At 48.3% G+C, this 259460-nt stretch overlaps 1 protein-coding gene across 3 annotated transcripts; it reads left to right on the top strand.

The window, feature by feature from the left end:
* The first annotated feature begins 54236 nt into the window (after nt 1-54236).
* On the top strand, nt 54237-257297 carry NTRK3 (neurotrophic receptor tyrosine kinase 3). Of its 3 annotated transcripts, XM_079317834.1 has the most exons (18): nt 54482-55043; nt 88347-88421; nt 89827-89898; nt 107954-108022; nt 115123-115280; nt 117526-117668; nt 118243-118384; nt 120498-120794; nt 124147-124170; nt 124978-125048; nt 126727-126829; nt 166750-166938; nt 217978-218108; nt 222129-222301; nt 226391-226634; nt 236345-236419; nt 253721-253879; nt 256732-257297. In XM_079317834.1, exons 1-18 carry the CDS (start codon nt 54796-54798, stop codon nt 256915-256917), a joined length of 2559 nt encoding a protein of 852 aa, XP_079173960.1. In that variant the 5' UTR covers nt 54482-54795; the 3' UTR covers nt 256918-257297. The 3 variants fall into 3 exon arrangements, with proteins under 3 accessions (XP_079173962.1, XP_079173960.1, XP_079173961.1); XM_079317835.1 differs by lacking the exon at nt 236345-236419 and having other exon boundaries at nt 256732-257296; XM_079317836.1 differs by lacking the exons at nt 217978-218108; nt 222129-222301; nt 226391-226634; ... (1 more) ...; nt 253721-253879; nt 256732-257297 and adding an exon at nt 191162-193853 and having other exon boundaries at nt 54237-55043.
* Nucleotides 257298-259460: the final 2163 nt, after the last annotated feature.

Here is a 259460-nt window from a genome sequence, read left to right as displayed (position 1 = left end):
CTGGGTCATGGATATATGTGCAAGGGTCTTTCAGTGTGGCTGAAACTGTATTTCTGGTTTTAGCTGAAATCCAAAAAGATCCTCATAAAGGTGGTGTGTCTGCTGGCTTCAAGTACTGCACATCCTCAAGGACAGCTGCTGCCAGGTCTTACCTCTGGGAGCCCCTGAGGAGTGTGAGCTACCTGGGGGTGTAAAGAATTGGATGCAAATGTAGAAAGCTTCAAGAGCCTGCCTGTAGTTCATAACCTGCAAGTCTTGGCCCCACAGGATGTGACTGTCAGTGTGTGGGTAACCTTAGCAAACCCAAGCCCTTGGCTGTAAGCTTCCCTGGAGGTGGTCTTTGTAAGAAGAGTTGTGCTGAGCAGGAAATGTGGATGGAGGAACAGGGAATTGAGTGAGAGATTATTATTATGAGATTTCAGAGCCTCTATGTGCATGAGTACAAATTTTGATTTTTACTGAATATTTTCCCTTTTAGTTTAAACCAATGTTTTCTTTTCCAGGGAAATGTAACAAGCCCCCATATGTTTCTAACTAAATGGCAGCCTGTGCTTAGTAAACAACCCAGGGTCCAGTTTGGATGGGATCCCTGGATTGATGTTTCTGGAAATCAAATAACAATTGAACTAAGGCAACTTGTTCCTAGAGCTGTGCAGAGCTGTCTATTTTTTGGGCCAAAGGGAGTGAAGAGTCCCTGGAGCATCCAGGTCTGCAGGAAGCTCTGTGGGACAGCAGGATGTCCCTGTTCTGCTCTGATGTGGTCCTTTCCCTGCTGTCATTCAGCTGTCACAGCAGCCCAGGAATGATCCCAGTGCTGGGGGCAGCCAGCTCCATCCACGGGCTCCCCTTAGCACTTCTGTCTCTCCATTTGAAGGTGATTGCAGCAAGAAAATTTGACTTTTTCTACCTCTGTGGTCCACAAAATGCATCCAGCTAGGGATGGAGAGCATCCCTTCAGAGTGAGTAACTTGCTGCTGCCAGATGTGCTGATCCCTTGGGCAGACACTTCCATTTTGCCTCCTCTTCTTGCTCCAGGTTCCCTCCCCTCTCATTCACTGATCTCCTGCAACACCACTTTGCTGACACTTTAGGCTTGAACTGGGACCAGTTTCCTGTTTGTCCTGTCAGGGTCCTGGTCCCTTTAGAGCTCAGATCACTTTTGAGTGTGAGATTCCAAACTATTATGAAATACTTGAAAAACAGTGTCCATTTTTTTTCCTCTCCATTGGAGTGTATGTCTGTGGGAGTTTTGTTATTTTTTCCTTGAACATGTTCAAAGTTTCTTTTGGCCATAATTTCTTCTTGTGATGTAAGTGTTCTGACAAACTTGACCCTATGCTGCAAAGCAGTTCTGCGTGAATGATCCAAGTAGGTCAAGCAATCTTCCTCTCTGCTTCTTTCCCTGAAGTAGAAAATGACCCTACAACCATAAACCCAGTGTGTAGAACCCAGTGCACACCAGAGACCCTGCAAAAACAAACCAGTGTGCACACAGCCTGCTGTTGATGCCCGCTGATTTGGGTGTGGAGGTGCTGATGCTCCTGCTGATGTGTCCTTTCTGAGGGCATGAGCCCTGCTAGCTGTGAAATGAGGAGGGTGACTCATGGCCTGCACCACACCAGCAGTGTCAGTGCCTCGATGGGCCATCAGGTTTCTAACCTGCGTCAGCAAAATAAGGGGGAAAGAGAGGAAGTGAGAGTGACAACTGAACCAGAATCTGAGGGCAGGGAGCAAGTGAGATGGAAAGTGCATCTCCCTCTGAGCCTGTGTGCCCACACCTTAGCTGGCACAAGCTGCAGGAAGACCCAGCTCCACAGACTGTGAGGGGTGAACTGTTGCTTTTATTTATAGATGCTGGAAACATTGACTCGTTCTCCAGCTGGATCCAACTTTCTTACCCTGCCGAGAGCCTTGGAGCATCTTCCTCACCTCTCTCTGCACAGGCTTTTGAGGGGCTGATTCTTGTGGGCTGGCATCTCTGTTCTGGTTTTGCCATGAATGTTTTGTTTGCTGGTGCAACAAACCCTCCTTAGGTCAAAACTGCAGAGGGAAGCAGATGAGAAGTGTTTAACAGTCCTAAAGCTGAGCAAGCAGCTGAGAAGGCTGGTCAAAGCGAAATTAAGATGCTGTGAACCTCGTTGGAATGATTAATGGCTCTTTTTATATGAAGATGTTCAGAAACTGACATTTACTGAAGAAATGAGAGTGAGGTCTTTGGAATAAACTAGGAAGAGTTGTTTAGGTTTTTTTTTTTAATAAAAAGAGATGTTTCAGCCAATACAGGCAATTAAGCATTCCTAGGTGTTTCTCCCTGCTTGCAGTCTGTAACAGAAGAAAAAACACGGAAAGACAAATAGCTTAGTTTGGATCATGGGACAGCCAGGCTGGAGCATGGCCTGCAGCTCTCGTGGCTTTCAGGAAATGCTGAATGGAGGTGATGAACTATCCTCACCTCAGGATACTGCACTGTGTGTCCTTGACAGCTCTCTGAGCTTCCCACAGCTGTGGGGACAGGAGATACTGGGATGGCAAGAGACAATCTCAGTGACCACCCCTGCCAGCAGACTGGCAGCAGCTCCCAGGCCAGCCCACCCTTACCAGCGAGCAGAGCAGTCAGCAGCATCCTCAGCACTCATCTCTGCACCTGCATTCTTTGAGCCTTCCCCCATCACCACCCAAAGCATGGGAAGCAGCCTGGAAAGCTGGGGGGTCACATCTCCCTAGGTGCTCTCAACAGTGCTGCCCCAAGAGCAAATCTGATATCACAAGTCAGTAATGAATTGGAGCTGGGCTGTAATGATTTCCAAAAACGCTTTCTAAGGCTGCCTGTCAATGCCACAGCTCAATCTTAAGAAGGATTTCACTGCTCCTAGGGTAGAATCCAAGAGAGCACTCTGCATCTGTTTACAGTGCAGAGGAGTCAAAAATGGCTCTCCTCCCTCCTGGGTCCCTGCAGTGTCTCTGGCAGAATTAAAAGGCACATGTGGAGCTTCAGTGATGGGGTGAAGAAGAATGGGAACAGAAAAGAAGAATCCTCTGTTTCATCCCACCTGCTCTGTGATGGTGACTTGCCCTGAACAGTCTCAGGAAAATCCTGTGTAAATGGAACATAAATGTTTTATGAATTCAGCCCTGGTGGAGTAAATTAAAGGGTCATTAATGGCCTCATTAAAGAGCTTTGCACTTTGTTCTGAATTATGAAAGCTATCATGCAATGTTAAACTAAATGGAGTTTTCAGCCAGATTTTAAAACTCTTTAACTAGTTCCCTCTCCCCCTCTGCCTCTCTCTATTATTTTCTTCCCCCCTTTTTTTGGGTCTCTGAGAAATGTCTTTCGAGGGAGCTGCCTGTAGTGCTACAAACTAGATTTCAATTATAAATCTTCTTATGCTCCACTAATTGCCCAGAATTTTTCTCGAGAGCTGCCTGAGGTTAATGCTGATGAAGAAAGAGCCCTTTTGTCTTTTCTTGAAATGGTGCCTCCCTCCCCCCCTCTCTGTCGAGACATCAAGCAGGGAATTACCTATAATGACACCCAAATGGGATGCAGAGAGCTGCCATGGGGGAAGAAAAACAAATTTGCTGTGGCTTTGCCTTTGATAGTTGTGGAAAATCCTTTGGCTCCTCCAGTATCTCCCAGTGTGGCTGTTGCTGGACCCCGGAGCCTTCCCTGTCTCTGGCTCCATCAGCAGCTCAGCACTGGCCCTTGCCCTTGGTAGGGGATCAGCTGGTGCTCAGTGGGGTCACGAGATTGTAAGAGCTCACCCTCAACAAGATCCAGCAGAAGCCAGGGCTGTAAGGACATTCCTGAGAGCTGTGACTGCTGCAGCATCCTGGCTGCCACCACAGGGTCCTCGTCCCCTGCCCCAGGTTTGGGGATGGGGAACACTGAAGTCTTTTCTGCAGCATGGCAGTGACTCCATAGAAAGGTCCATTGAATGCCTTTGTGAATGCTCTGTGGATAAACAATTGCCAGGTTGTTTTGGATCAGGCAGGAATTTGCTGAGACAGCTGCTGGCCAAAGGATCAGGGTGTTGGGTGGCCAGGTCCTGCCTCTGCAGCTGGGACAGGGGCACAGGAGATAAGGGCAGTGTCCCCAGGTGCACAAGCCCAGTGCTTTTGGAGAGACAGACTTTGGAATCCATATTCAGGTGCCAGCATCTTCATTGCTCCTGGGTTTGAGTGTGTGGGAATAAAGAACCATCCTCTGGTCATCTTTCTGCCTGTCCCCAGGAAAGGGGAAAGGGGAAATCCCAGGGGGATGCTGTGAGTCCCACACCTCAATGCAGAGAAGAGAAGCCCCCCATGTCTGGGAGCAGCAGCCTCCTGCTTAAGATCCAGCTGCAGTGCTAACATGGGCAGAAATTACTCTGAAAAACAAAAAACCCCACATTGATTTACCACAACTTTCCCCCCTGGACACAGATGTTTCACCACCAAGAGAAGATCCTCAAGCCTGGCCTGGAAATTCTTGGGATGCTTGAGGCAGAGCAGGGCATGGATGGCCTCAGCTGGGGCACCTTCCCCTCCCCAGGCTACCTCTAAGCTTGAACTTAGTGACTTAGCTTGCCCTCTGCAAGTTCTTCACACTGCTATACAACAAATTAAACCCCTTATTAACTAATTAAGCTATTTCTCCAACAGGCAGGAAAGAGAGGAGGTTGTTATTATTTCTATTTTTAAATTTCTGTGCTTGAGTGGAAGCTCAGTCCAGGTAAGGCACAAGTGGTGGACAGGGCCAGCTTAGAGGCCCTGCTGCAGCAACTAAGTCCCTTTGCTGGCTTAGCTGTTTAGTTTGCCCCATGTGGGACAGATTTTGGGAGGGAAGGTGACAACTGTGGGCAGTGCAGGCTGTGATGGGAGCAGCACAGAGGAGCCCAGGAGGATGCTGAGCTCCATCAGTGTGCATCTCCAGCAGGGAGGATGCAGAGCCCAGGGGACTCTGCAAGTGCCAGCTGAGCAGTGGGTTTTAACCCCCACAGGGGTCTCTGGGGGCTCAGACCCTCAGGCAGAGAGCTGCCATCCCACGCTTCCCCACATGGATTCCTTTGAGACACGTCTCCCCAGCTCCCCAGAGCCCCATCATCCTCACTGTCTCCTGGCACCACTCACACTTTTTTGGGGGGGCAGCTTCAAGAGACATCACCCCAGAGCAGCCATTGATGGGAGTGGAGATCCCAGTGTGTCCCATTGGGAATCAAGGGCTTAGCAGCCTGCCCAGCACTGAGGCTCCAGGAGCTCCTGGCTGGCTCCTGGCAGCCTGCACTGCAGTGCCTCATTGCCCAGAGGCTCTGCCTGCCCGTGGCTCCTTTCCTCCCAGCTGGGGACGCCGTGGCTGCTCTGCTGCCCAGCGCGTGGGAAAGGACGGGAATGCTGCAAGAGCTCTGCTCAGAAATGCTGCTGCTTGCTGGCAAGCTCTGGCTCCTTCCCTGCACCAGGATGGGCACTGGCACAGGGAGATGCCTCAGAGCTGAGGCCACATGAACACCCCTGCAGGTGAAACCATTGATGTGAGGGCTTTTGGGGCCTGGTGTGGGTGTCAGGAACCACTGGTGCTTCATAGTCAGCTTGATGAGGACTCAAACTCTAAAAATGACATTTGCCTTAAGGCTGGGAGTAGGTACTGGGCCTGTCTGGGGGACTTGGGCAGAGTATTAACAAAAAATAAAGAAAAAAACCACCACCACCACCTAAATGCTCAGGGGTGGTGGGTACTGGCAGCAGTTGGGTTGATGGGGAGTGTGGTCTGTGGTCATTTTACTTTTTTACTTCATAGAGCTGTGTAGCTTGTATTTTCTTTCCTCTGAGGGCTTTGTTTGCTTGCTTGTTTGATTTTATTTTCCCCTTACTGCCTCCCTGCAAGGTGTGCCCAGGGGTGTGGAGAGGCTGACCTGCTCCCTGGCTGGTGTGGAGGTTTCCTTGCTGGGAGGCTGCTCTTGATGTCTGTCCCATCCCTGCCAGGTGCAAACTTTCCTCTGGTGCTCTTTGCTGCTGAGGGGGATCTCTGAGCATCTCTGACCTCGGGAGAGGGGCTGGGCTCTGGTGAGGGATGCAGACCATTGCACAGGGTGATTTAGAAAAGCTGACAGGCAGCAGTGGCAGCCCTATAAAGCATGTTTATGCTGATAGAATTAGCGGAGCCATGGCCGTGCCGTGCTGGAGCCCTGCAGCTGCAATCAGCATCAGAAGGGGCAAAGCCCTGCAGCAGCTGCCCTCAGCTGCCAAACCCACTGGGGAGGGGGCAGGGGGTGGCTGGCTGCAGGCAGGGAATGCTGGTGGTTTGTAAAGAGGGGATGCAGTGAGGCAGCAGAGCTTCTGGGGAAGGTGGGAGGATGATGCGATGGGCTCTGTTTGACGCCTTTGCCTGGTGTCTGTGGAGCTGGCCCTGCAAGCCCCAGTTCCCAGCACCTACTGGGCTGTGGGCACAGACTCCTCTGCAGCCCAGTGCCACCACCCCTGGGGACAGTGGAGTGTCAGGGCTTGAGGCCATGGCACTCTGGGGAGGGTTTGGGGTCGGTGCTGTGGTGTGAGCGCCTGCAGAGTGTGCTGTGGCTTCAGGCATGCTGCAACGACCAGGGACAGCAGGATCCTGTGGGCTTTCCATGGCAGCTTCCCACAGGTGCCATGAAGGAGGGGTGCTGGGCAGCCAGAGCTGGCTCTGCTGCCTGCAGCATGCCTGGCATTTGGAGGGCTCTGTTTGCCCCCAGGTGGGCAGGCAGCACTGGAGGAAGAGCAGGGGTGCCATACCATGGACAACACAGCAATACTGGAATGGGAAATGTAGAAATGCCAAAGCTGGTGAGCAAATCCAGGGGCTAAGGCCACATATGCTGCCCTTTTCCCTGACACTGTGGTGGTGCAGTGTGGCCCTGCTGAGAGGAGAGAGGTGGGAAGGATGGGGCTGGAATGCAGAGAGCATCCTGTGCCATTCCTGGTCTGCACAAATGGAGGATGGAAGGGCAAAGGGAGTTTGACAGCTCCTCTGGCAGGATGGTTGCTCCAGGCACAGCTGAGGGGCTGCAGAAATGCTTTGCACTGTTTCCAGCAAAGTGACTGATGGGGACTAGGGAAGAGGAAAGGATATGGGTGGGGAGCAGATTTAGCAAAGGACTTCACTATTGGTTAAACTTCTTCTGCACTAAAACATTGCAGAATTTGGGGAAAGAAGCACAAGTCTGCCATGAAAAGAATCCCACATCCAGCTGTGGCCAGACAACAAAGAGAAGGTGCTTGCAAAGTCATTGATGATGCAAAGCCACACCAGGAAACCGTGGGACAGGGCATGGCAAATCCCACCTTGTGCACACGCCTGAAAGAGAAATCTCTTTCCCCTGTCTAATCCATTACCACATGCTTATTCCTATAACAAATAACTGAGTCAGCGGGAGAAAACCAAATTCAATTTATATCTCAATCCAAGCAAATATGAAAAGGCTGCCAAATCTGCCAATAAAACCACAGTGATCTCAGATGTTTTCCTTTTATATATTAAGAGAAAGGGGAGCAGAGGAGATTTTGGCCATGTGGCCATAGGTGGGGGTGCAGAGGGACTGGTGGAAAGCTCAGTCTGTCCTCAGGTGATGAGCAGAGCTTTTGCTCTGAGGGACACCTGCCAGATGTGTTGGTACAGATATGGCTCCAGAGCTACCCTGGGGACAGTGAGGGGCTGGGAGCAGGCTGGCACTCCTGTCACCTTTCTGAAATTGTCTGAATAATCTCTGGTGGAAAAAAGTGGAGGCTTTCCACATCATGCTGTTCCTACTGTGTCGCTGTGGGATTCTCAGAGGCATCCCCCTTCCTGCTTTGCAAACACTACAGCTGTCTCTGCAGCCTGAGGGCATGAGGATTTTTCTTCAAAGTTTGTCAAGTTCACCAGCCTTTCAATGAAAGCAGAGCCTTGCAGTGAAGTGCTCTGTGCTGGGGGATGCTCTTTCCCAGGCAGGGTGGCAGCAGCACATCCTTGTGTGCCCAGGGACTCCTCTCTGCACTGCCCAGGGTGTGAATGGTGCAGTCAGATAAAACGTTGCTGTCCCTCTTGCAGGGAGAGTGGGGGCATTGTCTGTCCTCCAGCCAGGCCTGCTCCACGTGCCTGGGATTTCCCTTGGAGTGAGGCAAACCTCTTTGCAAGTCCCTTTATTCCCTTTGAGCTGCCCCATCCATGGGGTGTTCAGCTCAGCTAGTCCTGGCTTGGCTGGAGCCTGGTTTAGCTCCCTGCTGTACCAGGTGTTTGGTGGCATCGAGGACATTTTGCTGGGCAGTGGCACTGAAGGGATGTCCACAAAGCCAGTGGCAGAGCTGGTGCTCACACTTGCTGCTCCTTCCTAAGCCAGGTGACCTCCCCAAACTGAGCTGTTCTCACTTAGGTGGTGCCCAGCTTCCAGCAATGGCAGTAGGAACAGATGGGAAAGGGAGAATAAACAAAGAGTCAAAATAGACAGTTTGATTAACTATTTTCCTAGAAAAAGGCATTTAGCAAGCTCAGCTGAGCTATAAATATCCTATAATGTTCCTCTAATATGTGAGGAGAGCTGGGGAATGGGAAGGGGGGATTTTCTTCATGTAAACAAATGCAGAGAAAATAGTGGCAAGAGGAACAAAAAGAATTAATGAATTCAAGTCAAACACCCTGGTTTGGCTCAAAGTTTAGGCATTTCTTGGGCAGCCTGTGACCACATCCAGGCAGTTCATTAGCCTCTCTGGAACCCAAACTTGAGACTCTTTGTTCCCAAATGTTGGGGTTTTGATGCTTAGCATTGTTCTTCCTTTTCTCTCTCTCTTTTTTTTTTTTTTTTTTTTTTTTTTTTTTTTTTTTTCTTAAGCATAAAAAACAAGTTAAGTAATGTGAGAATGAAATCAAACATTTCATGTTGAACTAGAATGAGTTTGTTTGGTTTTCAGCCTGAAAAGTTGCCACTCTTGTGAGCATTGCACATAAATAAGGACTGGATTCTGTCTGTGGACAACAGACAGAGGATGGATGATGGGGAATCCATGCAGGGAGCAAATGGGGACACAGATACCTGGGACAAGCTCTCTGTTAGACCTGTACTTTGCTCAGGAAAACATTGTGTCCTCCCCATGCTAATTTGCTTTTTACCCACTCAAACCACAGAAGAGCAAAAGGGTGGGGAAGGAATTGCTGTTCCCAGGCTATGTTAAGAAGAGTTTTGTCTTCTTAAAATCTGCTTTCACCTGCTACTAATTTTTCTCTCATTACAAAGGCCTGGAATGATTTGTTTGTTTGTTTGTTTGTCTGAATGAAAAGTAAAAAAGAGCTGTTAGAGATTCATAGTGAGGAAATGACAGCCTGTGTTGATGGGGGCATGCAGGGTGATCAGACAGTGATGGGCATGGGGAGAAATTTGCAGCCGTGAGATCCTTCCTGGGCTTTCACAGAGGCCTGAGAAGGGTGGGAGAGAGTTTCACAGGGAGCTGTGCTGCCTCCTCTGCCAGTGCAGGCAGGGATGTGGGCAGTGGCTGCTCCCTGGGGCATGTAGGAGTTGCTGTGGCATGACTGCAGCCCCATGGGGTTTGCACAGAGAAAAATGTGCTGCTGGAGGATCCAAAATAGGACCTGCTTGCTTTTGCTGCCTTTCCCCAGCTGTCCTCAGCAAGCACTGGTGGCTCAGGGCTGGGGACATCTCTCTGTCCCAGGGAGAGGATATTTATGATCCTGAAGCACTGCTCCCCTCCCTGCAGCTGGCAAAGGCTCCCACCAGCAACACAAGCCCGGCAAGGGGGCCTTCCCGAGGTGTTTGAGCACTGCTTTGGGGAGCAGAGATGAGGAAATGGGAACCAGCAGGTGCAAGGGGAAATGACCTCAAGGACTGAGGGGTGGGGGTGCATGACGCCCTGTCTCCATCCTCCCTGCAGGCTCTCCTGCTGGGCCAGGGAGCACTCACACGAGGGCTGGGGCTCGTTATTGTGACAAGTAATTAGGGTGACGCAAGATGCTAAAAAATTACTTTATTAGGCAAAGGCAGCCCATAAACCTCCCAGAACAACCAAGCACTTTAAACATCTTCAACCCGTGTGTGCAGGCAGCTGCTCTCCCTCCCACTCTGCCCCTGCTCATCCAGACCAAAGGAAGATTTGACACTCAGAGACATTCCCCTGCTTTGCCTTAGCATCCTACCAGCTGGTGACATCCCCTAAAACAGGAAACTCAAATGGCAGCAATGACCAGGGATGAGTTCATCCTGTTCTCCCCCTGGCCCCCTTTTTCTGACACCGTCCCCAAAATCTCCCCTTTGGGGGCAGGGGGGCATTGTGGTGGCCTGGACACAGCTGGCAAAGCACTGCTCATGCCTGCTGTTGGCATTGGCCAGCTCCTGTCTGGGATGGGCTCAGTGTTAATAAATCCACAGCGTTGGTACTGCTTTAGTGCTGCTCTAATTGGAGCCATAAAGTTAAACTCAGCCTCTTAGGGTTCTGCTGGGAGCTGGGGCTTCCATCTGCAGGTTCCCCTGTGCCATTAAAGGGCACTGTGCTGGCTAATAGGTGTTAAATTGGTGCATCACTTTTTAATAAGCCTCTTAATGGCATTGTGCAGGTCCTTGGCAGCCAGGGGATGAGGCTGTGTTAGGATACCTGCATGCAGGGAAGGCAGTGCTGGGAGCTGAGGGCTGGGGAGGCGTGAGTGACATGGGCAGCACCAGGGTCACCCTCGTCCTGCTCTGCTGCATCAATCCAGGTCACTCCAGGAATCCAGAGGGTGGCCTGGTCTGAAATCTGGGGCACAGGGACAGGCCAAGAGATTGCACTGCCCACAGCCCATGGCACAGCACAGGGTGGCGTGTCTGGTCCTACAGCATTTGCTTTTGGTGACTGAGAGGTCAAGCAGCATTGCCTGGAACTGGACACAGCAATGACACTGCCCTCTGTGATTTGTCCCTTTGGCTAATGCCACAGGCATTAGCTAGCTGCATTTCCTTCACCAGGACCTTCCTTTTGGGGTGCTGCTGCTGGGCTGTCTCCTCCAGGTGATGCTTCTTGCTTCCCCTCACCCACAGGGATCATGGTCTCTGTTTCAGTGCTCTCACAGCAATCTCACTGCAGTGTTTCTCATTTACTGATAAAGTTCCATAATTTCCCAAACCCCAATCTCTCCTTGCCCCTGCCCCAAGACAAAGAGGTTTCTCTCTTCCCTCTCTGTGGTTGCCCACCTAGAAGTGACATCATGGATGCAATCAGGAACTTGCAAAACAGGCACTGAAGCCATTCAGGCTGCTTTCACTTGGGTAATGCTTAGAGAAAGGACTAAGATCCCAAGAAATGAGCACACTATTTTTATCTAATCCCTCTGCTTTAATAACTGGGAGTTGGAGGGCTTTCATTATTCGTAATTCAGATGAGGCTGTTTTGAAAAGTCCCTGGTGGGTTCTGTCTCTGCCTCCAGCTCTGCTCACGCCTCGGTCTCCTCCCGCCATGTGGGACATGAGGAAGCATTTGCTGAGCTCATGATCACATCCAAACAGCTCCCCACTGCCCAAGAGCTTGGTGTGTAACCCCACACTCGCTCTCCAGGCTCATCAAGGTCTAACTAAGAAACACCCACCGACAGAAACACTTTGTCAAACCCAGCTCCTCACAGTATCATCCCCCTGGCACAGGGTGGGATGGATCCACTGTGCTCCAGAAGGAAGACAGGGTGGGATTTGTCACCTCCAGGCCAGGCAAATTTGAGGCCAAAGCAGTGGAAGAGAATGAATGCAATTTTTGTCAGCTCCATCCGTGCCGGCAAATGCAGATCATGAATTACACACCCGCCAGATGACAGGCTGACATTTTAGCTCCAAACATTCTCCTATAATTAGAGAATCTAATGCAATACAGGGAATGGCTCCATTTTACACACACATTATCGTAATGCCTTTAAATAAGATAATTGATTATGCCTCTGCATAAGAAAGTAAAATATTCGGTGTAATTAAAACCGACATTCAGATTTTGGCATGCTGACAGGTGAGGCCATGTGTCATTTTATAAATCCTTAAAGTGATATTCACACCCACATCCGAGTTCCCAAAGTTTGGGAGAAGAAAAAAAGAAGTCCTTGTCGCTGGGTTGCTTTTTATTCTGCATTCAAATGTGTTTTGAGGAGGGATTTCTCTTTTTCTTTTGCTCCCATTTATCTTCATTTCAGCCTCATGTCATCAGCTGACAAAAAACCTGAGGCTGCAGTGCTGCGAGCAGGGATGTTGGTGGATCCCATCAGATACCAGGAGCTGGCCAGCTCCCTGCTTGCAGCAGCCCCTCTGAGGCACTCACAGCTGAACTGGCAGGCAGCGCTCCTGCCCCGCTGCCCAAAGCGCTGCCGGCTCTTCAGGCTCTGCTGCAGTGGAGACGCTCACACAGAAGGAAAATGCCACAGTGCAGCAGCTGCCAAAACCCTCCAGCTCCTTCCAGATGAGAGATGCCTGGGAAATGTGTCCCCTTTTTTGGTGGGGGATGAGGCTGAGGGGACAGGCTGCAGCGAGCCCTGTGCTGGAGGATTCAGGAGATGCTCTGTCTTTGCCAGCTGGGCTGAGGGGCTCTTCTTCCTCTGTCTGTGCTTCCATGCCAAAGACTGAGGAACAATAATTGCTTCTCCTATCCATTTTTGTGGCAGGAGCTGCCTGTGAGGACTGTGCTTCTGATCAAAAAAGTAGGTGTCAAAACCTGCTTAGAGCCCTCTGTAAAAACTCTGTTTGGGACTTTGTCCTGCTGCTAATGGACAAGGTTTTTGTGACAAATCAACATTGCTGCTAGGCAGTGAAACAAAGCTACCACTGCTGGTCATGGTGTCAGTGATGGGGTTTGAGGTCTGGGGTTTTTGAGGGAATTCCTTAGGCCTCAAGAAATCCTCTAAGTCAACAAGGCTCTGCAGCCTTACATTTTCTGACTGTTACACCTTGAGTTTTTGCAAACAAAGGCTTAAACACCTTCAGCATCCCTAAATTTGTCCCTCTTATCCCATAACATGTTTCTGGTGAGATCTGGGCAGGATTTGAGTGAGGGATCTCTGTCTCTGCCCTCTGTGCTCTGGAGTCCTATGAAGACATGGCTCCTCTGATAAATGGGAGGGCCGGGGTGCTACCACTGAATCCACCTGCCTGGTAATGTGAGCTTGAATTATAGATTTGTGTAGGTTGGAGAAGACCTCCAAGACCTTCAATAGATAACCCAGCACTGCCAATCCACTAGTAAACCATGTCCCTACACACTACACCTACACGTCTTCCTGCCCTCAGTTGCCATCAGTTGCCACTCCCATTCCCTTCCAAACAACCAGAAGTGGTTCTTCCTCTGCAGCCCAAGTTGTCTGTCAGCCAGCTCTGCCTTTGGCATCCCCCCTCAGTCTTCAAAGCTCAGGATGGGGTGGTGCTTCCAGCCCTATGTAAGATCTGCCTGGTGATGTTTGCAGAAGGAAAGGTGCAAGAGGGTCCCATTTGATGGCTCATACCTGCCTGTGGATGCACAGCGTGCAGAATGGCTCATGTTAGGTGCATGTCAGTGACATTTGCTCTATAATATTGCTCCTAAAACCTTCAGCAATGACCTTCCCTGCTCTGCACCTGCTGGTCCAGCTGCCTGCCTGTCACTCCCTTCCCCATGGGCTCTATCCAGTGCACAGGTAATTAAAATGCTCAGTCAATTAAATCTCCAAGCTGGCTGAGGATGCCTGATCCTGCTGCCCTCCTCACTACTGCGGGACACTGTGTGCCCGAGTGTGGCTCGGATGCAGCCAGCAGGGCAAGGGCAGGGAAGTGAACAGCTCTGCTGGAGCAGCCATCAGTGGGATGCAGGGTGGGATGCAGGGTGGGATACACTTTCCCTGGCCTGATCCTGGCCCTGTCTACCCCTCCATCCCCATCAGGGTCTCAGAGAGTGTGGTTCCCTTGAGGGAGAGAGAACACCACACCCTCCGAGCTCTGGCTCTCCCTGGTGCTCTGTAGCCCATCACTGCGGGCTGGCCGGGGTGCGGTGGGCATCTGGGGCTCCGGCAGCTCGCCCCTTCCCCCGCTCTTAAGTAGGCTTGTAAAAATCAGCCTGGGAAACAGAGCAATGCCTAACCCTGCTGGTTAAGGGACTGCCTGGCCCCCGCGGCAGACGGCGGGGTGACAAGGAGGTGCGTGAGAGTGACAGAGGGGACAGGGCCTGTCCTGGCCGTGTGTGGGTGACAGGATGGGCAAAAGCGGGCAGTTCGTGCCTGCCAGAATTGATACGAGGCACCAGCCTAAGGGGAGAGCAGATCCCAGAACTGTCTCAGCTGCTCTGCCTGTCCTGTTGTTTCTCGTGTAAGAGAATCCCCATCTTCCAGTGCGCTTGCTGCTTCCAAGCTCCTCCAGGTCTGTGCCCCCACCACTAGGAAGGGCCACCTGGACATCCCTTTGCATCCCCACCTATTGCTGTGCAACCTGGATGCCCTCAAGGTCCCAGGGCTGTCCGTGCCTCCCTGTGTCACCGGCAGGCTCCTCCAGCCCGTCTCAGGCTCTAAAGACGCTCCGCATCCCTGCTCCGCGCGCTCCCCGCTCCGCGCGCTCCCTGCTCTGCGCGCTCCCCGCTCCGCGCGCATCCCGCTCTGCGCGCTCCCCGCTCCGCGCGCTCCCCGCTCCGCGCGTCCCTGCTCTGCGCGTCCCGCTCCGCGCGTCCCCCTCTCGCGGCGCATCTCCGCTCCGCGCGCTCCCCGCCCCGCGCGCTACCCTCTCTGCGCGCTCCCTCTCTGCCGAGCATCCCGCTCCGCGCGCTCCCCTCTCCGCGCGCATCCCGCTCCCCGCGCTCCCCGCCCCCGCGCGCTCCCCCGCCCGCTCCTCCCCGCCCCGCGCGCTCCTCACGGGCGCGGGTGATGCTCGAGAGCAGCGGAGCGCTGCCAGCGCGTTAGTCACCGCTCCGGAGGAGGAGGCTGGCACACGGCGGGAGGAGCAGAGCCACGGTGTTGCTGCAGGACCAGCTCCTAGGCACAGCCGCTGGGCTTGGACACAGTGTCACCGCAGACTGTCGGAGGGGACAGGGAGCTGCCTGGCTGGGATAGGCACCGATGCTGACACGGCTCCTACGGAGTGGAAAAAACACTCCGGGAGCATTGCAGCTGCCCAGGAGGAAAGGGCCAGGTCATGCATGGAGTTGCTGATGTGTGTCTGGGATTAGGTCGAGAGAGGGGCAGATTCTCAGGAATATTCCTTGCAATGGCACCGACACATTTCTGAGCATTCCTTTTTTGGGGAGGAAGGAGGAGCTAGGTTAGAGTGATCATGAGGACAGATGGATGAAGCTGGAGGAGATGGACTGGAAAGGGCACCCCAGCGGGGTTTGGCTTAGTGATGTGGGTGAGAAAGCAGGGCAGGGCAAAGCAGGGCAGTTGTAGGGGTCTGAGAACCATATGTGTGTGTGTCTGCAGCACAGCCTGTTCCTGCCTTGCCCAGGTGCTCACTGGGACACTGCACACCTCACCCCGTGCCTATTTATATTTTACCTTAGTCATTCTCTTTTTACAGCTGTGAGCTTCGCTTTCATCCTATACATCATCAGGTTGTTGGATACTTTCCCTTGGTGGGCTGCATCATGATGGGATTAGAAAGATCATCTAGAGTGGGGGAAAGAAACTGTGTTTTGAGGATTAGCTGCTGTTGCACCAAACTCCAGCTCTGTTTTATTTCCCACCAGAGTTTAGTTGCCAGGTTCCAGCTGGCCTTTTCTTCCTGAGCATCTCCAACTTGCCAACTGATGAACAGAGGGCAACACCAGCTTTCCATAAGGGCTGTGGACCCTGGAACACCAATACATCCATAGATGTATTGATAGATGAATCACAACATCACTTATGCATTAACTTCTTTGAAATGCAAAGCACTCCCCTTGATATTTCAGGCATTTTCCACCTAGTCCAAAGCAAAACCCAACAGGCAGAGGAGACAAGTGGGAAGCTGAGCAAGGTAATGTTTCCACCTTGTGTCTGTTACAATGATTGCATCAGCTTTTAATTACAAAGGGACCCTTCTGCCCTTTAAAGCAGCTCAGCACACATCATATTCTCAGCTTTCCTGCCTCCGGCTGCCTCTGGCTCTGAAATCGTTTCTTTCATGCATTCAAAACAGTTTGTAATTAACAATCACATTGTTTTCCTTTGAATATCGACAGAGATACAGAAAGCAGAGATTGGGAGCTGAGGTGCCGATATGACTGAGCATTATTTTTCTTCTATGAAATAACTTCTCTCATTTTACAGCAAATTTTGTGCTGATGAAAGATTCAGGGTAGTGGAGAGGCTTTGCTCACCAGTTGGCCTTGAAGCTTGGGAAGCTGGCTCAGACATCTGGAAAATTTCCTGCCATATCTGTGGGGAAGAAGGAAATTTTGGGTTTGCTGCCCTGTAATCTTTGGCCCATCTTCAGTGCATGCCTATGAAGTAAAAATCCCTGACACCACTGCTACTTTTACAAAATATCCCTTAATGGGAAGCCAGCAGAAAAAAAGTAAGTAAAAGCAGGAGTACCTCAGCTCTACAGCTCCCTGAGCTACTCAGTCAGACCAGAGGGGGCTTAATTTGAAGCTTTGGCTCTGGTAAACAAGAACCACATTACAAACTTTCTTCAGTTCTGGTGCAAGCTTGGATGGAGGATTGTTCCCTCCATCTGTTCTTCTCATTGACAATCTGCCTTTAAAGCCATCGCTGCATAAATCTGGAGGGAAGCGTAAATGCAGGAGCACCTGAATATGTTTAACAGATGGGGACACACATTTTCAAGCAGAGATTTCCCTTAGATTGTCCATTTATTTTAGAGGGTGTTTTTCAGTACCATCCTTGCAATGCCATGACTGCCTGGGAATAAGCTGGCATCCCAGTTGCGGCTTGTGGCTAGCCAAATTGATATTCAGGAGGAAACTTTACTGCAAGAACACTGCTGGGACATGTTGGTTTGCTTTTCACCCCTTTCACTGTAATTTCCATCTGACCAAACTCCACATTCCCCCCAAGCCTTTCAGGAGGACTGTTAACTGTGAGCACTCCTTGTTTCCCATTCCCACCCTAGAAAGGCTTGAGGAGATCATCCATGCACCTCACTTGGAACTCATTCTGGCATAAACAAACAAAAACCTGCAGGAATAAACACAAAGTCAAGTTTTGAACCCTGTGGATCCCTGCTTCAAGTATCCTTCTCCTCCTTCCCTGGCAGGCAGTCTGGCAGCTCACATCCTGTTGACAGTGCCCTCTCTTGTTCTTCCACCTTCCATCCCACAGGATCCCTAATGCATTTAGCACCGTGGCTTTCAGCTTTGTTAGCTTAAGGGCCACTACAAGTCTTCTGGCAGCCACACAGACGTGGACTGTTGAATGTCAGAGAGGAAATTACTTTTCTTTGCAACCTTTTCACGGCTCCCTGCAGCCACTGCACCTCTGGGTCTCAAGGACCATGGATTGAAAGGCACTGACTTACCAGGAGTTCACATCAGGTAATGTCTCTGGGTTGGAATGGGCTAGCCATCAAATTTAGCAGGCAGCAGCATTTCATGCAAATACAGGAGGGAATATGAAAGTTGCTAAAATTGCAGTAGGACTTTGGATATTCCTGATGGACTCTGCCCTGCTACAAGTGTCCATCCTTGTAGTGAGCAGAGTCCTGGCTGGGAGACACAAAGATCTGCCTGATGAGCCTGAGTCCTTCACCTGTTCTCCAGCACAGAGGCACAACAGCTGCTGCACTGCTGACCCCAGACACTCAGAGTTTGCCAGTCTGGTGTCCAAATTCAAACAGAGATATTAAGTGCTGTTTTCCTTTTCACTTGCCTTCTGGCTCTATAACCAGTAGGTTGCACTCAAATAGCACTCACAGCTTTTATTATTTTCCCCAACCACAAGAACTAGAACTTTTCCTTATTATTTTTTTTTTTCAGTGTAAGCCAAAAGCTGAGAGTCTTGCTGAATCACTTGTCTCTATGAACTGGAGCTTTAAGGGAAATATCCAGTACTGGGAAATGTGTAGTGTATGCATGAGACTTGGCAATGCCACCAGGAGACGGAACCCAAAGGTGATGTCATCCAGCCACGGGGGGAAGGACAACATGAGGATTGTGTTTGGGGTGCAGGTTCAGCCCTGTTGCCTCCTCCCCTCACTGCCCCTGCTCCTACCATGGGAGTCAAGGTACAGGTCACATCCTCTAGGAGAGATGAGCAGTGCTGTAGAGTGCTGGCCCAGCAGCAAGAAGATGTAGGACAGAAGGTGGATGGTGCAGGAAGGAAAAGAAGATGAGGAAAGAAGGGATAAGGGTTGGAAGTGGGAAGAAACACATATGAACAGGCAGGATGTCCCTAAGACAAACCTGATGTGAACATTATCATCTGCTTGTTGGCTCACTGACCCTCATTCCTGCTGATCCACTGTCCTGGACTTGGGGAAATGCAGCAGGAAACACAAGGCAGCTTCCTGTGGGTGGTACATGGTGCAGCACAACAAGGGTACAGTCCTGTTCTCCCTGGGCCATTAGATGTCCAAATACAGCTACCAGGAGAGTCTCAGCCTAAGAAGAAGGGGGAAAAAAAGCAGATATAATATGGTCATAGACTATAATGGACCCCCAATATCTCAGCTTTCATATCACTTCCCCTTCCCCCTCCTTCTCCCTTCTTCAGTCGTTGTATTCTTCTTGGGAGAAAGTGTCTGTTGGAAAACAGAGAGAGAAAACGACAAACACTGCTGTGGAATTATTTAACGAGCCAGAATGAATTGCATTTGAAATCATTTAAATGGGATCTGGGAGTATTTAACTGCAGCACAGGAACTTAACAAGAGTGGGAAAGGATTTTGTGCTAATTGCTGGCAATGATATACCTACGGAGAGAGAACATGCAGCAATTAGTAAGCAAGGCTGTAATTTCAGCCTAAGGTCCCTGTCTGCCCTGGAATATGGCATGGATTATCTGCTGGAAGGAAGACAGGGGCTCTGATCCACAGGTGACCAGAGAAAGGAGCAGATGAGATTCTCATTAAGTAGTCATTAATCAGGTTTTAACAACACTGGGATGCAGGAGATGGGTTTGGTCAGACCCAGATGTCCCTTTGCATCACCCCAGGTTTTAGTACTGATCTCTTGTTCCCCAACCAGGTTGGTAAAGCCAAACTGCAGCACAAAACCTCTTCCAAACCCACCTGTTCAGCTGTGGCAGGGACTGACCCTGCACTCAGTGCCTGCAGAGTGGGGCTGCAGCTCCCAGGGTGGGGAACCTGGGGATCAATTAGATCATTCCTTGCTGAGAACTCAGCAGCTTCAGGGCATCCTCAACACTGCTGGATTTGGGGAACCAGCAGGACAAGTCCAGGGAGCTGGGGCTGGGGTGTAGCTTGTTCATAGCCTGTATGAGGGCAGAGCCTGGGGTGAAGAACCATGTGCTGGGGGCATGGGGTGATGGTGGGGCGAGATAGGATGAGGGGTAGGGAAATGAGGCAAGATGAGATGGGAAACCTTTGCAGGTGCAAAGCAAACAGGAGCCTGCACCCATCAGAAACATCCCAGATGGTCTCAAGTGTCCTGCCCTTCCTACAGTGATGCCCATATAGGAGAGACCCTGTGTTCCCACCCTGCCAAGTCCACAAAACCGGGGTACCATTGATGCTCAGCATTCCAGGCTCAACTCAAACGGAGACTTTGAGAGATTTTTGAGCTCTGGAAGGGGCCCCTGCTGGCAGCAGCCCGGGGAGGGTGTCCTGCTGCAGGGGAAGGCAGACAGGCGGCAGCAGCTGCAGCCAGCCTCTGCTCATTGTTCCCTGGTCCTGCCGCTCCCCAGCTCCATTCTCTCCCTGTGATGTGTCTGTCTGTGACTTTTTGTCTTTCAATCAGTTTTCATCTCAGTAATTCCCATTCAATGGTTAGTCCCTGATCTTTCTAATTGAGATCAGAGCTTCGTATAATAGGAATGGGGGGAGGGAGACTATTTTTAATTTGCTACGTTCCCATTAATAACAAGTTCTAATTAAAAACCCTCCATCTTCCATCCTCCCAAGTTCAGAGGAAAACTCTCTACGACTTCTGTTGGAATCTTCTCCTGATAAATTGGTACCACAGCCTCCTAGAACAGCTGGTCCTCTTTAGCAGGCATAGTAATTAATGGGAATAATAAATGCATTCAAAGCAGGTTCATAACCCTCCTTTCTGTGCACTCAGACATCTCCTCACATTGCAAGAGACACACATCAACATTTCCACTTACAAAACAGGCCCAAAAGATCTGCCTACATCTAACAAGCCTGGGTTTCACCAGCACTCCCTGTCCCATGACAAACCTTGTGATACAAAGGTTCCCCATGGACAGGGATGTTCCTCCTGACTGGGAGTGAGGTGGATGTCCTGAGCAGGAGCCATGCCTGTGTCTGTCCAGGATTTTCTGCCAATCCTGATTTTTATACCACAGCTCCCCAGGATCTGTGGGGAGGAAAGCCATGTTCTGCCCTTCCCTGGGAGCCTGCCCAGTGGGGCAGGGTGTCCAGTTTTACAGGGCACAAATCCACACTCAGATGGGTAGGGTGAACATGGGGAGAGCTCATCTTGTCCTGAGCTGCTGGATTGTGCTGCCAACCCAGCCAGGACCAGCCCCACCTGTGCCTGTGCTCCTGGGCAGTGCTGGCCTTGAGGCTATGGCAGGGGAAGGCAAAATAAAAAGGGATCTCAGGGTGCTTTGCCACTTGCACAAGGAGACAGGAGATCAGGATTTTCCCTTTTCTCCAGCTCTGTTCTGCTCTGCTGTGTCCATCTTCATGCCTACCATGTGTTGGGGTAAAGAGTGCCTTCCTGGTTCAAAGGGATTGGCTGGGTCCCCTTTGTTTCAGTTTGAATCCAGCTGATCATTTTCATACCTGGGGACTTGTTTACTCCTTGTTCTGTAATGAGCTAAGCTAGTCGAGTGAGTGTCTGTCATGGCCAAATTACCTTGTGCAGCTCCCAGCCCAGCTGTAGCTGTCACAGGGGTAGGCAGATATTACTGCCTTGAAACATCCAGCAGTGAGACTGAGAGGGAAGGTGCAGTGGATGCCAAGTGCAGGCTGAGGCCACGCCATGAGCTGGAGATGATGCCCTAACGTTGTGATTTCCCTTCCTAGGCACCAGACCAACATATAGGGACAATCCTGTCCAGCAAAGGACATGGGGCCATATCCACCTGGGGTCAGCAGACACAGAGAAGCACAAGCACAAGGTTTAATGAGCTGCACACCCTCTCTTCCCTTTGTGCAGGTCTCCATTTACACCAGCTGCTGATCTGGGCTCCCTTGGATGTGCAGATCAGCTCTGCTGGGGGTGGATGACCCCTTGCTGTCCCTTTCTCTTGCTTTTGTTCACCACTGAGAGTTAATGGACTCATCTCGGGAGTGGCCAAACCAGGAGCCATCAGTGCAGATATCCTGAGCCGAGCAATCTGTCCTGAGCACTGATTTCAATTAAAGGGTCATTAGTGTGAAATCTTATCCAGCCCAGCTCCCATTTGCCAGCAGGAGGTCCTTCTCCTCCCCATCCCAAGCCCTGCTCTGCGGTTAGAGCACGCTGTTCCTGCTGGAGTCCTCCAGTTTTGCTAAAACACAGCAGCTGCTGCTAATAAACAAACATATTGATCATAGAGATATGGGCTGTCAGGGACTTAATTCATGAATGAAATGGGCTTAAGAGTGCCCGGTAGGCAATGGCTCTGCTTAAAGAGCTCCTCATCAGGATGGAGCTTGGAGCTGGGAATCGAGAATCCCAGCAGCTCCTCAGCACTGGGATGTCAAAGTCTGGGGCTAGTGTAAGGATCTGAGAATGAAATTTCTTTTTTGGACTGAAAAGAGCAGAGCAAGTTTCCCCCTTTATCCTTGTAGGCCACTGCTAACAGGGATGTGGTACAATGAAGGGCTCTGTGCTTCCCTTTTACTGTGAGCAAGAGGCTCCTGATCCTGCTCCATTCTGACAGGACCATCTGGGCAACCCAAAAATTCAGGGCTTTTGAGGAGAAGACTGTCAGATATTCCCCCAAAACTAGTCCTTCTAGTCTCTTGTGGGTCTAGAACTCATAGAAAAACCAGAGTAGGACCCATGCCTGCCTACTGGAGTTTGTGATACCCATTTCAGGGGGCAGATGCAGCTGCAGAATCACTTAGAAACTGAGTCAGAGCCAAGAAGGGGAGAGTATCACAGCTCCCAATTGCCAGCATTTTTATTCTCCTGACAGCAAACAGGTTTTCCTAGCTTTTGATCAGATTTTCTTTCCACAGACAGACAGTAAAACTCTTTCTGCACATAAGACCAAGGCTGTTTACATCACTAATGCTGCCATTGTTTCTGAATTGTCATCATTGTGTGGAGTCAGACTTAAACAAGGTAAAATCAGCTCAGAAATGGATCCTGCACAGCCAGGGACTATAATTAAAACAGAAATATCTTTGAATATAGTCTTTATAGGTGCAGTAAATTACACCACAGTACATGAGGATATAGGCTGATCTGTAACAGGTTTCAGTCCTTTGGTATTGGCCACGATGAAAGCAGCTGTTAAAATAGGTCTTAGTATTTATGGTCCTGGGATGTGAAGGCCTTGCTAAGAGTTTGATGGATGAACTTTCAAGGACAGGAATAGTTGTCAGCCTGAAATATTTATCAGTCTGAAATCTCCCTGCGATTCATGCCATAGTTTCATACTTCCATTTTTTCTTCCCATTTTCTAGCTGAGGTTTGTAGCTGAGGTTCCCTGTGCAGAAGGAGGGTCTCTGCTGTGGGGCAGAAAACCCCACTCAGGTGATGTTATCTGTTCTTCCCATTCCAGCAGAGGCTGCTGTTTTAACCAGCTGTGGAACCCTGCACAAGCCATCCTGTGCTGCCAGCTCCTGGGCTGCTCCTGCTGCCCTCTGCCCCAGGGGCTGTGAGATTCCTGCTCTTTGCACAGCAGGACGTGGAGAATATGTCTGGACAAACTGAATGCCTCCTCTTGTGTGTATTTAGACACTCCTGCTCCCCCTTCCCTCTGATCAAGGAGAGGTCAGGGTGACTGAAGGCCAAAAGGATAAAATGGGATCTCCATCACTCTGCATCTCACTTCTCCCTGGGAACTGCACATCCCCCAGTGTCCCTTGGCCCCTGGCACCAGCAGCATGCCTTGGAACAGTGCCTTGTCTGACGAGGAAGGCAGCCTGGATGCTCCTCATGGCTATGGGAGGGGAGGAGCTGTATAGTTTTACACCAGTGCAGATGAACTTTCCTCTTCTCTGTTGCAAGCACAAACCCAAACTCAGTGGAATGTGTTTCATTTCTGGCCCATCTTTCCATGCTCCTTTTACAAGTCTGCTGGGTTTTACAACTGAAGAGTGAAGACCACGAGTAGTGCACGAGGCTGCTGCAGAACCACGTCCCACAGAGGGTGAGGGGGCTGCTGAGCAGGGAGAATGCTGGTTCCATAGGGATCCACTGCCTAAGAAAACTCTGAGGACCATGACTTCATGTTTCTAGACTCCTCAGGTCTCTGAGACACCCAGAACCTGCAAGTTAAAAAATGTCTAGCTGTTATCCCCTGAAAGAGGGGATGGAAGCTGGCTATGGTTCACCTGCAGTGAATGCCAGCAAAGCACATTTGCTTGAGGTTCCTTGAAGCTACCACTGAAAGGTCAGATCTCTCAGTGAGATGAAGAGCTCTCTTCTTCCTTCTAGCTGTTCCATCAATACTTGTTTTTCCTCTCCATTTACTTTTACCTTCCTGTTCTGAAAAACATACACAAAGAGGGGAAAGAATGCTGCTTCCCATGTCAGGAGCTGGGAAGTGGCCAGAACAGGGACCTCAGTAAACTTGGGAACAATACTGGAGACCAGTGCTGACAGGGCCAGTGCAAAGGCTGGTGTGAAGCTGAGGTGCAGAGGGGACACCTGATCTTTTCCAGCCAGAAGCAAGGCATGGTCCTTGTCCTTCCTGTGCTCCTTTCAGCCTGGCTGGCTCTAGGGTCCTTTCTGAGTCCTGGGGCAGGAAGATGCTGTGCACAGGGGGAAGGGAAGAACAATATGTGGCCTATGTGCATCTTGCCTTCCATGGTTTTATTGCCATTGCTTTAGGCCTTGAAGATAGGCAGCAGGTAGGAATAAGGATCCTGTTTCACTCTTTAAGTGATTTCTCTAAAATAGTGACCACTGTTGTAGCCTTCAAGGAGATGCCTGGAACCCCACTGGGAAGAAAGCAAAAGGCTCTCCAAGCCTTTGGACATCTGCCATGGAGATCACTGTTATGGTTTGGATGGATCCTTCTTCCTAAAGCCACCCAACATAGCTTGGCCATGGGCAGCCAGTGCTCTTTGGGTGGGAAAGGAGACCTCAGTGTCTGGTGTGGGAGCAGCAGCTCTGTGCAGAGAACTGGAGCCCTCTCTTGCTCACTTAGTTAATGGCTCTCTGTTGTGTGAGTTACTCCCACAATACCATTCTGGAATAACCCATCTCTGGGCCCTTTGGTGATGATTACTGCAGCTGCAGCCCACCTCTCCTCCACTTGGCACTCCCACCTCTCCCTTCTCCCCCATCTCTGCCTTGTTTCTCTCTCTTGGTCGTTATGGCCTTCATCCAACAAAGCACTTAACCAGGTGTTTCAGGAACAAGTGACCTGCCCTCTCCACATGGCAGATCCAGAGCAGGAGGCACCTGGCCACCCTTGCCCTCTGCACACCTGGGGCAAAAGCTCTTGGGCTGTGGGTAGAGGAGCTGGGAAAACCCTTGGGTGGCCCTCCTGACCTGCTGACTATGATCTGCAGTCCTGACATCTGCTTGTGTGTAAAATGTGAAATAAATCACCGAGGGTTTCCTCCTGGGCTTGGGGAACGGGAGCAGTGCTGACCCTGGGGCAGGGCTGGGCCATCCAGGCTGGTGCTGCTGGAGAAAGGCTGAACTTTTCAGAGCTCTGCACAGGAGGAAGAGCTGGGAGTGATGGTGCTGCCTGGCATGGTGGGCAGATGTAGAAGGAGCCCAGATGGTGGTCCCCACACTTCTCAACTTCCTTAGCTACTGCAGGTGCTGTTTGTAGGTGGGTTTCTTATTCCCCATGGACACTCTCACCCATCTCCCAGTGCACACAGTTTTGCACAACATCCAAGTCAGAGAATTGACCAAGCACACAATATTAGAAAAGGTAGGACATTATTTTTGCTGCAATAAGAAAGAGGAGTGTCTCTGTGTGGCTTAGTCTACCAAAGAGGTAGAAATATTTCCCGTGTGACAAGGATGAAATCCTCTACCTTTTGTCCCAAAAAGAGTGAGACTTAAGGTTGGCTTCTCACACTGGTGCAACTTCTCTGCTGCTCAGTTCCGTAACAAGCCACAGATAAGACAGTGGGGCTTACATTTCAGGACTTAAATATTCAATTAATCAATGGAATATTCCATTAGTGTAATAATCACTTGGCATCGCCTGATCTATAGGTACATCTCAGCTGGGCCTCACAAATTGATTTCTGATGAAGTTCTAATTGACTGCACAGGCAGAAGAGGACTGGTCTGAGCATGCTGAAGCAGGGCTGGTAAAGGCTCTGGCAGCACCACCTCCCCCAAGGAAGGGGAAAGCAGGGGGAGGTGTGATTTATGCCCCATTTATCATGACAGCCTCTACCCTATCCCGTTTTATTGCTCCCCAGTGAGGCATGAGAGCTTACAGCTTTAATGCAGGAATTTGCAGGCAGCTGGAGACCCCCGTGAGCTGCTGACAGCTGCTTGTCACTTATGCAGTGGGTGCCAGGGGTACCCTAAATCCTCACTCTCCTCACACAGGATGCAGCCGTGCCACAAGTCCTGTGGGGAGGTCTCAGGTTTCCTCTGGCACGTGTGCATTCACTGGCTGGGCTCTGCCACCCCTCTCCACAGAGCTCTGGGGGTTTCTTCCTGCTGGTGTAGCTCAGAGGGGATGGATGTGCCTGGAGGGATGCAGTGGGTGACACACATGTGTCCTTCTTTCTTGGCCATTCTGCAGCCCTTCATCCTGAATTCCTGCTTTGGAGGTGGTACCTGAAGGAGGGTGGCACAGCAGGAACCATCTCTGTTGCCAAAGGGATATCACAGAATCACAGAATAGTTTGGGGTGGAAGGGACATTAAAGACAATCTAGTTCCAGCCCCCTGCCGTGGACAGGGACACTTTTCACTAGAGCTGCATTCCAAAGATCTCCAAAGGCTTTATCATGGCCCCACCAAAAAGACTTACTGAGAGCCTGCCCATGCTGGCAGCCTGGCTGTGACCTTCCCAGCTGGAAGAGCTGATGGCCATGGCAAGCCCTAGGAAAAGAGTGTGACGAGTCTGGGGGTTCAGGCACTCAGAGACCCCAGCCTCCTGGTGGGATGGGATTGCCAGCCTGGTGCTGTGTGTTGCACCAGGGGCTGGTTTGTCACCCCAAGGCCCCTCCTGACAGGCACAGTCACACACAGAGGAGTGCAGGGGCACGAATGACTGAGCAGAGCTGCTGGGATGGTGGGAACCAGCACATCAATCCCTTCTAGCACCCCCTTCTTCTGCCAGATCCTCACTGCTGGCTCTGCACTCCCCTGGAGGAGCTGCCAAAAGGGAAGGTTTAGGGGTTTCCCACTCTGAGCATCAGTGGTGGCAAGGGGACAGTGGTGCCCAGGTGTGGGCTGGCTCCTCCTGCCTGCGTGGGGACCTGAGCTGGGCAGGGGAAAGGGGACAGGCAGTGATTTCAGGCAAATTGCAAACAACAACACCAACAAAAGCAATCAAAGCATGTGTGGCTGGCTGCTGAATTCTAAGAGAAATAGCTGCATTTTCAAACATACAGGAGTGACTGTAACTTCCTCTCCATCCTCTGCCTGCATTAACTTAAGAGACAACTGGGTGCTTAAAGGTTACTTTGCAGGCAATGACTGTTCTGTAAAGGGCTTCTCATCTCTAACAGAGATAGGTTTTCTTTTATTGAACATCAGGCAGAGTGGATGAACCTGATAAAAAACCACAGAGTGATAGCTTTTTTTCTCCCCCCCTTTTGCAGAGAGGAATAATAACCAGCAAAATAAAAAGGCAGTTGCCTTACTGTATGTCTGTTTTAAGCAACAGCCTTGTATGGCAGAGAATGTAGCTTAGGTAGATGCCTAATTAGAAAGATTTTGTAGGAAGACCTCTGAATCACAGATCTGAACCTCTCTCAGCACCATCACCATTTCTTCCCCCATTATTTCTAGCCTCACCTACTCATGCAGAAGGAGTTTTCAGCAGTTGGAACACCATGTGTGGAGTTCATGTGACAAAATTGTCCCCAGGATCATTAGGGATGGTGGGCAGCATGGTTTGGAGGGGTGGTTTCCTCCAGATCCTGGGAGTCCATGAGTCACTTTGGGTGTGTCTCCTTCCTGTCAACAACAAAAGGTGCTCTGGATTTTTGTGGCTCCGCCCAGAAAAGATTTTGGCTCAAAAAATTGTAATAGCAGCCTCCTACATGGGGAGGATGATTTTCCCCTCATGCCAAATCCAAGGTGGTAGGCTGTGAATCAAAGCTTCTCTGTGGCTGGAGTTGGTTGCTTCAGAGCAGTCTTGAGTGATGAGGTTTGAATGATTTCTAGTTTGCTTGTTTTTGCTATTTTTTAAGTGAGTGTTTTAATTACTTGGTGAGCAGAGCCAGAAGTATAATCCGTGCTGGAAATCCAGCTCAGAGGAACAAGGATGCAAATGGGGAAGAGCTCAAGGAGGAGAAACCCATGGCTCTGACATGGAGGGACTTTTCCAGCAGCTTTTCTCCACCTCTGTATCCACCTGACATCCTCTCCCCATCCAGCCTGGGCACCTGGCAGAGAAACCCCCTCCCAGCAGCCCATGAGTGCTTCCCTTGGGAGACATCAAGGATTTCCATCCCCTGGGGCTGTCCCCAGACTCCCCTCTGTGTTTTCCTAGGCACAGGACACAGCTTGGTGGTTCCAGCCTGTGAATGGGCTCAGCAGACTCCAGGGTGTCTTTTGGCTGTCCCCTGGGATGCACGCTGGCTCCTGATGATGTTTATTGTCTGTACATGGAGCAGACCACACATGTGGCTTCAGCATGGCCAAGGCACAGCCCCAAGAGCTGAGCATCCTCGGGTAACCCCAGCCTGCTCCTGCTTCCTGCAGAGGCTGAGGGGTGAGGATGTGATCAACACATAGAAAAGTCCTCTCAGGCCCTCCAGGACAGGATTTGCACACAACCATGAGCATCTGGTGCTTACATCCACTGCAGAAGGAGAAGACCCTGATCTCCAGAGCTGTCAGCCCTAATTTTACCAGCAACGTGAAATTTAATTAAAATTCACTTTTTTTTTTTCTAGAATCCTGTTTGTTTGTCCCCCTCCTTTATTTGAAAGCTGCATGACATATGAAGCAACCATGCTGTGTGAGCTGAGAAAGCATGTCCAGCCCTTCATGTGTCACAGATTCCCACTCAAATATGGAGACTATTAGGCAGAAGTTATTAAATGTCATTATTAATACACTGGAATGCGATGGGAGGGGATTTATTTTTATGCCAGAGCCTTGCATGTATGATCCCACCATGACAGGGAGGAAGGGGAAAGGGGAATTGAGCCCAGCTGAGCTGTGGACCCAAGTGCAGAGCTACAGGCACCAGAGCCACGGGGCTGATGTGTGCCAGGCTGGTTGGTGCCAGCTCTGTGGGAAGTGCTTGCTGAAGCCTGCTTGGCTTTTTCCTGGGCACCTGGTTGTGGGGAAATCTGAGAACAGAACCACCACCAAAGGCTGGTTCTGGGATTTCTGTCTTGTCCACTGAAAAAAATAAAAAGAAAAGAAGAAAGAAACAAAGAAGGAAGGAAAGAGAAGCCGCTTCAGATAGAACACTAAACATCTGATTCAGAGAGAAATGAGCAATGGAAAGAACTGCTTTGTGCAAGTCCTGTAGACAATTTAATCCTTCCCCCTGGGCAGGATTGTCCCTTGCCTGTTGTCTCACACACTCTGCTGTCCTGGCTCTGTCTGGTGGACTGTCTCAGCAGACTGTCTCTGCTTTCCTTCCTGCAGCACCAGAAGGGCTCTGCCCTCAGCTCCTGCTGGGGCTTTTCCCCATCCTTGTCCCTTTGAGATGCTCTCCCTGCCAGGTCCCAACCCACATGTGGCTGTGTCTGGGGAGCATGCCTGGAGATAATATTTATTTTCTGAGTGATTTTGGTGTCCTCCCTACTGTGTCTCCCCCAGTTTGCTCCTCCAGCCTGGTTGTAGGGCATGAACAGGGGTGAACTCAGACCCTCCATCTGCTCTTATCACCAGTATCCCTCTGCATCCATGAAGGACATCCTTTTCTCTCCTTTCCAGGGGATGAGTTTCAACCTCTCAAAGAAAAACACTCTTCCCCTCCCTGTTGTTCATTATTTTCTGTGCAATGAAATACAGTTTCTCTCCTAAACGAGGCTACAGACAGTTTATTAACTTCACTGATTAACCCATAATTAGCATTGTGCCCTCCTCTAATCACACCCTTGGTTCACAGAGTACAGCCCTGTTATAGCACATGTATTTATAAAGGGGAAAAAAGCAGTGTGTGACATGCCAGGAGCTGCCTTTGCAGGGATCATGTCAGTTCACTCAGGCATGTGCTGTGATCTCTCTGGGGCAGGGAAAGGGAGCTCAGGTGACTCCAAGGAGTGACAGTGAGCTCTGGAGCCTGTCACCTTTGGAGCACAGGTTCAGTGGCCACTCAGGTCACTAATGGCTGGTTGTCACTGCTGGTCAGCAGTGGTTTGGAAAGCCTTGAGGCTGGAGGAGAAGCAGACTGGGATGTCTTGTAATCTCCATCTCTGCTTCAGCAGAACTATTCCCCAGGGGGTAATTTTTTTCTTAATGTTTCCAGCTGGGTTTTCCTGTCCATCCAGCAGTGATCTTTCTGTGAATCTGTCCCAGACCTGCTGAAAACAAAACATTTTGGTGCTTTTTAATTTACTATTTTTTTTACCTTTTTTTTTTTTTTTTTTTTTTTTTTGGTTACTACCTTTACTACGCCAGATACCACTTTCCCCAGCACCTGCCTTTTGCCTTTCCCATCTTTGTGGGTGGATGCTCAGTTCTCCATTCTAGCCAAGTGAAATGGAGTTAGCTTTGTTAACATTTCCTTGTAAATCAGATTTCTGATTATTGCTGCTGCCCTCTGAACTCTCTCCAAATCGTCACTCTATTCCTGATACTGAGCTACACCGACCATGAAGAGACAATGTTTGAAAACATCCTCAACCCGGGTGATCTAATGAGACAGCATATAAAAATATCGTTACATGGTGAGCTGAAGGCATTGTGCAGCTCTGTAATCATTTTCAAGATGGTAAAATCATTCTGCAAGGACAGCCTGTCTCCACTCTGATAAAATCAGGGCCAGAAAGGCAGGCCAGCTTGGAGGAACAAATTGCAGAGTTGTTTTTTTTCTTGTTTTTTTTTTTTTTTTTCCTATTTTCCCCCAAGGATTTATTTTTGAGCAAGGGAGCTGTCACAAAGTGGGACAGATGTTGAGAAGAAGTGAAATCAAAGTGGTGGTGTTTTAACAAAGTGGAAAGTGGATGGTTTCATCCTCTGCTGCCCCTTTGGTGCCCTGGCTGTCCCTGCAGTGCCCTGACACATCATGTCCCAGGTGTCCCCAGCCAGCCCAGGCTGCCAGTGCTCTCTCTGAGCCTTTTTGGATCCACAGCTGAAGCCACTCTCTGCTTCCTCTCCTGCAGCAGGTGGGTCCTTCCCACTTCTCTCCTTTGCTGTGGAGCTGCTCTTGTGTTTCCAGGCTGCTCTCCCTCTCCACATCTGTAAGCCTTGCAGTGTGTGAAGGCAGATGAGGAAAGGAATCAGGCCAAGATGGACCAGAGGAGCCAGGTGAGGAGGCTGCACCTATGCTGGAGGTGGGTCTGTCTTGTGTTCACCAGTTTGCCCATCTCTGGGGCACCTGGGTGTTGAAGGCTCCACAAAAGAGCCCCCAGTGCCCTTTCTCCTTCCAGCCCCATGAGCATCATGGGCTTTTCTTCTCTTCTCACCCAGTGTCTTCCTTGCCTTGTGCATTACCATCTTGTGAGCTGGGGAAAGATGAATTTAATTACAGGCTAATGAAACTCACAATGCATTTCCTGAAAAGCTGCAATCTAAGTTGAGAGAGGATACTTCTGTTTATAGATCCTCTTGGCATTGGTGGGTTTTTTGTTCCTCTCTCTTTTGCATGGTAAACATGTATTGCATAAATCCTTGGCGTGTTCATGGGATGCTCAGAACATTGTCCTGACTTGCCATTGTTTGGGTTAATTTATGCTGGGTTAGACCTCACCCTCTGGAAAGGGTCCAGAGTCCTGGTGATGTAAATCTTCCTGATTTATGTCTCCCCCTCTCAAGATGAAAAAACAAAAAACAAAAACAGAATTTAAGGAGTCCCAAAGACAAGAGAATTCAGGACAGTTTGGACCAATCACTTGCTCCTGGCAAGGAAGATTGGGATGATTTGGGGTTGGTAAGAACAGACCTTTCATCTGTTTGTAGAAAGAAGGAAAATTAAATCTCATGGCCTGTTTGTGAAGGGAAATTGCCCAGAATAGCTCTGACAGAATAAGCTATTCCACAATAGCTCCCCATGCGGACACTCAAGCCACTTTGTTCCAGGCTAATTAGTGTGCTTCCAAGCGGAGTAATTATCCTGGAAGGGAAATCTCTCTTCTCCCACAGAGTGTCTACATGGAGGTAACTATTTGGGAATGACACAAGCAGGCCATCTGAAACCACGGCAGCTCTACCAACCAGTGTTGAGAATTCCTGGGCTTGGGAAGGTCCCACCTTGGGAGATGTTTGGAGGAGGGCTGGGGGAGCAGGGAACAGTGGGGATATATCTGGCTGGTCACCCAGGTCAGGGGGAATGGTTGGACCCCCCCATGCTCACAGGCTCCAGAAGAGGCAGTGATTCACAAATAAGAAAGGATTGCACCAATGCTGTTATTTCATTTAGTCCTCTTTTACTCCACTGTTTTATGACCATGCTATTAAATGTTTGGTCTGAGGGCTTTTTTTCTTCTCTCAGATCAACTCGCTTTTTTTTTTTTTTTTCTAAAAACATTCTTTTTTTTTTTTTTTCTCACCTACTTTGCTACTGACTCACTGGAGAGCCTGGATTTAGTCTGAACGTTTCTCAGGAGACTGCCTGCTGTCTCACGTGGCTCGTTCCCCACAATTCACAGACAAATCCCCTTAATGAAAGATGAGGAGGTGTGTGAGCAGGGAGTTGCACCCAGAGGGGCAGCAGTCCAGCCAAGCATTGGTTTTGGGCTCCTGGAGATGGCTCTGCCCTTCTCCACTTGCACCAGGCTCAGTGGAGGCTGACTCAGATGAGGTCACATCTCCCAGCAGCAGCCAGTGCAAGGATCTGCATCTCTTGGAGCAAACCTCCACTTGCCTGGTTGCTCTTTGAGTTCCTCTTGACAAAATATTGGTGATGAAAGTACAGCAAAAATAGCAGAGGAGATCTAGCATCCATCTCCATCCAATCCAGGATCCTGGAGATGTTTTATAATCTGCTTGTATTCAGGGCTTGATAGATATGGTTCAACCCAAAGAATCCTTGCAGCTGCAGTTTTCTCTTGGAGCTGTGGAGAGTCTCAGATCAATCTCTTGCTCTTCACACATTGTTTTGGAGAAAGGGGGGAAAGTCCTGCACTGTTTTTCTGGCATTTATAGTCCTTTACTGCTCAGGTTAATCTTCCCCCAAGGCTCAGCCCTGAGCATGGAGTGCCTTGGTATTTGGAGGGGCAGAAAGAGGGGCTAGGAGGGTAGAATGACACTGGATCTTTTCCTCCTGGATAAAGTTCAAAACAACTTCATAAGCATTTTAGTGTTAGAGAGATTCTCCACAGCCACAAACCCTGGCATGGACTGTAATTACACATGATCACTCAGGAAAATTGATACTCACATGGTCCACTGGGCCTGTGTCCCTGTCAAAATGCAGATCAGCCATTCCCTGTGGGACAGAGCACTAAATGAAAACGGATGGGAACAGTTTTTCATTAATGATAACTTCTGTCTCCTTAAACTGACTCCACAGGGTCCCAGAGAGACTCTGGGGGCATGTGATGAGAAATAAAGTGAGTTTCTTTGGGATCTGGCTGGGATGTGTCCCTTTATGAAAGAATCTGGAGTGAACTCACAAGCCACTGATGAGCTCAGGGATGACAGAGGACTGCAGGTCTCAGTTGTGCTGAGTCTTATGGGTCTCCAGAGTGGAGGAAACATTGAAAGAAGGATGGAAACAGCATGGATGGACACTGGAAATGACTGTCCCTTGAGCTGGCAACCTCAGGAGAGAAAATTATTTCTGTAGAGAACTAGTTGTGTCCTTACTAAATCTCCTGGGTCCTCTGATCTAACACAGCTCCTGCAGATCATGGACTCTGATCCTGGGATCCCTCCTCTACCTTCTCCCTGCCTCTCTTCAACCAGGAAAGAAGACAAAACTGGAGAATGTGCCTGAAAGAATGAAGAGAGGAGGCTGATAAGAATTAGAGGCTGACTGGTAGCAGAACTGGTCTTAGTGACCCACAGGGCCCCAGCCAGCCCCATGTCTCCATGGCAAGGCAGGGCACTCCCAGAACTGCAGCAGGGAAAGTGTCCCATGGAAAAGCAGTGCAGTTTGCCAGGAGGTAGCAAAGGAGGCTGGGCAGCATCTCCTGTCCCCAGCCCAGTCCTGGCCCTGCCACACCAGCCCCTGAGAGGCAGGAGAGGCTTTTTGAGGGAGGGGGTGGCAGCACTGGGGGATCCTCAGTTTCTCTCCCTCTGGGGGGCAGGTAAAGCGATTGCTGCCAGTGAGCATCAGTCTGACACCTCTACAGTACCTGCAGTGACTGATACCTCCTTATTCTGAGAGATTAATTATCTGAAAATAACTGTGCACCACCAACTAGCAGATCTTGTCTCTGCAGAGGAGTCATCTCCCCTTCCAGCAGCAGGCTGGAGCAGGGAGCAATTGGGGGATTCCTTTGTGGTGCCCCAACCTCCCCAGCCTGGTGCTTTCCACAGCCACCAAACCCAGACAAACACCAAAAGCAGCTCCCAAAAAGGCAACACAAGGAGCAGTGTGGCCAGGGCAAGGCAGTAGTGACAGCTAAGGAGCAAAAATTCGGTTTAAAGGAGCAGGGGGGCTTTGCAGTTGCAATTTTGGTGATTGGATCAGGGTTGATAAGCTGCATCCTGGGGCTCTCTGTGGCAGGAGCAGGGCATCCACAACCAGCTCTCCATCTCCTGGCAGAGCCTCACTGCAGCCCTGGCTCCTCAGGAAGCCCACGTCTGGCAATTTATCTCCCAGACATCTTCTGTGTCTCTGTACCTTCCTTCTGAGCTGACCCCCTGCTCCAGCTAAGATTTTTTCTCCTCCTGAATTATATTTCATCTGTTGAATCTGGAGAGATGAGCTGTGTGGAAATTTTGCAGATCTGCCTGATTTCTGCCACTTTATCCAAGCTTCACCCACTTCAAAGAGTGCAAATGCAAATATTGACAAGTTCAATAAAAAGACCCATCTAGCAGGTAAACAGCTTAACAGGCTGTCTAATGAAGGGGTGCAGGGAAGGTACTTCAAGGAAAATCAGCATTTTTAACCTGTTTTTGCATGCTGGCCTCTTTCCTAAACCCTGAATAAACCTGAAATATGGGCACATGGAGTGGTTAGCCCTTCCCAGCCCAGGTGGGGGAAGTAGCTTTCCCCTTGGGGTTGGAAAGCCAAGATCCCCTGTGTTTACTGAGCTCAGCCTTTCCATGGAGCAGCATCACAGTGATGATGTCCCAGGCCCCCAGCTGCCCCTGACTGAACCCTGCCTGCAGCCTCCTCTGCTCACTGGTACCCAACATCTTAAATCAGCCCCTCCTTAATGACATTTGCAAAGATTTCCACTGGTGGAGCAGGATGCTGGCTGCAGCTCCCACCATGTTCCCAGCCCGTGGATGTGCTCCTCGTCCTGGATCGATCTCAAAATCGGAACTGGGGCTGTTTGATCTGCTCATTGCCATGCAGGGCAGGGCAGTGAGTCCAGGGAATGAGCCTCTTTGGAATTAAACCTCTCTAATGTGATTACAAATGGCTGTTAACCCTCATATCAATGTGAAGGAATGGTGTCTAGGGGTGGTGGGGGAGAACAAGACATGAAAGCTCCTTCTCTCTAAATGAAAACAAGGGGTGCTTGTTACCAGGAATAATTAGGCTTCCCCAGCTCCCTCACTGGGGGTTAAGATAGTTATTCCACATTTGCAAAGTGCTTTGAAGAAGAGAAATGTGCTATAGGTGCTGCAGGTACCAGCACCATTGCTTCCAGTGCTGGTTTGCTCAGGTGAGAGGAATGGAGCTGTGGGACATCTTCCACCCAAGGGTTTCACAGCCCATCTCCTCTGTCAAGCATATGGACTAATTATTATTGTGCATATATTGCAAATATTATTATTGTGGTGATTTGGCAAATGGATAAAGAGGGATGCAGAGCATGGGAGCTGCTGAACATCTCTCACAGGGCTGGGATTAGGAGTGAAGAGTCCTATTCCACATGCTGTTGTGATCTCCATCTGGGAGACACTTGGACTTGAAGACTCTGGTGTTTGGCATGCACTGACTGACAGTGCTGCTGCAGGGGCACAAGGTTCTCTTTGAGCCAAGTTCAAAATGTGGCTTTTGCAAAAACCTCAGTGTGTGGGATCAGGGTCAAAATATTGTCTGGACCATGAGCTTTTTAATCCAAAGAGCCCAGGAGAGTGCTCAGCTCTGGCTGTGTCTCTCCCCCACATCAAGGCAAGCCTCAGGCTCACTCACCTCCTCCAGCATCCCTCTAAGACTTAGGAGGAACAGGAGATACAAGAGGTGATGGGGATGTTTCACCCCAGCAGTGGCCCTGCTCTGCATCAGAGCACCCTGGAGCTATAATTTTGTTGGAGACACCATCTCCACAGGGCTGCCCTGGGTGCCAAGCTGAACATCACACAGCAGACTCTGATGGAAACTAATTTCCCCCCAGCCTTCCCATTTTGTCTTCACAGCAGAAACATGAAGCAGGCTGTGCAGAAAAGAAGGGAGCTGTACCAGAACAAGCTTGGCTTGGCTCCCACTGCCAGTTTTGTTCCCTCCATCAACAATCAACCAGGACAGGAGCATCTGCTTCATTCAGAAGGGTTCTTAAGCATCATCTGTGCACCCCAACACAGAAGCCATGAGACTTTTCCCCCAAAACTGTTGTCAGTGCATAACTCTTTAGCCAGAGAATGCCTGCAAAACTCCTCCTAGCCTAAATTTCTACAAGACTCCATGACATCCTTGGCATGGTCAGGGGCAGATGGAACCACTGTCTCCTGGGCTGAAATGGGGATGTGTGCTCTCCAAGGAAGATGAGCAGGGGGTGGGGAAGCACCTCCCCAGGGTGGGGCATGGAGGGTGGGGACAGCAGAGGCACAGGACATCCTCAGAGCAGACAGTAAGAGCCTTGTCCATGCTTCTCCTTTCTTCCCTGTGACAGCTTGACAACCTAACAGGAAAAATGAAGTCAGTGAAGGGAGAAATGCTATCAGGAGCCCTGTGCTAAGAGGGCAGACAGGCCAGATTGGAGGAAAATGAGAAGCTGTCCGGACTAATGCAATCATTTATCACATAATCTTGCTCAGCAGTTGGGCGGGGAGCCTGGCAGTGCCTGGCACTCACAGGAGGCTCTCTTGGCCCCTGGTACCCTGCTCCAGCTGGTGAGGGTTGTTTCCCCTGGATTCTCCAAGGCTTGAGGTTTCCCTTTGACCACCTTGTTGTGTTTGTGGTACTTACCTGCCTCATTTTGCTCTTGCTGTTGTCCCACACACACTTCCCTCCTCCCCAGAGTCAGATTGGGGCTTTTTCTGCTTTGCTGTGGCTCCTTTTTGAGAAGAGATGACACCTTATGGGATCACTGCTTGTGCTGAGACATTTCATCACTGGGCCATTTTGGCTCCACGCTGTGTTAGCCACTCGCCTTGAACCTGGATTTACTGCTTCCCCATCCCTTCCTGCTCCCTCATCCCATAAAATGAGGCACTGCTGAGACACCACTGCAAAAAGGGGTCAGCAGCAGGGCGTTACCAAGAGGAAGCAGCGAGGGAATTTCTCTCCCTGCTCAGGTTGCATCCTGGGGTTTGTTCTGTGTTTGGGCCATATGTGATCAGCACCCCAGGGGAGCAGCTGGACATCAAAGGGTGGCTTCTGGTGGGGATGAGCTCATTGCCCCTGCCTGACCTTCCTGTGAGCAGGGGGTGGGAGCTCCCTGACCACTGGCAGCTCTTCCTCAGGCAGGGCTCTGAGTGTCTGGGGCAGGAGCCCCACTGCCTGCAGCTGCTCTGCCTCAGGCAGGACCTGCTCCTCCTCTCAGACAAATCAGAGGAGGAGCTGCACCTCCCTGTAACCCATGAACCCCTGTGCTGCCAGCATGGCACTCATCACCCTTCTGTCCAGCAGCATTTCACACTGGGGATGGGTTATCAAAAAGTTTTCACATGAAATTTTTAGCACCTGGCTGCAGGATTCCCACTGAGCCAACTCTCCCCTGCAGCCAGTGTTCATGGGCTTTGCCATTAGCATCATCTTCTGGATCTCTGGGACAGTGATGATGTGCCAAACCATACAGATCATTTGCACAGCCCCTCACAGCCGAGCACTTAGCTGGGTAATTACCAGAGCTGGCCACAGGACGAGAAAGCCGATTTCAGCACCACTCTCAGGTTTTGTTGTTTCTTTTCCAAGGAAAAGCAAATATTCAGGCACTGGGAGATGAGGGCTGGGCTGGTGTGCAGGGCATGGCTCAGGGCTGGGCAGCAGAGATTCAAATCCTCTTCCTGTCTGAATTATTTTCTCTCCTGGACACTTCAGCATCCCATATCCCCGATGCTCCATCTGCAGACCCTCTCCCCAGTGTCCTCTCACCTTCCCTGGCTGTGGAAAACAGCTTGTTTCCAAGAAACATTTTGGCTGGAACTAAGATTTCAGCACTGTTGCAGCCAGTTATTCCTCCTTCAGCTGGACTCCTGGATGGGCCCCTGATGTGTGCAGCTTCCTCGCCCTCTCCTCGCCACCCTGTTTCAGAGCATCTTCAGCTCGTACTTGTGACAGGGAGCTGCTCTTCTCTGAAAGAGCTCTCTGCCCTTTCCTCCCCCCAGCACAGCCCAAACCCAGCTGGAAGAGGTGGAGCCCTTGTGAGTTCCTCCTCAACAGAGCTGATCCCCCTCCAGCCCTTGCACTTCCCATCCACAGAGCCATTTGCCACCCAAACTTCTGCAGCCTTTCCTTCCCTCTCTTGCAAGGAACCATCAGGAGGAGGACCTGCAGTTCCAAGGGAAGCACAGCCCTTCCATGGCACCAATGGAGCCTCCAGGGTTTTCCAGCTCTGCCTGTCTGCTGAAGCAGTGTTGATCCAGGTCCAAGGAAAAGGGGGAGGTTTTGCCAACATGCACTCCATGATGGGGATCCATCAGGTGTGTAACAACATCAGCAACCTCTTGTCTGCCATGAGAGGCAAAATTTCTCTGACTTCTGTGTCCTCTAGGAATAGAAAATGTTAATTATTATTAATGGCACCCTGTGACTTTTATTATTAACAATTCTAATTAATTTGATTATTGTTATTTCCTCTCTTGAAGGTGCTTGGGGGTGGCACATAGATGGACATTGCTTTCAATACAGAAAAGAGAAAAGAGGGACCTCAGGTGATGTTATTTGGGTAATATACAATGGCAGAGGTGATAGGAGATCTGGGAGACTAGTCCTAGAGGGAGCAGGGATTAGCAATGCCAGCACCAAACCCTTCACAGACTAGTTGGTGCAACTCAATGCATGGTCAGCTATTTTCCAACTATAAAGATATAAAAGACTAAAACCAGCCCTTAGTCCTAAGACTGCTTAGCTCTTTGTGCCTGAATCAATGGTGAGTCTCTCCAGGTTTTTGGACAGGCAAGGCTAAGGCCAGGAGAACTCTGGCAGCAGACAGTCTCTGCACATGCACAAGAGCACCTTTGTCCCCAAATCTTTGTCTTGGCACATTCGATCAGACAATCCATGGAGATTCCCAACACACCTGTCCATCACACCAGTTCCTCCTTGCCTGGAGCTTGGCAAGAGATAGTGTTCCTTGTGGTGAGACCCATCATTAAATGTATGGCACAGCACCAGTTCACCAAAAATAGCTCTGAAGAAAGAGCAGCGCATACGGGGCTGTGCGCGCGTCTGTGTCCACAAACCCATTCGCTGTTTTAGGTGTCAGAAATAAATTTTACCACTGGAGTCTGCAGCATCTGATTAGTGAATTATTCAGTTTGGAGATTGCCTTTGCCATGACCTCATTAGTAACCCCGAGGTGAGTGGGACGCATTAGAGTAACCACCAGGCTGTCACTGAGGAGCAGAACTGGGGCATTAAAATGGATTAAAGTGCTTTACCAAGAAGTGCGGCACAACTCATAAAAAAAAAAAAAAAAAAAAAAAAAAAGACAAAGGGAAAAGAGAGAGGAGTAGAAGGGGGAGAAAAGAAAGACTAATAAAATAAATAAACAAACCATCCTGGCTGGCAGCCTGAGGATAAACAGGCAAGCAGGTGGAGGGGTGCAGGGTTCCAGTGTCTGGCGAAGCACGAGCCTTCCCTCTGAAGCCAGGGAAGGTCTGCGGTTGGGAAGAGGCACCTGCAGGGCTCTTCACTGTCTGCTCTGCCAAGGGAGCCCAGAATCTGCTCAGTTAAACCAGCCCTTAGGCTGCCAGCCAAATTCCCCTGGCTGCCCAGCAGAACCTCCTTTCTGACCCCTGTTGGGTGACACCCAGCCTTGGCCCTCCTCTACACCAGGGAGTGATGTGGGGCTGAAAATGTCCTCACACAGACCTCTAGGAGCTGGTGCCCACGTTGGGGTCCTCAATTGTTCCGTGCTGCTGGCTGCAAACAGGAATCTGGTGGGAATGTGCACATCCCCCAAATCTGCCCGTGAGTGGGATTTGCCCAACTGACATGGAGAGGAAGACGTGGCCCATGGTGATCATTCAAGAGCCATGGTGAAAGGGACATGATAGAGGGAGGTGGGGTGAGATACCCCATTTTGTCTCTTCCTGACAAGTCTACCACACTCCCTCAGGGTCAGCTCCTCTTTCCTGGGGGGAGGCATTGGCTGATGTGAACAGCTTTCATCTGGGGATGGGCTCGGTGACTGATGTGGTCACATTTGTTTGCTCAGCAGCAGTTGCAAATAATGGATGCTAAAAGGCTTTGTGGTTCATTGATGGCCATGCTCATAACCACACGCTCTTCATCCAGTTCTGGGGGAGAAATGCAGTGCTCTCCATTTAACTTCTCAGGTCCTTAACCCTGCTTTCAACTTGGTGTGGCCTTGGTCCCTTTGCTGTGTGCACAACAGACCCTGTTGCTGAGAGCTGCTCCAGCCTGGTGGGTGGACCCTGAGAGGAGATCATCCAAGGGTCTGTTCCTTCATCCCACCACTGCAGCTGCTGAAACCTGGAACTTGCACCTGTGGGATGACTCAGATCTATGTGGAATTTCTCCATGGCCGTGCCTGTTGACTGCACTTGGCCTCTCCCACTTCTCAAGTGACAATACTGAGGGCATCTTATTGCCAGCTCACACCAGGGCCAGATTTCTACAGGAGATTATGGGATTTCCCTGTGCCATCTAATTCTCAGAGGCATGCTGAGTTCCCAGGTTACTTCAATACAGCCAAGTGTTTACTTTCCATTTAGGGACATTGGTTCAGCTTGGGCCCATCTGTAATGGGGAAGACCCCTATTCATTTCCTTCCCCAGCTATGCCAGCCCATCCATTGTAGACCACTACTGCACATGGGCTATGTCTGAGCAGGAATGGGAGCTTGGTGTGTGTTTTGGACATGTGTAACTTTACAGAGCAGGGCAGTGCTGGCTGACCCTGCCCCATTTGAATCCATCAGGTATGCCCTGGCCTCTCTTGGGAGCCTGTAAGGGGAACAAGAAGGCATAACGAGGGTAGGACATAGCTACCTGAGTTTTATTAGGTTTAATTGTCCCTGTTTTATTATATGTGAATGCATAAAGAATGTTAATTGAATCGATTCCAATCCCCAGAGCAAACGAGGCACTCGACAGAGGCTGAGAAGGGAGCGATTCAGGCTGTCAGCTCCTTGGGCCTTCCTGAATCCTCCCTCCTGCACCCACCAGTGACTACGGGAAATTTGTTCATTTATTGCTGCTTAATAATATATACTCATGCAGTGTGCATCCCGAGCTATTTGCATTGTCAAGTCATGTGCATTGAGGCAGAAGCTTTGCTTTCCCCTGTGTTGCTGCTGGTGTCATCTCCGAGCATTTGCCTAACGATGACTTGATGGAGAGAAGGCAAAGATGCAGCAGAATTGAAAAATGACTGGGGGAGCCCAACCAGGGCTCTCTGTCACTGTCCCAAGAATTGCTGGACTGTATTAATTGAGCATCTATCAGGGACATGCACAGTAGTAGATCCTCTCCCTCTAATTAAAGCGGCCACGCTGGTTTTGTTTTGAAGGCTGGCCAAATTTCACTTCAGTGATTTCCAGGATGGTTGTCCTAGTGGCAGCCTCATCTCCTATGAAGAATTGTCCTTGTCTCAGTTTAGCCATCTCCAAAAAATAATCAGTTTAAAACAGAAGAAAGTGCTATATCAGATAAATAGAACGGTCCTTGAATTTCATTTTCCTTTTCCCAGCCAGCTCCTTTTGATCTGCTGTGCTCCCACAGATACACAGGCATATGGAGAATCTTTCCCTGGATTGCCAATACTGTCTCAACAACTCCCCATTTGATCTGTGTCTCTTGGCATCTTCTGAACTTGGGGGCCAGGCCTGTAGGTGGATTCTGAAGAACAGAAGATCTGCTCCCTCATCTTATGCATGGGTCTCTTTCTTCCATCTTGTGTTTCCCATGGGAGCAGCTTGCAATCCATGTTTCCAGTGCTGAACAGAGCTGCATGTTGTGTCTCTTCAAAGAATTTCTCCCAGCCCCACTTACTTGCTTAATAACTTGGAAAACCCCTTCCACCACCCTGGTGAGGACACTGGTGGTCAGTCTCCTTGGCACACAGTTCCTGGCTAGGCTCAGCAGGCTGCCAGGTGCTGCATGCCTGCTCATGGGACACAGCTTGGGATGTGAGTGCAGATATGGGAGCATCCCTCAGCACCTCCAGGTGCACCCTCCTTGGCACTAAATTATCCATAAGGTTATCTCATCCCCATGGGTGGATTACCCACAGCACTAAAGCTGAGCCTTCCTCATCCACTCACTAGAGATGGGTGCTATGCAAGGCACCAGTGTGAAAATCAACACAGGACAGGAGCCCAATCCCATATTTCCTACCTTCCAGCCAGCAGGCATCAGCACCCTCCCCACACTGCTGTTCCCTCCAGCTGCAATCAGCACCCAGCTATGCCTCCAGCCCTGGAGCATCCTCTTCCCAGCTCCCCAGCAGCCAGAAGAGTGTGGCATCAATCCCTGCCTGTTTTGTAAAGCAAGGCTGGAGCTTTCTCTTGGCCATTTGCTAAACAGCTGGAGTGCTCCCTGTATCCAAGGAAACCTGCCTTAACCTGCTGCTTACAGGGAGGCTTCAGCTGGGCACGGTTCTCATGGCTCCCACTGCTCCTGGGTTAAGGTTTTAGGATGTCTATGAGGTGACATCTGTCTTTTTCTTGCCCTCCCAACCTGTTGTTCTCACCTCTTTGGAAACTGAGCCTGTGTAGAGCAGAATGGGAAAACTACTGCTTTCCTTATTTTTTTTTTTGCCACTTAGTTGAAGTTTCACAGAAATGCAGGCAGAGCCTGGAGGCTTTTTTCTACTTCTATTTCATTTTCTTTCTTCTTCTGCCCTACTCCAAACACTTCCAGTGGGCGAAGTGCAGTGTAACCACCCACCACAGAGATGCTCTGTGCTGCATCTTCAGCTGGGGTCAGGTGTGGGAGCTGAGCATCGCTGGGAGAGGTGTGTGAGAACTTGGGAGGAGGTGGAAAGAATTAAAATCCAGGAACTCTGGGAGAAGCGTGTGACATTGGAAGTGTCTGTGGCTGTATCTGGGACCTCCTGCCTCTTTCCCAAAGCAGGAAAGCTTGCAAGCAGAGCAGGTGCAGCAGAAAACAGGCAATGCTCTCAGGTTTCTCTTCTACTGGCCTGTGTTTACTCTCCACATGTGGTTGTTTGCAGCACCTTGCCCTGCCTAGCCCCTACTGCAGCCGTGATGCTCCTGCAGCACTTAAACTCATCCCATCCCATCCCATCCCATCCCATCCCATCCCATCCCATCCCATCCCATCCCATCCCATCCCATCCCATCCCATCCCATCCCATCCCATCCCATGTGACTCTGCATCCCTGCCCCTCCTGCTTTGTTCCTGCTGGCCCTTCTCCTCTCTCAAAGCAGCACAGACCCAGTTCTCCTACAGAAAGCTCACAGTCAAAAAAATCCCCCTTTTCCTTCCCCATCTTTCCTGCTTGGCAGCTGGGTGCAGTGGGAGGGAAGGAGAAAACCATAGCCCCGTGGAATAGCTCAGAGCATCTGTGAGGGGCTGCAGGAGGGGCTGTAGGGGTGAGCAAAGTCCAAGGAACAAGCCATGGGGATTTTGCCCAAAGGCAGTTTGGACAGAGAAGGGATGGAGGCCATACTGGGTTTCTCCAGGTTTAGGAGCAGCATGCTGAGGCGGGCAAAGAGGAGAGAACTCCTGTTCCCTCCCTGTCCCCACTCGGTTTGGGGCCTCCAGCCGCAGACAGGCGCTGGGATCGCACTCCTGCCCTGTGCTCCGGTGCCTCGTTTGGCTCCGGTACCGCCTCGCTTTACACCAGCGCATCCCTCCAGTGCATCCCCCAGCAGCTCCGGGAGCATAAGCGGTGCTGTGGGAGCTGCTCCTCTCCCTCCAGCACAGCCGTAGCGGTGGTGCAGTAATGGCTGGGCTGCGCTAAAAGCCTTTTCCTGCCCGTGCTGGAGCGGGGCCGGCGCTCTCCCGAGCCGGGTTAATGCAGCCCTGAGCGGGGTTAACGCAGCGCTCGCCCCGCGGCTCCGCGCTGCCGGCAGGTTAAACCCTGCCTGCCTGCTCTCCGAGCCAAGGCGGGACTGCCAGCGCTTCCCGCTCTCAGCTTAAGCATTTCTTTGCCTTTCCCTAAGGTGGCAGTGCGAATCCCGGCACTGCAGCATCCTCCTGCAGCTCCGAGCTGTCCCCTGCCTCCCCAAGCGCCCAGCGCTGCTTCGCGGCTCAGCCTCCATGGGTGACATCCCGCAGCCCCACCTGTCCCCAGGGGGCTGCTGGGGGTCACAGCGACACTGCTGATACCCACACTGATACCCACACAGCCCCAGGGAGGGGGATGGAGTGGGGAGCTGGCGGCGAGGAACAGCTCCAAGACAGGTTTGGGAGGGTTGACAAGATTCCAGGGTCTGGTCAACAGGAGAGATGCTGGAGAGGCATAGAAAGCTGGGAAAAAGCTTATCTCGGTTTTCCACCAAGAGAGAGAAACAGACATTATTGCTTTGTGGTGGTGAGGAGAAGTTTTAAAGAGTGATAAGAGGGTGTCAGGAAGCCTTGGAGGCAAAGAAAGGATGCTCTGCGTGCCAGCCTGGTGTTTTCACTCCTGGTTTACAAGGTCTGTTCTCAGCATTGCCTGTGCAGTGCAGTTTGACTCAGGGCTGGCCAAGGGAACGTGTCCTGCAAGGGCAGAGCCTGGCCATGGCAGGGGGCTGGCTCCTTCACCCAGGGAGCCCCACTGCTGCCCTGCACCCCTGAAGTGATGGGATGCTCCTTGGGGTCTCCTCCACCAAAGACCCAACCTCTTCCAAAAGCTTCAGTGTTCAGTCTGTGGACTGATTGCTGACTATGTGATCCTCCAGCCTTCCAGGGCACGGTGGCCAACACAGGTTAAAAACTATCTGGTTGGCAAAAATACCCTGTAATTTCCTTTCTCTCTGATCACAAAGTGCCCCCTTAGGAATGCCAGACAGCCCTGGGCTGCAGGCACAGATTTGGATTTACTTCTGTTGTTCAGACCAAACAGCTGCTAAGGGCGTCAGTTATACAGACATGATGATGTTGTCACTTTATGTATCATTTTTATTTCATTGCTCTCCAATGTTTGTAATACCCCGGAGCTCAGAAGCTTAAATAACAGCTCTCCCCATATTGATTTTATCCTTTGCCATTTGGCACTCATTCATTCCTTTCCCTTGGAGTTCCTAGCAATCAGGATTTTAACTGAGCAGCATCCCTCTCCTTGCTTGGGCAGTGGCTGTGGCCAGTCAGAGATGGCAGGGGAAGGGATGGCAGCAGGACAGTAGTTTTCTCCAGAGATGGGGACACATGTGTGATTGCTGCATTGCCTCTTAGACTTCTCCTTACCAAAAAAAATAAAGTTAGCACTATGAACAATGTTTTCACTCAGTTGTAGTAATTCTGAAGGGAGTTGTGTTTAGGAGTAGCCCCCTCTGGCAGAATTTTGGGGATGGAGCAAAGAACCTGGTGGTGCTGAAGGAATTATTTCATAACAAAATACATTTTTTCATTCTAATACAAACTGTCTGTGAAGTGACCATGCACTCTTCATATGTTTCCCCTGCATGGAGGTTTGCTGGCTTGCCTGGGGCTTCTGTGTCTGAACCATGGGACTTGGACTTTGGGCCATGCTAAACCTTGTTTTCCTGCTGTTTTGACTGGGATGTAGTGGTGTCTCTTGTGGCAGGACAGGTGGGAGAAGGAACTCTCTTCTTGCCAGTGTTAATAAGCAAGAGGTGGAAATATTTATCATAACTTGGTTAGATGCTCTGACACATCACTGCAGGAGGTGAGGGAGTGAGGGGAGCCCTGCAGCACAACGAAACAACTGCTGCTGAATCTGCCTGCTCAGCACAGCCAGGTCTGCACACAGACAGGTCAGACTGGCACAGCCTGGGCTGCAGGCTCAGCTTATCTGTTTGATTGTGGAAATTCCATTTGAATAATCTGCACATGAGATGGCTGCTGGGCCCACCTCTGTCATTGTGGGAAGCAGAGGTCTCCATCAAGATGCTCCTCATTACAGCACCAGGAAGAACCTGGTGTCATTTCAGGTCTCCTTGGTCATTCCACCTTTAGGGGCCATGTCCAGATTTCAGCTTTGTGCAATGTTCTGTGTGTTTGAAAAAATAAAGCCATCCTTTAATATTTAATCAGCCATTAATCAGTTTTATTTATTTTACTCATCTGAACTGCATCACAAGTGTTTCACTGGTAGTTATTCATTGTTGAAGCTCTTTGCTGGGGGGAAACTCTCCATTGTTTGAGACTGGGGACCAAATCAGCTCTGTCTGGGAGATGTCTGTCTCCAGCTCCCTGCAGGGCGTTCCCAGAGCCTCCCCAGCTCCCTGGGAGGAGCATGGCTGGCAGGGCTCTGGTTAATGCTGCTGCTGGGTCCTCTGTTGATGTGCTTGGCTATCACAGACTACAGCCTTGCCTGGCAGGGGGAGCTCAGCAAGGGGAGGGAGAATGGGAAGATGTGCTCTGGGGACCCCATCCTGCTGAGAAGGTGGGTTGTGTTTCACATTAGCTGATGCTCCTGTGTGGTTTCCAGCACTAGCCCAAATGCAGAAGCTTGTGGCAAGCCAGCTTGGATGCGCTGTAGGCATAAATCATGTCAACTTTCTCTGTAAGGATGGGGAGGGCCTCTTTTCAGACTGCTGGGGTGGTGAGGGAATTGCTCAGTGCTGAGAATTGCTCAGCCATGGGTGGTGGGCAGTTACTCCTTCACATTTACCTGCACTGTGAGATCTTGGGCTTTGGCTCTTCCCTGCTGGTATTAGATGTGTCAGAACAGGGGTGATACAGGTGCCAGTGAGAAGAACATTATGACACATGTGCCCAGGTGTCTTCAGGGTTTGCTGGTGTCCTCTGCTGTACTCCTGCCCTGCAGTGTGTCCCAGATGAGCATAGGGACCCTGAGTTTGACCTTGCTGGTGCCTGTCACCAGCCAAAATGACACGAGAGATCATTGCAATTGTTTGGTGTGCTGCTGCAAATGCCTGCAGCCCTCTTCTCCTTGGCCCCCCGTGGTTCCCCCAGCTGGCTGCTTCCCACACATGTCCCTAATCCTGCAACCTGCCTGCCCCCTCCTCTTGATCCTCCATTTTCCTCTGTAATCCACACCTCATCCTCCTGCAGCCTCACTGCAGGGCCCCCACCTTTGTTCACCCCACACCCTTGCCTTGGAAGGTTAAAATAAGCTCTACCTGGAGTGTGTTCAAAGGCTAATGTACATCCTCCCTTAATTATTGATCTGTTTATTGCAGACACTTTGGCAGGACGTGGCCACAGCTCACACACCAAATTCCTGCCCTCGGTTCCCCTTGAGGCTCATGGGGCAGTGTTAGGGGGGTTGACCTGGGGACCTTATGGCCCACCTTAGGACAATCCCACCAACACACCTGTGTGCCCCAGGGTCTCCCAGACTGACCTCTTTAGCCCAGTCCAGTGGGAACAATAAAGGGATTTCCTGTGGAGCCCACCCTCCAAGCCCCTCTTTCTCCCCAGGTGAGCAGAGCTCATGAGAGCTCTTTCCTTCACAGCAGGGCCCCCTCCTGTAAAATGGTGTCAGCCCCCAGAGTGTGCCCAGGAGGTCTGGCACAGGGGATGAAAACACAATGATGCCATTGAGCCCCAGCTGCTGTCATCCCCGGGCAGGCAGAGATGAGATGCTGCATTAGCAGGATTGTTAACGACTCTGCAAAACCCATGTCGAGAAACAAGTGTGGCAGTGCCCAGAGAGGAGGGCTCAGAGGCACAGTCCTGCTGCTGGGGCTGCTGCCAGCCTGTCACCTCCTGCTCCAGGAGCTCCAGCTTCCAGGTGATGCTGGAGAGGCACCAGAGTAGGAAAGCACAGATGCCAGCAGCTGCCGATGGGGAGCAGCCTGTGCTTGCTTGCTTTGCTCCAGAGTGAGGTGAGGTAGCTGGGACAGAGTCCTTGCTCAGCCCAGGGCTGCTGGCTAAGCCAGGATTTGTGGGTCCTGGTTCCTTAGGGGGTGACATGGTCACTTCTCCCTCCTTAGTGGGTTGGGAGTGAGACCAGATGTCTCACTTGCACCCATTATGGGATGAGGATTTAAAGTTTTTCAAGATTTCCTGAATCTGATGGACCAAACAACCATTTCAAGCAGCTGTTGCCCCAACTCATCCTTGGGCTGAGAGAGACAGCAGAGAATTTTTTACCCCTTTGGGGCCACAGCCATCTCCCCAGTCAGTTCAGGGAACTGCAAGTCCCTCATCCCCCTGATACTTGGGAAGGATATTAGGCAAAAACTGCCTTTCCTATCCTGCTGTAAATAATGGTAACTTCACCAGATTTATTTGGGAAAGCAGCACCCTGCAAAAAGATTTTGGTTAATAGTTTTATAAAGAGCTGTATTATATTAATTTCTTCCCTGCTTAACCCTGTTCTGGTAACAAACTCCCCAGGAATAATGTTCAGTAACAGACTTGGAGACGTAAACAGGCTGGAGAGTTTATTCTACAGCAATTTAGCTTCCTCACAAGGGGGGATGGGGATATGGAACATGCTTCTCTGCCCCTGTGCAGGGTAGAGCTCAGAGCAAGGAGGAATCAATGCTCCAGTGAACTGTGATTCAACCTGGAGGCTTGCTAAGGGCCTGACACGAGCACTGTTATCTCTCTGATGAGGTGTGTGTCATGGACACTATCCTTTTGTACAGTTTCCTCCCCAACAGGTCACCAACAGCCTAAGTTTCCATGAACCAGGCAGTGATTCTTGAAGGAAGCTCCCAAGGGGAAAAGGTGCCTGGCTGGAGGACTGGGATACTTGGATGGAACCTCACAGTGCAAGGGAACAGGACTTGGCGTGCATGTAGCTCTTCCTGTTGTTCTTAAAACATGCTTGAAAAAAAAGCTGAAGGCTTGTGGCTTAATTAATCAATTGATTTTGATTAATTTTAAAATCTAGAGCAATTTTTCTTACATTGAGACCCTGCAGTGTGGGATATTCTGGGTGCTCTCTGACCCCACTGCAGTCCCAAGTACTCCACTTGTCTGTTAAGAGGCTGAATAAGGAATGTGGGATTTTTGAAGGAGCAGACTTGATTTGGGGAAAATCATGGGGGAACATGATGGATGCTTCTGCTCCTTTGCCCTGGCAAGGGCTGTGTCTTTGACTGTGTGTCCCAGCCACTCACATCATGAATTTCCTGACTGGTGCCCACAGGCGAGTGGCTCTGAGCGTGTAAAATGCCCCGAGAGAGGTGCAGATGGCAGGACATCAGAGCAGCAGTGCTGTAATTCCCCTTATCTGCCTGCAGCACGGCCATCTCAAGTGTCTCCTGGGACTCCTCTGCTGCTCCCTCCCCAGCTCCTCTCCCAGCAGCTGCCCTGGGGCTCTGCAGCCTGGCCCTGCTTCCCATCCCAGCCTCAGAATGTTCCTCTGTCCTGGGGCTGGAGAGGGAGCGGCTCTGCGAGCACTGCCAGATCAAAGCACTGCCTTCAGTCCTTGATGGCAGCTATAACCTGACCCATCTTATTCTTTTTACTATTCCTTGGGCTTTCTAAGACCTTCATTCCAGTCTTTTTTTTTTTTTTTTAAATAATAAATATAATTGCAGACATCCTCCCTGGACCACCTCTTGGACATTCCAGCCTTCACCAGACCTTTTTCCTGGCTAGGCACATTAATTCAGGAGCTGCCTTGGTGGGAGACTGGTTCAGGTCCCAACACTGAATGCAAGCACAGCAGTATTTGTTATCTTCGTGACAGGGCTGTTTCTTTAGACCTCACTTGAATATGTTTTCTCCTGATTTTTTTGTTCCTGATAATTTGAGCAAACAGTTCAAAGTCAGATGCTTTTCCCTACACTTTGTTATCAGCCTTTGTAGAATTATGGACAGGACATCAGCTGGAAGGGCTTCATCCTGCCCTTGTCCCCACATGTCCACAGCATGGACAAGGTCAACCCAAGCTTGGAGTCTACTACCACAGGCTGCTCTCCCTGAGCTGAGACCTTCACCTTTCATCACACAGCTGTCACTGTCCAAAAATTACTGTCCCACACACCTTTCCTTGGCCCCCTTCCTGCTGCTCTTCCAGCAGGTTCCCAGGGCCATGCTGACCCAAGTTCAGGATGTGACTTTCCCTGCTGCACAGGTCCTTCTGCTGAGCACTTGCAAAGCAATACAGAAATCAGATCAAAAGATGCTTCTAAGTGTTTCCAGGGTGGTGGGAACAAGGAGCTCTGCTTCAGGGGGCAACACTTTTGATGTTTGTGTATCTGCACAGCTCAGGTGAGAGGCAGATGACTCTTGGCTCTGCAGGGGCTGATATTTTCCTCCTGAAGTCCATCTCAGTGATGCCATGGTGGGTGCTGTGCCCTCAAACCTACCCTGAAAGCTGGCACTAGCACCTGAGCATTTCCTCTGCAAGCTGGACCCTCTCCAAGGTGTAGCTTTTGGGGTCTCTCTGCAAAGGGGCTGCAGGTGAATTCCCAAGGCAGGGCATTTACCCCTTTCCCTGCCCCTCATGTCAGCTCACACCCGCTCTGCCCGGCACCTCTGCCCGGGCTGGCTGCCTGTCAGAGGTGTGCAAAGTGCTCCTGCAGATCTGCAGATCCTTCTGGAACTGAGGGGGGCTAGGAAAATGTCAGCTCATCACTTTGAGCAGCGGGAGTGGTGTTCTGGTAAGAGGAGCGGGCGGATCGATGCGAGATCAGAGCTCGATGGATGCTCCTGATGACTGAGCACATATTCACCACGGATCTCTCTCTGGCCGTGCCCCCCGGGGCTGGGGTGTTTGCAGGCCTCAGGAGGGCATTGGGCAGCCTTTACCTGTGATGGGGAGTGGCAAAGGCAAAGATTGTCCCCAAGGGACAGCCAGCCTGAGAGTGAGAGGTTAAAGGCAGCTCTGGAGGTGGGAAGGGTAGAGCAGAAACCAAACAGCTGCCCTCACCTCTGCCTGTGGTCAGGAGCTCCTCAGGAACTCCCTAGCTCTGCTCTTTTGTCTGGGATGAGTGTTTTGGTAGCAACTTGTGTCCCCATGCAGAAGGCATCTGGGATGGGACAGACAGGGCTCTCTGTAGGGAAACTTGGGTTTAGTTTTGGCCAAGTGCATCCCATGGAATTTCTGGAGGCTCCCAAGGGCCAGAGGAAACCCAGCCCTGAGCCCCTGTGGGGCAGAGTTCTCACAGGAAGCGCTGATTTCATTCTTCATGGAGATGCTTCTTGAAAGAGCAATTTGCCAGCATCCCTCACAGCAATAACGGCAAGGCCTCTGCTCGAGATACCATCTCTGTGCTCTGACAGCTCCATCACTCATGCCCTGCTCCTGCCTCCCTCTTCCACAGGGACAGAGTGAGGGATGGAGGCAGGGTTGGAGGCAGGAATGATGTGCTCCCACTACAGGCAGCTCCCAACTACTCCCGTCCTCTTTTGGGTCTGCCCTTGCTGGGTTTCACCTCCCCTCTGTCCATGCACAGGTGAGGGGTGCTGGGTTTGAGCAGGGGAAGCAGGACCAGGGGCCACCCAGCTCTGCTGCTGGGTGAAGGGTGGTGGCTCATCTGCCCTCTGTGGCAAGGACTTTGCTGTTACTGCAGTCTCTTCTTGCAGTGAACTCACCAATCCCCCAGCAGACAACACCAGCAAGAATGAACAACTCCTCTGTTTCTTCCTCCTGCTTACCTTCCACCTGCCCTCAGGCACCCAGCTGGATGCTCTGCTCGTGCCATTTCCCCACTTTGCCTCTCCCTCTGTGAGAGCAGATTTATCTGTTAGTGGCAGAGGAAGACGTGGCTTGGCACAAATCCTTCTCATCAGCTGCTGAAGCAGGGCCTGCCTGACACCAGGTGGCAGAGTGGGGTGGGAAAGTCACGGGGGTGGGTGGGCTCCTGTGTCCCCCACACCCAGGGCAGCCAACCTGAGACCTCCCCAACTTTCTGTGGGTTAAACCATGGCTTTGCAAACAGAGGGCAAAGCTGGTAACTGGATTGCAGGGGACCTTAAAACCTCTCTGACTGTGTCTATGCTTTGTTAGCAGTTGTACTCTGCTCCAGACCAAGAGGTGCTCCAGGACCAGGGAGACAGGGGACAGGGTGCTCCTGTGTGCAGCCCTGGCCAGCAGTGCCACCCTGGCACCTCCAGGTGACAGAGCTTCCTCCAGGTGACAGTATTTTCCTCCAGGTGACAGTTCTTCCTCCAGGTGACAGTGGCTTCCTCCAGGTCCCAGTGCTGACCTGCCCCAGAGAGAGCCTTGCTGCATTGCAGGACTGCAGTGGGTCCCCGAGGTGGGTGTGTGCTCCCTGAATGTGTCCCCACCCATGGCTTACCCTGTGGTGACCTGCCAGGGTGTGCTGATGGCCTCACACTGGTTTTATAGGTGATGGTGTGACTGATGTCAAGTGCCACTTGAAGAGTCTGTGACCATGCACCAGCTCCAGTGCAAAGGAAGTCCTGGTGTCATTCTGGGCACTGGTTTTGGGGGTAGTGTGACATCCTCAATCCCTGTGCTGCTGAGGGATGAGCCCACATGCTGCCTGGGCATTGTGGGGTGCCCCATGGGCTGAGGAATATGACATGGAGCCCTCCATCAGTGTCTTCTGCAGCCTGGTCACAGGGCTGAGCCATGAGAATGGCATCTCTCTGATACAGGTGGGGAAACTGAGGCAGGGAGTAGAAAATATGCCTGGGTGTTTTCCTCTCTGGTGCTTCTGGATGGGAAATGCTTCTCATGGGAGTGGGAATCTGCAAAATTCTCCCCTGTGCTCCTCTTTCTTGCAGTGCCAGGCACTCCAATGACCTCTTTTGTTCCAGGCTGTGGTAGTTTAGAAGATGTGGGGCTCAGGGAGAAAACAGCCCTCCCACTTCAATATTTCTTCTCTAGCCCAATGCACCTGCTTCCCCTGGGGAGCCTGGGCAGGAGCAACTCTGGTGAAGCTACCTGGCATCCAGAGGACCCCGTGGGAGCAGGACTGATGCCCTGGAATGAGCAGCCCCTTGCACATCCCTGCCATTCCCAGGGCTTCTGACACGGCTGGGCAGCAGGGGGTGAGGAGCTGCCCAGGCAGGAGCCTGCCCGTGTCCCACTGGGACAGGCTCCCTGCAGAGGGCCATGGGTGCAGGAATCCCAGTTGCAAATCCCTTCCGTGTGGTGGAGTTTTATTCCCTTCTTTCCTCCAAATCCTGTTGCCCCTTCTGGAGCAGGATGATTCTGGGTGTGTAACGGAGTCTGAAGGTGTTGGCTCAGCCAATGCTGTCTCTCGTGCCTGCCAGAAGTAGATCCTTGCAATATGTGGAGTCCTACACCTGTAATTCCTCCCTTTGCCCGTGCTCCTGCCTGCAGCACCATCCCTTTATTGCTGTGTCTCTGTGCAGAAGAGCAGAGACATGAAACTATTGGGGAGAGAAAAAAAAAAAAAAAAAAAAAAAAAAAAGGCATGCAGAAAAGCGCTGTGGAAAAGCAGAGCAAATTAAGCAGAGCTCTGATCTGCTTGGGTTTGTGCTTGCCAAAAATGCACCATGCATCTTAATTCGCTCTGCTGTTCAGCTCGCACTCACTGCTCTCCTGATGCCATTTCGGCGCTCTGAGCTCAGCCTTTTCAACACTTCAGTCTTCCTCTTTCAGGATTTTTTTTTTTTTTTTTTTTTTTTTTTTTTTTTTTTTGCATGTCTGATTGCAGAATCTGCTGCAGGAGGAAAGGGGGAAGCCAGGGGAGGGAGGACGGGAGCCCCGACCCTGGGTGCTCCTGCCTGCGCTTCCTGGCAGCTGCTTTGGTCCCCAGTGCATTTTTAGGGGCTGGGGGGGATGCATCTTTTCTAGAAAGTCCTTCCTGGGTGCTCTTCAGTCGCTTTTTTCACACCCAGCCGTCTGATCTTCCTCTCGCTAGGATCCTCCAAAGAAGAAAAAAAAATTAAATTGCTGTAATCCACACTGGCTTTTATTCTCTTCCAGTTCAGTTTAATCTCGCTTTCCTCTCCACCCTTATGTCCGGGTTGGGGGAGGAGGGGGGGGAACCCACCCAACAACCGAGCGAAAGGCAGCATCGTCCTCCAAAAGAGCTTGAGAAAGCAGGAGCCGAGCCAGAGCCCCTCTGCTCTCCCCCACCACAAATTTAACCCCAGCTTCAACTTTTCCTCCGCTCCCGGGGCTGAGCTGGGCTCCAGCAGTGGGGTTTTTCCCCTCTCTCCCCCCTCCTCCTGCACTGATTTTAGCGGAGAGGGAGGGGGGTGGGGAATCCTTTTTATTGCGGAGCACGGTTCTCTTTGCAAGCCTTCCTCCTCCTCCTCTTCCTCCTCCTCCTCCTCCTCCTCCTCCCCTGCTTTTTGTGCCCGCCGCAGCAGGGCTGGCCAGGCCGGGGGAGGGAAGAGATGGGAAGGGGAGATCTCCCCCTCCTCTCCCTCTGTCTGTTTTTTTTGCAGGTGTGTCAATTTTAATTCTGCCCAGTAGGTGGGACTTGGTGACTTTCGCACCGTTTTTGTTATTTATTTATTTCCCCGGCTGCTTCTCTCTCTCCCTCCCTCCCTCCCCTCCCATCCCTCCCTCCCCAGCCTCCCGTTGCGATCCTCCGGAGCGGCTGCGGGAGCGGCGGGCGGCCGGGCCGGCATGCATCCATCCCCGCCCGCGGCCGCGGCCGCTGCCCTAGCGGGAATTACAGCCTCTCCCAGCCAGCTGCCAGCATGATTTCATCTGCTGGAGGATTTTTGCAGCTGATCGCTTGAGGTTTTGTTGTTGTTGTTTGGTTTTTTTTTTTTTTTTTTTTTTTCTTTTTCCTCCCTCTGTCTTTGTTTCCTTCCCCCTTTCCCCCCCTTCCCCTCCCTCCATCCCCCCTTTCCTCCTCCTCCTCTTTTTTAGAAGCAGCAATCGGAGATGGATGTCTCTCTTTGCCCTACCAAGTGCACTTTCTGGAGGGTATTTTTGCTCTGGAGCATTTGGGGAGACTATCTGCTTTCGGTGCTGGCTTGCCCTGCTAATTGTCTTTGCAGCAAGACAGACATCAATTGCAAGAAGCCGGATGACGGGAACCTCTTCCCTCTCTTGGAAGGGCAGGATTCAGGCAGCAGCAATGGCAACACAAGCATCAATATCACGGACATCTCAAGGAACATCACTTCCATGTAAGTGGGGGTCCCCCCGGGCTCCCCCTCCCGCGGCAGGGTGCGGGCTGGGCTGCCCGTGCGGGGCTCAGGTGCCCCCGGCATCGCGGCACTGTCTGGGCTCAGCCCGCTCCCCGGGCACAGGATGCAGATCTGGCTTCTGCCTCATCCCATCACCCCGAAAAAAACATAAAAAGCCCAGCAACAGTTTGGCCAAGGCTTAAGAGGAATAAAGTAAATGAGATCTGATTCCTTAGCAGGAGAGAGAGCAGCAGGCAAAGATGCTAAAGCTGCTGCTTCCTTTAAGTGTTTGCTTCTGCAAGGGGAACGGGGACGCCACAGCCACACACCGCCACATATTTACCCAAATTGGGCAAGAAAAGCAAGTTCTGAGCTGTTTTTTCTTTACCGAGACTTTGTATCCAGTTAAAATGTCATTATTTTTTACATCCCCACATCAGAAAATGCTCCCTTCCCTGCTCTGGCGGAGTGTATCTGGGGATCTGCGGTTTCACATTTTTAAAAGGGGGGAAAAAATGGGACAGTGAGATGTCCCTTAAGTATCTTATTTAATTCACATTGTTACAATTTTGTATCTCGTCGTGCTGCCGCGATAGGATTTGTGCGTTTTAGGTTCGGGGTGGTGGCGGTGGGGAGAAGCATCGGAGCAGCGAGATATTTTTAGTTGAGCACTTTGCGTTTGTTTGCATGCTTGTTTATCTGGAAAATCAACTTGAAGTTGCATTATCCTTGTTTGGAGAGGCAGTTAGCAAAGCCCATGTTAATCTCATCAGTGTGGAGTCGAGAAAGGAATATATTTCCTTCTCCTGAATCCATCATGCTCTGTGCATGTGTGAAAAAAAAATTCCTCATTGCTTCTGCTCTTTATTTTCCAGTACATTTTTGGGTGAGATGAACTCTGAGCCATTTCATTATTCTAATGCTAATTGAAATGTGAGCATTTAGGGAAATGTAGCCCCCAGAGCAAGTTGCCAGTGGGAGTTGAGCAGAGAAGAGGTGGAATCCTTTATTCTGGCAGTTAAATGCAGCAAGGTTTGAAATGAGTAATGGAGGGTTATTTATTTATTTATTTCCCCCTCTGTGGCACGGTTGCATGGAGGGAGAGGGCTTTGGGTGTCTTCCTGAGGCTGTTTTATTTGGTCACAGTGCAATTGCAGCAGAGCCATGGAGTAATTGCAGTGCCTCTCTCACAGCTCTGCTCGTCACCTTTGCTGGGTAAAGATGACGGGAGCTGCTTTCCCCGCTTGCTTACAGGTTCATGAAATGCCCAAGCAGGTTTTCAGCAGGTCACTGACCCTGAATCTGCCACAGCCCTGCCTTCCCCTGCCCAGCAAACCTCCATAAAAACAGCAGGAATGGGGAAAGTAAATGGGGGGAGCTAATGCAACACTCCCCTTCCAATTGCCCCATATTTATCCTGCGTCGTGGTGCTGGAGTGTTTTCCCTGTGATGCTGGAGGGATGAGGGTGATGCTGGGGAAGTCGCAGAAACTCGTGTTTTTTCCCTGTGCTCGCTGTTTGTTGTGGTTTAGTTTTAACCCTTTGGGGGCCGGGGAGCAGCAGAGAGGCTGGGAAGGGTTTGGAAACCACCAGTGTGAGCGACTGTGCATTGTGAGATGCACAGACATCTGAACTGCTGGGAGAGGTAGTATTACACGAGTGCTTTGTGCCCAGAAAATGTCTTTACTGCTTTGAAAATGAAAAATGCTGATAAGCAGTCTGTAAAAAGGAGTGGGGAAAAAAAAAAAAACAAATGGACAACTCCAGAAACAGATATTGGGTATTTTTTTTGGAAAGAAGCTTCTCTTAAGTTGGGGAAGGAGAAGAAGGTGCCAGTTTTTGCTGGAATACATATGCCTCTCTGCTTCACACTGAGCAAAGCACATTTCTTCGCCTCCTGCATCACTGCTGGACCCTTGCCTCCCTTTTTGGGCTTGGGAGGGCTGAGGCACAGTACTGGGGTGAACCCCCCAAATGCTTTCAGGGGCTGAGATTGGGCATGAATGAAAACTTTCCACAAGGGTCTGTGCTTAATGGGAAGGCAATGGTGGTTTGTAGGGGATGCTTATGGGAGCAGAGGGTGGATTTCTGTGGCAGGGATTCTTCCCATCAAAGGGGTCACTGCTGGGAGCCAGAGCTGAGCCACGTTCATGCTCTTGTGCAGGAGGCATCAGGTCCTGCACCCTTCCAGGCTGATGTCAGGCCTCTCCTTGCCAGCCCTGACATCATGGGTGTTGGGGTGAGGGTGCCTAGAAGCCCAGCCTGGTCATGGCTGAATCACTCTGGGCATGTGAGTGTGATTCAGCTGGGCAAGGAGCAGTGTTTTCCCCCTGCTTGCCATGCTCCCCGGGGACTTGGCCTCCTTAGGCAGCTTGTGGGCAGGCAGTGGGCAAAAGCACCTTCTCCCACCGGGCTGGGGGTGAGCAGGGGAGGCTCAATCCTGCCCCCGTAGTGAGGGATGCAGTGCCCCAGCTGGAACCTCCCCACCAGCCTGGGGAAGGTGGTGGTCGCTGCTCCATCTTGTTGCTGGCGAAAAAGCAAATGGAGTGTGGGGTGGTGAAACAACCCTGAGACCAGGCAGAGCCTTATTCACATCCAAAAGAGAGCTCAGCTTCCAAATCAGGGCTTGAGTGTTGCTGATGAAAGACTGCCAGAGCCCGTTCAGAGAGCTGGCTAAAAAAAACCCAATATGAGCAGTCTTGGAGGGCTTGTCCATGTTACCTCCTTGAGAGAGGGCAAGACTCCTCCATGCCAGCCCAGCCCACCCCAGCACTGGGAGCTGAGCTGACAGGAACTTTGGGTTATATCACTTCTCAGTGGCTGAAGAGACACCGTGAAGTAAGGACAACAGAAGAGGAACTCCCAGGGGACACCCAGCCTGTAGTGCTGCCCAAGGAGGATGGTGGGGCAGGCCAGCCCTGTACCCCACCATTGAGCCTCCTGTTGCACCCTTCAAAGGAATGGCCTTTTCTTCAATTGCTGGTGCTTCTGGCTTCCTACACATCCTCCTTTTGCTAAAACTCAGGGCTTGGTGGCTCCTGCCCTGGCTGGGCTGGAGGGGATAGTAACACACAACCTTCTTGCAAATCCAGGTGGTGCCAGGTTAGTAGTGAGGCAGGGAAAAGGCAGGAGGCTCCTGCTCTGAGATGGATGAGGAAGAGGTTGGGCTGGCTGATCTCTGCCCTTTTCCAGCATGCCCAGAAATTTACCTGATTTTGGGTTGTGTCCCTAGACGTGTGACCCTGCCCACAGATCCCTGTTGGAGCTGCCAGCAGCCCTCTCTAGCCAGACAGCCAGCTTGGACCTGGCTGACACAGCTCCAGTTTGGAGTCCTGCTCTGTACTTCCCCTCTCAGTTCCAGGAGAGGTCACCATGGGGTTGGGGTATGTCAATACCATCGCCTTCCCTGTGCAGCTGGGCGGCCTTTGCTGCGACCCCAGCCAGCTGTGACTCAGAGATGCTCAAGCTCCCCCCAACCCACCCTCATCTGGGTGACCTGGGCCTTTACTCAGTGCAAGGCCAGATGCACAGGCAGAACTTTGATCCCGGAGTTGCTGTGGCACAGAACCCTTTTGCCATGTGTGCCAAACAGCCAGGCATGTTTGTCACAGCGGGTGCCCAGTCTGGCCCAGCGGGAGGCTGGTGGCAGCAGGGCTGGTGGCATTTGGGGGGCTGGTGGCATTTGGGGGGCTGGTGGCAGTGGGATGGTGGCAGTGGAGCTGGTGGCAGTGGGGCTGTGGCAGTGGGATGGTGGCAGTGGGATGGTGGCAGTGGGACTGGTGGCAGTGGGATGGTGGCAGTGGGGCTGTGGCAGTGGGGCTGGCTGTTGGGGCTGGTGGCAGCAGGGCTGGCTGTCGGGGCTGGTGGCAGTGGGGCTGGTGGCAGTGGGATGGTGGCAGTGGGGCTGGTGGCAGTGGGATGGTGGCAGTGGGGCTGTGGCAGTGGGATGGTGGCAGTGGGGCTGGTGGCAGTGGGGCTGTGGCAGCAGGGCTGGCTGTCGGGGCTGGTGGCAGTGGGATGGTGGCAGTGGGGCTGTGGCAGTGGGGCTGGTGGCAGTGGGGCTGGTGGCAGTGGGGCTGGTGGCAGCAGGGCTGTGGCAGTGGGATGGTGGCAGTGGGGCTGGTGGCAGTGGGGCTGGTGGCAGCAGGGCTGGCTGTCGGGGCTGGTGGCAGTGGGGCTGGTGGCAGTGGGATGGTGGCAGTGGGGCTGTGGCAGTGGGATGGTGGCAGTGGGGCTGTGGCAGTGGGGCTGGTGGCAGCAGGGCTGTGGCAGTGGGATGGTGGCAGTGGGGCTGGTGGCAGTGGGGCTGTGGCAGCAGGGCTGGCTGTCGGGGCTGGTGGCCGGGGCTCGCCCCGCTGGCAGCGTGGGCAGCGCCTGCGTGCGCCGGCACCGTGCGTGCGTGGGGAAGGACACACGGAGGAGTTTGCCATCTGGGCCTCCCTACTTCTCAGCTGTTGCTATGGCACTGCGGAGATGCTGCTAGGCAGGCGGTGGTGGCCTGCGTGTGTCACCCCTGGGCTCCCTCGAGGGAGGGAGATGTCCCTGGTATGGAAAGCCTCACTCTTCACCCAGCCTCACCAGGGGGGCTCTGTGGTAAAACACGGGTGGATATTCAGGGTGTATCCATGCAGCTTGTAGCTGCTCTCAACAAGGTGAGAGGAATTCAGAGGAACCCAAGCGGAGGTGGCTCACTGTGGAGCACAGTGGGATGAAGGATTTCTGAGTCTCACTGGCAGGGGCAAGAGGAAGCATCTTTCTCTCCTCCATAGGCAAGAAGAGCATCTCCATCCTTTCCTTGGGGGCTGTCCCGGCAGCCCGTGGCAGCAGTGCACGCCGTGGGCCTGGCCGGGGGTGGCAGAGCCACGTCAGCGCTGGGAGCCGTGGGGGGAGCACAGCGCAGCCCCCACTCGCTGAGCATGTGGAGAGGGGGAGAGAGAGGGGGTGCAGGCAGCACAGCACCCCTTCCCTGCTGGTGCAGGGAGAGCTCAGGCACAGGGAGTGCTCCTGTGTGCCATGTCTGGGAAGGAGGCAAGAAGGAAAGGGCAGGCCTCTTCCTAGGAGGACTGGAGGGAGCAGAACTTGCTCTGGTGACCCAAACAGCTGTGAGAAAAGCTCCTGTGATGCTCAAATTATTGACTGCTCTGCTTCAGCTAACAGGCACAAACTTTTCTCCTCTCTGTGAATCAGCCACGTTGTGCCCAGTGTGCCTCGTGTACTACTACTCTCCAGAGAGAAAGGGCTCTGTGTGCCCAAAGCCTCTCATCTCCTGCTCCCAGAGGGTTTGGCTGCTCCAGAGACAATCAAAAAGGCCCCTGATTCAATCCATCTTGGATTTGCAGGGCTCTTGTTCATGCAGAACATCTATTCTGAAGGATATGGGATTGGGGAGTGCAGCACCAAGCTTTGAGGACAGAAAAGGGTGTAGAGATATTTGGGACAAAGAGTTGGGCTGAGATACATGGTCTTGGTGCTCTAGAAGTGATTTAAGCCAGGAGCAGTGATCTGTATCCTCCCCCTTTCCTGTGGGCTGGCTGCTGGCTCCTTGCCCTGCTCTTACAGCCTTTCTCTCTGCTGACCAGTCCTGGAGAGAGGCACTTTCCGGGCTCAGGTGATGTCAGGTATTTCTTCAGGAAGGACATGGTTTTGGTGCCAGCCAGCACTTCCCAGACTTTTTCTGAGCCAAACATGGGGCCTGAGCTGCTGACCTGATAGGAGGAGCTGGTGGCCCAGATGGTTACAGGGTGCATGTGAAATCTCCCAAGTCCTCATGTCCTGCAGGTTTTGGGGAGGTCTAAATTGGTTCTGATTGATGGATTGTCTCCTTATAGTTGGAGAGGTGAGACAGAGGTGTTTCAGGTCCAGGACAGATGTTTAACAGGAGGAAGAAGAGACTGAGGAAGGAGCTGCCTTGTTGTCCTTGGAGTTTTAGAGGGGTGTTGCCTCTGTCTAAGGGCTTTTGTAGAGCTCAGTCAGGGAAAGCTTTCTGGATCTGCTTTACATTATTAGCTCACCCCTGTGAAGCAAAGCATCTTCATGTGCTTCAGCATGAGGCTGCTCAAGGTCTCCCACAGCCCTGTGACCATCTATGCACCCAGCAATGCTGAGCCTGTCAGTGACCCCCCAAACAGTCCTTGAGGTGTCCCATGGGATCATCTTTGGGGAGCCCTGCAGGCAGAGTGGGCTTGGTGATGCTTCCCAGTGCCACCCCGACACACCAGCTTGTCCTGCTCAGTGAAGAGCCCCTGTTTGGTGTTATCCAGGAGTTTATGGCTGGATTCGGTGCATCCCATTTAGGGGGCTGCTGACAAGTGGGAAATAAACCTAGTCTTAATCCTGTCAAGGTTTCAAAGTGAGTGTTACTAATGCTTGTAACTCGGAGTGTTATCACCAGGCACTGTGGAATAGCAGTGGTTCAGTGTTTCCTGCAGAGGGGGTCTCGACAGGTGGTGCAGGTGCTCTCTGAGCAGCTGTGTCTGACAGCAGCCTGTGTGCTCTGCTCCCCCAAATCCTCTTGCTCTCCCCTCTGCACCAAGAGGTGCACACACCCCATCGAGGAGGTGCTGTGGGCGAGTTCCTTGCTCAGAGGCTGCACTTTGTGCCCTGGCTGGATATCGCAGCACTTTGTGCCCACACGAGGAGATGAGGACCAGCAGCTCACTCACCTCCCGTGGTTCTCTCCTGAGATCCACGCACGCAGCACCAGGACCACGGTGCCGTGCTGTCCTCTCACCCCCAAAGAGGAGACGCTCCGGGCTGAGGCTGTCGGTGCAGGAGCGCTGGCAAACGAGCAGCCCCGCGGATGCTCCGCAGCTCCCGGCCAGTGTCCACCCTGCGCCTGGCTGGGGCGGCCAGAGCGCGGCTCAGCCGCGGCCGCTCTGCCCGGCGCATCCCGGCTGCTCCGCTCCGCTGTTCCCGTCTGGAGGCGGCTGTGCCGCTAGAGGGCAAGCGGCAGCGCCAGACAGCCGGGCTCCGGGCTCCGGGATGCGGGCTCCGGGATGCAGGATGCAGGATGCGCGGGCACGACCGGCTCGGAGCCGCGCCGGAGCATCGGGGGCTGCGGGGGCTGCGGGAGCTCGGGGATCGTCACCGCCTGCTCGCTGCCTCACTGAGAGGCTTTGCTCTGGATGCCCGAGCTGCTGGACCCCTCCCGGGCTCTCACCTGCTCCCTAACTCGGCATCCCCGTTCCTGTGGAGTGTGGGATGGTCCCCCACGGCCCGAGCGGGTTGTTGGGTCATGGCTTTGTTCTCTGTGCTGCTGTGGGAGGATGTGGTCAGTGCACCCCCAATGCTGCAAGATACAGTCCCAGCCCGTCTGTGAATTGAGGTGTTTTGCAGCTTTTTGGATGGTATTGGCCCAGCCAAAGCAGTGAGAGGGTGTTGCTGGGCAAGTAGTGCCTGATGGGGTCATGACCTGCCCTGTGTGACCAGCTTCTGGCTGTGATCCTACAAGGAATCCTCTAATAGGTCTGTGTGTTTCACTGATGGGGAAGCTGAGGCTCGGAGCAGTGGTGGAGCTGACCAGCAAGAAGCAGAGTGAGGATGGACATCCTCTAGTCCAGCACTGGGCAGGGTTTAGGGAGAGGCCAAGCATGGAGGGAGGGCCATGATAAACCAATAAACGGGGCTGTACTATTGGTCCTGTTGTGTTTAGTAGACATAAGAGAGCTCCATTGGGAAATCCTGGAGGCAGAGGCAAGAGGGCACAAGCTGAGAGATGTCTCTGAGGGCCTTCAGAGTAGGTAAAATGTTCTTTGCTCCTTTGATTAAACCTCTGCTGCACAGGCTGGATGGAGGTCAGAGAGCTAAAGAAAACACATGTCCTCCAAGGGAGGAAGACTGAGAAGACCTTGGTGTGAGACAGAGCAAGGGTGAGTGAGAGCAGGAATCTGGCCTTCACCCTGTAACATCCTCCATGTGCAGCCTCTGGGATTATCTCATTTTCCCTGCTGGCTATTGCCAAGGGCTGCCAGCATGATGGAAAGGCTGTGACACCCTCTGGTCCTGCAATGCAACAGCAAATGGACCCCCAGCATCATGGCAGAGGCAACATTTGTGTGGATGTGTGTTGGGGAGTGGGTGATGGATCATGGAGCCATGATACTGCTCAGGGCCTGGGCTTCAGTTCAGAAAGGGGGACTAAAACCTCTCTGGAGTCCCTTGGAATACTGCACTGGAATCAGTGCCCAGCCCACAGGGTCACTCCATGCTGGGTATCCCCATCCCCCAGGTACTACCCAGTTTCCAGACCCCAGGGAACTGGGGCCCTCCCTCAGTGTGAGACCTTGCTTGTCTGGAAGAGTGGCACCAGGAAAACATGTGCTGTATTTTTAGCTTGTTTTCATTCACTGTAGCAGTGGAGAAGCTGAGGGAGAAGCCAGAGCCATGTGCACAGCCAGCTTTCCTCCTGCTGTTTTGGTGTGGTGGATAATGGAGCCTGGTAGTGACTGTGCCCTTCCTGTACCTGCATGTGACATCACCTCCAGCTTTGGTCTGCCTGAATAAAAACTGCCTTTTTAATTAAAAACAAAATTCCCAGCAGTGGAGCAAGAGATCAGGAAGGATTCCCAAGGGAGTTTGATACACATGTGATACTCGAGGTGCTTATTCTTGACTACAGTGCTTGTTGAAGTGACAATTAATGGTCTTGGGATCCCAGGGAAGGATGCAAGGAGAGGCTGAGCCCAAGTGCTACCCCCATGCAGCCTCCTGCCTGCAGCTCTCCTACAGCTCCATGCTGGGCTCAGTTGTGCTGGGAAGGGGACAGGCCACTGGTGCCTCTGCTGCCAGTTCTGCACTGCCCCTGGGACTGAGAAATGGGTAGGAGCAGATGTGAGCATGGTGAAATCCTCATCGTTCTGGGTTGTGCAAGGCTGTCCCTTAACTAGTTCTCATCAGGAGGTTCCCACTAGGAATTGTTAATGTGAAAATGCTCAAACAGATGCTGGGAATCTGAGCACTGCTGAGGACCTTGCATGCTCAGGGTCTTGCCAGGATAAATTAGGAATATGAATGCTCAGCTGAGCTGCAGAAATGCCAGGCTCCAGCTCCTGACCCTGCCAGGTCATGAAGCCACATGGGGGAGATCTTGGGTGCCTGCAGCTGCTGATTTTCCTTCTGCTCCTGCAGCAGCTTTGGCCTCATCTCCCATCCCATGCCCTCCATGGAAATGCTGTGCAGTGACCTGGGATGGGAACAAGAAATCCTGGCTCTCCAGTCTGTGATCCAGCTGTGCAAATGCTCTGTTGGGCTGCCTGCCCTCCACCTGCCTGCTCCTAACCCGGGCAGACAAGGCTCTTGTGTCCCTCCCAGTACAGATGGGATTGCCTGTGGGGAGCTCTGTGACTTCTATGGCAGGAAAAATCTCTCTTGTCCCCAGAACTCTTTCCTCCAGGATGTGGATGGGTGTTCCTGGGGCAGTTTGAGGTGGATCCCAGCTTTGTCTGTGTCATGCCTTGTCTGTGCTCTCCCAGACAAAATATAATCCCAGGAAAAGTAAGGTGAAAGCCCCCGAGTCACTTGGTGGCTGCTGCTGAGCAGCCTGAGGAGCAAGCAAAGTTCAGTGGGACACAGGGTTGAGGATGCTGTGTGTTCCCAGCTCCCCAGCCTGCTGAGAACATCCCTTCCCCTCTTTGTGCCTCTCCAGAGAAGCTGAATCTTATTGGGGACTCTTTCCTCTTTTGAGTTACACATGGGCTCTGAACACATGGGTGCTTCCAGCTCACAGTCCCAGACTCTGCAGGGGAGAGGGCAGAGTGGCACAGAGCTGAACTGACATCAGAGCAGCTCCCTTGGGAAGTGTTGTGCTCCTCATTTCAGGTCGGGGCAGATGCTGAAGGGTGTCCTTGGAGCATGAAAGCAAAACCTGAGCCCGGGGAGTGTGGGCAGGGCACAGATGATGGCTGAGCAGGGAGGGGCAACAGGGAGCTCTGCAGGGCTGGCACTGAGAGGGTTAATGGCAAGGTGCAGGATACAGCTGGAGCGGACTTGGGAGAGGCAGAGCCTGATGAGACTGAAGAGGTGTCAGGTGGAAGAGCTGAGCTGTGGGTGTTGAGAGATGCTGGGGGTTGTGTGTGGGAGGCAGCAGTCGCTGCTCCTTGCAGGATGCTGCGTGTTGGTTTTGAGGAGAGGAGCTGGAGCAGGGATGCTCTCAGGTAAGAAGCTGTGTGGGTTGTCCTGGCTCTGGGAGGGATGTCAGTGTCTGTGGCTGGCTGCTGTGTGGTGCTGGGCTGTGGTGCTATGTGTTGGTGCCTGTATACTCCCAGCCCTTTGTGGGCTCATCCTCTGGCCCTTGGCTCCTTGTTTGTGGCTGAGATGCCATTCCAGGGCTGTGGGCATCCCTGCCTCCTCTCTGTGCCTTGTCCTACCTGTGCTCTCCTCCAGGACCTAATGGCTGAGGTGTCTGGTGCTCCCAGCCCTTCCTTCCAAGAGGGATGGTGGTGGGATCCTTAAGCTTTGCCCCAGACCCAGGCAGAGTGCCCAGCACCCAGCATGGTCTGGCTCCAAGGGAAGGATCCCTGCCTTCCAAGAGGCACGGGTAGCATAGATTTATTTATTCGGAGACTTAATTAGCACCTTTAAATATTAAATAGTAAACAAACTGTGTCTAGTGGGATCAACGTTTACAAGCTGGGATTTTTATTTTTTTTTCCTCCTCTCTGGGACATGCACTTGTTTTTTAAGTGTTTGGGGAGGAGCAGCTGTGTGTGGGCTCTGGTTGATGGGCTAGGGATGGACCCACAGTGCTGCTGGTGAAGGAGGGAGAGCAGACAGGGATGAAGGGGCAGGAGGGCTTGGGAAAATTGGGGCAGAGAAGCAGGGTGTGTGCCTGGAGCGTGGGTCTTGGGGAATTGCAGAGCCAAGTGCTGGATTTTGGCATTTCCTGCAGGATGTGTCATTCCCTCCTGCTCAGGCACGTGGAAAGGGACAGGCAGGAGATGGAAGCTCCTGCCTCAGCACAGCTAATTGCAATCAAAAGGTGGTGGTCCCTGCAAGGGGAGGTGGTTTGCAGCTGATCTGCATCCTATTATCTCTGCAAATGGAGGCCTGCCTGGTAGCAGATTACACTGGGGGTTATTTATTGGCAAAGCACTGTACAGTTTTAATTTTTCCTTTTTGCTTATTCAGGCTTTAGCTCCAGAGGAAAATAGCCTGGGGTGGCTTTGAAATGGATTCTCTCTGCCCCATTAACTTATTCAGTGAGTTTAATGGGCCTTTTTTTCTCTGAGCCTTGAAGCCATCATTAAAAGGCAGAGATTTATAAAAGCAAAGATACTCCTGAGCTTTAGTCAAACTTTGGGGGAGCGGGAGGGGGGAAATGGTGTTGCTGCTGTCTGTGGTTCTGTTGCTATTGTGCCTCTCTGGAAGTTTTACAGAGATAAGGGGACCAGGTTGTTTGGGGTGCTGGCCATGTATCTCTGCTGAGGGTCTGTGGGATCAGCTGGGCTGTGGGTGAGTCCTCACCTGCAAATGATGGGATGTTGTCTGGGCTCCTACACATTGGGATATTGCCCAGTGTGACCTGTCTGGGCTGCAAAGCTGTATCTCTCCAGGGTGAAAGAGTGGAACTTCTCTTACTTTGTATGGGCTGCTCACAACTTTATTTTCACCTCTTTTATGCCAGGGCTGGGCAGGGCTCGTTGCTTTCATGGGTGTCTGTGGTCAGTGCTTGGAGCTGTTCCCCTCCATCCCTCTCTCTGCTAGTGGCATGGGTCTAATTGCACTCCTGTGCTGAGCAGCCCAGTGCTGCACGGGGTTGGGGTTTGCAGTCCTGCAGGGATTGCACTGGTTTAGCATGTGGCCTCCTGTATCTGTTATAAAATAGGGGAGTGTATGGAGATTCAGACTGAGATGAAATGTCTGAGTGACTTTCCCCTTGTTTTGATTCTTCTAGGATCAACCTCTCCACTTCTTGCTTTGCAAGATTCTTTTTGAGGAGTAAATGTAGGAGTGTGCAAGGTGTGGGCTGGCATGTCACCTGAGAGCACCCTCCTGCTGGCATGGCTGAGGCTTTGCCCCCCAGACCATGATTTGCTGCAAATGCCACTTCTGGAGGGGCAGCCTGTGCTTGTACCACTGCCAGGGAAGAGCTGGGGGCAGCAGGATGTGTGTCCTGTCTCACTCCTGGATGTTGAGCTGTCACCTCCTGGGCTGGCAGAGACCAACCATGGTGTGCTCCGAAGTGGTGATGCCACAATGTGGTGGAGTTGCTGTGCTGGGACAACTTTTCCTATATATTTATTTTCTTGCTTGGCAAGCAGTGTGAGCAGGACAAGTGTAACCCTTGTGCCTCTGTGCCCTGGCACCTGCCAACTCAGGACAGTCAGGGCTGGGAGATTTGTGAGAGCTGGAGACCCAAACATGCTGTCATGCTAAGCAGGGAAAGAACCTCCTTGCCCAAAGTGATGTGCTCAGGGGCACACAGGTGGGGCTGACCCCAAGCTCTGGCTACTGCTGGGTACCAGAAGCAGCTGAAAAATGGGACTGGAGAGTGGGTGAGGTGACTCATGTGTGAATGTGCTGGTGGCCCTGGGGCTGGCTCACCACACCACCACGGGGTGGAGGCTCAGCAGACTATGACCCTGCCTGCACCAGCCTGGCTGCCCTGTCCCTTGGCAGGGGGAGAAACCAGGGAGGGGCTGTGGGGCTTGCCAGGAGGAATGAAGGGCCCCCAGCTCCAGGAGGAGATGTCTGAGGGTTTGTTTGTAGCCTCCCTGGAGGCACTGACCACCAAGGCTGCCCTTGGAACACTGCCCCGGGGCAGTGGTGGGACAAGGATGCACTGGAGTGACCCAGAGGTTGTTGTGGCCAAGCAGAAGCTGCTGCAGCATGCAGTCATGCTGGGATAGGGATGGTGCCCCATGATGGCCTGCCTGTGACCCCCAGAACAAGGGGGAGGCTCCTTGGAGATCCATCAGCTCCCACATCCCTCCCCAGGTCACAGTGGTCAGGGGAAGGAGATGCTCATTTCCTAATAAAGACCCATACAATGCACTTCTCCCCTGCCCCTGTAAATCCTTGTGTGCTCCATGCTACCTGCTGTGTAAATTGCTGCTGACCCTGTAAATCACCCTCTGCTTTGCTCTGCCTCCCCTGAATCCAGCCCTTCCTTGTAAATCCTCCATCCCCATTAGTTTTCCACTGCTGACCCCCTTGCTCTGCCTGGGCTGTAAATCCTGAGCCCTGGTGAGCCTGGGGGAATGGGTGGGGTGATGGAGGGCAGCTGTCCCATCATGGGTTAATCCTTCCCACCAGCTCCTTCAGGGCTAACTTGACAGTGGGAGCTGGAGGACATTTTGCCTGGCTGCCTGCAGGGAAGGTCATCCTTGTGCTGCAAGCAGGGCTGGGCTGGCATCTTCAGCTGGGCTGCAGCCAGCTGGCTGTAAACTGGAGGGTGTTGGTATCCCAGCCCTCAGCAGGGCTCCTGGGGATGGCTGCTCCCCCAGGACACATTTCTGAGATGTAAAAATAGCTGGAGCAAAGAGAAAAATCTCCTTTTATCCCTTGAGTGCTTGGGGTCATGCCATAGCTTAGCTTTACCATGCCCCTGTGTAATCTCTCTTCAGTGGGCACTGAAGGAGCTGTGGGCAAGAGGTCCCTTGTGTAATGGAGACTTGTCACCTGGGCTTCTGCTGGATGCTGATGCCCTCTTTCTGAGTCTTGAGCTGCTGGGATGACTCTGCTGTATTTTTTTTCCTCTGAAACAGCGTGTAAGATCTGAGGCAAAGGGTCTGACAGAGACCTGACCTGATGGAGGTGTGGGAAGCCAAACATCAGCTCAGTGCCATGACCTGGGTGTGCTAGGACGTGCCAGGGGAGGTGGAAAAGGCTGTGGAAAAGTCTGTGTCTGGAGCTCATGGGCTGTCCTCGATGCAGGCTGGAAGTGCTGCTGCTCTGCTGTGGCTGGCTGGGGTGTCCCAAGGGTGTGCAGGCAGCTGGCACCAGGCAGGTTTATTTGGTGTGCAGATTACTGAGCCTTTCTAAACCCTGGTGAGCAGAAAGCAGTGACACTCCAACACAGCTGCCTTTTTCCTCCTAATGGGCAGGAGCCAGTGATACCCTGAAATGCAGGAGCAGCTCTGCCCTGCTCCCACGGAGGTCAGTGGGGCACAGAGCAGTGGATGCACAGTCTGAGTTGGGATGAGGTCACCCATTGGAGTGTTTTGGGATGGTGCTGTCCAAAAAACTGCTTAGAGCCTCTGCTTGGCTTGCTGGGGAACAAAAAATACTCCGAGAGGTCGGAGTGCCTTGTGATGTGGCTTTCTGAGCAGCTCAGTCCTTGAGGTATGAGTGGGAAACTGGGGTACCAGCCTAGAGCAAGGGAGTGTAGCCTTTCCTCACCTTTCTCTGCAAGTCCCAGGCCTGGAGAGCTCCTCAGCTGCCTGAGTGGCTCAGGGTTTGGTTTACAGAAGTGCTGGCCCTGACCCAGCATGGGCTGTATATGTCCCCTGGAAAGGCACTGACCTGTGTCCCTTGTGGCTGCCAGAACATTTGCAAGAAAGAGATGGAGATGCTCAAGATGGCTGATTCAGGCATTAATATTAACTGTTGGTGATGTTCTGCAATGGACCTGGGCTTGACCCAGCTGGGTGTTTCCTTTAGACCTTCCTTCTGTTGCCAAACATTTTTTTTTTAAATTAGTTTTTCTCCTGTATCTTGTGTCTGAGCTGTGTATTAGCACTGGGCTTAAGATGCTGCTGTGCTGTGCCTTTGGGAGGAGAATGGAGGACATGATGTGTTTGGTGGGAGCACAGGGATGCTAAACAGCAGTGGGAAAGGCAGGGGGCAGCGGAGGAGAGCAGAGGCAGATTTTCCAAATCCATATAAATAGCAAAAATAAATTTCCAGCAAACGCTTCCAGTCCTGCAGTATTAAGAAAGTGAAGCACTAGAGGATAAGGAAAGCATGAGCAATAACAGCAGGGATTTAGAAAGAATAAATCTTGCCAGACAAACCTGATTGCTTTTTCTTTTTGATGGAATCACAAAATTAGTGTCTGAGCAGAACGTGGAAATCCTAATATATTTGGATTTAGCAAAGCATTTGATATAGTGTCTCACCAAATCTTACTCTCAAAATTAGTTCAGTTTGCCTTGGATACGATGCTGCCAAATGGACTGAGAACTGGCTTAGGGCCCTAAACTAACAGTGATGGGCTGTGTTTGGGGAGAGGGGGAGCTCTGGGAGCACAGCTACAACCTGGCTATTCTCACTGAAAAAACTGCAAAGCAAAACAACAGAAACCCCCAAAATAATAATAAAAAATCCAGGAATGGGTCTGTGTTTGAGGCACCTTATTATGTGAATATTGACAAATTGGAGAGAGTTCAGAAGCAAACAGAGTGGTGGAAAAGGCATCAGAGGGATCGGATTACCCACGGAGGGAGGCTGGGGGCTGGGAAATCCCAGGGCTGGAGGCATTTCAGGGAGGAGCAGGTGGAGGCCATGGGGCTGGGATGGACATTTGGGAGCTGGCAGGGAGCAGCACCTCGGAGCCTTCGCCCCCGCACAGCAGAGACCCGCCGAGCTCCCATTTCACGGCTCGTATTTCCAGATATTATCGGCTAAGCAGGCAGAGTATTCACCGTGACTGTCAGAAAGAACATCCCTGCCCGGGGGAGCTGGGCACGTTTCCTCAGGGAAAATCCTGAGCCTTGGAACCAGCACCAGGAGATGGCCCCGGGTGATTTGTGTCAGTAGCTGGCGATTTTTTTCCTGGATTGTGGACTTGGATGGGAAGCTGAGGGTTGATTGTAGCTGCTTTGAGGTGCTGCCTCCTGCGATATTTATCTGCACCTCACAGGCATTTATTTATCATTGGGAAACTGCTGGTGACAGCTGGAATTCAGATGTGTCCCCAAGGAGGATGGCCAAGTCCCTTCATGTTTAAAGCCTTTGGAAAGGTGATGACCCTCTGGTCACTTTGCAGAGGAAGGACAGGACAGCTTGATGCCGCTCACAGGATTCTTTGTGAGGAGTTGTCTTTAGAAACTGGGAAGGATGAGGTTTTCCAGGAGGTCCATCCCTGAAGCTGTCAGTCCAGCATGCTGAGCTTTGGGAGTCCTTCAGCACTCAGCTGGGTCCTGGGAGGGATGCTGAGTGTGTGTAGCTCTTGGCATAGCTGCAGGGCTGCTCACAAGGTGAGCTGTCAGTGATGGCTAGTTTGGATCATCTGGGTGCCACCAGGGCTACTGCCCCCTCTGCCAGTGGGATGGCTTGGTTGGGCCAGGCTTTTCTGCTTGCCTTTAAAAGCAAATCTATGCCTTTTGATACAACTGCAGAGAAACTTTTGGTGTGGAAAATGCAGCTTGCTAGAGGGAATGTTGCTTTGCAGGGGGAACAGCCACATTTGTGAGCCAGTGTGGTGGGGCAGGAATTAGCTGGGATGTACCAGAGCTGGGGAGAAAGCCATGGAGCAGAGCTTCCATGAAGGGCTCCTGGGAGATAGGGTGGCCTTGTGCTGGTGTCCTGGTCTCCCTGTGAGACCACAGGGTTTTTTCAGCCTTGCATGGTCCTTCAAGTGCTCCCCTGCTTTGCATTTCTCCCTGCCCAGAGCAGAGCCTGCTGGGATAGGGCTGAACCAGGCAAAGTTTGGGAGGTATTTTTAGCTGTTCTAATTGTGGCAAATAAATGCCATTCTTACTTGTTGGGATTGAGCTATGGCTAAATCACAACTAGTTCTAATGATGATAATTACCGGATTTCAATATTTATAGAAACGGGTGCTTCCTTCGTATTGGCAGATGCTGCTGTGCTCTCACCTTCACAGATCGAAACCTTGCCTCATTATCCCTGCACCTATTTACTTACTTGCACATTTTTTAACCCACAGATGACAACACATGAGAGATCTGAAAAGATGTAGGCCCAGTGCAGGTGCTGCAGTCTTTGGGTAGAAGCTGTGGGATGAATAGGGAAGCACCTCCTGAGGACCTCTGGGTTGGATTCTTGCTTTTTGGGGACCCATGAGAGATGCTGTCAGGGCTGCAAGCTTGCTTGGTTCTGCCAGAGCTTAGCCCCAAGGGGTGGCTGTTGCTGTGCATTTTTTTGCCTGTGTTAGAGCTGTGGATGCTGCCCTGGGCTCCTGTGTGCACCAGCACACGTACACGCTGTAACTGGGACAGGTTGAAAGGTGGGGCTGCACAAACAGCTCCAGTGCTGCTGGACTTAGAGCTGGTGGAAAAGGCTCTGGGAGGCTCCTGCCTGCAGCAGCTTCTGGATGTCTTGATTTAGCAACATCACCCTTGACTCTGGTACTGCAGAAGGGTGGGCACCTTTAGGAGCACATGGGTGCAGAGCTGTGTGTTTGGGTGGCACATGTGCCATCCCCTAAGCCTGGGATGAAGGTGCAGATCCCCCTGGGCTGTGTCAAACCAGCCCTTCTGGGTGATTGCTGCCTTCGGATCCTCACTGGTATCCAGCCCCATACACCCATCAGGTCTGAGGCTCCCTTCTTGAGCAAGGTGTAGAAAAGATTCACTTATTCAATTTGCTATCTCTCTAGTGCCACATAAGCTGTATTGATAAATTAATCTTATATTGTTGTGACTAAACAGCCCTGCAATTTTTTACACTGTGCAGTCTAATCTGTCTTGACAGCTGTATCATTAGTTTATATTTGTTGTAATCTTATTCACTGTGCTGGCTGTGGGGAGGTTTTATTTGAGGTGTTGTGCTGCTATGCAGGCAATGGGCACAGCTCTCTGCTGGGCATCTCAGAGTGCTGTGGAGTTCAGCTGGGGTGTATCCAGGCAGCCACCTGGGTGTCCTCCCCAGGAGCTAGCCCCAAATTCTGCTCTGCTGCCTAATAGCAGAATCTTCCTCCTAGCAGCATCCACAGGCCTGACTGGGTCCCACCAAACCATGCCTGCTGCTGTGGTTTTGATGGAGACCCCAAGGTGGGGTAAAGACAGAGAAAATGTGGAGGAACTGCATCTTAAGGCATCCTGGAAGTTCTGCTGTGTGACAAGTTGTTTACTTGGTCTGTGTTTAGTTTTCTATGATAAAGAATTGTCCCTGTTGCACTGCTGAGGTTACCTCTGGGTCACAGGGGATAAAGGGACTATGGGAGCTGAGGCTGCACAGTCTGTCACCCAGGGCTTTGGAGGTGTTGCAGAGGGGATGGTGATGTGTGCTGGCATGGTGTTGTGAGTTGGAGGTGACAGTGGCACAGAGTCAGGGGTGGCTGGCTGCTCCCCTGGCTTTAGCCTGGTTTTGCTGTCCTTGGTCTGAGAGGGGCTGATTCAGGTCTCTGTTGATTTTGTAGTCTCTTTGCTTTGCAGGCAGCTTTGTGTGCGTGTGATCTTTCAATAACATCTCCCCAAAACTGTGGAGCAAACTGTTTTGGATTGGTGCAATCAGACTTCTGCCAGCAGGGAGTAGAGACTGCATACCCTGGGCATGGGATGGGGTGAGAGGCATTTTGGCTTCTGCTTTCTCTTGAACTTGCTGAGTTTGGTGAGAAAGAACAATTACTGGAGTGCAGACTTCTATTATTTGCATCATCTCTGCCCAGGAATGGATGGTTCAGTAACAGCTCAAGCCCAAACTTCTCACTTGAGTGCATTTGTTTGGGAGAACATTTGGGATCTGGCAAGATGTAGGTGTGTGGATGTGCATCTTGCAGCCTGATGGTGCAAATTGTTCTTTAGTGCTTTGAGCAGGGTCATACACCTGTAGTGCAGGGTCCAGCAGTGCTCTGTGCTGTGCTCAGATCCACCCTGGGACCAGTAATGTGTGACTCTAATGGATGTACCAGCTCCTGGTGCTGTGCTGGGGCTTCCCCTTGATTCCCCCTTTGCAGGCAGGTCTGGGAGCAGAGGGTGGGATGTGCTGTGTGACAGCTTCACTGGTTTTGTGTAGGGCTGGTGGGGGGAGGATGGTAAAACTTGGTGAGATCTGTGTGGTGCTATCAGCTTTGAAGATAGGAAAATCACTGCTTCAGGAGACAAATGCCTGGGAAAACATCTGTAACCTGCTTGTTGCCGAGCTTGCAGTGGTGATGTGAAAGGAGTTTTTCCACCATGAGTGCTGGTGTGAATCTGCCAGTGTAACAGCCCCATGCAGCTTGGCAGGTCCTTGCTGCAGCCCAGGTTGCATCAGAGCTGAACTGCCATTGGTGATGTGATCTCTGGTTGGGAAAGGCTGGGGACAACCCTGGTAGTGGCTGAAACCTTGGTTTGCATTCTGCAGCTAGGAGAGCCTCCTGCTGTGTTTGTCACGGGCTGCAGCTGGTGACAAGGTGACAGATGCCAGCAGGTTGAATACAGCTACTCAGCGTGGCCAGAGGCAGGAGGTGTCCACACTGCTGGTAGAGGCACCACATCCTCCCTCTCTCCCAGCTGGGTGGGGTGGTGGGGATGGGGTCCCTGGCACTTACCCTGAATCTGGTGTTGATGACAGCTGCAGTACATCTGCCAGCAGGGCAGTGGCACCTCCCTGTGCAGGGAGTGCTGCTGGCCTGCTGTCCACTCCCATGGAGAAGAGGCATTTCCCACTCAGCTGGGCTCTGGTGCCTGGGGACCTTGCTCCAAGCTCTAATGGTAAAGGATAATCCATCATCTGCAAGGGCTCTGCCAGTGTTTTCAGCAAGCCATTGACTCGTGGTGTCAAGCCTGAATGTTGAGCAGCTGGGGCTCTCAGGTGGCAGGGGGTGACTCTGTGTGTGAAGTGGGTACACTGGAGCACGTAGGAATTGCCCAACCTGCTGCTCTTTGCCACATGGAAGAGATTTCTGTTCTGCCTTCCAGCCCTCTTCACAGTGATGGTTGGTGTTCACACCCTGCTTGTTGATTAGCTTCATGTCAGCACTGGGAGTGCAGAGCAGGCAGGAGAAGCCTCCCTGGAGGTTGCATTGGTGGCAAGGCCAGTGATAAAACTCAGCCCTGCTCCTCCTACCCTTGTCTGTGGCCACCTCCTGCTCCAAGTGAGGGTTGCTTGGGGCAAATTGCAGTTTTTTGCTGAATGTAATCCTCTCATCCTTTAGCCAGTGTGAGAATGTCTCAATTATCATTTTAACCTGTTTATCCCTGGGTGAATTGCAAGTCCCTGTCCTTGGCTCTCAGATGGGTCTTACTAATCCATCAGTGCCAAACATTGCTTTAAGCTCAAGGTATTCCCTGTGCAACTTGGAGTAACCTCTAATGCTGCCAGATCCTAGGAACTGGTGTCAACTGGGAGCCACAGGGAATTTTGGCTGGTACTGCTATGCTCCACCCATACTGATGAGACTATTTCCATAGCAACTACAGGATTTTTCAAAGGGGAGTTAGGGGAAAGATGTGAAAAGCCAAAAACAGCCCAGCCTAAAATCATTATGGTCAGAATCTGTTGGTCAGTGTTTGGGGTGGGGGGGCTCCAGGAGATTTTATTGCCTCTCACCCTGAAGTTCTCTGGCTCTGTGTGTTTGTGTGGGACTTCATGGCCCAGGCAGCCCAAAATGTGGAAATGGGAGCTGGTGCTGGCATTGCATGGCTTGGGATACCCTCCTGGGGCAGCTCTGCCAGGGTTTTGGGGCTGGGAAGGGGCAGGAGTGTGCCTGGATGGCTGAGTGGAGGCAGCATGTGCTGCTGCTCTCAGGGGAGCCATGGAGGATGCTGCAGCTGCTGATGCAGAGTCATTTCCCAAGCTGGTGGCATCACTGTGCTCACTGTCAGCAAGGTGATTTCAGCAGTGCTAGAGGCTGTGCCAGCTCAGATGGGAGTTAGGAATGTCTCACACCTGTTCCTGCTTTCCTGTAGTGTCCAGAGTTCTGTGGAGGGAGCTACAGCTTCTGGCCTTGGAGCATCCCAATGCTGCTTTGGCTCCAGACTCTGCCTTCCCCTCTGTCCTTATCCTGCTTCCTTCTCTTCTGTCTCCTGCCCTCACTGAGAGCCAGCAAAACATCTGGAAGGGTTGTAAATTATGATTTTGGGGCAGAAAACTTTGGTAATGGGGTGACAGGTGCAAGCCTGGCATGGAGACACTGTGTCCCGTCCCAGGGGCTGAATCTGAGCCTTGGCATTGCAGCAGGACAGATCAGAGCATGGCCTGACCCAGTGCTGTTGGAGATACCTGGTTTTGGTGGTGGCTTGAGCCTTGGGGGCTTTGGGCAGGTCTGGCTTTCTGGCAAACCTGAAGGTGTCTGAGGGGCTGCAGGGAGGCTGTGGGCGAGGTCAGTGTGGGGTGATATCAAAGTGTGGGTTGGTGACATCTGGTTCCAGCACTCCAGCTGCAAAGGAAGGAGCACAAAGCAGCCCTTCTCCCTGCCATTGCCATCCCCACAGCTGGAGCAGGGGCTGCAGGAGGGCTGTCCCTGCCAGCTGCTGTCCCCAGCAAGCCCAGCCTGGCACAGTGTGGGTTCTGGAGCCCAGCTGCTGCTGGCTGTGAGTGAACCAGACAATGGGGGGCAGACAATGTCTGTATTCTTTGTCCAGAGTGAGTTTTCCTTCACTGATAACTCTCTGGGATCGGGTATTTTGCTTTGAGGATGGGCTTGTGCTGGGACCCTCCAGGACCTCCAGTTGTCCAGGAGCAGAAACAGGGTGTTGAATGATTCTTTGCAAAAAGAAACAGAAAATAATAAAACAACATATTCCTGTAGGGACTTTGTCTGATTATCTGCTTTTTAGCTTCAAAATTTTTCCATGACCCTCAATGGCAGCAAAAAGACACATGTCCTGTTAAATACATATTCAGTGCAAGTGGTGAAAGGGCAAGCAATGTCAGAGGTGCATTGTAACTTCCTTGCTCCCTGCCTCTCCTCAATTAATACTGAGCAGGACCTTTGGATTCCTCAAACACCTCTGTGAGATTTTATACCTGTCAGTTTAATGCCAGCCTCCTGGAAATCCTTCAGCAACAGGAGGCTCATTTTCAGGAGGACAAAGCTATGGGGCTCATCACATCTTTTCTCATCTCATGGATGTCATTACGTGCCACTGCTGGGCCTTAAACCTCTGTGCAAAGCCCCAGTGATGAACAACATCTTCAAATGGTGCAAGGAGACCCTGCTGGAGCAGGCTGGGGGTGTCAGAGCTGGGTTAATGTTGGCCACACTGCAGTAACTCAGGCTGTGTCCTCCTCCATTGCTCCTGGTGTAAAACAAATGTCACCTGTTAGCAGCCAGTGCAGCTCAACAATGGTGTGTTTGGAGAGTGTGGGCTCAAGGGTTTCACCCACCTTTGGCCCTGGTGAAGGAGGTGCCCATGGTGAGCAGAGGGCTGGGGCTTGGTTGAGAGGGGTGGTCTTGGTGTGCTGAGAAGCTGCAAGGCTTCTCCATAGTTCATCCATACCTTAATCCAGAGGAATAGCAGATTGAGCTGAGAGGAGACATAGAAACCATCCCAGGATTTGCTGTTTGTGCAGCTGGATCAGCTCTAACACAACAGCCTGGTTAGTAGCATCTCTGCCTATCAGAGTCTTCTATAAGATTTTTGCAAGGTGCTTTTTTCATCTTTATAAGAACAAAGAATGCTTGGAGAGGAGCTTTTAAAATGTCTGTTGCCTCCCTGCTCTCCTTTCTTCCTCTCCCTGCCTGTGTCATGTTTATAGGCATGCTGGTTTGCTTTTCTTTTTCAGAGCCAGCTGACTTCCCACAAAATACCTGTTCTCCTGGGAAGCCTTGAGCTCTGAGTCACCATGACTTAATGAGTACATCCCCCTGCTCCTGAGTGATGCTTCTGTTCTTACACCTTTGCAATAAGAGCCAAGTTTGTGTGTGTGCAACCCTTGCAGGAAAAGCTTAGTGGAGGGAAGGGAAAAAGTTGTTTTCCTGGTTTTTCCTGGATAAAAGGGGAGAAAAGCCTTCTCCTGGGTGATGGAGGGACCCTTCCACTGCTGCTGGGGAGGGTGGGCAGAGCTGGCTGTGATTTATTTGAAGTGCAGATACGAGCCTCAGGGGATCACAGTACTTGGCTCCAAAATAAATTGTGTGGAGAATTTATCTGGTTCTTTGGCTTTATGGGTGTCATGGTATGACTTGGGTTTTGCCAATTTTAATATATTTAATTTCCTTTAGAGATAGGATTTAGGAGTAAAGACAACGCAAGCTTAAAACTTAAAAAGGTACAAGAAGAAATTTATTAATAGCACCAAAAAATAATAAAAATTCAGAATAAGATTCCTGGATTATCCCCTCCTCCCTTCATTCCACATTTCTTACCAACAACATACAGAGAACACTTCAGTCAGTTATTTACCCAAATAATCAATTCAGTTCACTTAAGAGAGAAAAGTTCCTTTTTTAGTTATGGCTTAGGGGGTGTCTTCACCTTCACAGTCTGCATCAACCTGGAACCTACAGAACCATGAATTTTCCTCTCATTTCCACAGTCCTTCCAGATCCGTGTTATGGGTTACGATGCACACATGGAGTGCTACTTTTAAAGGCAGGCTGCTGAAAAACAAAATCCTCTTCATCTCCTTCTCTATCAAATGTCTCTGTTCATATTCCAGTCCCAAAACAGACAGCTCAATTTGCTGAGGCAAAAAAGTCTGAGTTTCAAGCACCCATCCTGCCCAAGTGTATTTCACAGTTTAAAGGAATTTTAGTGAAGTCACAATCCTCTCCGAGCCCCACAAAAAAAGGTTTTCAGCTACTTATCAGTTGCATCTTTTCAATCTCTTCCCATCAGGAACTTTATCTTCATTACGCTGACTCCTGTGGACTCCATGCTTTATTCCTTCTCATTCAGGGGAGCTCGGGAGATCGAGAATCTTATCCAGGCGTTAAGAAGTTAAAATTGTATCCAGATCTTGAAGAAGCAAACATGTGGCTGGTGCCGGGGGCCATGCGGCCCCCCTGAGCCAAGCTGGGGCCGGGCTAAGGGCTCCTTGCAGAGCCGGGCCGGGCCCCAGAGCGAGCCCAGAGCCGGGCCGGGCCCGGCCAGAGACCCCCCTCACCTCCGGAGACCGGAAGCCGAAAGAGAAGGGATCGCTTAGTCCACTGTGATTTGTGAAAGCAAAATAACTTTTCATTGGTTTCCTGAGCTGCCCATCACCAAATCAGCTCTCTGATTGGTGCCAGCAGCTCACAGGGGAAGCTCCCAGAGACGGGAGAGTCCCTCCCACTCCCCAGCCTCATGGTGCTTGCCCTGAGGGGAATCCACCCCTGCACCCGAGCAGGTGAAACCTACACACCTGGGGAGATGTTGGGGGAAAAAAACAACCAGAGTCTCACAGGAGTAGGATCTAAGTCCAAAAAGTTGTCTCTCCCCTCTTCTTTCTTGGCCATTGCTTTCCCTGTGTTTGGGGTGTGTGGGAAAGCTGGAATTGGGATGAGCTGCACTCTGGGGGTGGCAGAGCTGTGGGGGAGCAGAGGAGTCGAAGCAGGATGGGGGAATGCGGGAGGGCCCTGGATTTGGCTGCTGGGTGGCCAAAACTGTGCAGAGGCTGAGGCACCCTTCGGCACCCATGGCTCGAGCTCTAGGCTCTGGTTTCTGTGCTGCTTTCAGGACCCAGGCATGGGAGCGGTGCCCAAAAATGCACCTACATCAAAACAGGGCTAGAGATGAAGCTCACGAGGATGTAAAACCCCTGAAATGAGGCTCACATGGTGGCTGTGGTTTTTGGGAAGTGTGCTTATGAGTTTGTGTGAGTGGGTGGCAGCAGGTCAGGGTTAAGGACTGCAGCCCCTCCCAACCGTGGCACTTGTACTGCCCCATTCCTGCCTCTCACCTCTGTTTTTGCTGGACTCTTGTTCCTGCCTCCTCATTCCCAGTGCCATCCATCACAGGAACAGCCAGTTTGTGGGAGATTTTATTTTCTCCTTTTCCTCCTCCATCCATTTTCCTGTCTTCGAGCACAGCGTGAAGTACAGTGAGTGCCTGTGCTGGCAGTGCTCCCTTTTGGGTCCCAGCTGAGCCACTACAGTCTACTAGAATATTGTCTTGACCATCTCCAAGGCCTTGTGTCTTTTTTGGGGGGTGTCCTTTCTACCACATGTTCTTTGGCACTGCTTTTTTCTAAGAGTTATTCCTGCCAAGCTGAACTCTACTGATCCTGTACCTTTAGTACATCTCATTGTCTTGCTAATGTGTGTAGGCACTGTGGTCTCCAGGGGAGAAACAGCTGCCTTTGGAGCAGAGCTTGACAGTCGTTTTTTGCCTGTATTAGTGTGTGTGTGTGTATATATATCTATATGTATTTTAAAAATTGTAGTTTGGTTTCTGAAAAGCCCCAGACCTGTCTGAAGATGGAAGTGTGAGGGAATTTGACTTCCAATTTGAAGTTGCAAGGAGGGTTAATAAAGCAGAATGTGATTACTGAAGCCAATTTTGACCAGGGTACTGCTTCCTCTCTAGAATGCTGTTTGATCTTTAAAGACCACAAAATGCTGCACACTGCTGGCTCTCCCTGCATATGAAATCCTGTAGATAAAGCATCCTTTCCTTTGGCTGTTGCTGAAAAGCAGGTGCTCTTTTGCTTTAAAGGGTGCAGGAGCCCAAAGGTGCTGCTTTGCCCTGAGGTTGGTGTGGTATAAAACTCAGGGGAGGGTTTTTTCTCTCTCCTTGAGCTGCCCTCCCATCCTAGCCAGCTGCATGGCTATTTTGGAGATGCAGTATGATTAGATATGTACAGGTTGATATTAGCACTCCTGAGCCAGGAGTCTCTGCTCTGTGTACCCCAGATCCATGTCCAGCCTATCTGGGCACAGAAGACTGGATTTGTAGGTTCTGCTACCAGAGAATAATCAAAGAAATGCCTTTTTGGGAAAATATAATTGTTTTTGCCACTCAGAGGAAAAGGGGAGTGAGCTTTTGGCTAGTGCTGCAGGTGAGGAGTGAGCTCTCACTTTTACTGATGATTCACCCAAGGTGTCTGTGTTTGTGTATTTATATTCATGTCTGCAGGACAAACCTGCTCATTCCATTTCATGCTTTCTCACTCTAGGTGTGTTTGGAACAGTGCAGGGGTCAGATAGTCATAGGAATAAATAAGAAAGAGCTAGGAAAAGAGCCTGCAGGATCTGGGAGGTGCCAAGGTGGTGGGCAGGGAGCTGGTGCTGGACCAGGAGCCCAGCCCTTAACACAGAGATGTTTTTGGGACAATGTCCCCTCAACCCTGCTCCCTATGCAGGAGATGCTGCAGCCCTTGCAGGTTTCCTCCTGAAGCTTTTTCACTGCTGCTTGTCTGTAATAATTGAGGTTTCTTCAGCACTGGAGTGATTTTGAACACCTCAGTCCTTGCTTGGGACCTCAGGGCTGTTCCCACCCAGGACTAGCTGAGTAATGCTGATGGAGTACTGGGGCAGGTATTTGTTGTGGTGGCAGCTGTACTGCTGCCCACAGCACTTCTTCAGCTTTGCTATCCTACTTTATGCCTATTTCCTCCTTTCTGAAAGTATGTGCCTGGGAATAATCCCCCACACTGAAAAGCTCTGGATGCAGTGTGTGATAATGGGAACAAACTGTGTGCTGTGTGCTGCAGCCATCTGTCCATGCTGTGTCCAGGCAGCCTGCTGTCCTCTAGTAACACTGACACACTGTCCCTGAGAGGAATGCTCTCTGCTCCATAAGTCACCCTCCAGAGCTGGCAGGGGATGCAGAGGCTTGAGGAGATCACAGAAAGAAGCTGCTGCATGCACAAACAGAGGGCACAGTGAACCCTGAGAGGATCTCCTGTCCCTGGGACAAAAGCAAAGCATGAGGTTCTGGTGGTGCTGGCACTGCTGTTTTTTATGTCCAGCTCCTGTGTGTCTCTATGGGTACCATGCAGGATGGAACAAGGGCAGAGCCTGAGAAAAGAAGCCAAACCTGTTCAGCATAGCTTAAAGCTGTTTCTCAGGGCATCTTCCATGGTAGGGTGTCTCTGTATGACAATCTTTTAGGACAGTGCACACCTTGTGGATGCTCCTGGCCAGCCTGATGCTGTTGGGATGAACATGAAACTTGTCTGGACTCATGTGAAAAGTGTTGTGTGGGGGAGTCCTCTCTGAATGCTTTGTGTCCTGTGACTAGCTTGTGACCAGCAGTCAGGTTCCTCCAGGAAGAGTTTTTGAGATACCACTGTGCAGCAGCTTGTGGTAGATTGCAGCAGATTGTTCCCACATCTTCCTCAGCTGGGGATTGGGAACTTTCACCTTTGCTCAGCCCTTCTGGAAGGGTCTGGGTTGGGTGGTTGTGTTGGATGTGGGTGGGCTGGGGGCTGAGTGCATCCCTGTCACTCTGCAGCACCCACGCACCCCGACATGACCTTGGCAGGAGCAGCAGAGCAGCTCAGAGGGAGCTCTCTGTCCTGTTTTATGATCATTACCTTGACAAATCACAATTACACTGTGGGGTTATGCTCATAATTGTTTCTACAAAGCTGGATTTGCTTTCTATACCCTCCTTTTCCCACTGACCTCAAATTATCTTTAATGATCCACTGCTGGGTGACCTTTCCATGCTTTTTGGGAAAGGGAAGACTGTGCTTTAAATGGGGAAAATGTTGTCCTTGTATGTCTTTATTCAGCTGCACTTGCCTTTAAGTTTCTGTTAGCAATTCACTTTTGTAAATTTCATATTGAGAGAATCAAGTCCTTTGTGCCTCTAGTTATTAAATTATGTGATAAGTGCCTTATAATACTGTGAAAGATGTTTGATTTCTTGATGGCTTCCTCAGCCCCAAGTAGGGTGTGAGGGATGGATAAAAGCTGGCAGTAGCCACAATGGCTGTGCTTAGCCCTGGGTTTGTGTGGGACCTGAACCAGCTTTCAGGGCTTCCCATCAACATCTGCAGCAGCTCTGCGTGGAGGAGGCAGCTCTTACTGGTCAAGGGTTCAGACATGTCTTTCCTTGATTCCTGCTGCAATCAAATTCCCATTTGCATGGTCTGGAGCTGGCGTGCCAGGAGGTTTGTTTATAATGCTAAACATATCAGGTAATTGAAAGCTAATGTGCCTGTCTGGATTGTGAGGTTTAATATGCCTGGGTGACGAATCAATTTTCCTGTTGCACTACTAGGAGAGGAGGCAAGTGCTCTGCTTGCTTTCCCTACACATACATACACATATATACATATATAAATAATATAATTGTGTGTTGAGGTGCTGCCTAATTGCTGGCACACAGCTTACTCACTGCCCAGCACCCAAACACGAGTGGTGGCACTTGCACAGCACAGACATGTATTTCATCTGCTTGGACACTGATTGGAGCTGATGGCATCCTTGGGGAAAGTCACTCCCCTCCAGTTTGGGATAGACACAGATTTGTACCCATTCTTTGTAATACTTGGTGCTTGTTGGGTGCCTCTTTTAGCTATTGACCACAATGCTTGAAAGGCTGAGAGAGATCAGACAAATGCTGTTCTTGTTGTATGAGGAGGGGGAAGGAAGGCCAGACACATTAAGTAGCCTTAAGTAAATTGGCATGAGGCAGTTTCTTCACCTCTGCCTTGTGCATGTGGGATGAAATTAGTATGGCTGTTTGAATCCCAGTGGATATTCCAGTCTCCTGTGCTGTGTTGGCCCTGGGCTGGAAGGGGAGCATGTGAAGCTGTGCAGTCTCAAGAAGATGACACCAGCCTGTCATCTTTTTGTCAGACACAGGCACTCCTTCTGGGAATGAAAGGAATTGCTATTCCCACAGGTTTGTTGGCTACCAGCCCCCTTCCAGCAAGCAGGGCAAGGTCCTGGACCTTCTCAAGACCTAATATCTTAATCCTGAGAGTTGGTGACCTTGTGGTCAGCAAGGTTGTTGATCTGTCTGTGTGATGCCAGGGCAAAGACACCTGGCTGCCTTGCTGGCTCCACATGGGATCTATGAGAGGGATGTGAGCTGACAAACAGGGCCTCACATTTCACAGGTTTGCTGTTAACTGGGACACAGCACAGAGCTGGGGATTGACCACTGGTCTGCCTGCAGTGGCCTCCAAGGCTTTCAACAAGCCATAAAGCATGTCTGTGGGTACAAGAGATGCAGGGTTGGTGTCCTAAGGTTAACTTTTGTCATGTTAAGCCTATGCCTTCTTTTGGAAAGGAAGCTGATTTCCTCAGCAAAGAGGTGACTTTGTGATGAGAGGTTAATATGATGCTGCACTACAAGTGGTTTGTTTTTCTGCAAAGACACTGTCTGGCTCAGGTGTGCTAGGTGAAGTTGTGGTGGGAGGTGTTGAAAGATGAGAACTGCTGAGGCTCCTTGGAGGTGATGTTGGCTCATACATTATTGAGGGTGCTGGCACAAGAGGCAGGAATGGGCTCATGTGCTTTTCTGCTGGAGCTGTGGGGACACAAAGCCAGTCGAGGGTGCCCAGTGGGAAGAGCTGCAGTAACAAACCCAAGGGACACTGCAATGCCAAGAGGGGTGAATATAAATGTAGGTGTAACGAGGCTTTTGCTACCAGCTAGGAATCACCTCTGTTGGAAATGACCTGCTGGATAGAAATGCTGGGTGCAGTGCTTAATAATGGGGTGAGCACAAGCTGATGGGGCTCTGATAAAGGCCAGGGTGATCTCAGGCTGAAACTCATGGTTTCTTCAGTGTAACTGGGGAGCTGCTCATGCTATTACACAAGTGAGATCTCCTGGAGACTGCTTTGTGTTTCTGGTCACTCTTACTCAAGGAAAAGGGACTTAAACAGGCTGACAAAGCAAATAGCCATTTTCTATGTGTCTATCACAGTTCTTCTGGCATTAATCACCAAGTGGGAGCATTAGTTGTGCTGGGTGTGAAATCAGAAGCAAAATAACCTCGCTGCCAGGAGTCTGCCTGAGCAGTATGCCTGCATCACTTCTGGGATGTGAGTTAGTGTCTCTTCAGGGCACTTGAGACAATTTGCCTTGCACTTCACAGGTACAGATGCATTGCCTTAGAAGACCTGGCATCATGTAGCTTGCAAATGATAGCAGGGTGGGCCTGGCTCCTGCTTGAAAAGGAGGGAGGAAGAAGTGCCAGGAAAGAAAAAGAACTGCTTAAGCAAAGACAGTTTTGACACAAGAGAAAATGATGTAAAATGCAAGTGAGTACATTTGGGTAGGGAATGAGAGGTGCAGTGTTTCAGTCTGAGCAGGGAGGGCAAAGCCCTTGTTACTCCCAAGGTGGAATTTGCTTGGTCTGTAGAAGGCATGGTAAAATTCAGCTCTGCAGTGTAAGCAAGGGGACTTGGACCAGCAGGACCCTTCTAACATGCAAGAAGTATGAGAAGGAAGTGAGTATTTAAACAAACATGCCCTACCCTCCATTCTCCACCCAAAAAATAAGTGAGCAACATCATCTGTGTTAGTGATGCACCTCATATGGTCTCGATTAGAAGCTGGATATGAGTCTAGGTGGATCTGCATGTGGTGAGCTCCTCAGGATCTGTGAAGCTCTTGGTAATGCTCTTGAAGCTATTGGGTCTTTGAGAAGAGCACTTTGCCTTAGTAATAACTGAGGAATGCCACAGGAATATGTATTTAGAGATGTGCAGGGAGGAATAAACTGTAGTCCACTGACTGTAATTCATACCTCAACGCCTGCCTGAGGGGAGCAGGGCAGGGCTGGGAGCTGTCACAGCTGGATTTGGTGTGAACCAGGCGCCCGTGCTCCTGCTGGGTTAATGAACCGAGGCAGAGGAGGAGGGAAGGTCTCAGCCTTCAGCAGCAAGTGGGAGGATAGAAGATTCCTAGGGCAAGCAAACCCTGGAAGGAAAAGAGGGGGAGCTAGTTGAGATACTGAAGGACATGAGAGGGACTTAAGTTTCAGGGGTGGAGTTTCTCTGGTTGGTTGGTTTGCTTTTCTGTGCAGCCACTGCCAATTTTGCAATCACAGCTTGACTCCTCGAGCTTTCAGAATAAGATGCAGTTCTGTTTTGTTTTTTAAGTGGGTTCAGGTGAACCCAGCCAGTGCAAAGTTACACTATCCTTTCCAAAGCAGAAGGGAATCAAAGGAAATATTTTTCCTGGTTTATCTTTGAGGTGCCTGTAAACCAAGACTGATTTGTCACTTCTAGGGGCAAGGGTACAGCTCATGCTAAGTTGAAAACTCAGAAGAGGGGAAAAAGCCATTTCTGCAAATCCCTGAGGAGGGAGTGTTTGTGTATTTCAAAGGACTCAAAGACCCTTGCGGACCCGTGCACCTAATTGTTATTTCCCTCTGTTGCACTCTACACAAAGCAGCTGCTGTTTTGGGGGAATTATCCTATATATGTATGTGCATGTGCTTTTCCACTGCTGTTTTTCTTGTCTCTCTTTGGGTGTGGTATGTCTATGTTAAATAATGGACTAAAGTATATCTGGCTCAGGAAGCCCTTGGGCTCTGTTTGGGAGGCTGGAATACAGGTTGTGGAGCTGTATTTATCTAGTGTTGTGTCACTGTGGGGTAGTGGGGCTTGCCATGCAGACCCCCACACACCAGTGCTGAGTCATAGCAAATTCACACCTGGGCATGTCACTGGGAACAAGCTCAGGTCTTTTTCTGTCTCTTCTAGGATGCTGCCCACATGGCTTTGAGTGTCAGGTCAAAAATAACCTTGACTGTTTTTAGCAAACACAATCAATAAAACAAGAGCCAATCTGGCCGCCGCCTCCTTCCCAGCTGTGGTTGCTCCATAGCTCCTGGCTCAGGACTGTTCCATCCCTCCCTGAAGGTCATTGCTTGGATGCTGTAGCTTCAGCTGCCCTGGTGGTAAACCAAGACCATCCCATTCCTCCTTGTCATGTTCTTTCCCTTGGAGGACCCTCACTTTGCTGTGTAGGAGTTGCAGATAGGAAATGTTTTCAACCTGTGCTTCTGGCCTTGCTCAATCCTGCAATCTCATGGCCCAGGGCCTGAGCTGGCAGACTTGCCTTGACTCCAAAGATTTCTCTGAGCTCTTGGATCCCCTGACTGACTCCTCCCAGTCTGTGTTTTGTTCTGGCAGTGCTCGCAGGGGCTGTAGACAATGGCAGGGAGCACGGAGTGGCTGGAATAATGTCCTGTTTCTCATTCTGTCTGGGACACAGGCGATCTCAGCTGATGAGCAGGGCATTGGGAATGAACTGTGACTTACCCTGTCATGCAGCAGCAGTTGGGAGTTTGTGCTGTGTCCTTAGAATAACCCCTCTGAGCATGCAGACAAATTGTGGAAAGCAGAGGTGTCTCTTGTGGGTCTCTGCTTCACTTGGATCTGCATGGTGAGAGCAGAGAAATAGGAGGAGATTTTATCCAGGCTTTGTGTTTTACTTTTGTTGAGATGGATGTTATTTGGGGTGTGGCTCAAGTAGGTCCATGTACTTCCCTCATGATAATTCATCTGTTCTTGTGCAAGACACAGAAAATGCTGGAGGAGGAGCTTGTGGCCCCTGTGACTGCTCTATAAGTGGTCTAAGATTCCTCTTCTGCTTGCTTACCCTCTGGACCACCCTGTGAGGTCCTGCAACCTTCTTGCCTAGAATCACAGGAAAGTTCTCAGTGTTTTCTCATCACTCCAACCTTTCATCACTTGGAGATGTTTCCCCTCTCCAGGGTCAGGTCCAAAGCCAACTATTGCATCAAGGCAGATGTGAGCTTGGGTGCACATGTTCAGAGACTTCAAAGTTGGGCTCCTTTCACAAATTGTCCCAGGGGACCTGCCAGATGTTTTCCCCCTCTCAGTTGACTTTTAGAGAGGACTACCTCCACCTGCTTCTCAGAAAAGACCTTTTTGAAAATGTTTGAGTTTCTGGTGGGAGGGTGTCTGAGTTTAACCTGGGATAAAGCCAGAACTGGCCAAAGACTGCCTGGGAGATGAGGACTGAACTCCTTTCACAGCATTGCAGAGTCCTGTGGCCACAGCCAGGCAGTCCTGCTGCTGCCAGCATCACTCCTGTGCTGCTGATAACAGGGGACCCTGCTCTCTGGGGCTGCTGATCTGTCACCTTCCCCCGCCTCTAATATTTACTGAAAATGCTCCTGCGGTGACAGATCTATTTCTGTTTTTGTTCTCTATAACATACCTGCCAGACTGCCCCAGGCAACTGAGGAATTTGTAATAAAGGCAATGTTTCCAAACTAAGCTTGGTGCTCTCCTGCCAGCAGCGCTTCCAGCCAGCAAAGACTAGGGCCCTGTTTATCCACCCCAGCTAGAGACTGGATAAATATGTCTTTTTTAATTTAGGCCCTAAGTTTTTGTTGAGAGGTTTTATTTGCTTTCACTCTTTTTGTGTGACCCATTTGAATCATGTCTTTGTTCACTGACATGTGCAGTGAGGGGCAATGACTTGGGCAAGGACATTCCATGGGTTGGTTGCATGTTGTGTGCTTGAAACTGTGGGTAAACCCATGTTATTCGACTTTTCCAAAATGCTGGGGAAACAGAAGGGGCTGGGTGGTAGAGTATGACCTCCTCCCTCTGTGTGCTGTCCCTGGCATGATTGTGCCACAGCTGAGCCTTTCCTTCTTCTCCACAGACACATAGAGAACTGGAAGAACTTGCAGACGCTGAATGCTGTTGACATGGAGCTGTACACAGGACTCCAGAGGCTGTGAGTATGTCCTGTGCATTGGGGAGGGGAATGAGCCTGGGCAGCCCCTTCCTTCAGCAGAGTCATGGCCTCCTTCCCTCTGCAGCCCCCATGCTGCCAGTTTAAGCTGCTGGATGTACTGTGTTTTGCTATGGGAGTCCACAAAATGGAGATGAAATGCTTTTTTGGTCTTGGCCGGGTCTGTGAGGAGGAGGAGGATTGCTAGCTCCTGACAGCTCTGTCAACACACATCAGCCCTGACCTCTCCTCTCCCCTGCTGTTCTGGTTTTGGGCTTATGTGTTGCTCTGACTCATTCCAGCCCCACAATATAAAATTCCAGCTGTCTCCACCAATCCCTCATTGCTGGGCTGTTGGTCCTCATTTAGTGCAGTTACCATCATGGTGGTGCTGTGCAATAAGGGAATTGCATCTCCCTGCACATCTCTCTGAGCATGGAGAGAGGTCAGTTTTGTGTGTCATGGAGCAGAAACTGAGGTCCATAGGGCTGAAGGGACTTTGCATATGCTTGGGAAGCCTGGCCAGGCAAAGATGCCACCCAGTCTCTCAGTTCCCCCTCCTACATCCTCTGGATCTGTGAGTGCCTTGGATGCTGCGTGTGTGAGATGCAGAGCGTTGCTCAGGGCTTATCAGAGGCTCTAATAATGTGTTTCACTGGGAGCTCTACATTAAGGACAGCTCCCACGTGGGCTGGAGGAGCTGTATGGGGCTGAGCACTCAGTAACCAAATTCCAGCAAGCTGCACTTTTAACACACAAAACCCTTTTAAGCAGACTGGCTGTTGTTCTCTCCTCACCTAACAAAGCAGCAGAGACAACAGATATTTACAGAATCACAGAACATGCTGAGCTGGAAGGGACCTACAAAGATCATCAAGTTAACTCCTGGTCCTGAACAGGACCATCCCCAATAGTCTCACCATGTGTTTGAGAATATTTGACAAATCCTGGCCATAGTAGGCTGTGAAAAGGATTCTTCTTCCTTCAAGATCCAGAATTCCCTGTGGAAAATACCTTTCCTTATCAGAGCTGCAAGCAGCAGAGTTCCATCTTGGGTATGAAGATGGGAGATGGGTTTGCTGTGCAGTGCTGCTTGTGAGATGGAGGGAGAGCAGAGGAGCAGGGGATGGCCTGTACCACCCCATCCAGCCTTGGTGGATGTGGGAGCAGAGCCTCACCCAGCAGCAGCTCTGTGCTGAGCCAGTGCTGTGTTACCATGCCAGATGGAGATGAAAAACCTGAATTCCTCTTGGGTTATAGCTCATCAAGGCTGCCTGGGGACAGATGTTCCTCCTGGGAATCAGCCTGGGAGGAGTCACAGGCTCCCAGCACATCTCATGTGCTGAGCAGGGCTGTAGAGCAATTGTCTGCCTTGAATCCATTGCTGCCCTTCTGCATCTCTCTGCAGGACAATCAGGAACTCAGGACTACGAAACATCCAGCCACGAGCCTTTGCCAAGAACCCCCACCTGCACTACATGTAAGTGCCAACAGCTCCTGTGCCTTTTTGCCTCTTCTCTCCTGAAAATGTGGTCCCAAGGTGGATCCCCAAAGTGCCTGTGGGGATAACAAGGAGTGTGAAGGGGAATGCTGATGGGGAAGGAGAGACAGAGGTGGGAAAGGGCAGGAGATAGAAAAGCAAAATGCATGGGGAAGTGGAATGGGCTGCAGTGCAGGATGGGGAGAGCTCCTGCTGGAAAACTGGGGGGTTTGGGTTCTAATAACTGGCTTTGATGGCTGCTCTAAAACTCATCATTACCAGCCTGGTGGCTGCTGCACATTTCCTTTTCTGCAGAGTTTGGGGGCAGCTGCCTGCCCACCCCAGCACACAGCCAGAGCCTGCCCCACTCATTAGTTTTTAACCAAAGGCTGCTTTTCTGACACGAATCCTGGGGTATGCAGCTGCCAGCTCTGCTGCTAATTGCTGACTTCTTAAGCTGGTGTCTGCAGGGGATGTGGGGTAGGGATGTTTTGTGCCAGAGAGGCTGGAGCCCTGTTATCCTGGGACATCACACAAGTGTCCAGCTGCTGGGGCACTGTTAGCTAGAGAGTGGTGTCAGGGGGAATTTCCAATTCCTTGAGGCCAAGGGCACCACTTTATTTTCTAAATGTGTATTTGCTTTTCCCAAGGTGATAAAGCAAAGCCTGAATTTCAGGCCACTGTGCAAGGTGCTCCATGGGATTGAAATATTTTGTCCAAGTGATTGTGTCCAAGATTAAAAGCCTCTCTGCTCCACTGTAGATAGGAAAGGTGAAGAGGGTTTGGTGGGAGGCCTTGGCCTCGGGCACGAGCTGATGAGCCAAATGGGAGACTGTTTATCCCTTTTTTTAAAGCAGTGCTAGTGGCTTCTTCAGTGAAAAAGTGCATCCATTCGTGTGTGTGGGTGCATTGGGCCATCATACAGGCTTGTTCCTGGGGCAAGGAGATGGATGCAACCTGCAGAGTAGGATACATTTGTCTTTTGATGTCTGCTCAGAGATGATGTGAACTGAAAAACCCCAAAAGCTTCCTTTTTGGAAAACCATTTACAGTTGCTAAGTGACAGTAAAGTACTTGCTAAATAGAAGATCTGCAGTACCAAAGGGCATGAATAGTTCAGGGCATTGTGAACGTGAACTGAGCCTTTCTGAGCTGAAAGAATTGCATATTTTCATAATAAACCCTCGTTATGCTGACCATTGGGATATTCCTGATTTCTGCTCTTTGTTATTTTGATTTGTAGCATTTATTTTGTGTTTTCTGTAGTTGTTTGTTGTTTGTTCCTGGGAAGCCTTCTCTCTGAACCACTCTCAATTGATTTTTTTTTTTTTTGAGGGTTGTTTGTCAATTGTGAAATTGCTGTTTATGTATCTAACAGATAAAATTAATAACATTTGATTCCTGATGAAATTAGTTTGGATGTCGTAGGAGTTTAGAAGGCCATGTATGCTTGCTTTGAGGCTGAAATGTGCCACTAATGTGTACACAGGAAATTGTTGCTGCTTTTCCCCAAAGTGTTTGTTTTTGTCTTTTGGAATTACTTTTGTGAGTGGAAAAAACCCCACATCCATCTTCTGTCAAGAGTTAGGATTGGTATGTGGTGATGAAATATGTGTTTGTTTACTGCTTGGGCCTTGTAAGATTGATCATGTTCTTAACATCTTTCTTTCCTTGCCTTTTGGAGCTTGAGGCAAGTAAGTATATTATTTGATTGGTGTTTGCCAGTGGGTTTTGATGCTGTTCCTGAGATTTGGTAGTGTGGATGTTCCCCGTGGGGGATGCTGGACAGTCCAGGATGGAGACCTGGTTCTTGCAGGGCTGGTGACTCCCTGCTGCTGCCCAAAGGCTCCCAGCCTTTGATGCTCCCTTGCAGCCAGGGTGGCTCCCGAGGCTCTGCACAGCCTGGCAGGTGCTGGTGCCACCTGGGATCCCCTCCATGGCCTCAGCACTCTGCCAGCACATCAAGGTGTCTCCTTGGCTGCTCTGCCTCCCTGGAGCTCAGCTCAAAGGCCTGACATTTTCTGCAGCCTCTGCACGTAGGAGCCTGGGATAAAAGGATTAATGGAAATGTCACTCTGCCGTAAGTCTTGGGCTGCTGTAGCTAGGTACAGGGATGGGAGTGAAGGATACTGTCCCAGTCCTCTCATGATGGGGCTCTGTGCAGGGCTCAGACCATGGGATGGTGTTTTAGCCTTGTTGTGTTACTGCTACACATTTTCACTGCCACCCTGGCTTTTTCTCCTTTGGTGGCTGTTTGGATGGTTGCTGGTGGAGCTGAGTCAATAAGGTGACAAGTGTGTCTAATAAATGACAGAGTGGCTTCACTGCCATGGAGGGTTGGCACAGGGTGGTGGGTGCCCTAGGCTGGACCCTTTGCAGGGTGTTACAAGCTGGGTTTGAGCACTTTTTTCACTTGAAGCTCATGTACAAATTCTGAGGTCTTAAAATCTTATTACCACCCTACACACGCCTCCCTTCCCATCCTGGGTTAAATCAAAACTTCCTGCTGAATGAGTTTTTTCCCCAGTGCCTTTCATCAAGGTTTCCTCCTCTCAGATGGGCCAGATAGCTCTGCCTTCTCCCAGTAACATCTATTTCTGGCCCTTCCTCAGTGCACGCGCTTGTCTTCAAACCCCAGCTGTGCAATCACAAGCAGATCACTTATCCCAGCTCTAATTGCAGGAGCTCAGGTTTGTGAGGGTTTGGGTGAAGTTTGCCTTGGTTCTTTTCCCCCTTCCCCATCACAGAGTCGGGGAGGAAAGGCAGGAAACCCATGAAGGGGATTTTCAGCATTCAGCTGCTCAAGTGGTAAACCTCAGAGTGCTCCAAACTGCAGCCTGGCAGGGTCATACCTGCCCTTTTAAGGTTTGAAATTAGCTGTGTTAAGTGCAAGGGGCTTGAGGCTGATGAAATCAGTGGAGGAGAGGTGGGTGACTGTCAGCCAGAGGTTGAATCTAGAAATAGCTTTGGTTTCCTCTTCCTTTCCCTTGAATGAGGGCAGTTAGCGCTCCATAGCCTGTCTGGTCATTGGTGATATGAAGCCTTTCACTGCTACAGAGACAACCCAAAATATAACAGTGGATTTTGCAACATGGACCTACCTCTTCTGCTGGTGGTTGGGCTGAGACAGTTCAGTCCTTCTAGAACAAATACTGTCTGGGTGCTAAATAGAGGTGGATGTGTACGTGATCCAAACTGGATATCTTCCAGTGTCATGTACCCAGATCATCTCACTGGGAGAAGTTGCATTGGTAGATTCCTGGTCCAATTTCTGTGCATGTTTTGCAGCCCTTTGGCTACTATGGGGATGGTCCTGGACAATCTCATGCACTGGATATGAGGAGATCAACAGGTCTGAGCTGTGGGAGACTGAGCCTTTGTAGCCAAGGTTTCTGAATGTTAGCAGGTGATGCAGCTGAACAGAAGAAATGTTTGTGTTGACAGAAAACCTCAGTCTTTGGCTTGAGGCAGTACAAGAAAACTCTAGGATGGTATGATTCCTAAATTTGAGAAATATAAACCATCTGAATACATATTTTCTGTGTTGGTGTGTTTAGCACAGCGTAGTGAGGGAAGAGCCTTGCATGCTCTCACTCTCTTTGTCCTCCTAACGACACTGGCCAATTTATTTGAACTTGTTAGAGGGTTACAAGTTGGGAGGTTATCAACTTCCTACGCATATCAGGAAACTAGGCAGAGGCAGAGTCAAGAGAAGTTGTTGTAGTGCCTTGTGGGGAAGAATTCAGCATTAACGTGTCCCTCATTAGGCACTGGGAAGTCCACAGCAGAATGGAGCTTCAGAGTGCACCATGAATTGATGCACAGGGGAGGAGGACAGGACTTCCACTGGCTGTGGGACAGTGGAGCTGTGCATGTAGGAGAGCAGGGTCCCAGCAGGCTGTGCCTGCAGCCAGACAAGTTGGTATTTGCAGTGCCTGAGTCACCCTTTTCTGGGAGCAGGTACTTAAGAGGCTGTGATTCCCTCTGAATGTTTTCCTGGGTGGCTGTGTACTCAACCAGCCAGTCAGGAGGCACTGCCTTGTATTTGCAGAGGGTAATTGTGCACACCTTATTTATTGTGTAGTAAAGAAAACAAATTAAGGCTGTGTAATTACAGAGACAGGCATGCTTTTAAATAAGGCTTAAGTAGTCAGATTTCTATTTAGAAAATTAATAATTGCCATTTCTGTCTGCATCAGAGGCTCTTCTTAAACTGTCTTCTGGAGGTTTATACATGCTCTAAATTAGTTTGTGGGCCAGTCCAGACACAGCTTCTATCAAAGAGCACTTTCTGAATGCTGTCTGCCAGACTGAGGACAGAGTTGAAGATCAAGCTTTCCCCTCTAGTCTTCACCCAGAGGTCTTAAAGATGGAGACCCTGGGCTGGTTCATGCTGTGTGTAATTGTTTTTTCCAGTTTGGTGTGGCCAATTGACCAGTTTCACAGGTGTTTTTATCTATGTGATCATGTTGGCCTCTTCCTCCCCAAAATGAGGACTGGGGAAGATGCTGGCAGGAATGCTGCGGGGAAATGCTTTGCCTGTTGAAAGACTGAGCTGGATGATTCATGGGCTTCTTTTCATGGGCACATTTGACTTGTGATTAATCTGGAGCTTCCCAGAATGTCCTTTGTAGGTTGTGGTGTTTTCTGAGGATGGGGTTGGCTTCAGTGTTCTGGTTTGGTTCAAGGCGGTTGTGCAGTGATGATGCAGATGAACTGGTACCTTGGTATTGAATGTAGCTGGTAGGTTTGGCATGAGGATTCCCAGAGTCATGTTACAGGTTTAGGTTTAGATAGAAAAAACACAAGGCTGCATCCCCTGAAAATTTAGGGGGCTAAGGTAGTATGAAATTGTTGAGTTACCCTCTGCCCTCTTCAGTGCTGTGTCAGGACTCATAGCACCCCAGAAACTGAGGCCTGTGTGCTTTCAGAGGGCTGCTGGCAAGCTCCACTTTCTCTGCTCTGTGTGTCTGGGAGCCTGATTGGGATATTACACTAAATAAAGAAACAAACAAAGTAATCAGGTGTTGAATTATTCCAAGTGGAACACAGTTTGCTCTTGGTCATACCTTGAGGGTCACTTTCCCCTGCTCAATGGTTAATAATCTGTTGTCTTGTTCTGAAAGAACCATTCTTAGATATGAATCAGGGGTAAACTCTCTCTATCTTGCTCCATTCCATAAACAGCTCAGGCCCTGTTCCTACCTTCAGACCTCCACTTGATTCTGGATGTCCTTTTACCCTTCTGCCTCCTTCCCAATGGTTTCTTCCTGCTTTGTCCTTTCACCACTGCACTGCTGTTCATTTCCATCCTGTCAGTCTCTCCTGACCCAAAGTGTTGTGCTTTAATTGGTCTTGATTTCCCATCCATGCTCCTGAATCAATGCAGCCTCACGAGGCTGTGTGTATCAGCTGGGCAGTGTATGACAGTGTGTGAGCTCTTAGCTCACTGGGAAGGTGGAGTAAAATGCATTTACCTAAACCACCTTCTTGATAGTTTAATGTCTTTTGTTTTGCATTTCCTAAATAGGAGTTAAGTTTCTCCATTAATAAGGGCAAAATTAGAAGTATTAAAAAGATTTAAATAGCCTTTAAGTTCTATTAGGTGAATATTCCTTTACTACCCCTAAGCAGGCAGCAGCTTGGGCACCTTTTGATTCCCATTTGTACTCCAAGGATATTCCTGCTCCAGCCCCTTCCAAGATCAAATCACTGTGCTGCAATTTACTTAGGAAGGCATTTTCCCCCATATGTCTCCAGCCCTATAAAATTCTGGGCATGCCTATAGCACAGCCACTAAAATAAACAGCTGTAACATCTCCTCTGCTTCCATAAACTTTCCTGTTCTGCTCCCCATCTGCTTTGTCCCCTGGATGCCAGTGTAGTGCAGGTCCTTGCTGATATGCTAATTGGCAGCAGGGGTTTGATGGCATGTTTATTCCCAGTTTACTGCCACAGGTGACTGATAAGCAGTTAACTGCAGTTACTCCTTTTGCTGCAGAGGCAGAGGTAGGTCCTGTGTTTTACCAGCCATTGTGCACAAGGCCAGAGGAGAGACCAGCTCCCTGCAGGACTGTGGCTTCCCTTCAGGCTGGGTTGAAGTCATTTGACCTGCATTCTGAGGGCTGGGTAACTAATTCCTGGCTGCAGGCTGCCTAGCTTGCCTGTGGAGAGGGTTTATTGTGCTGTGATGGAAGGGGGAGCAGTGAGTTTGTGACTGATGTACTCTAGTGGGACCTGAGAGAGAGTTTCCAAGTCAAGCACTTCATGGCACTTTGTGCCAAGATTTGTCCTACTTCAGCTCCCCATCTTAAAACCTGGAATAACATTTATTTTCTCTGCTTTTATCTGATCTGTTTGAGGCATAACACCTTGTATGATTTCTGATGAAACCTGGCCTTGAGCTGTGGAATGCTGTTGCAGTGTAAGATCAGTTACAACAACTCTGTCACAAATAAATTTTGCATTCTCAGATGTAATGTCTACTACTCTGGTACATGGGCTCTCAGGATTTTACTAGGAGTTTCTTTCTCCTTTCTTCCTTTGAAATGTTGAGATGATCTTTCCAGTTACATTGTGAGAGTTATTTCCCTTTCTGAAATATGATCAATTGTCTTTTGACTGACATGTGAAATGGGCAGCTGTGGTTTTTCAAAAGGTCCTGTTTTTTCCCATCTACTCTTTAAAAAAGTCTGCAGACAATATTGGGTATGTTTAAAATGAAGCTGTTCCTACAATGATGTGAGGTTTGTTGTGTGTATTTTTGTATTTTTTGATTGGTTGAGGGTTCTTTTTGATAGTTTTTTATTTTTTAAACAAGATTTGAGTAAAATGTGAACTTCAGACAAGTTGATGGGTTTAGGGGAGTCAGCCTCTGATCAAGCCTTTGCTGTGCAAAATAGGCCTGATGGATGTCTTGTGGTGAGCTCCCCCTCAAAGAGAGGCACAACATTCTTCTTGGATGACATCCTGCAAATGAGACAGACCTGTACCTTGGTTAAACCTCAGCACATCTGAGACCACCAGGAGCACAGAATGAGTTGATTTCTGGAGATCTGGGCATGACAAGGAATGGGTCTTGTTTTTGGGTTTCTGAGATCATTGCAGCCTCTGAGTGTCCCTCTTGCTTCCTCCCCAAACCCTGTGCTGCAAAGCATTTCTTACCTGCCCGTGCCACTGTGGGAGTGAAGAGGAACCCTTTGTGGGAGGTGGTACCTGAGGACATGGAACTGGGGGAATGAAGAGTCATGGCAGGATGAGTGGAAGTTAAGTGACCACAGAAGCTATCTGTCCTGGGATTTTTCTTTCCATGATCCTGGTTTACTAACAGTATGATTACAGGGCCTTTTTGATATACTGGCAATAAGCACCAGGGCAGAAAAATAGAAACATTAAAATCATATGGTATTTGAGCAATAAATATGACAGGACATGAATGATGGGACATTAATTCATGATGGTGTGTGACAAGGCAGGAATTTAAATGTCATAAGTTAGGCCCTCGTGAGTTTTATTGGAATTATAAAATTTTATTAGAATACTGGTGAAAGGGTGGAGTTTCCTACCAACCCCTCCCCTTATCTGTATTTGGGAAGGGGTGAGTTGTGAATTACATCGGATGCAAGTGGCTGTGGGGTGTTTAGAGGGCTGCCAGTGAGAGGCAGAGGAGCGTGTCCCCGGGGAGCTGTGGTGACCGTGTCTTTAGCCGTGCTGCTGCCTGAGGGTGCCGTGTTTCACGGCTGAAGCCACGCTTGGGCATGCCGAGCCCGCTCCCCTGGAGCTGTGCTGGTGGCCGGGGTGTCCCTGCCCTGCGCCCCGCGCTTCAGCACCACGGACAGGGCCGGCTGCTGCTCCCGTCCCTGCTGCTCTGAAACATCCCAGAACATCCCCTGCCCTGCAGTTTGCCCCTGCCTCTTCTGCCCTTCTCCTGGAACAAGCTTCTTCACCTTCCAGCCCCAGCCTGGCTCTCGGGGTGCCTGTGCTCTCCTGGCTGCAGCTGCAAGCTGGCTCAAGGCATGGTGTGGGAGCTTGCCTGTGGGGTGCCCAGGCTGGTTTCACTGCCAGCAGTACCTTTTTTGCTTCCATCTCTCCTGCTGTGCAGCCAGCCTGCCCAGCTGCCTGTTTGACAGCTGCAATACCTGCAATATCCCAGGAAGTGTCCAAGGCCAGGCTGGATGGGTCTCTGAGCAATCTGACCTGGTGAAAGGTGTCCTGCCCGTGGCAGGGGGTTTGGAATGAGATGATCTCCAAGGTCCCTTTTGACCCAAAACTCTCTAAGATTCTGTGAATAGTAACTTTCTGAGCTGCAGTGATTCCTGGCACTGACTGTGCTCTGCAGTGTGAATGGATTTGTTTTGCAGCACCACTACCCTGCTGCTGTCTGGGGGTTTCTCACATGAGTAGTTCTCTAGGACATCTGCCATCCAACCTCGCTGCAACCACAATCCATGGGCTTTGGCTAAATGTTTGCTGTATCCAGTTGTGCGTGTTGATAATTGTGGGTAATTTGCTGTCTCAGAATAATGAAGGAATGCCTGCTGCACTCTGAAGCACTCAGTGCTTTGTGGTGATTATTCTTTTCATTTGAAAATATTCCTCACAGTGACCAGCAAAAGATAGTTCTTTTAAAGTACATAATGTATTGAGAAGAATGGGTAAAATGTAACTTTTGTGTGCAGACATTCCTGTTTATTTTGACAGTGTTAACTGTCAGAGGCAAAGTGTGTTTCTGCTTTTGGATGGTTCTAAGCATGGAGTGTGGCAAGCAGGCTTCACAGGGCTCTGGCTGGATTAAGCCACCACAGTTCCCTGTCCCCCTCAGCCAAGCATGCCTTGGGCTGTCAGCAGGCACATCATGCCACGGCTCAGGTGTGGCTGCAGGCTCTTCTCAGAGAATGATTCCTCCCTGTGTGCTCAGCTGCTGCAGACAGGTTTTTGGGCAGAGGTGCTGCTATGCCCATGCTCAGGTGTGTCCCAGCACCTGCTGTCTCCCTGCTCCCCATGCCCACCCCATGGACACTGTGGGGAGGCAGCAGCATGGTGTGAGGCAGGTCCTGCCTGGTTTGGTGCTGTCTGTCTCCCAGGCTGAGTGTTTTTCTTGTCATTTGATGAGGCGTAGCTGGAGCATGTCAGCCTCACCTCCTGCTGTGGCCAGGAGGCTCAGCACAGCATGGGAGCTGGCAGCTGCCAACTCTGCTGCCTGGTGTGTGAGCCCTTCAGTTCCCCTCGTGTGCACCTCCCCGTGCCAGCACACTGCCCCTGCCTGTCCCATCATCTCTGGTGCCAGCTCTGCTCCCAGTGCTGGGGGTGCAGGTAGCTCTGTTCCCTGCCAAGGTGGGGCGAGTGCTGCAGGCTAGTGCCAGGCTTTCTTTTCATTAGCTGCTGTAAACACAGGGCTCTGGCAGCAGCCTGCTTCCCTGAGCCCAGGAAAACCATTTCTCCTTTTATCTATAATTTAGTGAAGTGTCAAGCCGCAGAAGTTTTAATGATAATAAGCAGCAGAGGAAATTTATTTATTCGCTGCAAAGGTGAGTTTCATTCCAGGGTTGGTTTTTTTACACTTCCCTCACAAGAAATGTTGGCTGCTCACATAACCTCGTTCCCAGTGTGTTCAGGCTACCTTCCCTGAGAAGCTCAGCACTTCAGTTCCTGCTTGGCTAAATGGCTTTCCAACCCTTCTCCCACGCATGACATTGGGGCCAAGCAAACTGGGAAAGGAGAATCAAGAAAAATTTAGTGAGGTGGGAGCATTCGTGTGCTTGGTGAGGTGTAATGGGATTCATGAGTTTCCCATCTTCCTCCTGTTGCTGTGCATCTCTTACATCTGTTTCCCAGACCAGCCTGTGTGATGGATTTGACTGCTGAGGAAAAGCAGGGAAGGGCTTTTTTTGGGATGCCATGTAGCGCTTGCCTTCTGTCAGCCTATGAAGATGCCAGTGCTGACTGAAGGAAAGAAAGTGGATGGATGCCATGTGGAGGTACCAGGTCTTCTTCCTGAGGCTCAGGAAGGCAGAGTGGAACTCTGGGCTGGCCAAAGAGGAGCAGGGGATGGGATGAGTTTGTGGCAGGGCCAGGTCCAGGCTGGAGAGAGGTTACAACAAGGGATTGGAGCAAGGAGCCTTTAGGGAAGAAATAGGGAATGGAAGGGGGATGACGTGTAGAAGAGGTGACAGGAAAATGAATCTGCAGAAGAGAGGGAGGATTGACTAGTGTAGGGAAGAAGCATGTGTGTGTGGGAGATCTGCAGGTGGAAGCAAATGTAAGGGAGAAATAGATTTGCTAGGAAATACGTGGGAACTGTGCCTCTGAATTAACCAGAACCTTCCTCACCCCTTTCAATGTGGCTTTGGAGGCAATATTAGAATCTTCCTAATTATTTTTCTTGGACGAGTTTTGCTATCCTGATGATATTAATTATTCTTAAAGGTCAACAGCACTCACTTGAATCCCCTTCTGTTCTATCATGTAATCAGTTAATTAATTGGAAACCATTTAGCAGAGTCTGCCGAGAGCTTAGCCTGCCGTATGCCCTGTTGTTTTGCTATTGCTGGATATATATATATATATGTAGTTTTGTATTTATACCCCTTCCTTTCTTCAGAGGCCCTGCAGATCTCTTGGTACCATCCCAGTGCATCCTAGCTTCTGGCACCTCTCCCTGAGTCAGGAAAATTGGGGCTCAGGCCCAGCTGTTAGTTTTCTCTCTGCTAACCCCTTTGAGGTTATTCAAGGCTCATTGATTTCTGAGCATCCAAGTAGGTGGGGTTATTGGAATTTTTTTAAAATAAAAATTTGATGTAAGGTCTCTCTAACAGCTGAGATCACAGTCCTTATTCAGAAGGAAGAGGGAGCATCAGAACCTGTCGCAGCACATCTCTGCTCTATGAACTGATGCTGAGGCTCTTGTCCTTGTCCAGCTCTCCCAGTATCTGCCTGGGTGTTTGGAGTGACCTCCTAGCTGGGTGGTACTTTTGATGTGCACCTGTCCCTATTACTTCAAGGATGTTCATAGAATCATTAAGGTTGAAAAATAAATCATTAAGATTGGGAAAAAAACTCTAATATCATCAAAGTCCAATTACAGTGTACTCAGAGATGCTGGGAAATGCCCTGTGGGCATTGCTGTCCTTCCCATGCCATCTCTTCAAGCTGTGCCTTGCCACAGCTCTGAGCTCTTCTCTCACACAGAGAGAGGGGCTGGGCTCTGAGTTCACTGGAAACCTGTGAGCAGAAGGCATTCCCCAGTTATTCTCTGTTCCCAGCTTGAAGAACAATGCAGTTTGAAGCAAACAGGGCTGGATAAACCCAGCCCCTTGCTGGAGCTGGCAGCTGGTAACCCTTGTCCTCAGCCGGCACACATCTCCAGTATTACTTCTGCATGCCAAAGCAGGAGGAAAGCCCAGTGTACAGTAATATTTCAGTCTAATGGATCTAGAATTGCTGCAGTTTGGGACAGAAGAGATGAGGTGGGGGCAGTGTAGCCTGAGGACCTCTTGGCTGCAGGAGGGCAGCTGTGGGGGAAGGCTCTTGCCTGTTGCAAGTTGATTTTTCTTTTCCTTGAGCAGAAGGCAGGCCAATTCTGTGGATGCTGCTGGACTCTGCCCTGCAGGGAAGCTGGCAGGCAAAGGGAAAGCTACTGCAGGGCTGACCCAGCTTTTAACCTTTCCTCAAGTCCTCTGAGAGTCCAGATGTCTTTGGAGAAAAGCAATGGAAACTGCACACAACAAGGGGGAGATGAGTGTAGAGCAGAGGGCCAGATCCCTGTATCTGATCTGCCTTGGAGCACAGGGACAGTGTGACCCACATCTGGTGACACCTTCCCATCTGTACCATGTGCTGAACTGAAACTGTGAGCAGCAATGAACTCTGAGGGGTGATTGTCTCTGAACAAACCTTTGTGCAGCTGGGAGATGCTTCAGAGGAAATGACTTGTGGGGTGTGGAGGTGTCATGGGATAGGAGATGGCCTTTATTTTACAGGCCAGGCTGGGTTGAAGGCAGCAGCAGGACATGGTGCTGCACTGCAGGGGCACTGGGAGGAGAGGTGTGGGGCAGATGTGTTACTGGCACTGCCTGTGGGAGCACTGTGACAGAGGTGTACTGCCTTAATACCGTTTGTTTCTTAATGCTGTGTTTAAAGAACAATGCAGCCCCTTCCACCTCCCTCAGCCCTGTTCGGTGTGAATTTGAAAATCAGGGTCTTGCAGCTGAGAAATACAGAGGGATTGGTGGCTCCTTCCTCCAGTACCAAACCTCCAGGAACAGTGGTGTGCATGTGGAATGGCAGAGTCTCTTCTAGTGTGTCACCCATGATGGTCCCTCTCTGGTGCAGGATCCTCTGAGTTTAGGAAATTATTGCAGATTCTGACTCTAGTCCTAGAACAAGAAATAGTTTGTGGGGAGTGAGATGATTGTTATGTCACATGTGTGTGACATGAACCTTACGAGATACAGGATGGAACCTGTGGACAGGAGAAAGGATATGGTTTTGCTGGCCAAGCACACAAAAGATTGAACCTTGGAGACTTCTTGGTTCTGCTATTTGGGGTCAGAAAAGCCCTGGGAGTTTCTGGGCTGTTGCTTGAGGAGCAGAACTGAGCTGTAGGCAATGCCAGACCTCTGTTAATTGTCTCACTCCTCCACAGCACCAATATATGAGTCTTGGTGCCGAGCCTGAACAGGCAGCAAACCCAGGAGAACTCCTGGCAGCTATGAAATCTCAGACTGACCAGTTTAATGCCACATCCTGTTGTGCTCACTCTGCTTTCTGGGCATGCAAGGCTTGCATGCACTTGGCAGTGCCCAGTCCTTTTCCAGGCTGTCTCAGCTGTGTCCTGCTGGGACTTGGGGCTGAGCTATTGGAGATTCCAATCGAGTCTAATATTTGCAGAGCCTGATTTGTGGGGAGGCCTGTGCTGCCACAGCTTCTGGGACTTGTGGGGGTAATTTTAGCACGTTCATTAAGGGAGGACAGTACATTTTTTTTCTCTTAATGAGCAAAGCTGCTTACTAAACAGGAAGAGGAGGGAGGGGGACAGGGAAGGCAGGCAGGGTGATGGGGAGTGTAACAGTGCTTTTAGAGGTCATTGGAGTTATCTGGCAGGGATAAGCAAGCCACAAAATGACTTTCCAACATTTTGCTGGTTCAAACCCAAAGCTTTAGCAGCTTACTTGCTGCAGATATGAAGCCTGGAAGGAGCTACCCCTACAGCAGCATGTGAGGCTGTGGCATTCTCCTCTCCCATGGCCACCAGCACCCAGCTAAGGCTGCAGTGAGCTGTGAGATGGTGGGAAGCACCTGTTGTGCCCAGATATCAAGGGAGTCACATGCAGTGCCACCAGCATATCGAGCACCGGGGACTGCAGCTGAGGATGTGCATCTCTCCTCGCGTTTGTGCCAGGCACTCGCTTGTGCTCCCTCAGCCCCAGCTGCTCTGGGAAGTTAATCCCTCCCAATCAGGATTTTCATAGTGGCACCATGTTATTAAAACGTGTGAAAAACTTCTCCCATGCAGAAATAAATGTGTCAGCTTGGAAACAAGGGCAAGTGGAGGATGGAGCTGCATGGAGGAGGGACAGGTGCACAGGGTCCCTCCCCAGCAGCAGCGTTTCTGCCATTGCATTGAGCTGAACTGCATAAAATAACTTACAGTTTAATTACAGGGGCTCCTGCTTGTTGGTGTCATTAATGAGGCAACTGGCTTAATTTAGCTGAATAAAAATGGCTTTAATAGTGGAAACACTTTTGGCTGCTGGGTAATTAAGGGAAAAGAAAAAAATGCCGTCTCCTCTTGCATTGACGTCCACTTGCTCTGTTCCACACGGATCTGGAGTCCTCTTTCTTCCACCCTCACCCATCCCTTTTTTCACTCCAGGAGCTCATTCAGGACTCCATGGGGCACCCCATGGCTCCATCTGTCACTCACAAAATGTGACAAAATGGCAAAAGTCACCTCCCCTCCCTGCTGGTCACCAGCAAGGTCTTGGCAGTACCTGCAGGAGAGTGTGTGTGACTCAGTGTGTCCCCTCCTGAATTGGAGAGACAGAGCTAGAACTGGGGTTTAGCTGTCACTCAGAGGTGCCAGCCTGCCCCTGAGGTGTGCAGTGAGAGCTGCTGGGATGGAGCAGGAGCCTTGGGAGCACAGCTGCTGCAGCAGGAGCATTGTGGAGTGTGCTGAGCCTGAGCCATGGGTGGGTTGGGTGCCTCTGCCCTGGACCTGCTCCAGGTGAGCTCTCTCCAACCCTCTCTCCCTACTCAGCTCCTTCTGGTGGCAATAAGCAACCTGGCAGCTACTTCTAGAGACTGTCTCTGTAGAAAAGAGCATCTTGTGAGTGATGGAGAAAATGTCCCATGGCAAAGAAACAGTTTGAATATGTTCCAGGAGTGCTGATGGCAGATCTGTCCTGGGAGAGACAGGCTCCTGCTCATTGCTGAAAAATATGCAGGGAAGGCATTTTGCTTCCCTGTGCCTGCATTTCCTGATGTGTGATGTGCTGTATTTTGTTACAGGTGGAACTGATGCATAGGCTGTTATAAAGGTTGTCTGGCACACTGATAAAGGACTGCTTCCACTTTGCTATAATTCTGCCAAATTTTAATTGCTCAGGCTGAACTTCTCTGTGTTGGGTGTCTGCTCCTAGCTGATTCTATTTTTTATTATTTCTTTCTAGTTTCACAGAAGAGCTTTCTCAAATGTTTGAAGTGGTAGAAGGAAGGTTGGGAAAAAGCTGTTTTTCTCAAGTTAGAAAATGCTGGTGATGCTGCTGTTGCAGAAGATTTGCACCCTCCTTTTGTGAAGGGAAAGAAATCTTGTCAGAGGGCAGATTTTGCTGGGAAGACTTGATTTTTCTCAGGGACATCTTAGGTCAGCAGAATGGCTCTTGGTCCAGTTGGAGGGGAGAAGTTTTGCCAAAGATGTTCAGGAATGAGTAAGGGAGAGAAGTAGCAGCTCTTCTTGGGACACTGCTGTTGGTGTGGGAGGATGTAAAAGTGAGGAAGATCATGGGAAATTTGGGTATGGATAAGGAAATTGAGACTGAGAAATATTTGGGAGTGGTTGGGAAGCAGTGAGTGTTGTGATTCAGCTAGGAGGGAGAAGGAAATGGATCAGGAAGGAGAGAGCTGGCACTGCCCAGCCCCAGTACAGGAAAATGGTGGTGTTTGTCATCCAGTAACAGGGATTTGGAGGTGGAAACAGACTTGGAAATGATGCAGGAAGACAGAATGGGCCTTTGAGAGGCCTTGATTTGGAGTTGTGAGAGGACTAGCTCTGGATGTGAGCACCTTGATTTTCCCCAGCCCTCTCCATTTATGCTGTACAGAACACTGGGACACTTGGTGTGTGCAGCTGAGGTTTGTGATTGGGGGAACCTTGCAAGCACCAAACAGGAGTTACAAAGTGCTGGAGCCTTTTTTAAAGCTTTTTTTATGGCTCACCTCTGGAGCTATAATTTAATCTCCTTGTGTGCATGTACTGTGATTCCACCTCTAATTACAGAATCACATTACCCTTCCCCAGGAATCCTGTCCCATCCAGCACGTGGGATGGATCTGTTCTGGGGAGAAATCACTGCTGTGCAGTGAAGTTTCTCTGGAGGAGCTCTGCCTGCTGCAACACAAGTCAGTAGCTGTACCCTTCCATATGTGGAATCCCAGTGCTGGCATCTGTGACCTTTGGAGTTTTTGTGACCGAAGTGGTGCATTTTTAATGTGTGTTTGTGTGCAGCTCCTTTCGGTCTCTGTGATGAGGTCTGTCTCTGAGCCTGAGGAAGGACCTTTGTGACGTTTTGAAGTACCCAAGGTGTCTATTTCCAATGACAGACACGTTCCTCCTCCCTGTGTGTGTCCAGGCTAGTCTGAAACAGAGCCGTGGGTGTGTGTCCCCCTGACCAGCCCTGCAGAAGTTGATGGTCAGGTCAGATCAAACCCTGGCTTTGCCCTTTGAGAGCAGAGTCTCCTGCCAGATGTGTGCAAGGGAAGACCCATCTCCTCTGTCCCTAATGCTTGCTGTGGGTTATTGTCTGGGGGAGGGAGGAGGAGGTAGGAGTTGGTTTCCAGGCACAGTGGGAGATGAGAAGCCGAGCACATCTGCCTGGCAAAGCCCCTTGCATTAGTGAGGATGTATCCTTTCTCCATCTCTCTGTGTCCTAAATTGTAATAACACGATCATGCTATTTTTGATTCCCTTATTTGCGTGGAAAGCCTGTTGTTTTTTCTCTTCTCTTTCAGAATCCAATTTTCTCTTGACATTTCTGCCTAATGTAGCAAAACATGACCTTTGAGAAAGGACATTCCAGCGAGATTCACTCCCTCCTCTGCATTTCTGCCTCTCTCCCACATCTTGCTGTCTCTCATGCATCCCCTTTACGCTTCCTTCTTCTCCCTGGGCTGGGGGAGGGAGTTTACTGTCTCACTTTTCAGTAACAGTGAGTTGCTCCTTTCCCTCCCACTTTTCTTCTGCCTTTGCAAAATTTCCAGGTGCTCAGTGCTCTGGGGTGGATAAAGGAGGGAGTTTTGTAATATTTTTCTTCCCCACTGCTTAGCTTTGCCTGCCATTTTTACCACCTTTTTCAGAGGCTGGAAGCAGTTTGTCTAGAAACCTGGGAATGGTGGGATCATAGTCATGTGAAATGAGGTACCTGTGGTTTGCCATGGTTCCCACAGCAGGATAGTCTGATGTGAAGCAGAGCCAGAATTTAAAAAAGCAGCACTGTGCCATCATTGTGTTAAGGCTTGTTCTTCTGCCAGGCTCGTGGGGAGCCTTTGGGACAATGCTTTGCTGTGTGAGCAGCTTCCCCACTCCTAATTGCAGGTGGGACAGGACCAGAATTGCTTTCCCCTTGCTGAAACTCAGTGTAAGGGAAGAAATGAATCTGTCATCCCAAATCCTCGTGCATCAAATCTGTGCCAGCTGGAGCCATTCAGGGGTTTGCTCTCTTGGTTTTAGCACTTATCTGCAAATCAGACAGGGTTTGGGGGCTGAGCCCTGCCTTGGGTCATACCTCCTCTTTGGCCAGCCCAGAACTGAATGAACCTTGGATAATTCCTGCCTCTGGCTCTTCATTGCTCTTCCCTGTGGGCCAGGCTGAGGCAGAGGGGCTGCCCTGCCTGTGGCTCGCAGCAGGGATGGATTTGGTGAAGGACATGAGGAGGCAGCACCTCCTGTGTGTTCTGGGGCCAGCAAAGAGATTGGGCATTTGGGGCTCTCCCAGAGCTTGTGATCACCCCACGGGCTGGCACTTGGTTGGTGGCTCTCAGGCTGGCCAGTTGTCCCTGGGAAGGCTGGCCACAACAGAATGTGTTTCATTACCATCTTTTTGTGCTGTTAGAAACCAGGGGCTGTTCTCCTTCTGCTCATCCTGCTCCAGACGCATTTCTTCCTCTTGTTTTTATTAATTCAGTTCCTTTTACATTCTTTCATCCTCTCTGGCTTTCAGCTAAAGAGAAGATGTCTGCTGGGTTGCAAAGCTCTCCCAGGTAGATGAGATTTATGTTTTTGCAAGTTTGGGCAGATGGAGAGAAGGATGGGGAGCTGTTGGCTGCTGTAGCAGTGGTACCCCTGGGTGCAAGCAGCACACAGCCATTCTGGGACACCTGGAATGCACAGCTACTGCAGATCATATGATAACACCTTGGGTAATCATCGTGCTGTCATTTGGACCTGGCTGTTACTATTTTTAACATGAGGTTTGTACTTAATTTTTCGTTCAAGTTCTGAAATTAGACTTGTTCTTTTTGCTTCTGGTTGGTTGGTTGATTCATGGTAAGAATCAGACATTGGATTTTTTTTTTTCCTTAACATTGCAGCAGGATATAAATCATTTTTTCCCCTTTAAAAAAAAAAAAAAAAAAAAAAAAACAAAAACAAAAAAGGAGGAACATTCATTTGGGTTTATCTTCATTAAAATCTCTCGTTATGAAATCTGAACTTGAGTTCTAAACTGCTTGACAGCCTCCCTATTGAGGAGGACGATGAGCTCTGTGGAGGTGGTGGGGCCATGTGCAGGAAGAATTATTTACAGTGACTACTTTTTTTTTTTTCCTCCTTAATTTTCAGAGACCTCTCCGGGAACCGGCTCACCACTCTGTCATGGCAACTCTTCCAGACACTGCGACTATTTGAACTGTAAGTCCCACCCTGGGGGATCTCTTGGGAAAAGACAGGAGGCTGAGAGGAGGAACAATTTCCAAATAGAGCTATTTTGAAGCCAGCAAATAATTACCTAAAACTCCAGTGGGCAGCAACATCCTTGGGAAGCTTTCCTGGGTATGGGAGCACCAGAGCAGAACTGCTTCTCTTTTAACTTCACAGCAGCTGGCTAATTAATGTCGGGATGATGAACAAGTCATGCTTGGAGTAGTGAATGGTTGACTAACTCTGGGAGCACATTAGAAATACTTACTAGGCCAGATTTTGAGTGAATCTCTTCAAACAATTGCTCTCCTCTGTCACAGGGTAGAGCTAACTACTTTTCTTTAGTTGGTGCACATGCTTTACAAGACACCCCTGCTTTTTAGGCTCATAATTCCCTTTCCCTCTAGCAATGGAGACACCTCCCATTGATGTTGGAGACCATGAGATAGTTGTGTCTCCTGGGGCACTGGTGGCCTTCAGCCTGTTGAATTATTGATAGAACATTCTGCATCGTGCTTGGAGAATAAGTGGACACGAAATCAATGGAACGTTGCCCTGATGACCTGTTTTGTTGAATTTTAGAAATCATTGTTTGGTGGGTATGAAAAAATATATATGTAGGATTTGTCCCAGAGGATCCTGGGAAGCTCCATTCATCCTCACCAATGATCAATAGAGCTGTAAGCTAGAAGTGACTTATGAAAGAATAAAGACAGTCTTTCAAGTGGGAGTAAGTGTGTTATCACTGGTGTTACTGCAGTGTATTTTATTTCTGTCAAATTGTTAAATGAAAAATACTAATAGTGATATTAGAAAATGGAGAAACGCCCTTCTAATGGGGAAATTTGGCTTGCAGAGTTAAAATGCTGAATTCAGAATTTGTCTCCTTGCTGATTACAGCTCTAAATATTTTTCAAGCCTGGCTTGGGTTTCGAGTTTAATAGCATGAGTCATTTGTATTCTTAGACCTTTACTTATTGTCATTGCACTGTCTGGCAAAACTCAGATTGATGGTTGTTACCCAAGAGAGACCCAAGAGTGGAGGAGCAAATGGGACTGCAGTCCTGAGCTGGAGGCACTTGCTGGGCTTGGGGTAATGGTGAGCCTGCAGATTAATGGGAATACTTCCAAAGGGGCTGGTTTTTATGTGCTTTTGCTTCATTTGGTCATATTTTGTTTCTTCAGGCACGTCCCAGGTCTGCCAGCTCCTGCTGGGCTCAAAAGACCAATACCAAGCACAAAGGGAATTGAGAAGCTGCTTTTTGGGCAGCAGAGGCTACTTCACCTGATGAATACATCTGTGTTGCGCTGATATGATGATCCTGGCAGGGAGCTGGTGTGCTTAGGGTGGCTTTGGATGGTGTCAGCAGAGTCACCTCGGGCCAGCACTCTGCAACGTGGCGAGCAGGAAGGAGCTGAATTACTTGGCTCCAGCTGGAGCTGTGCTCAGAGCAGTTTTCTTAGAGATAAAAAACCCCAATGAACCAAAGAAATGTGGGAGATCACAGGGCTGGTTGGTAGAAAGCCATGGTGGGGTGGGAAAGCAGTACTGATGTAGTGAATGTTGTCCATGGTATCCCTTGGGGAGGCTTGGCATCGTGTGGGGCAGGAGCCTCAGCTGAACCTCTTCTGCTCCAGGCTGTGAAAGGGGTCTTGGCAAACCAACCTCTGGCACCAGCTCCAGTAAGCAATTCAGACCTACAAATGTGCCTGCCCACAGGGGCTGCCTTGCTCTTGGCTGGGCTGGAGTAAGAGCCTGGTTGTTTATTTTTCCTAAAGAATTTCTATAGATGCTTCTTAACAAATGTTCCCCCCTGAGTTCCTTCTAACTAAGGACCCTTCATCCACATAAGCACACCTGGGATGGAGATTACCAGAATAATATGGTGATGCTGTTCCCCAAATATGATAGGAGAGGGATATTTTATCTGATATCCACTGGGGCAGGGGGATGTGCCTGCTGAGTCCATCCTGGGGCCATGCTGAACCTTGGAACTGCTGGCAAGAAGGAGCACAGAGGCATAGCCTGAGCTGTGGGCTCTGAATAATAATTCACATAAAGATACTGGAAATTAAGGTAAAGACATGTTACCTACTGTGAGAAGGCTGTGGACCTGACTGCTGGAAGGATGGGACTTGTTGGTGAGGAAGAACAGATCTCCAAGATGGGGAGAAATTACTAATGAATCTACAAAAGTGGGAAATACTGTATTTTTTTTTTTTTTTGGAAATGCAGAGGATGGGTGAGTAAGAGACAGTTTTTTGGCACACTGAGCTCCAAGGAGGCTTCCAGAACCTGGGAAGGAGATGGAATACATGGCCCACATAAAGCGAGTGTGAAACACTGGTGAAAGCTAGAAAGGGAGTTGCAGATTGACATCAGCCAAGGACTTGAAATTGAGCCAACACTCTCTGGAAAGGAGAGGGTGGTGAGAAGCAGAGGCCAATGCAGACAGCTAGCCTGAGGAAGACAGGCTGAACAGCAGCACTGGTGCACAGCAGTGGGGAGGCCAGAAGACTCCAGGGACACAGAGAACCCTCTTCTCCAGAGGATTATATGTGTGCAGGGTTGGTGGAACAAGTGGGTGCAGAGGCTCACCAGAGATGCCTCACACTGATTCCAGTGCCCCTGTGCTATCAGGCAGTCATGGATCCAGAGGAAGGGAAGTCATGCAAGCCAAAACCGTGACTTACGGTGAGGCAGCTCGGATCATGTGGTGAGGGATGCAGTGGGAGGATTGTCTCCAGGAGAGCGCTGGGAGGAGAGGAACTACAACTGAGTGTGACATGGAGACTGCCAGGGAACACGAGTCCTGACAAAGCCACTCACAGTGAACAATGAAGAGTAAAGATCAGAAGAGTACTGGGCAGGTGGATGGCAACTTGGGGCTTGAAGTTGCTGCTTGGCTGCATCCAAGGAATCGCAGCCTCATGAACGTGGTTTTGCTTTAAAGAAGAATTTCTTGTTCAACAGAGCTGAGATTTTCCCCTGCTGACTCACTGAAGAAAGGATGGCAAAAATGAGGCACACTTCCAGAGAACATTATCTCTTGCTCATTCTGGCTAGAAACAAGGCTTGGAATGGTTTCCACTAACTCCAGCCCTAATTCCCATGGCATGGGCTGACCTTGACCAGCAGGGCTCAGGCTAATGAGCAAACTCTCCTAAGTCTGAAGCTAAGTGTGTGTGCAGGGAAGCATCTGACACATGCAACAGCTCATAAACATTGGACTTAGAGCCTTTCTTATCCAGAAGTCACAGCTGGTTTCCTCTGTCATGTCCTTGGCTTCCTTTGTCATATCCTCAGAGAGCTTAGAGCTGACATTTCAAGAAATTCCTTCCCGGAAAGACCTAAGACTCTGGATCCAATTACATCTTTGGTTGTATAAAACCTTGTAGTCCTGAACATCTTGCTGCTCTGCCCGACCCATCAGCATTTCTAATACCAGCAGTCCCTGCCAAGTTGCCCTGCAGTACAGTTCTGCAGTGCTACAGCAAGAGGCTTTGGTGGGAATGGGGCACAGCAGCATCTCTGTTAATGTTATGAGTCCAACTTGACATGGTCTGTGCCTCCAGCTTTGAAACTTATCACCACTAGCAGTCCTGGTAATAGAGCTGTGGCCAGGCAGTGGGTACTTGTCTGCTCTCTGAATTAGCTGAACCAGCTGTCAGCACATACCACTCCCTGTCCCAGCCCTCCCCTTTCTATCCCAGCCCCTTCTGGCAGGGGTTCAGAAATAACAGTTTTGGTTGGACCACCAAGAGAAACCCTGGTTCTGGGAAATTAATAGGAATTAAAAAAATTGTTTTCTCTCTGCTGAGCGCTCTTTGCTTCTCAAGCTTAGGGAAGTGGCCTCAGTCCCAAGGTAGGAAAAGCATTTTAATTGTAAGAGTATGAAACCTTGGCAGGAATTTTATGTGAATTGAAACAGACAGGAGAAGTGTGGCAAGGATCTCTGCTGCCCTCTGAGAGGTTTTAGCTGCAGACAGCTTTGCTTTAGCTGATGAGTGGGGAGGCATGGGACAGGGCATGTGTCTCATTTAGCTGCCTAGTCTGGAAAAAACTGTTTGGGTGTGTGAAGTCCCTGTCTGTTCCAGAACACACTGGAGTGTTGATGGCATCTGTCTCCCACACTGGTCCACCCTGGTGAAGGCTGTCCAGGCAGTTTTGGAAGATAGTGGGTACAGCTCTCTGCAGGAAGCAAAGCTGGGCTCAACCAGGCACCAGCAGCATCACATTTGTTGAAGAGTTGACTTGATGTCTGCATGGCTCTAGGGTTTCAGCTCTGATGGGCCATTGTCCTATCAAATGACAGCTCATGGCATGATTGCCCCAGTTTTCCTCCTTCCCAAACACAGTGTGCCTATTTAGGGAAGGGGCTGTGCCCTGAGTCCTGCCTACCCTACTATTGCTCTCTGCTTATGGTGCTGGTGGATGGCTGTGTCTCAGGTGCAGGTTCAGCCCCTTTTTGGATGAACTCCTTGAGTGACAAAACAGCCCTGCTGGTGCAGAGAGCCCATCTCCCTTGCAGCTGTGATATTTGCTATTTCTCACAGGCATTTTAAGCTTTCAGGAGGGCTGAAGAAGGTGTGGGGGTGTGCACAGCTCCTGAGTGCCTGCAGTCAAGTGATGCTTTGGCAACAATTGCAGCCTGCATGCAAAAAATGCCCTTTGGGTTGGTTTGTTCATACCAGGAGTAAATTGTGCTGGATGTGTCTCACAAAGTACCTCTTGCCTTAATTCTCACTGGAGTGCTGCAGCACCTATGGTCTGAAGCACATGGCAGTGTCCTCTGGTCCAACAGTGTTTTACCCAAAAGACACCTTGTGGTCCCCAAGGTGTTTCTCCTTCCTGCAGGAAGAGAAGGTTCATCCATGTCCACAGGCAGAGGGTTGTAGGTAGTGGAGGTGTGCTACAGAAAAGTGAGAGGAAGAGTTTGGAAGCAGCTGTATCTCCTAATGGTGCCTGCAAGGGAAGGGGTCTGAGGAGAGAATTGGAAGTCCAGGTTTTTGGGCAGGTTTAGGACAGTGTGAGTGTGGAATTCCCAATGCACCTCTCTGGAGACCTGGCTGGCATGGCAAGGGTATTTTCCTCATGTTGGGAATGCTGTAGCAGCACATTTTAGGGACAATGGGTGCATACATGTGCCCCTTGTGCCTGCAGAGCTGTGCCAGCTGCCCCTGGCACTCAGCACATCCAGCCCATGATGGGAGTTAATTTGTGCAAAAGCCCCTCTGGGGGTCTCGATTCGAGCCAGTTACATGGCTGGTGTTGGGGCAGGTTGTGGGGAAGTTCTGCCCTGAAGCCTGTGGCTCCTGTATTATTCATGGCCCTTCATGAATTAGCAATGGGCAGGGAAAGCTGCTGTCTATTACTTACAGAGCTGCCCTTAAGTGCTAGGACAGCAGCTCTCCCAGCAGCCTTGTTTTTTGAGGGTATTTGCAGCGGAGCAGAATTTCTCCCCCATTGCATCTGAGCTCCCCCAGCTCCCTGCCAGGTCCCGGGGTACATCCTCAGCTACCTGATCTGCCATCCCTTACCCATGTGCCATCCCATGTCCTGTTGGTGTCAGTGATTCTGGGGAGGTCCTGAGAAGGAGATTCATGTCTGTGTAGAAGAGGATGGAAAGGCTGTGCAAAGCCCTGGCAGTACCTGTCAGAGCACACAGGGAATGTCTCATCACTCAAGTCCCACCAAATCACTGTGCTAATCTGCTCTGGTCTGTTAAATTTAGTTCTTTGGCCTTTGAGTTGCTTGTCTGAGCCTTGTACCTGTGTCACAGAGGTTTATGTGCTTTTGGTGGGAAAGAAATGAACTAATGAAAAGCCACAGAGTGAAGCTTAACTCAGTGTTAAGCTCTGAAAAAAAAAAAAGGTCAGATGACATCTTGATGTATTTGAAAATGCAAAATGGCATCATTAGGGTTCAGGTTTAGCAACCCTGGGTGCAACTAGAAGACCCCTTCAGTTCTTTCCTTTGCAGCACTGTATTGACAAAACAGCAGCTGCAGATGTTTGGAAGGTTGTTTCCAAATCCTGTTAGTCAGTGAAATTAATTTTGTAAAAGCAAGCATGAATTTTTCAGTAACACATGGAACAGAGCAGGAAAAAAGCTTTCCCCTGTATGATGGGGGATCTGGATATCACGTGAAACAATGGTTTGACCTTTGGAGATGCCCTTCTGCTTTGGGGTGACTGAACTCATCTTTGGCACTGCTGGCTCTGCTGAGCCCAACTTTCTTTGCTTTACAGTTGTGTGAGGAGATATTTTGTTTGTTCAGGCTGTATCTCCTAGTTTTGCTCAAATTATCATTGCAACCAGCTTTGGCAACTCAGTCCTGGACGAGCACTGGGATCTTCTCCCTGCTTGGAACTTGCCCTTCTTGCATGTCCACAGAGACCTGCAGAGCTTTAAAAATGTAAATGAAATGGTTAGTAGGTTGGAAAATCAATTATAATAAACATTCCTGGTATATAAACTATGTGTAAGTGTGGTTTAAATGAAGTACATTAAAGGCAGTGCTTTTCTCCATTTCTCCTGGCCAGGTCAGCAAGGTCTCAGCACAGTGCTGATTGATTTGATTAAAATGCATGTTCCACTGCACATTAGCTTGTGTTCTGGGTCACCAGGAGCCTGTGTTTGTACAAAGGACTTGGGAGAAGAGCTGCCAGCTTTTCTGAGTGCTTGTGGGGGCTTGAGTTGTGCTTTGCCCAGCAGAGTCTAGGATCATCACTGAAGTAGGATTTGAAGGTGGAAATCAGTATTTTAGGGCAGTAGAGAGCTATCTGCTCCTTTGCTGACAGGTGACTCTTTTGGGTGTCTGGGTGACAGTGGGATCAAGCCACAGTAGTGCAGGTCTTGTAAAACCTTGTGTGCACTCATGAAGGAGACTGTGAGAACACATGGATGTGTTCTGTGGCAAAGACAGGAATAATTAGTGCCAGAAGACTCCAGGTGGATAACATGGAGAAGATTCTCCTTTAGCTCTTACAGCATGGTGGCTGTCCTCCTTGGGGACTCCAGAGCCAGGTGACAGCTCTGTTCATCCTTCCCCATCCCACCATCCTTTCTCACCTCTCTCTGCCTGCAGGAGACTAGAGAGGAACCTCTTTAACTGCAGCTGTGACATCCGCTGGATCCAGCTGTGGCAGGAGAAGGGTGAGGCAAACCTGCAGTACCAGGATCTCTACTGCATGACCATGGATGCAGCCATCATCACTTTGAAGGAGATGAACATCACTCAGTGTGGTAAGGATCCCTGGGCTGGACACGAGGGAGGCCAGGAGGGATCCCTGTCCAATCCAGCACCTCAGGTTCAGCTATTTTGGGAACCTGATGTAGCAGGATCCCACCATGTGGTTGAGAACAAGAAGGTTGAAGCTGGTTGGGATAGTTTTTTAGATTAAAAATAGAATATCTGGGTAAATGTGAGGCTGCTATTAATGTGCTTATGAAAGATATTGGGTGATTTGAGGCATTTTCTTCACTGCAATGCTGCTGCTTGACAAAGTGTCTGTAGTGAGTCTGTGTGATGTCTTGAAAAGAGCTGTTTCATGTAGATCTTCCTGTGCCTAACGAATTCTAGAAGCAGCATATTGTTAAAAGACACTGACACTGAATCTTTTGTAATTACTCTGAGGAAATATGTGCCTCTATTCATTTTCTTTTGTTTTATTTTTCAATTGAAATCCTGTATCTGTAGGGAAGAGCCAGAAGTGACTTTATATCTCTTTCTATTTCCTGCTGATGTTTAAAAGAGTCCAGCAGCCCCAGGAGCAACACGAAGCATGTTCAATAGTTATCCCTTTTTCCTTCACCTTGTTCACACCATCAGCTGCCTGTTTGGTGTCAGGTTTTGCTCTGCTATTGCTATTACTGGAAAGCATCCCTTGTAGAGAAAGGAAAAAAAGATGTACCTTCCACGGAGCAATTAAACTGTCTGTACACAAGCAGATGTCAAATTCACAGGTTGAAAAAGGGAGGAAAACTAGATTTATTTTTTTATAATCATCCTCTGTATCAGGGATTTGAGCTTGTTACTTGTAGACAGTATTAGACAAACAGCATGCACATTTGGATTTGCATGACTTGTTTTTTTGTTGTTTTGCTGGTTAGTTTATTTTTTTTCCCAAAGTTCACACTGTCCCTTTAAGCTCTGGAAATTGTCCAAAGTGTGCCTTCGTGTGGATGAACTAAAAAGATTTGAGAGTGCTGTAATTTCAGCCCCACACGGGTTGAAGAAACTGCAAGGATTAAACAACAACAAAAAAATCCTTAGGGATCAGGGAGAGGAGGAGACAAGGCTCCATCAGTGGTGGCATAAGACTGCAGGGGACAGCAGGGTACTCATTTGGGAGCAAAAATGTGTTGGTGTGCAGGGTAAGCACCTCCTCTGACCATGAAAACTCCTGGAAGGGCAGGGAGCCACAGCAGTCTGATTTCCTCCAGAGGATTCTTTCTGTTCCAGCATTAAGACTCCAGGGATGTTGTAAGGACACCACATTTATCCTTGTCCTTTGGTGCTGAGGGCAGGCATGGCTTGGTGTGGCCATGTTTGATACAAACTCAGCCTGGAGAAGACCATGCATGTCCTTCCCATCTCCCTCTGCACTATTCCTGCCACCTATGCAGCTTTGCCAGGTCTTGACTGCTGCTTTCTTTCTTCTGGCATCCCCCTAATCTGTACAATGCTCCTCCTTCCTGGTGTCACTCTGATGCCCATGAAAGGGTGTGTGTCCCCATCCATGACTTTACCTTGGCATGATGGGTTCTGCTGCCCTACAGTGGGACCACTGGTGAGTTCTTCCTGCCCTGCTGACTGAATTGGCTTCTGAAAACCTCTCCTGTTCAAGACTATTTGGCCTTCTTGCAACCAGCACTGTCTTGTTTCACATTGCAAGGATACTTGGTGCCTGTGGCATGGAGTAAAACTGGTGTAAATCAGAGCCACCATAAATCAGTGAATCCCTCTGCTCCCACTGAGGAAGAACAAGGGCACCTTCTATTAGGAGAGCTGCAGTTACTATGAGGACACATCCTTGGTCATCTTTTCTTGATTGTTATAAATTAGAGCCCCAATTTCTTCACCTGGAATGCTGAGTGCTCTGTGCCTTGTCCCTGGGGGTGGGGATGCCTTGGATCCTCTCCCAGTACATACAGTTTTCTCATCCCAGCTGACTGCTCTTATGAGCAGCTTCTCTGGGAGTAGAGAGATGGGTATGGGGATTGTGTGAGAGGAAGAGTGGCCAGAACTGGGCAGCAACTTTTGGATTCAAAGCTGAAGAGACGGTCTGCTCAGCTGGCACATCTCCAGTGTCTACATTTTCCCCTGTCTCCAGCACCCCTCCATTTCTTGGTAGGGCCATTGTACTGCCTCATGCTACTCATCTCAAGGTGCTGGAGGCTGATTTGGAAAACAGCTTGGTGGGATTTGGGTCCACACACTCTGTGGACTGGCTGCAGAAATTCTGAGTGGTTTTTTTGGCTCCTCTAGACCTTCCTGAGATCAGTGTGAGCCACGTGAACCTGACGGTGCGGGAAGGGGAGAACGCTGTCATCACCTGCAATGGCTCAGGATCGCCGCTGCCCGACGTGGACTGGACAGTGGCCGAGCTCCACTCCATCAACACCCACCAGGTAAGGGCTGCAGCACCTCAGTGCTGCCTGTGCCCAGTGTGGCAAGAGCAAAGCAGCTGCCAGGGTTTCCCAGGTCCATGCATGCAGGGCAGAGGGTTGGGTAGATGGTGTGAGAAAGGAGAAATTGTTGTATGCAAAGGAAAGCTGAAACCGTGCTCTGCCCATGTGACAAGCTGGGGGCTCCCAGAAGGGAGCAAAACCTTTTGTCTGTATGGCAGGTAGGTGAAGATGAGAGAGCTTCAGAGCTCAGTGCTTGCTGATTGAGTTAACTTATATCCTCTGATGGAACTCCAGTGAAACTACCTCTTTGCAATAGCTAAGTAAGATTTTCTAGAGGCTGGCCATGCTTATCAGTGCTACAATGCCATGTCTTTCCCCAGTATTTCCTCTTACAAGGTGTGGTGTGTTTGATCAAGGGAGGAAATGCCTCCCTTCACCCAGATCCCAGCTGTCTTTGGATTTTGGAGACCTCCTCACATGGAAACTGTGATCCTCCTTTTCTGGGGGTTGTAGAGGGGAGGAAAGGAGCCGCCAGATACCAATTTCTGTCTGTGTTTCTCTCTGGGATTTTTAGACCAACCTCAACTGGACCAATGTTCACGCCATCAATTTGACCTTGGTGAACGTCACCAGCGAGGACAATGGATTCCTGCTTACCTGCATTGCTGAGAACGTGGTGGGGATGAGCAATGCCAGTGTGCTGCTCACTGTCTACTGTAAGTACCAGTGCAGAGACCTTGTCCATGCAGAGCCCAGAGGGGCTGCCCTGGGAACTGAATGTAGAGCGACTTGCTACCTGTGTTACACTGGTTTTGTAGGGTGAAGATTAGGAGGAGCTGAGCACAGTGAGATGGAGGTGAATCCTCACACAGCTCTCTCTTTCAAATGTCTGAAATTTTGCTTTCCTGATATGCTTCCATTAATCCAGAAATGAGCACAAGAGCAGGGAAGTAACAGCAGTGCCACAATGGTGGTGGTGCCTATTTCCTGCCTGTGTCTTGGAAGATTCAATAGACTAAAGGAAAGGCATAGAGGGACTAAAAATCTCTTAACAAATGCAAAGTTTCTTTGAATGCTATGTGAGGGGTTCAATGGCAGCACCCTTGCTAAAGATAGCTTAAAATTTGCCACTAATTTCAGGGGTGTTAGTGTTTCCTCTCAGGTCAGGTCCTACAAACTGAAAATTTCATATAAAGGCACACATGTCAAATTTGAACTGTTCACTTTTATCTGTAAGTAGCTCAACTTTCTTTGTGCTTTCTAATATAACAAAACCCTGACCTTAAAAGGAAGTTTACACAGCTTTGTGGTCTCAAGTAGCTGAGATTTGCTGTATTTTGCTGTGTCTGTAATATTTGCCCTTACTCTAGTTTGAAAATCTACACCCCCAACCTTGCCATGTAGTACAGAGAGCCTTGTGGGGTTCTGGGCTACTCTTTTTAAACCCATGCATGCTGTGTGATGCTTTTACTACTTTCATCTTCCTTCCAATAAGTGCTATTGATGGATTGAAGGATGGAGGTAATTAAAGTTCAGCCCAGCTCAGAGCTGACTGGTCAGCAGGCCAGACCAGGGTATTTTTTGCAAGGTGTTTCAGCATCTGTTCCTCCACACCTTAAACAGCACTATGCCATGCCTATTTCCCCCCATGAAATCCTCTAAGCTGCTGACAGTTTCTGCTCCCCTTGCTCTTGTTGCACAGAGCCATCACTCAGGCTGTAATTTCACACTGAAAAGATCTGGGTTTGAGTGTAGGTGGCTGCCTGTTTTCAATCCCCCTTGCCAGGAGGATATGAACAAGCCACATGCGGATCTGGGCGAACGAGTGAGGGTGGCTGGGACACGACTCTGTGGTTCAGGGTAGATGGGCTGGTGGGAGAATCTTGCTGAGCTCCAACCAGCTCTGCACCTTCTTCTCTTCTGTCACCTTCACTGATTTAAAAATTCACTGTCATTTTTCACAAAGATGGGTGCAGTTTGGTATGTTGGTCTTCTTCCTCGTGGATGCCAAATGGATTGTCTTTGCAGCTGGATGGTAGCAGGAAAAGGAGAGTTTTAGGGGAGACATGCATCTTTGTGTCATGTATCTTTGCACAAAACTTGTTCTTCTAGTTCAGACCTTGCCAGCCTTGGGGTTTGGGACCTTAGGTGTAGGCGTTGTAAATGGGGTTTCAGAAGCTATAGCAGAGCAACATTTGAATTCTTGGTGCGTCCCAAGGGGAAGACAATGCATATGCAATAAATTGCAGGTGGAGTTTCTGCTTTTTTTATCCCTCTCCCACTCTACTCCCTTTAATTAAAACACCCCTGGAGGCTGTTCGGCGAGTGAGATCTCCTTTGGGATATTCAGGCAGTCAAAGCCCCTAAGGACAGACAGTCTCTGAGGGATGTTTGCTTCCACAGCTGTACAATCCAGAATTTCTTGGTGTGACTGAGAGCTCCCACAGGCACCTTGCACATGTGTAATGAAACAGTGCTACGTCACCGTGTCCTCCTTAACGAGGACAGGCAGTCTCCCTGGGATCCCTTGGGGGAAGGAGATGTGTGGACAGGACAGTTCAAGCTTAATTGCTTCTGGTGAAATTTCCATCCCTGCCTTTAATTTATACCCCTGTTTGGAAGGCCAAGAGGCCTGGCCAAGGCTCAGACCTTCCTTCTAGGGAGGGTGGAGTGGTTCTGGTGACAGCGCTGCTTCTTTACGAACATCCATGGGAAGAGTAGAAGGAGCCAGTGATTGTGGAGTTTTCCAGTGCTCATAGTTTCCGTGGTGCACAGCGTGGTGCCATTGGGTGGAGGTTGCTGTGAGCCTGCCATGTTTCTCTCTGCTAGATCCCCCTCGCATCCTTACTCTGGAGGAGCCAGTGCTGCACATGGACCACTGCATTGCCTTTGCAGTGCACGGGAACCCAGCTCCCACCCTGCACTGGCTGCACAATGGCCAGGTGCTCCGGGAGACCGAGATCATCCGCATGGAGTTCTACCAGCAAGGGGAAGTGTCTGAGGGCTGCCTGCTCTTCAACAAACCCACTCACTACAACAATGGCAACTACACCATTGTGGCTACCAACCAGCTGGGCTCAGCCAACCAGACTATCAAAGGACACTTCCTTGAAAAGCCTTTTCCAGGTAGGCTATTCAGTTTATCTCATATGGCCCTGCCAGTAATCCTTGCACCTCAACAAGGCCTTGAACAAGCCGTGTTAGCTTTGCCTGAACATCAGGTTGGAAGAGGTGACCCCTGGCAGCCTCTTCTTCTGACCAGTATGATTTTCCTACACAAGTGTACTTTGGTGTCATATGAACTCTTTAATGCTGGGAGAGATGCTAACTGCTTGAGATAATTTTATTTCGTAGCATATTCTGCAGTGTATTTATTTTTTTATTTTACAAATCTTTTAGGATCTTCAATAGGAATAGGATGTAAGTTTGACCAATTATTTGGATCTCCTTTTGGGTGCCCCAAAGACATTGCTGATATTTTTTCCAGAGAAAATGTTCTGCTGTGTGGTAGTCATAAGCTGTAGAAAGGAAAAGGCTTTGAAGTGATGCAGCCTGTCCCTTTTGGTTTTTTTACTTCTAGCTTGCATTTGTGAAATGATTAAAGCTGGATGCAGGGGTGTCAGGATTGTTTTCTTTTCCAATGCAATATGTGCAATTCCAGGATGACAGGGCTACAAAAAATGCGACAGCTCAATTAGTCACTTTGCATCAGTTTGTCGGGATTTCTTAACTGATTGCTTGGAATTCCCTGTTGTACTCCCTGGTGATTCACAACTTAAGTGCAAAAAATAAAAAAAAGCCTTTGAGGACATGAAGATCCATCTCTGGGAAGTGCTGTAGAGACTTTTGTGGTGGCCTCTCTGCTCTATGAGAGCATCTTGGTCTGCTCCCTGACAGTGGAACACCATGCTGGCCATCATGGAGTTAAGATCTGTGCTGCCTTCAGGAATGATGCCATGAGAAAGTGGCAGCTCTAAATTGGCCCCTGCAGCCCAAGAAAATCCAGCAAAATAGGGCGTTTGCTAAATATAGCAAAATACCAACGGTACTCTCATTTATTATTTATATCACACCATATATGTACACAGAGTTTTCCCGCAGGTCAAATATCATAAATGCAAACTCAAATCTCTGCCTTGAAGATCTGACAATTGAACAAATGAGCTGATATGGATGGGAGTGGAAAATTTGTATTTGGACTTCAAGGATGCTGCCCTGTCTGACTATCTGCCCTATTTGTGTTTCCTTCTGTCAGGGCAGAAGAGCTTATCAAATGTGGGTGGGTGAGGAGAGCCGCACAGGTTTGCAGTCTCAGCTCTGTCAGGTCCCACCTTTGTGACTCAATTTCCCCATCTGTGAAACGTGGGCAGCTCCTAAGTAGGTGCTGGACCTGCAGGAAAGGGAGGCAGATATGCTGCTCTGGAGAGCTGATTTTGGAAAGGGATCTGAGCCATGCTGTGGTGTGGGAAAGCACATTGATGTTTGCAGAGCATCTTGTGTTCGAGGCTCTGGGAGAATGGGGTTCTGTGAATGCATGTAAAATGTTGCCCATGTGAATGCAGCTCCAGCCATGCCTGTGTGCTGTTGGTGTGGGGTGCTTTCTGACCCTGAGCCATCTCTCTGCAGGAGCTGACCCATTTCCTTTATTTCTTCTGATCCAAAGTCCCAAGCCATTCCTCACCCTGGCAGACCCTGTCAGCCCAATGCAGGATGTAATTTACTTTCCTTGAAGCTTGTTGCTTTGTCCACTACCACAGCTGACACATACATTCACTGCAGCTGACGTTTATAATTTCCCATTTGAAGGTAGATTCCTTCAGAAAATGCCACACATTGAAGGTTCTCCAGCTCATTCAAGCCCCTTGTTGCTTACAGCAATTCACAGGTGCAAGAGCTTTGCTGTCACAACCCAGGGTGAGATTATTAGTCTTAATTAATTAATGAGAGCACAGTGCCTGAAAGACTTTGTCAGCATAGAAAAGGACCTATGACCATGTATTTTAGAACTCCCTGGTCAAAACCCTCTCTTTGTAAATGGCCACACTCTGCTTTCCAGGCTGAAAGAAGCAAGGTGCTGTCAGAAGCTGGGGTCTGGGACATGTAAGCTCCATGCCATGTCTGCCTTTTCTCTGATGCTGCAGGGCAGTGGCTCTCAGGACACATTTGTCATTTCCTCTAAAAATCCCATTGCTTGTTGTCATTGGTATCACTGCCACAGGCTACCAACTCCTTATTTAATCCACAAAGGTTAATGTACCTGTGATGAGTGTTCAGTTCTTTGGGAACTTCTCACAGAACTCAAGTTGGCTGAAATTTCTTGGCTATTTTTTATGCTTGGAAAAATAGGGCTTACTGGAAAAAAATTCCTTTTGTGCATTCCTGTTGAATTTGCTTAGTCCAACAGAGAAAAATAGAAAGGGGAAAATGTAGAAGCAGCAATAATTTTATGACTAGACTGCCTAAATAGAGATGAAAAAGTCTCCAAATAAAATATTTTTTTTCCTCCTTTTCCCCCCTCTGGTTAGAAAAAGCCAAGGAAGATTACTCATCTGCTTGACTTAAAACAAAATATTTATTCAGGTTTTTTTTTTGCCCTGGTTTGGAAAGCTGTGTTTGTCACCTGGGGTTTGTTTTACACTCCCCTCCCAAACCTCACCCATGCTCCAGTGTGAGTGTTCCAGCATCCTTCCAGGAGCCCTGTGCCAGCGAAGCTGTGTAAACTGCAGTTAATATCAGCTCAGTTCTTACATGGGTGAGTGAATTGGAAGCTGACGTGATTCTCACTCTGTGTAAACTGAGTGTCACCAAGGGCTTTAGAGCTCACTGGATGGGGTCTGAGCCACCTCTGCAGCTGAAGGAGCTTTGCTGAATAGACTGGAGCAGCCAGCAGGCTCAGCTCACTGTGGTTGTCTCAGGCAAGAGGCAGCTCTTGGACAGCCACAGCCTCTGTGTCCAGCTCAAAGCTATCAGCTGTTCTGAGTGGCTCTGGAAAGCAGATCAGAGGAGGGATCCTCTGACTCCCAGCCCCAAGCTGGGCTCCCCTCCATGGCAGCTGGTCCTCATCCTTGAAGGATTTTATCCATGGGTGCACACTGCAATGCAGGGTAAAATCTGTTTCTCTCCCCTCACCTCCATCCTGCAGAGCCCTGTGTGTCTGTTGAGCTTGGCTCACCTGCTGAAAGCAGGGCTGTTTAACAATCATTCAAAAGTGCTGCTTGTTCTCCATTTTGGCCTCACAATAGTATCCCTCCCCTCCTCTTTCAGCTCAAGGTTCTCCACCCTCACCTCCAGCATGTCCTGCTGGCACATGGGCTGCAATTTCCAGGAACAGTTGCCCAAGAGCAAAAAAAATATGAAAGGTTGGGACCCCTATGGGCTCTTTGGGGTGGTGGGTGAATCTGAAGTGGGTGGGGAAGGATACCTCTCTCCCTTTGCTGTGCTGCTAACTGTATTGCTTCTCTCTTTGTCCTTTCCACAGAGAGTACAGACAACTTTGTCTCAAGTAAGTGTCTCCTTGCCTTTTGAATACTGTGGCTGGTTTGCTTCTGTCATTTCCCCTTCCCCTCTGTGATTTACACAGCAAAAGTGAGGAAGCCAGAATCAGGCTGTGGAGGTTGCACAAAGCCCTGGCTTCGCTGTTCATGAACAAGATTGCTGGGGAGCTTGTGATCACCTTGGTAATCCCATGAGACCAGGAGATGTTCATCTGTCTCTAGTGGTTTCCCAAAGAAGGTCCTATAAAGGAAATGATGGTTAGATGTGGTGTAGCAGAAGGGAGCTTTATTTCATGTAGGCTGGGCTGTCCCCAACAATAACATCTCTCTGGTGTGGGCTGGGATGAGAAGCAGGACTCAATCCTGTCATGTTTCTTTAACAGATTTTTCCCTCCACCCCCACCAAAACACATTATCCACCACACACCACAAAAAGCATTCAATTTACTGTTTCTTCAGATCAAGTTTTGCTGGAGTCAGTTGTGTTTTAACCCCACTTAGCTCCATAGATTTCTGAAAACTAAGAAGAGGGCTCAGGGGTGGTGGGAACCTATTCCAGGACACCAGGCACTCAAATATTTCCCATTTGTGAGGCTGGAACAACATCAGCATAGTGCTGGTCTGTGTTTTCTCTGCTGATGTGCACAGGGAACTCTCTGGTGCTTGATTTGTGCCTTCTGAAACAGAGAGTTGCAGCTTCTTTTAGGGGTGAACTGAGTTTCATGAGGCCAGGCACTGCTGTTGGCATGTGCTGGTGCCTTGGGAGTCCCATGGGAGCCACACTGAATTTTCTGTCTTTGGTGCTTTGGTTTCAGTCGGTGATTATGAAGTGAGTCCCACCCCACCAATCACTGTGACCCACAAACCAGAGGAGGACACTTTTGGGGTGAGTCCTGGTCTCTTCTCTACAGAACTGCTTTGGATTCATTCCTTGTTATTGACGACTCAGTATTTGTATTTCTCTGCTGTTTTGAGAAGGATTTTGTGGCTTGTGTCAGGCAGGTAAAATACTGACACAAACCATCTGCTCCTCTTGGGTCTGCAGTGTGGAACCAGGGAGCTCTTTGAAAACAAGGCATCCTGTGAAGTCTCTGCTGACAGGGTCAGGAATTCTCACTCTAAAAAAGTAGCACCCAGAGAACAAACAAACAGGAAATTGTGTGTTTTGGACTGTTATTGATCTGTTAAGCTTACCCTGGTGAGGGACCTGGGTTTAGTTTGGTTCAATTCTGTCAATGTCTGTTTGCCCTCTCTCCTGCTGTGCAGGACATGCCTAAAATGAAAAAGGAAAGTAAGTCTAGGGCTTATCACATCTCAGCAATGTCTTTCTTCTGCAGAATCCTGGCAGGAAAAAAAAGTGTGCATAAGTATTAGAAGAAAAAAAATTAGCATGTTACACAATTGTTCTAATTTTGTGAAAGTTTTAAGAAACTGAAATCCAGAAGGTGTCAACAGAATAAGCAAAACTCAATCTACCCCGTTTTCAGTCTCATCTAACAGAAAACCTTTTTTAACTGAAGTGGAAGCTTTGAACAGTGAGGCTGGAGTAATAATGTACACTGATTATTAAATATAAAGCACAGGAAAAAAAGCTGGGAATGAAAATAGAGTGTGGTAAAATAAAAATTTTAAAATATCATAACAAATATACCAAGAACAGGGAAAAGGACTACAAAATGAAATTACTTCTTCTTGGTTAAGTGATATATTTTCTATTATAGCAGAATATAGTTTTGTAAAAGGAAGAAAAGTCTAAATGCATCACAAGACCTAGTATAGAACAATTGGACACATGCCAGAGAAATTGTTGTTTACATCAAAGCAATAAAAGTATTTTGAGCAAAGACTTGAAGGAATAAATATTCATAAATATTTTAATAAGCCTGGGATTGTAAACCCTTTAGGGCAAAGAGGTTTTCTTTCCTTGCTTGTACACTGCCACAGTGGAACTACAGCTCCAGTGAAGGACATGGACATTGTTGTAGTATAAATATTTACTAGTAAAATTACAATAAATAGGGAACTGTTGGAGGCTTTTGAAAAACTCAGATGTTCTACAGGGAAAAACTCTTACTTAATTTCTTCTGTTTTTGCTTTGTGTTGTGTTATTTTCCCTCACTCTGTCCTGAGGGATGTTTGGATGGAGGCAGAATTGTGTTCTCAGCTGAGCTTTGAATAGCTTTAGTGTTGTGATGTCGTGGCAAAGAGGTGATGTCAGAAATGGGGGCTTGGGACGTGATGCAGTGAAGGGAGAGCCCAGACATTGGAGCAGAGATCTGTTTTCCCTGCAGATATAGGGAGTGAGAGGCTGGGGAAAACTGGTGTCAGAACAGCACCACTGATGGGAAGATCCCAGACCTCCCAGTCTTGCAAAAAGTCTGTAATGCCTCCAAGCTGTGCCAGGGCCTGCTGCTTTAGCTTGTGTTTTCCTCCATAGCTGCTATCCACAGGGCTGCAGCAGATGGTGTGAACCTATAGAAAGGTTAAATTGGCAAGGAGGTGCTGTATTTCAGATTTAGACTCCTAAACTCCTCTATGTTGACTCTAAGGCTTTTTCCTTGCAGGTTTCCATAGCAGTTGGGCTGGCAGCTTTTGCTTGTGTCCTCTTGGTCGTCCTCTTTATTATGATCAACAAGTATGGCCGGCGGTCCAAGTTTGGGATGAAAGGTAGGTGCAGCCACTGTCCCTGAGCAGGAGGCACCTGCCAGGATTGCCCAGCTCTTAGAGCACACATGCAAAGGTGGTGTGGCTTTATTCCTACAAGGTAGAGCCTTCTCAAGGGACTTCAGTGCTCTTCTGCTTGTTGAGAGAGTAATGGAGACAAGCAGGCTGGTGGTTCTCTCCTGTAGGAGCTTCTGTGGGAAGAAATGTGGATTTGTGCTCCTTTTGAGCATGTAACTGCATCTACAGGTTGTCCATGAGAGCTTTGAGCCTGCTCCCTCCAGCCCTGCAGTGTGTTCAGGACAGCATGGTCTTGGGTGAAATCTTTGTGGACCTGGTGGTGCACAGGCTTCCCCTGCACTGGCTGCAGAGCCTGGGTGTGCAGGGGCACAGATGAATGTAAAACTGGTTTGAGTTCTGTTGGGAAGGCAGGTGCAGCCACTCTGTGCCTGTCTGTGAGTGGGGACTGAGATGCTGCTGTCACTTTATGTCCACACTGGGAAGACAGTGTTGTGGAAGGTCTCTTTCTGATGGCTCTCTGATGGAAGATTTTCTCCTCTGTGTCATGAATAATGACTTTAGAAATTTATTTCAAGTGTCACTGATAGTGATAGCAAAGTGAGACAGCGTTTGATGTTTGCCAGGAAGAACTGGTCTCTGTCCTACCAACACCAGCTCTGTGATGTGACACAGCCAATGCCAGTAGATAATTCTGTGCCATCTGCTTTTTGTGACTCTGCTGGTACCTCCAGCTGGGCAGCGTTGGTGGTGCCCAGTGAAGGCTGGAGGAAGAGGCTTCACATGACAGAGTAGTTCCCAGCCTAACTGGTGGCTCATGCATGCATTGTTTGAAGCCAGGCTTTGACAAACACAAGCTTCTCCCAAGGCTCCTGAGCCACAGCCTATTTCCTGGCCTTGCTGTGGTCTGTGCTGCAGGGCAGGTTGATAGGTTTGGGAATGTTCTCTGCACTTGCCTTGGGCTTTGTTTTCTTCACGCAGACATTTCCTGAGTGGGTCCAGATGGGGTTCTGGCTGGAGTTTCTCCTATGCATCCAATGGAGATAGAAGACAGGACATTTAATTAAATAGTGAATCTTCTACACCAACTTAGGAATATTTAGTCCATATGTCCAATGATAAGAACCATCTGGTGGAGTGTACTGACTGGTGGGTGGAGTAGAGGAATGGAAGACATGGTTCCTGGGATCAATTCCCAGCTCCTCTACTGACTCACTTAGTGGCCATAGGCAATTAGCTGTCTTAACCTCTGTCTCTGCTCTCATTTCCCCATCTGTAAAACTGGGATGATGTTATGTGCTTTCTGGAGGGATTTGTCAGAACACTTTGGAAGTGCTTGGGCATGTGCCACTGATGGAGCTTTGAGATACAAATATGAAAAGGAAAAGTAACATCTGACTCTAGTGGAAGAATCAAAGAAGAGCAAAGTGAGCCTAATGTGAGTAATGAGTCGTGGTGAACAGATGTGTGTATGTGCTTAGAGGTGTTTGGATAAGTATGTCAGTGGATATTCTGCATTCCCAGAAACCAGTGGGGTGCCATGATGGGCCCTTGTGTGTGAAGTTTCACAGAGAAAAAATTGTTTAGCTAGAAAAGTCTGGTTTCCTCCTCATCATGCTGTGTTTCTTCCAGTTCTGATATGAAACCACAACTCTGCAAAGATTCTACAAGTTTTATTGGCTTTGCTTGGAGAAACGGTGTTGACAGAAGACATCTTCAAAACCAGGGTGATTATTCAGTCACAGTTGTCATAGGCACCACCATAGGCTACTCACACTGCCCAAACTCTGCTCTGCTAAGTTAACTCTTGAGCAGGAGGCATCCTATATGGCATCCAGTGCGTTATCATTTACTAAGGAAAAAATAAATCCAAACCCTGAGTCTTTTTGGGCAAATACATCCCTGATTCAGGAGCTGTTTGTTGCCAGCTGATATCTTGCCACTTGTTGTTGAAATCCCAGCTTGGCAGGCCTGCAGGAGCAGGTTTTTCCTGTTGATTTTGTCAGATGCAGAACATTGTGTGCTTGTGTTGGACATGTTACCTAAAGCACCTCATGAGTCTTTCTGAGTACATCTTTTTCCTTCTGCTTCTCCTAGTGCTGAGCAGATGGTTTATTTCCTAGAGAGAGGTGGACGTGGACTGACAAAGCTGGATGTCCCACTGGGTTGGAAGGTTCCCTGGGCCAACCTGCTGGGTTGCTCACCAGGTTGCTGAGTGTCCAACACTCCAGCTACTTTTGCTGGGAATATAGTCATTGTGACTTGAGGGATATGTGCTGGGAGATGAGTCTGAAGGGATGGTGTGTGCACCTTTATCTTCTTCTGGCTGGCAGCACAGCCTTGGAGCAGAGCAGCAGAGGCAGAGCTGGTCAGTGATCCCCCAGCAGCAAGGCTGGGCACCAACAAAAGCTCCTTTGAGAGCTGCTGTGATGCTGGGCTTGCCCAGCCTGGCTCTGGGCCACCCCTCTCGCCTCCCCTGCTCCCTCTGGAGAGCAGCACAGGTCAAATCCCCTTTCTGTGTGTCTGTCAGCTTTGGCTGCTGGAGCAGGGCAGGCTGTGGGGAGCCAGGGATCGCTGGTGAGGCGGCAGGGAAAGGGCAAACAAAGCTCCTTTTTGTCAGAAATGGTGTGGCAGAGCAACAGAGAGGCAGGGGAGGAAAAACCACTGGGGAAAGTGAATGGTAAAGCTGAGACTCGTTGAAGAAATGCAACCACTTGCTGAAGGATGTTGTATGCAGAGGAGGGGCTGGGATGCTTTTTAAAGCCTTGTATTAGTGTGGGAAAAAGAAAAGTGTCTTACCAAGCAAGAAATTGAAATTTGGAGTCTTTTGGTTTACTCTGTGTCCCAAAGGGGTGTGTTTTCTTTTTTGGATGAGGCAGGCCACATGGGAATAAGGAGCCCGATATCCTGCTCTCAGTCACTACTTGCTCCAGCTCTGGGACCAGTGTCTGGCATTCCCTGACTGCCCCAAAGAGCTTTACACCTCACCTCCTGCGGGCAGGCTTGTCACTGCAACCCTTGTAAACAGTGTCTTCCAATCCAAGTTTAATCTCAGAGCAGATGACAGGAAATGAAATTTTGTAGTATAATAAAAAAGCTGCATGCAAGTCCCAGGACTAAGAAAAATTAAATTTCATGAAAGAGTAATAATGGCACAGAGAAGATGTGGGGCATACAAAAATTTGGATGGCACAGTGATAGAGACTGTAAATACTTAAGTTGATGGACTGAAATATATTTCCCTTTTACTTGTTTTCTGTTACATTGGCAAGTGCCTCGGGATGAAGGACGTGTGCTCATGGATATCTATGTGAGGTATTCTTGGTGATGCACAGCTTGAATAAAAACCAAACAGAGTTACTGAGATATGCAGAGAAAGGTGCTAGAGAAAATCGAGAGACAAGAGCAGTAGTTTTGCTGAGATTAACTGTTTTCCAGGCTCTAAGATTAAAAATTACTTCCATTGTCCAAACAAGGTTTTTCTTTCTTGAGTGGAGCCAGTGCCAGCTAATGGTTCAGACTTGGTTACAGCTGGTGAAGAGTTGGTTGGTTTTTAATCTGATTTCCTAAAGAAATAATGTGTGTGATCATGCTGCCTCTCTGCACACATGCAGGTGTGTGTGCACAGCTCTGTCTGCCTGGGTTTCCCCTTTCTGTGCTGCAGCTTCTGGATGTGCTGGCCAGTTGCACCCAGAGGAGAGGGAAAAGCACTTACAGATGCCTTTACAGGGATCATGGAAGTAATAGAACCTAATAGAATGACAAGTCAGATGATGTCCTGCTGAGAAAAATGCCTCAAGCCTTTCTGGCCATTGGAGACTTCATATGGAACACAGAGATCAGGCTTCTGCTGTGGTGGGTGGTGTGTACGTGTGTGTACATGCATGTGTGTGTTTTCTTTCTGAATAAGCAGAAACAGCAAGGAGGTAGGGGAGAATGGAATGAACATTAAACAAATACTGCCCATGCTTTCTGTAGTGTTGAGGAATCCCATAGCTATCAGTTTATTTGATATTTGCTCTAATAGCCCTGATCAAAATGCTGGCACTGCTGATGTGCATGTGGATGTCAGAAATACTTGCAGAGCTGTTCCATTGTAATTTAGTGTTAGTTAAAAGGTACTTAAAGCAGTTGCCTATTTGATTATGATTGGGGGCCATTAACATTTTTTTCCATAAACAGATGGTTACTGTCCACTGTGTTGATTGCAGAACAATTCCAGAGTTCTAAATCAGGAGGAGCAGCTCATGCAAAGATATCTTGGGTGCCTGGCTTTTTGCTTTTGTTGACTTGGGTTTTTAATATATTTTTTCCCCTCTTTCATTATGCAATTATTGCTACAGATTCAAAGTGGGGGGGGAGGGGAAGTATATATATATGTATATTTTTATATATATGTCAGACCCATGACTTGCCTTTCAGATGAGGCTTAATTCTGTCCTATGTTGCCTTGGCCAAGCCTGGCTATAATCATACACTGATTTTATTTCCCCCCACTGATTATCTGTTGTCCATAGGCATGGACAATCCCTCTGCAGCTTGGAGAGCCTGCACATCAAGGGTTAGCTGCTCAGGAGAAATCTGTGATCAGGGCCCTTTCATTCCTTCCTCCTGGGTGCCTGCCATGTAGTGGGAGCAGGAAGAAAGAGCAAAGTACTATCAGTCTGGCACAGCTACAGGAGAGAAACAGCCATACATCAGCAGCCACAGCTAATTACAGGGATTTGGGGATGTGTGGCTCTCCAGAGCAGTGGACTGGAAATGGGAACCCATTGCTGCTGTGTTCTTTGAGCTGGGTGTGAGATGTGCTGAGCCCCCTGAAAAAGAGTCGCTGCGTGGAATTCAGGGACTGATGGAATTCAGGGGTTCTCCTTGCTGGTATCCTTCAGCTTGTTTGCAAATACCCTTGATAGACTTCTACTCCTCAATATTACCAGGGTTTATTTGCCTGGGAAGTGGATTGAAAGGGCATGTGGTTTCACTGGGGCTTCCTTCTATAAATACCTGTTTATACTCTGCTCAAGTGCAAGCTGTGCTATTTTTATGTTTATTTATTTAATGCCTTCAAGGTGATAAAGCATAAAACTCTTTGAGATGCTGAATATTGCTTTCTATGGCTACCTGGAAGTAAGTTGTGGACAGGTGGAGGTCAGTGTCAGTCCCTTCTCCCAAGTAACATGCAACAGGTCAAGAGGACACGGCCTCAAGTTGCACCATGGGAGGTTTAGATTGGATATTAGGAAAATTTCTTCACTGGCAGTGTGGTTGTGCATTGGAACTGGCTGCTCAAGGAAGGGGTGAAATCACTGTCCCTGGAAGCATTAAAAAACCATGTGGATGTGGCAATTATGTATAGTGGTAGAAGTGAGTGCTAGATTAATGGTTGGAATTAATGATCTTAGAGGTCTTTTCCAGCTTTAATGGTTCTATGGCAAGTGTCTCACCCTCTGCTGTGCCATGCAGTCTGTAACTGGGAGGGTGGCAGCAAGGGAGAGCTGCTATGAAGCCCTGGGTTACTTGGCAAACCTTTGAGAGATCCCACCTGTTCCCTGAGGTGTGTGACTGTGACAGGCTTCTGCTGCTCCTCCTTGCAAAGGCTCATCCATTCTCACTCCAGCAGGTAAATGCTTGCAGCCCTTGTCCATCAGCCCCAGGTGGTGTTGCTCTGGTGAGGGCTTGGAAGGGTCACAGTGTCTATGGAGCTGTCTGAAGGAGCAGGGAGCCACCCTTGGCTGGACAGGTGCATTGAATGACCCTGCAGGAGAAATAGTTAGCAAAAGGTCAGGATTTATTTAGATCTAGAAATAAAACATTTTCCCACTCCCAGAAGTATTAATAGGTTATTTATAAAGGAAATGTAAAGTGCACTGACCAGCCATTATTTATTTTGGTTGCTTTTACAAAACCCAGGTGTCTTTTTTAGGCCACTGCTGAAAGCAGAAAAAAATCGGTGGTGTTCAGGTGACCCAAGAAGCCCCAAGCCTGCTTCACACCTTATTCCTGCAGGCTCTTCCTCCCTGTGCATGACCTCTCTCACTCAGGATGTCTGGGTTTGCTCCAGTCCTTGGCCAGGTGCTCCACCCTGGCTGCAGCTCCTGTCCTGAGGGAGCCCCATGGCAGAGCTGGGGTTTGCCCAGGGCAGCTCAACATCAGCAGTGTCTCCTCACTGACTTGCACAAACACTTCTCACCTTGTGGTGTTAAAAGCTTCACGAGTGACCCTCATCTTACCTGTGATTCTGCATCAGCTGAGGTGCTGGAAAGAGCATGGCATTTATTATTTTTATTTTTTTTTTTAATTGAAGTGTCCTTTTGCCAGCCTCAGAGCATCAGCTTTTCCCCCAGCAAAGCATTAGCAATTGGCAGTGTTGGGGATGCTCCTTGTAGCACCATGGTGGCTTCTGCCTCTGTGTAGACCTGTAGGAGTGAGAGGGTGAGAATGGCTGCTTCCCTTGGACCATGGGGTTGGGAAGATATCCTTCACCTACTCACCATCAAGAGCAACCAAATTGCCCCAAATCCTCATCCAGCAGCTTGCACCCATCTTTGCCACAGCTGTGAGACTGCCCAGGCTCAGTCAGCTCAGCAGCCCCCCAAAGGACCATGCAGGGGGTGCTAATCCTCACAGCTCCTCTCCACAGCACTGGTGCTCCTGCCTGCCCTTTCCTTGCCTCCATGGCTCCAGCCTCTGCTTGCTACTGGCTCTCTTGGTGTCTGTCTCTGCTCACATGGCTTTGCTTTAGGGAGAGGTGCTGGAATGACAGCACAGAGCCAGAATGATTCTGTGATCTCCAGAACAGGTACTACATACAGCAGCAGGATAAACTATCTTGTTTAACCAATATGACTAAGTCTGATGCAGACCCACCATCTCCACAAACCTTTTGTCCTGTGCACTCTTGTGTGCCTCTCTGCAGGCAGCCAACAACCAGACAACTGAATGCTAACTTTGATGTGGCTTTAATAAGGTGCAGGGCAGTGTTGAAAGAACTAAAGGACTTTAATTAATATTTTAGTTGTGGTTTTTCTGTACTGCACTTGTCCAGTTAATCTTTGAAAAAGATTTTGCTGCTGCCAATGGTGATAAGTGGTACTCTGGGACAATGTCTCTGAGTTTATCACCTCTCCCTCCTCATGATTTGCTGTAGGATTGTGGTTCCTTTATTTGGTATTTAGCCAGGGATGCAGAGATCTGTCACTCTGTCCTTAAACCCTGGAGCAGGAGAACTTTGCACTGTGTCAAGGGACAGGTGACTGCAATGTAAATGCAGGATTGGCAAGGGAAACCTTTGGCAGCTATAAAGGCAAATGGAGAGAAGAAAAAGTGCTGCTTGGTTTTGAATTTGGCATGAGTGTGCTTGAAGGAGTGCCTAGAAATTTGGAGGCAGTGGAATAAACTCCCAAGGGAATGGATAAGAGCTGTCACCTGGGCTGTTCAAGCTTTGACTGGCAAAAGCACTGGGGAAGCAAATTGAAGAGAGCATTGGAGCATCTGATGATCTAATGGGCTTGTTCCATCTCCAAGTTCTATCTCTTGTGGTGCAATAGAGAGTCTGTCTATGTCCAGGAGAGTTCCAAAAACCTCCATCAGCAGCACCAGTATTTAGCATCTGTTGATGGAAGTGGGATGCTCAGGCATCTAATTTCAATCTACAACCATGCTATTAAAAATCAATGGACCAGAAGATAATGCCTGTACACAAAAGCAGCTGGGTAGTATTTTGTGCACAGGAGAAATAAATCACATTTGGAGTCTCATATTTTGTGTCTGAGGCACAAGGGATGTAATCCAGCTTCTGTTTGGGACAGTGGTCTTCAGTTTATGCTATGGCCTTGGATAATGTAGTAGAAGAGAGTCTGTTAGCCTGAACCTGTCTTGTGGTTCAAGAAAGGGACTCAGGTCACTCAAACTGGCCACAGGTCTTTCTTTGTACCATGTGTATGAGACATGGCTGCTGTCAGGGTGATGGAGGGGCACCATGCTGGGAATGATGCCCAGTACACCCAAAAAACCCCATCCCAGCCTAGTTATCAGCTGTCAATGTGCTGTGCTGCACATTCAGGCTGTGCTGCAGGATCTCCCCCTGCTCTCAGGCTTGTGACAGGAGAAGGGCTTGGAGCTGGGCATCTTCTGTGTCCCACAGCCCCTCTGCTCCCTGTATCTGCTGGAACCTGGTAGCTCCAGGAGAGCTTTACTTCACTGCTTTGGTCCTGCACCTGCAGGAGTTACCAGCCTCTTCTGAGAGTGTTTCACATGAGGACCCTCACACTGCAGCCCAGCAACTCATGCACCTTCATGTTGGGGAGGTTTTGTGGCTCTGCTGGCTGCCCTTGGATCTTGCTGACAGACCTGACTTTTTTACCAGCAAGGGGTTTTCCCTATCAAAAATGTGAGAAAGCCATGTTGGATCAGATGCCCATTTAGAAGCACAGTCTCTGGGCCGGTGGTTTTGCCACATCTGCTTTCAATGTTACTCTAAAGCAGTGTCAAAAACTGCAGAGGGTGAAAAATCATACAGTTGCAGCAAAGGAAAGGGATATGTCTACTTGGATTTTGAATTAGAAACTCTTTGCCTTGCTTCTCATTCCATGTGAACAACTTGTAAGAACCTCCATCTCCTTCTCTCCACACTAGCTCGTGCTTCAACCTCCCCAGCAAACTGCAAGCTCTTCCCAGCCTAACAAATTGTTAAGAGTCAGACAAGAGGCTGTGAATTAGTATGAGAGGAAGAACATTGTTTTCCTCCACTCTGTATTTTTTTTTTTTTCATAGTGTGGTTCACGTGGCAGGGGCTGAGATGCTGGTGCCACAGCAGCTCTAGGGTGGGCAGTGCTGGAGGGGCTCCTCAGCTCATCCTTGTCCTCCTCTCCTGCAGTGCTGAGACAGCTGCTGTGATCAGGATAAGGGAGAAGTGGTCTTTTTGTTGCTGACAAGATGATTTCATCCCAGTGCTCTAAAAACTCCTGTGACATCCCAAATTTTCCAGATGGGTAATGAAAACCTGTGGGCGCGGTGCCAATGGAGCTGTGTCCATTGGTTCCATATCTGCTGTCAGGGCTTAATAATCATTACACTAAGTGGAGCTGGCACTGGGGGGGGGCAGGTAACACACTGCTGCCCTGGGGCTGAGATCTTTGTCACCATGCAGAGGAGAGATGGGAATTGGACCTGGAGATCCTCATCCTGATGGATGGATTTCTGCTTCTCCTAGGCTGTGCAGCAATGCAGGAGATGCTGGCCATGTCTCCTTATCTCTTGCTCAGGAGCCTCTGTGCACCTTTTCCTGGCATTCAGGGATATTCCTTGTGCTGGTAGGGTGCAGTGCTGGCGAACTGGCTGAGAGACCTGTCAGGAGGATCTGGGTTGTGCTGGTCACCAAAGGTGCTCTGGGGCTGGACCCAGGGCAGAGCAGGCTGCTGCCCAAGAGCTGCTCAGTCTGTTAATTTAACTCATGACATGATTTTACATCCCATCCCCCTGGCTGTTCATCCCTGGGGCCGTTGCAGCTGGCTCTTCCTGCAGTGCTAAAAAAAGGGCACAGATACAAACCTTCCTTCATCCCAGCCCAGTCCTTCCAGCACCACCATCACATTTTTTAGTTGTTGCCCATTGCTGGAGCTCCCTGATGTGTCAGAGTCTCCTGTCCCTGCACCCAGAAGGGTTGAGGGTTTGGTCCCAGTGCTGGATGGGGTCCCCTCCTCCCTGTGCAGAGCATGGTCCCATTGTCCTGCTCCCCTGCAGGCTCATAACCCATTTGCAGCCTGTGGTCACTACCAGCCCATCTCAGCATTAACTGTTTTCCAGGTTCCTGCCTCCCATCATCATCAAGTAAATTGATGATTTATCACCAAAATTTGTTTTTATTTGAGTTTTTTTGAAGTTTACATCTTGATTTTCCCACTTCTGTGTGGCTTCAGACATTGTGATGGTCCCACCTGATCCCTTAAACAGACACATTGCCATGTAGGCTGGCTTAAAGCTCTGCCATAGTTTTGCCACCCAGACTGGCACTAGAAGAGGAGAGCACTGTAAATCAAATTGACTGTTATATTAGTATGAAAGTGCTCATATTTAAGCTAGTTTGAATTAATTTTTCAAGAAAGTTTTTCTCTGAGATATTATCAAATATATTGCAGTCTTCACTGACTAATTTTGTAATTCAATCAGGGGAAAATAAGGCATTGAAGGTAGTTCAGCATGATTTGTTTTTATAGACCAACTGCTTCATCCTCTTGATTCCACTATCATTTAGCCTCTCAAATATTTTTTCTTTTGATTTTTCACTATGCATTTAAAGTTAGGTTTATTAATTTATTCTTCACACCAGGCAGGACAACAAGTACAAGTTTTATGCATATATGTGCATATAAAGGGAAAAGTCTTTACAGATTTAAAGAGCTTCTGCCTTCTTGACAAGTTTCTCAGCCTGGAATTAAATTGGTTGCAGTGTTTGGTAATGAGACTTCATGCCTTTTGGGCTGCTGAGTGTTTTTCTGAGTATCCTGCTCAGGTCTGTCCCTCTGCATGGGACAAAGAGAGGAAATATTGCTGAATTTTCCAGTAATAATCTTCTTAGCTGTTTTAACCATTATTTAATTTTCTTTCTCTCTGTTTTTATTATTTTATTTTGGTTTATGCTTTAATTATATTTAAGGAGTATTAATTCTTCTATATCCTGTTTGTTCTCCATTTCCCTTGATCTAAGGAATTGTGATAGAAATTGAAATTAGATACAGCCTTTTACATCTGAATGTCTGCAGAAATCCCATTCCACCCTCCTGCTGCAGGGCAGCAGGATTTTAGCTATTTCTTCCCTTTTTAAAATATTGTTATTTAGTTCTTAAGAACAAAACATATTGTCTTCACTATGTTTTTTTTCTGTCTAAATTAATTATGCTGCTGGTGTTTTAGGAGCAATTTGGGCTTATTCTTTCTGCTTAAAGATTTCAAGTAATGCCTTTCAGCTGCTGCTGTCTGTTGAGGTGGTGTTGGAGTTAATGAGATGTCAGCATGTGCCAAAACCCCTCATCAGCAGAGCACACGTGCTCCACTCTGGCATATTAAAGCTGAGGCTGTAAGGGTAAAGCAAGGCACTCTCCTACCTTTTGATATGTACAGGTAAAGGCATTGATTTAAGTTCTGCTGAACTCACTGTGGTCAGGTTGCTGCAAAAAAAGTCACTTCCTCTGAAGTGCATCCCAACAGGGAATCTGGAATCCGTGTTGGGTTTTGGGATGCTTCAGCAAGGGTCTGTCTCACTTGGGTTTGCTCCTGCCAGAGCTTTTCCTGTTTCAGATGAGGGTTTTGGGACCAGCCTTATAGGCAGGCTTTGTGTTAATCTGCCAGAAAGGAATGAAGTTCTGCTTTTCTGCTAAAAGAGGAGAGATGCTATTAAATGTTGTTGATTGAGTATTTTACTAGGATGTGCTAGTGGGCCTTTGAATGCCTGCCAGGTGCTTCTCTTTCCTTAATACCTTATTTTGTTATTTCATTGAGGCGAAACCTGGCATTTATTCACCTGCTATTAGACAGCTTGCAGAAAGCTGTGTAAGCTCTCCTTTTGCAAAAGGTACATTAGTTCAAATTCCTGGTTGCTGTGCTACTCTGCTTTGATACCTGCCTTTGGAAACTTTCCTGGATGCAGGCAGGGAGGCAACATGCTGTCTGAAACTGTGCCTTGAGGATGAATCCTGGTTTCCAACCAGTGGCAAAAATGAATATGTTATCCCTGGATCAGGCTTTGCCTTTAAATTTATTTTAAAAAACCCAAAACAACATGATTTGTGGTTTTCAAAACCATCAGGCTTTAGTGCAAATTCAGGATCTTCTAACATCTACTCTTAGTGGAGAACCTTAAGTTTTGAACTCAGCACTTGAGTATTTTACCCAGGAGCCATTTGCAAGTATTTTACTGTTAGAAGTCAGTGCTAAGCATGTGCACACAAGACTCTGTGTGTTCAGGACTTCTGAACTCTCTTCCATGGCAGTTCTGAAGGTTTTATGGCCCTTGCAGCATCAGTATCTGCAGTGCACTGTGACATACAAAGATGTTGGGAAGTTCCAGGCTGGATGATGTGAAGAAATGAGTGTGTGGAAGGAGGAGGGAGAGGCAGTGCAGCAGTCCAGGCTCTTATTGGACAAATTCTTCATGTCACCCTTCCCAAAGCAGGTAGAGAAGGAGGAAGCTCCTCTCTCTTCTCTGGAGCAGAGGCATGGAGGGCCCATGTGCCATTGGGCAGGCTCTGTAAGGATAAATAACCCTGGCTGCAATTTGCACTAATGATTTCCTAAGCGTGCTGGCACGTCTTGATCAGTGGGGGAGGAGGGAAAGCAGTGCTTCTGGCTTTTTTTGGGGTGTGAATGGGGAAGGCAGGAGGAGGCTGGGGAGAGGAGGGAGCAGCAAGTGTTTCCGATTTTGGTTAGTGGTGTGGGAGATGGAAGGTTGGTGGTTGAATTTTAATCTCTTTTATTGGTCTGGTAAGACAGTAGCTATGGGAGATGCGTGGCTCCACTCTGCAGGCTGCAGTCCTCGAAAGTTTTACTGAAAGATGTTGTCTTAATAAAGATGTTTGGTTGATACACAGCCCAGCACAGTTCTGTCAGGCTAAATTATTGAGAAAGTATATATGACTATCTTGATTAAGAAGGGGTAGAACAAACGCAAAATACGCAAACTTATCCTAGTGCAGGGGGAGCTGTGTGGAAGCCCACAGTGATTAACCTCATGTCTCCATCACAGTCAGATCAGACTCAACAAAACCATCTCAGTATCTTCCTGAATTATCACAGTTTGAAGATCTGAATTTAACCTTATACATTTACAGCCTGGAAATAGTGCACACTCCTGCATGTGTTTTGAGTGAACAGAAGCACTGCAGGCTCTGCGCTCATGCCTCGAGCTGCAGCTGTTGAAGAGCAGGGGGTCAAACACATTGTGGTACCAAGTAAAATCTTCAGGATATCAAGCTGTAATTTCCTAGAAGCTGTAGGCTGAGGGAAATGTTTCTAGTAAATATTGGTTCCTGGAGGATAAAGAAATTACAAATTCTCATCTGTCTGAGGTTGTTTATCCCTGTTTCTGGGGGGTATCACAAATCCACAGAGCAGGCTTTGGCTGTGGCTCTGCTTTTCCTTCTGCCTCAGACATGGAAATGGGGGCTGGGAGTGGGGAGATGCTGTGTGTGCACTTCTGGAGGAGTGAGGACCCAAGGATGCACCTGTGTTCCAGCCTCCATCAGCTGTGACAGCAGCTCTGAGACCTGTCATCTCAGTGGTACATTTTTTTTTGCTTCTTTTTTTTTGTTGTTGTTAGGGGTGCTCCTCTTACCAGATTAGCTGAGCTTTACTGAGAAAGCAGCTGGCAGATAATTTCATTACTGGCCACCTGTTGGGAAGTACATATGTGCCAGCATTTTTCTAAGCATAGGAGTTTAAAAAGTAGCAAAGGGAATTAATAGACAAATCCTACTGAAATTCCTGCAACATCCTTCGTCAATCCTGGGTTTAATGTCTAACGAGTGCTGGGGTGTGTATGATGGGAGCAGAGGGTGGTACTTAATAAAATGTTTCATTGGAGAAAAAGAGCTTTACTCACAGTAACTCAGTGGGTAAGTTTGCACGGTCTTGATGAGAAGATGGGGACTGAGGCAGGCTCCCTGCTGTGACCAGCAGCCCAATGAGCCATCCAGAGCATGCAAGGGCTAAGGGTCAGCCAGGTAGAAATGATGCCTTGTAGACTGTTAAAATACCATATCTGGATTTTTATTTATCCTCTGCTGAAAAGTCTGCCTCGGACAGTTCATCAGTTTGATGTTGGAGCAGCTTTTACAGAGGCTTAACGAGACAAATCACTGCAGACTCCCTCCACAGGCACCCGGGAGGGGTGGGCTCCTCATTAGGTGGATGCAGAAGCATTTGGAGCTGCATCTCTCTCACCTCTGGCAGCAGAATGAACCTCAGTAGCATCCATTAAACTTGATAAAAGACTGGTACACCCAAAGATGGAGCATGGTGAGGGTGAAAACACCCTGAAATGCTGTCCTGAGCATCTCCTTTGAAGGGCAGGTGTGAGTGCTGACCTCCTGCATGGCCTTCAATCAGCACAGGCTTGCTGCACAGTGGAACATGGCAGTTTTAGAAGAAGTCCAAGTGTCTTTGGAGGTGCATGTTCCTGGCAGATCTCTGGTGTCTGCTGGTGAAAAGTGCTTCTTGTGCTCCTTTACCGCTCTCTTTGTTGGGGATTGTTATTATTAAACTTCTTTGTTATGGTGTCAGCTAGAAGAGATGAGGTGTGAAGGAGGTTACATTATCAGAGCCTTCTGCGGGCAATAAAAGGTAAAAAAAGAGAGATTAGAGATGTTTTCAGAAGATGAATAGACAAAGAGCAATGGCCTGAACTTCAGAAAGATTTGTGCAAGGCTTAGGAAAGGCTTTGGTGCATAGAGGAGGATGGTGTCCAGCAAGGGGGAATTCAGGGTGTGGACTGGAGAAGTGGGGCCAGGTTTCCAAGAGATTTTTTTGTGCTGTGACCCCAAGGGCTCCACTCTCTAAACACTTCTCTGCTGTGAGGGACAGTCCCTGCAGAAGGTGGCAGAGGGTTTGTGTGGAACAGCACCACTGTCCACGGGGCAGAGTGGCCGTGGTAGCTCCTGCCTGTGCTCTCCTCCATCCTCTCTCTCTTTGGAGCTTGCCTTGCTGGCTGCTCCCCTCCTGCCCTGTTTCCCCTGCTCTCAGGCACTTGGTCCAGCTTTCTGACTGGAGGATTTTCCTCACCCGGAGAACTGGCCAACACCCTTCAGTGCAAGCTCTGAACTGCATCCCTGCTCTGGGAGGCTCACACAGCTCGTTGTTGGCAGCTGAGCTTCATCCCCTTGGATGTTTTTCTCCTGACAAGAGCAGCATGTGTGGGCTTTCTGATAGCACCCAGTGTGCTCTGGTTGTTCCCTGAGCCCTGGTTAGTTACAGCAGCTTTCAGCACACTCTGCATCCATCATCTACTGGTGGATGTGGGTATATTTCATGCAGGAAAACTTACTTTTTTTTTTTTTTTTTTTTTTTTTTTTTTTTTTTTAACTGGAGAATGAGTGAATTAAGCCATGTGTTTACTACCACTTGAGCAAAGTGGTCCCAGGCTGGGCCATAAGATATACGACTGGTGTTTAAAATTAAGAGAGCAAGCATCAACAGAGACAACCTAGAAGAGGGAAAAGGAGCCTGGATAATGGAATTACATTACTTCCATGCTAATATGACCTTGGAGATGGTCTACTGCTCATCAGGGATTTGGGAGAGTAATGTATTTGATAGCATCATCTGAGAGGGTGTGCATTTATCTGAGCATATTTATATCCAAGCTCACATATTTGTGTGTATGTGCATTTTATTGTTTTACCCATACATCTCTCTGTGGGGCCCAGGGATGTGTCTCAGGTGATACTTTGGAGTCCTCCTGCAGTGGGTTTATGTGCTAGGGAAGGACTTAATGCCTTCTTCTTTAAGCTGTCATCTGAAAAGCCAGAATAAAAAGCATTGCACCCCTTAAAGTCAGTACACAGTGGCACCCCTCAGGGATTAGATCTTCACTCCTTAGTCTCTGTTGGAGCCAGGGGATTTCAAAGCAAGAAGCTGCTATTTGCTAATGTGCCCTCTTTGTGCCATTATTAGTGTGCAGAGGAGCAGCAGCATCTCTTTTTCTCTCAGCTCTTGGGGTACCACACCAAGACACATTGATTACTGAGGAATCTGAGGCTCTGGCTTGGAGTGGAGAGATTTCCAGATCAGAACCTTTTTGGATACCTGTCGGTGGCCTGAGTGCTGTGGGGCTGGTCAGGCTATTAATTATTAAAATCAATCTTTTTTAATCAGCAGTCACAGTAGAAGTGAGTTATAATGAAATGAGTCCAGCTGTTTACAGACAGGCAGTGTGGGAGAGGTGAGGAAAAGAGCAGGTTTTTCCCTGTACAAAATGATCTGTGGGGAGCTGCTTCTCTGGGTCAGGATAGCCTGAAATGTGCATGTGTCAGGGGTGTCTCACCATTCCCTTCAACCTCTGTGCTACTTAGCTTTGTTTTTGGCAAAAGCAGTGATTTTTTGCCTTTTCAGCTTTATTTTTTGAGGTCAGTTTTTATTCTGGAGGATGTGTGCAAATAGTCATTATATTAAAAAAAGAAAAAGAGACAAGTTCATGGTTTAGGGGGAGGGACAGCCTTGGGTGAGGTGGGAGCTGTCTCTGTGAGGGTGGCAATTGTTCAAGGAGAGCAGGTGGCCCTTCCCAGTCTTCCTTGGAAATAAAACTGGTGTGAAGGGAATGGGATGATAAGAATGATTCCTTTAATGGCTTTAGTGGCTGAAGAAGCTGTGGAGTGGATGTGGTTTCTGCTGAGGCTGCTTTAGCCACTTTTTGGGGCATTCTGCTGCTGAAGATCATTGTTTGAGTGTGGCCAGTTATAACCCCAGCCAACATCCTCAGTGCAACTGGCTCCCTGCAGTCACCCCTCACCTCTGCATGCCCCAGGTCCCACCTGTGCTTCCCCACCTTTCAGTCCCTTCCTGTGAAATGCAGCTTTTTGCCTTTTATTTTGTCACAGTTTAGGTGGGAGAAGGTTGTGTATCTAATATGGTGCTTAATGCTGATGGTCCATTGCAATGATTCTGTCACCTCCTCAATCTCAGTGATCATGGGGTGACCACCTGGAGGGATGGGCCCTGCTGCCCTCTAAAGAAGGGGCTTTGAAGAAGCAGGTTTGGGGCATCCTGGGCTCAGCTCTGGACCAGCCCTTCCTCCTGTGGGTGTAGGGAGCATGTAGGGATGAACCCTTGCTTGCAGTCCATAAAACACACAATAGAAACTCCTCTCCACATCCAAGCAATTAAAATGTCTACTCAATGCATAATAATAATAATAATAATGATAATAATAATGAAATTAATGAGATTTCAGATGTCTTTGTTAACCCAGCCTAGGTTTTTTAAGTTCAAAGATGCATTGTGTTGCAGCCCCTGTGAGCTGAGGAGTTTTCTTCTCCCAAGTGCTTTAGGCTGTGATGAAGGCTGAACATCCCTGATCAGGCAGCCTGTGTGGGGCATGTCTCATCACAAGGGAAGCAGGCATTAGTCAAAATGCAGCCTGGAAGGGACGAGAACAAATTTGCAAAACACTCTGCCTGACGCCTTTTGGAAGGAATTCAGAGAAGAGCAACTAAAATGATTAAAGTTCTGCAGGGAATGTATTGTAAAAAAAGATTAGGAGAAAGAAAAACTAAATATATAAAATGCAGCTAGACCAGATTGAAGGAAAGCAATCCCCAGTGGTGCATATTTAGAGGAGTTGAACAATGAAGAACTAAAAGCACTATTTAGGATGCTGGAAGGAAAACATGGGGTATATAGAATCAATTAAGCAATGAAAAACCTGGGGGCTGCATATCTAGGTCCCTTTTCCAAAGGAGGGAGGCACTTGCCTCGTTGGAGCATGGAGGAGTCTCTGAAATGGATGCTGCAGCCTTTGGAAAGTTTTTGGTTGTTCTGGGGGCAAGGAGGGAAGATGACAAGTGCTCACCGAGTGTCCCAGGGTGGAGATGTCCTCACTGAGGTCCCTGCAGGGGGATGTGGGCATGGAAACCTCCTGAGCCCATGGGGCTTTTCTCCTTAGAGAGTGTGGAGGGGTGGCTGGGCACCTGGACTGCCTTCTCCCTTCCCTGCTGCCGTGCTGCTGCACCAAATAACAACCTGGAAGGTGTGATAGGGACAACTGGCTGCAGTCTCCCTGCCTTGGCTGATTAATTAACTCTTCAGATTAATTTCCTTCCTGATTACCGCTTGATTAATTCCTCCTAACTCTGCGAGACCTCCTCACCACTTAATCCTCTTTATAAGCCCTCAGAGTGCAATGCTTGAAGTAAACATCAAGCAGGAGAAAAAAAAGCAAACACTCTGAAATGCAAACACAACAGTGCTGCCAGCAGGACCCCATCCTGTGCCAGGAGCTGGCCCCATGGCTCCCTGCCCCACGGGCTCCTCCACGCTCCCCTCTCCTCCAAGCCCCACTTTTCTCAGCAGCTCTCCAGCGTGTCTGTAGCAAATTGCACAATTTCACTTGTTGAGCCTGATAATTAGTGACAATATCCCGGTAATTTGCAAAGGGGGCAGGAGGAGGGAGCTGTGCTCAGCTGTGCTCAGCAGCAGGAGAGGAGGTTTTTTCCCTTTTCTCTTCATTAAAGGAAGCATCTGAACTCATGAAGCAGCTTTTGATGTAAGCTAGAGCACGAGATAATGTGCTGGCCATCAGGGTTGGTGCTGTCTCACCACCCAGAGCTGTGGCATGGGGCAGAGAGAGGCTGGGGATGGCAGGAGCCAGCAGCTCAGGGGTGAGGGGTTAGTGAGGACACCAATTTGTGGATTTTTAGTGGTGCAGGGGGAGGCAGTGGGGTCAGAGAGAGAGGGGTTATCAGGCTGAGCCTTGGCTTGAGTCTGAACAATCCACATCCAGAAGGCAGCAATCTTGATCCTGCTGGGGATTTAAAATTTCTTTTTAATTTTTTTATTCTATTCCTGGGCATCTACTCCCAAAGGCTTCTAGATGCTTTAATAAAATATAAGTAAAAACATAACTTATGATGAGGAAAGAAATGCAGCCAAATGAATCCCTAAACAGGAACAAAAGCTTTTCCCCATCTTCTCTATACTCAATAACCCAACGTTTACCCCTGGGAAACATAATGCTTAAAGAGCAACAGCACTTTCTTGGACATTGTTTTTGAGGAATGTTTTGTGGTTGGTAACAAAGCTGTAGTAAGCACCAGCTAAGTTCTAGTGAATTTGTTGTTCTTGTGACCTCGGCTGCAATGGACACAGGAAGAATGTTTTGCACCCAAGAGCCAAACTTGATTTTTGTTTCATGGCTATACAGCTTGTGTCATCCATAAACGTGACCTAAACTAATGAATTTGGCTGAGTTTGAACCGGCAAGTGCAAAAAAAAAAATAAAGATGGTGTGTGTGGATAGAGGGACAGGGAATGATTTATTTCTGTGTTGATGGAAAACAAAAACAGATTTTGGAGGTTTTTGGGGCTGAGGCTGTTGCTAGTCTGCAGCCTTTGCTGCCTCGTGCTGCCCTGTGCTCCCTGGTTTATTGCCACAGTCTGATGTTTGAATCTGTCCTTAGATCTGGTGGGACCAAATGACTCTGATGAAGGAGACTGCACACAGAGAATCCATTCTCATATCAGAGCTGCTTTAAGCACAACCTTCCAAGATTATTTCAGTGCACCTGATAATCTTTGGCCATGAAGTCACTTGGGCCTGAGATTGTTTTACTCTATGTCACTGCCTCTAAAATATACTCATTTTGGCTGTGTGAGCTGTGTTCTGGGTGGCATGTGACAAATTACAGCTGTGCTGTGCTGCTTTAGCTTACATAGATCTGCAGCCCAGCCTGGGGTTCCCTTTGGTGCAATGTCCCAGTTCCTGGATTGCAGGAACAGGTTAATGGTCTGCTTTGACTGTTTCTGAACCTGTGTGAGGATGTTCCTGCTGGGATGGGGTGAGGAAAGGATGGGGTTCTCCTGACAGCCTGCATCCTTGGGAGCTGGCATCAGGGGAGCTGTGCATGTCTGAGTAAATGCAGGTGGTGTTGGATTAGGAGGCTTGAATTCAAGCCTCCCTGTCCCCCTTGTCATCCATTTGGAGCTGAAGCAGGTCCCACAAAGCTCCCTATTTTCCTGGTGCTGGAGGTGCTGTCATGGCCTGGACAGTGCTTGTCCTTGTGTCTGAGATCTGCAGAAATCTCCTTTTGGATGTCAGCAGGCAGAGTTCTGCATGTATGACTTTTGTATGCTTGTCACATTGTTCATTGTAAAAAAATTCCATTTATTTGCCTTTTAATGCTACTATTAAAGCTTTACTGCCAGCTCATCTTCAATTCCTACAAGGGATGGGGGAGAGTAAGTTGGAATCTTTGATCTCCTTTGCTCTACTTTCTCTGTCCTTGTATCGTCTTTACAGCTCTATTTCCTTGTCTGAAAAAAAAAAAAAAAAAAAAAAGTCAATATGAAAGTAAGAGAGGAGGGGAAAAAAACCTCGAATTTATTTTTGTAGTGGTGAAGGGACCTCAGCAGCAGTGACAGCCTTGAACCCTGTGTGTGGATCAGAGTTGTTCCCAGGTGCATGAGGAGGGGTCTGTTTCCTCAGGAGGGCAGCTGATGGTGGGAGTTGCCCAGCAGTTTGTCTGGGCTAAGGATGTGATCTGGATCAGAAGAAATTAACTTCTGAAAAGATTAAAAATGGCTATTCTTACTATATGCTGAAAATCTAGCCAGAGGCAGCTGGAATAAGGCTTGGTGGAGCAATGCTGGCACACTTCTTTGGTTTCCTACACAGCTTGGAAACAGCAGCAAGAGAGAGATGAAAAGCAGATTTGTAAGGAGGGTGGTAAGTCTGGGAGAGAAGGGAAAGAACAGACCAAAAAGGATGATTGAATTTCTAGTTCATGCAGAGGATCCAGATATGCACATAAATGATTGCTGAGCAATGAAACTGTAGTTTTAAAAGATGTTGCTGCCAAAATCAGCAGAAATGGTGCTTCAGTGCCGAAGGAAATGTCTCATTTTGTAAGGTGACCAGAGGGCAAATGCACAATTCTTGCACATTGTACCAGAGCCTCCCTCTGCACATCCCCCTCCCTCCATCCCTCACCCTCAGGCAACTTCACCTCTGTAGAGATGACTTAGCACATGAGGGATGTGGAGGGATTGGATCCTAATCAGATCATTACTGCAGCTGTGAAGGAATATAATTTCCCATCCACAAGCCATCACCTCTTTCAACATCCTTATTTATTTCTAGATAATGTATATACATTCCCCCCACCGTGTGATCAAAAATAAAATCACTCTGTGCAAAAGGCAAGAAGAGAAGTAAATCAAGTTTAGACAGTGTGGAAAATGCTCTTTTCTTCAGAACCAAACTCTTGAAAAGACCCCAGATGATTTGAAATTTAGTTCTGAGGTAGACACATGCAGTCTTTACTGCCAGCTAAATAATATTCCATTACATCCAGGATCCAGGTACTGGATTTGTCTGTTTAGCACAGTGGGCTTTTGTGGCTAAAAGGGAACAGAAGGGTTGAGAAGAAGTGAATGTATTGGAAAAAAACCCCCAAATTGCATCAAACCCTAACACCAGTGCTGCTGTGGCAGTACAGCTTAGGACACAGACAATACCTTTAGGTGATTCATGTTCAGCCTAAGCTCTATCACCAGGTTTTGGCCACTGTTCTGCACTGCTCCAGGTGCTGGTGACATTTGAAAGGAACTCAAGCTGGTGGTTTATGAGCAGAAAGTGCAACGGAGACCTGGGGCACCTGTAGAGCTCCTTGAGCTATAACAGAGGGCAAAGCCTTTGGTGGGTGTGTTGGCCTCCTGTTCCTCCTTCCTGTTAAATCATTGCTTCCAGGTACAGCTGATTTTTGCTTGAGTCTGCACTTAGAGACACTGGCACTGGAGAGTCTCAGTCCCCAGATACCAGCTTTCTGAGAGGGATGGTTGGTTTTGCTCTTTCATTTTGCTCTGACTTGCAGGTAATGTGGTTTCATAAGCTGCCCTGGAAAGCATTGGAGCTACAATGTTGTGTTTATTCCATAGACAGAAGCTGAATGCTGAGGAACATCGTATGGTGTTAGCTGTAATCTGGATGAAACACTTGAAACATGACACGTGCAGCCTTTTGGCAGACAGTGGGGTGCTGCTATCACCCAGTTTTGGGGAAGGATTCCGACTTCCCACACAGACTCAGGGGAGAAAGTTTTCACGAGATGTTGGAGAAACTCTGGAGGAGCCAACACTTGAGAGAACATTTTAAAAAAGCTGCACAGGTGGCAAAGAGCTCCAAATTATCTGCTAGCATGCAAATAAGCAGGAACAGGAGGACAACAATTGCATGAACCCTGTGCAGTGGCAAGTTGTTGATGCAGACTGATTGCAGGGACTTGCTCTTAATGGCTCTGCCTAACAGCATCCAGCTTCTGGGGCTCAAAGTGTGGTCTTTCATGTATAAGTCCTACTCTGCTGGCAGTAATTTTGCAGGCTCCATCCTGAACTGTCAAACCACAGGATCTTCTTGGTGAAAGCCTGTGTGCACAGAGCTGCATTGATGTGTGTGTACTCTCAGGTAACTGTCTTGGAAGGGCATTGTCCTGCTAATGGAAATTCAGATTTCTGTGTTTTGAGGCATCTACTAGACAAGGTTATGGCTTTGTTGTGTGTTTTCAAAGGACAGAAGGAAGAGGCTGGAGTGGGGAGATCCTGCTGGGTGGCTTGAGAATGCTCTGCCTGCATAGAGCTGTCTCAGCAACATCACCATTCCCCACTTGAAATGCTAAATTATTCTTCTCCTCTGTTGTGTGATTGTTTTATGTGCTTTTCTCAGCAAAATCAATCAAGAATTGATAATTTATAAGCTCCTATTTGCATTTTTTTTTCACTCTTCAAGGGGAAAAAGAGAAGGATAAAGCAGAAGGTATTGTCACAAGTAGAGGAGTGGGGGGGATGCAGAGCTGAGCACCACCTCCCTTGTCTGTGGGTTTGGAGGATGCTCATTGCTTATGCTGGTGAGGGGGCTGGTCTTTGCTGCTGACTCCTTAAAGATCTGCCCTTGCTGCTCACTGGAGAAATGGTGATATGAGGGGTGATGATAGGAGGTGTAAGCTTGCCTGTGGGGAAAAACAGGGGCTCAACCTTGAGAGGTGCCAGGCATGGTCATCCCCAGCAAAGTTATCTGAGTGAGAGTGAGAACAGAGCACTGCTGGGTTTGTGCATTCCTGTGTGTGCAGAGTGCTGAGGAAAGAGAGAGATTGGACTAGGCAGGTAGAAGGAGAAAGCTGGGTTAGCTGCCATCCCAGCTTACACCGAGAAAGAAATACCCTGTGGCAGCATATTCCACACTTCTGAGCCTGAGCCCTGCTGCTGTCACACACATCCTCATGCACAGGGATGAGTCCTCCTGCCTGCCCACCTTCCCACAGCCACTGCTGTCCTGTGGGCACATGGCCCATCCCCATCCCACCCCCTGCCCTGAACTGCAGTGAGGACATAGCCATGACCCCTGGGAAATGCCCTACTTTGGGAATTTTGGGGAAAAGAGTAGCTCTATTGTCTTAAAATAGACATAAATATTGTAGTTTTGCAGAAAGGGAAATAGAAGAAGTGAGAGACTGCTTAGAGAAATAAAAGGTTATGTACTTTGATATTGTAAATAACAATGTGGCAGATGGATGCACAAGCAGTCCATAGACATGGATGTTATCAGGATGCTCCTGTAAAACAGGACACACATCAGTTATAGGGCCCAGATCCTGCTCTGAACTTTTTTGCCTCCTTCACTGGTGCTCCTGCCAGAGGAGTCATTTGCACAGTGAGCTGCTGCTTTTCCCTGTGAAAGCTTGATTGCTGGTCTCCATGCTCTGCAGCTTTCCAAACATTGCATCTTCAAGCTGGAGAGCAGCCTTGGAAGAAAGAGCCTAATAAAATCATGAAAATCAATTTATGAGAACAGCTCGACTCAAACCTGCCTCTGGTTGAGCTCCTGTGGTTCTTGTTCAGGGAGCTGACCTGTGGGTGAACCAGCCCCAGTGCTGTTTGTGCCCCTCCAGTGCTCAGGTATTCATGGTTGCTGTGACATCTGTGCTGCCTCCTCTGCCTAGCAGGGTTTCATCCTTGAGCAGATGATCTAGAAACACAAAGCAGAACCTCAGAGTGAACTGTTGACACCCTTCCTTTGTAGGGTGTTAAGGATTTTTTTTTTTTTAATATTCTATATTTGTTCTGAGTGTTTCAAACCATGGTTTGGAGAATTCAGCTAGGGAGGTCTGGAGAACTGGCTGGCTCCCAGCATTTTCCCATTAGATACTCCTGCCTCAGTTTTCAGCTTTTGTTCTTCTACTCATGCTCTACAGAGCAAAAGCTCTGTAGTTGCTTTAATGGAGACATGATATTCCTGCAGTTTCCTTGAAAAACTTGGGTGTTCAACTTGTCTTTAGAAATAGCAAAGATTGGTATGGGTGATGCATCTTCAATGCAGTTCTGTCTGCTTTTCCACCAGAATGACTCTTTATCTGTCTCAGATTCCTGGTATAACCAACACTGGTCTATCCCACTTGACTCTGTCTTGGAAAATAGGTGTTATTAGATGGGTCAATAGCTGATACAGTTCAAAGTATAGCCTGTGGTAGGTCGAGTGATTCTGAAAGCTTTTCTTAAACTGTTATATTTCTGGTTGCAATTTAGACAATCATATAGCTTGGCAAATTAATTTGTTATGTCCCAGTCTCTTCCTGTGATAAACTTTCCATTCTCAGCCACTGATGCCCATCTTGAAGGAAAGCCAGAAAGGCTTTGTTATCATTTTACCAATCACCTGCTTCTTAGCAGGGAGGGCTAAAACTTGACCACACTGCTGAGAAAAGACTCCACTCCCACCTTCGAATTTCTGAGTAAAGAGTGAGAAATACTCCCAATTCTGTCTTTCCAAGCCTTCCCCTGATAGGCTACTGGCAAAGATGTGTTGGTTCATCACACTACCAGAGACTGTACTGAGAGCTGTGCTAAATATAGCAGAGCTGTGCAACACCCCCGTGTGCTGGACGTTCAGTCTGTTCCTTGCCGCGTGCCGAGCGAGGGAAGGGGGAGGCAGCTTGCTCTTGCCTCTGCTTGGCAGAAGATGCTCTCTATTTTTGCAGTCCTTGTGAGAAGTACATTGGGGCTGGACAGCATGAATCCTCTGGTGAAGAATCCTCTCAGCCGTGGGAGAAAAGGCTGGGTTGATTTATTTGGGAATTACCAGAAGTTGGGTTTTCTCTGTGATGCTCTCAGATAGTCAGTGGCCAGCAGAAATCTCTCTGCATTCACCTCTTGTTTCATGCTGGTTCTTTGGCCATTCACATTAGAAAATGTGCTTTTGAAGAACTGTGTGTTTCCAGCAAAATATCCTGGGGGTCTTCTGGTCTCATCTTGCCATGACTTTTGTCCTCCCATTCCCACCCTTCTCCAGGCTCTCATTGTGCCCCAGCTGCAGGTGGAATGAGCAGCTCCCTGCACTGCTGCTGATGGGGCTGCAGATTGATAGCTCCTGGTTGCAGAAACACTTGTCACGGGCTTGACAAGCTGTTCAAGGTTGCCTGATGTTGCAGGATGGAGGTGGAAGGAGGGAGCTGCTGAGCTCTGTGCTCGTGCTTTATGGCCCTCCTGGTGGGACTGGTAGGCAGCCTGGCATAGCAACCGCTCAGGGCATTTACTAAGTGATTTATGAATTTGTAAATTTTCTGAGGCCCTGAAGCAAAAGTACCTTTAATTAAATTTTGATTCTCTTCCCTCTTCCCCCCTTCCCTGCCTTTCCCCTCCCTATTTTTGTCCCTGCCTGTGGTTTGTTTACTGAGACCAGCAAAGCTTTTGGAGAACAGGTAGGAGTCTGTGAGCGTAGCCAGGAGGAGCAGAGGATGGCAAAGCAAACAAGCAGATGGTGGATATGATAAAGCAGCCCCCGGCCGCTCTGCCAGGCTCAGAGAGGGCTCTGAGTGCAGTTCAAGGGTCCCACAGTGAGAGCTTCCTGCAGCCCTCTGTTCCCGACTCAGATTTGGCAAGGTGACCCAGAGACCGATGGCCAAGCTGTGCTCCTGTGCTCTCATTTGCCACGTGCTCAAATCCTGGCTTTGCTCAGGGCTGCCTGGAGAGTGGGGGTGCTGGGAGAGAGACAGCCTTATGGTGCTCTGCATTGCCCTGCTGCCTGTGACACACGTGCAGCCCCCCATCTCCGAGTGGTGGCCCCTCCTGAGGGGGAGTACATGTACCAAAGGAAAGGAGGCAGCTTTCCAATATTATTACTTTGTTTTTCTTTGAAGGAGAGTTTGAGAAGAATAGATGAGAAATTTGCCTTGCCTTTGTAGTCAAGGGACTAGAGGCAGCTCCCTCAGGAGACACTGCCTTGGCGTTGCCTAGGACTTCCCCATCACCAGGCTTATTTTGTGATCCCTCCCCAGCCACTGACTCAGTGGCAGTGTCCTTACCCAGCCAAGCGATGTCAGTCTTGTGAATAGATTTCTATCAACCCACTCATCTCTAAAGAGCTGCAGTTAAAAGGCTCTGGAGACATAATTGTGTCTGCGTAATAGCAGCGATGATTTCCTTGAGAGGTAGGATGAAAAGTGGCTCCATTCCACCACTTCTGCAGAGACTTGATAGCTGCTTCTAGAAAGGGACTTGGTTGTGGTCCAGCAGCCCCCACCACCACAGCTTTCCCTGCCTTGTGCTGCCTTCCAGCTGCCTGTCTGTGCTGTCTGCACACTCGAGCCATGGTCTGTGGGGTGTTACCAACCCCTTGGGTGCCTCCAAGCAGGTGAATTTGGGAGTGGGGCTGGCAGGGTCTGCTGCAGGATGCTCTGGGCTTTGGACAAGGGGCACTTGGCCTGATGCTCAGCAGACACATTACCCTCAACTAGAAAGCCACCAGCTTTGTGCAAGATCATATTTCTATTTTTCCTCCCCTTATTACCATGCTGTGGGTGAAGGTGTGTTTATCCCACTTCTTTCAGCTGCCTTGGTGGTGCAGATGGAGAAGTCACTTGACCTCCACATGTCTTCAGGTCTGGTTCCCAGTGTGGATGTGTTGTGCCACTTGTCGAGCAAGGGATGTGTTTTGGGGGCACAGAGTGTGGAGCAGGGGGACAGCTCTTAGTCATGGAGGGAAATGCTGAACACCTCATCTCTCCCTGCCCTCGTGGCTCACAGGCTAACGTGAGGCAGATTCCCTCCCACCTGCCTTGGGGATTTTGATGAAATAGCTTGGGAGAAGGATGTGAAATATGTGTAGGGAGACAGGAATTTGGCTGGTGGTACTTCTTATGCACTCACACTTTAAAAGCTGGTGACTGAGGCTGCAAGAATCAGCAGAATCAGGAAGATTTGAATCTGATGATGCTTCCTTAATGTCACTTAATATTGCCAGGCCATTGTTTGTGCCAACCATGCCCATGATGACTGTCATGTTAGCCAATCTCTTGCATCCACTCAAGAGTCCTTTTGAACACTTTTCCCCTTTGTGTCTCTGTCCTGGCAAGAGGAAGAGGTTTGTTTTGATTGTCCACCTCCAGGGCTGGCACCACATTCAGTTGCTGCTGGTCTCACATGGGGCTTCATGTGATTTGTCCCATTCTCCAACCACCCACTGCAGCATGTCCATGTGGCTGACTCCCACCCTTTGTTTATTTTCCCAAGCTGCTGTGTTTCACTGGTGTCTTCCAGCCAGAGGCCACTGTTCTGGTTATCTCCTGGTGTTGTAGAGGACAGAGGTGGATCTGGGAGTGACTTCTTGGAGAAGCTGGGAGATGAGACATGCTCTGCCCCAACCTCCACACTCACATTGGGCACTTGCTGCTTTTTTATCAACCAGAATTAGCAGATGATGTATTTCAGCTTGTTTTAATTGATGGTTTAGACTCTTGATACAGAAAAATGAGTCTTGAAAAGTGTTGGTGTTAAGCTGATGTGGGGCAAGAGGCTAAGAGTTTCTGGCTGGGCACTGAGGGAACAGGAAGGCACTGGGAGATACAGGGCAAGCTCCTTGCAAGGTCTGTGGAACAAGTCCCACCCCAGGACTGCCAGCCCAGTGTTGAGGTGACAGGTGATGCATTTGTGAGCACCTGTATTGAAATGCATGCTGTGTTCCTCACTGACCTCCAACAGGAGCCACGTCCATGCCTGGAGCTCCCTGGCGAGGAGGGGAGTGTGCTGTGCTCTTTAGAAAGGGAAATATCTCCAGACCTTGGAGGAATTAATTATTTTGTATTCTGGCCTCTTGCCTTCTGACAGATCTATCTGAATTACAGATTAACTGTCAGTGTGGGGACAGAGGAAGCCATTTCAATGAATTGCTCTCTAATTTATTAGAGGGGTTGTTTGGGCTGGTGGATCAACAATGAAGCAAGTTCTCTGAGTGGGGACTGTTTTATATCCTTCTCCACATCTCCCATCCTTTTACTCCTTGCTTGTTTTATCTCCTTATTCACAGAATCTCTCTCAAAACTAATGAGAGTTCCAGCAAGGCCAGTGGAAACCCCAAAACTGCAACACTTTACAAATGAGCTGTCAGCCCCCAGAAAGCTGTGATTTCAGAGTTTTTCTCCAGGGATTAATTCTGTGACTTTTAAACAAAACCATCACCTTTATGACCAAGGGCTATAAATTTTGGAGAAAGGCACAACATCCTGGAAAACACCAGTGCATCGATGCAGCAATTGGTATTAGTTGAGCCAAAAATTATCAGTTCCTTTACCATCAGTTCTGCCTGGAGAATGTCAAGGGCTTCCCTCTACTCTTTAAGTTTACAAAGGTTTTTTGTAAAAACCTCCAAAACTCATTTCTTGTTGATTCTGGGCCTAGTAGCAAGGCTTAGCACACCCAACACTGTTATTGATGTGAGCATCATGGGCTAGGGAGCACCAGGGCTACTCAAACCCCAGCCTTGCTTCCTCTCCCAGTTGTTTATCATGAAGGAAAAAAGATTTGTTTATTTATTTATGGATACTTCTGACATGGACTTCATATTCCAGAAGAGTCTTATAATATTACAGGAGCAGATTTGGGATTTAAACCATTATACAAGTTAAATACGTTTTGATTCTGTAAGCAACACACTATTTATCTTGGGATAGAATAAATCGGAGAGACTGATATCACTGCTGGAGATCATCTCAAGGAGGGCTGTGGGGGGAAAAAAGTGCATTTACTTTTTGAGAAATGTAAGTTTTAAATTTTCACTGCCCTCATGCATGAACTGAGGCAAACTATGAGTGCAAGGATTTTTATTATTTTTTGACCATGTAAGGATTTATCTTTTGGCTTGAAAGCAAACATCACAAGTCCTATTTTAAATTTGGGTCTACAAATTTGCACCCTGAGTAAATGCAGCCGCCTGCTTGCTGGCAGGGACTGGACACATGAGGTGTCTGCTGGAAGTGAACCCATTGGCATCTGCAGCCTTGATGGCTGCTCAATGTTTTCATAAAAATTCCATTTCAAAACAAAAAGGTCAAAAGTTGACGAAAAAAGCTACAACCAAAGACTAGTTTTGTTTGAAAAATTGCAAGCACTATTAATTACTGCATGAGAACCAGATGGTACTGACCAGTTTAGTTTCATGGTCCAAGCAGGATCTTGAAAGAAAACCAAGAAGAAAAACACACAGCAAAGACAAAACATGTGTTGTGCCAGGTACTTAACATTTTGATCGCTCCTTCCATTTGAAACCTCTGAGCAATGCAGATTAAGGCACTTTTCTGTTTAATGACTGATTTTTAATTTTTTTTAGCTTGACAGAATATTAAACCAAAATAAGAAGGCCTGAAAATTAATGTCTTTTTATGACTGCAAAATCCTCTTCTATCTTGAGAGTCTCATAAACTGGATATTTGGAGAGGGGATGCACAGCTCCCTGGGTTTGGAAGGACTGGGGAAAAGAAACCTTCTTGGTGCAGGGGCAGCTGGGCTCCAGGGGGAAGGAGCTGGTGTCAGCACGAGGTGATGTGGCTGCAAGATAGCCTCGTCAGGCTAATTGATCTGGAGCCTTTGCCTTTCCTGCCAGGGCTGCCTGTCTCCTTACCCATAATCCCCACCTCTTTGATGGCCCGTCAGGAATATGGGACTTGGCCCAGTTTTACATTTATCCAATAACATTATGAAATTGATAGTGACACTTCCATTGGCACTAATTTCAGTAAGAGATTGGAGCCAGAGGACAAGCGGCTCGCTCGCATGGCGGCTGAGCTTTCCAAGCGGATCAAGATGACCCAAAACTGATCTTGCAGTGGCCAAGGCATGGGAAGGGAAGTGGTGGGAGGGGGATGGAGCTGGGTGCTGGACTCAGAGCTAATGAGAAACACGCCTAATGCTTGTCCTCAGCCTGCAATGCTCCTGGCTGGTGGGAAGCATATTCTGCTGTCCTGGCATGTGCTGCAGAGCTGCTTCTGGCAGGGCTTTTGCTCCATGGATGGTGTTTATTAAGCAGCACTGGGCATCAGTCCCTGCAAAGGTCAGGAAAAGCCTCGGGCAGGAGGGCAGTAGTGGTCCCAGCTGTTGGCTTTCAGGCCTTCAGTGGTTCTCACTGTTTTAAGCATTCTCTGGCACAGGGTCAGGCTCCTGCAGCATCCTGCTCTTGGCTCAGGTCAGTGATCCAGCACCAGGCTGGACATGCTGGTGGTGGAGCTGTCAGTTCCCCCTTGCCAAATATCACTGGGGGCCCTCTTGTGCTAAGGGAGCTCCCCACTGAGTGGGTTAGATAACACTTCCCAAAGCTTGCACCCAGTGCTGGCCACAGTGTTGAAGGTGATGTGGTTGCCACAGCCTTAATGCACAGACTGTGCATGTTCTGTGCCATCTGAATTGCAGAATAGATGAGGCTGTTGCTTATCCTCATCCCTGGAAGTGCTGAAGGCCAGGATAAATGGACCCTTAGCATTTTGGTCCAGTGGAAGCTATCCCTATCCATGGTGGGAGGTCAGAAGTAGCTGATCTTTAACATCCAACCCAAACCATTCTGTGATTCCATGATTAAATCACTACTCCTTTTCTCTCCATCTGGCACCTATTCAGTCAAGGTCTGGTTTAAAGTGGGGCAAGGCATCATTTTGGTGCTGAGCTGCAGTTTGATGCTTTAAGATGACCCCTTGATGCCTCGTCAGGCAGCTCTTTCCTCATTCTCACAGTGCATTTGCATTTTTACCCAAGCAAAGCCTTGGGGGGAGTGTTTATCAGTTTGTCACAGTCCCCCTCTGTGGTGGCTGGAGGCCAGGAGAGAGGATAAAAAGCCTTAGGCTGATGATAAATTTGAAATGCAGAAAGGAAATGTGTCTGCTCGGTGCTGAGCAGGCAGCTCTGCTCCAGGCTTGGGTCTTTGTGCAGTGTCACTCTGGATGCTCACGAGGAGATGAAATGCCACCAGGGCCACATGTGGTAAATCCAGCTGTGGGGTCCTGGGGTTGTGGGGAAAGCAGATACTGCTGCTGCCTTTCTCATGTCCCTGTGACAGGGAATCTGGGCACGCCTGGCTGCCCATCAGAGTGCAGGGAGCTGCCATCCATGGGGATGGGGTGTGAGCAGGTGAGCATCTCCCTTCTCTAACGTGACCAAGGCTCTGCAGGTGCTGGTGAGCACTGCTCTTACACAGCCACGGTGCATCTCTCTGGGACATCTCTTGACACTGAGCAGGGGCAGACCTGAGTTTTGGACCTGCAGCTCCTGCAGCTTGTCACAGGAGGGGCCAGGAGTGAGGAAGTGGCTGCATGAACATGGCTTGAGGGGTGCAGAGGTGCCAGAGCCTCCCGTGGAAAGGCTGTAGGAAATGCTGCAGTATATAAAGCGTGTCTTGTGAACAGAAGAGATTAGAAAGCTGATATGATGTTATTCCGATTGATTTTGCTGTTGTATTTATACCTGGAGGTAAAGAGCAGACATACTGGAAATCAATTGGCCCCATGCTCTTCCCAATCTCTCTGCAGCGCCGTTCGAATGAAATGCTTATATCATTTTTACGGTGTGTCTGTGATAGGGATGAGTGAGCCAAGAGATTAATAGGCACTGGTGAGGCCATTGCCCAGCCACTGCCTGGATCCTGCCTTGTAAAGCCTGTGCTGTGCTGGAGTTCAAGGTGCCCCCGAGGTGACAGCTTGGTGACTTTGCTTGGAAAAATAAAACCAGAAGCAAATCTAGTCAGGAGGAACAAAGAGGGGAGAAAGGTGAATGGCAATAAGCCAGTGATTTGGGGCAGGCAGGATATTGCTCAGCTCTGGAGCTGAGGGGACTGGATGGAGACCTGGGAAATGAGGTTTTGTCTTCAGATGGAGCTGGTCCCATACAGAGGGATGGAAATGATGGCTTTGTGCACAGAAGTAAGGCAACAGGGATTTGTTTTCATGTATCATAGGCATCCAATACCCAACAGCCCCCCATCCTGCCTCACCAGCCCTTTCTGCACCTCGACCTTGGGTGCAGCAGGGCCATGCAGGGATGCTGGCCACACACAACTGCTGCATTCCTGGTGTCCCTGCTCACTCCTGCCTTATCCAGGTGCAAGTGTCTCTGCTGCTGCCTCTGCCGTGCCAAGATGCCATCACAGGAGGTTTCTCTGCAAGAATGGATGTTTGGTTTACAGCTGGCTCCTCCTCACAACCTGCAGGGAACATGCATGCCCAGCAGTGGAAAAAACAGCTTGTTACCAGCAAATGGGAGAAGATAGGTGGGAGGAATGGTGGAAGGTGACTGGGTATGGTCTGAATGCCAGCACTAGCACTGCCAGACTAAACACTATTTCCCTCCCTGCAGTGACAATTGAATAAAACAGACTTTTCTTCCTCTCCTGTTGCTTGCAGTAGTTGCTAGTTGTTTTACCTGATCTCAGCAGTGAAAACCTTTTTGTCTTGGCAAATGAATCAACTTCCCAGTACCCATATGTTATAGTATGGGAGTAGGTATTGGCTTGTCAAACCTTCAGCAAATCCTTGCATTGCAGGTTCTAAAATATTCTGGTTATCCTATGTCCTGTTGGCAGTTGCTTTGTTGGTCAGACACTTTCTGAGTTTAAGATTTTGGTAACACTGGGCTGGAGTTTAAGCCTAGATGAAAAAACTCGTGCTTTGCCTTCCTGCACAAGTACCTGAGAGTGCTGGCTGTCTGCTGTTATGCATGGCTCTGGCTTGTCAGAGCCCACCCTTTTTAATTATCAGATTGTATTACTGTAAGCATTTTCTGTTTCTTGTTCTGCTGGATTTATGCATTTGTGCCCTTATATGCATTGACTTTATATTTTATATGATTTGATCTTAATGTTTCCATTTCTGAGTGTGAGTGCTTATAGGATTGGTGTCTAAGCTCAATAAATAAACTTGAGGAGGAGTGGGTAAGGAAAGGACATGGGAGGAATGAGGGAGGTTTGGACATCCTCTACACCAGATGGAGTGATGCTCCAAAGAGGACTTCCAGGATGGTTGGAGGCTGGGAAGAGTGAAGGGGGGATGTGCAGGGCTGCTGCAGCCCCTCTGCCCTGATGCACCCCCTTTTGCAGCAAGAGCTGCCTTCTCCCTGCTGCAATCACCTGAAAAAATCAGAGAAAGAGGGAAATGTCAATATGTAAAAATGGAAAGGGGCTTCTGTAAATGGCAGTATTTTGGCAGAGTTGCATCAGGAAAGAAAGTGCTTTAAGGATTGCCTGTGTAGGGATCGCCCACTGACAACTGATCTGACAGCTTTTTTATATGATAATGCATCTGCAGTGTATGAGGGGCTGGAAGGTGAAGATGGGGGAAGAGACACATGTCCAAACAAGCAGTGGTAGGTGCAGAGATCCCAGGCCTTCCTTTTACCCTAAAGTTCAGAGAGACCTTCATCTCCTTGAGATCATCAGGATCTCAAACCCATCATGTTGTTGAGGGAAAGGGAAAAGGGAAAAATTGCTGTTTGCTCCTGCCTTTTCTACTGGGGGATCTGGAAGCTGAGGATTCAGAGTATATCCCTTTAAGAGTTCAGATTTATGTTCCTAATGTCTTCATCTGCCTGCAAAGCTCAAGCATTTGATTTTTTGTATGTGCTGTTTCCCCAAAAGCTGTTGGAAGGGTGCGTGCAGCCTGGGCTATGGCAGAGAAGGGATTGGCACCTTTGGGAGCTGCTGAGCCACCACAGTGGTGTTCAAGCAATGCCCTCCAGGTCCACTGGCATGATGCAGGGATAGCTTGGGCTGAATTTGGGATGTGGAGATGGAATTGAGCTGTATGGATGTGGGAAATGCTGCTTGGACACAGCTGAGGTGATGGCAACAAAGAGGGCACTGAGTGTTGGGACTAGGAGGGAAGTCTGGACAAAGCCCATTGTTTTATACAAGTGAGGGATGTCTGCTGTGGCTCAGGGGAAGAGCCTGTGGTTGGGACTGGTGACTCTGGGATGAGAAATGGCTGCTTCCCCTTGTAGGAGGGCAGAGAACAAGCTGGAGCCCCTGACAGACTGGCTCCAAACAGACCCTGTGTAGGCACCAAGTGCTGCCTTGGCCCTGTGCCCACATCTGTCAATAAAAATTAAGAAATTGATTTTCTTTTGTTTGCCTGAAAGGACGAGGCTCTCTTTATGAGACAGTAAATGCAATCTCACTCTGAGCATGGCTGGATTTTTAATTGTATTTATTGTGCTTTCGCTTATTCTTTTATGAGTTTCAGTTCCCCTCATTGCTGGTGCAGAGATCAGCCCTGGGGTGTGGGTTGATTTCAGCTCCAACAATAGGTTGGTAATTTTTTCAAGTTTTTTTTTTTTTAACTTGTTTGTTTTCCTGGGAAGCTGAAGTTTGAGGTTATTTTTACCCTTGTTTATGTGCGTGTGTATAGCTCTGAGTTGCTGAGTTGTAAAGCTGGGCTGAGAGATGTAGCCTTGGAACTATCTACTTGCCAGTCAGAGATGTGACCTTTTGAAGAACAGAATTTAAGATTCTGGTTGGGGGAATATGGAAGTGCCAACAGGGGTTTGGAGTCAGAGGAGGAAGGGATTTTATAGACTATGTATTGGAATTTAATGAGGTCTGCTTCTGCACTTGCTATACAATTCATGGTGACCCACTTTATTAGGGTAGCATTTTTTTTTCCTAGTTACGGGTCATATACAGTTCCTAATTAAGTAGGTTAATTATATGGCTCCTTTATATTACAAAGGAAACTTGAGATGGCACAATTAGCTCTTGCAGTGATCATTTTTGATCAAAAAATGGTGTTCTGCATGGCAGCTCCCAGAGGTGTGGTGGGGAGAGGGGGTTACCCTGTGGCCCTGAGCACTTCCATCACTCATCTCTGCCTCAGCAAACTCAATTTGTGTCCTGAGCCCTTGGCCTGGGATGTGCAGGGAGTTGTCCTTTCTGAAACCATGGCCCCACCCTGACCCAGTGCTGCACCCACAGTGCCTCTGATGCTGCCCACACCTGCTCTGCAGCACTGGAGAGATCCCTCCTTGGAGTTTCTTTGGAAGATCAGAAAGGGAAGATGCTGAGGGTTCTGGCTCCAGGTAAAAAGTGCTGCAGCCTGTGAGGGCTCTGAGCAGCATCTCTCCCTGTAGCTAAACTGTCCTTGAAAGAAGTTTCTTTAACCTTTCCCTTCCCAGGCTGGCAGTGGCTGAACCCCCACAGCATCCCTGGGTTATCTGTTCCAGTGCTCAACCAGCCATACCGTGAGGCATCAGGGAGAACATTCAAACTCTAATCTCCCTCAGTGCAATTTAAACCTATTATTCCTTGTTTTATCCCCAGTGGACGTGGAGAACAGCTATTATATTTCTCTTTGCTGCAACCTTTTACATATTTGAAGGCTGTTATCACATGTCCCTTCAGTTTTCTCCTCTGAACACAAAGTATAATTCTTTCACTTTTCCCTTAGAGGTCATGTTTTCTTCACCTTCAGTCGCTTTTGTTGCTTTGCAGAGGTTACTGTAATGCTAAGCTGGAGTTTTTGTTTTTTCTTCTCCTATTTGCCTTGGGGCACTCATTCTGTTACAGATATGTGAGAAGTGACCATTATCTTCTCTAATCTATGGTTATTTATTCAGTACCCTATATTCCTGAGCCTGTTTTATCATAAAGTATAGCTCTTAGCCTTGATAAATAATTTCCCACTATGATATGATCGTACAAACAGGGTTCCCTAAGCTAGTTATTACTATTATTATTTGCTTTATTTTCCATGAGTAACAAACTGTCTGTATAACACTGTGAATGAACCAGGCAATTCACAGAAATGGACTGAAAGCTAAATCCTATTCACAGAACTTCCAGATAAACAGGGAGGTGGAGGTAAACACCAAGCCAAACTCTGGTTTAGCCAGAGGGAACAGTGCTGAGCAGAGAATGAGAGGTTTTCTGAAAAGCAGAGATTTTGGGGGAATCTGGAGGAGTGTTTACAGAGATGATAATATCAGGGCAGATGCAAAGTGAGAAGAGTTGGAACATTGCTGGGATGGGTGGATGGATGGAGTGAAGCCTGACTGGGAGGCTGGGGGAGAAGAGAGGGTGGAGATGAGGCTGGTGGTGTTTGAGTGAGGTGTCTTTCTCAGGAAAGAGGGAGTTGGCTGTAGAGGAGATGTGGGAGGGAAGAGAGAACAGAATTGCTGCTTGTGACGTTTCCAAAAGTAACATTTCCAAGCTGCCTCCCTGCGCTTTGGTGAGCATCAGCTGAATTTGGTCCTGATTTCCAGCTCGTTGTGGCTGACTCTCCCCCTGGTGCTGTGAAGGGGCAGGTTGGCAGTGGCTGCTTCTTCACTCAGGGGCAGCCCTAACACCTCCCCAGCCTTTCCTCCCAGGGAAAAGGAGTGAAGGAGTGCCTCTATCTCTGCTGCTGGTCTTGCTTCCTTGTCAGGAAAACTGCATGGAAACCAGCCCAGCTCTGTCCTCACAGACAGTGGGGATGCTGCTGGCTGGTGAGAGCCCTGCTTGGAAGGAGAGCCAGGGGAGCCTTTCAGAGTACAGCTGTAACAGGGGCAGTGCTCAGGGCTTCTTAAAGTTCTAATAAATAGACCCTTCTTATAGTCAGTGTCCATAGTGTGTTAGTCCATAACACAGGCTGAGTTATTCACAGAAACAGCTACTGCATCACTGTTCTGAAAAGCTCTGAAATATTTTATGTAATTTTTAAAATCACAGGATGGTATGTTAGGAATTACTTCAAGCTACCCTTTGTCTGTTATTATACATTTTTACTGTACAAACTGTCTTCTTTTCTATCTCTCTCTCTGTACATTTCCCTCGCAAATGGAAGGTAAACCTAAATCTCTAAAATATGTACTCTCTCTTTTTTTCTGCTTCATTTTTTCCCTTTAACCTTACCTGGAAAATGCACTATTGAAACCAATAAGAATTCTTCCAAATAAAGCCATTCATCAGCATTATGCATCAGAAAACTATACCTCTTTGCCCACTTAAAAGCAAAAATATATATGTTATTGCCAAGATAGATTAAAAAATTTGAGTCTAGGTAGCTGCTTTATTTCCAGGAATTGGTAATGGCAGAGTATATTTTGAGTCAGGGCAATATCACTCCTATAAAAGTGATTGGTGGCTGTTTGATATCCATGATGTTTTTAAAGTTTGTCTCAGGCTTGCACAGTGAGTCCAGCACTTGTCTGAGTCTCAGAGTGACAACAGAGGGCTTAGAGGGAAGTGGATCTCAGCAGTGACCAACCAGGAGAGATGGGAATGACAGAATTGGTGTCATTAAGCTGCATGACTGTAGGACTGTAAGCTGTAGGAATTAATGTTTTCCAGATTTATACTACTCCACCACACCCAAAAAACCCAAAACCTAGTAGGAGAAACTTGGAGAAGTCCTCAACTGAAAATTGCTTCTAATCAAATTATATCCTTTGGAGGATATTGAGATTAATTATATGTTCTAGGCCATGTCAGATCAGTGCCTACGATCACCAGAAATGTTTGGGAAAGCTGGAAGGCCAATGCAGTGAATCCATTGCAAATGTTCCTTAGGACTCTTGAGAATGTGATGTATTTTAGTTTTTTTCACAACCTGGAGGTACAGTCAGAGGCAGTCCCTGGATTACTGCAGGGGTAGAATATACCTTACATGTGTTGTCCCTGTGGTGCCTCTGCCTTTGCAGTTCTTGGGGTTTCCCACTTTTGCAGAAATGTGAAGAGATTGAGATGGAGAGCCAGAGTTCAGCTCTGAGGTTTTGAGGGTTGGTAGCTTTGTAAATGGATAAGCTTGGTGACATTGACCTGAGCTGGGTGACTCAGAGGCTGAATCCATTCACAGGACACAGTATTCACTGGGGATTGGGGATGCAGCTGTGGATCAGCTGAGATGTGGTTACCTTTTTTACCTCAAAGATCTTGGATATGTTTGGGGCATGAGACTACACTAAAACACGAGGAAAGTCCTCCTAAGAAGTAAACCACAGAAAAAACCCAACCCTGTGGAGTGTGAAGAAGGTCAGACTCTGGGTGTGTTTATTGTCAGGGAAGTGGCCATGAGAGCTTTGGCTGATAGATCATGCTCATTTTCACAAGTAACCTCCTGGATTGTGCCCTGCTCTTTTAGATGTAGCCATGTCCTTTCAACCTGCCTGTGCTAGAGGGACACTGCCATGATGTGTGCTCCCTAAAAATGAGGAGGTGTTGAGCAAGCAAGAGCAGCAAGGGTGAAATGCTGGCAGGGCTCTGTGGGTCCCTGAGAAGCACGTGCTCAGCAGGGTCTGTGTCAGCCTGGTGTTAGTATTGATATTTTTATGGTTTTTTGTACTTTGAAATACAGAGTTCTCCCCTTCTGGGCCAGCCAGCAGTGCAGGGTGTGGCTGAAGGAACGTGCACATCGTGCAAAACTGGGTCATCCTGGCTTGCCTGCAATGAATTGACATTGGGAAGGAAGTCATTCAAACCAAAATTGCCCATTTGCTTTTTGTGTTTGGAGAAGTACACTGTGTCTATTCCCAACAGAGGCATGTTGCATCAAGAGCTGAATTTTGCCTTTGCACCTCAAGAGCTGGAAAGTCATGCGGGCCCAGGGAGTAACATTAAAAAAGCCAGAACCTGCCAGAAGGAATTCACAGTAGAGGGAGAGAGTTTTTCTCCTCGTGACTAAAACACCTGTCACAGCTGCCAAGACTTTGCTAATTGCACAATAACTTTATTATATCCCACTTGGAAGAACAAACAATACTTGAAGATCCAAAAATGAGCAGCCTTTAGACTAGATTAATGCAGGCAGAATGGCTGCATGGAGCTGGTATTCGCCTCGTCCTCGCAGTAGCTCTGGAGAGTAAAATGGCTTCAAGACTCCCTTCTTTGTTGCCAGTGCTACATAATAAAGTAATTGTGCAATTAGAAGCAGATTACTGATGGGAGATGAGCAATTTTTATGCAATGTAGGTAAAAGGCTGGCTTCTCTGAATAGGTTCAAAGCCTAAGTGCAGCATCTCTGCTCCTTTTTACTCAAGCTTCTGGTAGTCCCTGGTAACATCCTGACAGGAGAAAAGGAGTGTCACTCATTGACCGTGGATTTTCTTCCCATGTTAAAATATTAAAAAGGTCTGGTGTAAAATTTCACTGTTGTCCCTTCCTTGTCCAACACCAATATAGGACAAAAATGGCTGGAACAGGTATTAGAGGGTCTAAACCCAAAATAAAGCAGAAGGGATAGAAGCCTTCCATTGCTCCCATCTTGCATGCCTGACTACTTTGCTCCATTTTCTTGCCTGTCTGGTGGTGCTGTGAACTTTTGGGGGTCAGGAGGGTAAGGGGAAGATGTTTTGTGGTGGGAAGAAAATGGATGAAGCTGTTTGTGGTGGGCATGAGCCTGAGCTGAGCAGGATCTGCTCCAGTACACTGTGGGTCCCTGTAGGCATCAGCCTGACTGAAGGGCTCAGTGAGTTTGCACCGGTGAAGCTGCAGGAGTGCAAAAGGATGGGCAACACACTGGGCAACAGGCATCTCACAAATGTGGATTTGAGGTGAACTAACCCTCTGGGGGTGATGTTTCTCCAGTCTAAGCCTGGTTATGATTTCTGCCAAGCTTGTGATGCCAGAGTGTAGAGGCACCACAGCAACTGCTCTCTCATGATAGCCCTAGGAGGGGACTTTGTGCATGACTCACCTCCGATGTGGTGCCACCTGTAGCTGTTAAACCCTTTGGGACTGTTAGCCTGGTACCTCAAAGCCAGGAAGGAAAACCTGAGATGTTTTCCCTACCCTGTGGGCTTCCCAGAGGATGGGAAAACTGTCAGGAATGCTTGGACAGGCTGGTGGTGACGCCCCGCTAACCCACAGCAATCCATGGGCGTGTGACCAACAGGCTCCAGTGTCCTCTGCCGTCGCTGACGGACGTGTGTGCTGTTTGCAGGTCCCGTGGCAGTGATCAGCGGGGAGGAGGACTCAGCCAGCCCCCTGCACCACATCAACCACGGCATCACGACGCCGTCGTCGCTGGACGCCGGCCCCGACACGGTGGTGATCGGCATGACGCGCATCCCCGTCATCGAGAACCCCCAGTACTTCCGACAGGGACACAACTGCCACAAGCCAGACACGTGTGAGTGCCCAGCCACGGCCCCCGAGGGCTGGGGGGTGGGCTGGGGGGGCGGGGGAAGGAGGGCAAGGAGGAAGAGGTTAAGAGGATGAGGAAGAAGAGAAGGAGGTTTTTGAGAAGAGTGGGTCTTGGTATGGTCCAGAAACCAAAGTGAATCTCAGGTCTCAGAAATCACAACATACATGTAGATGCTTCCAGAAAAGACTTTCCACTCTCACCTTCACCTCCCTTCACCCTCCCTCCGCCACCCACCCGTCACCTTCCCCCCCTGCCTGAAAGTGCCATTCCAAGCCGGGCTCTTCCTCATCAGCTCCAAGCATGAGGTGCCAGGTGTGAGCAAGAGCCCCCTGGCAGCATGGGGATGGATGTGACCCCTGCTTGGCTGGGGAAAGGACCTGCCTCCCCTTCCTCCTCCAGCAGTTTCCCAGCCATGGGGCTGCCTCTTTGGCTCCCCAAAGAGCCAGGGGGAAGCTCAGGATACATGGGCATAGGTGCGGCAGGTGCCTGGAGCTATCTTTGTCTCCAGAAATTTTAGATGCTGGATGTTTTGTTTTTATGGGCTTCTATAAAGCTTCTGCATCTTTTCTGTATAAATTTGGGTTGTGAACTGGGCTCATTAGACTAGCAGGAGGTGATCAAGTGGCCCTCTCCACTTTGTGTTTCTAAATTCTGAGCATAAAAGAAAAGTGCTGTGTAAAAGGATGCTTTTCTGGGAGTCCTGCACCACCTCCCACGTGAGAGGTGGGATGCAGCCTTCCCCAGCATGCGGCTCACAGGCAGTAGCTGAGCTCTCCCAGGCCTCTTACCAGCTCTGAGATGCAAGCTGAGCGATGCAGGAGGTTTTGGGTAACATTCCTCTCTTGTTATTGCACATCTTTTTGGTCTGTCTTGGTTCCAGGTAGAACTGGAAAAATAAAAATCCTGCAAAACAAAAGGTGAAGAGCCTTCAGCTTGGGCTATCTCGGTGACCCAGCCAGAAGCAGGTGCTGATGTCACCTCTGCTCTTCCTTTGGCTGCTGCTGACTCATGGGTGCAGGGGACAGAACTCAGCCCCTGCAGACAGGGAGAAAGCCCATCTCCCAGCCTGTGGGAAGCTATGTGGCATTAAGTGCTCAGCAGCAGCACGCTGCTCCTGCCTCCACTCCTCCATCAGGGGAAGGGGAGCTGCAGCTGCTGCTCCCACGGAGGTATCCCTGGGGCAGCCCCCACTCTGCAGCCTCCTGGGTCCTGCTGGCTTGTGCCCAAGCCTTAGCACTGTCCTTCACTTGCCAGAGCAATGGGATGTACCCAAAGAACGTGCCTGGCTTTCCCCTTGATTTTCATTTTAATGTGCTAAATTTGGTCTGTTTGTAGAGAGGGGAGGAGGAGGGCGGTGATTAGGCAGGAGTGGAGAAGCTGAATGTAGCGTGGTTTTTCTGTGCTGTTAATTATATATTTTACATTTCTTATAGCACCTCATCTCAGAATGATTTACAAACTCTGATGGCTTGGGAGGGAGGGCTCCCCCGCTTTGCTTTTTCTTCCTTTCCCTCCTGTGCTGTCTCAAATCTCTTTAATCTGCACGCCGACCATTTCAAGATGTGGGTGCTGTTGAGGCTGTGCAGTAGCAGAGCTTAAACCTCAGAGGATTAAGTTTTGCTCTGAGCCTTTGCCCTGTGGGACTTGGCAGAACTGGGTGGGTTGCAGGGGAAGTCACTTGCAGCAGGATTTGACCTCAGAGCTTCACGGGGCTGCTTGAGTAGGATGTGAAGGGTTCACAGAGATGCTCAGGGTGGCATCTGGAGGTGCTTCTCCTATGAAGGGTGCCACAGGAGGGAATGCTCCAGGTTTTCCACGACTGCAAGGCAGTGGGGCTGAAACCAAACCCCACGACACTGGTACTCCCTTTGGGGGATAATAAAAGCAAACTACCGCTGAGTGCTTGCAGGTTGAAAACCCTATTTTTTTTGAATTCTTTGTCATTCATTGTGCAAAACCCAGTCCTTGACTCCTCAGGCAGAGTTGAATTTGGTGTGTGTTTTGTATTTTAGTCCCCAGGTCTTAACTTGGTCAAAACTTCTGACTTCACTGGTGGCTTTGCTTGAGGCTGGAAAGTTTCATAATTCACCTATTAAATTAACCATGCTTTGGGGAGCTTTTGCTGTAAGGGGTTTGTTTGATCTGATGTGCTCTACTCAACATAAGCCTGGGCTGGAGAATATTTGTTGCTCCTGTTCTCCCTGTGGTTGTCATGCTGGAGGGCTTTTCTCTCCCCCTGTGCAGAGCTTGGACACAAACATTTCTCCATTTGCTGTCACTTCTAAAGAGAGCTCCTCTGGGCTGGGGAGAGCCTCGATGCCCAGCTGAGCTGTAGAGATGCAAACTCCGGCCACCACCTCCCCCAGAGCTGCTGCCCAGCTGTGAGCAAAGGTGTTCTGTGACACCCAGCATCTCTCCTTTGCACTGAGCTGTTGCTAGAGCAACATCTTCAGCAAGCATTTTCCCTCTCCAACATGCAGCCTTTCTCCTTCCTTCCTGCTGCAAGCATCCCTGTGCTCTTGGATGCTGCCTAGGTCGAGGACATGCCGATACCCATTGCCGTGCTGCAACGAGGGGAGCAAACTCTATATGCTTAATGCAGTATTAATAGTACATTGATGTGATATAGATTTCTGTCACCCTCCATGCTAGCAAGCATCACTTATCACACAGGGATGACGGATGTTTATTCCCAGCCACTTAGCTCTGCATAATGGAATTGCAGCTGAAATATGGAGAGCAGCTCCCTGCCTGCGGAGCTGGAGGCCTCTTGCTCCCTCTGTGCAGTGCTGCCCCATGGGATCTTCCTGCTAATGTGTCCTCAAGGAGACAGAGATGTGGGAATATGCTGTCCTCGTGTCAAGGGAACAGGAATCAGTCTTCACTTCTGCCTGTCTGGGATTTTTGCAGTTGTCTTACCCTCTTTCTGTTACTGCCTTAGTGCAGAGATGGGACAAGCTTGACTCAGGATTCTCTTTCCATTTCTGGGTAGGAGGTTCTCAAAGAGCCACAGAAGACACTAGCACCACCCTGTTTTCTCATGCTAAAGTATTTAGTTGTTGAGAAGATGCTCCCCCATCTCTGTCCTGTAACTCTGCTCTGTGCTGGGTTTGCATCTTGTCCTTGCTTCAGCTGTTCTTGGTCCTACCTGGAAGGTTAAGAAAAGAATTTGGACAGTCCAGTCACAAATGGATTTCAGAAGAACAGCCTAAAACTGCCTTTTTTTCCTAATCTTTTGCTCATGGAAGAGAAACCAAGTTCATATCTGCTTGGCAAACAGCAACAGGAGGAGCAACAGGTTGTGACAAGTTTGCACCTCAATATCTGGAAATAAACAGATCAGAGGAGAAGAATGGGACTTGTGGCAAGCACAGTGGACAGAGAAAGTGATGAGGATGAGACTTTAGGACTGCATAACATCAGCCTATGGTCAGAGATTTTGGTAATGCAAAACATGGTCCAGTTCTACCCACATTTGTGGCCAGAAGTTGGCTGTTTGTCCTTCTGGGCAGGCTTGGCAGTAACAGCAGCTTCTTACCTTTTCTCCCTCTTTGAAGTTCAGGGTTTGAATTCCCAAAATTCAAGTTTTGTAATTATGAGTAGCTGGAGATCTCTGTGGTGAAATATTGGTAATGTTTCAGAAGAAACATTTTGGAAGGTTGTTTTCCTTTAATAATAGTAATTAAGTAGTAATTAATTCCAAGCACAATGCATCAGATGCAGATTAGTTCTTGGATCCGATCTCTCGAGCTTTACTCAAATGCCACAGCACAGTTTTGGAGTTGTTCAGTCCTCTTCTGTTTCTCATCTAACAAAACAGGCCTTCTGGAAAATGACACACATTGGAGAAAAAAATCCAGACCCTGATGGAGAAAATTGATCTGGGGGGCAGATCCCCACCTGCGTCCCAGCAGTGGATGCTCAGTTGCAACAAGTACTGTGAAGCTGAACTTTTGTGGCAAATTCTTTGATTTTGGTGGAGGTTTTTGCCAGCCACAACTGGAGCTGGCTGTGTTTTCCAGGACTGGCTCAGTCTGGGGACTGGGATGCATTCTCCACACGGGTGGAGCAGCCGTCCTTTCGTAGAGTCCTAATGAGGGTTTTTTTCAACCTCATTTATTACAGGCTGCCCTGACATAATTACATATTCGAAGTTAGTAATTACACGTATTCATGCTAATTAAGTAATTAGATATAATTACACTAACTGTAAATACGTGGTAATCGGCTAAAAAAGAAGTACTTCAGAAAAAAAACAAGGCAAATCACACAATAAAAGCGCCATCAGCACTCTTTCACTCAGTACCCTGTCTTTATCTTGTATTTCAGTGCAGCTAAAAGGAACATCGTGGTCATTTCAAAAGTCACATTTCTTAAACAAATAGATTTTCGTACCTCTGCTTTCAATAGATCTTGAAAACTAAAATGGAAAGGATATTTACCCTTAACACTGTTAATTTTTTTTTTGTTTGCCTAGTGTGATTTGTTCATCCTGGGCATGGGAAGATAAAAAGTATGCAGCATTTCTATTTTCGGTCAGTTCATGGTCCCATTTTTGCCAAAAACAGCAACAACATAAAACTGAAGTCATAAGTGCTTGTAGTTTTATTTGCCAAAAAAAAGAAAACTGAAACAGTTGGTAGTGGAAAAGAAACTTTTTTTTCAGGGATAAGAGAATTTGTCAAATATTCTTTTTATGTAATATAAATGTGGAGCACAGGGTAAAGTGACAGCAGCAATCCGCTTCCCCATGCCCAGCCTGGGGCCAGGCTCCATAGGTTTCAGTCCCTCACACAGAGCTCTGCTGTTTGTCCAAACTATTCTTTTCCTCTGGTCTCCTCTAAAATTAAGTCCCCAGGCTCTTTTCCAGAAGGACCCAGCTCCCCTTACTCTTTTGAAGTAGTCACTTGTGGGTGAAGACTCCTCTATGCTGGAGCTCTCATGGTCCCACAGTCTTTTCCTTCTCACTCAGCTCATGTGAGATATTTTAAGGGTTTTAACAAGGACTTGAGTAGCTGTTTATTCGTTTATGTGTGTTTTGCTACTCTGTGCTGTGTCTCCTCACTGTAGCAGAGCCTGGGCTTGTGGCTGGGGTCTGTGGAAGAGCCCTGACCTCAGAGCTCAGCTCCAGCAAGTGGAGGTGTTGGGGGTCTCTGCAATGACCTTCTGCCTGCAGATTTCCCTCCCTTCTGGTTTGCTGTTGGCTCTCATGGAAACTGCTCTGAGCTCCAAGTGTTGATGTGGACATCCTGCAAATGATTGGGATGTTGAAGAAGCCTTTGGGCTCTGGCCAGCTATTCCCAGACCAGGTATTGGAGGTATCTGAAGAAATGTGTGAGCAACCAAAATTACTACTTGTGTCCCCCACCAGAGGAGAATGAACTTCCCTTTGCCCAGAATCACCTTCTTGTCCCCTGCCCAGGCTGCAACAGCTGACCAACAGGAGACATACCAAGGACAGTGGGACTGGATCCAACCTTCCCAGCTCTCAGTTTTCCTGCCTGGGGCTATTTTCTGCTCTGCATAATTTCTTCTATCCCTAAATGAACAAGTGGAAGAAATACCCCACATTTTCCAGCAGTCCAACCTACCTTTGCAGCAGTGGAGTGCCCATCCCAGCTATTACACCTGCACTTTGGGTTCCAGTCTCACACTTCAAACCTTCATGCTGTGGTGCTCTACAGAAATGAGATTTTTCAGGATGTCTTGGAAAGGCTGGCAAGATCCATTGCTTATACCTTACCCCTCAGCTAGCTCTGGAGATGCTGTCTGTGTGGTTGTACCATGGAAGAAAAGCAGCGTGGCTCTGTCTGGTCCCTGCCTGCTTTAGGAGGAGCTGCTGAAGCTGGGATGGACACCTGACTTGGTTAGAACACAAGGCAATCACCTCCTGCTGCCCTTTCAGTTTTAGATCCATTCTCTGTTGCTTTAACATGTGTTTACTGGAGATGTTTGCAGCAACACCCAGGATCACAGGGGGACCAGCAGGCTCCAGCCCCAGCGTGGGCAAGTGTGGCTGGCAGCACAGCTGGGTGGTGACACTTTGGTTCTGGTGATGAAGATCCATGAGGAAACCTTAAATCAAGAAGAATGTGGCTCTGGGCTGTTGATGGTGACCAGCCTGCAGAGAGACTGCTCTGGTGGTGGAAATACTACTGGATACAGACATCAAGGGGTTGAGAGGGAAGTATTTTCTCATACAAAACTCTGCTTTCTTCTCTGCCTAAAGGCATCCCCACTGGACTGTTTAATCCTCATGTCTGTGGGGCCAACAGGCAGGGCTGGCTTGCCTGGGATGATTTTAGGAAGGGAGCTTGTGATGTGTGAACTGTCAAGAACTTAACAATCCAGATGAGAGGAGGCCCTGACCTGTTTTCCTGCTGGATTTGGAGTGGCTCTAGTGCAGCAGGCTGCTCTTTTTGCCTGGCAGCCTCATCCCTGCATCAATTGGGTTGGACCAGAGTGCCCAAGAATGCAGCATCTCATTGAGGATGTGTATGAACACCCTGATATTCCACCTTATATCCAGCCCTCTGCTCATCTCATTCAGGGGCTCACACCCTCCCACTCCTCTTGCAGCATTCCCTGGCCTCCACACACACATCCCACTGCCCCTGTCCACTCACCCATGGTCTGGCAGGAGTCCAGACTCATCATGGCAGGATGAGAGGAGTGGGGCAAAATAGGAATAAAAAGAGATTTACACTCCCTCTGTTACCAGCTGTGTGTCTGGGTATTGGTGCTTCTCCCTATCCATTTGTGCTTGTGGTGTGCTTAAACCTGAAGGAGGTGTCTGTGCCAGAGAGAGCAAGGCTCTGCTCACCAGCCAGCACATCTCATGGGTGTGGTTCCATGCCTGCAAGACAAGAGGTAGCAACTCAGTGCTCACCCTGAGGCTGTTGCAGACTCAGGCTGCCCAGGTGTCAAGAGTGTGCTCCTAATGGCTCATTGGTTCTGTGGGTTTTGCTGTGGGTCACTGTAAAAATAGCTGGTGTGTGTATGTGTGCATGGGTAGAGTGGTGGTATTGATTTCTTTTGGCCCTCATTTAAACATTTGTCTTGTTTTTGAATGAGTTTTCTGTGGCTTATAATGCTTGGCTGTTGGGAAGGTGTCTGGCAGCTGGGCTACCTTTGCATTTCTGGGATAAAGTGGATGTGCCTGTTGTACCTGGCCATGGGGTACCACAAAGGAACCAGGAGTTCCCAGAGTTTGCAAGGACATTGTGTTGTGACTCTTTAGTCTCCCCAGGTTATTTTTCAGGTTTAAAAATCTCTTGGAAGTGTGTGGGGTCTCACTGTGATAGACAGATGTCTCTGGTTTGGAGATTGCAAGTTCTCATTTTTTGTTCATTGTCTGGTTAAACTGTGATTCCTAATTAAAAATAGCTGTTATTGTTTAGGAGTTGGAGCAGTTTTTCATGACCACACACACAGCAGGAACATTATTAGTGGTGCTGGCCTGTGGGACAAGGAGTACAACCCAGAATATAGCAGAGAATCTGCACATCAGTAAAGGTTAAAAACCCCAAACCTGTGCTTAGTGCAGCTTTTGGGCTAAACAGCCCAACAAACCCCATTCAGTTCTGAAACCTGGGGAAAGACTCATGTAAAAAAATACTCTATCTAAAGAGTTTCTTGTGTGGAAGGAGGCTTTTGTTTCCCAGCCTTGTGTGGTGCTGGCTGGCTCTGAGGAGATGGGACGGGTGGACAGAGATGGTGCCCAGCAGCACAGGGCAGGTGGAGCAGAGCACGATTGCTTCACATAACAAAAATGCAGAAAGTGTAATTTTTGATTGCTGGACACTTCCACTCCAGCTCAGCATCCTGCTGTCTGTCTGTCTCTCGTTGGTGGGTGCAGGCAGGGAGTGGCTCAGTGGATGAAGGAAGGTGCTGCTGCTCATGGAACCACCACTTCTGCTGGTATGCTCCCAGAGCCCTGGCCTGAAGCAGCTGCTTTTCACCGTGGTTGAGAGTAAAGCCCTGGCCTTGTTGAACAAGATGTGATTTGCTGAAGTGAGCATACCCACTGGAGAGCTCAGCAAACCCATTTCCACATGCAGCAGATGTAAGATTTGTATGCAAGTGTCTCGAGGTGAAAAGTACACTGGAGTCACAGCATGTGAGGATTGCTCTGGTGCCTGGGCTTGTCTCCCATTAAGGCAGGGTTTATTGCATAATCCATTTTTAGATTCCTGCACACTCATTCCTAAAGACACTGCAAGTTACCTAGTGCTGAGCCTTGCTTGAATCTGTTCAAGCCCTGTCTCCTTGCCCCTCCCTAGGTATACCTCTTTAAGAGATGGGAACAAAGAGACTTAGTGAAAACATGAACATTTCTGAGTGTACCACACCAAGGATCAGGCTGTCCTGCTGTTTGCAGCCAAGCATGGTCAACGTGGGATGCAGTACTCAAATTAAGTGATGATTTACAGTTTCATGTAGACTCAGCTTTTTCTGATGCTCTTTCCAAGTTCCTTTGCTGATGCTGCAGCAGCACCTGAAGATTTTTGTCACCACTGTGGGTCTGTAAAAATGTCACACCTTTCTTTCAGCCCTACTAACCTATTTTTCCTCGCTGAATCAGAGCACTGAGTCTGAAGGTTACTATACCTACCTATTTTTATATATAAATCTCATATATATGTTTGATCTATTTTAAATGCACCGGTTTATAATGTGTGGACACCTGTTCTTATCTTACTTGTACTTTTGACAGGTTTTACATCATCCTCTCCTGTCCAACTGCCATGCTTCTTGTTTCCCTTTGTAAGATAAAAGGGAATTTTTTTTTCTCCTACAAACATCTCTTAAATTCAGGATAAGCAGGTTCTCTCCCTCCCATAAGTGTGAGAGGAGACAGCTAAGTCTCCTAAGTATATATGTGGCAAATTGCAATTAGAAGAAAACACTGGAACAAAATTTCTTCAGTGCTTGTCTCCCTTCTCCCAGCCCTTCTCACCCCTCCACCTCCCTCTTGCAGGATTAAGCCAAGCTAATCCTCATATAAGCAAGATCTTGGGAAAGCAAAGAGCCAAGGGAGGAGAAAGAAAAATCCTTCACACTCAACACTAATAAGGAAATTATAGGCATCCTACATTATGAATTGGATGAATTTTTAATGGTTAGAAATGCAGTTGATTTATAATGCATCCATCCTGGGCTGCAGGGCCTGTTGCCAGCTAATAAATAAATGACAGGCCCTTTGTATTAAAAGTATCAGTCATTTTATGTCTCTGTGCTGTAATTGATGAGGAGCATTGAGCAAGGGAGGTGGTGGCCATCAGGTGTACACAACAGCAAGGGCCTTGTGTTTCAAGATGTACCTGAGGGCTTGGCATAGCAGAAAGTTACAGCCCAATCTTCCAAGTCTTCTCTCAGATGGACCACGGCTTCTGCTCTATCCCATCGCTCACATTCCAGAACCAGAGAAATAAAGAACTTAGCTGGGGCTGCATGGTTTTGAAAGGCCATTTTAGGCTGAGCTTAGGGCCCTGTTTAACATGTCTTATGCTCTAGAATAAATTAGTTACCCTGGACAGCAGGAATGGCTCCATCTGAGGTGGCAGCCCACAGATTCTTTCCTACATGTGGGATGGGGTGGGAGGCTTTGGGTCTGCCTCGTGTGAGACTCCTGGTGAGGGCTGGGGCAGATTGTACCTTCTGCTCTCTTGACAGTCCTGGCTATTGGCACAGCCAGGGTGAGATGAGCTCAGAGTCAGGGATCAGCATGAATTCATACAAATCCCACTGCAAATGCTCACTCTGAGGCTGTGTTAAAATTAAATTCTGGGCAAATCCCAAAGATGGGGTGGGGTGGGACTATTCTGCTCTTGTGCAAGATCCCAGCAGAGCCCAAATGTCAGGGGAACATTACTGAAAGCACAGCAGGAAGCTGAGTTTTTGAGGGATGGGGTAGGTTTTATCTTGTTCTTAATGAGGAGAAGTAACCTGGCATGTTGTATCTCCACTATTTCCTGGAAAGAGGCATTTCTCCTTCCAGCCCATCAGGGGCTGCTGAGCATCTTCATCTCCATTTTATGGGTGAGGAGAGGCAGCTGGAAAGACATCAATTTGCTCAAGGCCATGCCAGGTTGCTGACAGCTAGCAGCCTGGCCCATGTTCAGCCCACTGGACCGTGTTGCATGTTTATGAGTCCCCACCTGAAGTCCTTTCACAGCCAGTCATTTGGAGTCAGGGGTTTAGATGGATGAACACATCCTTGGAGCTGTCAGCTGCATATTATAATCCCAGAAAATGGCAGTTCTGAACTTTTCCTGCTCTTTTCCAGATAGCTTAGATAAAATTCTCCATTTCCACCTTCATAGGGGTCATGCTACAGTCTTGATATGTTCTGCTTTGCTCTCTTGACTACTTCTGAAGAGACTTCTCCTTGCAGGTCTCATTCCACCTGGGCATTTCCTCCTGGCTGGCTGCATTGGAGTGTGCTGGAACCCGAGTGCTGGGCTCAGAGGAAAAGCAGTCATTTTTCAACTTGGCTTTAGTTCTTGGCTGCAGGAATTAGGCAGGGAGGCTGGGATATGAGCCTGGCTGCCCAAGGAAAGCACTGCTCTCTAAGATGCAGACTTTCATCTTGACCTGGAGGAAGGAAAAGCTTATTGCCTTATTTATTGCATTTCCCCATAGTTGTGTAAATACCATATCCATGATAGATATAGATCTTATGAATAATATAGAGATTTGAACTAAGTAATTGCTGTGCTTTTTTAATACAAGAGATCCTCAGTGTCTAGTAGTATTAATGATCTGTCTTGACATGGGCTCTGCAGAGGGCGATTGCAAACCCCAGTTCCGTGAGAATTTGAGAAATTGGGGGAGAAATCCTAATGTGCTGTTCATCCCCTCTGTTCCCTGTGGGGCACTTCAGAACAAGTATCCTGTCTGCTGATTTTTTCTCAGCTTTCCCTAGACCCTCTAAGGACAGGAAAGCTAAGTGGGTTTTGGGAAAACAAATCCCTTTTGTAGGTAGGCTGGGCTGGGCTGTCAGAGGAGGCAACTTTTAGAGGAAATGTAATACAAAGATCCTAGCAGCTCCCTGTGGTCACTAACAGTTCTCCAGACATTTCTAGAAGAGTAAAATGATTAGTTACAGTGAAATAGCTAAATTCAGGCGGAGGTAGTGATACTTTATGTGTCTGCTGATCTGAGCCTTGTCTCTTCTCTGTAACTTTAATATGAAGCTCTCCTTTCCCCTTGCTCTCTGAAACCCTTGTGCAACCTTGCTGCTGTGTGCTGTTAAACAGGTGGCTATGTTACTATGAGAAATTCTCTATAAAGTCCACTCTTGAATGCCTTAGAGTCTTTGGGGATGAATTTAAGGTATTAAGAACCATGGAGATGTAACACCATTTTTGCAATGACAAAAAAGTAGGGGGAAAGGATAAGGGGATAGCAATCACAGGATGTGGTGTGGGTCACTTGGTGTCTTGCAACACTGGTGGCAGGGAGCTGGTAGCCCCTCTGGTCCTTCTTGCTCCCTGCTCTAGAGGTGTTGGTGTTAGAGCTGCAGAGCTCCAAGGCCTCTTTAAATAAATGCAGATATCTGAGAAGGCTGTGAATGGCTTTTCAATTTCTTTTCCCCCCAAACACAGCATCTCAGGTCTGAGTCAGGCTGTTAACCTTTTTCATTTCCCTCTTTCTAGCCATGTCCTGATTTGAGGTTATTTCTTGTTCTTCTTCCTCCATCACCCTTTTAACAGGAATGAGGCAGGTGAGACCAGTGGTCTCTGCAGCCCATCTTCTCACCTTGCCAGTCCAGGAGGAGCAGGTCTTGCTGACCCCTATGGACTGTGTGGGGCAGGGACCATGGGCTCAGGTGTTTCTTTGATACAGGAATGGTAGCTCATTAACACTCTGTGCCCTGCAGATAACTTTTATTGATCATCAGCTGCTTAATCAAAAACTCTATCACAGTTTGTTTCGATTATTTTTTCCATCTCTTCATCTCTGGAGAATTGGCTTAGCCAAAGTTAATGTACTCATTATGCAGTTGGGAAACCACTGCTATAGACTGCTATGTAAATCAAGAGTTTGGGAAGGTTTGTGTTCTCCTTCCCACGTGTAGCAGGATGAATATACTGAGCGTATATTCCTCTGCCTGATGTGGTGAAAAGGGCAGGAAGGGAGTTTGGCTGAACTGGGTTTTGTGTCAGAACTCAGCTCCCAGGTTGCACAGAGCCCAGGCTACACATCTACATCCCCACAGTCCTGTACAGTGTGGAACAGCACTGCTGCTGTACCTGTATCTAAACAGATCTGAGCACTCCTGAAATCAGCACCCTTTGGTTTGTTGTTCTTGGGCCACAGTTGGAAACTCTGTGAACAGTGGCTTTACTCTTTTAAAAACTGTCGGAGCTTCTGGGTGAAAGTGGCAAAAATATTTCCCAACTTCTGCCATATACATAATGAGTATCTCTGACAAGTGTCAGGCTGGTTTGAATGGAGACACAGGAAAGACTTGGGAGGGAAGCCCAGAGACAGGAGTGCTGCTTGTTGTGCCACTCCAAACTTATTTCTTACTCTAGTTATGATAGATGTCTCAATATGATTAATTTTCCTTTTGTCTTTTAATGTCTACTGCATAAAATTATTCTCCTTGATCCTATATCATATCAGGGCTACATACTCCATGCTGGCTGTGGTGTTGCAATGACCTAATTTGATTGCAGAGGGTCGTGTCCTGTATAACGTTGTCTCATTTTCTCAGTAGTCAATGCAAACCCAATTTTATTTTCTTTGAAAAGAAGGGAAGAGGAGGCAGGAGCCCAGGACCTACAGCCAAGCTTATACCTGCAGCACTTACCTTGTTGCCTGGCTGTAATGGCCCATGTGGTTCAGCTTGGATGAGACCTGCAGGCTTGTTTTATTTATTTATTATCCTGATGGTGCTGAAGGGGAGAAAGGATGGAAGCTACAGCAGAGAAGGGCCCTTGTGTCACTATAAGGCTAAAAAGCAACAAAAGAACACAGCAACACAACTCCTTCCAGGCAGCAAGAAGTGATTTATTGAAAGCCATGGCATATATATATATATAGGATAGATTGTGAAAAACAAAGTAGAAAAGACTCACTGGTCAAAGAAGGCAGCACCTCTTTGAAAACATGCTTTCTGCAAAACATCACGAGGCACTCACACGGCTCGGTGCTCAACAGCAGGTGTCTGTCTGTGTTGCTCTTTCTTCCTTCCCTTGTTTTGTTTCTGAGGAAGATCCCCAACCCGGGAAAAGTCCAGGCTGAATTTTTCCATGAGCCTTCAGCAGTGTCCACACCCTCATTTGTAGGTGCTGGCACTGCTGATTAGCCTCAAGGAGTCATTAATCCAACAGGCTGGATGCTCTCTTGAGCTTATCTCAGGAGGGGAGGGTTAGCTGTGTCTACCTGTGGGCTCTGGGTGAGTGTTCACTTTCTCCTCTTGTCTCCAATTAGATGCTGTGTCCTTTGTACCTCTGTGTTTCACCTGCCTCAAAGACCCTCCACCTGCCTCCTGCCTCTGTAATTTACGGGTAGCTCAGAGGGGAGGAGGAGGGTCTGGTCTCAATTTGTGTGGCTCATTTGCATGTGAAATAAGCACATCCCTTCAGCAGGGCTGCCAGCAGTCTCCTGGCCCTGCTGCTCTCATTCAGCACAGCTTTGACAGCTCCAAGGCTGTGGCTCGGTGAGCGGTGGCAGGGCTTGCTCATAAACTGCAAGTGTCACTGTGTTTTTGCAGAGCTCGTCCAGAAAATGGTGTTTTTCAGCAGCTCATAAAGGAGGTGTCAGCCTGGGATTTGGTCTGTGGAAAAAGAACCTGCTTTTGCAAACTGCAGAGTGCACAAGCTCTCAGCTTTGGCTCCAGGGCCATTCCTGCTGGCTGGGATTGCTGCTGGGGAAAATTATTCAGCTGATGGTTTCATTGCTAATTTCCTCATGAGTCCTGGACTCTATGACTCTGTATTCAGCTCAGGGTATTCCTCATTCTCAGCCCTGTCTTTTCTTGTCTTGGGCTTTGAGTGGGCTTTTGATTGGAAAGGGATCTGTTGTGGTGAGAGAGGAGGAGTCAGAGAGGCACTGGCAGGCAAAATGCACTTAGAGGTTGAATGAATAAATCAACAGGTTTCCAGATGTGCCAGCAAACAGGCTCCATTGTCTTGATGCAAGGATTTAGTGGGAAGAGGCCAGGCAGTGGAGTGGCAGTGGTCTCTGTGGCTGGGCAAGGGCCAAGGGAACAGAATCATGAGTCTTAGAGGGAAGAGAGGGAGGAGACTGGACATTGGTCACTCATGCGATCCTCCTTGGAAGAATTCCAGATTCCATGAAGGAAGCACAAATCTAGGCCTGATTTTTTTTCTCAATTCCAAAATATTTAATCAGAGAATCAAATATGAAGTCTCTTTGAGAGGAGGCTGGCACACGGCAGCTGGCTGAGTGTTGCAATCAATGTATCCGCTGTGGAATGTTTCCTGCAGAAGTATTACATCCTCTCTCATTTACTTGATGATCTTTAGGGTGAATCAATCAAAAGATGCTGCACACAAATAGTTCAGCCTGTGATCCTCTGTATGTCCATTACAGAGGTATTTGCTCCATGTTAATGGACCTGTTGATTAAGAAAAAGACTACTGTTTTTTAAGTAGAAAGCTGTTCTTGATGGCAATGGTCAGCATTGGTTTTTCTGCCTCACCGCCTCCCCAGCACAGTTCTCATTCTGTGCCAATGCAGGTGACTGCAAAAAAAGCCAGGTCTGCAGTGCTGGGGAGAAGAGTCTCACATCTCACCCAAGCAGTTATCTGAGGAGAACCTTCTCTTGGAGCTTGGGAAGGGCAGAGAGAGGCTTCTCTGTACTCAGTGGGTGATTTTACCACTGTGTCTTGTTCTGTTAATTGTGTTTCTGCACCCATCTACCTTGGCATGTGATGTCCTGTTGGATTTCAGGTATGTCTGAAGAAGATATTTCCCTGAAATCCCCATCAGACCAAGGCTCAGAAGCTCCTTGAGGAGTCTGATTAGGTTTTCCACTAGCTGAGTGCACAGGAATTTTTATTTGGGTCTGTGAAGCTTATAGTCTGCTGAAGCAATAGCATTCATTTTGCTTCTTTACAACATGGACACTTGTCAAGTCTCCACACTTCTGAGTGAAAATGTGCCCATGTTGCAGTGTTAGCTGTTGCTTTTCTGATGCTAGCAGAGCAAGAACCCCAACTGGAATTTTAAGCATTAGAAGATCAGCATGGTGCCTCCTGCATAGATGTCATTACCTTTGAAATCCAAATCTGAGTGGACCCAACCCTGTGATGACTGAAGCTATGCAAACGAGGGATCAGCGTGCTCAGTGCTGCCAGAGCTCTGGTGTGGCACTGGGAACACATCCCAGGACAGAGCAGCATCTGAGCTGTGACACAGCTCCCTGCAGAGCTGAGCAGGGCTGGCCAGCCCAAAAGGACCAGGCTTGTGGCTCGGGGCTGTGTTCAGCCTCATGCTGCTCATTGCCAGCAGCTGTTCTGCACTCTGGGAAGCCTGTTGGGATCTTTGCTGCTCAGCTGGAGGCTGTGGCAGCATTTGGTCCTCTCCCAGGCTGCTGGTGCAAAGCAGCCACTGTTCGGTTTGGCAGGCCAAACATTGCTCCAGGCTCCACTGCAGAGGGGACCAGCCCCCCCCTTGTCACTTGTTTATCTCTGTCATTTATTGCTACAAACCAACTCACCCAGAGCCGTCCTTCCCACAGCTGGTGGGAGTCAAAGTGCTGAGGCTGTTAGTGGATTAGGGCAGCAGAGTGAAAAGCATTTGGCGTTTCTCTCCTGATTCTTCTGGGTGCCTTTAATTAGCATGATTGCTCAGCACAGATTTTGCCATGTTCTTTAGCTCCCCTGGTTAGGATAATTATTCCCCCAGCTCCTTTTGTTCCAATTCCTGATCGCTTACAAAGTCTCCTGTTAAAAGCCATTAAATCCGTAATGTGAGAGTAAATGTTGAGCAGCGTTGTGCTCTCAGCCCCACACGTGTGAGCTGGAGCTCTGGCCCCTCTCTCTCACTCCTCTGCTCCCTGCCACGTGCTCTGAGCTGTGCCATCGCTCTCTGCATCCCTCTCACGCTTCCCCCCCAGCCATCCCACGTGTCCCACACCCAGCAGGTTGTGTGCACACTCTCCCTGCCTTGTGCTGGCACTTTTGGCATCACTCAGCTTGGTTTCCTATGTGCACAGGCTGGTTTTGACAGTGAGGTTGAATTCTGGGCTGTGGACTGTGATCTCTCACATTTAGTTGCATGTGCAAATATGGAGGTGCTGTTAGAGGTGTATGTTCTTGCATGTTTTAGCCATGGTGCGGGGAGTTCTTGCTTCAAGGAACAGCTAAAATAGAGGTGGAGATGTCCTAGCTGTGGTGGAAGGCAGGACTTTTGTTGATAGATGATGGAGAATAGGAAAGACTTACTCTCCTTATTTTTTAAGTCAAGCTGTTTTCCTCTTTCTCAAGCCTCCAGTGGAGGGAAAACAGGTTTTGGATAGGTGTGTCCCCAGGAGTTTCCATGTTTCAGCCTCCCATCTGGAGGCCTGTGAGCTCAGCCCCTTCACTGCCCCTCAGCTCTGCTGATGTTTGATCAGCACATGTCAAGGGCTCAGGTGGGGCAGACATGCAAAGGCTTACACAGAGTGATGTGGTATGAAATAAGATTGGGCTCAAGTGCTTCAAATGCCTTGTGCATTTAGGTGGGTTGATGTGAGAGGGACAAGGGAGACAGGGAGGCAATGAAACTGGGGCAGAGAAGGGTCTGGCAGACTTGTAGTTTGCTAAGCTCAGAGCTGATTGCTTGAGCAAAAATTCACAGCTAGACTGCTTGCTGGAAAAAGATTCTCAGAAAGGACTCCTGGTCCTTCCTCCCCCCTTTGAATTATGACCCCTAATCAACAGCAGACACACATTTTGGGCTTAAATCTAGAGCTGCTGCCCTGCTGTGCTGTGCCAGACCTTCCCCACTCTGCAGAGCTCACCCTCTGCTTTGGGGTGGAGTGAGGGTTTCCTGGAGCACAGGGCTCCTCACCCACCTCATCAGTGCTTTGCTGGCTGCAAGGAGCTTCCCAGGCATTTCATACATTTTCTTGCAAAAACCTCCCATGTTTCATGTGTGTTTGGTGGGAGCAAAGCCCCTTCTCCTGCAGAATGAGTTGCTGACACTCGTTTGGCTGGCACTATCCACACAGTCCCACAGGAGCTCTGTAGTATCAGCATAAATTCATGTTTTTCTGTCTTCCCCTGGGAGAGCACAGCCTTTCCTGTGCCCTGGGGTGTATGTTTTAGAGCTTGTGAAATCCTGAAAGATACTAAGACAAGGTCTCGAAACAAAATCTGGAGCTGGGAGCTCTCCTTTGGGAAGTGCAATAACACCCTTTGACATATTTTGGTGCAGAAAACAACTTATTTTGAGAAGCATCTACTGGGGCAATTATCAAGAGCTGAAGAGCTGTGGTGACAGCTTTGTTTCCAAAGCAATCAGCAGAGTAGGAGCACTGGAGAGACACAGATGAAGAACAATAATTCCGGACAACGCAGCATCCAAAGAACCTGAAAAGAGAATCAACAAAACCTTGTTCCTCACAACTCCCTGCTGCTCTTGCTGTGTTTTAGCCCTCAGCTCTTCCTGTTCCCATTTACAGCTCCTCTGTAGTGCTCAGTGCCTCCTTGCCTGCTGAGATCTCCTGCACTCCTCAGTTTCCATCCTCGGTTTGTAAACTCCACAAAATCGTGTTTTCCCGCAGGATGTTCTTCCTGACACTTCAGACTCTCGGGCTTGTACAGCTCCTGGGCTTCCTGGAGGGCAGCTCTGGCCTTTCTGGGTGACATAAGGTGTTGCTGGAGCAGATGGCAGAGTAAAGAGGCTTGAACAAGCAAGGATTTGTTCTGGGCCTTGATCAGCTCCTCCCATCCTCTGAAGAGCAGTAGAGCATCCCTGGCACTGCCTGGGCTGGGCAGGTCCCAGCTGCAGGCTGCAGCAATTGTGTGCAATCCTGTCCACCATCTGTCTCTTCTTGGTGTCTGCTGTCATATCCCTGTGGCTTTAGCAAGCACTTCTGTCACCTTCTAGAGCCCAGAGCTCCTGCAGAGGATGGGAGCCCTGGAGCTGGGGCTGTTTCCTGTTGGATGTTCAGGACTGTCGTTGATTCCTTTGGAGACCTTGGAGAAAACGTGGTCCTGCTTTGTGCCACCGTTTTGCTGCCTGTGTAATAAATGTAACAGCTCCTTCCTCCCCAGGGAATGAGCAAGGCATAACAAATTAATGTTTATGAAGCACTTTCCAGCTGGAAAGAACTTTGAAACAGAGCTGTTGCTGTTCTAACTCAGGGGCTTCCTTTACTGGTTGGCTCTTTGATGTGGTGATCTGTGGTACTGGTGGATCAGCTGTACCATAATTGGAATTAATCAGCAATTAAGGAACACGAGCCCAACCAGATTCTTTCCCAGTGGATATTCATTTCTGGGCACATTAGTCAGTGGTTTCAATAACTCTGTAAAATGCTTGGGGTGACTATTGCTATCTGAAGCAGCTGGGGAGCAGTGGCAGTGTCACAGGGACACAGATACCTGTCAGGCAAAGTGGAAATAAGAAGCTCTTGTAGCACTGTGCTTAAATTGGCAGCACTCCGAGGGCTGACTTGAAAAAAAAAATAAAAATTGACATAAGAATATATTTGAAAACCAAAGTGATGAAAATGATGTATTACTTGCTAGGATGGGATCTTTTGTGCCAGGTCCCTTGGGCTTTGTGGAGTGCAGAGGCAGCAAGACTGCACAGTGGTGAGAAGTGGGGACTTGTGGAGGCAGGATGACAGGTTTTTCACCTCCCAGCAGTGAGAATGGTGGAGGAGAAGGCTCCTGGATGTGTCAGTGCAAGCACAAGGAGAGGCAGAAGCAGAGCAACAGCTGGACAATGCCCACAATGTCAGCTACCACCAACTTTGCAAACACTTCCCTGCAGCCTGTTCTCATGGCTGACCTGTAACCCCTGAGAGTTTTGCCACGTGCCTTTGCACGGCTGTGGGTATTCCAGGGGACAAAAGAGCCATTCTCCTTGCTCAGAGACCTTCTCTGTGACCCACTGCCACTTAAACGAGTCAGAGACTGAGCTCTGCCTGTCGTGGGCAAGGCTGCTGGGTGCCCAGCCTTTCCCCCTCCCCTGGTCCTCTTACAAGTCATTTCACATACTCTGGCTTCAATCTAACAAAAACAAAACCGATGAGGCCCAACTGATCTGGCTGCTTTCCATCATGCAGTGGGCCTCAGCTTTAAATAGCTGCACCTCCGTGCAGGCTGGAGAAAAAGCACTGGCTGTGCCTCTGGACAAGAGGGTAGCTTTGGCTCAAACCACAGGCCATCTCAGACCTGAAAATAGCCTTTTATTTCCTGTTATCCTTGGTCTTAAATAGGTGATTTTTTTTTCCTTCTTATTTTTTAATTTTACACCCTGTTAAGTGCTTCCCTACTTTGGGGCTTTTCCTAAGGGGGATTGGTGGGAATCTTGGAGCTCTGCCTCCTGAGCTATCAGGCTACATCATTTAGTGTCTTGGAACTACTCCATCCATGAAAGAGTTCCAGAAAAAACAAACTTGTGATCCTGGCTAATATGGACACAGCCTACTTTAATGGTGGCAACAGTGGAAACACAACGGATACTGGAATTCCTCCGACCAAAGGTTCACTGAATCTTACAAAGTCTTCAGGAGTTCACCCCATGGAAAGCTGTAAATGCTGCCCTTTCCTCAAGAAAAAGATGTTTAGCCGTTGGGTGCCTGCAAAATTGTTCTACCCCTTCCTCTGCTCTAGCAGACATGAGAGGAATTTCTGTGGAAATGGGATCTTCTGGATCCATTTGCTTCTGCTGTTCTCTTGGTCTTGGCCCATCTCTTCCTTTCCCTGCCCTCCAGAACAGTGCTGTGATCTTCTGTTTGCGATTTTGGGTTGTGGACAAGCACAAGAAGATGGCACAAGCTGTAGCTAGAGCTTCATCTAGCACATTCCCAAGAGGTTTCCTGTGACGTCAAACGTCATTGATTAAACATGGAGAATCTTATGCCAGAGGTTTAACCATGGAAAATGAAAACAGATACAAGGTGAGCTGCTGTGGAGGGGAATAAGGACCCTGTTTACATGAAAATGAAGGATTATAAGAATTTCTGCAGCTCTCAGAGCCTTTCTAATCTAAGAAGAGCTGTAATCTACTTGAAGATCTGCTTGAGGTCTGTGTATCAGTGTGAAATTCGTCTGTGGAATGAATTTTCTTGAGGTTCTCCATTGTGGTCAGCACTGTTTGGCTGATGTAAATGAGAGGAGATTGGACTCTGACTTTGCCTTGGACAGTAAAGGAGGTGATGTGGTTATCTGCAGCTGAGAGTATCAGGGAGAGCCTCACAGTGTGTTTCTGCTGAGCTTCTCTGACCTGCTTTGTTGTGCCAAGTGAGGCCTTAGGCTGGGTTACATCTCACCCTGTTAACATGCTGTGAGAGGAAGGAAAAAGAGAGGGTTTTGTTTGCTATGAACCCATCCATGACAGAAAACCTGGGTTGTTGTGTTGCTTACCCCTCAGATATAGACATAGAAGTGCTGACTTTGACTAAGGGATGGCTATTTCCCTTGCTCAGGATGTGGGCCAGGCCTGATGGTTTTCATGCTTTCTTTGATGCTATTCACATTTCATATCTGCACATAGAGAAAGATAAAATGTACACTGTTGTTGGAGTCTCCCACTGCTTTTCCTTTATATCAGAAGAGAGCTCAAAGCTCTGTTTCCTAATGTGAGCTGCATGGATAGCAGAGTTATGTTTGGCCAGCTTGTTGCCCTTAATTTGCTATTTTTATTTAACCCATTTTTGCCAGGTGTTAGCAAACGTAGCATCCCGTTGCTTTTCTCATCCGTTCCCACAGCAATTTATATTGCTGTTTCAGAAGCAGTTTCCATCCCTGGGTTTCCAAACTGGTCTGCACCCCTCCTGCTGTGGCAGACAGTGATGCTGTGAGGAGCAGTGCATCATTTTCTGCGTCATTCCCTCCCCTCCCCGTGTCACAATCCCTGCTGCTCCTCTCAGGTGATGTGGAGCAGCCTCAGGTCTCCAAAGCCTTAGAAGCATGCTCTGTTTGTATAGTGGCAATTTTATCAGAAGGCACACAGGGGAGGCAAGGTCACAGCATCTTTTTTTTCTCCTTAGTTTTGCTCTCTCAGTGGAGGAAGTGTGTTCCTGGCAGGGTGGTAGTGTCCATAGACTGGGTTGGTATGGACATGGGGCAGAGTGGCCAAAACCCATTAGCCAGGAGGTTGGGAAACACAAGACAGCTCTGGAGGACTAAGTGGATGGCCAGGGTTGAGGACAAAAACTGATTGCATGGTTTGGTTGCCTTCAATTTTCTTGTCCTTTCATTGCCACATCCATCCAGCCTGCTTAGAGAAATGTCCCATCTGCTCCCTCCATCTCAAGCTGTTAGAGCTGCACAGCAAATCTGAGCTCATTCCTCCTTCCCTGTTCTCCAACACTCTCCATACATTTATTACACTACCATACGATGGCTATTAGTAGAGAGAGTATTATGTTTAAATTTAAAAACTGATATCACTATAACTGGGACAAGCACAAAGTTTAGTATGTTAGACCCTTCCCAGTTTTGTAGGTCTTTGGAGATGTTTTTGATTTCAATCTACAGGGTGGGGATTTTTACCTCCTTACTATTTTCAGGCTTGCATGTTGGAGTTTCTTCTACAAATCTACAACCAATGTCAAAGATAGTAATTTTCCTCCCATTTTCCAGCTGGCACTGACAAACATGAAACTCCACAGAAGTTATTGTTTTTAGAATTTCCCCAACTCCTTCTAGGAAGTTGAATCCTTCTATTTCTCCTTTTTTTTCCCTTTTGACAAGAACAAAAGAAAGGAAAAAAAAAAGTAAAGCAGAACACCCACATTTTTAAAGACATTTCCAAGCCACTTTTTCAGAAGCTAATAGCTGTGGTGGTAGATGACATTTGTCATAGCAGCATCCAAACTCTGAACCTGTTGAGATTCACCCATTTTAACCCTGGACATCTCCGTGAGCATCATCCATCTCACATCTGTCAGCGAAGACATAAACCTAGCAAGAGCCTTGTTGGTTTCTGCTCCATACAAGAGAACGGGGTTAAAAAGTAGCAGTACAATAGGGGAAACAGCAGCGAGGAAGAGAGAGAAAAGCAGGAGAGAGGCGTGTTTTTTTTCAGATTCTTTGGGGACTTTAATAAATCAGAAGGAGAGGATGCCAAAAGGACCGGTGCTGCCTTGCTGCCCCAAGCCAGCAGGATGTGTGCTCAGCCCTGCAGCTCCAGGAACGTGGGCTGTCCTCCTGCCACGCTCCTCGTCGTCCCTCGGCAGCCCCTGACCCCCACTGCAGCCCTGTCCTGCAAAGACCCTGCTCTCACTGGGGATCCCTGCAGCTGGGGTGCACAGCACTGATGACAGGCAGCAAAGCCCTTGGAGTGCCCAGCCTTCAGTCTTGCTGATCTTTCACATGTCCCTTTGCTGAGGCTCTGTGTCCCCAGTGGGTTTTTAGGTCTGCTGGATGTGGTCCGGCAGAAGTGAAATTGCCTTAATTTAGCAGAGCTAAGAAATGCAGAGAAAATAAAGCAGACAGGACTTCTCCTTGGAGATCCTTGGTATTGTTGAGGATAGACTTTCCCAGCTATCCTTTGGTGGCCATAAAATATATTTATATTATGAAAAACAAAACACGATAAATAGTGATGTTCAGGGATGCCTGTTTATTTGTGTCCCAGTGACTCTGATCACTTTAAACCGTGAGAGTTGAGCTGGGCCCTTTCTACTCTCATTTCGTTTACTAATGATATTTCAGCACTTGGAATTTGCCTATGAATCTTGTTTATGACACATGAACCAGAGCTGAGCCTTGCTTACTCTCCCATGTGGATCGGCCCTTAAGGGCCACTGAGAATAGCAGATAGTTTCCCCCAAACAAGTTTAAACAGTTCCAAACCAAACAAACGGCTTTTGTCTGCATCCTCAGGTCCATCAAACATGTGTTTGATGTGCAGATGGAGTAAGATAGTGCAGTGGAGAAATATAAATAGATATAAAAGAAAAAAAATAGAAGGAATAGGAAAAATCTTCTATCTGGGGGTAGTTTTGGTGTGAGAAAATTTCCTAGCCTGTTTGAAAGTACTCTTCCTACTGAAATAAATTCTTAATGGCATCTAAGCTGCTCCATGCTGCTGTAGTGATGCCAGACTTGAGTTAACTTAGCTGATTTGTTCAGTGTCCTGTATGAGGTGCAGGAGTATTCTCTAAATCTCAGAGAAATTATGTAGACAAGACATCCCAGTAATTTCTTGGAAAAACCCATTAGGCCCATGAGAATTTGGTATAGATGAGAACAATCCCCAAGATCCTGCCATGCACATCTTGGTCGTGGCAAACAAGTGAATTTCCCTGGCTGGGGCATCCCAAGGCAGCTACATGCTGAAGAGATGTTTGATAGAGCCCTTTAAAACATTATATTTGCCCTGTAAGCTTGTTGGACTGAATGAAGGAGCTTGCCTTGATCTATGCTCCCCTTATTTTTCTTTCTCATCTGGCCGGTGTTTCTGGCAGATCCTAAACCTTCAGATCACTTTTAGAGAGGTGAGGTTGTGTGAAGAGAAGATGCCTCCAGCATGCAGGGTTTGGTGTAGATGGGACACCTGAAGAAAGGTCTGTGGGGTTATGAGAGTCAGGCCTCCCCAGCCTTGCAATGGTACTTTATGGCTTCAAGAATGTTATGCCAGATTAGATAAATCACGAGAGAAAAGTAGGCACAGGAAAGAGTCTCCCTATTCCTCACTGTCTGCCTAGGGAAAATATGGACTAGGTAGGAGTTTGGATTTAGTGGGAACCTCTGGAAAAGAGTTGTCCCCAGTTGTCTGTCCAGACCTCTTGCATGCCCCTTGTCCTCAGAGCACTTGTGCCTGCACGCTCCACATGAAATGATTGCCTGTTCTTTATGGAAAGACACAGTGAGGCAGCCCTGCCTGGAGAGGACATTTTGGCTTTAATTTAATGGCAGCCGTTTGCTAGTTATTCATTTGGTTCTTTTTTATATAATCACATGTGTGTCGATATCTCTCTCTTTTTTTCTAGTTTTGCTCTTTTTTGTTTTTTCGTTTACTTTATTTTGCTTTTTTCTTTTTTCTGTTTTTTTTCCCCCTTTAGGTTTCAGAGAAATTATGTTGAATCCAATAAGCCTCCCTGGACATTCCAAACCTCTTAACCAAGGCATTTATGTTGAGGATGTCAGTGTTTATTTCAGCAAAGGACGTCATGGCTTTTAAAAACTCCTTAAAAGTCCCTGTTCTGATGTCAAGTTTATAGGCTGTGCCCTCAAAATGGTGGGAAGGAGTAAGCGTGGTCTGTATGGATTGAGGTCTCCTCCTAATAGGACTCTACAGCCCTGCCTGTACACACGTTAAAGCCAACTGAAACTGTGGTTTTCTGTCACCAGATAACAGGGTTGTTCTTTTCCTCCAATGGTCGCTGTGTTCGTTAAATATTCCTGCAAGGCACAACAGCAGCAATGAGAGCAAATAAAGAGAATTAAAACCCAATTGAAAGGAGTCATCCTAATAACACAGTAAATAATCGTACTTTTGCTTTAAAATAAAACACAAAACAAAAAAAACAAAAAAACAAAAAAAAAATCCCAACCAAGCCAACCAAACTGACATCTTTAGTCATGTCCTCCCTGCTTGGAGTTTTCCTTGTAAGCTTGTGTCTTCGCAACACCCAGTGAATGCTGCCACCACCTCTTTCGTGGCACCGCCATGGGAGGTGTCCCAGAGCGAGCCGAGGCGGGGAGCCTGGAAGAAACTAAAGCAGAATGAAGACGTTTGGTAAGAACAGAGGCAGCCCCGCTCCCAGTTCTTGCACAGAAAATAATGTTGGAAGGAATGAGGATGGAAAGAAAACAAACAAAAAAAGTATCTTCTCTGACAGGAAGAGTGTGGTTATCTTTGAAGTGCACATATTCTAGGAGGCTTCTTTTGTTTGTCTGTCTGTCTGTGTGTGTTAGAGCGGCTCACTGGATCTGACTATATCGTTATCGTTCTCTGGTCTCTCCCTGCTGCTTAAATGATGAGCTTTATCTGAGGAGTTGCCTGGAACTTCCCACATGGATGGAGAATCCATAGCGCAGGAGGGTCTGTGTCCTTGCCAGGACTAGAGCAGTAAGCAAAGTGGAAAAGCATATCAGATGCACGTGGGTCCCATTGCTGGGCCTTTTCCAGCCCCCTTTAGCTCTCCCCTGTATTCCCACCCCACTAGAGATTGATTGTAACCCAGGACCATCAGCTTGAGGCTGGCTGAGTGAAGGAGAGGGAAAAAAAAGTATTCTGTTGCTTCTTCTCTGGCAAAAACCAGGAGTATAAATCCTGTTCTGGCCAATATTTGTATTCTCTCCCTCTCTCCTGTCCCACTTTTGTCTTACTTCATCCTAAGCCTCTCAGATGGAAAAGTAAACCCTTTCATCCTGTCCTCAAGAGAAGCCAGCTGCCCTTGTGGCACCTTGCATGGCTTTCCTTGGATTCTCTGGATGTCACGTGTATGGGAAATACAGATTTGCTTACACATATCAGTGATAACCTATAAGCAAAGCAGATTTTCTTTAGAGGACACAAAATATTCCAAAAGCTTCAGGTGTAGCCAGATCCTTTTGAGAGGAGTGTTGGACCAGGAGCTTGCTCACCAGCCACTCAGCTTTGCTTGCCTTCTTGGTGGCCCGAGATGACCTTATCACATCAGGGGTGTCTCTAAATCACCAGCCCTCAAGGGTCACTGCCACTGGAAAGAGTCACGGTCCCTCTCCACCAGAACTGGGCAGAAGCTTCAGAATGGATGTCCTGCCTTTACAGGTGACCTGCATGAACCACCCTGGAGATTGCCAGGAGGTTTTATTATCAGCTGTCCCATAGGGATATCGCTGGGAATATTCCATTCTCTTGCTTCTTCTCCTGGTTCGTTTGCATAAAAAGGTAAAGTGCAATAGAAGAGTACTGGAGAGATGGTGGCAGATTGCTTTAAGTTACGGACATGCCTTAGGGGGCATCTGGTTAGCGTGAGGAGACCTGGCTCAGGTTGGATGGCTTCAGAAACCATGACCAAATCTCCCAACAACGTTTCCTGCCCGCATCGGAGCTGGAAATGCCAGAGGTGCACTGCCAGAGAGGACCTGCGGCTGTGTGCCATGGACACCTCAATTCTGCAGATTCACAGAGTGAGGAGGAGCTTTGCCGAGCGTGTGAATCACTGGGTGCTTGTCTGAACTGAACTTCCCCATCTCCTGGAAGTCGCCCACCTGAACTGGGGATGTCTTGTCCGTCCGAACTGTTTCCTCCCCCTAGCACTGTTCAGGGGACTCTGCTCTCAACTGTGTGTATCAGTCGTAGAGATGCATCTGTGGGCCTGGACCAGAAGCCTATATCCAAACACCCTAGCAGAGGAAGGGTTGAATTTTGCAGCTCAGGTCCATCTCTGCTTAGAAGAAATCCTCCGGACCGTACAACATAATTAAAAGCAGTTCTCCCCACTGTGATCGATGTCTCAATTTGTTTAACACCAGTTAAAGTCTCTGGTTCCTCACTGCTGAAAACGAAAGCCAGTCGTGGCTGTTTGCGATTGGTGGCTTTAAGTAGCAAGTCTAAGGATGTTTCTTTTTAAATTTTATTTTATTTTTAATTATTGTAAATCATTACCTCATTTTCTGTCAATGAGATTCCTCCATCTTTGAGCATTCTTATCTTGCCATAACTATCATCCTGTGCTAATGGGAAATGGGACGGTCCCTTTTCACAGAGACTATAGGGGTGTTCAATGTCTAGTTTCTTAATAAACACTTTATTTTCTAACGAAACAGCTGCACCAGGCCTCTTCTTTGAAGAAAAAATAAATAAATGTTCAGAATGACATGTCCTATAGTCTACTTCTTCATGAGATGGTCCATGTGTGGGGAGTTTGGTTTGTTTTCTTTGGCGGGTGTGGAGGGGGTATTTACAGTTGTGATGGGAACATTGCTTAGGTATAGCTCTTGTTTCTGTCACTCTCACCAGGCATAAAGATGTTTTCTTGCCTGAGAGCTTAGCTGCTAATGGTCTCAGTTGACAACCAGTTGGTTTTTGTAGCATATAATGGTCATATTCTCAGGGACAAGCTGGTACTGCAGGAGATTGTGTCAGGATTTGCCGAGACAAGTTTCTATAGTTAGTGGGAAAAGTTTTATTAGAAGCCGTATCTCTCAGGGAGCTTGACAGTAAAAGATTGCTCTGGCTGCAGTGCTTTTGTTTCAGGATATGCTGTTGCTTCGGGTCTCATTGCTTGGCTGTGCAAAATGACAAAAACCAGAAAAATTGGCTGTTGGGTGTTGGATTGTTGTCCCCTCCTCAGGAACAATTAGGCTCATGTTAAACTCCCAAGGGTGTGTTTGCTGTAGAGGCAGTGGAGTGCAGGTGAGCACTGTACTGAGGTTCCTCATTAGAAATTCACGTCTGGGTGGTTGGATGCTCCAGGAGGAGAGAGGAACCGTTCTGCAGTGTGTGGGACTTGGCATGAGGGTGTGTCTTAGTAGCTGTGTCTTAGAATTGTTAACAGGAGATGTCACTGATGTAACTAAAAGCTGCTGTGCCAACCTGCAGGTGACAGTGGGCATGAGGACGGGGGTGTGTTTGAGCACATATTGGTGGATGGTGCTGGAACCCTCTTAGAAAACCTGGTGAGAGTTTTGATGAGTGAATTAAAAACATGTTTTCCAGCATCCTTCTGTTCCTATAACTTCCTGGCATGACTTTCAAGCAAATGTCTCAAAATGATGCTGTGAGTGAATTTCTGCATGACCTTCCCTTCTAATGAGTGTGTCCCTAGGAGTAATGGGGTGCTGTGGTTCACAGGATTAGGTGATGGCTGAGACCTTAACCTTTCCAGAAATGTCTGCAGTGCCCGAGACAAATGTTTGTCTCCTAACACAACCTTACACAAGGGATGAGCAGCTGAGCTGCATTGGATTCCATCCCTGTTTCCTTTTTCTTTCTGAGGTGTGGGAAACAAACATGGGGTTTGGAAGCTCTGTCTTTTCTTCTCCACTACTACAGGGTCTGTTATCAGATTTCACAGCCCAGAAACATTGCAAACAGTGGTTGATTAGCCAATTACTCAGGCTGCTGCTGTGGTCAGCTTTGGTTCACTTTGCTTTGTGTTTCAGGACAACTGATTCCTTACATATGACTTCCCACAGTATTTTTGATGCTGTCAGTTCAAAAGGAGCTGGTTTAACTATGGGCTCTGACAAGCATTGGAGAGGGGTTGGGCACTTATTTCTTCTTGTTCTTCCTTCTTGGTTGTCTCTTTTGCTTGATGTACCCATGTGTAGGCTCCATGCTCTTCATGATAGCTGGACCATGAGTTGATAATGCTGTGCTGCTGTGTCTCTCCACCCTGGCTTCAAATGACTCTTCAGATAAAGAGTTATTATTGAAGGAGCTTGGGATGCTGGTTTGGTAGGGTGAGGGCAGCAGACCTCTAGCAGGAATGATCAGCTCCTCCTGAACATCACAACCCTGCCTTCTCAGGTCTTGTAGAGTGTGGAGCCTGTGTGTGAATAAGCAGAAAAAAAGGTTTGGGTCATTGTACTTCAGCTCTAAAAAGATGGAGTCATGTTTCTTCTAGTTCCTGCTTGGAGGGAGCACGATGGGCACAGTGTGTTTCTGGCACTGTAATTCTCTCCAAGGTGGATTCATTGTGTGGGACCTTGGGCTCAGACTTGTTGCAGGGCAGTGTCTGGTGTGTGGGATGCTGTAGGTCATGATTGGGGTATACTGAGTTTCCTCAGCTGCTTATCCACATTGCACTGAGTCTTGATGTTCTTTGCTGATCTTTTGTTTATTTAGATGAATTTGAGGAGTCATGCCTTCTCTCCCAAGAGGCTTGAGCTTGTTTTGAAGGTGGTGGTTTGATGTTTCTTTCTACCATCATGTCTTTGTCCTTCCCCTCTATCTGTGTCCTGCTGTCCAGGGAATTCCTGGGAGCAATGGGGAGTCAGAGGAAGCTTCTGCTGATTCAGCAAACTGCAGCAGTGCATCACTGCTCTGCTCTGATTTGTACCCAGAACAAGCTGCAGATCCTCAGGGCTAAGCCTGGCATTAGCACAGGATAAAGAGGCCTAGACACAGTAGTAAAGCTAAAAACCACGGGTTTGGAGGAGCAGCAGCAAGAGAGCACACAAGAAATCAATGCTGAGTGATTTCATTTTTTTCCTTAACATTTGGAAGCGCTTCTGGTGCTGTTTGTGCAGCAAAAGAGTCCATGTTAACCATCCATTTACCAGTGCCTGCAGAGCCTGAGCTGCTGGAAGAAAATTTAACAAGCTGTGGGGAAGTGCATACAGCTGCTTTGAAGGTGTGGGTGTAGTTTGATAGGAGACCTGCCCACTCACAGCTGGAAAAGGTGCTTTACCTGCTGAAGCAATCTTCTGCTGTTGTGGTGCATTTTGCTTTACCTTTATCTTTTGTGGTTTTTCCAGTGTTGTCCCCACTACTTTTCTTAAGACAGGCAGGTTCCTTGGTGGTGCCAGCATGTGGTCTGATGCCACAGAGCTAGAATAAATCCCAACCCACACACCAGTAAATAACTGCAGGAGGATTCCTTCGCAAAGAGAAGATGATAGTTTCTCCAGCAGTAAAGCAGAGTGCAACTGCAAGACAGCTACATTTGAATTTTGATATTATTTTGAATTTGTGAGTGTAACTGCTGACTAATCAGCAGGAATATATTTTGGTTGTTCTATACAAAGTGGAGGGATTTGTTCTAAGCGCTGGTTAAATGATTTGCTCTGCTGTTAGTGACTCGTGATCTGTGCCTGATTCCCACAGAGAAGTTGACTTTCTGTAAGCATTTGTTTATTATTTTAGAGTATTTGGCCTTTTTTCTCCAAGATTTTGCTTCAAATATTCATGTTGTGTGATGGGTGTTGGTTTTGTTCTTGGGTTGGGGGAGGGAATGCTTCAAGCAGGTAGTCAGACATGCAGAGATACCCTTCAATCATCTGTTATCTGGGCTTGTCTCTAACCCCATGTTTCTTTTTCATATGTTGGGATTAGTACCATCCCAACAGGTCTTTCTGCAGGCAAGAAAAACTGTCATTGCCTGAGCCTTTGGAACAGTTAAGAGCTTGTTTTCAGAGAAAGCAGATTTCCTGGCTCCAGTCTGAATTCTGGGAGCAGCCTGTGTCTGACCTGTGTGTGGTTTTCCATCCACTGATGGCAGAGCAGCCACTGCTGGAGATCAAGCTCATTCATGAGGAGTCAGGGAGAGCCAGACTGGAGCTGCATCAGCTCAGTAACTGCCAGGATGTCTGAGTAAACTGATTTTGGCCAGGTCATCATTATCTTAAGTGAGTCAGAGATGTGTCCAGGCTGTTTATTAAGATAATTGGGAGAGGGAGGGAGGGATGCTTGCAGTCCATGGACAAGGCTGGTGAGGTGGTGGAGTATATTGCAACATCTGATACAAGAGAGGAGGAGATCCTGGTCTTGCAAGCTGATATATCCAAGGCCTGGTCCTGCCAGGATTCAGACCCTGGTGCCACTGTCAGGCTTGTACAGTGACATCATGCTAAAGCACATTTCAAACTCCACTGGTGTGAGCTCAGCTTGCCAGGCTGAAGAGTCATATCTCTGCTCAGGTTTCCTCCTGAGACCTTGTTGCCTGGCAATTTTGGAGATATTCTAGATCAACAGAGCATTTTGGGTTTGCTGTATCAGTGTCAGGCAATACGTGGGGATGATAGGAGCAGTTGTGCATGGTCACTTCTTTGATAGTGCCTGGTCCAGCCCCCTGTAGGCTTCTGAAAGTGGCTGCAGGTTTGCTTTGTGCTTCCTGGACACGTTTGGTTGTTGGGTGGTCCCAGAGGGTTTGGAGGTTTAAGTGTTTAAGCTCCAGTCCCATGCTCAGCACTGCTGAACAACTCCAGAGGTACGAGATCCCCAAAGCCACATCTCACCATGCACAGGCACTGCAGGTGACTGAGAAGGGCCTCACTGAAAGACAGGTAAGTGACATTTTTTCTCCTTCTAGGGAGCTATTGTGTGTAATGTGCTGGACTCAGACCTCTAGCAGGAATTATTTTGATGGATCAGCTCTAAATGCATCAATGATAACTGACTGCATTAGACAGTATCAGTGGGAAACTGTCAGTCCCTGCTCAGGAGAAAGCAGGGGCTCTTCTGGCTGGAAATGCTGCAGGTCTGGCACTGTGGGAGTGGGAACCAGAAGAGCCAAGTGCTGCTGGAGAGCAGGGTTAATGCCCATGGCTGCTCCTGTTTGACCACCCAGGCCAGGTGCAGTGATGGAGGATGCAGCCAGAATGCCAGCAGGCATGGCAGAGCCGGGGAACGTGTTTGGCATAGCTGCTGACTCCTTTGGAAAACTTGAGAGCACAGATCTGCAAGGGTGGCTACTTGATAATAGCATTTTCATTAGCAATCAGCAAAAAAAAGGCTGTGCTGTGCCTTAAATCTCCTGCCCAGGGCCAGCAGTGCATCCAACACAGAGAGAATGCCTTTTTTGCAGCCATACGACATGCTTGCCACTCAATCCCAACAGAAGATCTTGTAGCTTTGGCTTCACAAGAAGGTAAAAAATCCCTGACTGTATCTTGGATGAAAGTATCATCCTGTGAGTAGCCTGAGCTCAGCTTAATCCTGTTAACCTCACAGTGGACTCTTGGGAGTTGGGTAGCATTTTCTGTAGGTCCTTAAGCTTCTCTGCATGGCAGTAATGTGTGAAGCATCTCATGTTTTGCCAATTTCCTTCTCCTGATTCAGTGGTGCTGGCATGAACCTCAAAAAACCAAAAAAGGACAGAATGATATCAATAGCAGTCTCACAAGGGAAGGAGAATATCTCTCACCAAAAATACAGAGTCATCCTTAGAAAACAAAGACTCCTGAGCATAAAAGATATTGTCATGTACAACCAAATAGGTAAGGATTTGCAATGTTCCTTCTAAGGAAGACCTCTAAGACTCAAAGAGCAAGGAAATGTGGTGATCATGAGCTGTAGATACAGTACAGACTGAAACCTGGCTCTTTGATCTTAAAGGACCACTGAAATCAAAGGGCTGCATAGAATCTATTTGGATTATATTTGAAGGGCTGGTTCAACCCTCTGGGGCATGTCTGTGCCCTTGGTTTACAGCATTGTGATGCTCAGTCTGGCATCCAGCTGGGCTCTTAGTGTGGGAAGGCATCCCACAGCTTGCTGGACATGAGCCACTGAGGACTCCAGCCCTCCCTCTCTGAAACCTCTCAACCTCTCATTTCCCTGTGCTCCCTTCTGAGTAAGAACAGGTCTCCCCTGGCTGGAGCTTTCACCAGATCTCACCCAGCCCTATGCTTAGATTCCCCAACAAGAATCCAGAAGATGGGCATCTCTTCAGCTGGAAAGGAAATGCCTTTGGCATAATGTCTAAAGTTGTGTCCAAAGTTGTGTCCTTGTCTGGAGAAGTAAGTAGATGCTCACTGATGATGATGCAGGGGTGTGTGTGTATTTTTGCCTCTGTGTGTAGTAGAAATCAAATACTCATGATGAAAAGGTAGTGTTGGATTTCCAAGGGAAGAAACACATCCATTAAATGTGATCCACAGCCCAAGGCAGAGACTGGAGGTTAGGATGGTAAAGCCTTGAGGGATTAGGCTGTGGCATGGAGGTAAGTTTTGGCTGCAGCTTCCCTATCTGCAGTTCTGTATAAATGCTTTTAGTGCCCCACAGTCCACTGATGGTATCCATGCACTGGGACTGCCTGTGATGGATGAGAATAGGCTGGCTCTGAGCTGGGTGTGATTCCAGACAGCAGCTCTGGAGACCCTCAGCAGCACACCCATATGTTGTAGAGCCTGAGCTGGGGTCTCACAGAGCTCAGCTGCAAGCTCAGAGCAGCTGCTTGGGTTTGGGAAGAAGTGTGGAGCCACAAGGGTCCTTTCCCAAGGGACATCTGAGCCCAAGCACAAGCAGCACATGTGCTGCTCCCTGCTCCCTTAAAACCCCTGAAAAAAAAGACTCTTTGTTCTAGGAGATATAGATTATATATATTTTAAGGCTCCATGAATCATTCATAGCCAAAAGATGAAACAGAGCATCAGAGCCAAGGAAAGGCTGAGGCTGTGAGGCAAAGCAAGGAGCCTTCCATTTGGTATTGTACTCAAACTTGACCTGGCAGTACCTCCTTGAAATTTTGCCTTTGCTTTAGGAAGCCCTCTTTTTCTCCTAAAAATCTGAACTACTCACCTACTTTCAGTAGATAATTGTAGGAAGAGCATAATCATCTGCTTCCCTTGTTGTACAGCTTGATGGCTGGCTTTTGAGGAGCTGAAGTGTGTGTCCTAGTGAGCATGTGAGAGCACAGTGGGGCTGTCAAGAAAAGCATGGACATGTGGCTTGGAAAGAGAATGGAAGAGTCCTAGGGATGCTCTGGGATCAAGAAGTATTAAGGATTAACACTTAGTCTGGCAAACAGCATCAGGTGGGGATTGTTGAATGTTTGGGAAGAGAAGCTGGATGTTTTCTGACTGAACCAAGCACTTCCAGGCTCACTGTGGCACGAGCCAGATATGAAAAAGGGCTCCTGTTCACTTGTGGTCATTTGGTGGTCAGCACGAAATGAGTTTGTGGGTGTGAGCCTCATGCTTGGCAAGCAGATGTCCTTAGCTCAGAAAATGTCTCTGGTTTCTTGGATGGAAGCAAATGCTGATTATTAAATCCAGAGTGTGGCTGTATGGCAGTGATTTGTGGTTTCCTGACCCCTTGGCAAAAAGAAATAGCCAACACAACCTGTCTGGACAGCAGCAGAACTCACAGCCAAAAGAGTGGGAAGGGAGGAAGAGGGACTGGTTGTTTGGTTTATTTTTTTGCTTTGCTGTTGTTGTTTGTTTGATTCTGTAATCTAAGATAAGGGTTGGAAGTTGAGCTTTCACTTTTTAAGATCATGTTTTTCTTTCCTATGTCAGTTGTATTACAGTAAAAATTCATGTTCTGATTGTCCTGATTAAATGGCAAAATGTTGTACTACAGCAGCAGGAAATTCTCATGTTGCTTTTCTATTTCCCTTTTAATTACTGTCACCAATTCACTGGAAAGAGTAATCTTATTGCTCAGGGCTGGAGACACCTTCCCTTTCCATTGCTATATGTCCCCAGGGCTTGTAAAATGCACTTTTGGCAGTAAGGTGAAATAAAGAGTGCTTCATTTATTTGCTGCCCTTCATTTGTGCCAGCACCAGAGCTTATGAGGCCACAGTCTAGCCTGGGTATCTGGTATTTTCCAAGCTAAAAATAAACCCACTTTTAACTCTATTCACTCAAAAGTTATTTTTCACCCAGAATCTTTCAGGGCATTGCTCTGCCAAACAGCAGTGACAGAACTAGGGTGACCAGTGGTGAGTTAGGCTGACAGGCAGCCCACAAAGTCAGGTAAGTGGCTGAATCTGAGCATCAGGACTTTTGTTTGCAGCAAGCAACACCATGACATGCAAATGTCTGCTGCAAAAACTGGGAGAGAAATGATTTGGAAACATGTGCTCTTTCTAAAGCTTTTATTTTTTAATAGGGAAAACCTTTCAGGCCCCTTTTTAATTCATAATAAAGAGCAGGTTGAAAAGAAGGAGAGGGCAAATGAAGACAGTGAGGCTTGCTAACTTCCTTTAAAGTTGGAAGGTCACCTTTAAAAATGGATGAATGCAGCATTTGGAAGAAGCTCCAAGGCAGCAGGCCTGGGGTTGAGCACTAGAATAGGAGGCAGAACAAAGATGAAAAGAAGAATCCAGTTGAGATCTAGGAATAGCTGCAGAGCTGCAATCCCCGTGGTGGACTTGGGAGGAGGCGGTGTTTCAGGGAGCCTCTCTGCCTGCTCACAGAAACTGCAGTTGTGCGTGGTGATGTGCTGGGAAAGTTAAATTTGGAGCTGGATAGCCAGCTGGACTGCACAGGGGCACATGGCCGGGTGCTAGCACTGTGGGAGTAAGCTGGGATCTGGGATAAAATTAAAGCACTGCCTCCATTTGCATTCAGGGATGCTGGGTAACTCCACAGTTGTCTTGCCTGGTTTGGTTGTGTCCCTGCTAACTTTTCCCCTTTCCTGGGACTCTTCAGGAAGTGGGAAAAGGGTGATCACAGCATGAATTCTGGTGATGACTTGCTGGTTCCCAGTGCCAGCCTTTCCACCTTTCCTTGGCACAACCTGGGATCTGCCAGGTGGGAATAGGACACAAAGGGAGGAGTAGGGACTGCACTGAGTGAGCCTGGTGTTGGTCTCAGCTGTGTCTGCCCTGGGCAGAAGTTCCCTATGTCAAGGCAACAGTTCTTAGGATTCACTCAAGACCTGAACACATTTCATCTTTAAGCAATTGCCTGTCTTTTCCTCTGAGCCAAGATGCAGGGGCATCACACACGTGCTATCTATTGCTTATTAAGTGGTTTAACAAGCCCAGCTAATTACAATGTACTCAAGGATTTTGTAGCTTATGAAGGCAGTCCCTGTTTGTTTGTGTCAGTGCTTAAATACATGAATACACCTATTAAACCTCGGGAGGTGTGTGTGCTCACACAGCTTTACGTACAGGGAGGCATGGCGATGGTTTTCATGTCAGCTGGGGCTCCTCTGGCTCTTACAGCTCTGAAGGGATGCTTGTGGTTTTGCACTCAGCCTTGTCACTGGAGGGACATCCATCCCTTACATTAAAACATGGTTCTGCCTGCCCAGAAATATGTTGTTTTACAAGCCTCAGGCAGACATGGGCACTCTGTTGTTACATTTTCCTTCTCTCAGACAGGCCTTGGAGAGTTTCTCTGTCTCTCTCCTTCTCAGTGCTGATGATACAGGCAATTTGTGCCTGAAAGTGTTGTCTTCCCTGCCTCAATTAGTCCCGAGGGGTCAGCAGTGGGGGAGCTGCTGCCTGTGACACATGCATTTGTTTGCAAAGGGCCCAGCACATTCATTAAGCCACAGGATAATGAGCAATAATCAGTGCACAAGGCGCCTGGCGTGAGCCAGTGCAGGGATGGGCTGGAGCAGGCAGCGAGGGTCAGAGGGAAAAGCCTCCTCAGTACACTCACAGCTCAGTGAAAATAAAGAAATCGTGGGGGGAGGAGAAGGAGAAATGACAGATTAAAGGAAATTGAGCAACTGTAATAAATACACTTGAAATTGAAGTGATTGTATTCCCTGTGGAGCTGAAGTGCTGAGGAGGGTCTGCAGAAAGGGCAGCCACACAAAACCAGTGGCCTTTCAGAGAGCTGGCTTACAGGGAATGTGAAATGAGTGGAAGAAAGCTGGCTGGGCTTTAATGCAGGTCTTTCAGTCACAGTTGGGAAGGCTGCCCTAAACATTCACTCTAGGAAAAATAAAGATAATAAAAGGCAGGATGATGGGACTGATATAGACCAGACTGGCTAAGCAAGAGACTGGGACTGTAATGGGGCACTGCTGAAGTATCCCAATGAAAGGAGAGGGGAGGAAGAAGAATGCAGGAGAAAACAAAGGAATGGAAAGCAGCAGCCATACAGATGCTGAGGGTGCATTTCAGACAGGAAAGTCCTTTTGCACATAAGCACCTCAGAGACAACAAAACTGGCTTCACATCAAGGAGGGGTTTGGAGTTTTGAGGAGGACAGTTAGCTGGTACAGAGGATATGGAGGAGAAAGTGTTTATCTTGAGAGTGATATATGGAGAACTTACACTGATGACAGAACAAAAGCCAGCCTGAATCAGTGATAAGAGAAGAGAAGGACTATTAAATATTTTTCATCTGCCAAAATTGTATCCAACTTTATGGAGGATGAAGAGTTCATATCAGAGACCAGCTGTTCAAGGGCACAGGACCAGGTGAGCATCCTCTGCAGATGGAGAGCACACCCTGAGGGCATGCACACAACTTGCCAAGCTCTTTGCTGACATTTTAATTTGCCTGTTTAAAATTGGGCAGATGGACGAGAGTTCGAAAGTGGTGGACACCATGGGGGCAAGAGACAGACCAGTGACTCTGGTATTTGGTCTTGGAAATTCTTGGGAATTTAAAGGATGTTGTGGGAGAGCACCTGGAAAGTGACACTCTGTGAAGGCCAAAGTAACATGGCTTGAAGGAGTGGGAGGTTACACTCAACTAATCTGTTGGCATTTCCTGAGCTCACTGCCACCATATCTGTGGGAAATTCAGTGGATATAGTACAGTGAGATGTTCCACAAATATGTGACAAGGACCAGCATCTGAAATTAATGACTAGGGGTAGAAACATTGACAAATGCATTGACAAAACAAAGAGCCCGTGTAGAAATCTGCTCTAAGAGCAAGAGGCAGAAAAGAGTTGTTGCTAAAAGTGTTTCCAATTGGAAATAGGTAGAAAGTGGTGTGTCCTGGAAGTCACTGTTAATCACCTGTGTTTTTCTTGATGTCTGCTAATGATCTGGAAGAAAATGCTGAAGGCAGGAGCCAGACTCCTTCCTAGCACCACGGACTGAGGAATTTTTCACCAGCCCTGACTATGCTCCAGGTCCCAAACACACCCAGAGCCTCTCCAGATTTGGAGTGTGTTTGAGAGAGGAATCCCTGGAGTGAGAAGAAAAGCAGAGAGAGAGACACTGCAATTTATGCCACAAAGAAACAGCACTATCCATTAAGAAAGGATAAATGAAGAAAACTGGGCAGTGTAAGAATTTTTTGTTCGTTGAACTCCTTCCAGAAATGAAGATGTGATTTTTAACAGCTTGGTAATTTTTTTTTTTTTTTTTTTTTTTCTCCCTACAATTCCAGTTCTAGTTTGGAGACCTCAAATGACTTGATGTGAGCTCTGTTTGCAGGAGAATTGCAGCCTGGCTGTGTAAATGCAAGAAGTCTGAGTGAAGTTTTGAACTCTGGGTGCTCATATGCACTCAGATATTGATCTGGGTAGGTTTTCCCACAACCTGCTTAAAAAAATCTCTTCCCTGGGAAAAGGTTAAGAGACTGGCTTTAAACTCTGATTGATAAAGAAAAGACTTCAAGGTGACCTTTTCAATACAAGCTGAATTTGGGGTCACTTTCCAAGCTCAGATTGCAATAAGGAGACAGCATTTGTAGGGAGATTGATGGATTGGATTAGTGGCCTCTCATTTTGCCATGTTACCATCTCAATATCTGATGCTGGCCCTTCAATTAAGGTAGTTCAGGAAAGCAACATATATAGTCTTGTTCAAGATATTTTTGGGTGAAATGAGATGTGTCCTAGGCTAGTGAGGAGAAACAGCTAAAGGTATTGAAGATTTTCTACCATTATACCCCACTCTGCTCTGCAGCATCACCCACATATATTCATCTACAAATTGCTGTTTCCAGCTTTGGGAGGTTCTTTTTATGCCTCTGCATCCTCAGATAATTGAAAAAACAGTATTACTCTTTCCCACCTTCCCAAGTAATCTTGCTGATTTGGATCCTTTCCTCTAGCAGTATGTTCTTGCTGTAAAACTTCACAATACACATTTAAATGTAAGCTGTTAAGCCATATATGATATATATATAAAGTACATATATATAATATCTTGGTTTTGTAGATGAAGGTTGCCTTCCCCATGTGCCTTGAATACCAACTTAACAATCATCCAGTCTTCAAACAGAGTTCAGTTAAAGCTGAACATGCACCTTTTCACCATCTGTAATTAATCATGTCTTCTGAGGCTACCAGAACTGCAGAATGTTTTCTTGAGTCTCACCAGGGCTTTTAAGAAGAATTAATTGGGTATATTTCCTCTGGTGCAGGCACTGATGTTTGGCCACAGGAGAAAACTGTACAACTGTTTTTTTTTTTCCCCTCTTGCACTCACTGAAATTTGTGCTGGATTTTGTGAAAATTCACCCCAACCATCTGGCTCATAATGGTGTGAGACATTGCTGAAGGATGACAAACAGAAAAATGGACAAATATATATTTTGTTTTATCACCCTGTGTTCTCCCCATGCTGGGAGTGTCAGAGACAATAACCCAGGATGGATTCTTCTTTATAACCACAATAAGGGTAGGAGTGAAGCAGTGCCATCAGGGAAGGATGCTCTAACAAGAACATGGGGTTCCTTAAACAGTGCTGACCTCCTGGTGATGAGGGATTTTCAAAGCCTAACCCAAGGTTCACCTCTCACTGCTAAAGGGGTTTGTTTCTGCCAAGCAGAGGAAGGTGGTGCTGGCTGGACAGTGCCTCTGCACAGCCAGTGCCTGGGAAACAAGCTGGATCCACCATGGAACAGCTTTGGAGTCAATGCATGGCTGAGTTGCTGCCTTCAGGGATCCTCTTCTGCAGGATGGGCCCAGGGTGCTGGTGGGCTCCTTTCTCTCACCTAGAGCTGCTCTGCTGTTACCCTCCTCTTTTTTTGTTACAGCAAGGGGAACCTTGCAGGAAAAGTGGATTTCTCTTGGTGTGCAGCCTCACAGGAGCACCAGCACAAAATTCATTCCTACTTGTGACTCAGGCACAGGCCAAAAGAGCACAATCATGCACAGACCTGGAGGGTTAGATGAGGACCAGCTGCTCTCCCCATCAGATTAGTAATTCCTTTGTATGATCCTCCTCCTCTTTACCCCTCTCTGCATAATTTGCTGCCTTTTAACAATAGCCTAAATCACCCAAACCACAGTAATTTTAGAGCCCAGCAGGCAGAGCTGTCTCACATTATTCCTCCTTCAGGGGTTTCCTCCTGCAGAAAGAATTGGTGAGATGGAAAAAGGGATATGCAGGCAGAACAAGCAGGGAGAAAGCCAAGGAAACCTCAGGCAGAAACAGAGCAAAGTCCATTTGGGGTGTTAGGAAAACGTGAATCTGAGGGAACACCTCATCAAGCCACAGACATAAGAACACCTCCTGTGTTGGTCCTGCAAGAGAGGGAGTTGGAAAGGAAGGAGAGAGATGGAAATTGGGCAAACTAGAGAGATTTTCTAACAAAATCATAACTTGAGCCTGAGATCTGTCTTTCAGCACCTCATAGTTTTGCTCCATACAGCCTCACTTCTGGAATTTTCTTGTTCCATGGGTTTGGCTGCATTAGCCACTTGTTTAACAACCACCAGGCAAAGTTGTTGGTGGGAAAATGACTGGGCATGGGCCAAGAAATGATATTACTACCTGGAGTTTACAGACACTAAAAAAAAAAAAAAAAAAAAAAAAGATGATGCTGCATTTCTTTCAAAATTGTTCTTTTCCTTTTTTTCATTTGTGATGATGGTGAGGATGGCAACAATCAGAAGCACTTCCAATCTGCTTGGAGCTTTAGCTGGAAAATGCAGAACACAAGGCCCTTTCACCAAATTTTCTGCTTTGAGATGGTCCAGGAATTCTGTCACAACAGATTTTTCTGAAAGTCTTTATTCACTTCCACATCTGGAGGACTCTGACTTTGTCTAAAAATACTTCTTCATTTTGCACCCAACTTTGGGCTCAGTTCTTGTTCTGGATTTTGCAATGGAGATCACAGTTTTAGTCTGAACCACTTCCAAACCATACCTCTTTCTTTAGTGCCACTCTTCTAATAGTCACATATTTTCCAGAACATACTCAATATTTCTGGATTTTTTTACCAATTATGGTGTGGACTAAATCCTTCAAACTGTGAATCAGGGCAGCAACTGAATAACACTGAAAGAGTAGTATCAAAACCCCTTAAATACTCAAAATTACAAGGAAAAGCTTGATGCTGTGACCCTGTTCTGCAATATCTGCATGGGTATGCAAGCATGCTGCAGCATGGCACAAATGTTGATGGCTGGAATGGGAATGACACCAGCAAGATCTGGATGCTGAGACCAAAAAGGACAATGATTGAGCATGGGATTTCTGTCAGAGACACATCCTGCTCTGGGGGTCAGTACTGGCTGGGCTGAGCTCTGCTGGGACCTTTTGCAGGGAGGAGAGAAGGTGCCTGGCACACTTTTGTGTCTGCTTGGTGTGAGGGGGAATGCAGTCTAAGCAAGGCTGTTGCAAAGGTGAGGGAGATTTTCAGTGCTGCTCCCAAATTAAGGAGCGTGAGGAAGAGCCAGTCAGGGATGAGGGCTGGGAGAAAGGCTCATGTGGCACCACCTCAGCCAGCTCTGCGTGGCATCTGCCTGCTGGGACACTGTGGGGCTGCCAGAGGACAGCAAAGGCCAAGGGCTGAGCTCACTGTGAGCAAACTCCTTCCTTCAAAGGGCCCAGGAACTCATTTCAGGTCCTGCAGCAGCTCAGCCATGGAGGGGCTGCTGCCTGTACCAGGCCCTGGAGCCTGCTGCCATGTGTGCAGTGCTTTGGGAAATGTGAGGCTCTGGAGCCTGCTGCCATGTGTGCAGTGCTTTGGGAAATGTGAGGCTCTGGAGCCTGCTGCCATGTGTGCAGTGCTTTGGGAAATGTGAGGCTCTGGAGCCTGCTGCCATGTGTGCAGTGTTTTAGGAAATGTGAGGCTCTGGAGCCTGCTGCCATGAGTGCAGTGCTTTGGGAAATGTGAGGCTCTGGAGCCTGCTGCCATGTGTGCAGTGTTTTAGGAAATGTGAGGCTCTGGAGCCTGCTGCCATGTGTGCAGTGTTTTAGGAAATGTGAGGCTCTGGAGCCTGCTGCCATGTGTGCAGTGTTTTAGGAAATGTGAGGCTCTGGAGCCTGCTGCCATGTGTGCAGTGTTTTAGGAAATGTGAGGCTCTGGAGCCTGCTGCCATGTGTGCAGTGTTTTAGGAAATGTGAGGCTCTGGAGCCTGCTGCCATGTGTGCAGTGCAGCTCTGGCTGTGGAACCGTGAGGCTCAGTGCTGCTGAAAGCAGCTCTGGTTCTGCCCGTTCTGCCCAGCCCTGCTGTAGCAGGCAGGGCCAGCAGTCAGCTCTCAGGCTGGGACAGTCCATAGCCCTGAGCCCCTGTGACTCAGGGGTGGGAAGTAAGCCTCTGTGCTCCTGCTGGGAGACATTCTCCAAGCTGCCAGGCTGCTGCTGAGACCCAGTCACTTCCCGCTTTCTTGTGATTATCCATCACGGCAATAGGATGCTGTTGAGTGTCTGATTACTGTGTTGTTAAAGCCTTAAGCCTGAAATCTGACTGTCATGTGGTCCCTCGAGGGGCAGCCAGTCCCCTCCAACCCTCCACCAGTAATCCTTCCTTTCTCCTGGAAAAATAGTAAAACAGAAAGACAAGTGGTATCTGTCTGCAGCAGCTCTTTCCAATCAAGTGAAAACTAGCTGGAAAATCAAATCAGCTGGTAAGTTGCTGCAAAACACAACTCTATCTCCTTAAAATCTCCTCTTTTGAGGGGATGAACTGAACAGCAATAGCTGCTGATGTAAAACAAACCATTATGCCTCCTATCTCCTCTCCAAGCCCCCCTCTCTGCAGACACATGAGTCTGAAGGAGGCAGATGCTCTCTGAAGACTATTTTCCTCTGTTAAATAAATTCACTTTCAAATAATGTGTAATTAAATGTGTGGTATTGAATTAATGTTTTATTCTGAGTGCTTTGGCAGCAGGGGACCTAGGGGCCTGGCTGGTGGAAAGAAAACATGCTCACCAGAAAGACTCCCTTCTCCTCTCTCTTTCCCTTTTCCTCCTACCCTGCCAAGAATCCCAGTCCCTGTTTCTGAGAGTGCTGGAGTGTGTCAGTGGGTTGCTGAGGACAATGCCTTGTGTAAGATTCCTTTTGTGAGACGTTGTCCTGGGGCTCCTGGGCATTTCACCCAGTGCAAGGACCTCTGCAACCCACTCCTTTCCCCCTCTACCCATGTCTTGATATTCTTAGTCTTCATCCTCAGAAGATGCCAGCTGTCTGCTAACCCTTGTGTACAAAAGGCAGAGCCTAAGTGTGCCCTCAGGATGAGAAGCTGGTGCTGGATGTGTGAGACAGAAGCTACTGAAGCTGGAAAGGCAGTTTATTCTTCCAGCCAGAAATTGAGAAGGTGCAGATGATGTTGGGAATCATTATATGTTTTTAAAGTCTTTTGCCTGGAATGTTAGTAAGGTTTTTGTCCCATCAGCAGTGCTTTGTGTTCCCCTGGGAGCCAGCTGAGGAGGAGATGGTGCATGCAGAGCCACTGGCAAGCACAGGTTGAACCCAGGCTTTGTACAGGTGACAGTAGCAAGGGGGACTGAAGTGACTGTCTTGACCTGAGAGAATCTTGACATGTGTCTTGAGCACAAGCAGATTAAGCAGAGGCAGAGACTGGGTTGGGCACAGTTGGGAATCCATTTACTGCCTGCTGCCTAACCCCACCCCTGGCAGCCACAGGGAGCCTTGGGAGCACTGGGTTTCTTTTGGCAACGTCTTCAAGGTCTCCATGATAAAGGACATTTTAACCTTTGACGACAGCTCAGGTGAAGAGATTTACCTTGTTGGATCAAGGGAAGGTCCTGTTGATATGAACCCTTGCTTGAGTAATTTCAGAAAGTCATAAATCTGCAGGAAGAGAAGGAGGTGGATTCTGACTCAAAGGCAAGAACCCACTGCTGTGCAAGGCATGGATGTGCTGAAGGGCTCTTTCATTTGCTGCTGTGGTCATTGTCAGCCTGGGGGTGATGCTCAGGATCTTTCCTCTTGCTTCATCTGCTTTTGTTTAGGTCTCCCTAGAATAAAAGTTGATTCTGCAGGACTATGCAATGTTGTGCTTCCTGGCTGAGACTGCTCAGCACCCAGTAGCTATGGGACACTTTGTATTTCTCTCTTCATAAAATAATTGCTAAGAGGTTTGTACTCAGATTTATGGGACTGAAATGGGTGAGAAGGGCTTGAAGTTGTGCTTTGTTTTGTAGGAACGTCAGGTGGTTTAAAGTGAGAGAGAAGTTTTTACTTAAAAAGTGGTTGTGGAATAGTGCAAGTGCAATAGTGCCAAGTGCATTTTAATTATTACCATTTTTCATGTTTTTTTTTTTTCTCGATAAAGTAATGAGAATTTGTTTTGGTTTGTGTTTAAACTTTGCAGGTATGCCACACCAGATAATGTCACTTGCTTCCAGGTGGTTGTCAGGGTGTTTTGGTGAGGGAGCCTGGCGGGCTCTGGAGCTGCTTCTGATGAGTTGTTGGTTTAAGGGGTGCTTGTGCTTTGCCTTTCTGTCAGTTCTTTTGCACACACACACACACACACACACACACAAAAACTCCCTTTTCATTTCCCTTCAGCTCCAAGAGACTGTACATGTGCACTGCTGTTGTCAGTGTTCTCTGTGTGGCTGCTTTTGGAGCTGGTGCTGCAGCTCAGAGGGTCCTAATCCAGCCACTGGATTAGCTGCAAATCACACTCCTCTGTGGAGGGTGTTCTGCAGCATCTCTCCCTCAAATCAGGGCTGGCTGGAGGCAGCTGGAAGCTGAAAGTGCTTTGGGTCAGGGCTTCCTCTCCCTCTGCTATTCCAGCAGCAAAAGCCAGAGGAGCTGGTGATGTCCTGATTGCCAGAGGTATGCTTGGAAATGGTGCATGTCAGGTATTTCCAAAGCATCAGAGATCTGGCATGCAGAGGTTGCTCCTCTCCTGTTTCCTGAGCCCGATTGCACTGAACTTTAGCTCCTGGTCTAGATTGGTATAACTGGATAATTCTTTTAGCCAAGATTGTCCAGCTAAATGCGTCAAGGCCTGTTATTTTTTACCAAGGTCCATTTAGCAGCATGTAGTGCATTAGCTCTGGGTCTGCTGGGTCAGCTGAGCAATAAAGCCTCCTTCCCACCTGGGATCTGCACTCATGCCTTGTGCTGCTCCCAAGGAATGAAGCGGATGGGAAGAAAATGAAAAGAACTGCAGAAACATAAAATAGCTTTCTCTTAAGGTCTTTGTGAAGGAGGACGGTCGTTAGCTGAGCTGAAGGCTGTGGTTGCTCCACCAAGATCACAAAGATTCAGATACGCTTTACATAAATCTCTATGATTTGTGTCAGAACTGCTTGGTGCTTATAATCACCACTTCTTTGAGTCCAAGTCCTTGAAGGATGCCTTGCAGAGGAACTTGGCGAAGAACCAAGCACTGGTTCTGCCTGGGCACTGTGCCGAGCTGTCGGAACCTGTACCTGGGCCCTTTCCCAAAGGTGGCTCATGTCAGAGCTGGGAGAGAAGCCACCAGAAGTGAAGGGCTACCTACTTGGAGTCCAGACAGAGATAAGAAACAGCCTGTTTATGTCTCCATTTTTTAAAATGATGTGGGACTGATTCTCCCTTTGTTTATGTGTACTTCACAGCAGTCCATGATTGAAATCAATATCCTCCATTGACTTTGATGGATTTGCACTGGGTCAGGAGGGAGACTCGGTCTCTGTGCAGCCTGCCTATGTGTTATCTCTCTCTCTATGAGACAAATCTGTGAGAGGATGCCTTGCCAGCCCTCCAGTGGCAGGGCTTTTTGATCTGGTCCTGCCCGATGCACACCCTGCTCTGATCAGGTACATTGTGTAACTCATGGAGCCCTTCGGTTCCCATCCAGGCTGAGATTGACTGCCTGACCTGAAGGGCTCTCTGCTTGGTACTTACATGTCGTGGTGACAAGATTTCCAGTGTAAATTATGAGCTTTGTTTATTTGATTTTAATTGTGGCAGAGCAGTGGAATCTGTGCAGCATTTATTCACAGGAGTTATTCCAGCATTGTCAAGGAAGAAATGAATGAATCACATTGACTAAGTGAGAACTTTGCTACCTTTTTGTGGACAACTTATGTAGAAAGAGAAGAGACAATTCTTTGGCACAAATTAGTTGTTACAGCAAATGACTCAGCCACTGATGAAAAATGTCATTTTTGTTATCATTTATAAAGTGCTGTTGATGAAAATAAAGCTTTAGAAGATTATGAAAATAAAGACCATATCTACAAAGAGTCCAGGATCAGACCCAAATCACGATACCCTAGAAACAGATCTAAAATAAGTCAGTTTTAAAACAGGGCTTGAACAGCAAGAGGGGCAAAAAATCGAGATGAAGAAAAAGAGAGAAGAAATGACATGATGTGGAAAACAAAGGGAGGAAGATGGAGAGGTGCAGGAAAGGACCTGCTTACCTTTAGGGAAAACAGGGTCATATGTGAGATGGGAAGAAAAATCTATAGAAAATTGATATTAGTCTTTTCTAGGCTAGAAGAAGAATCTTCCAATAAACAGGGCAGCAAAAGTAAAAGGGGAAATTTCTATAATTTTGCTCTATTCCATCAGCAAGCTACAGGTTGTTTGTGAATTAATAGTCCAGTGTCAGGGAAACCCACTAGAAATAGAAGAAGACAGACTGCTTTCTGTTTGGGAGTTTGAAAGAAGATGTGAAAAATTAATTGAAGTTAATTAACTTAACAATTGAAGTTGACCTGGTGTAAATGATGCAGCGTTAGTAGTTTTGCAGTTTGCTCTAACTTAAGCAATGGCACTGCTCATGGTTTACTCTGTTTAGAAATTGATTTGTCCATTTTCCTCTCACTGTAGTCATCTGTGTCCAAACACATTCATGTGCATCCAGGTTTCAAGAGTATTAGCAAACCATGGTTTTAAAGACTCTGGTTGTGAGAGGAATTTGAAATGCAAAATTTGCAGTGTCACTGAACCCATCTCTTCTTCATCTGATGCCCAGGACTGATTTAGAAATGAGACAGTAATTGGAAAATTAGATTCATGAAATGTACTCATACAACTTCCCAATATCCGCTCATGTGATTGAAAAGTGGTGGCTATTCAAAACAGGGTGTTTTCATTGCACACAGTCTATTACCAGCTCCATATGCTCTGCCTGGAATTTGGAGGTTAAGTCGGGGTCTTTTTGCCTTGACTTTGCCATGAGATAGAGAGACTCTGCAATATGAGAGTAAAAGATGGGAGAAGAATCATTGAATCAGTGATGCAAGAGGAAAAGTTCTGATTTTTCCAGGCTCTATCAAAAGGGCAGATGTGACCCATTGGGACATGGTAGATTGATGTATGAGAAAAGCAAAATTAATCTTGTTCTCTCTTCTTCTTCCCCAGTATCCCATGGCTGTGTTAGGTACACAAGTTTAGCAAACTAGAAGGTGTTTGTTTCGAGGAGAGGAATACAACTAAGGACACGTGGGAGAAAGTGATGGGGAGGAAGAAGTTTCTGCTTTTAGACATACACTTTTTTGACTAAATTCAAACACAGATCAAGTCATCTGTCCTGCAAAAGGTTCAGAGGTGGTTAGGTAACGATCCTTTTGCAGATCCAAAGCTGCTACCCTTCTGTCTTGGCTCTTCCAGAGAAAAGGAAACTTTCTGCTTTGGAGGCTTTGTGTAAAAGTAGGTCCCAGACCTACTGTTGTCAGTGCTGTAACTTACCCCCATGCTGCCATCACTGAGCTAAAGTCATGGGCCATTTCCAACCAGCTGCAGGTCAGGTGCTTTCTGATGTGGTTAATGGGCTCCTCAGAGCAACAGTGAGGGCAAAAGTTGGAAACACTTCCTCTGTGTGTTCAATCTTGATGGACAAGAAGGAAGGTGGGGAATCTGCCCAACTTTTCTTCTGTGTCATGAAGAAACATCATGATCCCAAGGCAAGGACTGGAAGATGTTTCATTGTAAGGTGGAATTACTTCAGTGTCAGACACTCACATCCTTCCTGTAGGTACAGCATGGCTTTGAATGAGTTCGCATCATGCTGTCAATTCTACTTATTTCCCTGTCAGGTCTTGCTGTGGCTTCTGCACAGGATCTTCTTATGAATTGTCTTGTTGTCTTGTTTTTATAAGTTAATGGTACATGGGGAGGAAAAAAAATAAAAAGAATGGTGCTTAGGGAGAGGCAGTTTGCATACACCTTGTCTACAGGGCTGACTGCAACGCAGCCGAGACAGATTAGCACAGCACTGCCTGCCTAAAACAAATAAACACCAGCTGTTTGTCAGAGGGGGCTCAGCTTCCTCCAGGAGGAGGTAAACAGATTTATGCAGATGAACCTCTGAGGTGCCCTTGCAGCACAGCATCTTTCATGGCTATTTGGCCTTCCTCATGAGTTACAGCAGGACAGGTGAGCCCAGAGGTGCAAGGTGAGCACAGCACCGCCAGCCACACCGTGCCACGGGGGTTTGTCACTGCTTTATGCTTAAAGCCTGTATTTTATAGCGGGTTAGAATTAATCATAGTGCTAATCTCACCACGAAGGAAAGAATTTGATCTAAATTCACTATTTTAGGCCTCTAGCATGTGGAAAAGCAATTTGTTATAACTCACTTCTTATTCCATTTGTGCCTAAAATACTATGAAGAAAATTTATAGCTATTTGAGGTTGAGAGAAATTGTGATCAGCAAATGTACTTTTCTGATTTGACATTAAGATTGTCCAGTTGCTGTCAAACTACTTAACTTCATGACTCTTTTATTTTTATAACCACCCAAGTTAACTTTAAATCCAGCAGTGTTACACAAGTCCACTACTGCAAAAGGATTGCTTCTCCCTCAATTCAATTCTGTCTGCCACAATACCGCATTTAATTCTTCTATTTAATATAAATTTTCCCTGAAACTTCTCAGGTGACTCTTAAAAACTAGCTGTAAAATCTGGTCTCAAAGACAGATGGGATATTATTTTAATAATGTAGAGACATAATTACATAGTCTGGATGCCAGCTCTCAGAAATGCCTAATAATTTATTAAGATGTTGTTGGGAGGAAAAATTTGGAGCTGAAAGTTTTGGGCAAGACTCTGGAGAGTTTAGAAAGAGAGGTTTGTCTCAGTTCTCATGGTGTAACTCATCAGAAGTGCAAAAAAAATTTAAATAGTATTGCTGGTTTTTCAGAGACTGTTTCATTTTTAAATTCATCTCACACCAAATGGGACAATCTGATTGCAATTGCTACATTTCTGAGTTTTTAAAAATATCCTTGGGCTCCTCTTACTACAAGATCATTCCTCACAGCTTTCTTGATTGCTGCTGTTTGGGAAACCAAGAATGCAAATACGTGGTTTGTCAATACAGTAAGACCAAGGTAATGTAGTGATGAGTGCTGTAGAAATGCTTGCCAAGACTAAAAAGGTAAACCCCTTTTTTTCTACTCTATTAAGTAAATTGGTGCCATTTGAGCTTTTCTTATATTAGGGGTTTCCTCACCAAAGTGTATCACTTTGCATTTCAACACGTTTTATCTCAGATTTCTCAAGGTACTCCTTGAACACTCAGCTAAACCAGGTGGAGAAGGCAATGTCCCCATGTGATTTATTCTCCCTGGCTGGTGCTGCAGGTTTAAAACCAAAGTCATTTTGGATGTGCCTACCAACCTGTGCCTTAATGTCACTAATATTATTAATATTGGTAAGAAACAGTTTTCAGCCTATTGAACAATTAAGAAAGGTCAATGGGAATTCCCAGAGAGGTGTCTTTCATTACAAGGCCCATTGCTTGTGCAATCTTGCAGCATCCATCTTCCCAAGCAAGCCAAGGGCCCAGAGATGGCAGCTCCATAAACCTGCCTCTGAGCTCCTAATTAAAAAGCTTAATTGCATGAAAGCCATTAGGATGCTTGTCTTCCATTGGCTTTTTGATGCATTAAGTGGTGCCTATGTTGTTGTTGGGCACGTGGCCCCTCAGGTTGATACAGGTGCTGGTGGCAGATTGTGATGTGACCCTGCAGCCACTCTGAAACCCAGAGTTAGCCACTTCCACCTCCTTCCTCTGCAGTGCTCCAAGGGAGATGCACCTAATCTAAGGGACACATACCTTTACAGCTCCTGTGGCGCAAGCAAGAGATGGAAAAGGCTCAAAAGTGGTTCAATTTATGAGCAAATACATTCAAGGTTATGAACATCCCATGGCAGTGGAAAGAGTAATGTCTCTGCTTGAGGAGACCTCTCATACATCTACTTTTGCTGGAGAAGAGTGCTCAGCTCTCCACTGGCCTGCCAGGACCATCAGGCTGAAGCTGGGAGTGGTTTGTGCTGCCACAGATGTCAAGGGTGATGAAAACTCCACTGAAGGACAGTTCACAGAGATGAAACGCTGTGGTGGGCTGTGCATCTCTAACTGCTTCCACAGTTCATTCCAAGCATTAAAAAACCCCTTTTTTTTAATTGCTGAGGAGTTCTAGGGGTGCTGTGATGCCAGAAAGGTGCTTAGAGGCTTGCTGAGCCTTAGTGTTGTCTTCAGAAGAGGGCAAGTCCTTCCAGCAACATGTGACATTTAATCACAACACAGAGTCAGTGGATATCCCATAGTCACTTACCTGCCCCTGTAGGTGCCTGGTATCTGGGTGGATTTAATCTTTAGGAATGACCTGTTAGCTCAGAAAACCAATTTTCATTGGCTTCTGCACCTCTGGTAAATGAAAACCTACTGCTCTCGTGATTCTTCCTGAACCCTTGGTTGCTATTCTCTGTCAGTCCTTGCTGTCCTAAATGTCAGTGGAAAGGATCATTGAAACAAATGGGTTCAGTTCATCTGTTGTGCCAGTAATGGCAGCCTGGGATGACCTTCTTTCTGAGGGAGCAGTCGTGTAGGGGAAGGCTGCAGGATCAGGGGCAGCACTCAGCATTTCCAGCCAGCTCCTGCTAATGCCCTGAGAAGCATGGGGGTCACTCCTCCTCCTCCCAGGAATGCTTGGGCTTGCCAAGCTTCAGCCTCAAAAATCTGTCATGTTTGAGCTAATCCCAGTTGAAGTGCAGAACTCAACAGGACCTTCTAATCTCACCTGGCCTTTCACTGGAAGGATGTGACCTTTGCTGCACCTCACAGGAGATGGATTATTTCCAGGATCATTCGAAAGAGATTCATGTCTTTGTAGCAGAATTTGCCCCAAAGGTTCCTCTCCCTGAGGACAAGCTTGCCACGAGCTTGTCATGAGAACTGATAAACCTCAAGTACTTTCCTCACAGATGTTTTGCATGAGACTAACTCCATCACAGAGATGGCTGCGTTCTGTGGGAGGGTAGAAAGATCCCTGCAGATAATTTTTTGCAAAGCAATTTCAGTTCCCTTGCAGCTTGCAAGAAAATTGAATTAGTTGTTTTCCATTCACTGAATTAACCCTGATTCATTCTTCCCTCAACCCTCTCCCTCTTCCTCCCCTCCCTTCAACAGATGTCCAGCATATTAAGAGGAGAGACATCGTTCTGAAGAGGGAGCTGGGAGAAGGTGCCTTTGGGAAGGTGTTCTTGGCCGAGTGTTACAACCTCAGCCCCACCAACGACAAAATGCTGGTGGCAGTGAAGGTAAATCCCAAGGGCAAGTGGCAGGGGCTGGCCAGTGAAGCGAGACTGCGTGAGCCTGTGTGGGAAAGGGAAGCAGGGGAGGGCTGGGGGCCAGGGCTGGAGATTTATCTGATGCCGGAGGTTGTGGTAAATCCACTTAGTCACACCAAGTTTCAGTGTTTTGCTCAAGGTTGTCTGTTCTCAGCAGTGCCAAAGCCTCCCTTCCTGCTGACACCAGGACACAGACAGGGAGGAGAGGCTGCTCTGGAAGCCCTGAGCAGCAGAGGGGATCCTCCTCCCTCCAGCAGGCACTGCAGCCCTGCTCCTTCTGGATTCAGTCTTTTTGTGTAACATGCAGGAGCTGAAACATAAAAAGGCCTCAGCAAAAATGAGCAATGAAAGCTAAGCGTGATGAGCCAATTTTCTGGGATCAATTTGCTGCAAGATGGGCAAAGCAACTCGGCTCAGCTCCACTCTGCTCCTGCTTGCCTAGCCACAGGTTGCTCCTGTTTGGGGTATTTTGAGCCAGCATGAGTTCAGCTTGGCTTGTGCTGTGCTGCTTGCATCTTTGTGATATTCCTCGTGGGAGCTGTGCCCTGTCAGTGTGGCTCTGGGCAGAGGAGAACACTCAGTGCAGAGCTGTGCTCTCCTCTCAAGTGGCACCAGTTGGCAGAGACACAGTTTAATCCCTTGGATTTAACCAATGCTTCCCAGCTCCTTGGAACAAGGTCTGCATTTGAACTGATGCTCTACAGGGAAAAAGGTTCCAGCACTCTCTCTCCAGAGTGCTGGAGGCATCCAGTTACTTGTGACTTGTTCTAAACATTGGCAGCTCAAGCCTTTTTTTTTAGCTCAGATGTCCCCTTTTGCTCCAGCAGTGAAGTGCAAGATTGCACCTTTCACCTCTGAGACTGGTTAAAGCCAAGGACATGAAGACACCCACATGATTAATTGTTTGATTATAGGGTTGGTACCTGCCTGTCAGTGTCAGCCATCCCTCAGCAAGCCTGGCTCTCGAGTCTCTTCAGAGTTTCATTTGCATGTAGGCAGAAACAGCATCTGAGCTTGTTTCTGTTAATTGCTACTATGAGCTTACATCTCCAGAGTGCCTTTCATCCTGCAAGATCACACAGCTCCAGCTCTGGAGCAGGGCCCTGGAATCTGGCTTCTCGCCAGCTCTGGGAGTGGCAGGAAAAAAAATCCCTCTAATTTGGGCCACGTTATAAATCTGAGGGGGAAAAAAAGAGAAAAAAAAAAAAAAAGAAAAGAAAGAAAAGGACAGGAATAAAGGCTTTGCATACTAAGTTGAGATTTGGCTGCAATTCCTGAAGATCTCATGCCCCCAAGTGAGGTTGAGAACCACCTCCCCAGTCACTGCAGCCAGGACCCCCTAGTGAAGGGCAGCTGAGTCCACAGCCCAGAGCCTGCCTCTGCCCTGCTCTCAGGAACTCTCTCCCAGCCCAAAGGAAGGGGCTATGTTATTCTTTCACTTAAATGGACTCAGATTTTTAGCAGATCTAAAGGTTTCAGCCCTGCAGATAAACTGAGTTTTGATGTGAAGCCATGGACAAGCTTCCTGTTTTATTCAGCTTGCTTCTAAAAGCATCCCAAGAAATGCACAAACACTATATCCAGCAGAGTGTTAAGGTGACAAAGTCAAGTACTGGAAATGCTGGAGGGGCTGTGTTCAGGGCATGTCCTCTGAACACCTTGTTTTTCATTTCTCTGTGGCTGCTCCATTGTGGGGATCACACTCATGCTGGAACCTCTCTAGATGTGAGTTCCATTTTCACAGCCTCCCAGCAAGTTTCTGGGGTTGTATCATCCCCTTTTGAAGAGGGCAGATGCAGAAGCAGGAAAACTGAGCTGAAGAGATCTGCTTTATGTGAAGGATGGAGTTACTGACCTCTCTCTCCAGCTCCATGGACAGCAGGCACCTGACTCAGAGTGAGCCCTGCTGCAGCAATAAACACATGGTGCTTGTGGAAACCTGGCCCTGATGCTGCATAAAAAGGGATTTTCCAGGTGATACTGGAAAATCTTCATACTTCATGATGACAGCTGCAACCTGCTCAGGGACTTGCCAAAAGTTATGGAGGAATTGTGGCACAATAAAATGTGGATGGAGGCATCAAAAAAATCCATCCCAAATCTTCCTGGGAGAGGCATTCACTGATTTTACTGAGACATCCCTTCTCTTTCTTTGGTCCTGGTCTTCTTTCCCTGTTCAATCCCTTCCAGCTCCCTCATTTCTAAATGCTTAGCTGTGCAACCTTAGTAATGGGGAGGGGGTAAATAACTTTTTTTTTGTTGTATGATATCAATGAACTTACAATCTTAACACCTTATAAAAATTATTGTGTGTGAAGGAGATGAAACCTAAACTCACTGCAGCTTGAAATATTATGTGCAACCACAGGAAAAAGGGGGAGAAAAGAGTGATGGGGGAAGGGACTATTTTCCTGCAGAAAAATAGGGTGGCATCAACATTATGGAGGTATTAAATGACTAAAAATAATTGGGTGCCTGAGATAAGGATGGATGCTTTGCCATCTGCACCATGTAACTAATATTCATCTAAATATCTCTAGTCAAGCTATCCCAAAGGGCAAAGAATTAAAACAGATTTATGCCATGTGAATAGCTGTTTGGGGGCAGACTCAGATGAGTGTCCTAAGGCTTGGGGAAAAGCCTCACAGCAGGTCTGCTCCAAAGGAAAAAGCACCTTCTCTGGAGGAGTCTCTAGAGCCAGCAGCACCATGGGCCAGCCCAGGTGCACTAACAGAGTTCTGGGCCCCATCCTCCATGCACAGCTTTCTGATATTTAGCATCCCTTTTTGCACATAAAGTGCAGCCTGCAGCTGCTAAAGCCTCCTTTGCTGTCTGCATGGGCAGACTCAAGGCACAGGGAAAGGGGGCAGATGTGTTTGTGTGTAGATAAGGGGAGAGCTGCCCAGTGTTCCCCACCACTAAAGGGGAACAGGTGTACATCACACCGACACAGGATAAGTGGAACAAGTTTCCTTGAGTCCTTTTCAGGACTTAAGTCCTTTTCATCTCCTGTTGAGCTGCACAGCCAAAGTCAGAATTGGTCCTAAACAGTCCTGGCATGTGGAGGATGCAGAGAATATGATGCAAAACCAGCAACTCAAAACCAGCCTCTTCTTTTTCTTAAATGTTTGAAAAGACTGTGCTGATTCTTAGGCCATTTCATCTTGTCAAATGATCTAGACTTAAATTTTTTCATTAAATTCTTCCCTTGATATCCTGAGATGACAACAAGCTGCTTTCAAACTAACTCTTCAATACAACTGCACAATAATGCACAGACAAGCCAGAACCCAACCCTGGAGAACCCTCCTGCATCTTCAGCTACAGCCACAGAAACATCTTCATGGCAACTCTGCAATGTTGGGCTGATGCACACCACCTGAAGCCTGCAAGCTGCCTTGCAATGGAAAGTGTGATCCTCAAATTGTGGGAGATGAGATATTCTCAATAAGGATACTGATTTCAGCATCAGTCTGCCAGGGGAGCTATTATAAACAGCAGGGAATAAAAACATGATTTTAAAAATTATGAGAAAAAACTTGACAGTGTCCTTCTTCAGAGGCAGTTTGAAAAATCCACACAATAACTGCACAGCCAGGCAAATCCATCTTCTGAATAAAGGCAGTGTAGTCAGCTATTTCAAAATAAAAGACAGATAGCAAGGACTGGCTGGCTCAGGAATTTAATAATAATGAGATATGAAGCCATTCACCCCTAGGTCACCAGTATAAATTCTGCCCAAGCTGGGAATAATTGGAAGCTATTACCCTCTGAGGCATGTTTGCTGCTCCTAGGAAATGAGTTGGGAACCCACTGGGACAGCAACTACAGGAACAACACACTAACCTGGTGCCACCAGCCCTCCCAGCACAACTGGGCCAGTGCTTCTCTTCCCTCCCTTCCTCATCAGCTCCCCAGGATGCTGTGACCCCTTTGTTCTGCCTTTTCCCCCCCTGAGCACAGTGTGTGTGTCTGCATGCCCTGTTCCAGGCTCTGAAGGACCCCACGCTGGCAGCCCGCAAGGATTTCCAGCGGGAGGCAGAGCTGCTCACCAACCTGCAGCACGAGCACATCGTCAAATTCTACGGCGTGTGCGGCGACGGCGACCCGCTCATCATGGTCTTTGAGTACATGAAGCACGGCGACCTCAACAAATTCCTCAGGTGTGTGGGCATGAGGGCACCTTGATTGAGGGAGGTGCTGTGGGGCTGCTCTGGTGTCGTGATTCAGTGGGCTGAGTTGTCATTAGGATACTACTGGGCACTAAGAAGGCAGCCTATCTCAGGCTGCTCAAGGACAAGAAATTATAACAGTGATTAAACACCTGCAGAGAGCCGTGTGAGTGTCTCGTGATCTTTTGCAGAAAGCATGTTTTCAAAGAGGTGTTGCCTTCTTGGACCAATGAGTCTTTTCTATTCTGTATTGCATGAACTACCCTATATATAAGTGTAGTGTTTCTTTAAATAAAGCTCTCTCCTCTTTTGCTTCTCCATTACACAAGGAACTATGTTGCATTATCCTTTCCACGGCTCCTATAGCCAAAATACAACACTGAGTAGTGAGAGATGGTTGTTCCAAGGACAGCTTGGAGGAGATGAGGGTGCTCACCAGATTTAGGGCTTTAGTAGCCCTATCTCAACATTTTCTATTAGGTAATTTCAGGAGCTGTGGAAACCAGGGTTGTCTTCTCCCACCTCAACAAATTTGAAGCTGCAGGAAGTGTGGTTGTGATCCTTCTCTGCCCTGTGGGGATGGAGGGACATGAAGCCACAGCTGTCAGCAGCTCTGAGTCCTGCATGCCCAGCAAAGCCATGTCCTGCTGAAGCAGGAAGGCCACTTGCCATCACTCCCCTCAGACAGAGCTCCTGCTTTAACAGCACAAGAACCAAAATATTCCTCTGAGAAATTTGTTGGTGGTCAAGTTCTTGATCTGATTTGTGTCCTGGGTGTTTATTGGTTCTCATTTCTGCATTCAGAAAAGACCTGAGAAATGTTGGAGGAGTCTCAGGCAGTGTCTCTGGGGTCCATCCCTGACCCCTGGTCCCTAACCTGTGCCACCAGGCCACTCATGAAGTCAGGCAAGGCCTGAAGAAGTGCTGTAATTACCTTTTCTATCTCTAGAGAGATGCAAATTGCCAGAGCCCCCAGTGCCCCCCATCATCATTCAACCATTTCATTAGCCTGAGGAAGATAATTTGTGTGCTCTGTATCCTCCAGCAGCAAGGGCCAGGGAGCAGCTGTGGGAGGATGTTTATGGTGCTCTTCTGCCACAAAACAGAAATTCCACTCTGAAACCTGCGTGCGAGTGGAGTGGTACTTACCTCTTGAAATAATTAGTAGTTTTATTTTCCAATATTTAGAAAATTGGACCCTTGATATTTTCCTGTTTTGACTGCTAAGTGCGAATATGATTGCAGGAGAAACAAGAATCTTGTGCATGGCAGGTCTAGATCTGGGGTTGGGATACACTCACTGAGTATTTTTCTACCAACACAGTCTCTGACCAGGAAACACAAGTTTTCCCCTGAGGTTTTCACTTCTAAGCAATCACCCACACAGAAGAATGTAAGAAAGGATCCTAAAGATTTCTTCTTTCCTCTGCCTAGTAGTGTCAACCTGTCTCCAGCTTCTTTGGGGCATTCACAGGTCAGTGGGTGAGCTGGGAACATTCCTGCATTGATTTTCAACCTCATTTTGGTATAGCTGTGGGTAGATTAAACAGGATTTTATAGCTCAGTCCCTGTCTCAGGCTCTGAATAGATCCAAGATAGCTTTGTCAAAGTAGGACGAGTGAAGGCTGTTGGACTTACAGAGCTCCTCAGACCCAAATTCAAGGGGGAACAGCCTTGGTTACCTGGGGACCTATTTTTTGGTCCTGGAGGGTTCAGCAAACTCCCAGCAGCAGCAGATTGAACACTGCAACCAGCATGAAACCATAACCTAGGCTGAAAGGGTGTTTTAGCCCAGATTGGTGATGCAGTGTTGAGGACAAAGCCTCATCCTTGTGACCAAAGGCAGGCAGTCTGAAAAAGAGGGCAAGAGATGCTGTTCTTCAAGTGCTTCACAAAGAAGATCTCAAAATTGACCTATCCTTTTTTCTGGCAGAGACAGCAACCTTATTCCCTTAGAGGATTCAGATATTACAGCTGAGGAACAACCTCTCTCACTGCTCCAGTTGACCTCCCAAAGAGTATTGCACAAAACAGGCTCTCTCAGTGTCTCAGAATGATGTCTTGTGCCCACTGCCAATGCCTGATGGAATTGCTTCACTCAGCAAAGTGTTCCTAAGGCTTGATATCATGCTGGAGCCATGGAACCTTCACTCCCATGTCCCAACCCTTTCTTGGGACACGTCTGAGAAACACTCATGCCTGATGAAATTAATCTCCAGCCTCACTGGAAAAGAAAGCTTGTTGTATTATCTTTGGCCTTTATGAAGGAAAAGAAACATTTCCAGGTGTGTGGTCCCTGGGATTGCAGCTTTTCATCTTCCAGCTGTGTTTAGCTGCCAGCTTCTCCTTCCTGTGCAGCCTTGGAAAAAGCAGCTATGTGCTCCTTCCCCTGCATGCTGGAATGTGGTAGGCAGTGAAAATACCCTTTGTGTCCCAAAGGAAGATGGTTTTGGGGATGAGGAAGCTTAGACCCTGCAAAGAGGCACTCAAAATGCCTAAGGAGTCATATGGAAAGAGACTTTGGGCTTTGTCAAGGGAGGTGTCTGCTGGTGGGGAATGATGCAGAGCTGCTTGGAATCCCTCAGCAAGCAGTAGATTTAATAATGGAATAATTCACCCAGCTCACAGCAGGAGACAGTGACTCCCAGACACTGGAGGGCAGGGACACTGGGAGTCTGTAAGACACTCAGCTGGACTTTTCCTAGTTTAACTGCAGAAATTGGAAAAGCACTAAAATGGAAGAGGCTCACTTTAGACCCAGTTTCCTAGAGAAAAGCACAATAAATAAATTCCCCTCAGTGTTGTTAGACCTTTGTGTGCTTCCCAGAGAACAGAGAGTTTTAGTGGCCTGAAGCATTAGCTGGTGTGGCAAAGGGAAGCACCAGGATCAGCAGGTAGGGGCTGGGTTAGTGGTGGCATGTGCTGGGATGGCTCCTCCTGCCTCCCAGGGCCACCACAACAGACCCTGCTGTCTGCACCAGGGTGGTGTCCTGCCTCAGAAAATACTGATAGAAGAGGTTTTGTCATGGAGAAATAGAAAAGGAGAGAAGAAGGGAGAGAAAGACAAGTACTATATAGGACACACCAAGCATCATCTCAAAGAGAACAGCATGAAAGCCTCAGAGGATTTGCTGTGCTGTGTGTTAGTCACGAGGAGGCAGGTCATAGCAGCATCTCTTGCATTTCCCTAAATATGAGGGCTTTTGTTATTCCACCTTCACACAGGTTACCACAGGGTGAGCTCTGCCAGGGGAAGAAGCATCACAGAGGGAGCACGACAAAAAAGCTTGGCACAGAGAAAAGAAAGGGACAAAAAAGGGATAGGACAGGAATAAGACTGACCTGAAGTCCTGCATTTACGATGCACTTGGTTCAGCAAAATATTTCCTTTTGTTGCCCAGGGTTTTCTCTGCACCTGCTGACATCCAGGGCTAAACTTTGCACCTGTGCTCATGCTGGCACATTCACAGCACCTGTGTTACCTCTGGGACAGCTCAGGACATAAAAGGGATTTTACAGGGATGAAGCTGCTAATGTTCCTCTGAAACATTTTCTGTGATCTCTGACTGCATTGGTATTGATCAGGGGGTGGTTTGTTGGTGATATGGGAAAAAGAGAGGAGGCTGTTTGGGATTGATAAAGAGATTAGGTAGCAGAAATATGGCAGCTTTGGAAGAAAAGGGGGGTGTATCTCTGCCTTTGGGGCGTTTTCAATGGTGCAAGAATTAACTGGAGCAAATGTAAATATCTGGGCGCTCATTAGCTTTGCCAAAGAGGAGTGTCCAGGCTGCCTCAAACCAGTGGTCTCTCTGTTCTGGCAGTCTGTCTCCATCTATGGCCATAAGAGGCTGTGTGCAGTAGACAGGACATGATAAGGATATATGGCACCCACTCACCCAGCAATTTCTGGTTTTTATTAAGCTTTTCTCTCTTCCTTTCCACTGGAGCTGTGTGTCCGTCCTCACTGTGCAGAGCTGGGGGCTGGTCCCCATCCAGCAAGAACAGTGACTGTGTGGGATTCCTGTCTCCTGGCCACTTCTGAGACCCAGCTCTGTGCTGTGTGCTTGTCCCTCCCTCCAGGGCACACGGCCCAGACGCTATGATCCTGGTGGATGGGCAGCCCCGGCAAGCCAAAGGGGAGCTGGGGCTCTCCCAGATGCTGCACATCGCCAGCCAGATCGCCTCGGGAATGGTGTACCTTGCCTCCCAGCACTTTGTCCACAGAGACCTGGCCACCAGGAACTGCTTGGTTGGAGCCAACCTGCTGGTGAAGATTGGAGACTTTGGGATGTCGAGAGATGTCTACAGCACTGATTACTACAGGGTAAGGCAGCTGCAGTGGCACTCTGATGCTCAGAGTGAAGGGAGATGGGAAATGTTACATTAAATGAGTTTTTGGAGCCCTTGGGCTCACTTGCTTGGTTATTGTCTCATTGAAACGTGTGCACAGAGGTTGATCAGGCATCCCTAAACCACTGTCCTTAATCCTGTTTGGTCCTGGCCATGCTTGTAGTTCAGACACCCATGCAGATGCCTACATACAGACTCTGTGATACCCCAGCACACAGTCACATGCTTTTGGATGGCTCTGAAATCATTCCATCCTTACTGCCTATTTTTATTCCTTGTTTTTTGAAGACATTGACAAATTAAAGGTAATGATGATAAGTAGAGATGATAAATACTACAGGCTGTGACCTCTGGTTTTAGATTAAAGAAACAATACAGGGACCTAGAGAGAAGGTAACTGAAAGACTGACTGATAAGTGCATAAAATATGGAAGAATAATAGTCAATTTGGGTTTGACCTCAGAACATTTTTTCTCCCAGTAGAGTCATCATTTAAACAATGGAATAATTTGCCAGGGGTAGGTTGCTGAGAGCCTGTCATTAAAGAAGTTCAGGAAGCAACTAGATAAAAATGCCTGGGTTTAGTGGAGAAGCTAATCCTGTACTGGTCTCTGGGGAGAGACTCAATGAGCCAGGAATGCCTTTCCAGTCTTTTCTCCTGTGATTTGTGCTCACACTGTTCCTTGTCTTGCACACTCCCTTTGTACCTGTCTGCACTGTCCTGCCTGCCTGATGGCAGCATCCCTGGGGGAACAGCGAGTTTTCCTTCCTAGCTACCTGAGAAATGTGATGTGAGAAGTGTTTGGAGCACACTGGAGTAGGAGTTTGGACCATCCACCAGCAGGGAAAGGCTTCTCAGACTAGGGGAGCCATGGTTTCTAGCCTGATGCTTGCACTGGGGCTGATTTATTTCTGCTTAGAACATGTATGTTTGGCTTTGAGGGTTATTTCTCCCAGCTAAGGCTGCCCAGAAAGGAGTGGCCTGTTGGGGAGGAGGGGAAACACGATCAGATTGGTACTGAAACATCACCTCTCCCAGGCCAGGGCACTGGATTGCCACTGGCTTTAAATGAGGGAACCAATCTTCACTGTGCAGCAGAGAAGCCCATGCTGGGACAAGGTCTCAGTGCAGTTACTGGGCAGTGATGAGGAAAGAGGTGGTGTGGTCCCATAAGTGGGACCATTTCTACTCATTCATGAAGGAATGAGTAGAAAGAGAAGAATCCAGGGGAGGATGGGAAGCAGCACATGTGATTACCCAAGTTTTTGCCTGCCTTCAGCCCTGTTAATCCTGCCCCTTCCACAGGCAGGGTCACACTGCTGGAGACAATCCTTGCCCCTGCAGCACCAAGGGCAAAAATTGCTGGCTGAGATGATCTCCACAGGGCAGTTTATTGTCATGACATTTTATTGTCTTCTCTGTGATGGTGTCCTGTAGCCCTCATCCTGTCTGTGCCAAGTGCTTTGCTGAGGACTGCTCCATGCTGTCTGATGCAGTGTCCTAGGGCTCTTTAGTGGACTTTGCTCTGCATACACAAATTGCCAGTGTGACTAAAGTAGAGAGCAATTATCACCTACTTAACAGAACAAGAGCTGAGTTTCAGACAATTTGTTCTTAGTTGATTTTCCTTTCTTTAAGTTATTTTCAGTATGTTTAAAACTTTTGATCATCAAGTTAATTCATGGAGACCTTATCTCTGTTAAAGTCCAAAGAAGATTTCTAGCAAAATAAGATTCTGATTGTCTATATTTGCACTGGTGGCAGGAGGGGCAGAGGATTTGTCACTTGCCCAAAGCCACAGCAGGAATTGGTGACAGAGCTGGGAAGCCTCCCCAGGCCAGCAAAAAGCAAAATTCCAGGGGCCAGGTGTCCTTCATCCCTGTTCCAGCTACAGTCCAACCACATTCCTCCCAGAATATGAGCAAAGAAGTGGGAGAACCAAACTGCTCTTTGGTCTCAGCTGGAGAATTGGCTGAAGAGTTGAACTTTCAAAGCCTTCAGTGTTGTCCCTGGTCACATCTATGATTTGGCTGGTGAAGTTTCTGAGCATTTCCCAGTGTTTGTGCATTGCAGCTTTTCCCTTTAGACTGCCTGCCATTGCCAGTGGGGCCTGGAACAAAGCTCTGCTTCAGCTGGTTCTAGAAAATATTGCTTGGTGTGTCCAAGCTACAGTCCTGGGAGAAGCTGTAATTTGTCATCTTCTGGAAACACAGGGAGAAATCCCACCCCCACGCTGACACAAAGGGACAGGACTAGAGCTCTCTGCAAGCAGATTCTCCAGTCTGCTGGGTCCCTGTGTTTGCTCCAGCCCAGGCCCTGCAAGCCTGGATAACTGGGTATGTGGCTATATTACTGTGTTCCAGGCTGAGGATTAGTTCCTAGCCATTTCTTTTCTTTCCCATTTTTTAATCTTTTAAGACAAAGAAAGTACACCATCTGGCTCCTGCATTTGTGGGATGCAGAACTGCTTTAACAAAGGTGAACTGCTTAACTTTCTATTACACATTTGGATACAGAAAACAAACAAAACCAGAAGAGAGGCTTGTTCCCCCTCTCTGCAATCTCTCCATGCTGTGCATCCTTTTCCTCCTGCATCACAGAGGGGTCCTGTCAACTGCTGCCTTTTAACCTCCTTTCAAGAAGACAGGATGGACAGAAAATGCTTGTGGAGGTGGAAGTGGTGGGGAGAGGTGGAACAGGATCTGAATGGAGAGCAGAGGGAAGTGGAGGCACTGGGGAGACAGGGAGATGCAGCCCAGCTCCCGGTGAAGGGGAAGGCGTGGCTGCTGGAGGAGCATTTCTGTGCTGTGTTGTGTAACGTGCTGTGCAGTCTTTGCTGTGGGTCTCTGTGGGAAGGCAGGACAGAATCCATCCATGCTGGAGAGGGAAGGTTTGGGTGGATTTCATTTTCCTTGTTGTTCTCTAAAAAAGCTGTGTGAGTGGGTGATTTTTTTAGGTATGAGTCAGGACTGTGACAGCAGGTGGTGGGATGCTGCGGGTCAGGGACACTGTGCCTCAGCCAAGCTGAGGGTGGCACGGAGACTGCAGCAAGGGGGGCACAGGGTGCCTGCCCAGTGCTGTCCTGGAGATGTCATGGTGGCTCTGGGGGAGTGTCAGAGCTGGGGGCACCACCAGGGCTGGGATCAAAATTCCCAGCTGCTCTCACCCTGCACACTGAGCTTTGGCTGCTCCAAGAGCCCTTCTGTGGCTCTGGACCACCCAAGCTCCAGTAATACCCAGATAATTTTCCATTTTTCCCCCAAAATATGCAATTCAATTCCCAAACAAAATCACATGGCAGTCCAAGGAAAGGGAATTAATTCTTCATCTTTAGATGAGGATGCAGTCTTAAACTGTAGCCACAACTCCTCAATAACCCCCAGGGTGATGTCCTGACATGGGTGGGACATCAGCAGTGAAAACACATGCTAAATAGAGGAAACCTCTTCTGAAACATCATGAAGATATCCCTCTGTCCATATTTCCTCTGTCCTACTCTTCTGGCACCCTGTTCCAAATCCTGGGTGCTCCTTTGGAGGCTGATCCAGCATGGTAGATAGGACTAACAGACAAGCCTTGCACTGAAACTGGATTTACTCTGACCCACAGTCTTCTCAACAGAGGGCTCCAAAATAATCACACCATCACTGGTGCTCTGTTCCAACTCTCTGCAGAGGCTCAGCTGGACTCTCCCAGCTGCCTTTTTGTGCAGACTTGACTGAGCCCCTTGGAGCTCCTGTGAACAACACCCAGTATCAGCCTCCTGGTACCTTCCTTGTGGTTTTGCTGTGCAGCTCATGCAGTGTTTGTGCAGTGTGAGAGGTGGATCCCAGCACAGGGATCCTGTCAGCACCAGGATGGAGCCCTGTGATGAGTGTGCTGGGGCTCTGAACCATCACCTGCTAAGGGAAATGCCAACAGGCACAGGCAAGGAAAACTCCTTCTGAATTTTTAGCTGCGATATGGTACTGCCTCACTTCTGGAGGGAAAATGAGCTGCCACTCTCAGGTTTTGTGGTAGACCCAGTGTACACTGGCTGTAAGTCAGCTCTGGACAGAGAATAAGCCAGGCTGTGCAGCCAGTGGTCTCAGGCTCAGTTCAGTGCTGATGGGTGGGGGAGAGCAAGCTCAGTCCCTGGCCACACTGGCTGTTGTGGGGGATCTCTTGTAGAAGGTACAATATGTGTGTCACATTCCCAGCACCTCAGTGCTGTGCAGATGCATCTGTGCACTGCCTTTTGTTCTTCTAGCCTTTCTCTGAGGTGGAAAATGTGATGTGCTGCTCTCTCTCCACCCTTTCTGCTCAGGGTCTGGGAAGGTTTCACATCTGTAAATTTATGTTCTATTAGGAAGAGGACTTAGAAGTGTTTTAATTTTCTCCTTCTTAGCTGATTCTGAAAATATATCTTGCTTTGTCAGACCTATGAGAGTAGGGGCAAAAAAGTCTCATAGTGACCTGGAGATGTGACTGATACAGATGTGCCAGTCAACCAGAGCCAGAGTCTTCCTATGTGCAAGAGCCTGTGTTTGAAAGTATTACATGCCTAGCTGATTATCCCATGTATCCCATCACCCCAGCCCCTGATTTGTTATTTCTTCCCTTGTTCTTATTGCCATCATGCCCCCTGGATGACATCTGTATGCCTCTTTAGGTGTGACTCATGCCATGGTGCCTCCCAGCTGCCCTGACTGGGGTTTGGGGGGGGGGCAGAGGAACCAGATTCCTCCTAAGCTGCAGTAGGGTTGGAAGGAGGGGAGGTGAGGGAATGGCTCAGTGTGGGTGTGTGGGTGAAGTGTCTCTGTGCCTGTCCCCGTGTGCTCTGCGTGCAGGAAAAGTCACTGTGATATTGAACGTGCTGGTCTTTGATATCTCTGTGGCTCCTATAAAAACCTCTGCAAATTGAATTTGTGGCACAGCTCCTTATCTCCTGAAAGGAAGATGTAACAGCATCATCTTGTGTTTTAGCCAGACATTTTCCCTCAACACTTCCCCATTTCTACACCGAGGGAAAAACAAATGTTGAGTCTTGCTTTTTTCTCCTGTTTGAAACCTTAAGAGCCCTTCACACAAAGCAGCTCAAGTGCAGAAGAATTAATTGGGGAAATTAGGCTGTGCTGTATTCCTGGCATTTCCTCAGAAATGGTAATTGCCCTAATTCTCCACCCTGTCAAGACCTGCATCCGCGCCCTGTTTTCTCCCTCCCCTTTTCTCAATGTCTACCTGTTGTTCTCCTGCTTGAGTTACTGTTTTCATGCTGTTGCCATTTATCTCATTCCAGTAATGAGAGGGATGTGGCAGGTGAAGAGCTCTCACAATCTGGTGACATCTTCTTTGAAGCACAGGCACAAAAGAGCAGTTTGTTTTTGGGAAATAAAAACTCCCTGTTCTGGTACTTGACCTCCATGCTAACCTTTTCTCCTGCTCAGGGTATGCTGCTGCTGTCACTGCAAGTCATTTGGCTCACAATTTTTGTTTAATGCAGTCTCAATATTAACCTAAACTCTGACCTCCAGCTAAATCCCCATGTTCCCCCCCAAACCCTCACATACCTGCTGAGACCTTATCAAACTTAGGATCTTTCAATCAAAGCTCAGCCCCATTCCCAGGCATTTGAATTGAGGCTTTTGATTTCTCCCAAACATCAGGTTGAGATCCAGAGGGCTGAGAGTTCAAAGCCTTTCATTTTAGCTTCCTGATGGTTTTTAATCTTCCATTTGCAGAGGTTAAAATGTAGCCAAACAGGGAGGAATTGTTTGTTGTTCAGTATTTCCATCCTAAAACACCTGAGGATGTATATGACAAGTTTGGATTCAACAGAGATGATTCTCCCAGTCCTTGTCCATGCTGGCTGGACTTTGGCTGCTCTTTAAAGCTGTCCAGGGTGATTTCCTGGGATCTGGGGAGAGTCCTGGCAGTAACCAGTCAAATGCTGGAGCCATCCCTGGGGCAGTGACACCATCCCCAGAAGTTCGAGTCAGTTCAGTTCAGAAATCTGGGGCTGTTTCTCAATGCAGCCAAACTACCCAAGTCTGTCACCTCTGCTGTAAAAACTTGAAATAGCAAATTTTCTGCAGGGAAGTTCAGGAACCCTTTCCTTCAAAGCAATTCCCTTTGCACAAAACTTTACTAGGGAGGGCAGGACTCTTTTCTATTTTCAGTGTTCCCTGGCTGCAGCCAACATATCTAGAGAGGCAAAAGAAGCCACTTGTGATCCCCATCCATCCTTGAGTAGTTTCCCCCCTCCCCCTGGCTGTGAAACTGTTTTTCTTTCCCCTGTTTTAATTTGTTTTGTCCAAGTGTGGTTCCCAACACCTGCTAGAGGCTGCCTGCATGCAGTGTGCTCTCCTCCTCCTGCTGTCCCCACTTGGAGCATCCCATTAGCCTGAAAGCTGTGACAGACAGGGAAAAGAGCTCAATGCCTCATTTTGAGCAAGATAGACTCTCCCATGGTGGAGATCCATCCAAAACGTGTTTCACTGTGGTGTCACCAGAAACAAGGAAGGATTTTGTGCACAAAAGGTCAGAGGCACTGACGGTTCTGGGTTTTACCAAGGTGGGTAAAAATTTAAACTGCATTTAAATTTAAACTGGTTTAAACTGCAGCTAGAGCAGAAGAAGGTGGAAAACCTTACACCAGCATATTATTCCAGCTTCATTATTCCAGCACAGGTGACCAGAAAGAGTGTGGGTTATGAACTGTTCATGCTTTGGGAGGAGCTCTGCCATTTCCAGTCCAGTGAGACTGGAATGTGCAAATGGAAGCACCCCCCTCATCGAGTCTGGGCTGTTAAACCCATTTCCTCACTGCAGCCCAATGGCCTTCTGCCTTCCCACCTGCAGGACCATGATCTCAGCTCTCCTTTACCATGGGTGCAGCCAAGAGATCTTTTGTGTGGGGACACATTGATCAGGAAAGGTGGTGAGCAGCCCCAAACCTCAGTGTGATCAATAAAGAAACTGGAGGCAGAGAAGTTATAAGCCAGTTTAGTGAGATCATGGATAAATTATGCTTTGCTTCATGACAAACTGAAAGCCTCCCTGAAAAAATTAAAATTCAAGTATCTTCATCAACCTCCCTAATTAAGACGCTTGCATGGAAGGAAATCACTGCTTTTCTGTTTTTTTTTTCTTTTTTCCTGCTGATTCCTGCATGGCCAGAGTTTCTCCAGGGTTTCCCCTCCCCAGTTTCAAAGTCCTGCCTCTCTCACAGCCCCAGTGAGCTCCTTCTCCCCCCCAGCTGGATGGAGAAATCCCCTATTTGCAAGCAGCTCTAATACCCAGGCTGTTTAGGGCTCGGCTGTCAAAGGGAGCGTGTTCAATGTACAATCAAGGGGCAACCATGCACAAAATTGCACACACACACACGAAATGGGAATCTTTTCTCAGTGCCTGTTGAGCTTTGAACGCTTAAGTGATTCCACCTCTCCCTTCCCCATCCAATTATGTAGGCGACACATGATAAGATTGCCAAAGGAATTAGTGAGGGAAATCTTTATACTGCCTAATCAATAGTGTTCTGCTCAGCAGAAGGCATCTCCCTGCTCTGGCCCCAGCCATGCTCCTGCTTGCCTTCTGAAAACACAAGATCACCCTCTCTCTGTTTGGACTGTGTAGACCAAGAGTTAAAGCAGCAGTGCATCTGTTGAGAATGGTTGTAGTTAGAGTTTCTTTCTTGCTTTAAAAAAAAAACCCAACAAAATAAAACAATGCAGATATATAGACAGAACCCTGCCAAGCCTACATTTCAGGATTTTGGAGATGTTTGCTGTGTAGGCCAGAGGGACCTTCTGCCCCTTTCTGCTATATGGTCCTTACAAGAAAGGCCAAGAACATTATAAGCAAAGCTGCATGATAATTTTTCTGAGCATCACTGAGGCACGACGCCAGATTTTATGGGCCACTAGACAGATCCAATATAGCAAATCCTCTGTTCCACTGTGGATTCTGAGACCAAATTATCAATTAATGTGAAGCATTAAAAAATCCAAATCCCTTTTAGTTCCCTGCAGTCATTAGTGACAAGATACAATATCTATAGCTCAAATGCTTTGCCAGCATCCCCTGGCAGCAAGGCAGAAACTTCACTCCTATTTTTTCCAACGTATATAAAAAAACATATGAGATCAGTGGTTTTTACACTCAAATTCAGCTGCCTTTACATATTTACTTAGATGGAGAAATAAATCAGGTTTGGGTTACTCTCTGGGTTAGTTATTTGTTATTGGAATAAATGCATGGTAATAGATCTGACAGAGGGAGATGTTTCCCTTTCAGCTTTGTGTTTGAGGTAGAATTTGCTTTGTTCTGCACTATATAATATTGATGTTTTTCCCCCACTGCTGGATGACTTCATTTGCTCTGCTTCTTTCCAACATCCATGCCTCTGCCACAGCTGGCTTTAGGATGCAGTTTTATGCATAGACTTCTCTTTTGTTTTCCCTCAACTGTAACACAGAGGCAATTTAAACAACCAGCATGAAACAATTTTCTAAACCTTCCCCCCACTCCCCAAATTCCTACTTCAACTTTTTGGGAAGGGAGGTGAGTCAGTCATCCAGTGGGCAGTTCCCCAAGCAGAATGAGCTGCCAGCTACATTCAGCTGTTCAATTTCCACTGCTGCTGCAGGGTGGGCAGGTGCCCAGGGCAATGACCAGCTGAACATACCCTGAACCCATATTTTAGGTATTCCCCAGGCAGCTCTCAGCCCGAGTTCCTCAGTAGCACAGCCAGAAGTCTACCCCAAACCACTGTGTTCACTAACTACCCTTTCCATCTTGGGATTTTGTCCCTGTGGGAACACAAACATCTTACTGGAAAGTCAGCAGACTTTATGACTGTCATTCACTCTTAATGTGCTCACTGAGATCCCTACCCCTTTTCCTCTATCCCATTCCCCAAATTTTCCTACTTTGATGCAGAGGAAAATGTAGTGCTGTTTTTCCTGCCCCAGAATTTTTCTTCCCCTGTCCCTTTCTAAATCTCAGTTTTCTGAGTGCTGGCATGCTTGTGGGTGATTTGAAGCTGTGGGATCAAGTATTTTCTTCCCCAGCCTGTGACAGTACTGATGGGACAAAGACTTTTGGAGAGTGTAGGGTGATGTGTGAGGTTCTTCACTGGGACATTTGGCCAACAATACCCTTAACTCTGGCTGGCCTGAGCTTGTTCAGTGAAGACATCAGGCCTGAGCCTTATTCTGTTGGCAGAGGCAGATGAGTCCCTGCACTGTGCCCAGGAGGGCTGGCAATGGGCAAGAATCAGGATGCTGAAGTACCAGATACTTTACAGGAAGTGCTCAAGCATCCTAAAATTTCTCTTGTTTGGAGAAGACTTCTGGGTCCCTCAAGGGATGGCATTCTGTGTGACCATTCTATGTGGCCTCACAGTCCAAGGAGAAGTTTCTCCTTTGTCTCTTGCCCAGCTCACCCTCTCTCAGCACTGGTGCAGGTGATGCTGTGGGATGCAAGGTGGTGCTTGGTCAGAGGATCTCACCTGCGCCACGCCCTCACAGCAAAGGTCCTGTAGCATTGGGATGTTGCAGCCAGCAAAAGGCTTTTGGTTCAGTTAAAGACACACCCTTTCCCTTCTTGCCCCCTTGCTTCATCCCCCCCATCCCTCCCTCCCTCTCTGACCCTTCCCTTCTCTTTTGTTTGTCTCCCTGCCTTGTTTCCCCCCGCACTGTCAGGAAGGGCCGCGCCTGAAGGGCCAGTTCAGCGCAGCGTGGCAGCGACAGAGACTGGCACCGGCGGCAGCTGCAACAGTGAGTGCACCCCGACCTGGGCAGCTCATCGTGGGGCTGGTGCTGCTGGGGCATGCAATGGCACCTGGGGCCGAGTGGCTGTGGGAACTGAGCGTTTGGCAGTGAAGGGGCTCTGCTGCGTGATGGGAGCTGCACACCTTTCTGCTGTAGCCACTCTGGATGGTGACATTATATGGGATGAATGCAGATGTCCTCAGTGCCACCTTCCTCTCTGGGTGTCCAGGCTGTGTGTGCACTAGGGGACAGTGTGGGCTGTCCTTGGCCTCTGATGGCAGCAGGTACAGCATGGTTTGTCTGTGTGCAGCTAAACTACCCCATGCCTCCAAGCAGGGTGGCATTTGCACTGCTCACTGGGACTGTCCCTGACCTGTGTTGTCCTTTAAACATGGGGCATGGGCCACACCATTTGAGTGGTTGGATTGTCACATGCCAGCCCTGACACTTTTTGTGTGCTGGTCTGGACACACTCTGGTGTCTGACTGGGTGTGTGCAGCTGTGGTTGTGTGGATGTCGCCCAACACTTCCCACTGCTGCTCCCATCCCTGGGCCAGGGGAGAGGCAGTGAGGGGTTGCTGTGAGTCTGAGGCTCTGACAGAGCAAAGGAGTTTGGTTCTGCCAAGGGTGTGGCTGAAGGGAACCAGGTGAGGCTTGGTGACACCAGCATCCTGTGCTGCTGGCTGCAGGATCCTCAGCCCAGAGTCCCCAGCTGTCACAAGCCTCCTCCAGGAAGCTGCAGGGCTGCTGAGGCTGAGCTGCAGGAGCCATATCCAACTTGGCTGTCCTGTGGGATTTTTCTGCTGGCACACAAGAAAATGCTCTGTTGATCCAGAAAGTTGGGAATCTTTGCTTGTGTCCATTTTGGAAGTGGACACCCTGACACTGCACAGAGCAGTTATGACCCCTCATAGTTAAAGGCAGGAAAGTGATGGCTTCCACACTTCATTTCCCAATAGCTTCCCTGTGCCACCACTCCCAGAGATGGGCACAAACATTTGCAAAGTGGGCATGACTGGGATAAATCACCTGGGTCCAGCTACCCCCCTCCCTGTGGCACTGTGAGGGGACCTTTTGCTCCTGGCCAGGTGATGCAGGGTGAGCTGTCCCCCACCGAGTGTCAGGACCACTCCTGCTGCTCCAGAGAATGCCTTCAGCAGCTGAGTGCATCCTGCAAATCCTTCCTGGGCTCTGTGACAGAACAAGGCTCTGGCACTTCCTGACTGTTGCCAGAACCAAATGGGAGTGTGACTTTAGATATTGCTGATTTTGCAGGGGATATGTCAGCAGATAAGAAGATTTGCCACTGAAAGGTGATTTTGTTACGCTTGTGCCTTTCTGAGCCAAAATTGAATTGTGGGGTGTGGATGGGAATTTAGTTCTAAGCACTGATGTAATTTTGTATCCTTGGCCCTGAAGGCAGTTTTAAAAAAATTATTTTCCCCTGTGCCCTGACACTATTTTGTTGCCTTTGAATCATGTCCTTATGACAGAACAGATACTGGGGTTGACCTTTGCAATGTGACATAATAATATGTTACTTCTTTATAGCTCTTTTCATTCAAAATGCTTGGCACACTATGAATTTGATCTTGCAGCCACTTGCCACCGGGCCTAGCACTCACTGCTCCAAGCAATCCCTGGGGAAGCCAGAGGAGCAGAGAAATGCTACATCTGGTATTACTTGCAGGATCAGGCCCTGGAGAAATGTAGCACATCTGTGAATAACCACATTTTGGAGAGAGAAAGCCTTACCCTCTCATTTATCATTTTTATTTGCTATCAGAATGCCATGCCCAGCACTAACATGACAGCCTCCCTCCCCTTGGCTACAGTGTCATGGCAGGTGATGCTGGAGCAGTATTCATAGCTATTACCTACCACCCTGTTGCTTTTTTATTATTTTTTTCCCCAGCTCTAAAAGCCTGTTAATTAATAAAGTCCTTTAGCTTATCCTGCACCATTTGATCCTGCAGAAATCACAGCATTTTATCTTATTAGCAAGTAGGAATTAAAGAATTAAAACTACTCAGGGGGAAAAAAAACGAACATTATCACTTTCCCTGGGCATCACTTCTGAAAAAACCTTGCCCTGTACCTTCAAAAACCCCAAGCTCAGCCCTCAGGGCTTGACAAAAGATGGGAACCCCAGATCAGTGAATGCTTGGGCTGAAAACTGCTTTGTACTCTGCTATGCCTGTTTTGAAAGGGAGAGCAGAGCCAGGTGCAGGGAGAAGAGTCCAGCAGTGAAATCCCAGACCAGGGCTGTGCTGCAGGTCCCTTCTCTGCTGCTGCTGTCCTCTGCCACCATAGGAAATTTCATTAGTTCTCCTGTGCCTCAGTTTGCCATTGTTAAAGAGTGATCCCTGCTTGTCCTCACCAAGGAGATTCACATGAAAAAACATTGCAGGAGACACAGTCATTACAGTGTTGGGAAACAGGTAAGTACCTTAGGAATATGTAGGGAGTCTGTGAGCTGACACATTTGAGGTATTGGTTCACAGAGCAAATTTTGGGAATCCTTAGTGGCTGGAAAATGCAAAGAAGGAAGGTAGGATCCTTGCAGTTTGCACAAGAACCAGGAAAGACAACTGCTCCACCCTCTTGTTGATGAGAATTAGTTAAATATGCGGATTTAACCACTAACCATCATCAGGTACCTACACATTTCACTATTGTTTGCCATCATCAGAGCACTGCATCCCCACCTCACCCTTAAAAACTCCCTTGAAAAATTACTTCATTAGGAGTAAAGAGATCTGGAAGGGATTCCCTGGATCATCAAATCCAATCCCCTGTTACATCAATCACATCAGATTTATCCTTTTCATAATCAAGCACCACTATTAAATGTGTTCCTAAGGGGAAGAAGGCAGTCCCAGAATCTCATTGCTTAAAATCGTGGCTGCCCCTGATTTCCAGTCTATGCTTAGTCATGGCCCATTTGTTAAACAGCAGGTACCTGGCATAGAAGCAAGAAATTTAACACACTTTTATTAAAATAACCACCCAGAAATCCTCACCACAAAAAAATGCTGAGGTTGCAAAGGAGAATGTGCAAGGTCAGGTAATGATAATGGGGAGGCCTGAGCTCACTCTTGCCTCTGCCTTGTGGAACAGGCTTCACGTAATCACTGCCTTTAAACCTGAGGGATTCAGGTGAGGGACAAGGCAAAAGTACTCACAGAACAAAGGAACCTTTTTGCTATTCTTCACCACCATATTCATTGTGTAACCCTCTGTCTCTCTTGCCAGGTATAACTAACGCTGAGCTAAACATTTGGCTATTTTTTCCCTTCTGCTGACAGGCTTTTCCCTGCCATTTATAACTTCACTGTACAAGCCATTACCTGTGCAGCATTTTTGAGAAGTCAGTGTGTTCACAGAATCATGGAATTGTTTGGGTTGAAAGGGACATTAAGGACATCCAGTCTCCCTCCCTGCCGTGGGCAGGGACACCTTCCAGTGGACCAGGTGGCTCAAAGCCTCATCCAGGTCTTGAGCACTTCCAAGGGTGGGATTTCATTGTCCTGTTTTGCAGATTAGGAAAGGAATTCTAGAGCTATCAGCCATACCAACCCATGGTGCTTCAACTTTCCCCCTCCAAAATGCCCCTGCTTTGTGCAGTGCAGTCTGATTGACTCCAAACCATGCAAGTGCTCCCCAGGCAGGGGAAGGTGGCTGCTGCAGCAGCCTGCAGGGTACATTGCATGCCATGAAAATGCTGGGATGCACTAAACCCATGACTTGCCCAGTAAGTTCCTCTTAATACACAATGAATGGACAGAGGGGAGAAATTGGTGAGTACAGGCTCAAGTGTAAGAACTCAGTGTTACCACCAGGTGTGATGAGCCAGCCCAGCTGTGATCTGATGGCACATGGAGGTGGTGCTTAGCTCAGGCCACTGCTGCACAGCATGGCCAGAGTGACTAAAGAGGAGGGTTCCTTTGCCAAAACCAGGTTTGGAACTAGGACACTGCAATGCTATGTTTGCTTATTTAACTTGGCAGGTATTCAAGTGAAGCAGGCACTGAGGGGAGGTATCAGAGCTTGGTACCCACATGTGGGATTTTAAGTTTCTATTTCAGTGCTCGTGCTTGGAAAATAAATGCAAGCAGACCCTCTCAGCCTCCTTTTTTTAAAGCACTATTTAAATGTCATAATAATCATATAGTGCCCACCTTAATGTGCCGAGCAAATTAAAATATTTTATTAGTCTATAATCTGAAAATCATTACTGTGCTCACCATAAAAAACTGCAGGTCTTCAGAGGGAATGATGTCAGTGGGTCTGAAATGAATGCAAATATATTTTGGTGCTGTGAAGGTAGCAAGGGTCAGACAGACACCCCCAGCCCCAGGGCAGCAGGCTGTTAGTGTGGGAGGGAATTAAATGCATCTCACAGTGGGGAGGGAGAAAATGGATCTCTTGGCTGATTTTCCTGGAGTTTTGCAGGGTGAATGCCTGTGTCTGTGCCTGGCTGGTTGGGATGGTTTGAGAGGAAAGCGTTGGTGCTGTTCCCACCCACCTCCCTTGCAGTCAGGGTAAGGCAGTGCTGCAGACAGCTCATCCCCAGCACGGCTGAGCTGCTCAGAACCTCTGGCTCCATTCCCCTCCCACTGACAGCACAGGTGCCTGTTCCCCTCGGGCATCCACATGCCCCTGGTGTCCCCTTCCTCCTGCAGATGACTCTGGATGTGTCTCTCCAAATAACTGCTGCCTAACAGGCAGGAGACAGCTGCATCCAGCTCTGAGAAGGCAGCCCATTCCCACTCCTCTGGCAGCTGGCTCCAGAGAGGCCAGGTGACAAGGCAGTCCCTTTGGTTAGGTGTCCCTGCACACTCCCAGAGAACTGGCTCCTCAATCTCTTGTCCTGCACAGCCAGCAGGCTTCTGCTGGTTATTCCTCACCGCCTTGGTTGAGTGTCAAATGGTTCAAAGATTAATTACCATTTAACTGGCTGTATTTCCATCTCTGTGGAAGGCTGCAGTGGAAAAGACAGGAGTACTGGGATCATTTACCCTGGTATTACACAGCAGATTACCCTGTACTTACAAGGTCACCAGTTGCTGTGTAATTAGACCTCCAACACAGGGAAGTCCGTGATAGGCTTCCAAACCACTCTTCTTCCTGGTGCCAGAGAAGCAGAGGGATGGCAGCAAAGTGCAGCCTGAAGCCTCATTAGGTGCATTTAAAGCTGTTAAATAGTTTAAAATTCAAGCTGGGGGAGGTGCAATGAGAGGGCAGCAAGGCCACCTGTACTTGTCAGAGAAAGGGAGCGGGAAAAAAAGAAAAACAGAGCAGTTTGTCTAGGAAATGCAGGAAAGCCAAAACAGAAAGGAGGGCTGTGAGGGAGCTCTGTGTGCCAGGCAGCTGAAAGGCAAAAGGATTTTGCTCTTCAAGTGTCACCAGGGACATCTTTGCCAGTGCTGAGCCAGAGACCCTGTCCATCCCACAGGATGGTGTCCATGGAGGATGCTGCAGTGGATCAGGACAATGCCTCTTGCTCCAGATTGCTCTCCTCCATTTCTCATGTGCACCCAAATCAAACACCTACCCACAGAGCATTTGGAAGAATGACAAATGCCTTTGATTACCAAGCACAAATTCCAGTGGCAGCTCATTGCATCTCCTGAGTGGCTAATAAAGCACCAAGCCCATTCTGATCAATATACAGCAAGTAGTGCTGTAAAGTGAGATTGTGCCCGCCCCAGGCCACGTTGCATTTTGTCTTTATAAACCATGCCCTTGTCAAGCCAAGCACAGTCTCTTTTCTGTGGCAGCTCCCCGGAATTTCTGGCTTTCAGTGAGCCAGTGAAACAAATGCTGTTCTGAAGCCCTCCATGTAAAGAACCCAAGTTAAACAGCAAAGTGTGTGTTTCTACAGCAATCATTAGCTTAAATACTCTTTTATTACATAGTCACATGTCCCCAGTTCAGCCCCACTAAGAGCATCCATACAGTGAGCAGCTTCTGAAGAGGTGAGGCAGAAACAAAGACAGTGTGAAGCCATTGATTACTGAGGATGGGAAGGATAGAATGTATGTAAATAATTAAAGAATGACCAGAGTGGGGAGATGTGCTACCTGATTGCAAATATTTACAAAGTTGTGAGCTTGAAGGTTAGAAAATGTTGAGAGGAGTGTATAGAAGTTAGCACAGGGATAATGCGGTGAGGATGAGAGTGGGGAAAATCAGTGTGGCAAGCAGGAAATTTCCATTGTGTACTCAAGATTTGTTTGTGATTTCCTGAGGGAGGCTGTGGGTTGTTCACTGGGATATATGGATTGGTACCCATCAATACCTTAGCAAATCCTTTAGGGCCTGCTCTCACAAAGAAAAGGGAGAAGAATGAAATTTAATGGGGTTTTTTTTTTCAGCTCTTCTCTCCCCTGTATTTTCCCAGGCAGATGCGTGTCATTGCCAGGGCACGGTGCACACACACCTCTAACACTCCTGAACCAGAGTGGCTTATCCAGAGGAGCAAAAGCAGCCAAGGCTTTAAGCCCAGCATCTGTAGTCACATTTATCCTTGGAGTAAATGCTCCAGCAGTGACATAATTGAGGACTGTCCTGTCTGCTCAGCATATGTCTGCAGGGGTCATCCATCCTTTCTGACACGGCAGAGCATTAGCGGTTTTTGCATTCACTTTCCCCTTCCGTCCTTCCGCTTGTGGCTAACCCTAATGGAGAGCTGGTGGCTAGAGACTCTTCTAGGAAAACTGGCCTGCTTGGAGAGCTGGCTATCTAGGATCTGTCCTGTATTAGGGCAAAACCAGTCAGATGTGTCCTACCAAGTGCTGGGTTTGTGCAGTGGCCCCAGCAGGGCTGGTGGGGTGGAGGGTCTGGCTGGCTGCAGGAAGGGAAGCAGAAGGTAACTGGTGATATCTGTGATGGCCACTTAGTGCTCAAGGGCTCTAATGGCATCTGGGAAGCAGGTTCCTGTGTTTGTGGGTTTGCTAATTTATTTATGCTCCTGGCTAAATAAAGCAGGGAGGAAGAATTTTAACACAGTGCTTGAAATGCATGGGACTGCAGCAGCTCTGTCCTACTCAGGGCATCTGGACAGCTTGACAGAGAATGGAGGGAACTTCAGTGCACAGAAAGTCATAGATGGCAAAACAGAGAAGAGAATGCAAAGTTTGATTCCTTCAAATATTTAAAATTTAGCTGGTTTGCCAGCAGAATTCTACAGCCCAACCCCAGAGTCACCATCAGCACATCACCATTTTGGCTGTTGGTGGTTTTATTTCTTCTCCTCCCTGGTGCCACTGCTGTTCTCCCATGGCAGCAGTACTCAGACAGGTGTGTCACTGTCCTCTTCTCTGCCTGTCCCTTTTGGGTTCTTATTACCATCTGCAGCCTCTTCCCTACTTGCCATCTTTGGACAGCTGGAGGCAGGCACAGGAAGGAGATGTCCATGGCAACTTCCCTGGTTTAGGTCTCTGGAAATTTGGCCATGAACATCACTATCCCCAGCGTGTCCCCAGAGCTCTGACTGATGGAGGGTGGGGGGTGCAGGTTGGGGTCTTCCCTGCCATGAAATGCAGTGTTTCATTCAGCAGTGCCAGAGCTGGAACACATTTCCCACCAGCACTGATGGGTTTAATCACATCATTAGTAGGTGTGACACTGCAGCCTCCGATGATGAGCTCTTTATTCTAACACACTTTCAGCCTGTTTATCTGAGATGCCATCTGTGCCTGCAATGCCTTCATTAGGAGAGAAATCCTATGTATCTTGTGATGTTGGGCTGTATTTCTGAGATGTTTCCCTGCTGAGAAACCACTGTTCAGCTAGAGGGTGAGAACCCACACCTGAAGGAAAGCAACAATACCCAGAACGCCTAAATGGGCCAAAGAGACCATTAGGAAGTGCAGTGTTTGGAGGAATCCTCAACTGGTACATGAAACTGGTGACAAGAAATGATCCAGCTGTTTTATTCCTGAAAGATTTTCATCTTGGTAAAGCAGTAAGGCCCCATGCTTTATCTAAAGTGCTGTTAGTATTCAGGAAAGCAAGGGACAGTTTTTAATTTTTAAAACACTTTCTATTTTTGTACCTCCATACCATGCTTGTACATAAAAGTTTCTGGGTTGCTTGTCCAGGTTTTAGATACAAAATCACTAAGATTTGTGGGTACAGATCTGAGTGTCTAGGTTCCCCCTTAAAAACTCCACTGTATATGTTGTATGTGTTATTAACTGTATACTATATATGCAGCTATATATACTTTTGTAGCTGTTCATTGATCAACAAACTGGCAGCATGATGTGCTCATGGTGTTCTACTGCTCTTGACAAGATTCACAAAACATAAACCAGGCAGGAGCTGCCACATCACAGTCTAGCCACACATAAAAAAGGGAATGCTTTCATAGAGAGGTGGCATGCCCTGGCTTGTATCAGTTTTCTGTCTGTATGCTGCCAGGCCGATGCTCAGCGAATCTGACATTAACAACAAATAGATTTCCAAACAATCTAGCCTAATGAATTTTGAATATTATCATGATTAATGCTAAGGCAGTTGAACTGATTATCCAGTATCCAGAAGTAATGGAGCCTTATCTACATCTTGTGTAGTCCTCAGTCAGGAATGGCTTTGGCTGCAGACAAAGATGAGTGTTGTTGGTTATTGGGAGGGGAGGGACTGGCAGGACAGAGAGAGACACGATGGAAAGGGAGATGATGAGATACCCATCTGAAAGCATTTCAGCATGGAGTGATCACACATGCAGGTTCTTTATTGCTGCTATTTCCTAAGCTACATTTCTCAGACTTGGCTTTTATACCACCAGGTTAAGATTTATTGGGCAAATATTTTTCCTCCTTCCCAAAGCCAGAAACTGGGTTGATTTTCATTCTCCGCATGGCCAAAAGAACAGAATCCTGATGCACGTGTTTCTTGCATCATGATGGCTTAACTTTTATCTGATTAGCTTACAAGCTATTAAACACTTTGTAGCATTACCAGAAAAATGATAATGCAGATCATTCATGGACAGTTTCTGTTGGCACAAGCAGTCTTTGCAGACTCCAGTTCCCCTTTAAATCTGGAACCGATTGTTGTCTCATGGGTACTGAGCAGGAAAGTGTGTTCTGAAGGAAGGGTCTCCAGCCTTGTGGAGACAACTGCTACATCTGTAAGGTGCCTAACAAACTATCTGGAGGCTGTAGTTTGAATAGATGTAGTGGCATTCCCAGCTCCTGCTGTTACCTGGGCAGTGGCCATGAGAAAGTTAACTTTTCACTGGCCATGATGACGTTGAGCCTGTGATGCAGAGGACTTCCACCTGCACACACAGGTCCACAGCTGCCCACTGCCCACCCACAGCTGAGCAGGGAACTCCAGGGACTCCTGGGAAGCTGACCAGAGAATCCTTCCCCAGCACACCACTTTGCTCTCTGAGTTCCTAGTGTGGGGCTGTGTCATTCTGGGCCACAAGAAGCTTTCAGTAGGTGGCCCAGTTTGGTCATCTCTCCTTCAGCTGGGAAGGCTCTGGCAGCAACCTTTAGGACAAGGGTTTAGGGCCTGCCAGGAGCTGTTGGTGCCCTCGCTGACCTCTTTACTACATGTTTTACAAACTACAGCTCTTCTGCTCCCGCCACCCCCCAGCTGAATAAGGCATGGGTGGGGTTTCTGCCAGTTTATATCCTGGTGTAGGAGATCATGGCTTCTGGGGTTTTTACTCAGATGAACATGGAACTGGCTATTCCTCTGCAGGCTGATTGTTTCCAAGCAGTGAGTGCAGGTGCTTTGAGTTTTGGGAAGAAAAGGTGAAGAGTGAATTGTAGTAAGGTGCATGCCAAGCAGATTATTGGCAAACATAATTAAAAATATATGTGCAATTTCTCCTCTGTTTCCCTTGTCTTAACCATGCTCTGCATTACCTCTGGCATTCTTAGACAGTAGATAACATGGCTGAGAGGACTCTTGGGCACAGGCTGCTCTTAGAGCAGCAGTGATTTATCTGAGACCATTTTGAGGTAGCAGAATTTACCTCTAGCTACAGCCACCCCTCCATGTCTGCCCTCCCTCATTTGCATAAGTAATTGGCAGCTTGTTAATGGCTCATTAGGAATGCTGAAAACCGTGGGATTAAAACACACTCAGTGGAGCAGAGATGAGGGGTAGGGGGGGAAAGGCCGCTGTCCCTGCTTGCAAATTACACTGCTTGATTCAACGTGATTCAGAATTACAGGTCATAAAGCAACTAGATTGTTAAATGAAGTAAGGAAAAACAATGTCAATGACAGGTTTTATTTTTAGGCTCATGTTTAAACACAGTATGTGCATCTAGGGGGAACAAACAGTCCCTTGCCAAACAGTCCTACTGACAGCAGGAAGCTCTCACCCTTTTCTCGGTTTCGCATTAACCCTGCCTGGTCAGTGTTTCCTGCTCCTGAACAAGTCCATCTGGCTCCTTACATCACCTCATGGCAGGGACATTTGGTTCCTTTTCCCATGTTCTCTCTGGATAAATCCAATCTTCTCACCTCTAGCAGCAGACAGCCAGCATGTCCCTTTCCTTGAGCAATACTGCGACACCCAGCACAGCTCCACGCAAGGAGGAGAAACAGCTCCAGGTTGATTTCTGCATTATGTAAATCTCAAAAAATCCCTAGAAAACTGCTGTGAGATGTCTTTGTTTGCTGGCATGCAGGGAGGCAGACAGCCAGCCTTTTGCTGTGGCACTGCCAGAGCCTGCAATGGAGGGGATGGTTGGTGTAGCCAGGGAGAATTGTGAGAGGATCACATCTGCTGCTCCCGGAGACTGGAGTGTGCTGAGTTCACAGTCTAGTAAGTTGAAAAGTTTGATGGAAGCTTTTTGTTGTTTGCTGAGTGTTTAATTTCACCTTCAGCACTGGCTATGACAGCAGTGACTGCAAAGGTAGGACAGGTGAAGGCAAGGACAGGGCTGTGATGGCTTTTGAGTCACTTGGAAGAGGTTCAGCCCGTGGGCTGGTGCAGCCATAACATATGATATCTTTCCATCAGGAGAACACCCTGGGGATTTTTAGAGGCCAGAGTAATTCTGGCAATGGTGCAGTCTTAGATATAGCTAGGACCTTTCTTCCTGGATAAGCTGAAAGGAAATTACAGATAAAGCACTTGGGAATCACATCCAGTCATAATTTGCAGTTAAATTCACAGCCTCTGATCTAAACTTGGGTACTTAAGAGCCTACTAAGGTGACAGTTGAAACTATGAAGTGGGGACAGCTAAGGTTCAGCAAAGCTCAGCTCTGTCTGGAATGTCAGAGTTAATCCTTCTGCTTTGTAAAAGGTACCCAGGAATCTGTCAGGACTCACAGAGGCAAAATACTGGCACATCTGAAAAATTTCTCAGTGCAACTGGATCCAGGCTGAAGGCAAGGAAGGAGTGTCTCCTCCTGGATCTCCAGCCAGGAGCATGTGCTGCTCTTTGCATCACCCTGAGAAGTCATCTCCTTGTGCCCCAACCTGAACTGACAAACATTGACTCACAGAGGCACAATCTACAGCAGTTCTGTTTGTTTTTCTCCAAGAGCTCAACTTAGCCAAACAGAGCAGCTTTTCCTCCTTCTTGCTTTCATTGCTTTTTTTATTTTGCCCTTACATCCTCTCAGATGACCCTGAGAGCCACCTGTGGCTCTTATTCATACAAAGCTGTCCAGAGCTGCTGAATTAACAACACATCCTGCCTGCAGCAGGAATCAGCATGTCCTGATGGGGACTTACAGCTGGGTGCTGAGGGAAGGCTCAGAGCTGGATCACCCAGCTCCTAGTGCTGAGCTCTAAGGGACATGATTTGGTGTGGTCCAGCCTGGGATGCCATCCCAGGTCTGCAATAAAAGAAGATCCACCTACAGCATCAGGAACAGAGATGGCAATCAGAGAATGTGTGCCCTATCCCTAGGCTGAGTGGATTGAGTGTTGAGTGGAATTTCCTGGAGAGGATTGGTGCTAAGGTCTGCACTACTGCTATGTGATTCTGTACAAACTCAAAGGTCTCCACTTCCTGCACAAAAATGGCAAGTTCAAATAATGCTGCATGATAAAAAGACACCTACAGTAGTTCTTGTGATCTTCCCAAGGCAGGAGCAGGAGCCGAGCCTCCATCAAATGTATCAGAAGCAGGAGGAAAGGTGTCAAATGACCTTGGAAAGCAAATGTCAAATGACCAAGGAAAACAAAAGCACTGGGGCTTATTTTTGTTGTTTTGTTTTGGTTTGTTTGTCTTGTTTGCTTTTTATTTCAACATTGCAAAGGAAACTGCACAAAACAAAAAAACCCCACAGGCTGAGAGAATGCTGGAGACCAAATCCCATTCTGAGCTGAGATCCATGGAGGTACCTTCCAGCTGTGGGTGTAGAAAAGATGGCTCAGTAGTTCCCCTTTGAATGCTGCTCTGGGCTGCAGCCCTGGTGCTGGTATGTGACCTGGGAAGGGGAAAAACAGGGCATCCCACTCAAAAGCTGCCTTTCACGTGCTAGTGTCTGTATTCCCACCAGTCCTAAATTTGCATGAGGGTTTTCAGCCCTACTCTGGTTTTGATTTCCAGGTTATCTCTGCTGGTGGCCCAAACTGTGGATTTATTGCACAGTCTTTTCTGAGCACTGCTGCTCCACTACCTGCTGCTGTACTGTCAGACTCACCAGGGGATACCATGTCATCTTTTCCTTTCCTAATCAGCTGGATGTCATTCAGAAAGCTGGGACAAGGAGAACTTTTCCCCCAGACACCAGCTTTTCTTGGTAGCAGACAAACCTCAAGCCTTATAATACTACTTGTACATAGCACTTATATAGCTTTACATCCTCAAAGTGCTGTACTAGCATTAAGTAATTATCTCTCTCCCTAATGGCCATTAATGCTGGCCTTTCATGAACCTCCCCCAGCTCCCTGAGGTTCATATCTAATCCTGCAATAAGCTGCTCAGAGGGAGTGGCTGGCTATCTTGCAAGTCCTTGGGCTTGGATGTGTAATGAGGCTTCAGATCAGGGGCCAGGTGTCCTGGAGTATCAGAAATACAGGGCTGTGGATCAGGTCATGCCCTTGGGAGCATCCACTAGAAAGGGACAGAGTTGGTGATACTGCAATCTTGAATTGAAGAGGAAGAAAACTTTGGCTGCTCAGAGGATATGCACTGATTGCTCTATTTATTACCAGGATGGCATTGTGAATGGAAAGAGCAGAGCAGTGGGAATAACTGTGTCAGTATGGGTATGGGGAGTTGATCTAGGGAGAGAAAGTTAGCTAAAAATGTCAAACAAAGCTAGACAGCCATGGCAATGGGATAAAGAGGCCAGTCTGCAGGTCTGTGAAGCATTAAAATAACAAGGCAAAAGGGCAAGCTTGGCAGCATCATAGGATTTAAAGAGAGGAGCAGAAGAGGATTTACTTGTCTTATTTGCTTGCAAGCAGAGCCCTCTTCCAAGCTATGGAGTGTCTCCAGGGGAGATGCTGTAATGCCACTGTTTCAGGACATTTTACCCTTGGGGAAGGTGAGCCTACCATCTAGCAGGGCTCTCCCTTCCCTAGCACCCCAGAGAAATGGAGAAGATGGTGTGGGAAGATGACATGGCTGTTTCAGAGAAGACTCAGAAGTAGCATGCTCTTAACACCAGTCCTGCATGGTCACTTTTCTGAAGCCTGCTAGACCCAGCTCTGAGCAAGCACAGGCTGAAATAAACTTTCACCTTCTCCCTAAAGGCATGGTAATGATTCTTTCCAAAGCCAAGGATATGCCTTGTAAGCTGCCTTTGCAAAAGAAGAAAACAGCACCCTTTTTTCAGCCTGATTTAATAGCATCATTTTGCTTTTATGCTTCTGGCAATGGCTGGTCCTGTAAAACAAGTATGTAGCTGTGGGGATCACGTGCCAGTCTACAGTGGCAGAACACAGCTCACAATCACTACACGTTATGCAAAGGATTTCTGTCACCCTGGACACACTCTGCTTCCTGTGTCATCACAAGCACAATCCCTCTGTGCTCAGCTCTAAATCATTTTGCTACATCATCAAATAACAGGGTATGGCTGACTGCAGACCAGGAGGACTTGGTGTTCACTTACTGAACAGCTTTGGAGCAGGGCCTTTCCTGCCTTCCTGCATCTGTTTTCTCATCTGTGAAATGGGAATTTTAATCCTAATCAGTTTGCAAGGGAAGCAGTAAGGGATAGTCAAAGGCAATCCTTTAAAGTGTAATAGTCAGCCTTATGTGCTAGGTTAGACATTGGAGTTGGTTTATGGAAGAGTTTAATTGATGCCTGTTCTGCTTATGGCTGGTGAGTGCAAGGCTTAATCTTTGCTCTCAAAAATGTGGAACCCTGTTTGAGATGCAAAGGGTGACTGCAAGGAGCACCTTCGCATCTCTGAGCATAGCTGGGCTGTGTTTTGGGATCTACAAATTTCTGGGAATTGCTTGTTTGAATTTTCTTCCCCAAATTAATTTGATTATTAATTATTCTGAGGTTAATTTGTAGTAAAGTCTGTGTCTCACATGGCTGGGAGGAATGCTTTGGCAGCTTCTGAACTTCAACCTATGAGCTAAGCCAAGGTTGTTTTGTCACATCCTTGGGACAGCTCTTGACTGTGTATGTAATTTTGCTGGCAGATGTTCACAGGGTGTGTCCAGAGGAGATCTAAGACCTTGACTTTATTTTAGCTTATTAGAACTGAGATGGCACTACTGGCTTCTCTGCTCTGCTCTCAGGGCCAGATCCTCGAGTGGTGTAAATCAGGACCCTCCCAGTGGAGCAGGGCTGCTGTGATACTGTCTGTGTAAGCTGAGGGCCTGGTTCACACATCCTGAACTGCTCTGAGACCTGTGCAAAAGGGACTTAACTGTGCTCAGTGCATTGTGCTACCTGTAATCGCAAATGGTCCTGAAATATTCAGGATATTGCAAATGTAGAGAGCTTCTCAACAAGTAATCATCTTGAGATTGCTGGAAAACTGAAGAGTTAGTGCTACTTAAAGGAGAATAAAATAAGCATTAGCACAAAACAGTTTTTGCAACAATCAAGTTTGATGTATGTCCTGTTCTGCTTATAACGTTTCCTCAGAGCCCTTTGCAAGAAGAGGAAGCAACTTGTAAAAGCTAGGAATGAAGGGAAGAGCTAAATTTGCAGCCAGGGTTTCGAAGGAACAAACAAAGAAAAGCTTATTTCCATTTCCATTTCCATTACGGCGGAACATTCTTGGGAGCTCAGAGCAGCAAGCTGAGACCACGGCAGCCAAGCTGCCTCTAAACAGGAGGTGTGGAGCTGCAGTGAGCTTTTTATCATCAAGCATCTGCACTGAGGAAAGAAAAATCTGCTTGAGACTTTTAAAACTCCTCTTTTTTGAGGGAGGGTCTGTTTCAGAGTAAGGGATAGGGCTGGTCTGTAGCCCTTTGAGTACAACAATGCAAATCTGAGTCTAAATTCTGCCAAGCTCCACAGAAATCTGAGCCCCTCCATGAAGAAAGCCAGCTGAGCCTCCTACCCCTCTCACACCCTATTCCAACACACCTTCCTCTTGCTTCCAAGCGCTGCAGTGTCCCTGTGCTGACCCTTCCCCACACTAGCTCTGCTTTAATCAGTCAAAGTAACCTGTGGAAAAACTGGCAGCTCAGAGGAGAGCTTTTGTTTGTGAAAGAAATGTTTTCATCCCAGCAAGCACAACAATCTCATTACTTGGAATGGCCACACATGCTGGAGTCCTAGACAGCAGACACCTTCCCCCTCATCCTTCGTGGGACCAGAGAGATTTCTGCCTGTTTGATTCAGCTGCAGTGCTGCAAAGTTATTAGCACTGCTTTTCTGGTGTCCCTAATGAGACAAGCAGTCTTCCAAGCAGCTCCACAAAAGCACTTCTCTCATCACTGCTAAAGCCTCAGATGCTTTACCCTCAGCAGAAAACAAGTGTGGAGACTTGCAGCCCTGCTGCTTCCTGCACTGGTTGGTCATAGCAATTAGTTGTTTCCCCACAGATGGAGCTTCTTGTGCAGAAGGACAGAACAGAAAAAAATTTGTTCTGCTCAGAGAAACTTGTTTAGGAATCTCTAGTGAATCCAAAGGTAAATCCATCTGCTTTGAAACTGTTTGCATGTATCCTGCAAGCCTCCTGTGTACCTGCTGGATTCATGTACCTTACAGAAGGGCTGACTCTTACCTGAGAAGTGCCTTTCCGTGGCTTGGCATACCCCAGTTTTACACACCCAGCTCCAAACTCTCCAAAGGGGCTGGCTTTCCTTCCTCCACTAAGTGATGGGCATATCCCTACCTGTAAGAGCCTGTTCTTTACCTACAGACCACCTTTTGCAGCGTGGACCTGCAGTCATTTACAAATGGAAAGCACTCTCTGAAAACGCCTGTAGCACAGTTTTGTGAGTGCAAAACCTTTCATGCAATTAGGTGATGCACAGATGCCTGTGCAGGGCTTTGGAGAACCTTTCTGAAGAGGGACAGCTCTCATGCTGCATCTCTGGTGGGTGTCTCAGAGTGTTAAGGCATTGTTGGATACTGGTGGGAACCAGGGAAAAAGCAGCCTTGAGGCCTTGGGTTTCTCAGGCTGCTCAAAGACAAGAAATTATAACAATGATTATGCACCTGCAGGGTGCATGAGAGACATGATGTTTTGGAGAAAGCATATTTTCAAAGAGGTGTTGCCCTCTTAGACTAATAAGCCTTTTCTATCTGTATTGCACAAACTACCCTATATATGTGTAGTGTTTCTTTAAGTAAAGCTCTCTTTTGCTTCTCCATTACACGAAAAACTACATTCCATTATAATTTTCTCTGCTCTCCTATAGCTTCAAATGCAACATTAGGCCCTGAAACGCTTTACTGACCACTCTTGCTCTGTGTCCAGGTTCACCAGACTGTGGGGCTGGAGTATGTTCTTGGCATTTTGCATTTGATTGCCTTACCAGCCCATTTTGGGTGGAGAGGATGTAATTTATCTTGATACATTTCACTCCCTATGCATCACATTAACCAGGTGGGATTGGTGGGTAAACCCACAAGTGGTAGGGGAGGCAGGAGCCAGCCCAGCTTTTTGGAACAGCTGTAGCTCACAGAGAGGCCCTGAGTTTGTGCACATCATGTCAAGGCTGACATGACATGGGCTGCTCAGGCACTGGAACAGGCTCCACAGGGAAGTGCTCACAGCTCCACGCCTGGCAGAGCTCAAGGAGCATTGGGACAATGCTCTCAGGCTCATGCTGTGATTATTGGGGTGTCCTGCATAGGGCCAGCAGCTTGACTCAGTGATCTGATTCTATGACCCCTTCCCCAGGACTGGCACCACTCAGATTTCCCTGCACTTTGTCCTCACCCAGGTTGGAGGACACACCATGCTGCCTATCCGCTGGATGCCTCCGGAGAGCATCATGTACAGGAAATTCACAACAGAGAGTGACGTCTGGAGCTTCGGGGTGATCCTCTGGGAGATTTTCACATATGGGAAGCAGCCCTGGTTCCAGCTCTCAAACACAGAGGTACAACAGTGCTGAGACACCTCAGCTGAAAACTGTATTTTTCTGCCATCTCTCCTTTCCAGGTTGTTTGCAAAGAAATTAGTACATGGATCGTCCCCTCCTTGGCACTCCCATGGTGAAGCCATAGGATAAGTGTCATTATCTCAGTTTAAGAGCTGGGAAAACTGAGGTCTGCAGGAATCAAAGAGCTCTGCCAAAGCCATGTACTGGGTAATCCTCAGCCCCTCGCTGCTAAGTTCCTGATGTATCTGTCATATCTCATAAACTCTCAGGGTGCTGCCAGAACTGGGGATACCCAAATTATTGCTGGGATCTAAGTCATGCCTTGAATTTTCCCTGGTTTCTCCTTTTGTAGCTAAAGCTCTCACTGCAGGCTCCAGTTTGAAAGAAATTGTTTTAAATCTGATATATCACATGTGGCACATTTCCTTGGGGTTTTTGCCATTGGGATATCTATAATATGGTTTGCCCCAGTTCACTGAGGGTGGAACCCATGGAGCTTGTTTGCCCTTGTTATTTCTTGGACTAGCAAAAGTTGCAGCCCACCAGGACAGGGCTGCACTGTAAAAATGTTGAGGGAAGGCTGGCTGGGATTAGCAGGGTGTCACTGTTGAGGTTTGAGGCACATCAGCAGAAATGCATTGGAAGATTTTTGCTTGGAATAGCAGGAGGTATTATAGAAGAGGAAAAAGATCCATTGACATAGCAGTGTGTGGGAACCTTGAACATTTTTATCCTACTGTGTATCTAATGGATTTCAGAAATTTCACCTTTTGTAATGAAAAATGTGCATTTTCTGCTTTCTGGGTACAGATCCCTTAATTAAGTGAGTTGCAGAGATGGCAAATCCAAGGTGTTGCTTTACAGCTCTAATACTTGCCCGTTGGTGTGCTCAATGGGGCCTGACTGCATATCCCAAAGTAGCACACGCAAACATTTTAGAGGCACAAACAATGGAATCGACAGCGACAGAAGTTATTTGTCACGCTATTTAATGAGCTGCTCTTGCATTTCCCTGTGAGGGTAAATACAAACACACACAAACGAGCACATGGAGCTTGAACACGAGCAATTGGCACACTGGAGTGTGACAGCTCAGCTTTGCCCAGGCATTCTGCCTCAGTTTCCTTTGCAGGGCAGTAAGGCTGAAAAGAGCCACCCTTAATCTTGAGGGTGTATTGGTTTGCTACCATCCCTGGGATAAAATATCATCCTTTCCTTACCTGTTGGTGTATCCACTTCTTTCTGCCTGCTGACTACAGTATCCTGATGGGAGGGAGCCATGTTAGCTCTCATCAGTCTCATTTTGAACAGTTTGTGGAGGGATGGGCAGAACCTACGTTGCTGCAGAGGACTGACACCTCACCAGCTCCTGGATGGTGTGGCATCAGCCCCTGTGGCAGCCCAGATGCAGTGCCAGAGCCCCATGGAGAGGCAGAACCTGTGGAGGGACAGGTCAGTGAGCCTGTGCCAAGCTTCTGGCTGCCAGGATTGCACCAGGAGCAAGCACCAGGCTGACCTAGCACTGCCCCTACTGGGTGTTGGTGTTGGCAAGACTGGGATGCCCACTCCCTCCTGTGCTACCTGCATGGCCTCATTCCCCCACAGCATTTTCTGCAGGTTTTTTTAAGGCTGGGAGAAATCCTCTCTGAGCAGAGGGATGAGGCAGGACACCATTCAGCCAGTCCATCAACTTCTCTCCTTTTCCTCTGGAGAGACAGAGCCCAGCTCAGGGCTCCTGTGCATGTCCAGGATGCCTTGACAGGAACCATAACTCACCTCCTCCCCACAGTGAGCAGCCAGCAGCTCTGTAGCAATACTGGCTTCTCTTCATGCTGTGTCTTGCTCTCCTCACTTTCAGCGGGTCCTAATCTCTCCCCTCTGTATTTGTATGCAAACAGCACAGTGATAAGTATCCCTTGAGCTGCGTGGTGGGACCATTACTATTCATAAATGATAAACTCCAAACACCTCTTGCTGGGTGGCTTCCCTGAACACACAGCCTGGGACTGGTGTTTATCTGCAGAGCGTGGCAGGCTGCTCGCACACTGCAATGCTGGGACTCATCAACCCCAACCAAGAAGGCCAGGCAGTAATAGCAGCTCTCTGGAAACTCATATTTCCCTTTCCTTTTCATTCATTCCTCCTGTAAACAATGCACAAAGAGACCCTTAGGGGAGTCCTTTCCAATGGCATCTTTCCGAAGTGACTCCACTGTTATCCAGGACCTCACATTTTTCTCATTAGCAGCACCGATGTGACCCAAAACAGAGTGATAGCATTGTAAATTTTTTTTTTTCTCCTTCACAGATGTGATTTGACATGAAATTTCATTCTTTAGTTGCTTTTCTATGTCAGAAAGAGGAGAAGTATGTCGGAAAAGATGCTCTGAACTCTTCCTTATAAGCCTCTCCTGGGCTTTGCAATGGAAAGGACGCTTGGTTTTCAGACAAGAAAAATATAATTTCAGCTGTGCAAAATATTACTGTACTTTGGGGATTGTAAGATTTTTTTTTCCTTCTTCATTTAGCAGGAAAAAATGACATCATAAATTAAAACCTATTTCATTTGCTTGTGACCTTCTCTTTGGAGAGTGCATTGAGGTAGGTAGGTGTCAAACAGGGAAGGTTTTTGGGATCTGACAAACTGCATATGGAGACAAACTTCTCATGGTAAAATTATCATTGTCAACAAAGAGATGAGCATTGAGGATGTGCAGATCTGAGATTTGGCTTTTCAGTGCTCCCATTCACCAAATGGTGCCACATCATCCAAAAGCAGTATCAGAGACAGGACATCCTCCATAAACTGCCCAGCTGGTGTTCAGTGTTTCTTTTCTTTCTTTCTTTTAGGTCATTGAGTGCATTACCCAAGGCCGAGTTTTGGAAAGGCCCCGAGTCTGCCCCAAGGAGGTTTATGACATCATGTTGGGCTGCTGGCAGAGGGAACCTCAGCAACGGCTCAACATCAAGGAGATCTACAAGATCCTCCATGCTCTGGGCAAGGCCACACCAATCTACCTGGACATCCTTGGCTAGCAGTGGCCACTTGTTTGAAGTCCCTGCTCCTTCCCCCCCGTCCTTCCTTCCTTCTCCCCTTTCCAAACCCTTTGCCCCTCAGCTCCCAAGCAAACATCTTCATATAAACTCAAGTGCCTGCTACACATACAACACTGAAAACAACAACAAAAAAAAAGCAAACCAACAAAGATCCCACAGAACAACAACCTGTAAGGCAGTTTGGCTTATATATATTTATAGATATCTCTCTCTATAATTACCACACCAATACAGAAAGAAGCTGCTGTTACAGAAAATTGTGAGACTATATATTAAAAAAAAAAAAAAAAAAAAAAAAAAAAGGGAGAAAAAGTACTTAAATATATATATATAATTAAAAAGAAAGGGAAAAAAAAAAGAGAGAAAGAAAGGAAAAGGTATCTTTCCCCCGAGCAGTCAAGCAGTGAAGTGTAACCCCGCTGTGAGTACGATTCGGGCTGCTGGGCAGGGGTCTAGGCTGGGAGGAGCCCCGGGAAGAAAGCCTTGCCCTGGTTGTATGATATGCACTGAATGTGTGAAATCAGTCCTCCCTTTTCGTCCTTGCCTCCCTCCCTCCTTGCCAGCCCGCAGGTGATGGGCACAAAGCCAGGGCAGTGCCCCTGGATGAACTCTCTTTTACCAACCCCTTCCCTCTCTTCCTCTTAGTCCCTCCTCATCCTCCTCTCTGCCTTCCTGCCTTTTCCCTCCCTCCAGCATTTCAGGACAATTTTTCTAATTTGCTGATTCTTAACTGTACAGACTCAAGGCTTTTGGACACACAGTCAAAGGATTGTGGCACCTACGGGTAAAACTCGCAGCGGTGCAGCCGCCCTGCCGCAGGCTGCGGCTCCTGCTGCCAGCGCCGGGCGAGCAGAGGGACCGCAGCCTGCGAGCCCCGGGACCGCCCCGAACCATCCCCAGCCATCCCAGCGGGACCGCAGCCTGCGAGCCCCGGGACCGCCCCGAACCATCCCCAGCCATCCCAGCGGGACCGCAGCCTGCGAGCCCGGGACCGCCCCGAACCATCCCCAGCCATCCCAGCGGGACCGCAGCCTGCGAGCCCCGGGACCGCCCCGAACCATCCCCAGCCATCCCAGCGGGACCGCAGCCTGCGAGCCCCGGGACCGCCCCGAACCATCCCCAGCCATCCCAGCGGGACCGCAGCCTGCGAGCCCCGGGACCGCCCCGAACCATCCCCAGCCATCCCAGCGGGACCGCAGCCTGCGAGCCCCGGGATCGCCCCGAACCATCCCCAGCCATCCCAGCGGGACCGCAGCCTGCGAGCCCCGGGACCGCCCCCAACCATCCCAGCCCATCCCAGTGTGAGACAGGAGTGCTGCTCATCCCGGAACAGCCCCGCTGCTCCCCGCCCTTATGGCTCTTGGTGGCCGTGGGGTTGTTCCCCCGCTCTCCTCTGTCTGCACCAAATTGGCCCCCGGTGCAAACTTTTAGTGAGCAGGGTTGGATCTCTGCTCCCCGCGTGGGGGGAAGGCTCCGGGGTGCAGACAGCTGGGAACATGCCTGCTGGGCCTGTCTGTGGGGTCAGCCCATCCCAGCGCTCTTCCTCCCCCTCATCCTCTCCCTTCCCCATTCCTGCCCCATGCCTCAGTCCAAGCCTCAGGCACAAGCCAGCGGGGGACAGGGAGGGGGACCAGGCTTGTGAGATGGCTGGGAACCTACCAACACCTGCCTGCAGCTCCCTTGCCATTCTCCTCACGTCGCCATGCCCTGAAAGGATTGATGCATCTGCCTCTGAGCTGTTGTGAAATGCAGAGGCTGAAGAATAGCTCCACAGGCAGCCCCGGGAGGAGGGGAAGGAGGGGAAGGTGCCTCCAGGAGCAGACGGCTCAGCGGATGGCCACAGCGGCCAGCCTTGCATCTCAATGAGGAGAAAGGGCTGGCAGGCAGCAACAGGGGGTGCTGGGGACAGGCAGGGAGGGACAGCAGCATCCTCACTATGGCTGGTATCCCCAGAGAGCAAAATAATCCCCACCTGGGGAAATACTCTCTCAGATGATGAATCCTGCCTGTCCGGACTGGGCTGAGAACACAAAACCTTTCTGGGCCTTTTTTTCATATGGATAATGGAGGATGAGGGGGAACCTCAGTTGGCAGCTGCTCTCAGGAGGCAGGGAACGGGCAGCACAGGCATTGTCGAGGCAATTTTGAAAAGACAGCAACTGCCAGCACAGAAACAGCCTGCTCGGATGTGGCACTTGTGGAAGGCAATGCAGATGGGGGAAGGGGGGACACAGAAGGGATCTTGGCTCCCTCCCCATGGCCAAAGTAATAGTCATGTCCAGGATGCAAAGGCAGCTAAGTGACAGGTTACAGCTTGTACTGAAAGGGAAGGTCTTGCATCCTCTCCCCATCCCCCATGTCTCCTGACAATCAATATCTTTCACTCATGGCACTGGCATGAGTGTCTGATGGTTTCAGAGAGAGGCAGGGGACACGAGGAGGATTATGGTGGCAACAGCAGCTGTGGGTTTATTCTGTGCTTGTGTTACGAGCGCTTTGAGCCTAGGGTGGGAGATGAGGGG

Source organism: Erithacus rubecula (genome assembly GCF_903797595.1).
Source record: "Erithacus rubecula genome assembly, chromosome: 14".
Classification (NCBI taxonomy): domain Eukaryota; kingdom Metazoa; phylum Chordata; class Aves; order Passeriformes; family Muscicapidae; genus Erithacus; species Erithacus rubecula.
The sequence above is the reverse complement of the archived record's forward strand: the minus strand, read 5'-3'. Positions and strand labels throughout refer to the sequence as shown.

What these genes read in the sequence shown, in the direction of transcription:
- NTRK3 (XM_079317834.1), top strand. Translation starts at nt 54,796, where the DNA reads ATGGATGTCTCTCTTTGCCCTACCAAGTGCACTTTCTGGAGGGTATTT. An exon ending in ACTCCATCAACACCCACCAG is followed by an intron (nt 117,669 to 118,242) that starts GTAAGGGCTGCA and finishes TGGGATTTTTAG; the next exon opens with ACCAACCTCAACTGGACCAA. An exon ending in CAGAGGAGGACACTTTTGGG is followed by an intron (nt 125,049 to 126,726) that starts GTGAGTCCTGGT and finishes TTTTCCTTGCAG; the next exon opens with GTTTCCATAGCAGTTGGGCT.